We start from the raw sequence: 257,692 nt of genomic DNA on the forward strand, positions 1-257,692 counted from the left end.
AAATGACACAAACAAATGGAAAAAAAATTCCATGCTTATGGATATAAAGAATCAATAGACTTAAAATACCATACTGCCCAAAGCAATTTATAGATTCAATGCTATTCCTATCAAACTACCAATGATATTCTTCATAGAAACAGAAGAAAACTATTTGAAAAATCATCTGGAACCACAAAAGAGCCTGACTAGCCAAGGAAATCTTAAGCAAAAAGAACAAAGCAGGACAAAGCTGCTCAACTTCAAACTATACTATAGGGCTACAGTAACCAAAACAGCATGGTAGCGGTACAAAACAGACACATAGACCAATGGAACAGAATAGAGAGCCCAGAAATAAGGCTGCACATCTACAGCGATCTGATTTTTGACAAAGCTGATAAAAACAAGCAGTAGGGAAAGAACTCCCTGTTCAATAAATGGGGCTGTGATAACTGGATAGCCATATGCCAAAGATTGAAATTAGACCTTTTCCTTACACCATAAGCCAACACCTCCCTTGTTGGCTGTTTCCTAGGTATTTTATTCTTTTTGTGGCAACTGTGAATGGGATTGCCTTCCTGATTTGGCGCTCAGCTTGACTGTCGTTGGTGTATAGGAATGCTAGTGATTTTTGCATATTGATTTTGTATCCTGACACTTGGCTGAAATTGTTTATCAGTTTGGCTTTTGGGCCAAGGCTGGAGTTTTCTAGATATAGAATCATGTCATCCGAAAACAGGGATAATTTTACTTCATCTCTTCCTACTTGGATGTCCTTTATTTCTTTCTCTTGCCTTATGGTTTCCTTGAGACCTTACGTTAACTCAAGATGGATTAAAGCCTTAAATGTAAAACCAAAAACTATAAAAATCCTAGAAGACAGCCTGGGCAATACCATTCTGGACATAGGCATGGGCAAAAATTTCATGATAAAGATGCCAAAAGCAAGTGCAACAAAAGCAAAAATTGACAAATGAGATCTAATTAAACTAAACAGCTTCTGCACAGCAAAAGAAACTATTAACAGAATAGACAGACAACTTACAGAATGGAAGAAAATATTTGCAAACCATGCATCTGACAATATCCAGCATCTATACGGAACTTAAACAAATGTACAGAAAAAAAAAACAAACCTCATTACAAAGTGGGCAACTGACATGAGCAGACAGTTTTCAAAAGAACACATACATGCAGCCAATATGCATATGAAAAAAGCTCAATATCACTGATCATTAGAGAAATGCAAATGCAAATGAAAACCTATTATTAAATGGCTATTACTTAAGTAAAAAAACAAGAGATGCTGGTGAAGTTGCAGAGAAAAGGGAACACTTATACACTGTTTTTGGGAGTGTAAATTAGTTCCATCATTGTAAAAAGCAGTGTGGTGATTCCTCAAAGACCCAACAACAGAACTACCATTTGACCCAGCATTCCCATTACTGGGTATATACCCGAAGGAATATAAATCATTGTGTCATAAAGGCACATGCATATGTATGTTCTTTGCAGCGTTATTACAATAGCAAAGACATGGAATTAACCGAAATGGCCATCAATGACAGGCTGGATAAAGAAAATGTGGTACATATACACCATGGAATACTATGCATCCATAAAAAAGAATGAGATCATGTCCTTTTCAGGAACATGGGTAGAGCTGGAGGCCACTATCCTTAACAAAGCAACACAGGAACAGAAAAACAAATGCCGCCTGTTCTTACTTATAAGTGGGAACTAAATGATGAGAATACAGAGACACAAAGAAGGGAACAACAGACACTGTGGCTGATATGGTTTGCCTCTGTTTCCCCACCCAAATCATCTCAAGTTGCAATCCCCATGTGTTGGGGTAGGGACCTGGTGGGAGGTGACTGAACAATGTGAGGCAGACTTCTTCCTTGCTGCTGTCATGATAGTGAGTGAGTTCTCAAAAGATGTGGTTGTTTGAAATTGTGTGGCACCTGTTGGTGGGAGTGTAAATTAGTTTAACCATTGTGGAAGACAATGTGGTGACTCCTCAAGGATCTAGAACCAGAAATACCATTTGACCCAGCAATCCCATTACTGGGTGTATACCCAAAGGATTATAAATCATTCTACTATAAAGACACATGTGCACATATCATATGTTTATTGAAGCACTATTCACAATAGCAAAGACTTGGAACCAACCCAAATGCCCATCAGTGATAGACTGGATAAAGAAAATGTGGCACATATATACCATGGAATACTATGCAACCATAAAATAGAATGAGTTCATGTCCTTTGCAGGGACATGGATGAAGCTGGAAACTATCATTCTCAGCAAACTAACACAGCAACAAAAAACCAAACACCGCATGTTCTCACTCATAAGTGGGAGTTGAACAATGAGAACATATGGCCACAGAGAGGGGAACATCACACACTGGGGCCTGTTGGGGGGTGGGGGCCAAGGGGAGGGATAGCATTAGAAGCAATACCTAATGTAGATGATGGGTTGATGGGTGCAGTAAACCACCATAGCACATATATATCTATGTAACAAACCTGCATGTTTGGCACATGTATCCTAGAACTTAAAGTATAATAATAATAATAATAATAATAGAAAGTGTTTGGCACTTCCCCTTTTACTAGTGCTGTCTCCTGTTCCGCCATGGGAAGATGTGCCTTGCTTCCCCTTCTCCTTCTGTCATGATTGTAAGTTTCCTGAGGCCTCCCAGTTGTGCTTCCTGTTAAGCTTAGAGAACTGTGAGTCAATTAAAGTTCTTCTCTTCATAAATTACAAAGTATCCAGTAGTTCTTTATAGCAGTGTGAAAACAGACTAATACAGTTGCCTACTTGAGGGTGGAAGTTGGGAGGAGGGAGAGGAATAGAAAGAATAATTATTGAGTACTAGGCTTAGTAGCTGGGTGAAAGAATAATCTGTATATCAAACCCTTGTGACATGAATTCACCTATAGAACAAACCTGCATATGTACCCCTGAACCTAAAATAAAAGTTTAAAAATAAAATAAAAAAGAATAATTGTATAAACTGTGTTAAAATATTAACAAGAAAAATGACCATCAATGGTTTGACAAATGATCAAAGTGAGATAAAAACTTAACCAGATGACTTCAAGTCTCTTCTATGATGCTTGATAGGATGTTTTAATAAAGTGTGCATCTTGAAGGCTATTTCCTTACTCAGAATGTATTCCAGTTGTTAAACTTGTCTTTCAAAAAAATAGGGCAAAACATCCAGAGCTGAAGTGGAGACAGAGTGAGGAGTAATGAGGTAATATAAGATCTGGCACCTTCAAAGAAAGAGCAGAGCTTACTTTTGATAAACCTGCCTAAAAGACAAAATACCTTAAGAGAAAACAGTTAAGGATGATTGGCAGGCATTCTATTTAAAGAGAGATCATATCTCACGGTCTGCAAACACCATCACATTTAGAATGACGGCGACAGAGCCTTTATCATGATGAAATAGGAGAGATGGAGTAAATAGAATCATAGCTGAGAGATATCATGTGCGCTTTCTTTTGGGATTGTTAAATTATTCCACAATGAGGAAAAAAACTATCCTGAATCCAGCAGAAAGACAGTAGGATGGATGAAAATAGCCTCTGTATTCTCCTTTTCAGCAGCGTTAACTACATCCTTCCAGTTGCACAGAACAATATTGTCTTCTTTGGATATGCCTTTTGCATACTCCCATAATAATTATTATAACTACTTACATTAATTTAATAACCCACTTATTGACAACTCTTTTGATATCTTGCAGTTTTGCTTACATATCTTTAAGAAGTAGATTTGTTTGCTTTCCTTTTTTTCATTGGCTATCAAAAATTTAGTAGGAATCAGGAAAATTTCCTTAAGAATTCTAAATATGTCTCACATGCACTTTGCAGTCACTGCTAACACTTAGTAATTTTTGAGCATGGTAACCCTTGCTTCCAAAAGAACAATGGCAAAGCAGTTAGAAACAACAGAATCTATGTCAAGGAAACCAAATGCAATCACTAATCATCTCCTTCTACTTTACCTCTGTCCTGTCCCTAGTGCTTCTGTTTACAGCTGTGCAGGATGTTCACTGCATGAAGGTATCTTCAAGAGGTAAGTAGGGGCTGCGATATTTGTCAGGCTCCATTTGCCAAGCTATATGCTCTAATATGGGGCTGCATTCATTCAGCATGCACATTTTTGAATTCTCATAAAAATACTCTGCAGGGTCACAGCAGCTTTGCCTGTCTGTTTCTATCAGGGCATAGATAGAAATATTTACCTAATGCTAGGCAGTGATCTATCCCATATGAAAGAAAAGTCCCTGTGGAAAACTAACGATTACCAAATAGCCCTTTCTCCTTCTTCCTAAGAAAATCTGATATTGTTCACGATGGCAACATACCCACCTAAAAACCTTCAGCTCATTAGAATCCTGTACAGCTAGGAGTGCACTTGCTAGATGATTACAGCTAGAAGTGCACTCGCTAGATGATTTTGGCCATGAGATATAAGCTGAGACTTTCCGGGAAAGCTTTGCTCTTTCTGATACAGGTGCCAGTCCTTTCTGCTTTCTTGCCTTTTGTTTGTTTGCAAAGCGGACAGTATGCTGAGAATGCCTCAGCCATTTTGTGATTAAATGACAACATGAAGAAAAACTTTCACTAAAGATGGCACATCAGAAAGGTAAAAGGATCCAGGACATTAACAGCATCATAAAGAAGATAATTCAAAGACAAACTTCCCACTGCTTGTTACGTGTAAAAAATAAACCAATGTTGTTAAGCCACTGTGCACTTGTTACTGTCCCATGCAGCAGGAAGCACTCTTAATTGATGTGTCCATCTTTTCCATACCTTGCAAAAGATGTGTAAAAAAGTTTTTGCTAGATTTCAAGTCCAAACCATTTATTGTATGTTATGTTCATCCAGTTACCAAGTTTTATGGTTAATTGCCAAGAACCTAACGTATTGGCTGTACCTCATAAATAAGTTAGGTATGTGTTAGTTAAACAATGCAGATATATTGCTAAAAACAAATTATGACTTTTCCCAAAGTCTTGGTAAGAGTCCAAGGAAAGGGAAATAGCAGTTAATATTAAGCTGAGCTCTGCTGTTTCTTCTGTTTAATATGCTCAAGATACATAATTTTTAACAGATCCTGGCACATAGTGGGTAAATATTGAACAATGAGTAAAATTGTGGCAATATATCAATGGTTTTGAACAATTTCCAAAAGAATAATTTATACTCTAGATAAAAGTAGGCTGGATAAATGATAGATTCTGATGTTGCATTTCCTCAAATAAGACATTGTTGTATTTTAGAGGTTGAAGATTTTACTCTTTTAAAATTGGAAAATATTGTTGTGAGTTTACTTAAAATAAAGTTTACTATAAGTCTACATACTTATTTTCATGAAATAAGACTTTTTGTGCACATCATTTAAAAAAAGGAGTTCTAGACAGAAGGTATAAATGAAAGATACTTGGACCCTGAATACTGGTTCTTCATGTAAGAAGAAAATTAATCACTTGGCAAATGTGCTTTGTGCCTTATTTCCTTATCGGAGTGTAAACTCTAAGGGTAGTGTTGTCCACCCTACATAACATTATCCGCTAGAATATTGCCATTCCCAAGTATTTAAACTTTTCTTGTCTATTGTTTTCCAGACATGATGCCACTAAAGATTAAAGAACAAATAAAATAAGGCTTAGTGTTTCTCCTGAAAGTGCCCATGGGCTTGTGGTAGAAATAGTTCTATTTTTATCCCAAAGTGAGGAAAATCTAGTAATTGAGGTAGATAAAAATTACTTTGCAGCTGAAATATATGAGTGAAGCCTACTGAAAATAAAAGAAGCAGAAAAACATACTACTAGAAAGATAATTTAAGACATGTCTTTCAGTCTTTGATAAAACAAAGCAAAGATAACTCAAGAGGCAATAGATATCTAAATAGATGATTGTTCAAATAGTTCTATAAAGGAAAATTTTATATTACATAAAGAATATCCTTTTTAAAACTGCTTATAAAAATTTCAAACATTGACCCTGCATTAGGCTATAAAGAAAATTTCAAGTAATTCCCTAAAGTGAAATGCAAAGTACATCTCTGATGACAGTGTAATTAATCTACAAATAAGAAAATATATTAACAACCAAAATGCAACCACTTAGAAATGTCTTTTCTTCAAGTAATATTGGGGCTAAGAGGAATATAAGACCTCAATTTCTAAATATTTAGATAATAATTATAAGAAGAATACTAAACATCAAAACACATGGATTGTGACTAACATTATACTAACGGGAAAAATACAGCCCTTTAAACATTGACTAATAAATCAAAGGGAATGAATATTTTTTAAAGGCAAACATTAAATGTATAAGTGAGCACGAGATTATAGAATTTAAAAATAGAATTTTTCTGGTTAAAGTAAAGCATGGAATACTTTTACCTAGTTTGGATTACTGGGAAAGAAGTAAGACAAAGACTCCTACCCCTAGACCCATGGATAATTTTTTTTTATGTTCCTATAATATAAAATGCCTTCTTTTAAGCTAATAAGGAAACTGAAAATAATCAAACACCTTCAAAAAACATTAATCAGTCAAAAAATGTATCCGTAAGACCAGGTTTAACTATATGCTTGCTTGATGTAATAAGAGGAAAATGTGTGTGTTTGTGTGTGTGTGTGTGTGTGTGTGTGTGTGTGTGTGTGTGTGTGTGATTTCCCTCCATTGAATATAGTGATAACTCATGTTTTCAAATTATTATCACTAATTTTTTAAAAATTTTAAAAATAGGTATATAATAGTTGTACATATTTGGGAGACACATTTGATATTTTATTTATTCATGTATTTATTTGGAGGTACATTTGATGATTTAATACATTCATATAATTTGTAAAGATCAAATCAATGTAATTGGGATATCCATCACTTTGTCTTTTTAATGTTAGAAACATTCGAATTATTCTTTTCTAGCTATTTTAAAATATATATAACAGATTATTGTAAACTACAGTCATCCTACTGATCTATCAAATACTAGGTCTTATTTCTTCTATCAAACTGCATATTTGTACCCATTAATCAACCTCTCTTCATCCCCACCTCTACCTTTCCAGGCCTCTGGTGACTGACGATCTATTCAGTAGTTTCATGAGATCCACTTTATAAACTCCCACATGTGAATGAGAGCATGTGACATTTGCTTTTCTGTGCTTGGCTTATTTCACTTAAGATAGGGACATCCGGTTTCATCCATGCTGCTGCAAATGACAGGATTTCATTCCTTTTATAGCTGAATAATATTATACTGTGTATATATACCACATTTTCTTTATCCATTTATCCACTGATGGGTACTTAGTTTGATTCCAGATTTTGACTATTGTGAAAGGTGCTGCAATAAACATGGGAGTGCAGACTTGTCTTTGATACACTGACTTCCTTCCTTTTGAATATATACTCAGTAGTGGAATTGCTGGGTCATATGGTACATCTATTTGTAGTTTTTTGAGAAACCTCCCATAGTTTTCCATAGTGACTGTAATAATTTATTTTCCCACCAATACTGTGTGAGGGTTCCCTTTTCTCCACATCCTCACCACCATCCATTAGTCCCTGCCTTTTTTATAAAAGACATTTTAACTGGGGTGAAATTATATTGTATTGTGGTATTATTTGCATTTCCCTGATGACTAATGATGTTGAACATATATTCATATACCTTTTGGCCATTTGTATGTCTTCTTTTAAGAAATGTCTATTCAGGTATTCTTCCCATTTTTAAATTGGATTTTTTTTTTTTTTTTTTTTTGCTATTGAGTTGTATGGATTTTTTTATACTCTGGTTGTTGTTCATCTCTTTCAGATGAATAGTTTTCAAGTATTTTCTCCCACTCTGCAGGTTGTCTCTTCACTCCATTGATTGTTTCCTTTTCTGTGAAGCAGCTTCTTAGCTTGATGTAATCCCATTTTTCTATTTTTGTCTTTGTTACCTGTGCTTTTCGGGTCTTACTAAAAAATTATTTGCCCAGATCAATGTCCTAGAAGGCATCCCCAAAGTTTTCTTCTAGTAGTTTTATAGACTAATTAAACTTTTTAAAATTTAAAGATGGCTAGTATGCATCACCATTTTTCTTTTGGAAAAGCATTAATAGGACATTTTTAAAGAAAAGTGCTTCTGTTACTCCCAGAAACCTAGGTATAATGTGGAATTTAGTTATATCTCATCAAAAACAAGAGAACAAACCTAGGGAAGCATAAGTGAAGAGTTCGAATAATAAAAGTGAATTAATAACTTAGAAGACTAAAAGGAAAAATATTTGATGTAGTGGCTTTGGGGGAAGAAAAAGGACAAAGCTAGAAAGATAGGAAGTAGTATTGAGAGAGTACTTTTAAAAATATTAATAAATATGAAAAGATCAAGAGAGAAAAAACATTATCTTATAACTAGATGCCAAGAAAGCATAGATAATAATTCAATACTTTTTTCCGATTTTTTAAAACATAGAAGTAAAATATTTTCTTAAAAAGATTTTTAAGACATATTTCAGGTGAACACTTAGCACCATGTTCAAGGGTAATACCTAGAAGCATGTCTATTAAAGTTAGGATAAAACGTTTTTTCCCTTAGTATTATTTAATATTGTTCTGAAGAAATTATTCAAAGCAATTGAATTTCAGAATCTGCCTCAGAATATTCCTCCTCACTCCAAATACCTGTCACAATTCTCAGTGTTACCAATATTCATTCTTCTCATATGCAATGACCTTTCTGTTCACTTTACAGACCTTTGGATCACCAGCACTAAAGCACTTCCAAAACCTCAATCATTTATACTGCACCCTTTGAACAATTCCTGTGAGTCTTCCACTTCCGGCGGCTCAAGTACATCTCTTGCAGTTATAAAGAGACTAGCCAAGTTTTCTGTGAAACAATAATACACTAGGTTAGTGGACTTAGAATTATTATGCTATTCTGAGTTGTAGTTTTGTTGTTTTTATTTTTGTCACTTCTTCTACCGGTCAGTGAACCACTTTTGACCCATTCATCTATTGCAATACAACAGAAATGACGAACCTTGCAAACTTAATAAATGTACACATTAATATGCAAATACTGTGAAAACAATTTGCTAGGAATTGTACCTCTTAATTTAATGTAAGCTGAGACAAGTGATCAACATAGCCCTTAAGTATATGCACAAACCTTGAGAACATTAATTTTTATTAAGAACATAATAAGGTTTCTATGAAAATCACAACCAATTTTAGAATTCAAGTTTGTAATACGTATGCAAGCAAATTAATTCCATTTATTTTTCTTCTGCTAATGCTAAGCTGCCCATGGAATCATCAGAGGCCCAAAGAACAGCAATTGTGCAAAACTGATATAGTTGTACTGACATGGAAATATATAATACATAATTTCTTTTTAAAAATGTTATAAAATAGCTTGCTTATATTATGTATACTGTGTATATTAATATTAGTATAGTATGTATATTTATACAGCATGTATATTGATATAAAATTATATAAATACATGAAAAATATTGTAAACATATTTATATATACAGAGAGAGAGAGACAGAGGTATGTCTAGAAGAATTATCACCAAATGATACAAGTAAATAATTCTGAGTGATAGCATGTTGATTTTTCATTTTTTCCCTATACTGTAAACTTCAAGATGCTATATGCTCTGTCATTTTATGTCTGCAATAAATATTTGTTAAAAGGATAATCCAAAAAATATATAATGGAATTGGATTTTTTTTTTTTTTTTGAGACGGAGTCTCGCTCCTTCGCCCAGGCCGGAGGGCAGTGGCGCTATCTCGGGTCACTGCAAGCTCCGCCTCCTGGGTTCACGCCATTCTCCTGCCTCAGCCTCCCGAGTAGCTGAGACTACAGGCGCCCGCCACCACGCCCGGCTAATTTTTTGTATTTTTAGTAGAGACGGGGTTTCATTGTGTTAGCCAGGATGGTCTCGATCTCCTGACCTGGTGATCCGCCCGCCTCGGCCTCCCAAAGTGCTGGGATTACAGGCGTGAGCCACTGCGCCCGGCCTGGAATTGGATTTTTTAACACATTCATTCATGAGCAAATTGGTAATCCTAATCACTGTCAGACCTGTTATCCTAAATGCAAGTGATGAACTGGTAAAAAATTAAGTTGTTTATTTGTACTAGGTGTTGCCATCAAAAATGGCCACCATTCAATTCCTGTCTTTTGTAAACTCACATTCTGCCTAACTCAAATGGTGGAGTCTAATTTCCTTCTCCTTGGATCAGGCCAGATTCTATTGCCTGGTTAATACAATTGTGTGACAATGGTGTTTGGGAACTTCTGAGGCTAATCTAGGCAAGGAAAGATTTTCCTTCTACCCTCCTAGGTTTGATAGCTGAATCTAAGACATAAAATAACAACAGGCAGAATAACAGGAGAAAAGGTATACAAATTTGTTAATTTTTAATATTATGTTCATGGGGACATCTCACACAAAAAAGTGAATACCCCTAAGTGGTGGTGAGATTTGGGAGTTCATATATTGTTTTAATAGAGCAAGGGGAGAGGAGGATTTAGGCAACTTAGGGGAAAGTAAGTAGGCCCTTAGAAGAATACATGGGAGATAAGATAGCTTGTGACAAAATATATGGCTGTGGTGCTGACTTCTGGTCTAAAAGTCAATTTTCTCTGGTTTCTGACACTCCTGGGGAAGGGACTTATAACAGTTGAGTTCCTTGTGAAGATCTGCCTTTAGGCAGATAAAGGGAGTTCAGAGAAACCCCTCTATGCATTTGATGTTTTTCAAGAGCCTTCAGTTCAAAATAATCAATACACCCAAGTAGCATATATTGGGATGACATGTCCCAAATTTCTCCACCAAGTTCACTCCTCAGCTTCATGGACTGCTCCTTTTGAGGACTTTACCTTTTGGAAAGTGTTATGCTTGGAGAAGCCCACAGCACAATGCCATGAAAAGTCCAAACTTTAAGAGGAGTCCACGTGTGGAAGCTCTGGTCTTGAGCTCCCAATTGACAGACAGCATGACTGCCAACCTCATGAGTGAGCCATTTTGTATATCCAGTAGTCAAGCCCTCATACCCAAGCCCTACCATGTGAGAGGCCATAAGTGGGAACTGCTCACCTGGGCCTAGTCCACCCACAGAATTGTGCATGATAATAATATTTTATTTTAGGCCATTGTGTTTTGAGGTTTATTTTTATACCCCAACTGGAAGATACTCCATATTCTTGTAAATTTAAAAATCACTATATTTAAAGGATTCTGGAATATACTTCCTAATCAAGTATTTTTCTCAAAGCCCTCATATGTCTGCTGAAATTTATCTTTTTTTTAATTAAAACTTAATGCCTCTGACACCTATACAAAATAGCCCCTTAAGTTCACTTTATGGTAGTGTAAATCAGTTTATAGCACTTTCAAGCAATGATATTTTGCAAGTTCTAATTAAAAGGACAGTAGAATAAAGTGGAGTAAGCCAGGGGGTCATTCTGAAGAAGTTCAGGAATAAAAGTGCAGAAGGACACTGTGCCAACCTGGACTTGGAAGAGAGGAATGAGAAGGAATGTGTGTATGTGTTGGGGAAAAAAGAGCCCAAATTAAATTATTACTGGGATGACCCTTTACCTCCATATTCAACTTGAAGATTTCTAATGTTTTCTATTATGGCCCTGACATATAAATAGGTGATATTCTGTCTTCTCCCACCCACCAAGGAGTCCATAGAGTCCTCATTTATTCATTCATTCATATAAAAATACTTATCAAACACCTTCTCTGTCTAATGCACTAAGCTTGGGAGAAAGGAGACAGCAGTAAACAAGACAGACAACTGAAATGCCTAGAGTGTATAAATGAGACTTCCTAACATTGATTTTAGATAACTGAAATCAACAGTAGGATGCTGATGCCATTCATGCAATGATTGAAGAAGAATGAGTGAGCCATTGCAGCATCATCAGGACAAAAATTTCAATAACAATATCAAAGGCCTATCGACGTATGTTTTTCTCAGTCTTGGTGCTAGAGTTTGCCCACTGAGGCAACACTGCTTCTGGATACTTCACTGGAACAATTACTAGCAGGACATTATCCCGCATTGGTTCCTCCCTGGGGACATAGATCCAGAATTTTTTTTTTTTCTTGAGACAGAGTTTTGCTGTTTCACCCAGGCTGGAGTACAGTGGTGCCATCTCAGCTCATTGCAACCTGTGCCTTCCAGTTGCAAGCAATTCTCCTGACTCAGCCTCCCAAGTGGCTGGGATTACAGGCACCTGCCACCACACTCAGCCAATTTTTGTATTTTTAGTAGAGACAGGGTTTCATCATGTTGGCCAGGCTGGTCTTGAACTCCTGACCTCATGATCCACCCGCCTTGGCCTCCCAAAGTGCTGGGATTACAGGCGTGAGCCACTGCACCTGTCTAGATCCAGAATTTTTATAACCATCATCCATAACTATGTGACCACCATCTTTGATCTGGCCCAGGAATTCTCTGAGCCTCCCATTCAGCATGCTGTTGTACTGTCCTCAATTCCCCGTCATCCTTCCTGGTTTCTTGTGCCTTACCCCATCTTCCTTAAGTTCTTACAAATCAGAGCTGTATTCAGCTCCTTTTCTTTTAAAATAAAAATCATTTTAAAAATGCTATCGGTAACAATCTGCACACCCTACCAACATAAAAATTTCCTTTCCATTCAGTTCTAGTCTGAATTATTTCTCACAGAGGAGAAAAAATTGTAATACAAGTTGAGTGATTTATTTATAATACTCTGGTTAATTTTTTTCCCCAGGGATCTTTACGTTTTGTAAAACACAAAGTTAAATAATTCTAGAAGAGTAAAGCAATCATATAAAATCCAGATGGAAGAGTGCTATAATAAATAATAAAATATTGGAAGCACTCTTATTCTTTTTGAAGTAAATACAATTATTTTCTCCCTTTGCCCACAACCATGGCTAGCACACAGAAGAGGAAATGGGAGAACTATTATAATTTAGATTACACAGTCAATAGAGGTAAACTATTGTCACTGAAAACCTCCAAATCCATTTAAGTAAGGAAATAAAATACTCACAGCTTTTGGCTATTGCTGCAAAGATAAACGAACCAATGGAGTTAGTGTTAACTGGCTTAAGAAGATAACAAATCTAACCTTAAAGATGGGAAACCATAAAAATGTATGAACTAATTTTTGTCTGAATATTTGCAAACAGGAAGAATAAAGGGAAGGAATAAACCCTAGCACTTCTATATGGAATCATTTAGTATAAGTCTTCATTACTGGACAAATTTGCAATGACAGTATAATACAAAAAATTATTTATGTATGAATTTTGATTGAGTTTAGTGTATACTTCCATAGGATTACAAGAATCATGACCAAATGCTACTCAAACAAGACCCTTATAATATCAAAATAATTAAAATATTTCAAAAAATAGAACCTGAGGCTGTACAGAAAATGATTGGAAATAAAAGCACTAGCCAACATTCTGGTGGATTCTGATTTTTAAGTACCAGAGAGAATTTTCCCTTTCACAGTGTTACTCAGAGAAAACGATTTTATCTGTAAAGAGGCCCACAGAAAGCTGTGAAATTCTAAAACAGCTAAGATTCTATCCCAGTACACTGGATAGAAGAAGAAGAGAGCAAAGGAAAGGGGTGGGGCGGGGGGGGGGAGGGAAACAGAGCCTGGCAAAAGATAAAATGGGATTGAGAGATTTGTTGCTTTGGGCAAACTCAGAAGTATATAATATTTTTTGACATTTCTGGCTCACTAGCATTATAAAAGTACCCAATTATAGAATTTGATCCAGCTTCCCTTTTTTTCTTTTTTTGTACCATGTGTGTTGTAAGAAGTGAATTTCACCTGCTTTTGCAAATATTTTATAAGGTATCAAGAGTATGTTTTCATATTTTTGAAGGCAGAGGGTGATTTTTAAAAGATAAATATTTATAATTTTTAAGCAATTGGCTTATTTGTTCATATTCTAATATCTTTCTCTTACAAATGTGTCTGTTTCCAAAGTCTGATCAATAATTTTACTTAAAAAAAAGAGGTAAGATTTTAAAACACATACACTTTGATTTACAAAGATCTCTGGGCATTATAATAAAATAAACTAAGATATTTAAAGCGTAACTTAAAAAAGAATACAATACAAAACTGCAAAAATTACATACATATATGTCCCCAGAACAACCTTTAGATGATTATACAACCAACCAAATCATTATAAACCATTAGTATTACACTGAGTGCAGGCTTCCAATGTGTAAAACATATTGTCTCACAAAAGAAGCCAAATTTTGAAAATAAGCAATTAATACAGGCTTAATCAAGATGAGTAAATAACTCTCATCTTTAAAAATTAAAAAACAGAGTCACATGAGCCATGCTACTCATCTGCCCTGTTCACTGACAGTAGCAGGATCTTGACAAGCCTTTACTAATCCCTCTACCTAAATCTAGACTATTCTTCCATCCCTCGCCCCAGCTCCAGTCCCAACCACCTCCATCTCCATCATTTGCATATCAAACACTCACTCTTCTTCAAGGTTAAGTTCTCGCATAGCCTCCTGAGCAAGCCTAGCCTGTCCCCCAGCACCTGAATGCAGAACTGAAGGTTGAATAAAGTAACTTTCTATTAACTCATTTTCCTGCTACTTAACTTACTGCATTATGCTGTCTGGGTGCCTTCAGTGAAAGGTGATGTTTTATTCATCTTTCTCACTGAGTACTGTGCTGGACATTTACTATGCCCTTAAAAATATTTTTTCAACAAAATAATGGAATTGAGGTTCTTCCTGGTCAGTTTAACAATCCCTGAAGCTCTATTAATTTGGACAAAAAAGAGAGAGAGAAGATATTGGACATATGTTACAGATTGAACCGTGTGGTCCTAGAGATGAGAATGATGACAATAATAACAAATAATACAAAAGCAGTTAAGACTAGTTATGGTTCTAGTATAAATGATCAGCCCCTCCACTTTCTAAGATATAGTAAAACTCTCAGCTAGGAGTCCCTGAGGGGATCTCTGTTCTGGGTCTGGACCAGATCTTCTGCTATTTTTACACCCCCTTCCCACCTTTTTTTCTAAACCACCCACTAACCTTGTTCTGTTTTCAAATTGGTTCATGTCAGGTTAATTATTTCTTTTTATAAGAGCTTCTATACAAATCTCAGAAATTTCAGTCTCTTCTGCAATTTATTCAAGCTGACTTTAATGTAGAAATGTTCTCAGCTATATTCCTAAAGCCCCAACACAGATTTTTAGGTTGCTAAATTTTCCATAAATGCAATTATTTTCCAATTCCATCACTTCCAAATATGCCTGATCAGCTAGCTGCCTGAGAATATCCAGAGATACTTTATCTTTTTACTGCTGAGTCCAGTATGGTAATTAGGAGAAGAAAAATAACTTCTAAGCTAACTAAGACCCTTCTTCCAATACTAACGAGAAAAAAACCCCTGTTTTTATATAGCACTTTAACATTCAAATGACCCATGCTTATTAATGTTCCATGTACTTTTACGTATTAACTACTTATATATGGAAATTTTCAACACCCACATAGTGCACAAAATTCACTAACAATGAATCTTACAGTTTCCACCTATTTAGATATATATAACATTTGTTTAATATTGGATTATATTTTAACATATGTTGGGTAATTTGTAGATGTCAGCTAAAATAGGAACCAACTCACATCTTGCTTGAGTCTTCCCTAAGCTTTTTCAAATCAATAAGGCTTAAAAATCATTTCTTTCATAGACAATAGTAGCAGCACTTAAAATAGCAATTACTGTCCACTCCTACCACAACTATTCATGTGGATATTCACAAGTTATTGCTTTCAATGCACTTAAGGCTATAGTTAGAAGAAAGTATATTCATGTTGTTACATTCCAAAAGACAAAGAGAAATGGGAAAGTATATGTGCAAGAATATTCCAAAACAAGAAGTAGAAAGATAATTTATAAGCAACTAAAGAAGAGAAAATTTAGAATTTTAGAGATAAGATTTTTTAAAAAAAATTCACCATTAGAATAGGAAATAAAAAATTTTTATCGATAGGGGAAAAATCTATTAGCTAGGTTTATGGTATTTTAAAAAATGAACTCAAAATCATTAGTGCAATGAAAGTAAGTCCAGTATATTGAGTTCACAAGCAAAACCACATTTAAGCACTAAGAATACTGAGTGCTGTATTTACAGCACCCATAAAAATGGAAAAGGAAGGTTTTCTAAAATTAGGTTTATAATGTTTTCTCTTATAAACATAATAGATGCCTATTATAGAAAATGTGAAGATTATATAGAAAGTCACTAAATAAAAAACACTCATTCTATTTCTCAAAGTGAGTTACATTCTTATGTTTTCATTTGTCCTTTTCTTTGCATATTTTTCAACATGTGAGATAATACTAAAATTTTTAAAATGTGTTTGGCTTTTTACAATTTGATATTATACTTAAGTATTTTCTTTGTTATTGATTTATTTGCAAGGATTTGAGACCCAATTAAAAGTGGCTTAAGCAAGTAAAGGTAAACTTAGGCCTATAAGAATATAAAGGTTACTGAAAAGGCCAGGAATAAGCCTGTTTTGGCTCATGTGCTCAAGTGAATTAATTGCAAATCCATCTTTATCCACCTCTTACCAACACTTTCCCTTGTGTTGATTTCATTTGCAGTCAGTTTTTCCGACAACATGACAAAAATTCCCTAGGAGCTCCAGGGTTACTTTGCTTTCAGAAACCCCCACGGAAAGTTTCTCCCTCTTCAACAGTATTCCCAGGAAGGGGTTTCATTGGGATTCTTCACTCTACCCAGAGGGATATAGCATTGATTACTCAGTGAATTACTTGGGAAATTTAGGAGCCATTGGCATAAAGCTGAATCTGATGGTTATGGGGCTGGATGAGATTTTTACCTAGAAAGCAAACATTCATATAGAAGAAGGGCCCAAAGAATGTGGCTTGTATCACGCCACCAGACTTGTAAGTAAATAAATATTTGATATACAAAAATAGCCATGAGTTCTCTTTCATGTAAACTCCACACTCTCAATTAATTTTCAGAAAGCACATGGACTAAAAAAAAAAACTGTGTATTCTAACACATATGAAGGTTAGGGCCAAGATAACAGTTTCAGAAGAAAGTATTTCAATGGGGTTAAAACATTACTGAAAAATCAATATCACAGAATCCAATTAAAATAGTACTAAATATGTTAAACAAAAGCCTACATTGAACATTAAAGAAAGAATAAATTGTTCTGTACCTAATGACTCTAAAATCTTTCCTGGTCAAACAATGGAATCTGACAGCTCATCGTCAAAGTCAGGTTCAATACTATATGGGAAGCCATGATATAAGAAAAACTGTCATCCAAGATTAACATGTATTTTTGCACTTGATGTAAAGCTGCCACTTCTGAAGACTTTCAATGTCTTTTGAAAGTTTTATCAACAAGATCAAACTGCACAAGACCAGAATTTTGAAAGTAATTTATGCTCTCTGACAATTTGCAAAGAATTTGGCATTACAGAAAATAAAATATGAATAGCTTTACTACTATGTTCAGCTCATGTTCTAATGAATAATTTGTAGTATTTCCTTTGGAATTTTTAAAATAATGTAAAGTAACCTGTATTAAAAGTTTTATACAATATATCATTTAAAAAAATTGTTTTTCCAAGATGGCTGATTTGAGATGTTGGATGCCAGTTCTCAGAAAGAAAGATCAAAGTTACAGGTCATGATCCAAGTGGAAAGCTGAGGGAAGACAGCCAACATGTGTTGGGACTGGGGTGCAGAAAAGGAAAGCAGCAAGAGTCTTGCAGAAATTGACCCCTAAGGAGCTTGGAGTCCTTCAGCAATGGTAGGTAGGAATGTTTCTTTGCTCTTTTCACTCCTGCAACAAACCGCTGACTGCTAAATTGTCAAGGCACCACTCTGCTCTTGAAATCCTGTGCAATTGTTATTGGTGGAAATTTGGGAACTTCCTGGGGACACAACACCAGGTGGCCAGCTCATGCAGGCATGCCTGCACTCCTTTCAGGCCCAAACTGTGATGGCAGGTACCATACTGGTTGTATGCCTGTTGTGGGCCACTACCCTACCCAAGGATCAAGCCCTTGTATTGCCTCATCACCAGACCCCCCACAAACATACCCCAGAACCCACTCTGACCTTGACATCCACAGAAGACTAGTGGGACCCTAGGGAGCTGTGGGATCCCCAGAATCTAGCCACTGGTGAGGGACGCCTCCAGTGGAGTGGAGTGCAAGGTCTGCCAAAGTGCCCCTTGGGACAAAAAGAAAAAAAAATGCAGGTGTGGTGCCCATCTCTCTAGAGGGTGGCACTAGTGGCTGGGAATGAATGTGAAGATGGGGTTGTCTCCACTCCCCTGTCCACTGTTGTAGATATAGCAGAGGCTTTCTCCACTGGGAGCTAAAGCAAATGCACTTGGGGATAGCCTTTCCAGCACAATTCATGGTAGCTGAAACTTTGCTAAAAGTGTGCATGTGACGCACACATGTGTACAAAGGACAGGGCCCACCAAACCCCCTCCCCCCTACACATGCATACATAGTGACATTATCCAGGTAACTGAGCTCATAGAAGCCACAGAGCTGTTTCCTCTGGACTGGAGGAAGAGGCTCTGTCCTAAGTCCATTTCAGTAGTAGTCACCAGAGGGGCATTTTTACAGGCCTCAATCATACTGTGGCTGAGAGACAAAGGACAGTATCTGTATCTATAGGAACTGAAGGTCATGAACCCTGCGACAGGGGCCTGATAGGGAAACAGATCGCATTTTTGCCTGCCCAGGAAAAAGAGCTGATGCAGTCCCCACCCCACTTCCCGAAGACCTCAGTGCATGCCAACATGAACTCCCCTGCCACCCACACATGCCACAGGGGCAGATGATTCCAGTTGATATGAGGCTACTCAAGGACAAGATAGCTCTTACTCTGAAGTGCCACCTACTGGACTAGAGACAGAACTGGTCCACCATGTTAAAAAACCTGCTGTCAGAAGAGCACAGAGCTAGTATACAAGATAAACTGCCTGAGACCTCTGCACTTTCTGCCCCACAGAAGATAGTATATTGGCTCATAGGGTTAATACATTGCTACAATAAGAAGCATTTGAGAAAGTCACCACAAAAAGCTATGCATAACCAAGTAACCCATACAGAGCTTTGGCCATCCGAAAGCACACAGAAACAAAGCCAAACAACTTATCACAACATACACTACATTCATATAGTCAAAGGAGAAAAGACTAAAAAGTGAAAAAGTTCTATCTAAATGATAGCAAATTTGAAAATAAGAAGTGACAGCTTCTTCAAATGAGAAGGAATCAATGCAAGAACTCTGGCAGTAAAAAAGGATAGAGTGTTTTGACACTCTCAAAGGATTGCACTTAGCCCTCTAGCAGTGAATCTGAAAATCCTGAAATGACAGGTAAATAATTCAAAATGTGGATTGTAAGGAAGCACAGTTAGATTCAAGAGAAAGCTAAAAATCAACAGAATAAAACCAGAAAAACAATTCAGATTACAAAAGATAAGACAGATATATTGTTTTAAAAAAATTAGAATTTCTGAAAACAAAAAATTCACTGGAGGAATTTCAAAATACAGTTAAAAGCTTTAACAACAGATTAAACCAAGCAGAAGAAAGAATTTCAGAGCTTGAAGACCAGTCTTCTAAAGTCAGAAATTATTTTTTAATTAACAAAGTAAACAAAGTCTTTAAGAAATATGGGATAATGTAAAGCAACTAAACCATCACCTGTAGGCATTCCTGCAAGAGAAAAATAAAACTAGGAAATTTGGAAAACATATTTGAGGGAATTACTCAAGAAAATTTTCCTGATCTTGCTATAGAGGTAAACATCCAGATATAAGAAATTCGGAGAGTAACTGGCAGATACTATACATGAGGAACGTCACCAAAGCATAGAGTCTTCAGACTATCCAATGTCAAGTCAAAAGAAAATATATTAAAAGCAGCCAGAGAGAAGGGAATCTCATCAGACAAACAGTGGACTTATCAGCAGACGTGTTACAAGTCAGCAGAGATTGGAGACTTCTTTCCAGCCTTCATAAATAAAAAAGAAAGCCAGCTAAGAATTTTATATCCTACCAAACTAAACTTTATAAACAAAGGAGAAAGAAGCCTTTCCCAGAAATTGTTCACCACTAGACCAGAATATACAAGACATGCTCAAAGGAATTCTCAGCATGTCAACAAAAGAATGATACTTGACACCATAAAAGCACATCTAATTCTGAAATTCACAGGTGCTATAAATCAATTATACAATTGAGAATACAAAGCAAGTAGCTAACAACACTATGACAGGAACAAAACTTTGAATATCAATATTAATCTTTAATGTAAATGGCCTAAATGCTCCACTTAAAGGATGTAGAATGGGAAATTGGATTAAAAAATAAGACCCAACCGTCTGCCACCTACCAGAGACCAAACTAAAAGGTGAAAACATCCATAGACTGAAAGTAAAGATGTGGAAAAATTTATATCACACAAATGGAAAACAAAAAGAGCAGGAGTTGCTTTTCTTATAGTACACGAAGCAGACTTTAAACCAACAACAGTATAAAAAGACAAAGAAAGGCATTATATAATGATGACAGGATCAATTCAACAAGAGGATTTAACTCACCTAAATATATATACACCCAACACAGGGGCACCCGGATTTATGAAACAAATACTAGCATTAGACCTAATAAAACAGAGAGAAAGCAATATAGTAATACTTGCAGGCCAGCTGGGCGCAGGGACTTCAGCAGTTCACTAACAGCATTAAACAAATCGTCAAGACAGAAAACTAGTAAAGAAATCCTGGACTTAAACTGAACTCCTGACCAAATTGATCTAATAAACATTTACAGATGATTCTACACAACAGTTACATGATATCAATTTTTCTCATCTGTGCACGGAATTTTCTGTAACATTGACCATATGCTTGGCCATAAAACAAGTTTCAATAAATTTAAAAAAATCTAAGTCATGGCCAGTCATGGTGGCTCACATCTGTAATCCCAGCACTTTGGGAGGCCAAGGCAGGTGGATCACCTGAGGTCAGAGTTCAAGACCAGCCTGGCCAACATGATGAAACCCCGTCTCTACTAAAAATACAAAAAAAAAAAGTTGGCTGAGCGTGGTGGTGGGCACCTGTAATCCCAGCTACTCGGGAGGCTGAGGCAGGAGAATCGCTTGAGCCCACGAGGTGGAGGTTGCAGTGAGCCAAGATCACACCACCGCACTCCAGCCTGGGCAACAAGAGTGAAACTCTGTCTCAAAATATAAAAAAAAAATCTAAATCATATCAAGTATTTTCTTGGACCACGGTGACATAAAATTAGAAATCAATACCAAGAGGTACCCTCAAAACTACACAAGTACATGGAAACTAAACAACTTACTGCTGAATAATTTTTTGAGTAAACAATGAAATTAAGGCAAAAAAATTTTAAAATTAAAACAAATGAAAATAGAGACAAAATATACCAAAACCTCTGGGATAGAGCAAAAGAAGTGCTAAGAAGAAAGTTTATAGCATTAAATACCTACCTCAAAAAGATTAAAAGGTCTCAATTAACAACCTAACATTGCACTTCAAGGACATAGAAAAGCAGGGACAAAGCAAATACAAAGCAAGAAGAGGAAAAAAATAACAAGGATCAGAGCAGACCTAAATGAAATTGAGACCAAAGGAAAAAAAACATATAAAGGATCAATGAAATAAAAAGGTTTTTTTTCTTGAAAGAGTAAACAAAAATGATTTACTACTAGCTAGACTTACCAAGAAAAAGGGGGAAAAGATTCAAATTAGCACAATCAGAAATGATAAAGGAGACATTACAACTGATACCACAGAAATGCAAAAGATTATCAGAGACTACTATGAACATCTGTATGCATACAAACTAGATGCCCTAAAGCAATTGGATAAATTCAAGAAAAACATACAAACTTCCAAGTTTGATTCATGAAGAAATAGACATCCTGAAAATATCAATAATGAGTAATAAAATTGAATCTGTAATAAAAAGTCTATCAGCAACAACAACAATGACAAAAAACAATGACACAGCCAAATTTGACCAGATGTACAAAAAAGAACTGGTAGCAATCTTACTGAGACCATTCTAAAAAATTGAGGAGGAGGGATTTCTCTCCAACTCATTCTATTAAATCAGCATCATCCTGATACCAAAATATGTCAAGGACACAACAAAAAAGAAAACTACAGGCCAGTAACTTTGATGAACATAGATGCAAAAATCCTCAACAAAATGCTAGCTTTAGAACATTGCTTAATGAATATTCTATATAATTGCTGGAGGAATTCTTAAATTGCACAAAAGAACCCATATTTTAATTTTTTGTTAGGTTTCACTGTAAAACAATTATATAAATTTACAAAGTCTTAGTTTTCAATGTTATATGCTCCTAATTTGTAAGACATAATCAAAATATGTCTTGAAGAATTCAAAACAGACTTGTTAATAATAGTTTTTATTCCTAAACAGAGGTTGGAGGATGACTTTCACATTTATTTTGTATACTTATGCTTTGGAGAACATTTTTTTAAAAACTCCTTTTATGATTATTTAAAAGTAATTTGTGGCCTTAAAGAAGTACTAGAAAAATATATCAACTGTGTCTACTCATACTATAGAAAAAATTCAGGCCAGGCACAGTGGCTCATGCCTGCAATTTCAGCACTTTGGGACACCAAGGGGTGTGTGTTGCTTGAGCCTAGGAGTTGGAGACCAGTCAGGACAACATGACGAAACCCCATCTCTACAAAAAATACTAAATTACCTGGGCATGGTGTCACATGCTCATAGTCTCAGCTACTCAAGAGGTTGAGGTAGGAGGATTGCTTGAGTCTCAGAGGTTGAGACTGCCTAAGATCACATCATTGTACTCCAGCCTAGGTGACAGAGTAAGACCATGCCTCAAATAAAAAAAAAAAGAAAAGAAAAGAAAAGAAAAAAGAAAAAAAGAATAACTCTTTGTCTTGATTTTTAAAATGCAGATTATTTCAGACTCTCTTGAAAAAAAATCTAAGTCTGGGGTGGAGCACTGGGATTCTACATTTTTAATAAGCAAATCAAGGTGATTCTTCTGCAAGTGGACTATAGACCACAATTCAAAATACACTTAATGATAGGGACTAATTACATAACTTTACAAAAAGAAGAGAACTTTGCTTTCCTTGGCAAAAGCTAAATCTAGGAAGAAAAGACAGGTAGATTTGGCAAATAAAAATTTAATACTAAAGTATTTCAGAAAATACTGATCAAAATTAAAAAGTAAATGATAAATTTTTAAAACTACATTTAATTCAAAACCATGCTGAACCCTAATACATTCAAATGTTTTAAAAAGTCAATAAAAGAAAAAAAGGCATCCTAGTAGAAAAGCAGATCAAGCACATGTTGAAAAGCAATTCATTCATAGACTCTCTGAACCTTGCTGTTAAATACATGTAAATGTATTCATCTTAGAGTCAAATAAATGCAAATTTATAAAATATTAGAAAATATAGAAGATATGTCAATTTTCTTTATCAACTAGATCTGTATTAAAACTTACTGAAACAAGTTAAGAGTGTGGGAAAACAAGCTCTGTTATAACTGGTAGTGGGAGGTTATGTCAATCTATTTAAAGACCAATTTGGAATAATTTTTAAATGTTTAAATGTATACAGTTTTGTTAGTTTCATTCTAGTTTAGTAGATCATTTATCATTTAATAAACATTTTTGAATGCAGGTCATTTTAGTCATTCAACAGATATTTATTGATTGCCTACTATATCTTAGGTCCTATTCTTGATGCAGAAGAATACAATAGTGAACTAAACAAAGAAAAAAGAATATTTAATTGTCTTTCACATTCTGGTGTGGGGAGATGGACATAACAACCAATTGTATAGTACAGTAACTGGCAATTATATGCTAAGAAAAAAACAGAGAATTTGGATAAAAAGTGTCAGAGGTATTTAATTTTAGACAGGATAGCCAAGATCTAATTGAGAAGGTGATATTTCAGTTGTTATGTGTGTATTAGTTAGGTTGTTTGCAGCTGCTAACTTAATCAATACGAAAATATATTATTAAGCAGAAAAAGGAAGCACTGGTTATGTCAAGCTAAAAGACATCATCAAGTTCTCAGGCTTTCTGTCTTCCCTTTCTGCCGTCTTTGGCATTAGTTCCCTTATCAGACTATTAGTAAGATGGTTGCAACTGTCAAACATAATAATGTCCCAAGGAAGAATAATTCTTCCTTTTGCTGTCTCTCAGAGGAAATATTTCCTGTAACTTCCCTGACCACTTCTACAGCTTACCTGCACATTTTATTTGTTATAATTTCATCACACTCCTGAACAATGGCATTATTGAGGTTGGCTTAGTCCAGACATTTAGGGTAGGCAGATGGTTGTCAGGCAGTCGATCAAAACATGTTCTCACTGGTGTATGCGTGGTCGTAGCATCTTCAGAAATGTAGATAAGTAAAGAAAGTGTGCATGAAAGAAGTTAAGACAGAATGCATTGTACTGGTCAAACATAGTTTTTCTCATATCCACAAATTCTTATAAGGAGAAGACAAGATGACTGAGTTTTACTGAAGGTATTTGAATCAGGAGCATCTGATTTAAAGTCAATCAATTCATGAATCAGTCAATGTCCACTTAAATAGTCTGATAGGAAAATTTCTGCCCAAATAGAATAAAATTATTATATAATCCTATAAGATTTATATCTCAAGAATGTTATCTGTTAAATACAAAGAAAAATTAAATTAATCCTGAGAATTGTGGCTGTGGAAAAGAATGAGAGGCCATGAGGATTAGATGGGACTGAGAATAATTTAAAGTTGTGGTCATGAAGGGTAAAAGCAACCTGATGTGTTGGAAGCAGAGTTATGAGTAGTAGAGAGAATATACAAGTCAATACCAAGGAGAGCAGAGCTGTGCTGTCAAGCCCCTGACAATTCGTGAACTTCTGCTGCTGAAATTATTAGTGCTGCCTTGGATCAAGTTCCATTTGTATGATGGCCAGCTGTACTTTGGATTCCACTCTTGGAATCATATTTGATCTCTCTCTCTCTCTAATTGCCCTAAGTGTTTCTTCACCATAAATCCCTCATGATTAAGACAGCTTAAATGAGTCTCTGTTTCCTTCAACTAAGAGAACCTCATGAGAACATCGTAAGAATTTTATCTACTACATCAGTCTCAGTGAATAAACTCATATACATTTGGCCTTAATAGTTAAAAGAGTGCTCCTCATTTTTACATAGGAATGGGCAACAATAAGTTCATGATACACTGCTATATTTCACATAACCAGATACATAATTCCATTCTATATTGAAGAGCAAGAATCTAATACATAGATTGTAAACCTTGTATGGGAGGAGCCATGTGTTTTTCTCTTAAGCCCCCAAACACATGCACAGTACATGCATAGCTAATAGGCTATGTACCTGGACTTACTGTGATCTCTCCCTTCTCTCCTCTTTCCTATTTCCCCTGCAGTCCGTATCACACAGATTCTGAATTTGGGATACAATATTTGCATATTTATCTTTTAAATTAATAATACTGGCTGGGTGCGGTGGCTCATGCCTGTAATTGCAGCACTTTGGGATGCTGAGGCAGGTGGATCACTTGAGGTCAGGCGTTCCAGACCAGCCTGTCCAACATGGTTTTAACCTCATCTCTACTAAAAATTAAAAAATTACCCGGGCATGGTGGCACATGCTTGTAGCCCCAGCCACTCAGGAGGCTGAGGCAGGAGAATTGCTTGAACCCAGGAGGTGGAGGTTGCAGTGAGCCAAGATCGCATCACTGCACTCCAGACTGGGTGACAGAGCAAGACTCTGTCTCAAAAAATGATAATAATGTAATAATACCATTATTTTAAATCAATAGTTAAATTTCAAAAACATTTTTTGAATGGTATAATCAACAAATAATTGGGTTCTATTATATCAGTGACACTCTAGTAGATAATACAAAATTTTTTAGCATGTACATATTTTATTAAGGAAGTTTTAAATGTATATATTTAAATATATATTTATATTTTATATGTTACAGATTGCCCATTTGCCACTAGTATCACATAACGCAGATTTCATGTGATAATACTTTATAACAAAGTATGTGTTGTGTCTGTATGTATATATATCTGTATGGGTATATATATATGTATAGGCACATATACAGACACATACACATACTTTGTTTAAAACATTATACTTTATGTGTATGTGTTTGTATGTGTGTATACATATATATACATTCAGATACATATACATATATATGAATGTGTCTGTATATTTATATGTATAGGCACATATACAGACACATACACATACTTTGTTTAAAACTATACTTTATGTGTATGTGTTTGTATGTGTGTATACATATACATTACATTCAGATACATATACATATATACGAATGTGTCTGTATATATATGAATATATGTCTGTATGTGTGTGTATATATATGTATACACACACAGACACATATAAATACTTTGTTTAAAGCATTATAGCAGTTCCAAGATGGCCGAATAGGAACAGCCCCAGGCTACAGCTCCCAGCGTGAGCAATGCAGAAGATGGGTGATTTCTGCATTTCCAACTGAGGTACCAGGTTCATCTCACTGGGGCTTGTTGGACAGTGGGTGCAGCCCATGGAGTGTGAGCCGAAGCAGGGCAGGGCATTGCCTCACCCAGGAACCACAAGGGGTTGGGGAATTCCCTTTCCTAGCCAAGGGAAGCCTTGACAGATGGTAACTGGAAAATTGGGACACTCTCACCCTAATACTGTGCTTTTCCAACAGTCCTAGCAAATGGCATACCAGGAGATTATAACCTGCGCCTGACTCAGAGGGTCCTACACCCACGGAGACTCGCTAACTGCTAGCACAGCAGTCTGAGATCAAACTGCAAGGCAGCAGCGAGGCTGGGGGAGGGGCGTCCACCATTGCTGAGGCTTGAGTAGGTAAACAAAGCAGCCAGGAAGCTCGAACTCAGTGGAGCCCGCCACGGCTCAAGGAGGTCTGCCTGGCTCTGTAGACTCCACCACTGAGGGCAGGGCATAGCTGAACAAAATGCAGCAGAAACTTCTGCAAACTAAAATGCCCCTGTCTGACACCTTTGAAGAGAGTAGTAGTTCTCCCAGCACAGAGTTTGAGATCTGAGAACAGACAGACTGCCTCCTCAAGTGGGTCCCTGACCTCCGAGTAGCCTAACTGGGAGACACCTCCCAGTAGGGGCCAACTGACACCTCACACAGCTGGGTGCCCCTCTGAGACAAAGCTTCCAGAGGAAGGATCAGGCAGCAACATTTGCTGTTCTGCAGCCTCTGCTGGTGATACCCAGGTAAACAGGGTCTAGAGTGGACCTCCAGCAGACTCCAACAGACCTGCAGCTGAGGGTCCTGACTGTTAGAAGGAAAACTAACAAACAGAAAGGACATCCACACCAAAACCCCATCTTTACGTCACCATCATCAAGACCAATGATAGATAAAACCACAAAGATGGGGAGAAACCAGAGCAGAAAAGCTGAAAATTCTAAAAATCAGAGTGTCTCTTCTCCTCCAAAGAAACACAGCTCCTCTCCAGCAATGGAAAAAAGCTGGATGGAGAATGACTTTGAGAGTTGATAGAAGTAGGCATCAGATGATTGGTAATAACAAACTTCTCCAAGCTAAAGGAGGATGTTTGAACCCATCGCAAGAAAGTTAAAACCTTGAAGAAAGATTGGACGAATGGCTAACTGGAATAAATAGCATAGAGAAGACCTTACATTATCTGATGGAGCTGAAAACCATGGCACGAGAACTACGTGATGCATGCACAAGCTTCAGTAGCTGAATCGATCAAGCGGAAGAAATGATATAAGTGATTGAAGATCAAAAGAATGAAATGAAATAAGAAGAGAAGTTTAGAGAAAAAAGAGTAAAAAGAAATGAACAAAGCCTCCAAGAAATATGGGACTAAGTGAAAAGACTAAATTTACATCTGATTAGTGTACCTGAAAGTGGCAGGGAGAATGGAACCAAGTTGGAAAACACTCTTCAGGATATTATCCAGGAGAACTTCCCCAACCTAGCAAGGCAGGCCAACATTCAAATTCAGGAAATAAAGAGAACGCCACAAAGATACTACTCGAGAAGAGCAACTCGAAGACACATAATTGTCCGATTCTTTAAAGTTGAAATGAAGGAAAAAATGATAAGGGCAGCCAGAGAGAAAGGTTGAGTTACCCACAAAGGGAAGCCCATCAGACTAAGAACGGATCTCTCAGCAGAAAGTCTACAAGCCAGAAAAGAGTGGGGGCCAATATTCAACATTCTTAAAGAAAAGAATTTTCAACCCAGAATTTCATATCCAGCCAAACTAAGCTTCATAAGTGAAGGAGAAAAAAAGTCCTTTACAGACAAGCAAATGCTGAGAGATTTTGTCACCACCAGGCCTGCCTTACAAGAGCTCCTCAAAGAAGCACTAAACATGGAAAGAAACAACCAGTACCAGCCACTGCAAAAACATGCCAAATTGTAAAGACCATCGATGCTAGGAAGAAACTGCATCAACTAACAAGCAAAATAACCAGTTAATATCATAATGACAGGATCACATTCACACATAACAATATTAACCTTAAATGTAAATGGGCTAAATGCTCCAATTAAAACACATAGACTGGCAAATTGGATAAAGAGTCAAGATCCATCAGTGTGCTGTATTCAGGAGACCCATCTCATGTGCACAGACACAGAGAAGCTCAAAATAAATGGATGGAGGAAGATGTACCAAGCACATGGAAAACAAAAAAAAAAAGCAGGGGTTGCAATCCAAGTCTCTGATAAAACAGACTTTAAACCAACAAAGATCAAAAGAGACAAAGAAGGCCATTACATAATGGTAAAGGGATCAATTCAACAAGAAGAGCTAACTATCCTAAATATATATGCACCCAATACAGGAGCACCCAGATTCATAAAGCAAGTCCTTAGAGACCTACAAAGAGACTTACACTCCCACCCAATAATAATGGGAGACTTTAACACCCCACTGTCAACATTATACAGATCAATGAGACAGAAAGTTAACAAGGATATCCAGGACTTGAACTCAGCTCTGCACCAAGAGGACCTAAGAGACATCTACAGAACTCTCCACCCCAAATCAACAGAATATACATTGTTCTCAGCACCACATCGCAGTTATTCCAAAATTGACCACTTAGTTGGAAGTAAAGCACTCCTCAGCAAACTTAAAAGAACAGAAATTACAACAATCTGTCTCTCAGACCACAGTGCAATCAAACTAGAACTCAGGATTAGGAAACTCACTCAAAACTGCTCAACTACATGGAAACTGAACAACCTGCTCCTGGGTACCTAATGAAATGAAGATAGAAATAAAGATGTTCTTTGAAATCAATGAGAACAAAGACAAAACACACCAGAATCTCTGGGACACATTTAAAGCAGTGTATAGAGGGAAATTTATAGCACTAGATGCCCACAAGAGAAAGCAGGAAAGATCTAAAATTGACACCGTAACATCACAATTAAAAGAACTAGAGAAGCAAGAGCAAACACATTCAAAAGCTAGCAGAAGGCAAGAAATAACTAAGATCAGAGAAGAACTGAAGGAGATAGGGACACACACACAAAAAAACCTTCAAAAAATCAATGAATCCAGGAGCTGGTTTTTTGAAAAGATCAACAAAATTGATAGACCACTAACAAGACTAATAAAGAAGAAAAGAGAGAAGAATCAAATAGACACAATAAAAAATGATAAAGTGGATATCACCACTGATCCCATAGAAATAGAAACTACCATCAGAGAATACTGTAAACACCTCTACACAAATAAACTAGAAAATCTAGAAGAAATGGATAAATTATTGAACACACACACCCTCCCAAGACTAAACCAGGAAGAAGTTCAATTCCTGAATAGACCAAAAACAGGCTCTCAAATTGAGGCAAAAATTAATAGCCTACAAACCAAAAAAAGCCCAGGACCAGATGGATTCACAGCCTAATTCTACCAGAGGTGCAAAGAGGAGCTGGTACCATTCTTTCTGAAACTATTCCAATCAATAGAAAAAGAGGGAATCTTCCCTAACTCATTTTATGAGGCCAGCATCATCCTGATACCAAAGCCTGGCAGAGATAAAACAAAAAAAGAGAATTTTAGACCAATATCCCTGATGAACATCGATGCAAAAATCCTCAGTAAAATACTGCAAACCGAATCCAGCAGCACATCAAAAAGCTTATCCACCATGATCAAGTTGACTTCATCCCTGGGTTGCAAGGCTGGCTGAACATACACAAATCAATAAACGTGATCCAGCATGTAAACAGAACCAAAGACAAAAACCACATGATTATCTCAATAGATGCAGAAAAGGCATTTGTCGAAATTCAACAGCCCTTCATGCTAAAAACTCTCAATAAATTAGGCATTGATGGGATGTATCTCAAAATAATAAGAGCTATTTATGACAAACCCACAGCCAATATCATACTGAATGGGTAAAAACTGGAAGCATTCCCTTTGAAAAATGGCACAAGAGAGAAATGCCCTCTCTCACCACTCCTATTCAACATAGCGTTGGAAGTCCTGGCCAGGGCAATCAGGCAGGAGAAAGAAATAAAGGGTATTCAATTAGAAAAAGAGCAAGTCAAATTGTCCCTGTTTGCAGATGACATGATTGTATATTTAGAAAACTCCATTGCCTCAGCCCCAAATCTCCTTAAACTGATAAGCAAATTCAGCAGTCTCAGGATACAAAATCAACGTGCAAAAATCACAAGCATTCTTATACATTGATAACAGACAAACAGAGAACCAAATCATGAGTGAACTCCCATTCACAATTGCTTCAAAGAGAATAAAATACCTAGGAATCCAATTTACAAGGGATGTGAACGACCTCTTCAAGGAGAACTACAAACCACTGCTCAATGAAACAAAAGAGGACACAAACAAATGGAAGAACATTCCATTCTCATGGATAGGAGGAATGAATATCGTGAAAATAGCCATACTGCCCAAAGTAATTTATAGATTCAATGCCATCCCCATCAAGCTACCAATGACTTTCTTCACAGAATTGGAAAAAACGACTTTAAAGTTCATATGGAACCAAGAAAAGAGCCCGCATTGCCAAGACAATCCTAAGCCAAAAGAACAAAGCTGGAGGCATCATGCTACCTGACTTCAAACTATACTACAAGGCTACAGTAACCAAAACAGCACAGTACTGGTACCAAAACAGAGATATAGATCAGTGGAGCAGAACAGAGCCCTCAGAAATAATACCACACATCTACAACCATCTGATCTTTGACAAACCTGAGAAAAACAAGCAATGGGGAAAGGATTCCCTATTTAGTAAATGGTGCTGGGAAAACTGGCTAGCTATATATAGAAAGCTGAAACTGGATCCCTTCCATACACCTTATACAAAAATTAATTGAAGATGGATTAAGGTCTTAAATGTTAGACCTAAAGCCATAAAAACCCTAGAAGAAAACCTAGGCAATACCATTCAGGACATAGACATGGGCAAGGACTTCGTGACTAAAAACACCAAAAGCAATGGCAACAAAAGCCAAAATTGACTAATGGGATCTAACTAAACTCAAGAGCTTCTGCACAGCAAAAGAAACTACCAACAGTGTGAACAGGCAATCTACAGAATGGGAGAAAATTTTTACAATCTACCCATCTGACAAAGGGCTAATATCCAGAATCTACAAAGAACTTAAACAAATTTACAAGAAAAAATCAAACAACCCCATCAAAAAGTGGGTGAAGGATGTGAACAGATACTTCTCAAAAGAAGACATTTATGCAGCCAACAGACACATGAAAAAATGCTCATCATTACTGGCCATCAGAGAAATGCAAATCAAACCACAATGAGATACCATCTCACACCAGTTAGAATGGCAATCATTAAAAAGTCAGGAAACAACAGGTGCTGGAGAGGATGTGGAGAAATAGGAACACTTTTACACTGTTGGTGAGACTGTAAACTAGTTCAACCATTGTAGAAGTCAGTGTGGCGATTCCTCAGGGATCTAGAACTAGAAATACCATTTGACCCAGCCATCCCATTACTGGGTATATACCCAAAGGATTATAAATCATGCTGCTATAAAGGCATATGCACACGTATGTTTATTGTGGCACTATTCACAATAGCAAAGACTTGAAACCAATCCAAATGTCCATCAGTGATAGATTGGATTAAGAAAATGTGGCACATATACACCATGGAATACTATGCAGCCATAAAAAGGGATGAGTTCATGCCCTTTGTAGGGACATGGATGAAGCTGGAAACCATCATTCTCAGCAAACTATCCCAAGGATAGAAAACCAAACGCTGCGTGTTCTCACTCATAGGTGGGAATTGAACAATGAGAACCCTTGGACACAGTGTGGGGAACATCAAACACCGGGGCCTGTCATGGGTTGGGGGGAGTGGGGAGGGATAGCATTAGGAGATATACCTAATGTAAATAATGAGTTATTGGGTGTAGCACAGCAACATGGCACATGTATACATATGTAACAACTTGCACGTTGTGCACATGTACCCTAAAACTTAAAGTATAATAATAAAAAAAAAAGTTGGAAGAGAGTGAAAACAATAGAGAACTCTCTCTGCAGAGAAGATAGTAAGAGGTCACCCATGGATAAATATGACAGTTTGAAGGAATGCATGTTTAGATCTAGAACACATCCACATTTGCATGTAACGGTATTTAACTTCTTCATTAAAACAAAGCTAAAATTAAAAAAGCATTATAAAGCATTATATGTGTATGTGTCTGTACGTGTATATATATGTATGTATAAAATACTATAAAGTATAATGCTTTAAACAAAGTATATGTACTTGTCATTGTGTATATACTTATGTATAAACACACACAGACATATATATACACATATATATGTACACACACATACACATACTCTGTTTACTTGATATTCTAAACAACTGAACCCATATCCATGAATTAAACTAGAAAAATACTTGAAAGTGTTCAATTTAAGGAAATGCACACCTGAGAAAAACAAGACAATTGAAAATCAGTCATACACAAGCTGAGACCTTTTCTTCACACCAAAACAGATCAGTGTTTCAGTGTCTGTCTAATGAATGCTCCTTTTAAGAATCCCTTGAAGGAAGTTTGTCAAATATGTTTCTCAACTCATCATATTAAAATGCTTGGTGTAGTTTTATTTCTGTTAAAATCACTTGGCTTTTGAGGCTTACTGTTGAGGTTTATAGCAAGAAGGTGATCCAGATCATCTGTCTCTGAAAATAAACATGGGTTTGTCAAGTTCCATTGCTAATTCACACAAACACAAGCATGGAAGAGTCTACTTTTATGGCCTTACAGGAGAGCTTAGTCTAGCATGTCATGAAACTTTAAGGAAGGCTTAATACTAGATGTAGATATTCTCAAGCCCCTAAGTTCAGTATTCACAAGGCACTTCCACACTTGGCTAAAAGGCTGACTCCATGTGGCAGGAGGCAGTTCCCAAGGTACACTCACAGGTAATAGTACTCTTCGTGAAATGTCAGGTCTGACCTCTCACATTCATCCTTCCCACTGGAAAGCCTGCCTTCCAGTTCTCATTTCTTCTTCTACATTAAGCTTCTTCCCAGCAAAATTTACAGAGGGAATGTTTGCTCTATTCAGGGGAAATGCCATCATTCTATTATACCATCATTAATTATAACCCATCCTTTATCAAATGGATAATCACTTTGGAACACAACGGTCCAGTGTCTCTTGTTTTACCAGTGCTGTTGTTCACTATATGTAGAATATCAGCAGTTAATCGAGGTTGAGCTACCCAAAACCCAAATCTTTTTATTTTATTTTATTTTCCTAACTTTTTAATTGTTGAAACTTCAAATCTACAGAAAAGTTGTTGGAAAATAGTACAGTGACACCCATATACTCTACATCCAGATTTATCTAACATTTTTGCCACATTTTCTCTATCCATAGACAATTTTTTTTGTTTCTTTAACCATTTAAGGGTTAATTACTGGTAGCAAAATACTTTCTCTCTAAACATTTTGATATATTCCTCCTCAGAACAAGGGCATTCTCCAACATAACCACAAGGCAGTTATCACACTTGGGAAATTTTACAGTTTCTATTCCATTTTGCCATTGGTTTCAATAACAATCTCCATAATTATTTTTAAAGAATTTATCCATGATTCCACATTGCATTTAAGTCATGTCTGTTTAGTCTCCATCCTTTTCTGGGTGTTTATGTATCTCTCTGGACGCTGGCATTTGAGAAGTTTCCAGGCAAGTTGCTTTGTCAGACAAACTATTTTTACAGTGTTTCCTCCAGGCTGAGGACTGGTTCAGGCCTACATGTCCTTCCTGTGTCTCCAAGCATCTCAGGTTCTTATCTTTGTAAGAGCCTGCTTATCACATATGCGCACAAACAAACATCTTTATAAGATCATGCAAGACGTTAAACACAAAGTGCACTCAACATACACACAGAGAAAAAAATAGAAAATTATCCCATTCCCAAACTAAGCCAAAGAAACAGAAAGCAAGAACAAAAATAAAAACCACCAAGGCACAACATTGACACATCCAAAACAATTACATCGCAGAAACAATTTTCCAATTAAAAGAGTTGCATAGACATTACCTGTTTTTTTAGTTTTTCACAAGAATAATAGGTAGATACTGCCTGTATGATTACATAAAATATCTACACCAATTATCTATCTTTTTAAAATTAAAGATAATTCATCACAAAAGATTGTTGAGAGGCCCTTGAGAGGCAGAAAGTGTTAGTGACTTTCATTTTTTTCCCAGCGATTGCTCAAAATTTTGTAAATGTTCAGGTCAAATTCCTGCCAGGGTACTCCATTAGAAAAATTTAAATAAGACAGATATAACAAATAATCTAGAGGAAAGAGAGTAAAAAACTTAGGGATGGACAAATAGCGTAAGACTAGCTATAAGAATCCAAGTAACAGAAGACTTATTCAAATAAGGGAAGTTATTGGTACATAGAACATGAAGCCCCGTGGAAGAGAAACTCCAGGGTTATTAATTTATTTTTATTTTTATTTTGTATACTTTAAGCTCTAGGGTACATGTGCACAACGTGCAGGTTTGTTACATATGTATACATGTGCCATGTTGCTGTGCTGCACCCATTAACTCGTCATTTACATTAGGTATATCTCCTAATGCTATCCCTCCCCACCACCCACACACACCACGACAGGCCCTGGTGTGTGATGTTCCCCTTCCTGTGTCCAAGTGTTCTCATTGTTCAATTCCCACCTATGAGTGAGAACATGTGATATTTGGTTTTTTTTCCTTGCAATAGTTTGCTGAGAATGATGGTTTCCAGCTTCATCCATGTCCCTACAAAGGGCACCAACTCATCCCTTTTTATGGCTGCATAGTATTCCATGGTGTATATGTGCCACATTTTCTTAATCCAGTCTATCATTGATGGACATTTGGGTTGGTTTCAAGTCTTTGCTATTGTGAATAGTGCCACAATAAACATATGTGTGCATGTGCCTTTATAGCAGCATGATTTATAATCCTTTGGGTATATACCCAGTATGGGTTGGCTGGGTCAAATGGTATTTCTAGTTCTAGATCCCTGAGGAATCGCCACACTGACTTCCACAATGGTTGAACTAGTTTACAGTCCCACCAACAGTGTAAAAGTGTTCCTATTTCTCCACATCCTCTCCAGCACCTGTTGTTTCCTGACTTTTTAATGATTGCCATTCTAACTGGTGTGAGATGGTATCTCATTGTGGTTTGATTTGCATTTCTCTGATGGCCAGTAATGATGAGCATTTTTTCATGTGTCTGTTGGCTGCATAAATGTCTTCTTTTGAGAAGTATCTGTTCACATCCTTCACCCACTTTTTGATGGGGTTGTTTGATTTTTTCTTGTAAATTTGTTTAAGTTCTTTGTAGATTCTGGATATTAGCCCTTTGTCAGATGGGTAGATTGTAAAAATTTTCTCCCATTTTGTAGATTGCCTGTTCACACTGATGGTAGTTTCTTTTGCTGTGCAGAAGCTCTTGAGTTTAATTAGATCCCATTAGTCAATTTTGGCTTTTGTTGCCATTGCTTTTGGTGTTTTAGTCACAAAGTCCTTGCCCATGTCTGTGTCCTAAATGGTATTGCCTAGGTTTTCTTCTAGGATTTTTATGGTTTTAGGTCTAACATTTAAGTCTTTAATCCATCTTCAATTAATTTTTGTATAAGGTGTATGGAAGTGATCCAGTTTCAACTTTCTATATATAGCTAGCCAGTTTTCCCAGCACCATTTATTAAATAGGGAATCCTTTCCCTATTTCTTGTTTTTCTCAGGTTTGTCAAAGATCAGATGGTTGTAGATGTGCGGTATTATTTCTGAGGGCTCTGTTCTGCTCCGTTGATCTATATCTCTGTTTTGGTACCAGTACCGTGCTGTTTTGGTTACTGTAGCCTTGTAGTATAGTTTGAAGTCAGGTAGCATGATGCCTCCAGGTTGTTCTTTTGGCTTAGGATTGTCTTGGCAATGTGGGCTTTTTTTTTTTGGTTCCATATGTACTTTAAAGTCGTTTTTTCCAATTCTGTGAAGAAAGTCATTGGTAGCTTGATGGGGATGGCATTGAATCTATAAATTACCTTGGGCGGTATGGCCATTTTCACGATATTCATTCCTCCTATCCATGAGAATGGAATGTTCTTCCATTTGTTTGCATCCTCTTTTGTTTCATTGAGCAGTGATTTGTAGTTCTCCTTGAAGAGGTCGTTCACATCCCTTGTAAATTGGATTCCTAGGTATTTTATTCTCTTTGAAGCAATTGTGAATGGGAGTTCACTCATGATTTGGTTCTCTGTTTGTCTGTTATCAGTGTATAAGAATGCTTGTGATTTTTGCACGTTGATTTTGTATCCTGAGACTGCTGAATTTGCTTATCAGTTTAAGGAGATTTGGGGCTGAGATGATGGAGTTTTCTAAATATACAATCATGTCATCTGCAAACAGGGACAATTTGACTTCCTCTTTTCCTAATTGAATACACTTTATTTCTTTCTCCTGCCTGATTGCCCTGGCCAGAACTTCCAACACTATGTTGAAAAGGAGTGGTGAGAGAGGGCATCCCTGTCTTGTGCCATTTTTCAAAGGGAATGCTTCCAGTTTTTACCCATTCAGTATGATATTGGCTGTGGGTTTGTCATAAATAGCTCTCATTATTTTGAGATATGTCCCATCGATACCTAATTTATTGAGAGTTTTTAGCATGAAGGGCTGTTGAATTTTGTCAAAGGCCTTTTCTGCATCTATTGAGATAATCATGTGGTTTTTGTCTTTGGTTCTGTTTATATGCTGGATTACATTTATTGATTTACGTATGTTGAATAGCCTACCAACCAAAAAAAGTCCAGGACCAGACGAATTCACAGCTGAATTCTACCAGAGGTATAAGGAGGAGCTGGTCCCATTCCTTCTGAAACTATTCCAATCAATAGAAAAAGAGGGAATCTTCCCTAACTCATTTTATGAGGCCCGCATCATCCTGATACCAAAGCCGGGCAGAGACACAACCAAAAAAGAGAATTTTAGACCAATATCCCTGATGAACATCGATGCAAAAATCCTCAATAAAATACTGGCAAACTGAATCCAGCAGCACATCTAAAAGCTTATCCACCAGGATTATTAATTTAGTAGCTTGAAGTCATTATCAACAACCCAGGTTTTTCCATCTCGCCTCATTGTAATCACCTCATCAGTTTGCTTCTTGGTTGTAAGATGGCTACAGCTACTGGCATCAAATATTCCTATGCCAGTGAAGGGAGACAGAAAAAGTGACTATACTTTCATTGTGTTTAAAACTAAGAAGGATTTTTCAGAATCTCTCCGGCATCCCTCATATCTCATTCGTCATAAGTGGGTAATAAGCCCAAACCAAAATCAATCATTGGCAAGGTGATAGGACCTGATAATTGGTTTAGATCCATAAGAATTTACCAAGGCATGTGGGCCAGAGGATTCTGTAAGTCCATTTAGGCTGCTGTAACAAAATGCCATAAACTTGGTGGCTAACACATAACAGAAGTTTATTTCTCACAGTTCTGGAACTGGAAAGTCCAAGATCAAGGCACCAGCAGATTTGGTGTCTGGAAAGAACCTGCCCCTGGTTCACATATGGCCATCTTTTCTCTGTGTCCTCATATGGCAGAAAAGAAGGCAAACTCTCTGGAGTTTTTTTATGAGGACACTAATCCCGTTTATGAGTGCTCCACCCTCATGACCTAAGCACCTGGCAAAAGTCCCACCTCCAAATACTGTCACATTCTGCATCAGGATTTAACATCTGCATAATATTTAACAAACATTCAGTCTATGGTAGGTGAACATAAAACCAGAATAAAATTTCAGCTCTGCATAGAGGAGAAAGGTTGGGAGTAAGTTTTGGGTGACCAAGTATCAATTTTACCTATATCTGCTCTACATATTAATGTCCTAGACCTCATATCTTTCTAAGAATGTAATTGAATATAGGAATTTTTCAACCCACTTTTTTTTTTTTTTGAGACGAAGTCTCACTCTGTTGCCTAGGGTGGAGTGCAGTACCATGATCTCAGCTCACTGCAGCCTCCGCCTCCTGGGTTCAAGCAATTCTCCTGCCTCAGCCTACTAAGTAGTTGGGACTACAGGCGTGTGACACCACACCCGGCTAATTTTTGTATTTTTAGTAGAGAGGAGGTTTCACCATGTTGGTCAGGCTGGTCTCAAACTCCTGACCTCAAGTGATCCTCTCGTCTAGGCCTCCCAAAGTACTGGAGCTACAGGCATGAGTCATCGTGCCCAGCTTTAACCCACTTTCTAATCTACTTTTGGAAGACACAGAAATTCGCAAAGGAAGGCAATGTCTTTCTAAACAGATCCAACATTTACCTATCTACCAGGCAGAGAGAAACTTACATTGTGCTATAAAGTTGAAGAGATGGAACATCAAAAAAGTACCATTTGTCCTGGTTTTTACATACATCTGGCAAGTTGTATGAGTTGCACTAGTTTTAATGCCAGTGGTGAAGAGATAAAATATACCAGAGTTTTTAGACATGCAAGCACTAGAGTCACAATTTTATTGACAATAGTGTAATTGGGGCTGGGTCATCCAGGCTTGTGAGAACTAATGGTTACAGTGAAAGTGCTATATAATGGTATGCTACTACTGAGCATCTGTTTCCAACTCTGCTTCAGTGGCATCACATTGAAATCAACCAATTCTAACATAATGAGCATATTAACCCCACAGAAATATTCAAATGCTACAGACCAGAAAATAAAGCAGCCAAAAATGAAGTGGTTTGCTGTTAAATGTTTAAGAACTACCTCTCTGAAGGCAGAGAGGAACCCTGATGCTAGAGACTGAACAATATCAGAGTGTTCAGGGTGCTGTAACAAACTACCATAGACTGCATAGCTTACAAACAACAGAATATTATTTGTTAGATTCTGGATGCTGGGAAGTCCAAAATCAAGTGGCCAGAAGATTTGGTGTCTGGTGATAGCCTGATTCCTTACTTACGGATATCTTCTCTTTGTGCCTTCATATGGCAAAAGGCACAAGGGAGCTCTCTCTTTCATAGGGGCATGAATCCCATTCATGACAGCTCTGCCCTCATGACTTAATAACCTCCCAAAGGACCCAGCTCCTAATATCATCACATGGAGAATTAAGATTTCAACATACGAAATCTGAAGTGATGCAAACTTTCCGTCTATAGATTCAGGGCAGTCCTCTGCCCCTAGAGAGCTGGTTGTTAAACACTTACCAGCAATCTACTTCATTTTTAGCTCCCTTATTTTCTTAGCTAAGTAGCCTTGGAGATATATATATATATATATATGGATATATGGATATATATCTCTTATTTTCATTATTTATTGGTAATAAAAGTACTTACCTCATAGACGAAGTGTTTTATAAAATGTGGGCTACCTGTTAGACATACCATAAATACTCAATAAATTTACATTACTCATCATTACTACAATTACAAAAGTGAGTATTTCTTGGGAGGTTATAGTACAATTTAAATAAACTATATATGTAACAGACTCATAAACCTGCAGTCCTGGAACCTTCAAACAGGGCTTGGTCAATACTGCTAAGAATATAGAGGCAAATACATTCAAGATAATTTATAGCTAATTCTTTTAGCTTGCAGTTTCTGTTTTCCTTAGAATTATTCAGACCCCATGCAGATCATTTTTCTAGAAATCCAGGTTTGGTGCTCAATTATGAGACATCAGTTTGAGACAGGGAATTTGGTTTAGTTTAATGGGCTTGCTTAAGGCACTTGTAAGGGATATAAGAGACTTAGGTTCTTAAACATGTCTAACATTAGCTAGTATGTCGTTTTTTTCTTTAATCCCTGTTAACACGTCTAGTGTTTCTGAGTTTTGGTTTTGACATCTGTAATATGCAAAGGTTGAATTCACTCAGTGGTTACCAGTGCCTCACACTCTTCTAGCCTGCAGAACATTGGCCTCTTCTTTCTATCTCCATTACATTGTACTCCTTTGAACCAAAACTCAGGTCCTCAGAAGCAAAATCTATTTATTGCTGTAGCTAGTGATGACATCGTGGCCTCATTTCCCAAAGATGTTTCAGAAATATTCATAATGGATACATAAGATTCTAGGCATACTGCTTTTCTTTCAGCTGTCCAAACACACCAAGATCCTTTCAGCATCCAGGGCTCTGTCTGTTGTTCTCTCTCCCTGGAAATGCCCTTCTGCATATAGCCATCTCCTCCCATCCTTCAGTTTTCTGGGGCTTCCATAAAAAATACCACAGACTGTGTGGCTTCAAAAACAGAAGTTTATTTCCTCACAGTCAAGTGAAAGATCAAGGTACCAGTAGGTTTGGTGTCTGGTGAGGCCTCTCTTTTCAGCTTCTAGACTGCTCCTTCTCACTGTGCCCTCGGCTGGCCTTTTCACCATGTGCATCCTCCAGGAGACAGAGGGTTCTCATGTCTCTTCCTCTTTTAAAGAATGGTCCGATTGGATTACGGTACCACCCACCCTTCTGCCCTCATTTAACCTTAATTACCTCCTTATCTCCAAATACAGTGACACTGGGGGTTAAGGCTTCAACATATGAATTTGGGAGAACACAATTTAGTGTGTAGCAAGGTCCCTACTTTCAGCAAGTGCTGCTCTGCACCTTACTCTCTAAATTTAATCTCTCCTGTTTTTCTCTCATAACACCATGTTCATTTCCTTAATCATCTGTGTGTGTATATGCAGACAAACATATGTAATATTTTGTAGAAATTATTTACTTGGAGCCTGTTTTTGCCATTAGACTGTAAATATCATAAGGGTAAGAACAAAGCCTACCGTATTTACTATTATATCCTCAGCAATTGGCATGGAGACTAGTGCACAGTGGGCAGTCAATACATACTGTGGTTTGCTCACTATTTATTTAATGCATAAGCACTTTAAAAATCAAGATGCAAACAAAGAGTGACTCCTTGCACTCCCTGAACTCATCTGTGTCCTGGCAGTAGTACAGGCACTTTTCAAGCATTATCTCATTTATCCTTTACAGCAACATAAGTTATTGCTGTTTTATTTTCCACTCAGTAGTGATAATCATTGTCTGCATTCATAATCCACAAGAGTGGAATTAAAGGGTCAAAAGGTATGAGCATTTTGAAGCTCTCGGAGCATATCATTAAATTGATTTCCACAGAATCTTGCAATAGTTACTGCGTGTCTACTTCATCATACCCTCATAAGGATTAACATTTTTATCTATGCTAGTTGTAGAGGTGAAACAGTATGGCATTACTATTTTAATTCGTTAGGTTATTTGATAACCAAAGAGTCTGAAGCCAAAGCCTTTTCCTGCTAGTCCTATTTACGTCATCTCCCATGCCTAAACATCCTTCTTCTTCATGGGAAGTTGCCAGGAAGCCTGTAAGAATTCTTGGTTTTCTCAGCACTGTGTTACCAGCAAATCTTAATAATGATGAAGATCTTAATTAAAATTGCTCAAGAAATTTATTTTTTTTAGTTGACAGCTTCTTGGATAAAATCCTCCAATAACTTCCGATTACCTTCATGATTAAGCCCAAACTCTTCGGCCACCACCTCATTTCCATGGTCATCTCTCCCTCCTCTATTTGATATTTTATAGTCAAGCAACACAGAACTGCCCACAGTTTTTGCACACGTCGTGCTTGTCATTTCTTTTTCTTGGCTGAAGATCTCCCCTCTCTTCTGGCTGTATTACCTTTCCCCTCTTTTCTCCTTCTTCTTCTCCTCAGCTTCACATCCTCTGGCAAGCTACCATCTCTATTCAGCATTATTCAACACATTTTCATGGTATGATTTTTTTCTGTGTCACAATATCAACTTCTCTGTAAATACTTAACCATTGACTGGATTGGGTAACCTTCCTCTGCTTCCCAATAGCTCCCTGTGTTAACTTGTGAATTGTAATGATGTGTCTATTTATCTCTCCTTAATGAGACAAGAACTCCTTGAAGTCATAGACCAGATCTTCTTCATCTTGTATTCTTAGGAACTAAAAAGAGTGCCAGTGATTATTACATAGTACCAGATATGCAGTAAACATGTTTAAATAAATTAATGACTGAGAGAATGAATTATTAACCTTGAGGAGGAAATGCAACATTTCTCCCTGTAAAGTGGATGAAAAAGAAGAAATACAATTAGGTTGGTGCAAAAGTAATTGTGGTTTTTGCCATTAAAAGTAATAGATTCAGTAAAGTTTCTATCAGAACAAAAGAAACATCTCTAGATATTTGATATGGAAAGAGATTTAACTCAGCATATTAGAGCCCAGTGAAACAAGGATCACAGGGTTGAGCATAAGCAGACACTTGCTACTCAGTGTCCCACTTTTCCTTTAGAAATTCAACTGGGCAAGAACCAGGTGGATGCAGCCAAGATGGTGGGCATGATATCACTACTGAGGAGTCCCAAACAAAATGCTTCTGCCTCTTTATGGATTTGTGAGTCAAATGGAGGGACTCCAAAAATTATGACAGTGAAAGAGATCTGAACTAACTGACCGCATCTAGCTTCTAAGCTCCCAAGCTGTCCTTGTTCATTACTGGGCATAGGCCAACTAACTTTCGGAAGAATTTAGTTTATAGTTTAACTTTGAAACAAAGATGATAACAGCTCTCTTCTGAAACAAACCCCTTTCTTGTCTGGGGTCCAGGCTGCCTTTGTAACACAAATTAGCCATAAGATTAAAAATTATGGCTTAGGAGTCATAAAGCCACAGACCACAAGGTTCTGAACCTCCCCAATTGCTCCTAGGAATAACTCACTATTGTAAAACCTAAGATTGATGCTTGAAATATTTTTCAGACCCTGCATTCTGATACACCATCTGGTGCCACACAGATTGGCAATCTGGGTTAATCAGTTCTGTGATCCAACCCAGAAACAGAAGACAGCAAGAACACACTTTGACCTCCTATGATTTCATCTCTGACTCAACCAATCAGCATTCCCTACTCCCTGTCCTCTACCCACCAAATTATCCTTTAAAAACTCCAGTCTCCAAATTTTCAGGGAGACTTATTTGAGTAATAAAACCCTGGTCTGTCATTCAGTGGGCTCTGTGTGAATCAAACCCTTTCTCTATTACAATTCCCCTGCCTTGATAAATTGGCTTCATCTGGGCAGCAGGCAAGGAAAACCTACTGGGGAGTCATAGGGGAAGAAATAGGAGCTGGAAGGTATGGAGTCAAAATGGAGAGAAGTGCCTTAGGCAAGTCCTCTACTAAGGTCTGGGAGGAGGTGCCTGGGAAGTGATGAAGACCCCTTGGGCCTAATAAAAATGCCTCCATGAAAGAGCATGGCTAGTCCTGGGGAGCCTGATTCCTTGACTGCAGTTCCCTCCAGAAAACTACAATAGATTCGCAATGCAACAAGTCTGGTGTGGGAGGGCAACTTCCCCCTAGGAGGCCTCTCCACCCTTGCCTGTGGTTTAGACTGAAAGATCACACATAGAATTTGGGAGTTGAGCTGGACCCCTTACAGGGAAACTGCTAGCATTCAAGAGTTTAATTATATGGGTATTGTAGAAAAATGCCAGTGATAATCTCAGGTGCCTGTAGCACCAAACTGGAAGGCAGGCAAGAAAACACCAGAAGGTGGAAAAACCTCACATTTGCCTTTGGCCAAAGCCAGTATGTGTGGCCACTGCTGCTTATGAGGAATGATGGTTTCTGCTTCTTTTTGGCCTACCACATATTGCATAAAAGTTGTATTGAAATTTTACCTGAAATCCAGCTAGTGGAATTTAAGTAAATATAATCCCCAGGGTTCTAGCTCATGTGATATAAAGTAACAGGCAAAAAATGGGAAAATAAATCTGAGTTGCCCATAAATAAACCAGCACAGTACAAAAGACAGTGCATGGGAATAAAGAAGAGGGAATATTTTTGCCAGACAGACTAAATACCACCTAAAATATAGGAAGCAAACTTGAAAGTTGTGGAATTGGAAATGAGATGGCCAGGAATAGTTCAAATGATTACTTTAAAACTGTGAACAGGTAATTCACAAAAATAATTGATGTTAAGAAACTTATAAAATGAAAAACTTAATCTTACTAGTAGTCACAGAGATTAAACACACATATATCTGATTTTTACTCACTTGAAGAATTTTAAGTGCTATCAGAGCTACTTTGGTCACTGATCATGTATGGTCTCACATTTGGTTATATAAGCTACTCAGCGTGCCAAGTACAGGAAAAGACAGTTGTTCCAGTGTCACTGGAATCTATTGTTCTCACTTTTTTCAAAATTGATTTGTCAAAGTGCATCAAGAACCTTAAACTGTTACTTTCTTTTGCTCCCTAATTCTACCTTTAGAAATGCATTCTAAATAAAAAGTTAGAGTTGCTGGTCAGTAATAATCTAAATAACCACCAGTAAGGGAAAGTTAAAGATGAATAATAGAATGTTTCTTCTAAGAAGAAGAAGAATATGGAGCCATGAAAAATTAGACACTGGAAATCAATTCTGTGACATTACCTAAGTGCATTTTATAATATTAAGGGGTATTTTGTAAGATAACATGAACATTATTCCTGTTATATGCATAAAAATAAGATTGGGAAGAAAAGCACCAAAAAGTTGGTCACCATTTTTCTGTGTGATGGTATTGTGGGTGCCTTTTTTTCTCCACACTGTTTTTGTTTGCTTGTCTGCTTTGATGAGTTCTATAATAAATACATTTTACTTATTGAGTTGCTTTGAAAATTCATTTGATATTTTGGCTTACAAATATGAAATCAAACTCATCTGTATGGTTGTGTGATTCAACAGTTGTCCAGCAGCAACCATCAGACCAAGCGGGGAATTAGGAAACCAAGAGTTTGTTTCAATTTAAGCTGTGTGACATTTAGCAAAACAAGTTGGCAGAAGGGCAAAAGTCTTAGGGAGTTGAGAGTGTTACACCATGTTATCTGCCCTGGATAGAAACAAAAATTATATGTGTTAGGATGGGAGAGGAACACTGAAGTAAAATGAAGGAATTGAGGGACTGAGAATCCTAATGCGATTTTTCTTGAAGCAATTCTAGGAAACAGAAAAGTCCAGAGTGTAGCTGGGGTATCGAATGCTGCAGTCATGGAGATGCTTGGAAGACATGATGCAGGACACACAGTCTACATGGATCTGCAGGTCCTTTGGGATGACTCCAACATTTGAGGAAAGAGCAGAACACAATAAGGATCCTAAGTCTTCAATGGATGCAGAGGGGTGCCCTGGAGCAGGAACTGGCCTGGCCTGAGCAGCACACAGGAAGTGACATGAAGAGATGAGAATTGCAGCACTGTCTCTACACTTGAAGTTCTCAGGATGTCTTACTTTTAAAATAAATATTTAAAACTTTGATTTTTAACATTTTTAATTATCATCACTTCTTTAGAAATGTGTTCAGATGTAACCAATTTTCCTGTGGTACCTTTATGATTACTTAGCTTCTGAAGGGGAAGAGGTTATAGTATCAGTTAATTTACTTCCCACCTATCATTGCAGTGATTAATGACTGGCCGAATGGAGAATCTGCTTTTAATTTTTTTCTCATTAAAATCGCACAAGAAATGTTGACAGTACCAATTGCTTCTGAACAGACATTTCAGGTTCAAGAATAGTTGAGAACCATTCTGTGGATGGTTGCTCCAGTGAATAGATTTCAAATTATATGAAATTGGTTTTTTTGTTAGAAGTGCAAAAGTTGTCCCAAAAATGCATTAATTTTATTAAATTGTTTAGAGACTTGGAGTTCCCTTACAACTGAGCCAGCTAGCATCTTGGGAAAGGACAGAAGACAAGACTGCCTTCACTGCCTACTGTATACACTGGGCTAGTGCGAAATAATTCTCTATCGTTATGATAATCTATCCATCCTCAAGGTAGTAAAATGGAAGCAGGGGCTTCAGTGAAGTCAAAAGGGCCTAGAAGTAGTTGTGTTGTCAAGGGAGAAGGTTCAAGGGGAGATAGTAATTCTGATCATAGTTCCTATCAGTATTATTTTCTCAAGGTAGATATTATCTGTCCAAGATGTCTTCTTCACTGATGTTTCCAGCACCTCAGTTTGCAGCTCCTCTATGTGGAGTCTCATTTCAGCAGAGAAGCCTGAACTTCTTAGAAAGTAGTTCAAGACTTCAAAATCCAGGAAGCAGAAGCAGCCAGTCTTCCTAAAGTTTGGACTCAGAAGTTTCACAGTGTCATTTTCAACTATTCTCTTGGTCAAATTAGGTACAAGCAGCTGAGATTCAAGAGGGGGAGAGGGCCATGTGTACAGAGAGGAAAGGAATTGATGGCAGTGGCCATTTTTCCTTGAGAGATCCTATGAGAAGTACAGAAAGTTATAAGGGATATGGGAAAGAAGCTGTAGCAGATTGAGAAAGAGATTAGAAAATGACTTGAATGAAAAGGTCATATGATAGAAATAAGCACTACTTTTGGCATCAGCCTTTTTTCACTGAGTGTCCAATATACATCCTTTTCTATGCTTGATGGTGAAGATATAAAAGTGATTCAATATGGACAATGCTATAGGCTTGCTTGTGTTCCCTGCACCCCGAAATTTATATGTTGAAATTCTAACCCTCAGTAACTGAGAATGTGACTTCATTTGGAGATAGGGCCTTTAAACAGGATAATTGTGGCTTACGCCTGTAATCCCAGCACTTTGGGGTGGTTGAAGCGGGTGGATCACTTGAGGTCAGGAGTTCAAGACCAGCCTGGCAAAAATGGTGAAACCCCATCTCTACTAAAAATACAAAAATTAACCGGGCACGGTGGCAGGTGCCTGTAATCCCAGCTACTTGGGAGGCTGAGGAACAAGAATTGCTTGAACCTAGGAGGTGGAGGTTGCAGTGAGCTGAGATCATGCTGCTGCACTCCAGGCTTGGCTAGAGCAAGACTCTGTCTCAAAAAATAATAATAATAAAATAAAATAAAGAGGTAAATAAAGTAAAATGAAGTCATATGGGCAGACATTATGCATTGCAAGAAGGGGGCCATCCGCAAGCCAAATAGAGAGGCTATAGAAGAAAGCAAACCTGCTGACACCTTGATTTTAGACTTCTATCCTCTAGACTTGTGAGACAGTAAATTTCCATTGTTGAAGCCACCCAGTCTGTGGTACTTTGTTATGGAGGTCCCAGCAAGCTGATAGAATACAGTATACTCAAGACACTTAAACTGCATGGATGATGTAGACAAATAAGTAGATTTTTCAATACAGTGTTATAATACCTCCAATAGGGGTAGACACAGGATGCCATGGGAACATAGAAAAAGGGCATCATATTCTCTTAGCTTAGATTCTTCTTTAAAATAATGTCTCACTGCTTTTTCTGATGATGAAATGAGACATTTTATGTAAAGCACTGAAGTAATAGGTGCCTATTATATATTAGTTCTTTAGCTCCTTCCTTCAAACCTATTATATACATACATAATATTTTTTTCTCCTTCTACCCATGGAAAGAAAAAAAAGTAGAAAGTCGGAGTGGAAGAATCTGAAAAAAACACCACTGACCCAGAGGATTATATGCACACCTAAAAATGAGGCAGAAGCCTCGTTTTGGCAGCTCTGGGTCACTTAGGAGTTTTTCACAACCAAAGGGCTACTAATTCTGAAGCCTTATGAAGCTGTGTGCTGGAACCAGGATGGTTCTGAAGACATTTTAAAATATTCTGGATGAGTTCATTCTGCTCAAGTTAAGAGGAATTTTCTCAAGATTAGTTCAAGTTGTGACTGAAAGCAAAGATTAGTAAATAGAACTTCTCATTATTTAAACATAATAATCCATGAAAATATAATGTTTAAGCCAATACTAATGGCTATTTAAAGGATTTATTTTATCCAAGTTTATGAATGATGAGAGGTTTTTAAAAAAGGAATTTTGATGAAAGGAATTTAACTTGGGAAATCTTGCTAGAAGTTGATTTCTAAGATTAAGTTAACATTAATGCATATGATTCATCAGGGAAGAGTTATTTACATTTCTGATTTATCATTTTAATTAAGCAATGCTTCTTGATAGCAGTGATGATCCAGGGCAGATACATAGGGTAAACGTTATAGGTATGCGAAGCATTAGATCAGGCTCTATGACTTGTTGCAGAGGGACAAGCTCAGGGTCATATCCAAATAGATAGGAAATAAATGCTTTTGTAGTCAGTGTTGACAAAAATAATGCTAGGAATAAAAATATGCTTGCTCATTCTATATGTTTTTTTGGACTCCCTCCAACAAACTCCCTTGGCAAATAAAGAATATTAAACACAGAAAAGAAATGGCACATTGGGGTCTCTCTTAAAAATCGCATTCTAAGCAAATCCCAGAAATTTGAAAGCATTCTGTAAGAGTTTCTCGAATATGCCTTTGACACAAGAACAACCTTGATTATACTTGTTGTACTGGCTTCTCTCACCCCTATTGGTTCAATAAATGACCCCTTTGAGGGAAATTCAGAATGGTTGTTTATCTACAAGTCCCACGCTTTTTATTAAATTGGGATGAATTCCCCAGTGTTCACATTTTAAAATGCAAGACAGATTGCAGCACCTGTAGATGATGATTCCACTGGTAACAGGCAGCAACTGAGGATCTATGTGCCCTGTCACTGGGTCAGTGGGAGCCCCTTGGACTGCACTGCCATTGGCTGGTATTCATTGTCATTCCTGCTGCTCTTGCCCTGGATTCTGCCTCAGTGAAATAGTCAACATGTTCTTCCTCACATGCTGCTTTCCTTCTAGCAAGGCTCGTCTCTGAACCACATTATACACCAGCAAATACCACCTTCAATCTGTCTCACAAGATTTGCAGCTGGGACAAATAATATACAAGTTCTTAATTCCCAGAGTCTGGAAATTATACTCTAGTTACTAAAAATTTCTCCCCAAATTACAGTCGGTTTCAAGTGTCAGGTTTATGTTATTCTGTGTGATAAAAATACCTCTACAGTGACAGTCTAGGTGCTAAATATTCTGCTTGTGAGTGCTACATACAATATAATAGTTGTGTCTTCTCAGATAATGTAAAGAATAACATGTATTTCAATCTTCTCTATTATGATAACCTAATATGCCCTCCAAAAGTTTGGTGATGCCAAGAGAGGAAATGTTCATTAGTCTACCAACACTTTAGGAGTTCTTGTATGCAAACAACAGAAGTTCGCTACAGTTAATATAAAAAGAAATAGGATTTATAAGAAGGATATAGGCTAGATCATAGAATCAACCATAAGGAAAGAGGACAGAGCTTGCTAAAAGTGCACCATCCAAAAGAGACTGGGTAGAGAATACAGCCCAAGTCTTGAAGTTCAATTCGTTCTACAGATATGGACCCAACTACATATGCATAGTTATTACCACTCCTAGAATCTGCCCTTCAGCTTCCGTGAATATTTCTAACTGCTCCTCTGCCCTTGTATCATTTTATCAGGATTCCAGGTGCTGAACAAAAGGATCAAATTGGCTGATCCTATTTCATATGCCACTAGCTGCCAGAGATCAGAGAGAGGGAATAGCTGCCTGCTTTAGGATATGGAAAATGCCTTCAATATAAAATATTCAAATGCCTGGCAGCCAAATAATGAAACTCCAACAAATGACCTTCTCTCAAATTCATAAAATTGTGTTAATATTTCTAGTAATACTTAACAAAAAGTTTAGCTGACCTTGACATGATCTCCCTCACCAGTTGCACCACCATGCCAAAATAATTGTTTTCCATTAAGTCTGTATGTCAATTAAGGTCATCGTATTTTACCCATAATTGTATTCATGATAGTATGGAAAAGCAAATAGACTTTCCTAAAATCTTATCTCTGAGGATCTATTACAGCTGTGGCAAGTTTCCACTTACTGAGTAATTACTATATGCAGGGCTCTGGGCTAGGTAATTTATATGCAGCATCTTGTTTAGTCCTCACAAGGCCCTTGCAAACTCTACATTACTCACTTCATTTTCCATGTAAAGAAAATGAAATTCAAAAATCTACGTAATGGTCTCAAATACAGCAAATTGCTTGCAGGCAGAGCTGGGATGATAACCTAGGACTGAGTGATTTCTCCTTCCTTCCTGCTTTACTTCTTTCCTTCTTTTCTTCTATGTCAAAGTCTCTGTTCAAGATATTTTCACCATTCTGCATGTCTAATCAGCAGCATAAAAGCCCATGAATCCTACCTTCACACAAAAAAATCATTTTTTTTCTGAAAATATGTATTTGGTCACCATCATCAAGGATTCTCTGTGACACAGACTGGTTGGCTTTTTAAATTTAAAAAAATTATTCCATACTTTTACTCAAATATGAAAATCTATTTGGAGAGCTATAGCCTCTTGACTGTGTAGGAGAAACAGAATAGAACCTACAATGCTCTGAGAATAAGAGGAGCAGAAGCTTGTCAATGTGGGTTTACAGTTGGCATCCCTCACTTGGAGTCAGAGCAGAGTAGAAAAGCATCTGTCATCAAATGTGACAAAGGCCACTGCCCTAGTTAAACTGTTGTGAACTGGGGCACTTGAGTCTGAGTAATTCAGGACTTTTATTTTCAGACCATGTCCCCAATCATTCCTGTTGAAATGAAGGCCATCTCTTGCCACTAAATGTGCCATTTACCCTTAGCAATAATCTGTAACTTTCATCCAACCAGTAAAGACAGAAAAATGGAAAATGTTACATCCTCAGATAAAGGAAAAAAAAGATATATTTCTTGTTGTGCACCCCAAATGTGTTTTCTTTTACTTTCTCATTTGTTCTGTAACGGATTTTAATGACTGCAGATACATTTCACAAAGTATATAATAAATTTAAAAGGAAAATATCTTCATTCCACTCAAATCCATACAATGTATACACCTGTTGGAATTGGGACAGAGAATGATATTTTGTGAAATGTTTTATGCAAATGCTAACTAGATATAAATGTGCACCATTCATTTAAATTACAGTTCATAAATGGACCCAGGAGTCATAGAGGTACCACTATAATCCACTTAGACATTCTGGATTCTTCTATCTTACTACAGTATTATTTTTCCCTTGTAGGCAAAGCCCATTGGCCCTGTCTAGTATTGGCCAAGATGAAAAAGAAAGGATAAACCCTAGTAGAATGAAAAGTAGACACGCTACTGCTTAGTTACAGACAGTGTTATGTAGTGATTATGGGCTCTGGAATCAAACTTCCTTTATTCAAATCCTAGTCGTTGGCTGTGTAACCTTTGGCAAGTGATTTAGCCTCTCTGTAACTCAGTAGCCTCACCTATTAAATGGAGGTGATGATAATTGCACTTCATAAAATTATAGTGAGGATTAAACATGAGTTAATAAATGTAAAGCATCTAGGCCAACCCATGGTAAATCCTCAGTAAATATCAAAATTGTGAAAACTTACTGCATGCATTTTCTCTTGTCATGATTCTTCCAAAACATTTGTTAGTTACCAAGCATTCAATTGCAGAGATGAACAATAATCTACTTAACTAACAATTGTAATAAATTTTTAGATGTTTTTCCAATTCTTCACTGTTATATATTTGGCTAATTTTTCAGATTAACCTTAGAATCAATTTGTCAACTTTGTAAAAAAATGCCTCTTGGATTTTACCTGAGATTATATTAAACATACACATTTATTTGGGGAAGATTCTCTTATGAAGTCCAATCTTCTCATCCAGGGATATAGTTTATCTTTCTGTAAATTTAAACCTCCTTAAAATAAACCTCTAATGTTTTGCAATTATTTTCATATAAATCATCTGTATTTCTTTGTACATATATTCTTTGGTATTTCCCAACTCTGTCATTAGGAACTATTAAATAGAATGTATTCTTATTTCTTACTGTTATGGAAATATTTAGTAGTTTATGCCATCTTTTAATATAGAGGCTGTAATTTTTCATAGTAAAGAATATCAAACCTTTCTGTGTATGACTCTGTTTTTATACATAGAAAAACATCAACTTACATCCTGAATTTAGAGCAATTTTTAGTTTTATCTTTTTAAAAGTAAAAGCACTTTCCAAAGAGGAAAAAAAAATTAGGTCCATAAGGCCGGGCGCGGTGGCTTACGCCTGTAATCCCAGCACTTTGGGAGACCGAGGCGGGCGGATCAGGAGGTCAGGAGATCGAGACCATCCTGCCTAACATGGTGAAACCCTGTCTCTACTAAAAATACAAAAAAATTAGCCGGACGTGGTGGCGGGCACCTGTAGTCCCAGCTACTCAGGAGGCTGCAGCAGGAGAATGGCGTGAACCCAGGAGGTGAAACTTGCAGTGAGCCGAGATCGCGCCACTGCACTCCAGCCTGAGTGACAGAGCGAGACTCCGCCTCAAAAAAAAAAAAAAATAGATCCATAATATAAGTATACTTCTAAGCAAAGGGGTGATTTTATAGAGAAATCATTACAATAAATGGAATTCTTGCTTCACCATGAAGGATGTCAGTAGAACTGTCTCAGCCCAAATAGAAAGACCAAGAACTTAAGAAAATTCTGTGCTAATTAACATGTCTATTAATGGGTTATTAGACCGTAACAGTCTAACGTTTACTACAATCCTGCCTTCTTTTCAACATACTCCTACCTTAGAATTCTTCTCATACTTTTGTAATTATCTCATATTAATTGATTGCATATTGTTTATTTTTGTCCACCGCCAATGTATTTCCATTAGGGCTGCAACCATCAGCTGTCTTATTCACCATAGTGAACAATGCCCAATCACAGTCTCATTCGTTTGTTTATTCATTAATTGAATAAATAAATATTAATCTCCTATTCCTTATCATGAACTGTTGCATATAGACAAGGTCTTTGGCCTCAGAGTGTTTATTTTCTGGGGAGTTGGGGTAGGATAGAAAGCAAGTATCCAAATAAATAACATAATTTCAAGTAATTGTAACAGCTACTGCAGAGGGTGGACTGAGCAAATCTGGGTGGATGTACTGTTGAAAAAAAAAAAGCCAGTGAAGGCCTCTCTCAGGAGGTAACATATAAACAGAGAAGTTAATAATATGAAAGATCTGAGGGGAAAATGTTGCAAGTAGACTGAATTTGTATAAAGATCCTGAGGTGGATAAAGTTGGTGGTTTGAGAAGAAGCAATAAAACCAGTGACCAAGAGAGAGAATGGAAGGAGATGATGTCACAAAAGCATGACATAGTGAGATCGTGCAGGCAAGGCCTTCTTGTCTCACACTTTTCAAACTTAGTTGTGCATGTAAATCATCTGGAATCTTTTTAAAATGCAGACTCTGATTCAGGAAGTCTGGGCCAGGGCCTGAGATTCTGAATTCCTAACAAGCTTCCAAGGGATGCTAATGCTGTTATTCTGGGGACCACTCTGAAAAGGAAGCTTCTGAGTTATAAAAAGGAGGTTTAGTTTTATTGTAAATATGAATAAAAGCCATGAAAGGGCCTTGGGATGACATAATTGCTTTTCATTTTCAAAGGATCACACCGGTGTGAGGAAAAGCTTGTGGGGGAGAAAGTGTGGAAGCAGGAAGCCGTTAGGAAATTGCTTCCGTGAGGCAACAGAAGAGGGTGGTTCAGAGTAGCCCGGGCAACGAAGGAGCCCAGGACACACGGTCACGTTTGGGACATGTTTTGATTACATAGTCAAAATAATTGATGGACTAGATATCGGATATGAAAGTCAAAGTAATCAAGACTGACTACTCTGTAAATGAACCAGTGAGTGATTTGTGCTTCTTGTTATAAAGATGAGAAAATATGGAAGAGGGACAGCTAGGACAGGATAGAAGTCAAGGGTTTGGTTTCAGATATGCTATTATTGAGAATATCATATTAATGATCAAATAGAAATATTAAGTATAAGTTGTGTATATATGTTAAGAGCTTAGGGAAGAGCATTGAATGTAGATGGAAATTTGGGGGTCATTAGATTTTAAAGTTGTTCAATTAAATGAGCTCATCTAGCAGGGGAGAATTAGAGAAGAGATTTAAGTCTGAGAAGAAGAAAGGTCAGCCAAGGAGACTGAAAAGAAGCTACTTGTGAGGCAGGAAAATAATTCAAGAACATGTGACACTCTAGAATTTAAGTGAAGAAATGCTTCAGCATAGTGGCTAATGGAGATTGGGTAATCAAATAAATACCTGTCAGGGTTCAAATAAAATGAAACTGAGAATTGACCATTGAATGTTGCAAGATGTGGGCATTGTTGCTAACTTGACAAAGGTGGTCTTGGTGAATAGGATGATAAATTATTGCCTGGAATGTAGGAAAGCAAGAATGGGAGATGATAAAGTAGAAGCAGAGACAATAGAAAATTCTTTCAAGAATTTTTGCAATAAAAAGGAGCAGAGAATGAGCCATAATTGGAGAAAGATGTTAAATCAAAGGAGTTTTATTTTAAGGTAAGAGATATTGAAACATGTTCACGTGCTGACATAAATGATAGGTGATGAGAAAATATGGGTTATGCAGGTGGAGGGGCTGGCTGTGGAGAGAAGAGAGAGATGAGAGGAAAAGAAGAGTATATATGGGTCAAGATGCATGTATGTTGAGAGAGAAGAAAGTGAGAAGACAAGCACTTTTCTTCCAGATGTTTCTGTTTTGCAATAAAATAAGAATCAACAAACAGTAGAAAATGAGGAAGGAGTATTGGGGATTTGAGCAGTGAAGAATTGGTGGGATATATTCATCTCAGATAGCACGGAGGCAAATTTAAGAGAATGTAGTGGGATTCAAGGGTAGTACTGAGGAGCCATTTAAGACATGGTAATACAATAAACATGAAGTAAGTGGGATTTCTTCTATTAACATTCACCTACTTAGGGAGAAAATGGCAAGGTTGCTGAGGATACATGCAAGAAAGAAATTATAGTAATGAACCATGGCATCTAAACCAAGTAAGAAGGAAGTGAGGGCTTAAAAAAGTGGTGAGTCAATGCATTATATAAATGAGACTGAAGAATAGTTATTAAAGTAAGTGAATTGAAAGGCAAGAGTTTCTTTGATTCTTTAGGTAAGTAAAACCCTATATAACATACCCCTGAACTCTCCAAAGGTGCAGAACAGTGCAGTTTTTAGCCACAAGCACACAGCTTGAGCTGTCATGAAAGTTTCTCAAAAGGTTTACTAGAGATTTCCTTTTAGTAAACATATGAGTTTATTTACTTACTTTTCTCAGAAATACATCTATTGAGAAAGGCAGGGTCGATCAGTACAGCAACTGTATCCCTTTTGATTTTAAGTATTTTGAAATGTTTTAATGCACCAAACTCAAAAGCAAAACATCATTCAAACCAACAGGCTATTAGAGCACCACCCTTAAGTGCTGCTTTGTCTCTCTGCTTATTACTCTCTCAAAAGCAATAAAACAGAAATCATATCACCAAATTTGAATGTTAATATATTTCCAAAATAATCTGGACAGCAAACAGAGTCTTGAAATGCCATCTCAAACATTCTTTAGAAAATTGTTAGGAGGGCAAAAAGTCCATAAAGTAAGGCACAAGGGTAGGCAACAAGAAGCTGCTGTCCTTCCATGTGCAAGGCTGCAATGAAGATCTTGGAAGCTGAGAGACTACACCAGCCAATGATGACCAGGGATGACATGGTTCCAAAGATGCCCCTGCAGCAAAGACAAAGAAATGATTGCCTGTGCCAGTAGAAAAGAGATCATTGAGTTAAAGTTGCCTCTGAAATATCCTTGGCACAATATTTATAACTACTTTCCCGAGTAGTAAAATGAAAATGATAAAATATATGAACAAAAGCCCTTGGCCAGTTAGGCATTTTTTAGTCAAATTCATTACAGAGGCTAAATATTTTATATTTCTGTTAAACCTGAATTAGAAAAAAACAGTAGAAGTCACCTGCAGTCACTCTGTTCTCATCTGTCAATATTCAAATCTTAACTCTTAAAATTCCCTTAAATACAGCATTGAGAGCCTTCACTTCCTTATAGCTACAGATTTCCTTTTCCCTACTTTCCTCAAAAATTGGCCAACAGCATAGGAGAAAGATAGACAGAGTTACATTCCAGTGGGGTGCCTAGTTCCCACTACTTCCAGATCTACTTCTCAGGTTTTTGTCGGACATCACAAAAAGCCTGACACAGCTCAAGTAAGGAACACATGGGACAGGAAAGCACATATGTGTGTGGCTTCCCACCTCATCCTTGCAGTTCCATTTTGTATATTTTTAGAATGCTGAAATAGATTTGTTCAACTGGTGTCTTCAAAAAGTAACTGCGGAGGCAAGTGAGCAAATAAGATAGTTAAGTCTAGACACTTGGAGAGTAATAAGGCAGGAAGGGTGGTCGAGAGTGAATTTCCTTTCTTATGTGCTAAATAGAATGCATTATTTAGAAAAATAAGACATAAGAGCTGGGAGAAATCTCAGGAGATGTCTACTGCCCAGTTTTAAAGCATAAAGTGATGATAAAAATTGCATGGTAAAGTGGACGATAGGTCAAGATCTCTCCTAGCATAGTACTCTTTTCACCACCAAACTAAACTGCCTTACTTGATCTTGGTTTGACACTGAAGTTGGGAATTATGTTTATTATTTGTGAAAATGACAGAAATATCTACTTCTAATAATTGAACCAAAGCAAAACAAGTGAAAAGCTCTACAGTATAGCTTCTAATGCCTCAGACCATTAATAAAACAAACATATTTTTAAAACACCAAATAAGTACTACATTTATTGATTTAAGTAAAACCTATTAGGGATAATTTCTAGAGTTGTTTAATGTACGTATGCTTAGTAATGGTCTTGAGTTGCACATACTAATTGCCTAAATTAAGGAAGAAAAAAGAAAAAAAACATATTGACTGAGCATGTATGTTATAAAGTTCTCCAACATTAATATCCTCATCAGGGTTCCTGGGAATTCTACGTGGCAAAGAGCCCAGCTGAGAAAGAATAGTTGTTTTCAGCCCAGAAGGCAGAGTGCCTGAAAGCTGAAGCAATTTATCAGTGTTCACCAGGCACTTACTCTTCCAAAATCAAACAAGTGAAGTTCCTGTAGTTCTTATTTTACACATGACGATAGTTCACATTGAAAAATCTGACAACTTAAAAAGTGCCAGTTTTTCTCTCTCTCACTCTTTTTTTTTTTTTTTTTTTTTTTTTTGAGATGGAGTTTCACTCTTGTTGCCCAGGCTGGAGTGCAGTGGTGCGATCTCGGCTCACTGCAACCTCCGCCTCTGGGTTCAAGTGATTCTCCTGCCTCAGCCTCCTGAGTAGATGGGATTACAGGCCTGCGCCACCATGCCTGGCTAATTTTGTATTTTCAGTAGAGATGGGGTTTCTCCATGCTGGTTAGGCTGGTCTCGAACTCCCAACCTCAGGTGATTCGCCCACCTCGGCCTCCCAAAGTGCTGGGATTACAAGCATGAGCCACTGCGCCCGGCCAAAAAGTGCCAGTTTTAAAGATAACTTGGATTAATTTATTTTTTAAGTAATTGAAGTAAGAACAGCACCTGGGCCAAAACTAACCTACTTTTCTGAATCTATGTGTAGCTTTTAATAGCCATGGTTTTCCCAGTTCCACTACCAAAACAATCAGGAAGGGCTCAACTTTTTCATGGCTGTGGCAAACCTTGGCTATGATTGTGCATGTGGGGTCATTGAGAGCACACAGACACTTACTGCAGTGAAAAGAACATGGCGCAGCCAGACAGGATGACCATGGGGAGCAGGCAGTAACCCAGCACGCTGGCCACACAGCCATACGACACCCCTGAAGAGCTCTTCAGGTTCAGCAAGGCATGAATCACAAGGCAGCCAATGGCACTCATGCCATACACATAACCAAACTGAACTTTTCCTGCCTGAAACGACGTGAAGAAAAAACAGTTTGAACATACAATGGACACCAAGAGGAAATCTGAATATCATGAAGCAGAGAGCATCTTAGAGTCAGTTCAGTGCTGTTCCATGTCTTTGTAGGACTGTCATCAGGAGACTGGAAGTTCTGGGAAAAACATGGCCAATGGTTTGAATTCAGATTCTGAAAACAAACACTTCTGACTAGAGTTAGGATGGGATAAGCGTGCTACAAAAAAGATTGAATATTTCTAGACTTATATTTTTTACTATAAGTTGTCCATTACGAGTACAAGGCATAAGTAAGACTATATTTTGTTCCCATATTTATTAAATAAATAAGTGATTGAACAGAGGAATAAAAAATCCAATTTTAGTCTTGGAGATTTACAAGGCATATTAGTAAAATTAGCAAACACCTACAGGGTTTACCATGTCAGATCCCATTCTAAGTGTGCTACATATATTTATCTAATCCACATAACAACCTTATGAAATCAGTATCATTATTACACCAACTTTACACATGAGGACACTGAGGTGCAGAGAGGATAAGTAACTTGCCCAAGGTAATATAACGCTAAGCAATGGAGGTTGGCTTTTAACCTAGGTATTTCAGCTCTAAAATTTAGGTCCTGAACATCAATGGGAACTCTTACAAGTCCTAAATAAGTCCCAAAATAATGGCATATATTTAACCCTATTTAATTCAGCATTTAGTTGACCACAGAATCCTTTTATGTTTCATGATACCTATTGCCAGGTTGATTAACCACACCTTATGAAAAGGTGATTTATATAAACTAACTGGTAATGAATTATAAAAGGTGTACTGTCAAAGGAGGTTAGTAGTGTTCGGAGTACACCACCAATCTTCTGAGGAAAACTCATAAAAACAGCCATTGCTCATAAAGCTAGTGTTTTGTGAATACAAGCCCCAATAAATTCATTCAGAGAACTATTACTTCAGAAGTAAGTACTATTACTTACAGCTTACTATTACTTCAGAAGAGGATATTTTAATGTTTGCTATCTGAGAATACCAAAGCTACAGTTTAAAAAATTCATTATTTTTTTATGTTTACATTATGCTCATCATAACTTCTAGATAAAAGTTGAATAGGCTGTCTCTGGTTTTCATGGGAATTAGACAAAAACAATGAAGGATCTGATAAATTGATTCAGGAGAGAGGGAGCTTTTTAGCTGCCACTTTTCCTTCTCCATGCTATTATCTATGAAGTATTTTAGAGATATTTATTTTACAATTAATCAGGATAATGGAAAATGTCATAGCTATTTTAATGTTCAAAATTGTTTACCTATTCTGAATTCTTCTTCCTCTGCAGTTGGAGAGTTGATCACTACGAAGTCCTTTCATAAATATTCCTGACTTTTGCTGGCAGAATTGTCTCCAGCATTAGCCACTGATAAATTCTTATGATACCTTCTGTATGCTTGTGACTATTTAATGAAATAATGCTAATGATGGACATGCTAACAGAAACACATCAGCTATCCACTGCTTTATTGGGTGAGTTTGCTCCACTTGCAAAATAGTGACAATTTCACATCATTGTCATGCATTAGAGAAACCATCTACTTAATATTTTACTTGGATGGGATAAATCTGAGGTAGGGCTAGTCCTAATGGTATAGGACAACTCTCTTATGCCCAAAGGACATCTAACTGGACCTTCCTGTCCTGAAAAGGCAGTTCTACAAATGGAGTGGGGCAAATAGGGAGTAGATGAAGCTAATTTGGTAGTAAAGTTGTGTCTTTTCATGGCAGTTATGTGCTTCTCTCATCATGTCTTTCTCTTGTTAGTTTGTCCTGTTTAAGTTGTAATTCCATTTAGCCGAAATCATGGCCATTTTAAAAAAGTGTTTCAAATTCTAACAAGGGCTTATAATTGAAATAGAAAATAAATGTTCTATTTTTTTAACCTCAAAATTTTTAAGGATCCTCCCTATTCCATCCTCATTAGCACATCTTTTTTTTTTTTTTTTTTTTTTTTTTTTTTTTTTTTTTTGTGATGGAGTCTCGCTCTTTCGCCCAGGCCGGAGGGCAGTGGTGCTATCTCGGCTCACTGCAAGCTCCGCCTCCTGGGTTCATTCCATTCTCCTGCTTCAGCCTCCTGAGTAGCTGGGACTACAGGTGCCCCCCACCACACCTGGCTAATTTTCTGTATTTTTTTTTTTTAGTACAGACGGGGTTTCACTGTATTAGCCAGGATGGTCTTGATCTCCTGACCTCGTGATCCGCCCGCCTCGGCCTCCCAAAGTGCTGGGATTACAGGCATGAGCCACCGCACCCAGCCCCACATCTTGATTTAAAATACTTAGTGTTCTTCTGATTGCACTTTTATATTGGCCATGCATATTGCTTTTTCAGACCACACTCTTGGCCCTACCAGAAAAGTTATACGGAGCAAAAGTTTTAAACCATTTGTCTTCTTGGTGTTGGAAATGAAAATAATTTTGGGGAAAAGAATAAGTAAAACTAAATTTGTGCTAAGTGCTTGAAGCTGTTTTCTTTGGTTTGTCTCCTTTCGCCTGAAGAAAGCCTACTGAAAGAATTGTGTCTTATGTCAACATAAATCTTAAAGAAGGAAGAGTATGTGACTATGACTCTTATGCCTCCAGAGATAATAAGCAGATTTGGATATTGATTCTGGATTTAGTTTTGCTTTCTCTAGTAAAATTCCTGTGTCAGCCAGTAAAATCACTCTTACATTTTAATTCTACATATCCAGGAAAGAATTAACCTATAATCAAATGAATTCTGAGTTAAATCATACTTCAAGTAATATTCAATTGGAGTTTTTGGGGAGTCCTTTTTGCTTTATATCAGAATCAATTTGGAAGTTATCACATCTAATGGTAAACTTTCAAGTGATAATGTTTGCATAAAGACATTCAGAAAATACGTATTTTCACATATTCTCCACAATTTTAGAATTAAATAGAACCTGAAGAGCCACTCAAATAAACTTTTGCCTTGAAGAAAATGAAATGAAAGCCTAGAAATATGAAGCCAAGGGTTAAAGATCACAGCAAGTGGCAAAGCTAGGGTAGATCCAATTTTCTCGCTTCCAGTTAAGAATTTTTTTGCCTCTATTGCTTTGTATTTAAAATATAAGAAGGGTTATGTAAATAACTCCAACTAACATTATGCATCCAAGAGAGATCATAATGGAATTGACGCTGTTCTTTAAGGGATGGTAGCAGTAATATTCTGCTACAGAACCAACAGCTGCTTTATTACAAATGACTTGTAAAGAAAGATGAGTTAATATATTAAATTGATTGTTTCTGACTATTTGATTAATTGACATGGCCTTACTTAGCAGTTAATCTAAGATTATCAAATTACTGTGACAAAGACAGAAGAAGGGAGGTTAGAGACTAAATTAAAACTCTAGTTGTTATAGTGTTTGATTTACAGAGTATTTGCATTTGCTGTAGTACCAAGAAATAAGATGTTATCGCTAAATACTATTGTATTGGATGAATATGACATTATTGGCCATATTGCCTACAGAAACTAGATTGCTATCAGTATTTTGATTGATTATATACAATAATTGAAAAGCAGAATTTTATTTAGTTGCAAATGCATTTTACAACTACTTTTGAAAACTGTATATCCATTGGAAGAAATTATTATTATGGAACATGAAGAGCAGGAAAATGGGGAAGAGGGCTAAATAGTTATTGTAAGAGCTTTTCCTATAATGTTTAATTTCTCATATTATTTCCTCTGCCTGGTTTATCTCTTTGTGTCTTAATGAAACTATACTTTTCAGACTGGCTTAACCATCTTTATCATTTTCTGTTTTTAATGTATTGCCACCTCCTCCTTGGTATAAAGTCAGAGACATTTTCTCATTTTTTTCTTCTGCCTTTTTTTCTTAATGAAACATTTTCCTAAACTATGAGCTAGAATTCTTTTAAACTTTACTTAGGTGGAAGTACATTTTTCTTTATTTTCTAGTGACCCTTAATATCATTACTTCCAGATATAAAGAATGAAAGCATACATAAGACATATAGTGAAGTCAGGGAACAAATGTCTTCATAAAAGGTGGAAAACTAACATTTTAGAGGAAATATGTAGGTTGAGTAAACAAAACATAGGTTGTCATTGCAAATTAATTTTTATAGTAGCCTAACCCAAAACAAGGAGATCTGTCTCGTACCTCATAAGATGTTAGAAATAGTCTGGAGATATATCACAGCAAAGAAAATGGTAACCAAAGAGAAGTGACTTCTTCAGTGTCACAATAGAACTCTCACAAAATAACAAAAAATAAAATGTAGGCCTTATATCTCCCAAATCTATGTTTTCCTTCCATTATTCCAGATTTACAGTCTTTTCTTAATAACAAAAAAGACATAAGTGATCTCCTGCTTTGATCTGCTTCCTGATTTTTGAAATTCTATTTAAATTTATACTTTTTAGCTGTTGCAATGCATAATGGTAGCATATTTTTGTCACTATGGTTAAATTATTCTCTCTCACTTAAAAAATTCACTATGTAAGGTGACACAGTTTCTCTTATATTTATACAGATTTCTTCAAAGCCAGTACTGGAAAGGACAAGCATTAAAATCTGGTGCTTCCTGTGACACATTACCAGAAGCAAGGTGGCTCCCAGGGCTACGCAAAAAAGAATGGGTCCAGTGAGGTCCGTTTCATTCATAATGCTGCCATCTGCTGGCTTCATTGGGTTTAACACTGTCAAAGTTTTTTGCCATATGTAATCAAAATGGATTCCAAGTTCTGTAAAAAGGAAAAAAGATAGATAATATGATAACATAAATATAGAAAAATAAAAATAAGTTACACTCTTTAAAGGTTAACATATCTGATTAATTTACTTAGCATTTTAATCTGATTGTTCTATCATACCTTCTAAAGTTCTATGTTCTGTATTACACAGAAACTCAAGTTCTATGTAACATATAATAATCTTAAAAAACAAACTAAAAAATAATTTGGTTTCCAAAGAATGACTTAAAATAAATATATTAGAGAAATATTTCCATCAAGGAAAACATTCCCTGATTTATGCAGCAAATACAAGCTTTAAATCTAATTGAAAATTGGGAAGTTGGCAATATACAGTAAAAAATAAAATTGTAGCTAACAGATCAAAACTTTCATCCTATTGTCCATCTAGATATTTCCTTTTCCTGCATTTTCTGTTTCTTTTTTATTTCTTTTTCGAGGCAGGGTTTCCCTCTGTCACCCAGGCTGGAGTGCAGTGGCACGATCTCAGCTCCTCCGCCTCCTGGGTTCAAGCAATCCTCCTGGCTCAGCCTTTTGAGTAGCTGAGACTATAGGCATGCACCACCACACCTGGTTAATCTTTTATCTTCCATAGTGGCGAGGTCTCACTATGTTGCCCAGGCTGGTCTAGAGCTCCTGGGCTCCAGGGACCCTCCTGCCTCGGCCTCCCAAAGTGCTGGGATTACAGACCTTAGCCACCACACCTGGCCCTTTTCCTGTATTTTCAATTGCTGACACTTCTGAAATCCTGTCATATTGGCCATGGCATAATTTTTCAATTAGCAGTACTATAATGAACTAATGAGACTTAGTCCAAGTCTGGGGTTTTACTTCCACTATGCCTAATGAGAAGAGCAATTTTATGCTAAATGCTTGAAACTACACAGAGGGGAAAAGGGCTCTTTCTGTAAGTAAAAGTGATCATGATGTGCATGCATATTTTTGTAAGGTCAGTGTACTGTGAAGTTGAGTCTATGCATTCAAAGATTAAATTCTTGAAACGAGTTAACCTTTCTCTTTTATACATGGTAGTATTCAAATAAAATATCCAAAATCAATGAGGTTCAGTGTTCATGAGTCCAAATCCATTTAGAAACTTCTGATTTTTTTTCTCCGATTCCCATTTTTAAAATACTTCTGACTGCTGCCTCATAGGTCCTTCTGCTAGAATCTGCTTCTCTTATTACTATAAAGCAAATACTTAGCCATTTGACATCCCCTGAACATAGAAATAAATATCGATACCAGATCAGTTTCTTTTCTCACCGCTTCTGTAGAGATGAACTAAGATGTATCTAGGGTAGAGAAAGCGAATATTCAAAGAGAAGAGTATGACTTGACTATTTAGGGACCAGCAATCAAATTGGTTATCCTCCTTCTATAATTTCAGAATATGAGTAAGGGTGAGGTGGAGGCTAGGAAGAATGAAAGCTAAAATTTACAGAGTGTTTGCTATGGACTCCACAAGATTTACATACATTGGTCTTATAAATACACAATTAATCAGTTACTATTATTTTATCCCTACTTTATGCATCAGATATATAAGGCTTTGACAGATTAATTTGTCTGAAGACACAAAGCAGTAATAGAAAACTTGGGTTTCAATGCTGCACAATCTGACTCAAGAAAGCACATGTTTAACAATAGATTTGTGGTCAGGTCAATGTTCATCTACTCTCATAATGGTTGTATTTTTTTTTTAAATGAGCCCAATTCCTCCATGTGAAGGACTGTCTTCCTAAATGTATTTATATGTGGCACTCAACCACCCTTCCAAGCTTTAGTAACCCTGTTTGGTCAGATACAGGGGTATAGCTCAACTTATTTTACAGAGGCACATATCATCTAAATACCTTGAAAAGTTAACTTTTCTGTACACAGACTACAACATGGACTTCTAATAATCCCTATGACACAGAGGACCCTTATTCTAACAACTCAGAAACTTTCAGAGGGTCAGCTAGACACTGGTCTAAACCAAAAAATAAAGTTTTACTCATTTCATGCCCAGAATGACATCTGTTATTTTAAGCTTGAAAAAAATTGAATGTAAATTAATAGCAAATAATTTACATTTCTGCTTCCTTGTTTCATCCTTTGTTTGCACAGTGCAATTATATATTTATTAATGAACATATGCTTTGAAGAATATGAGCAGTTCACCAAGCTTAAAAGGTTAGAATGTCTAACGTAATTTTTAAAAGAGAAGAAGACTTTAAAAATTGAGACATACTACATATTTTAAATTAATTAATTTTAAATTAATTTCACCAGAAATTTATGTGCTCAAACTTTATTTTTTAATTTTGGCATGTATGCTAAAAATACATTTTCAGTATTTACCACAATAAAGTGGTATTTAATTCCAAATACCTTTTCCTCAGAAAATATAATTATTTTGGAAGAAATTCAGATGAAAATGCTTTACACAACATCATACTGATGTCAACCATTTATTTAATGGCATAACTAACTCCTGCACATATTTTAACATCAAGCCATGAGACAGTAAATGAACATAAGCCCATACAAATATTTTCGTAATAATAAAGATTTTATGTGCTTTCTACTGAAATATATCTCTATAATATTGTGGTTTTTATTTATTATAAGGTATGTGAGTGATTATAACTATTTATTAATTGTAGATACTCTAATATAACATCTTATTGTACAAAATAAAAGAAGATAAAACTGCTGTGAAATTTTAATGCAAAATTTATTGTTTTGCTGTCATCTAGTGGTAGCAAAGTATATGATACATATGCTATAAAAGTGAATTAAGATCTCTATTTTCTACGCAAATTGTGGCATTGGCCTTTCATATAGAAGTGTCAAGCTACGCTATAAATACAAAATGCCAAATATCAGTAATTTTTCGTATCTGACAGACTTGAATTTATTATTATTCTTGAAAATGCATTTGTTAACATATTGATTTTACATTAACAAAGAGCAAAATTTATCATTCTTACATAAAACCAAACAAATATTTTAGACAACAAAATATTTAAGAAATAAAGTAGGACACTTTTGAAACAACATATTTTTGTGCATAGTATTATAGCTTCATAATTTTATAGGCCATTCTGTTGGATTGTCAATAAAAACTAGTAAATGTTATTTAATGCGTTATCCTAGAAATTGTATTTTTTTATATCTGAAAAAGACATACCCTCGCCTTTTTCATATCTTTAGACAAAAGAGGCTTGAGGCTTTCACAAGTCACTCAGCTTAAAGAACACATTGGATCCAAAATCCAGATATTTCATAGATTCAAAACACAAAATTATATTAGGTACTCTATCTTCTAATACAGGTGTCCCCAATCCCCGGGCCGTGGACCCATATCTACCTGCCCATGGCCTGTTAGGAACCGGGCCACACAGCAGGAGGTGGAGGTGAGCAGTGGGCAGTGGGCGAACAAGTATTATCACCTTAGCTCCGCCTCCTGCCAGATGAGCTGCATTAGTTTCTCATAGGAGCGTGAACCCTATTATGAACTGTGCATGCAAAGGATCTAGGCTGCACGCTTGTTATGAGAATCTAACTAATGCCTGATGATCTGAAGTGGAAGAGTTTCATCTCAAAATCATCTCCCCAACCTGGCTGTGGAAAAATTGTCTTCCACAAAACTGTTCCCTGGTGCCAAAAAGGTTGGGGACTGCTGTTCTAATACACTATATATTTTGGGGAAATTAACTCTGAGCTGTATAAAATGGAAATAAAAATCTATTACATATTTTCTATTCAAATTGGAAGACATGTTAGAGGAGGATGCATAGAAAGTGGTAAATTAATGCAACAATAGAGACATTTCAGATAGTAGAGAAGATTACTTTCAACAAATGCTGCAGGAAAAAAATTAGCTAAGCAGCACAGGAAAAAAAATAAATCCTTACTTCACATATTAAGCTTAAACAACTATTGAATAAAAATTTCAATATAAAACAAAAAACATAAAAGGATAATTTTAAAATGTGAGCATCTATAAGGAGATAGAGGCAGTACCTAGAGCTGGAGAAATAGACTCTAAACAAAGAACAATTGGAAAGAAATGTTACTAGGAAAGATATGCTGGGTTTAAAAAATTAATATCACATTTTTAATATGTCCCAAAGACCCATAAACAAATTAGGTGGCAAACACAAGCTAGGAAAAAAAAAGTTTAAAATGCACATTCTAGACAATAATTAATATGGTTACTATATAAAATCCCTAAAAAACGAGGAAAGAAAACTCTTTAGATTCTATAGAAATCTGAACAAAAAAACCCATGAAAAATAAAAAGTCAATACACATATGAGAAATGTCAAAATTTTTTTAGTAACCCAGAGGTACAAAGTATTCCTTTTTCCTTTTTTCCTACAAAATTGACAAAGACATGTCATATTCTACTCTGGAAGTGGAGTAGAACATCATTTTTGAGATCAGTTGACAGTGTCAGTACCTTTAACCCAGCAATCCCACTGTTATGGGTACATCCTAAGGACAGACTCTATAAAGGTTAAAGATGGTTTCCTATGATGGTCAACAAAGCATTACTTGCTATAAGGAATAACCTTTAAGGTGTGTTTAAATTACAGTTATGTTATATGATAGAACTCTATGAAACCATTATAAATTGTTTTCAAATAATATTTAATGACTTTAAAGAATGCTTGCATAGAAGTGCTCGTGACAGGCTGGGCACAGTGGCTCATGCCTGTAATCCCAGCATTTTGGGAGGCCAAAGCGGGTGGATCACCCAAAGTCAGGAGGTCGAGACTAGCCTTGACAACATGGCAAAGCCCTGTCTCTACTAAAAACACAAAAATTAGCCATGCACGGTGGTGTGCACCTGTAGTCTCAACTACTCAGGAGGCTGAGGGAGGAGGATCGCTTGAACCTGGGAGGCAGAGGTTGCAGAGAGCTGAGATTGGGCCACTGCACTCCAGCCTCGGCAACAGAGTAAGACTCCATCTCAAAAAGAAAAAAAATACTTGTGACATAAAGTAAATAAAAAGAATATAATACTTAAGTACTCAGATGCCTATATATTCATTGAAAAAATAGTATTTTACTTTAAAGTATGCATATATATTCATACATAATACATATACACAGGCATTTATAGGAAAATAGAATAAAGGCTAGAAGAAAATACATCAAATTGTTAATGATAGTCATGTCTTTGAGACAAGAATTGAAGTAATTTTTATATTTTTATTCTTATGTTTCTATGTTTTCCAAATTCTGAAGACAATTAGGCAGAGATATTGGCAAAGTCAAGGAAAATGTTTAACAAGAATAACTTGTAACTTCTAGGTGTTTATTACTTGTAGAGGCAAAAATGAATGAACTGGTTAAAGATAACTGATCCAGAAACTTGACTGGCTTCTAAAGAGCCAAAAGATCGATTATATAAATCTCTGTTCTGTTCTGAACAGTTTAAATCTTTCACGTTTTTATATTTTTAAGGAAAAGAAAGAAGAATGTGGCTGGTTGTGTTCATGTGAGGCAAACACCTTTACATCTTGTGATGTAAAATACTAGAAATTTTAATCTATTCCTTTTCACTTGACTACATGCAAAGGACGTGGAGTAGTTAACCAGTGACTGTTTCTGCTTGGTTCTCCAATTTAAATCCACTTGGGTTTTAGCGTCTTAACACCTATGTTTCCAGCATTGTATTAACATTGTTTAAGAGCAAAAACAGCACATACAGACTGGCTACATATGGAAAAAAAAAAATCAATGGATGGAACAACTCCAAAATCCCCTAAGTACCTTCAGTTCCAAGAATCTCTGGATTTCCTTCCCACCAGCAGCGTTATTTACTGGATTTATGTTCTTCCTCACCTACCCATGCCAAGCTGATATGAAAGGGCTTGTATGAGTCAGGAAAGAAAAAAAACTGGCTTGTCTCCATGTCAACAATGACAACAAAAATATTAATTTGAGAAAATATCCACTTTGCTCCCAGGAAAACATAGCAGAAAATAAAATACGCTGTTATGAAGTGCTTCATTAACAGGGTGGGAAGGGTGGTCACTTTGATGTAACTACTCTGCCAAAAGATGTCTTCATTTTTTTCTATTCTTGGCCAAGGAGTTTGAATTTAAGAAACAGTGAAGGAGCATTTAATAAGTGCAGCAATATCACAGAATATCCCATATCTGCATCCAATTTCCCCTATGCAAACATGCGACAAACTTCCAATGGTTTAAGGGTTTTGGTTCAGCAAACTCTTGTTATATGTGAAACAATCAAACATAAGACACTGTACACTGCAGGCTGACAGCACACATTAAGTGCTAATTATTGCTATTATTCTTCTAGCTGTACACACATTAATAACACTTCCTTAACTTATCTTCTAGCAAAGGAGGCTCTTCATCAAAACTGTCAATGTAAGGAGATTGTGAATAATAATCTGAGTTGGATGCTGGCTGAAAAAATTGTCCTGCGTAACCTGATGACATGAGCATCTCTGATGGAACAAAGGAGGCAGGCTGAGGCTGCTCACCAGCTTGTTGTCTAGAAAAAGAAAAATACAAACATTTATATGTCTAAGTAAAAGGTATCATGACAAAGGAGGAAAATTACAATTTTACTTACATGAATTCATGTAGTTTTTATGAGTATTTACTCATGAAAGAAACAACTTACTTAAAATTTAACTTTAGTCCAAAAATGTAAAATAACTGGTCATCTAAAGCCTTCTAGAAAAATAATCCACACCAATAAACATTAATTGAGCACGGACAACATGCTGAATGCTTCCCCTAATCTTTTCTCAATTAAAACTCTACAAGGTAAAAGCTGTATTTCTAATCCCATTTTACAGAAAAAGACATAGAATTTCACAGAGACTAAACAACTTGTCCAGTAACACAAAATAAAATTGCAGGTGCTGGACTCTGGTGTGAAGCTTTCTGAGCAGTGATCTGCTCGCCACACGCTGATGCTTTTTAACTTATCTTCAGGGACAGTCTCCAGCCATGAAGCCCCTCCAAATATGTGGAAGCAGCCAGGAAAAAATATAATTTTAATAGTATAGTCAACTGATAGGAAAAATAAATACATACACTAATTGCTGTGCATAAGGAAATACACTTCAGTTCCAGGCATTCCAAGACAGTCATTGCCAATAGAATTGTCTCTGAGTTCCTAGCTAAATGTATTATCTAGTTGGCTTTAGTGTCTCTTTATTTTATTTGTACAAATTTATGGGGTACATATAAAATTTTGTTACATGCATAGATTGTGTAGTGGTCAAATTAGAGCTTTTAGGGTATCCAAAACCCAAATAACATTCATTATATGCATTAACTAATTTATCATCACTCCTCTCCTACCCCCTCACCCTTCCAAGTATCAATTGCCAATGATTCTACTCTCTACTTCCATGTGTACATATTTTTAGCACGTTTATGAGTAAAAACGTGATATTTGATTTTCTGTGCCTGGTTTGTTTCACTTAAGATAGTGATTTCCATTTCCATCTATATTGTTGTAAATGACATGATTTTATTCTTTTCATGGCTGAATGGTATTTCATTGTATATATACCACATTTTCTTTATTCATTCATCCATTGGTGGATACTAGGTTAATTTCATATCTTTGCTATTGTGAATAGTGCTTCAATAAACATATGAGTGCAGGTATCTTTTTGATATATTGACTTCTTTTCCTTTGGATATATACCCAGTAGTGGGATTGCTTGATAAAATAGTCATTCTATTTTTAGTTCTTTGAGAAATCTTCATACTGTTTTCCATAGAGGCTAATAATTTACATTCCCACCAACAGTGTGTAAGAGTTCCCTTTTCTCTACATCCTCATCAACATCTGTTACTTTTTGTCGTTTTAATAAGAGCCATTCTGACTGGGGGAAGATGATATCTCACTGTTGTTTTAATTTTCATTTCTCTGATGATTAGTGATTTTGAGCATTGTTTCATATACTTGTTGGCCATTCAAATGTCTTCTTTTGAAAAATGTCTATTCATATTCTTGCCCACTTTTTTCTTTTTTAAAAAAATTTTGTATTTCCATAGGTTTTGGGGGAACAGGTGGTATTTGGTTACATGAGTAAGTTCTTTACTGGTGATATATGAGATTTTGGTGTACCCATCACCTGAGCAGTATACACTGAACCCAATTTGTAGTCTTCTATTCCTCACACCCCTCCCACCCTTTCCCTCGAGTCCCCAAAGCCCATTGTATTATTCTTATGCCCTTGCATTCTCATAGCTTAGCTCCTACTTATAAGAGAGAACATACAATGTTTGGTTTTCCATTCTTGAGTTACTTCACTTAGAATAACAGTCTCCAGTTCCATCTAGGTTGCTGCAAATGCCATTAATTCGTTCCTTTTTATGGCTGAATAGTATTCAAAAGTGACTAATATCCAGAATCCACAAGGAACTCAAACAAATTATCAAGAAAAAAATTCCCATCAAAAAGTAGGGTAAGGACATAAACAGACAATTCTCAAAAGAAGATATATAAATGGCCAACAAATGTGAAAAAATGCTCAACGTCACCAATAATCAGGGAAATGCAAATCAAAACCATGATGCGATACCACCTTACTCCTTGCCCACTTTTCAATGGGATTGTTTCAGGGTTTTTTGGCTGTTGAGTTTCAGGGTTTTTTTTTTTTTTTGGCTGTTTGTTGGCTGTTTTTATTGCTGATTCAATCTTGAATCATTATTGGCTGGGGGCCAAAGCCAGATGGAGCTGGACTAGGCAAGCTTGCACTCAGGCCCGCCAGTCATGAGTGCATGTACCAGCCATGACAGGTGAGGGCAAAACAGTCCATCAAAAAGTAGGCTAAGGACATAAACACAATTCTGAAAAGAAGATATACAAATGACCAACAAACATATGAAAAAATGCTCAGCATCACTAATGATCAGGGAAATGCAAATCAAAACCATGATGCAATACCACCTTACTCCTTGTCCACTTTTTAATGGGATTGTTTCAGGGTTTTTGTCTGTTGAATTCAGTTCCTTGTATATCTGGTTTTTAGTCCCCTGTCAAATGAATATTCTCCAAATATTTTCTCCCATTCTACTGGCTGTCTCTTCACTCTGTTGATTATTTCTTTTGCTGTGCAGAAGTTTTAAATTAAATCCCATTTGTCTATTTTTGTTTTTGTTTCCTATGCTTTTGAGGTCTTAGTCATAAATTCTTTGCCTAGACCAGTGTCCAAAAGTTTTCCCTATGTTTTATTCAAGCATTTTTATAGTTTAAGGTTTTATGTTTAAGTCTTTAATCCATCTTGAGTTTATTTTTGTATATGGTGGGAGATAGAGGTCCAGTTTAATTCTTCTGCAAATGGCAATCCAATTGTCCCAGCACCATTTATTGAAAAGGGTGTCCTTTTTCCAACTTATGTTGTTGTCAGCTTTGTCAACGACTAGTTAGCTATAAATATGTGACCTTATTTACGTGTTTTCTATTATGTTCCATTGATCTATATGTCTATTTTTATAGCAGTACCATGCTGTTCTGGTTACTATAGCCTTGTAATATAATTTCAGGTCAGGTAATGAGATGCTTCCAGGTTTGTTCATTTTTCTCAGAATTGCTTTGGCTATTCAGGCTATTTTTCTCCTTCTGTATGAATTTTAGGATAGTTTTTTTCTAATTCTGTTAATAAATGCTGCTGGTATTTTGATAGTGATTGCATTGAATCTATAGATTGCTTTGGGCATTATGGTCATTTAAACAATATTAATTCTTTCAATCCATGAGCATGAGATGTTTTTCCATTTGTTTCTGTCATGCACAATATTTTTTCATCAGTGTTTGTCATTTTCCTTGTAGATATCTTTCACCTCCTTGGCTAATAAATGTATTCCTAATTTTGCTTGTAATTATTGTAAATGAGATTGCCCTCTTGATTTCTTTCTCAGCTAGACAGTTATTGCTGTATAGAAATGCTACTGATTTTGTGTGTTGATTTTATATCCTACAGCTTTACTGAATTCATTTATTAACTCTAAGAGGTTTTGGCGAATTCTTTAGGTTTTTCTAGAAATAAGATCATATCATCCAATTACCAATTTGGATGGCTTTTATTTTTCTCTCTTGCCTGATTTCTCTAGATAGGATTTCCACTACTATGTTGAACAGGAATGGTGAAAGTGAGCATTCTTGTCTTGTTTCATTTTTTCTTAGAAAAAATGCTTTCAACTTTTCACATTCAGCATGATGTTATCTGTGGATTTGTCCTAAATAGACTTTATTATTTTGAGGTACATTTCTTATATTCCTAGTTTGTTGAGGGTTTTTATTATGAAAGGATGTTGAATTTTATCAAATGCTTTTCTGCATCCATTGAGATAATCATATGTTTTTTGTCCTTGGCTCTGTTTATGTGATTTATCACATTTATTGCTTTACATGTATTAAATCATCCTTTCATCCCTTGTATAAAACCTACTAAATCATGGCGTATTATTTTTTGATGTGCTGTTGCATTTGGTTTGCTAGTATTTTGTTGAGGATATTTGCATCTATGTTCATCAGAACTATTGGTCTAGTTTTTGTTGTTGTTGTTGTGTCCTTGTCTGGTTTTGGTATCAGGTGTTACTGGCCTTGTAGAATGACTTAGAGAAAATTCCCTCCATCTGAATTTTTGGGAACAGTTTCAAGAGGATTAGTATTATTTCTTTTTTGTACATTTGGTAGAATTCGACTGTGAATTCATGTGGTCCAGGCCTTTTCTTTGTTGAGAGACTCTTTATTGCTGATTCAATTTTGTCACTTATCACTGGTTGAGGGCCAAAGCCAGATGGAGCTGGACTGGGCAAGCTTACACTCAGGACCCGCAGTCATGAGTGCATGCACCGGCCATGACAGGTTGGGGAGAAACAGTCCTCGGGCCTCTGGTGGAATTCTTGGGTAAAGTGTAGTCACCACTGCACTGAGGTCCTTCCACGGGAAGGGTGGGACCAGTCCCAGTGGCCTTAGCCTTGGCCAGTGAGTAAGAGACTTGCTTCCTTCTTACAGCCCCCAGTCCAGACAGGGTTCACTCCCCTGTCTCAGGTGTCATAGCCAACCCAACTGTTGCCCCTCAGTTCATGCTCATGGCCCATAGGAGTCTCCACTTAGCTCAACACTAAGCCTTCATGGCAACTCTCATCCTGCTCAAGTAAGAGGAGCAGTACCTGCTTCCTGCACTGGTGGCTGCAGCCCATGCCACACTAGCTTCTTAGTCTTGGTTGTTAGGGCCAGCCCCTAGTTCACACCCCGGTTCTGCAAACACCAGCCTAAGTTTCCCTAATGCCTAGGACTGGAATTCTCAGGACTTCACACAGTATGTTAAGGGCTAAGATCTAGAATGGTGTCTTACTTTAGCTGCCTGGGTTTCAGAAACAGCATGGAACCCAAGGCATGCTCCTCCCTAAAGCAGTTCCTTCTCACAGTTTCCTGGTTGCTTTCTAAGTTAGACCTAGGGTTTGAGAGAGTCAAGGTGCTCTCCCATAACCTGAATTATGCAATTGCCAAGCAGGAAAGTGGACCACGTATAGACTCTCACTCACCCTCTCCTGTACTGGAGAGTCATTCCTGGTTCTTGGCTGGTCTTGGCCATGTATGCTGCCTATTTTCCTTCCCCTTCCTAGCTTTTGGTGTTTTCTGTCACTTTCCTGTTGAATTCCAATGTTCTGCCTTGGATAATATATTAGAAGTGTGATTGTCTACACACCATTTTGCTTCTTCTAAGTGGATAAAACATGCTTGAAATGCTTCAAGTCAGCCATCTTGAATAAAAAAAAAAAGAGTCCCTTTTTGAAAACGGGCAATTCAATTTTGCCAAGCCATAATACCTCTTTGACATGTTTTTGCTTTTTATTTTTATTCATTTTAAGTTGCTTTTACCTTAAAGAATGGAAAGAAACATAGAGCTGCCCAGTAACACGTTTTAAGTTTCTTTCACAAAATCCCTTGGGGTAAACTGAATGTACAGTCCAAGGTTCTGAACTTGGTAACTCCTTGTAATTTCTTTATGATAAAATATTTACAAAATGGCCTTTAGTACTTTCTTTTGAATGTTAATCTTAGTATGAAATCTAAGAATAACATATTCGACCTCCTTTATGTGAGTAAGCCTGACCAAGAGAATAACTTATTTAGGAAAAGAAAGCCACAGATATAGAGGGGGGAGATATACACTTAATCATTTACTAACTCAAATATATGCTCATTAAGAGCAAGAGCCTGGTGTAATAATATTTGAACCTGCCAGAATGTATGGTGATTACCTGCTATTATTGTTCACTTAGCCATATGTAATATTCCTAATCTATTTTCCAGCAAAATAGGCACACCATCAAAAATACTGGTAGAAACAAATTAGAAATAGGAATCCGAATGGCTTTTTTATTGACAAAAATCCCTCAATACTCATTTTTTTAATGTAAGCCTTTCCAGAAAAATGAAAGGGACACACAAAGATGACTAAATGGACCAATGTCTAAGTAAGACTATGTCATTGCCATATTTGTCTGGCCTCACCATAACTCATGTCAGGTGCTACTAATCAGGCTTGAGTAAACATAACCTTCACTGTTATTAGCTGCAAAGCAACCTCTGTGAATGAGTGGACTATTTCAGGTAGTAACTTTGACCATCCTCTTCAAAGAGAAACAAAATTTTACAGAAAAAAATTCTCAGGAGCTTGGATTCCATTGTCCTTATTGTAATGGGGTTATAATACTAAAATTCCTCTACCACTTATTTAAGAAAGTAAAATGTTAAAATTTGTCCCATAAAGGAAAACACATAATTATTCATAAAATTACCATGCTCACCTTTGATAACTATCTAAATTTAAATTATAGCTTTCTTTATCTTATATCTTTGTATACCATCACTGTAATATTAAATGTTGCATCTCAATAAAAAAAGCATAACCAATACCAAAAGAATCACATTATTAGTCCAAAGTATGATCCAAAAAATCTGTAAATGATATAGTTTGGATCTGTGTCCCCACCCAAATCTCATGTTGAAATGTAATCCCCAATGCTGGATGTGGGGCCTAGTGGGAGGTGATTGAATTATGGGGGCAATTTCTCATGAATGGTTTACCACCATCCCCCTAGGGCTGTTCTCATGATAGAGTTCTCATGAGATCTGATTGTTTAAAAGTGTGTAGCACTTCCCACCTCTCTCTCTTGATCCTGCTCCTGCCGTGTGAGATGATTCTCCTGTGCCTTCCACCATGAGTAAAAGCTCCCTGAGACCTCCCCAGGAGCAGCTGTTGCCATGTTTCCTGTTCAGCCTGTGGAACCATGAGTCAATTAAACCTCTTTTCTTTATAAATTATCCAGTCTCAGGTATTCCTTTATAGTAGTGCAAGAATGGCCTAATACAAGAAATTGGTACTGAAGAGTGGGGGCATTGCTATAAAGATACTTGGAAATGTGGAAGTGGCTTTGGAACTGGGTAACAGGTAGATGTCAGAAGAGTGTGGAGGGCTCAGAAGAAGACAGGAAGATGAGGAAAAATTTGGAACTTCCTAAAGACTCGTTAAATTGTTATGACCAAAATGCTGACAGTGACATGGACAATGAAGTCTAGGCTGAGATCTCAGAGGGAAATGAGAAACTTAGTGGGAACTGGAGTAAAAGTCACTTTTGCTATGCTTTAGCAAAGAGACTGGGTGCATTGTGCCCCCTTCTCTAGGGAAGTGTGAAATTTTAAAAGTGAGAATGATGGTTTAGGGCATCTAGTGGAAGAAATTTCTAAGCAGTAAAGCCTTCAAGATATGACCTGGCTGCTTCTAACAATCTATGTTTATATGTGTGAGCAAAGAAATGATCTGAAACTTGAAATTATATTTAAAAATGAACCAGAGTGTAAAAGTTAGGAAGATTTGCAGAATGGCCAAATGATAGAAAAGAAAAGCCCATTTTCAAGGGAGGAATTCAAGCAGGCTACAAAAAAATTGCATAAGTTAAAAAAAAGAGCCATATGCTATTAGCCAAGAAAACAGGAAAAGGACTCAAAGGCCTTTGTGTCAGTCCTTCCCATCACAGGCTCAGAGGCCTAGGAGGGAAGAATGGTTTCATGGGCCAGACCCAGGACCCCTCTTAACCTTCATAGCCTCAGGACATTGCTCCCTGCATTCTGGCCACTCCAGCTCCAGCCTTGGGGCAAATGAGCCCAGTTACAGCTCACTGCTTCAGAGGATGCAAGCTATAAGTCTTGGTGGCTTCCGCATAGTGTAAAGCCTGCAGGTGCACAGAGTGCAAGAGTTGAGGCTTGGAAGCTCCACCTAGATTCCAGAGGATTTATGGAAAAGCCTGGATGTCCAAGCAGAAGCCTGCTGCAGGGGTGGAGCCCTCATGGAACACCTCTACTAGGGAAGTGTGGAATGAAAAAGAGGGGTTGAAGACCCCACACAGAGTCTCCACACAGAGTCCCTCACAGTGCAGCTGTGAGAAGAGGGCCATCATCATCCAGACCCCAGAATGGTAGATCCCCCAGAAACTTGCAACCTGCATCTAGAAAAGCCTCAGACATTCATCACCAGAACTTGGTGCACCCTGCAAAGCCACAGGGTTGATGCTGCCCAAGGCCTTGGGAGCCTACCTCTTGCATCAGTGTGATCTGGATGTAGGACATGAAGTCAAATGAAATTATTTTGAAGCTTTAACACAGGGGTGTCCAATCTTTTAGCTTCCCTGGGCCACACTGGAAATAGAAGAATTGTGTAGGGCCACACATAAAATATACTAACACTAATGATAGTGGATGAGCTAAAAAAATTGCAAAAGTATCTCATAATGTTTTAAGAAAGTTTATGAATTTGTGTTGGGCCACATTAAAGCCACCATGGGCTGCACACAGCCTGTGGGCTGTGGGTTGGACAAATTTGCTTTAAGATTTAATGACTGCACTGCTGGGTTTTAAACTTGCATGGGACATTCCCTTTTTTTGGCCAATTTATCCCTTTTAGAATGCCTACACCTCTATTGTATCTTGGAAGTTACTAATTTGTTTTTGATTTTACAGGATCATAGGCAGAAGGGACTAGCCTTGTGTCAGGTGAGACTTCGGACTTGGACTTTTGAGTTAATGCTGGAGTGAGTTAAGACTTTGGGGAATTGTTGGGAAGGCTTAATTTGAACTTTGAAATGTGAGGACGAGATTTGGGAGGGTCCAGGGGTAGAAGGATATGGTCTGGATCTGTGTCCCCACCCAAATCTCACATTGAAATGAAATCCCCAGCTGGAGGTGGGGCCTAGAGGGAGGTGATTGGATCATGGATTTGGTTTCTCATAGATGGTTTTGCACCATCCCCCATTTCTGCTCTTTGATAAAGTTATCATGATATCTGGTTGTTTAAAGATGTGCAGCACCTCCCCACTCTCTCTTGGTTCTGCTCCTGCCATCTGAGACTCCTGCTCTTGCTTTGCCTTCTGCCATGAGTAAAAGCTCCCTGAGGCCTCTTCAGAAGCAGCTGCTGCCATGCTTCCTCTACAGCCTGTGGGACTATGAGCCAATTAAACCTCTTTGCTTTATAAATTACCCAGTCTCAAGAATTTCTTCATAGCAGTGTGGGAATGGCCTGATACAGTAAATAACCCAATTCTTATGTTTTAGGGTTTTTTCAAAAAATTTATATGAACAACCTTAATTTTAAACACATATTATGAATTTACATTTAGTCCCCTATGTCTTCTGGTATTTTCCTTTTTTTACTAAGTGGCACCAACTCTGAATGGCTATGCCAATGAGTTTTCATATATTCTTAGAGACATCTTTCAAGCCTACAATATCCTTTCATGAAAAAAGTCTCTGAGATAATGGATCTGGACACTTCACTATTTGCTCTATTAAGCCTATAGTCCTTGACGATTAACCTATTAGAGGTAATGTAATAAGTCAGATTAATATGCTCAATATTTAAGATGTTAAAGTTATATATTTGTACCTCACACACAATAAGACTTTTGCAGAATATGCCAAGAAAATGTAACTCTTCTCCTGTATTATGCAGTATCTCCATTAGCTCTATTGGAAGATAAATACTGAAATTGTGATAATTTCAAATTCAGCACACTATTGCAGATAAAATAAATGTTAACTGAGTTATATCAAAAGAAACATTGAACTCTGGCTCGTTGAATTTAAACTTTAGCTTTGTTAGTAAACATCTCCTCTTCCTTTAAAAATCACTTCAAACTACCGAGAAGTGACTGTAGGGCTCCTTTAGAACAATCAGCAAATTTCATTTATAAGTACTCATAAATACATATACATTCATTGAAAAATAGTATTTTATTTTTAAATATATAAAATATACACATTCATAGGAAAATAGAATAAAGGCAGCAAGGAGGTACACCAAATTGTTAATAATAGTCATGTCTTGGAGACAAGATTTGAAGTGATTTTAGTATTTTATTCATATGCTTCTATATTTTCCAAATTCTATACTGGATACAATTAGATATCTTATAGTTTTCTAAAAGCAGAGATGTTGGTGGAGTCAAGGAAAATGTTTAACAAGAACAGCTCAGAACTTTTTGGTGTTTATTAATTCCAGAGGCAACATAGAATTAACTAGTTAAACATAACTGATTCAAAACCATATCTGTGTAACTTATCTATGTAAATTTCCAATTAAGCTTGTAAACTCAGGCAATCTAAGTGCCCTTGGTAAGACCTTATCAAATAGGATGAGTTTGGTGGTAGCATGAGTCAGGGAGTGGTAGCTGGGAGAGTTGGCTTCTGCAACATTCCTATACTCTGGTTGGTATAGCTGGGTACACAGTGATGCCTTAACTGTGTTTGAAATACTAGAAGATCAGGTCTGAGGATTCAGAAAAGATGATGATTCAATATTTATCTGTTAAGGTCCTACCAAACCACTCAAAGGGATTTTTCCAGTTGTTCATACCTTTCTGCAATAGTATCTATTTCTTTTTTCCACATAATATGAATAGATTTCACATTTCAAAAGGTGGAAAAATATAGCCTCAGTAACTACCTATAGATGGTTGGAAATTATCCCTATCTGAATGGCTGAATAATTATGTTTTTAAAAAGATAATGATCCTACTGTTCATTCTAAAATAAGAAAACTTGTTTTTAAATATAAATATCTTCACCGTCTTAGTGAGCACAGTCACCCAGCTTTCAGATCAATACACCATTGAGCCAAACAGCCTTTTTAAAATGAGCTCTCATATACTGTGGACAGGCGTGAAGGAAGAGAGAGAGTGAGAGAGGCAAAGACAGAGACAGAGAAACAGAAGCTGAATGACTGATTATAACTATTCTCTAGGTTCCCACATCTTTTGCCAGGATGATCATCATCTTGTTCTGATATGGGGTATATTTTAATTGAACTATTCATGGTATGAATAAAAGATCAAATCTCTGGATTTCCTTTGACGTACATAGTAAATCACTGACCTGACTCCATGTTTTACGTACCTCATAAAACTACCACAGCTACTATGCCCTTTCCTAATTCCTGAGATGCACAGTGTGAATCGGAATTTAAATGTTGCTGCATCCAAATCAGGACTTAGATTTAAATGCTAAGCATCTGAAGCAGGGTAGGCCGTCAACCTGGTACTGTAAAATTATGAGCTTTCCTCATCTGACTACATTAATTTCCATCTCTTTGTCATTTTGATTTCTAGGAAATGTTCAGTCAAATGGAAAAAGAAAATTGGAGTGCGTGGGATGGGTGGATAAAGCCGCAGTCCATGAGTCCTTGCTTAGGGAGAAAGTTTTTTCTCTCTTATTGTACATTTTAGTTTAATTTAATCTGAAAATATCAATGCTACCCAAATACCAATCTTATCTGGAAAAGAGGGTTAAGAAAAGAAACAGAAGGTTTGAGGCAACTAGTTCCTTTCTACAAAACAGAACAGAGCTTAAAAATCTTAGTAGATATCTTTCATTGTGGATTGCAAATTTAGAGTGACCACCTTTGTATACCTTAGTGCTCAAACTACTCCCTGTGCCTCAAACATTTTCCTGTTTTTTTTTTCACCTTCCAAAGTGTAAATCATAAAAGGCAGCCTGACTAGTGCTAGGCAGGATAGCATAGGAGTGTGAATTAGATACAATTCCAGATATTCAACTTTTCCAGCCTAAAAAAAAATATATCTCAATACCTTTCCCTGTCATGAAAGCAGCATCAATTTTCTTACACCTGTAGGAGTGATCAGTCAGTAAAAAGAGAGTCCATTTTTTTCTGGGCAGAGTAGGAACAGAAGACTCCCCACTGCCTGTCATATATATTCTGTCTTTTCCTCTTTCTATCTGGAGCTTTTAAGGTGTGTGTGTGGATGTGTGTGTGTATAACAAAGCTTCAAAAATTAATACACTTGAATTATACCACATATCCTAATTTATGGAACAGTTTATTCCTATTATCCCAACATTATTATAATAGCACTAATTTTACTCTTAAAAAGTCTTTATTTTGTAATAAGTCATATGCTCACACTAGTTATAGCACTAATCAAACAACCTTGAGCTAAAATCCTAACCCCATTTCTTACTAGATGTGTAACCTTGAGAAAATCTCTTAATTTCTCTGTGTGTCTGTCTTCTCATGCAAAATGGGGATGATAGTGCAAGTTGAGTGTCCTTTATCTGAAATGTTTGGGACCAAAGTGTTTTAGATTTCAGATTTTAATGGATTTTTGAATATTTACAGAACACATACTGGTTGAGCATCCTTAATCTGAAAACTAGAAATCCGAAATGCTCCACTGAGCATTTCCCTTGAGCACATGTCAGTGTTCAAAAAGTTTTGGATTTGGGGACATTTCAGATTTCTGATTTGGGATTTGGGATGCTCAACCTGTAGTGCCTAATTCATATGGTGCTCCAATGAGTTAATGTATATAATTGAGGATCCAATTAATTAATTTATATAATTTCAGAACAGTTCCTAACATATAATAAAAACTCAATATATTGTAGTTATTATGAAAGTTGAAGAGTCTGACTCTTCTTGCCCTCTAACCTAGACCCAAGAAAAAAATTCCAAGAAAGCAACTATTTAACAAAATACAGTATACTTCAGTGACTTTAGGTAGCAAAGTGTCAATTGCTTTTGTAAGTCACATTTATATGAATAAATACTGTTTATATAGTGGTTTTACTTTAACACACACTTTCCTACATATTATAATTTTTTTCATAACAATTCCATTAAGTAGGTAGTATTAATATCCTTATTTTCCAGATTAAGACAGAGAAGTTAAGTCATACCAATATCACAGACAAAAAATGCCAAAGCCAGAATTTGAACCAAACTCTTCTTACTCTAAATGCCATATTTTGCTGCTATCAAATTCTTAATCATTTTGTTTCATTTTCAACTCAAGTTGAATTTTTACCTCAAATAACTATCATATTTTAACATGTTTACCTTGATTCCGTCATGGCATTTTTCATACTTTAAATTGCATATTTAATTGCCCAATTCTTCAACATAAAATTGCATGAGAGAAAAAACTATGAATTTCATCGTTATATTTGGATTTGCAGTGCCCTTCTTAATTTCTGAAACACAAGCAGAATCTCAATAAATGTTTATTAAATTAAATGAAATCTGGTTCTCAAGAAGTGCCCTGGAAAATATTAGGCAAAAGGAAAATGGTTTCTGTTTGCCCAGTGCCTGTATCCCAGCTCTCTGTTAAGTGATAGTTTGAAAAGAGGAGACAAGCCTTTCACTTGGCTCAGGCTGAGGTGATAAAGGGGATTCATGGAGAACTTGATGAATTTCTCTGCCATTTCCTGACATGTATTCTTGGGCAATTTACTGAGATATGTTGAGGCACATGTTGGCTTTTCCCAAGGAAACCTCCCTCTCTAGAAATCCCTGCCATAATATTAAGACTTCTTAAAACAAGAACAATACAGCTCAGTGCGGTTGTTAATGCTTATAATCCAAACACTTTGGGAGGCCCAGCGGGGCGGATCACTTGAGCTCATGAGCTCCAGGCCAGTCTGGGCAACATGGCCAAATCTCGTCTCTACTAAACATTAAAAAAAAAAAAATAGCCAGGCATGGTGGCACACGCCTATAATCCTAGCTACATGCGAGGCTGAGGCACAGAATCGCTTGAACCCAGGAGGCAGAGACAGCAGTGCGCCAAGATTGCACCACTGCACTCCACTGCACTCCAGCCTTACAAAAGCAATTGACACTTTGTTGCCTAAAGTCACTTAAGTATACTGTATTTTGTTAATTAGTTGCTTTCTTGGATTTTTTTTGTGGGTCTAGGTTAGAGGGCAAGAAAGAACAGACCCTTCAACTTTCATAATAACTACAATATATTGAATTTTTACAATATGTGGGTGACAGAGTGAGACTCTGTCAAAAAAAAAAAAGAAAAATATTAAGTACTTTCTAGATCCATAAAGATTTCCACAGGCATTAGAGTCATTACCACTCTGCTCCTGGTTATCAATAGTAAAATTAGATTGGTAAAAATCAGAGTCAAATTGTGCCAAGTTTGACATCCTGAAAAATAAGAGTATGTTTTTAATAAGTTCATGAGTCAATAAAACTTAGTTTGAGATATTTACAAAGATCAAATGACAATGTGATTATGGCTGAATTCCTATCAGAAAAAAAGATGTCCTTTGAATGTGGTCAATAAAGTATTGGGGGAAGGGTATAGAAATATATGCTAGAAAGTTATTTACAGAATGTGTTATCTTCAACTACTTTTTCTGAAGTTTTCGCACCCTGGACTGTGGCTTTTAATAACTTGACTTTAATTCATCTGAAAGAACTAATCTTCTCCAAATATCTTATTCTTAGCAATTTAAGAGAAAAAGCTTAAAACTTAGGACACATCTAGAAGGATTTCCCTAAAACGATGTGTTTTTCATTTTAAGCAGGCGCACACACACTCGTACCAAGGATTATTATCTGCAAATGGCTGATAATAATAATACTCCTTCCCAAAGCAAAACCAAAACCCTACAAACCCATTTCCTTGTTCTACTTGGCAATTCTTAAAAAGTGTTTGGAAAATTTTCGTTTTTCTTTTGCTCTGGATACTGCACCTGGGCTTCTGGCTGAGTCAGAGAGAAAAAGACTCAATCCTGCTAAGGGAAGTCTTTGTTCTATACATTCTCTCTATAGTTTCCACTCACTTCTAGGAGTAAAGAGGAACGATTGTTTTTGAATTAGACCTAATGGCCAGGAATACCAGAGGGAAAAATAAAGAACTGAGAGAAGGAAGAGGTATGGGAGAAGAGGACATTAGAGAGGTAATAGTGACTCTTTGGATAAAAAGTAGAGAATAGAGAAGCGACTCTTTTCAACTGGACAAATGTGGTTATTCAACTCAACATTTAATTCTTTATTTTTCTTTGAAAACCTTGCTATTTTAAAAGAGTGGATTTAAAAATCACCAGGAGTAATCCATATGCTTATAATAATCTATGGAATACTACTTATAAAAATATCAAATGAAATTGCATAAACAGCCTCAACTCTAAAGGCATCATTAATCAGAAATATTCAAGTAACAGTTGTCAAATATATCAAATTTGTTCAGTTCAATGAAAACACAAAAAGCTTCTCTAAAATTAGATGCAGCGATTCATACATCTGATGCAATAAATCAAGATTTTTCATTAGTAATGTGTATAAAAGTAGCTATGAATTATGTAAACTGAAATCAGGACTTAGTGATAAATCTTTTAACAATTTATAATTTAAAGAAATTACAATGTAATAGCATAACTTTCTCAACACATGAAAATATGCTATTATAAAGCATAGAGAGTAATTTATTGAGAATACACTAAATTTTCATAACATGCAAAGCTTTATATAACATGACTATTGGTACTACAGTCCTTACATAACCGAGCTTTGTATTTTGTTTAAATGCCAAGTCTTTTAGAAGGATCAGACACATACCTCTGTTTATTTTTTATAGAAAGATCCTCCAGTAAATGTAGCTTTGTGTGAGAAATTTTAAGCAAATCCGTTGGTGAAAAGATGACATGCTGGCTATATATATACCTTTCTAAATTTGTATTCTGACACCCTGAGCAGATGCTACAGTCAAAAATAAAAAAGCCTGCCAAAAGCCAAATACAGTATCTTATAACACTTATTATGGTTTACAAACACAGTGAACAGTGTTACAGACTTACAATTTGATAATATGGAAATTGTGGAAAGATAAATACAATTCCCTTTTGTACATATCTATTAAACTCTGAGGTAAGATCATTTATTTGAGGCAAGCAGTTAAAAAGTAAGAGGCCTCAATGTCCCTTCCATTTCATGGATTTCCTAATAATATGCAGTAAAAATCAAAATATGGCACATGATCTTATCTAGAAGATCTCAGCACCAAAATGAAAATGAGTTGTGGTCAATTTTATCTAAATCAGAGCTATTCTATTTATATGAGCAATATTTAAGAAGACTAATTACAGTCTGCCTCTGACTTTTTTCCTGCTTCCTACTTTTCCAGCAGAGGCCAAGATGGATATGCTAATGGGATCTAGTGCTTCTTACCTGATGGACAGGTTCTATACCATTATCGAGCCAATCCTAACCACTGGAAGGTGTTAGGCCCATCCCCACCTCAGGAAGCTCCCTGAATTGGCCCTTCTCTGTATCACTGGGTCACTGCTGGGAGCCTACTTTCTGGTTCTGACCCAGGTAACCTAGCTAATACTATCAATTCTATCTAGATCTGGTGTTCTCATCCCTAATATTAATCTCACAGTTGGAAGTCAAGTCCCCTGTCGTTTGCTTCATGCTGATTCTCTTTTCTAGGACTTAAGACTTCCCATGTATCCAAATCTCAGTAACTGAAATTTTCTGTCCAAAGGCAGATAATTTGGCACTTAAGAATCTTCAACTGGAGCCAACAGCAGAATGCTGGAGTAATTTTTTTCCACATTGTTTAAAAGCATTTGAAATTTGAATGTCTTTAATCACAGCTGCCCTTCTTACATCACTAGTCAGGCAACAATTGGTCACACATTTTATCAAGGACGTACTGTTGAGTTCCACACTCTGTTGTACATGCCAGGGTTTCAGAAACAAGCAAACTAAACATTTAAAGAGTTACATCTTAGTACTGATTTTGCTACACCTACAACTAATAATAATGAATAACTGGGCATTGTTCTACAAACTTTAAGTCATTTAATTTTTGTAACAACCTGATGAAGTATTATTATTCCATTTTACCAAAAAATAAATGGAGATTGAATAATTTTCCCAAGGTCATTAGCTAGTAGGTGAAAAAGCCAATGTTTGAAAGCTGACTGAGTTCAGAACTCACATTATCCAAGATAATTTCAGGAATTATACAATAGAATATACTGTTAAGATGGAGAGTGCAAAGGGGAGAGGATTTGAATACTCAGGGAAGGCTTCTTAAGAGGGTCATTTGGATAGAGATCTGAAGGATGATAATGAAGAAGTCGCTTTACAGACTACGTGAAGAACATTTCAAGCAAAGACTTTCAGATGGCAAGGAGTTTTGTGGTTTCTGGTTTAGAAATAAAAAGCCAATGTTGCTAGGGATTTTTGAATTAGAGAAAAGTTGAAGGAGATGAGGTCAGAGGTATGAACAGAGGCTGGATCAAAAAGGAGCCTGTAGGCCGTGGTAAAGAGTCTAAAGGTTACATAATTGAAATGAAATGTCATTCTAGGGTAGTATAAAATGTGATGATTCCGTATTAGTCACAAGTGGAAGAGGGAGACTGGTTAGGAAGAGAATGTTACAATAACACAGGCATGAGATGTGAGTGGCCTGAACTAGGGTAGCAGTGGAAGGAGAACTGGTACAAAAGTCATGGCAACTGAGGAAAAGATGAATTACAGGGGTCAATACTGAAGCAGTAGTATCAGTAAAAAGAAAATTCAGTCCAGGAAAATGATGATGAGTTATATGAACTGAGGAAGGTCCAACCAATAGGTAGAGTACTGAACAAATACAGAAGATATTTGGGAAAGATTTAATAGGATTCAGTTTCTATTGAATAGGAGGAAGAAGGAAAAGGCAATTACTGAGGATGATTTCTAGAATTCTGTCAGTTTTTCCATTCTAGTGCATAATGCCATAGGAAAAGGCCACATTGTTATATAGTGGCCAAATTTTGATTATTACCATCTTTTCTATTCCTTCTTTCAAAGTTCTTTACGTGAGAACATAGGTCCTTTTCTAAAACAGCAGAGATTTACGGTACATTCTTTTTTTTGATGTATAAATTCCACAAAAAGCCTACCAAAGATAATATTTTTTATCTTAGTCCATTTAGATACATTTTAAACTTATTTTGTGATGTTGTACTTTTCAACACAGTTTCCTTCGTAAAAACCTGGCTCCATTAAATGAATTACAGGAATATATGGACTGAAAATGGCATATAAAAAAATTAATCTCAGCCTCAAGTGAATTATAAACCATGAAACATTGAAGACAAAATGACTTCAGCCTCTTTAGAAGTGCATTAATGGACCATTAATGCATATGCAAGAATATTTTAAAGCTATTCTTATGGCTATAACACTGTGTATCTATAAAATATACATTTAAGTGGGTTTTTTCCATTAATGAATTATCTGATTTCTGTAGCACATGTTGAAGAACAGAGTGTAGATTGATATTACATATAGTCACAGTGTCATCAATTATTTTAACTCATCTGTTTTAGTAATTGTTTCTGTGTCCTGAATGACCAAAAAGGCTGCATTAGGTGAATAAAGTTTCTCACCTGATGTAAAAAAGCCGTATGTTCTACTCATAGCCACTTTCTTTTCCTTCCTTCTCATTTTCTTTTCTCTCCCCCCTCTCTCCTTACCTTCATCCTTTCCTTCTCTCCCTCAGTTCTCTCTCTGAACTCTCTCTTAAGTTGATCCTATCTATTCCCATGGCATTATATATCATCTATATATAGACAATTCCCAAAGTTACATATGCATCCTTGACCTTTCTTCTCAGGATCAGACTATTTGATAGACATTTCAAACTTAACATAATCCAAACTGGATTCTTAAAGTCTCTACTCTTCCCAACCCAACACTGCCTTCTCTATTTCAAGAAATGACATCACAAAGCACTCACTCAAATCAGAAATCATCTAATTTTTCAACAAATTCTATCAATTCTGTCTCTTAAATATATCTCTCACTAACCAATTTCCTCCATCTCCACTGCTATCAGCCTGGTTGAAGTCACCATTTTCTCCCACTTATAATTCTCTTTGTAATTATTTTAAAAAGTGAAATATCACTTTTACAGTAGCAGATTGGTAGGAGATAACAAAGCTCACTTTAAAAGACTGTAAAAATACACCTTTAACGACTTGACAAAATCAGGAAAGATTCTTCTGTGGTTGCTAACTGCAATTAGCAGTAGGAATCAATAGGAATTTCCATCCATAGTTTCTTAGCATCTCTCTGGTGATCTGTCACATGTTGTAGAGGCTGTGAGTTGCTCAATAGATATATTGGCAACAATTTGCCATATACCTGACAGTTATGCATACATATTTGTGTTAAGTTAAATAATGAATGGCTTGATGTATGGATGAATCATAACTATTATAAATACTGCATACTCAGAATCCAATATTTTAGTTGATGTCTATTAATCTAAGTATAATGCAAAATTGTGACATTCATCACTGCAGTCCTCTGATATAAAAATGGAGGCTCAGAGAAGCAAATTGATTTGTGCAGTCACACACTTAATAGGTGAAAGAACCTAGTGTGAAGCATCAATTCTCTCACTCGCTCAGTTTTCTTTGATTACTCTGTTTCTTCAAAAATATTATGTATGGCTGCCCAGAAGTCTGGTGTTATGAATGTACCTATTTAGGAACACTAAATGATGTTTATTTGTATCCCTCTACCCCAAATATTTTCAGCTGAATAGACCTGCCAATAAACCAAAAGAAAAATATGTCATTATTTTCTACCTCTGCTGACAGAGAAACAGGTTGTTTGTTACCAGTGTTTATCATGTAATTACTTTATTCTGGCAATCTGTATTGCAATTTAATGCACATCTGCATTAATTCAGAGAAGAATAGAACACATTGTTTTCTGTTATTTTTAATGCATTTTTATCAGTATTCTTTAAATGCTCTTTTTGTTAGTACCACATAAGATTTGTTCCTGATCATCTGCCTTTTAAAGACCGTGCTGCTTCTATTTTATAAGCCTGAAACTACAGCCCTGAATATTACAGAGACACATGAAAATGGGCATAAAATTCTGTTGCACTGCATGAATGAATTTTAAAGAGCTCAATATGTTTTATGGCAAGCAAAGAAAAGAAAATTAAAGGATTTTGCTTCATTAATACTATCATAATTATCTTTGACTTTTAATTTGGCTATTTCTTCTGAATTTCCACTTTTTTTTTCCTGCAAAGACTTTATTTGTCTTTACAGAAAACATTGCATTCTAGCAGAGTTATTGCTGAATTCTTATTAAGTTTTTAGTTTGGCAATATGTTTTGTTAGCAAAAATATAATTTACACCTGAGATTATGAAAGTTGATATGAGCAGTAATTGAGTTGTACATTCTTAGTAACCATATTATTATAATAGTCATTTAAATATGTAACAAGAAGTCAAATTTACATCCATTTAGCAAATTGATGTAATTAATTTTCATAGGAAGTCTTTCCCAGGAATTATATACATTCTTCCACAAGTTATCTAATCACATAGATCCTTAGTTCCTTCATCAGTAAAAAGGAATAAAACTTATTCTTACCTCTTAGGTACTGTTTATTTCATCTTTATCTCATCCACTTAATTCTATTTTTCCATGTTTCACAACATATCAAGATTATTAATTAATGAATATATAACTTTTATGTGTGTATATAAACTTCAGTATAAAATATGAGGATTAGATAGAATTTTGCAAAAGGTACAATTGAGTACGGTAGCTGGCAAGTAGTAAATTGTCAATAAATGTGACCTGTTTGATTATGTTTCTAGGTGATGATGAAACTGGATCAACAGCAAGCATCCAAATTTACTCTTGTGTTCATTATTTACAATCATTCAACACATATTTTTTTCTACTTTGATATTACATAAATCTGAATAAAGTTATTTTATCAAAAGAAGATAGGAGGCTGGATATTTACAAATGCTCTCTCGTAGAGAGATTGCAATTAGAGATTCAACGTTTCCTTAGCATTCATGTCTTATTTTACAATAAAAAAATAAAATTTCTAATAAGAAAAGTAAAAACTGACTTTATTGTCCAAGTATTACTTACTATTTTGACTAAAATCCTTTAGGTACTGCTCAGTAAGGACGTATGTTTATGTTGACCATATTTCCTTTAGCAAAGAAAGGTGAAATTCTTCACAATGTTCTGTCATAGTTATGTTTTTTTATGACAACATTGCTATTTCATGGCCTATGCAATTGCACCATTATTAAGATTTTTGTCAAAGTATTCCAAGTTTATTGTGAAAATTTTATTATGATCAGCAGGTGAGAGTTGTTAAGATAGTTTGAGAAAAATGACCAGATATAGTATGTTTTTAATGTAATTGTCAATATACAAATTCTATTTCATAAAGAGTATCTCTACCTTCTTTCGACAGTAGAAGCTAATGACTTACAGCTTAGAATTTTAACTTAATTTGAACATTTACTCAAACATCGCGTTTATATGGGGAGCTCTTCAAAGGAAAACTCTCTGCCTTGCAGTATTTATGTTTCATACACAAATCTGAGCTAGGGAAAGTAACGTATAGCATGACAAAATAATGTTTTAAATACAATTGAATCTTCTTTTAAAAAAAATATAGTTGACTGTCTGGTTTAAAGTGTCACTAGGCCAGAAAGTTGTCTCACAATCCCAGCAAAATGACCTATGAAGGTTTATAAAAGGATAAACATGCCACAATGTGAAAAACTAATGCTTGGAGTCAACCTCCTGCCAGAGCCTGGGTAAAATTTCTGTGATAAGGTCGATGAGTATGTAGTGAAAAAAATGATTTTAGACCATCGCAGTCTTTCTGTCCTGCACCAGGACAGCTCATTCATATGAAAGGAAGAAGATTCCTGAGACCCTCAGAGATTCAGGCTTTGTAATAAATAGAAACGCAGCCATCCCCCTACTGTAACGAGGCTGCTTTTCTAAGTGCCAGAGAAATAATCCTGCCACCTGGTCTTATGGTCTGATATATATTTGGGGAAAGTCACACCTGGGAGAAGGGAGGACCGCTCTCAGGATATATAGTGAAAGGGAGTTGTGGCTTAGTGGGATTGGGGTGGAAGTTCTCAGTAATTGCTATGGACTGGCAGGGGGTGGTGGCTCATACCTGTAATCCTAGCACTTTGGGAGGCTGAGGTGGGAGGATCACTTGAGCCCAGGAGTTTGAGACTAGCCTGGGCAATATAGTGAGACCCCACCTTTATAAAAAATAAATAAATACAATTTTTAAAAGGTGTTATAGACTGAACGTTTATGCCCTCCCCCTGTCCCCCTACCAAATCCATACATTGAAATCTAACCCAATGTGATGGTATCTGGAGGTGGAGTCTTTGGGAGGTTACTAAGTCATGAGGATGGAGCCCTCATGAATGAGATTAGTAATCTTATAAGAAGAGGCCAGAGAGCTAGCTCTGTTTCCTTCCAATATGTGAGGATACAATAAGAACTCAGCAGTCTGCAACCTGGAAGAGGGCCCGCATCAGAACTCCACTATGCTGGCACGCTGATCTCAGCTTGCAGCCTCCAGAACGAAGAAAAATAAATTTCCACTGTTGACAAGCCACCCTGTCTATGTCACTTTTTTATTGAAGCCTGAATAGACTAAGACACTAATAATGGTTCTATGCATCCTGGGAACTATAGTCTCCCCACTACCCTGTTGTTATAAGATCAGAGAAAAGCATCCAATGACAATATATACTGGGGGAATGAAGCTTTTCATGTATCACACTACTTTCACCCCAAATTCTGATGTGAAACTGCGCAAGACGATCCAATGGAGTAGAGAAAACAACGGTAGACTATTTGTATTAGTAGTTTTCATGCTGCTGATAAAGGCATACCCGAGACTGGGTAATTTACAAAGAAAAATCATGGTGGAAGGTGAGAGGCACATTTTACACGGCAGCAGATAGGAGAATAAGAATCAAACAAAAGGAGAACCCCTTATAAAACCACTGGATCTTTTGAGATTTATTCACTACCACGAGAACAGTGTGGGAGACACTGCCTCCATGATTCGATTATCTTCAATCATCACCCACTGGGTCCCTCCCACAAAATGTGGGAATTATGGGAGCTACAATTCAAGATGAGATTTGGGCGAGGACTCAGCCAAACCATATCACTATTATTTATATTTATTTCTATATAAAAATATGAAATATATTAATCATTACTAGTATTTAGTTTACACAGTTACTGTACTCTCCCTGTTTGCCTGGGTTTATCTGCAGAGTTGGCTGGATCATGAGGAAGCCTGGGAACCTATCACATGAAGATGTTGAAAGCAACACCCATTTTCATCCCTTCCCTTTTACAGAGCCACAGCGTACTGCGGTTTGCGAGTGTGCATTAAATGTAGTAATAAATTATATTTTTTAACTTAAGCTTGTCCTTACAATATGCACACATGGCTTCAAAGTCAGAGTCAGGGAAAAGATGAAATGCAAAGACAATGTATTCGAACAAAACATAAGAGTAGGAAACAAAGACGTATTTAGGAAGCACTGTAAAAAATCTAGTAAAATAATGCAAATGATAGAGAGTATAAATGATAGTGCTGACAATTGGATCAGGGATATAGAGACTACACTTAATATATTATCTCCTAATTCAAAATAAAAGGGCAAAGGAATTAAATTGAAAAAGAAAAAGAAGAGCAAAGAAATGACCAATTCATAACAGAAAAATCTGTGGGAAGTATTTAAACTCACTATCAATAATTTTAAACTAAAATAAGACATAATGTTTGACCTATCAAGTTAGCAAAGATAAAATAAAAATATCTAGTTTTAGTAAGGCTGAAGACAACCAAAAATCTCATATAAAGTTTATTTTAGTATATATTGTTTTAAAAAATCTTTAGCTGGTAACTAAGCATTAAAAAGCACTATAAAACGTCTATATTCCCTTGATTTAGCAAATCTAGTTAAAATAATTTATCCTAAAGACTTAATCAGGGAATATACATTAAAACAAAATCTTGGCCAGGCGCGGTGGCTCACGCCTATAATCCCAGCACTTTGGGAGGCCAAGGCAGGCGGATCACAAGGTCAGGAGATCGAGACCGCCCTGGCTAACATGGTGAAACCCCGTCTCTACTAAAAATACAAAAAAATTAGCCAGGAGTGGTGGCGGCTGCCTGTAGTCCCAGCTACTCGGGAGGCTGAGACAGGAGAATGGCGTGAACCCAGGAGGCAGAGCTTGCAGTGAGCGGAGATTGCGCCACTGCACTCCAGCCTGGGTGACAGAGCAAGACTCTGTCTCAAAAAAAAAAAAAAAAAAAAAAAAAAAAAAAAAAAAAAACGAACCTTACAGTGACCTGCATGTCTAATATTAGAGGACTAGTTAATTAAATCATGATACACCTATGCAATTGAACACTTTGCAATTTGAGCCAGATTAAAGATAGCTACACATTCTTTGATACTCCTTTTTAAGAAGGGATGTAATTTCCTTCACTTTGAATATAGGCTGGCCTTAGTGACTTGCTTGACCAATAAAATGTGGAGGAAGCAACGTTCTCAGACTTTCAAGGTTGGATAAGAAGCTATTTAGCTTTTGCCTGGATCCCTTGGAACACTTGTTCTTTGAGTCCGACTGCCATGTAATAAGTACCTGAGATTGTGATGCTGAAGAGGCTGTATGGGGAGACCACATGGAGAGACTGTGACTACAAGATGAGAGAGAAAGAGATGCCCGATTTTCAAGTCCCCAGCTGGTCGAGTCATCCCAGTTGAGGCCACAGACATCACAGAAACAAGTCATTCCTGCCTGACTTTCCCAAACTGCAGATGAATACACAAAAGGAATGATTGTTGTGAGTCACTAAATTTTGGAGTGGTTTGTGATATAGCAGTAAATAACTAGAACACATTTGGTGAATGGAATTGGTTTTTGAAAATGTTACATTGCATCTGAGACCAAGTAGTAGGAAAAAGATGGAAACACCTCAAGGGGACTATTAGTGGAAGCTCAAAGGGTCCCAGGCTTAGGATTTGAAGGAGAGTGAAAAATATGTTTTTGTAGGATGGAAAAAATTGAGACTTATTTTATGTAGTACCAAAAAGTTTGGCAATACTGGTGCCCAGGTTAATGTGAAAAATAGACAAGGGAACTTTCCAGACAAAATACAGAAAATGCCAACCAGTTTCTTGCAGCAACTTATAAGAACATATAAGGAGACTAAAATACAAAAACTAAAGCAGGAACTGTTAAGATTCTAAGTGGAATTTAGAGGAAATTTAAAAAGGCCAGGACTTGCTTGATTTGAAAACAGAATAGTTTTCCAACCTTAGTCTCTCTTAGCAAAAATTCTCCAAAGTAGAAAATGGCTTCAGCACAAAGATAAAACTTAGGATGCCACCATTAAAGTATGGGCTCAGAGATAAACTGAAGGTTGTGACTATAAACCATTTGTTAAGACTTCAGACAGATGTAAGGGTATACTTAGCAGGGCTTCTAAATATCTCATGGGCACATCTTGTGAACCCTCTCAGTTAAACAACAAGGGTTTTAGAAATATTAACATCCTACAAGAACCACACAGGGGGTCTAACGTAGAAAAGGGCCTGTCTTGGGAAGAAACACTGGTTGTGAAGTGGATTATAAATTGATCCATAAGAAACTCAAATAGGGAGGCAGCGAATTGACTGAGCATCTCTGTTCTTTGGATAGAAGTTGGTAAGATTTGTAAATAGTAAAATTTCTTACACAAAGTTTGCAAGTACTACAGGTTCCATTTGTTGCAATATGCATTTGTCATCCCTCGTAAAGGGTACACATGTCTCTTTATGTCATCTTCTTAACAACAATAAAAAGCAGCATAATTTTTTAATCTTATATATTTCCCACCAGGGAGGAGACAGCATTCATTGGGAGGTGAGAATTATTGGGCTTAAACCTTCAAATTCCTAACATAAAAATGTACATTCAACCAAAAGTGTTGCAGATAAATCCATGTGGAAGAAAAAAGATTAACAGGAATATTACTTAGTGAGGTGGAATCAGAGAATGGGGACTTGGTCTTTAATTACCAAGTTAATTGGTTTTTATCTGTCACCATCTCTAGCCAGCAGATAGAGTTCTTGGTTCAAGGCACTCACAACTTTGAATCCTACAGAGGTACTGTCAGCCTTTTTCTCTTCAATGCTCTTTCTTCCTTGTTTGTTTCTGATTTATCTTCCTTCTGATGAACATGTGCTTTTCTTCAGTTATATTGAAACCATTTGTTACATTATACCAACTGTTGTGCTGTTCTGTACAGCAGTACCCCTCATCCTTATGGGATACATTACAAGACCCCTAGTGGGTGCCTAAGAAACCACAGATAGTATGGAACCCTATATATACTGTTTCTTCCTATACATACATACCTATGATAAAGTTTAACATATAAATTAGGTACAGTAAGAGACTAACAATAATAGAACAATTATAACAATATGCTGTAATAGCAGTTATGTAAATGTGGTCTCTCTCTCTTTCTCTCAAAATATCTTATTGTACTGTACTCACCCTTCTTTTTGTTGATTTGATAACCAAGAAGGCTACTTAAGTGACTAATGGGCAAAGAGCAAACATGGTGTGGATACTTTGGACAAAGGGATGATTCATGTCCTGGGCACAGTGGAGCAGAAGGACAGAGCAGGACAGGGCAAGACTTCATCATGCTACTCAGAATGACACTCAACTTACAACTTATGAATTGTTTATTTCTGGAATTTTCCATTTAATGCTTTTGGCACACCGTTGACCACAGGTAACTGAAACTGTATGCTTGCTATGGTCTGGATATTTGTCCCCTCAAACCTCATTTGAAATGTGATCCCAATGTTGGAGGTGGGGCCTACTGGGAAGTGTTTGGGTCCTGGGGTGGATCTCTCATGAACTGCTTGGTGCTGTCCTTACAGTAATGAGTGAGTTCTTCATCTATTAATTCCTGTGAGAACTGATTGTGAAAAACAGCCTGGCTCCTCCCTCCCCGATCTCTCTTGCTTCCTCTCTCACCATATGATCTGTACACACCAGTTCCCTTTTGCCTTCTGCCATGAACAAAAGCAGCCTGAAGCTCTCATCTGACATACATGCTGGTGCTATGCTACTTGCACAGCATGCAGAACGGTGAGCCAAATAAACCTATTTTCTTTATAAATTACCCAACCTCAGCTATTCCTTCATGGCGACACAAATGAACTATGACACTTGGAAAGAGAAACCACGTGTAAGAGGGAACTACTATATATTATTCTTTCTTCTTTAAGTGGGTTTGGATATTCTTGAACTCATCTCCTATAGATTTTAGGTTTTAAGTGATTAATGCAGTTGCTCTAATTGCCAAAACTCAGATGGTGACTAATAAAGGAAAGACCAGAACCACTATTGTGATCATCAAAGTGAGCACAGAGTTTATTGATTTGCCAGGCAAGAGAACACACACCAGAGAAGAATTGAAGGAGCAGTTTTCTGAGGGAAAAACTTTAGGCAGTATTATGCAATAGGGATGTAGTGAGAGTTTGTGATGGTTATGCTAATGAATACTTGATGTTTGCTTTCTGGATAGGACTACCAGTCCGTAAGTCCGTACAAGGTTAGTTAAAACAAGCCCCACTGTTCACCTGTTAAGAAAGAGTGAAGTTCACACTTCCATTGTAATTTTAGCATGTGAGGTTTTGACCCTTTTTTGTTGTTGTTAGCTGTGTACAGAATGTGTAATCTTTTTTCTTTGTGTGTGTGTGTGTGTGTTGTTTGTGTGTTTTTCTTTTTTCTCCTTGGCTAATTCTTGGCAGGGATCTTTCTGGAGGAAAAGCTGGGGCCAGCCATGGCAGGAGAGGTATGGAATCTGCCACGTGAGGCCTGCTGTTTGCCTGCCAGCCCAACTTCCTGTTGCTTGCCCCTACCCTCTGCGCCTTTGCCTGTCCTCAGGCCGCTGGAACAAAGGAAGGACAGCTCATTCCTCATGGGCGATCACTTCGCACCTAAAGGGTAGAGCCTGGGGGAGCTTGAGGGTGGGCTGGGGGCCCCTTGTCTTGGGTTCACAGCTGTCTCCACGCCCCGTCCCTCAGCACTACTGGTGCCACCTCCCACACTGGGCTGCTGCTTTCTGCGCAGCCACTGCGCCGCCTCCCCCAAATTGTCATGGAAAGAGTGGAGAATGGGGGAGAACCAGGCGTCCTTGGAGGCAGCCCGGGAGGGCGACTGTGTAATGTCACCCACAAGGGAGGCTAGGGCAACGGAGCAGTCCAACAGCAGCAGCAGCTGCTGCGTGAATGCGCAGCATGGAACCCGGGCCAGGCCAGGCTCCGGGGTTGTGGGATCTGCTCAGAGTTTTCTGCCCCACACCCCGAGCTTCTGGCAAGGAGCAAGGCTTGCGAACAAGTCAGAAGGATTTGAACTGAGCAGCCAATCTTTTCAGCGCCCAACCCCCACCCCCCACCCCGCAAGCACTAAACTCTGCCTGGAGATGCAGCGGCCTGTGTCATCCAGGGCCTCTGGTTTGTTGTATTATAGTATATTTCGCTGTGGAAAATATCACGTTTATTCACCTTGCAGCCCACTCACCTGGTCCTGTTGTTTTACCCCATCTCTTCTCCCGCGCGCCCTTTGATTTCTCGTTTCTGAGAAGAGTACACCGTTCACTATTGTAGAGTAATCCCTGTGACTCAGTATTACCATAGTGCGATGTCGTTTTGTGCTATTTTGAACAATTAAAAGACTTTTTGAAATAAAAAAAAGAGAAAGTCTTCAATTGTGTTCAGTAATGGTCCAATATCCTGGAGTCACTCAAAATTCACATTCATTTATCAGCCATAGTTGGTGAATGTTCAATGTTCATGATTGCTTAAAAGCTTCAGCTGGTTAGCACTAGTTAGGGTGAAACACAGCATATCATATAGTCCAATTATATCATAGGCAATCACTGCTTTAAGTTGAAAATCTTTCTTTTAGATATCTCATTGTTGCCATCACTTACCATCTACTATAATTATATAGAAGGCTTATATTCTATTCTGGTGATTCACTTGATAATTTAACTGCATTCTTATATTCTTCATAGCACCTAGCACAGTTCCTGAGATGCAATAAATGTTCAATAAAGGTTTGTTGAATTAATGAATACTCAAACAAGACAACTTTTTTTAACCTCACTTTTTTTACCTTGTCAAAATTAATGTGTATCTATTTAGAATGAAATCTCTGTGTAAGAGGCTTTCTTAATATTTTATCAGCGTAATATACTTGAAAATATCACATAACATAGGAAAACCCCTATCAATAGATTCTCTTTTCATAGTCATTTACTATTAGCATTTTATTAAAAATAAGATATACATATAAATTTATTTCTATTCTGATTAACTAATAAATTGATTAAATGATAAATGAAATATACAGTATTATGTTCACAGCAGACATTCAAAAATGAGACTAATAAGACATATACTGTCAAATTCATGTGGCAGAATTGATTTTCAGGACTATTTTAAATATATTTATCAAATGATGTAAAATGTATCAAATGATGTAATGATCTTTAGGACTTACATGAGCTTGTTTTAATTGTGTGTGTGTATACACACACATACATATACATATTGTGGAACGAAAAACAGTGATAAATCACAGCAATTAACAAAACTGACAAATTAATTGCTTACTATCTATTAAAGACAAATATTTATCTTAAAAAGATGTATTTCAAATTTTATTATTACATATGTTTGATTGTTTTTGACTGGGGAAATAAGAAGTTTTGGGTTATAAATAGTTTCTGGCATTGTTTTATTGCCTAAGTATGTTATGTAGCTTTAAATATAGCAAAACTAGCTTAAAATCTTTTTTTTCTTTCCATTGCATCAGTGTTTCTATATAAAAATCTATGGCTGAGCATGTTTTTAGGCTGTGAATTTTAGGCTGTGGATATCACACTGTGGTTTTCACAGAATAATATTAATAGTTTTACTGACAGTCTTTATTGGAAAGGTTGTTTTCTAACTGTGATAGGCAGGTTCTGATGTGGTCACCAATAATCCCAGCATCCTGGTATTCACGCTCTTGTGTGATCCCCTCCCCTTAAGCATAGTCTTGATTACTTGATTCTAACCAATAAAATATGGAAAAGATAATGGGATGTCATTTCTGTGATTAAGTGAAAAATATTATGACTTCTATATTGTTAGCAGACTCTATTGCCTTTGTGGCTTGCACACTTTGATGAAGCAAGCTAAAATATGGGAGAGACCCAGGTGGCATGGAAATAAGGGAGGCCTCACTTTCTACCCATCCCATTTCTCACGGATGGGTAGAAAATGAGGTCCTCAGTCCATCAGACCACAGGATCTGAATACAGCCCCAAATCACTGAATGAGCATGGAAAAGAATCCTTTCTCAGTTGTGTCTTCAGATGAGACTGTGGATCTTTGTCTGATATCTCAATTTCAGCCTTGTGATAGGTTGTATAGCAGAGAACCCAGTTCAGCCATGCCCAGTTTCCTGACCCAAAGAAACTATAAGATAAAAAATGTGTGCTGTTCTGTACTAGTAGGTAACTAATACAATAACTCGTCAGTAAAACTGACAAACTTAAATATGTCTTGACACCAAAATCTTTTAAAAAACTAATTAAATGTATAAGATCTTATCCTCACATATGTCACGTCAACATGGTGCAATTCTCATTTTCTAAGAAAACCAGATAATTTACCTGACAAGACAAACCTGTAGCCATTCTAATGTCTTCTCTTGATGTATTATGCTCATGCTATTTCTCTCTAAATCATCTATTATGACAAAGAAGGAAAATGGGAGACATTACATCCATATAACAAAACTTAACATGGTACCAGAGGGCCTCCAGCTCATCTTTTTCCAAGGGGAAAACATCATCAAATTTTTCCACTAACAGAGCCATCAAGTATTGTCACAGAGATTTCCCTAATAATAACTTCCTGTAAACTTGTAGGCTAGCATTGTATTTCTGTTATAATGTAAGCTCTCTTATTCCTGCTGTGACACCTATGGCAATTTACTTAGTTTCTCTGCATGTCAGTTTTCTAAGCAATAAAATTATATTTTTGGATTATATGGTATATAAGGACACCCCCTATACCTACAGAAATATTTCAAGTACTGTAAGCGTACCTAAAAATATTTATATTTTTAACATGGCCATAGCAGAAGCTTCTGATGGGAGACATTATCTGTGTTGCAAAGCTGCTTGGTATACTGCCTAAATGTGCCAAAAATTTCTGCTAAGACATTTTATTGCAAACTCGAATCTACTAGATTCGGCAAGGATTCTTTTGAATAAATCCTTTTAGGCCTTAAAAAGAAAAGTTCTCTTTTTTTTCATGTTCCTAGTGCAACATTAAAAGTGTTTATTTCTCATATTCTTTATTCAACATGTTACAATTCCCTTCCTTGTGAGCATAAATAAATATTAAATTCCACAACTGCCATAGAGAAACAAGCACAAATGGAAATGATGTTTTTCTGATAATTCACTTTCAAATGAATGAATACTACTGTGAGGTGTTTAATAAATCTAAAACTAGTGACAAAAATAGGAGGAATTATTAGAGAAAAAATTGATCAGTACTATGCAAATAATGACTCACATAAGAATACAAAATGTCAGAGAAGCAAAAAATAACACAGGTAAGAAATAGATGCTAAAGTAATTTTTTAAAAATACAAAGTCACAGGAAAATTAATTTCCTTATTTTCCTTGGCATTGTGCACTTAGAAATGTACTCTTCGGGGTTGCTTAAGAATCCTTTAATCCTTGTAATGGACATTTATTGCTACTCAATATCCAATCCACCTTCTCATTTCCTGTCAGCACCCAGTTTTCCTTTTGGGGAACACCCTGCTGACATTGTGTAAGAGCCCCGGGGCTCACATCAGAATTTCTTCCCTAATGCTACTAGTAGATCCAGATCAACACCTCAAAAAAAGATTATTTCACTAATTGTGAAAACTGATGCTCTCTCCCTGTATCTCAATAAGAAAAAACAGTGTTTCAATTGCTTCTGACACGCATTTTTTAAGGATGTAAGACAAAAATAAACCAAATATGGAGGAAGGCAGAACCAATGGACTATCAGAGAAACAGACCTGTGATCCTGATAAATCCAAGGCTTAAGGAGACTTGGCAGTGATATAAGCCAATAGAACTTCTTGTTTAGACCAGGTTAAGCTGTATAATTGTAACTTAAAGTTTATAATACACCTTCCTGTAAAAACATAGCTAACAACCAAAGCATCTCCCCCCACCAAGAGATAGAGTGACTCACTCCATTACCTAGGCTAGAGTGCAGCGACACAATCAGAGCTCACTGAAGCTCTGAACTCCTGGTCTCAAGTGATCCTCTTGCCTCTGCCTTCCAAATCACTGGGATTACAGGCATGAGCCACTGCACCCCACAGCCTCCAAAGTGTCTTTAATTGATGCCTTTTATTTAGCTATTGTTGTATATGTTGGGTCAGGATATTTTTCAATTTAAACACTTCTAATCTTATCCTTCCTAGTATTTTATTGTGATAAAAATCACACATTAATACTATAATATTTTATTTTTAATAGTGAAATCTATCAAAACTCTTAATGATGTGCTCCTAAATGAAATATCGATGCTCCACGACATAGCTTTCTGAAGAAGACACACCTTTGAAAGATGTATGAGTGAATATGTCTGTTCCCAAATATACGACAGTACAAAGGCCACGGACATTGCCTGGGCATTGCCTTGGGGTTTATGAAAGTTACCTGACGGGTGGAAAAATAGCCAAGCCTTTCCTGTGTGATATACTTTGGTGCATGAGTAGCATATCATTTCTCCAGGTCAAAGACTTTAAGCTAAGGCATCAAACAAGTTTCTGTACATGCCAAAGAGCAAAAGGAAGGACGCCAGAGACAAGCCATTTTCAGTTATGACTAACTTCCTGAATCAGTAAGATTCACTGAAGAATTGGAGAACAATAAACTTTGCTTTGAGATTTTTGTTTTAGAATAATATAACAACAAGCTTAGAAAGTAGTTGAATTGGTCTTCATCTGACAAGAATGACACAAGTCTCCACAGTGCAAAACTAAACAAAATATTCCCTCTCCCCTGCCCTGCTTAATTTTTTTAACCAATAGATGATAATGGAGGCAGAATGGAAACTAGGAATCAGCTGATACATTTCAAGTGTGAAATGCAAAAATTTTCTTTACTCTGGGTTTGTAATATGCAATTGCTTTTTTCATATTCTATATTAAGGCAGGATAAATTTACCATCCAGTCAAATTCATTTCTTCTGCAGACACAGTATCACTGTCCCCATGTAGGTTGCCATCATTTATCTCTTGAAACTAATTTATTCCCTGCCTCCAAGCAGCTGTGAAAATGATCTAAATGAGACACAAAATTGCCACGCTACTCCTCTGTGTAAAATCTTTCTAACCTTGCAGTGGCTACAATTACCAGGAACATGAAATCCAAGCTCCTCGTTCCCTGGTCTGGTTCCTAATTTCTTTTTCAACTTCACTTCTTGCCAAACTCTAAATTCCTGCAACCTAAAAGTGCTGGCTGTTTCCTGCATATATCATGTCTCTGCTCAGGTAGGATCTTCCATCTAGAACATCACACCTTACTTTCATCTCAGCCTGGTTGAATCTGACTTATCCTTTGGCCCCCAAGTTAGGGACATAACTCTGTGGTCAAGGGAATAGTTTTCAAATCTGCCAGAGTGGTGTTTAAATGCCCCTTCACTACATACGACCTGCATGAACTCAGTCAAGTTATTCAACCGGCCCAAGCTCAATTGCCCTATCTGTAAAACAGGGGCAATAATACCTATTTATAACGTTGTTTTGAGGATTAATTGAGATATTTACAAAGTGCTTAGAAGAGCACCTGGCACATAGCAAGTTATTAATGTGTATAACTAAGTATTATTGTCACCTGCCATGCAAAGACTTTCCTGATACCACCACTATCTGGCTGTAGAAGAGGCCTCTTCTCTGTTCCTTTATAATACTTTATTGAAAATTCTATCATAAAAATTATAACATTGTAATATGATTATCTTTTATAAAATGGCTTTTTAAATTTATCATAAATTCTCTCAGTACTACAACCATACCTATTTCATTTTTGCATTCCCATGGCTTAATACAGTGTCTGACATGTAGTAAACATCCAGCTAATATTTATTGAATGATTAATAAATGATATTCTGTCCCCAGCCAAATCTTATCTTGAGGTATAATCACCATAATCCCCATCTGTAAAGGGAGAGACCAGGTGGAGGTGATTGAATCATGGAGGCAGTTTCCCCGTGCCATTCTCTTGAGAGTGAGTGAGTTCTCACGAGATCTTACGGTTTTATAAGGGGCTCTTCCCTTTTCACTCTTTCACTCAGTACTTCTCCTTCTTGACGCCTTGTGAAGAAGGTGCCTTGCTTTCCCTTTGCCTTCTTCCATAACTGTAAGTTGTCTGAGGTCTCCTCAGCCATGCTGAACTGTGAGTCAATTAAATTTCTTTCCTTTATAAATTACCCAATCTCAGCAGTTCTTTATAACAGCATGAAAATGGACTAATACACTAATCAATGAATGCAGATTTCTCAGAATAAAATAAATATATGTACATAAGTTGTTACAGATAGTCATTGCTACACACACACACACACAAAAACACATCAAAATTTACTGAATTTAAACAAGCAGACATTTATCTTTTTCAGAAATCTGCAATTTGGGCTGTGCTGATGGGGAGAGCTCTTCCCTGCTCTGCTTGGCAAAATCTGTGGTAGCTCAGAAACTAAATGCTGGAATCATATGAAGTCTTGCTGAGTCCATATGTCTGGTGGTTGTTGCTGGGTGTCACCTTAGCAAAAGGCATATAATTAAGACCACTTGTTAGTTGACTTTAAAATAGGGAGATGATCTGAGTGCCTTAATCTAACCACATGAATCTTTTTAAAACAGAAAATTTTCTCTGGCTGGTGGCTGGCGGCAGAAGAAGTGAGATATTTGAAGCTCAGTGGGGATTTGATGTACCATGGCTAGCTTTAAGATGGAGAGGGCCACATGCCAAAGAATGTGAGTAGCGCTAGGAGATGAGAGCTGCCCCCTGATGACAGCCAGCTAGGAAATGTGTATCTCAGTGCTACACGGAATTGAATTCTGCCAGCAGCCTGAATGAACTCAGAAGTAGATACTACCCTAGAGGTTCCACGTAAAAGTCTGGCCTGACTAGATCCCAGATTTCAGCCTTATGAAATAGTAAGCGGAGAATCCAAATGAACCATGGAACCATGCTGTACTTATGCCCTACATAACTGTGAACTAATAAATCTGTATTGTTTGAGGTGCTGCATTTGTGGCAATTAGTTACATAGCAATAGAAAACTAAAACAATGGAGTTTCTGGGGACAGCATTCAGACAAGAAATATTGGTATGACCATTTAAGAACTACCAATAAGTATCTATTCAGAGTATTTGGGTTGGTAATGTTTTTGCTTGAACATAAATAGTTTAAAGGTAATTATCATTAAAAGAGTCTTTGGATTTAAGGCTAATTTTAAGGTAATTTTTACAAATTACCATAAATTATGATACAAAGTCTCAGTCTGATTCATTTTTGAGGCTCTGAAAGAGGAGGTTCGTCCAGATTCTTAACCAGGATCAAGATTTAGACAGAAGGCTACTGACCTTGGGCCTGCCTGGAGGTCAACTCTTAGATGCTGTTGTGGTTAAACTCTGTCCCCACCAGAAAGGTATGTTGAAGTCTTAATGCCCAGTACCTCAGAATGTGACCTTATATGAAAATGGGGTCTTTACAGGGATAACCATGTTAAAATGAGGTCATTAGGTTGGGCCCTAATTTAATATTACTGGTATTTTATAAAAACGGAAATTTTGAACACAGAGACAAGCACAGACAGAAGACTATGTTAAGAGACACAGGGAGAACACCATATGGCAGGGACTGGATTGATGCAGCTACAAGCCAAGAAATGCCATAGACTGCCAGGAAACAAGCAGAAGCTAGTAGGGGGCAATGGAACAGATTCTCTATCCTGGTTCCCAGTAAAAACCAACCTTGCCAATTGAACTTCTAGCCTCCAGAACTATAAAATAATGATTTCCGTTGTTTAAGCCACTCAGTTTGCGGAAGCCCTAGAAAACTAATACAGATGGCAAAAGGAAGTGGGCTGCTTCAGCAAGAAATATCTTAAAAAGTATAAGTTGTTTTGAACTTAAGAAATGTGCAAAGACTGAGTTTTGAGGAAAACGGCAGAAAAAGCCTAAATTACCTTGAAGAGATTGTTGGTAAAAAATATGGATGTTAAAGGAGAGTCTGTGGAGAGCTCATAAAGAGTAAACCTGGAGAGAAAGCTTCTATCATCTTAGATCATACATCATCATGAACAATGTTGCTAGAAATATAAATGTTAAAGGTGGTGGGGTATCAGACAAAAATGAGGATCTTATTGGAAACTGGAGAATAGGTGATCCATGTTAATGGAAACTGAAGAAAAGGTGACAGAGAATTTGGTTGAATTGTGTTCTATAGAGTGGAAAGAACTTATTCATGATAAACTTGGATATTTAACTGAGGAGAATTTTAAGCAAAGTATTGAAGGTGCAGCCTGGTTTCTCCTTGTTGTTTATAGTAAAACAAGAGAGGTAAAAGATAAACTGAAGGAGGAATCCTGCCTGAGTTTTCCTGTAGATTTTGAATTCCCTGCAGATTTTGGACTCAAGAGTGCAACATCAACACTTATCTGAATTTTTAGGCTGCCATCCTGGTCTACAAATTTCTTGCTTGCTAGCTTCCACAATAGTGTGAATCAATTATTTAAAATCTCAAATGTGATCTCTTTCTCTCTGTCTCCATATGCATGTACATGCCATGCATGGCTATATATATGTGTGTGTGTGTAAATATTTATATATACACACATTATATATATATATACATTTTGTGTGTGTGTGTGTGTGAATAGCCAGTATATATACCTAGCATGTCAGACAGTGTGTGAAGCACCTTGAATAAGTAATGTGAGAAGCCATTGTAACCAGTATATCTAGCTTAGGTAGACTGGAGAATAACATTGCTGTTAGGATGTTTTTAATATTCAATATCTCATAGGTAGTTATAAATCGAGTTTAGGGAAAATAATTCAGGGCTAGAGTTCTGGAAACCATCTGTAAACAATTTTTTAAAAAACTGTGGTACTAGATAACTTTTTGACATCAGAGGGTAGGAAATAAAGTTGTTGAGAAAAGAAGAGAGAAGAACTCAACACACTTGAGGGTACCCTTTTGTGAAACATGCCTTGAGGAAACAGAATAGCCTATATGGATTTGTACTTACATTTTTCAAAAATTATCTCTAAGCATCTATATTAGTCAATGTTCTCCAGAAAAACAGATGATGACTCCAGCCTCCTTGAGTTTCAGTCTGGGAAAGCTCAAAGCTGCCAAAAGAATCTGTTTGTTCCAGCCAACACCTTATTTTGGTGCTAATATTTTACAATTCTTCTCTAATGCTGACTAATCTCCCTTTTTAATCAAAAGAAATCCAACTCTAAATGAATCACATTTTTTATTCATTATGCTGATACTGTTTTTTTAACAGGTTATTATGTTGTTTCGATTTATATTAATCATATAAAGTTTTCTATTTAAAAATTCATTTACATATAAAAGGTAAGTTAATTTTAAAAATATTAAGTATATAAGAGAAATAGGAAGATTGACAAAATACTTTTCCTGACTAACTATAGCCAGGTTCCTCTGAGCCCATTTACTGGCAAAGTCTCCACCTTGGCCTATAAAAACTTCAGACTCTCAGCACAACTGATTTCATCCACATCCTCCCCCCTCCCACCCATACACACATATCAAAAGACTTGAACAAACACTAATATAGTTTCTAACAGCTCAAGGTTGCATTCTTAAGATGAAATTTGGAGTTATCCTGGACTTCTCTCTCTCTCTACATCAAATTAATTTTGTTAATTTTGTCTCCAAAATGCCACTAATCATCTCTTCATTCTCTGCCACTGATTTACCCAGGACTCTACTGTGTCTTACCTAGATTATTATTATTATTATTACTTTTTGAGACGGAGTCTAGCTGTGTTGCCCAGGCTGGAGTGCAGTGGCGCAATCTCGGCTCACTGCAAGCTCCGCCTCCTGAGTTCACGTCATTCTCCTGCCTCAGCCTCCCGAGTAGCTGGGACTACAGCGCCCGCCACGATGCCTGGCTAATTTTTAGTGTTTCTAGTAGAGAGGAGGTTTAACCGTGTTAGCCACAATGGTCTCGATCTCCTGACCTCGTGATCCACCCGCCTCGGCCTCCCAAAGTGCTGGGATTACAGGCGTGAGCCACCACGCCCGGCCTGTCTTACCTAGATTATTAAAATAAAAAACTCTCTTTTCCTTTTCATTCTCATCACCTCATTTGATTTTTCATTTTACACATAGTTAGAGAAAACCCCCTAGAGCAAAAAATTCTGTTATTTCCTTCCTTACAGTTTCTGCCTAGATTAATGGTGAAATGCTAACTAGTACGTCCCTGTTCAAAGCCCTTCACAAAGTGATACAAACTCTTCTTTCTATGATTCCTCCTCTACCCCATACACTTTCTATTTTGTGATATGAAAATATTTCTAAAGATCAAATTTTTATGCTCAAAATTTGAAAAAATATAAAAGTCTAAAAAACTTAGAATAATTTAAAAATGGGCCTCAAAAGTGAATTGAAAGATGTATTTTATACTGTAGACACACGGTGGCACCATTTTAGCAGCCAAGCAGCAATACTAGAGAACCTTTGTTAATATTCTGTGATTATGCTCTAAAATTGTGCAAGTGCTTTAAATGGCTTATTAATGGTATTTTTAGTGCTAGAAATGCTCCACAATATCAATAACTTTGAAACAGAATTTAGAGGTGATAGTTATTTATACATTGTTTTTATTACTCTTTTGTGATGGGCTGAATTGTGTCAACACTTCCATGTTTATATGTTGATGTTCAAACCCCCAATATCTCAGAATGTGACTGTATTTAGAGATAGGGTCTTTAATGAAATAATTAATTTAAAATTATTAGGATTGGCCCAAATCAAATATGACTAGAGTCTTGGTAAGAAAATTAGGACACAGACATGTATAGAGAGAAGACCCTGTAAGAACGCAGAAGGTACTGATCTGCAAGCCAAACAGAGAGGTCTCAGAAGAAACCAGCTGTGCTGATACATTGATCTCAAACTCTTAGCCTCCAGAATTGTGAGAAAATAAATATCTATTGTTTAAGCCACCAAGTCAGTCTGTGGTATTTTGTTATGAAAGCCCTAGCAAACTCATATTCCCTTCGGTATATTTACAAATATAGAAACCATACAATAGTTGTGGATTAATGTACTATATGAGTGCAATCTCCATATTATATATTTATTTTTACAGAAAAACTGAGTCTTGATTTATGAGTTTGTAAATTATTTAAGCTCTTCAGAAGTCCTCGCCTCAAATAAAATGCTACTGTCCTGAATGTTGGCCCTGTTCTCTACTGACTATTAACCCAATTTATTGTGTGTTTTTCCGCATTTGTATCCTTGCTCAGCTGAGCCGAGTTTACTGGAGTGGTTAAGGGTGCAGGCTCTACAGCTGGACTGTGTGGACTCACAGCCCTAGTTCATCACTAACTGTGACTCTAGACAGTTATTTAAAAAGCGTTGGCCACATTTTTCTTGGAAATCTATGAAACAGAGATAATAAGAGTGCCAGCAATAGAGGGCTCTGTGAAGATCGAATGAATTGATACAAAGTATGTAGAATAGTACTGGGAACTGAGAAAATGTGTTATGCTGTTGATTATTCCTCTGCTTAAGTTCCATTTATTTCCCTGGATAAAAACAAAAAACTGCCTATCCTTTGAAGCACATGAAAGATACCTCCTCTTTGAAGTTCAGTCACTATACCTCCTGCTTCTTCTCAAGTTGAATAATAAAGAAACTTGTGCAAAGATATTGCAAGAGATGAGCTTTAGTTTCCAAAAATTTGGATTCAAATTTTTTTTTGCATTTATCTATCATGTAATTTATCTATCATGTAATTTAAGACATTTTGCTTAATTTGTTTGAGTTTCCACAGCTAGTTTATAACCTGACACAGTGGAGCTCAGCATTTTTCTAACAAATATGTTTTTCCATTTGTAGGTTGGGAAATATAATGTCAGCCTTATAAGATACTGCAGTTTTCTAAAGTGTGGGACAAATTCCTGTGGAGGCACCAAGATAGATACAGACATGGTATCAAGGATACTGTGTTATTCAGATAAAGTTTTTCTTTCAACCCTATTTAAATGCTTCTTGCTAGGTCAAAGAGAAAAATCTCAGTTTGAGGCTAATGTTTTTAAATTATTTTCTAATATCTGCTAATCTCCCTTTTGTAATCCAGACAGACCAAACCTACAATTGAATCACATTTTTTATTCACTACAGTTATATTTACTGTTACTCTTATGACAGCTCATCATGCTTTCTCCATTAATGGTATCTACGTTTTCTTTTAAAAAGAATTCATTTACATATAAAGGTAAGTTAAAGAAAAATATAAAGTACATAATATCGGTATGAGGATTGACAAAGATTCTTGACCAAACTCTAGCCTGACTCCTCTAAGCCCTCTTATCGGCAAAGCCTCAAACTTGCCTATAAAAACTACAGACCCTCAGCACAAATGATTTCATCCACATCCTTCCCCTACCGGCTTGCCCACACATTAAAAGACTTGAACAAACTCATATAGTTTATAACAGCTCAAGGCTGCATCTCTAAGATGAAGCCCTCTTAAATTTCTGTCTGAGAAAGCTCAAGACTGACAAAATAATTTATTTGTTCCAGCCAACATGTGAAAGTAGCACTCATTTCCTAGTGTCTGCGGGAAGGGTAGGAGCCTTATTTCCATAAGCAACAGTTTACAACCCAGATGGATTTCAAATGGACCATTCTTCCGCCCTTGTTTTTTGTAAATTTCCGTTTCCCTGACTTTGATCAAGCCCAGTTGTTCTCTTTCCCTACTCCCGCATTCTCCTTTTAAAATACAGTCGCCTCTGGACAAATTGTAGTTTAGTTCATTCTGGATCTTACTCCCGATTGCATTAGTATATCACTATAATAAAAATCTGTCTTCACCACTTTAACTGGTGTCTGCCTTTATCTTTGACAGGATATGGTGAAAATTAATGAGGGTAATTGTGCAAATTATGGAAGTCTGGGCAACATTGAATATAAATTATTGTGTTTACTTCAAGATAGTTGTTAAATTCATTCTCTTACAAGTGTGACAGAATTAATCGTCTATCAAGTACTGTTTTAATTCATAAAAGTTCCAAGAAAGGGCCAGGCGCGGTGGCTCACGCCTGTAATCGCAACACTTTGGGAGGCCGAGGTGGGCGGATCACGAGGTCAGGAGTTCGAGATCAGCGTGACCAACATGGTGAAACCCCGTCTCTACTAAAAATACAAAAATTAGCCATGATTGCTGGCGCGCGCCTGTAATCCCAGCTACTCAGGAGACTGAGGCAGGAGAATCGCTTGAGCCCAGGAGGCGGAGGTTGCAGTGAGCCGAGATAGCGCTACTGTACTCCAGCCTGGGCGACAAAGCGAGACACCATCTCAGGGGGAAAAAAAAAATCCAAGAAAGAACTGAGTCTGGTACAGAATTCTTGATCCTAAGAAATCCTCCAAATGAAGAAACTTTCAAAGGCTCTGGAAACAATACGAATGATTCTGTCTTCAGTCACAATGATGAACTGAACACAGCTGTCATCTCCCTCCTTCGCACCAAATTCTGGATATTCCAGAAAAGCGCAAGAGAAATAGTGGGAGACAAACACTGGATGCAATCCTCCTATCATCTCTGTTTTATCCCCCATTCTTACTTCGTCAGAGCTCATTCCATGAAGTGGTAACTTGATGACGATGGAAACATTGGGGGTCCAGCATGGAACTTTTTCCCACCTTTACTTCTTGCCAAAACCTTCCTGGATTCAGTATTGCAATCAATGTTATGGCCCGTTTCCTTTCAGATGCACTTCAAGATTAGCTCAGTCACTGACAACATGGGGAATATATTTCGACCTCCAGATTTTAAAAGTGCCATTATTATTTTGCCATTAGGTAGAAGGCTAAGTCTCAACGTTGTGCTAATAATAGCATCTTTAAGTCCCTGGACTAAGACCTCGGCTCCTGGTTCGGGAATCAGACTGCCTGGGCGGCACTCCAGGCTCCACAGCTCCCCACCTGTGAGCTCCTGGGCAAGTCACTCGGTCCGGATTTCCAGAGGTTGTTTGGGGGAACTGACAGTACACACACCACAGGGCAGTGAGAAAGAAAGAGACAATGCAAAGGAATTGGCACAGCACTCAGCAGACAATATAAGCTAATAAGTACTCTGTCTACACCCTGCGTTTTAGGGAGTTAATCGAAAGCCTCCACTCACGTGACCACTCCACTACCCGGCGCCAAGACACGCTGATGTCACGACGGCGTGCGGCGCGCAGACGTCGGCAAGCTGCGCCGCGCCTTCGGGTTGCTTCCGGATCTGATACTTGGGCAGAGCTCCCCGGGGTTCATTGTCTTCGCTTCACAGGATCTGTTTTGAGTCCTGTCCACCGGATCCTACGGGGGGTACCTTCGAAAAAAAACGGGCTATGCTGCTGTTGCGTGTGGGTACCCTCTCCTGACGCCTCCGCCGCCCGGGTCATGTGGACCCTCGTGGGTCGGGGCTGGGGGTGCGCACGCGCTCTCGCGCCACGAGCCACTGGTGCCGCGCTTCTGGTGGCCCCGGGGCCCCGGCCCGCGCCGACCCTTGGGGCTGCTCCAGAGTCCTGGGCTACCAACAGGCTCTACAGCTCCGCAGAATTCAAGGTGACTGCCCCCTGGAATCTGATTTAGCCAAGTTTTCAAACGTTGGAGTGCCCCATGCGATCTTGGAAATTGTATAGGGCTTTCTGGGACTAGCTCTGAACCCTGCTTGCGACTTGGTACAGGGAGGCAGAGCAGAGAGTGTGAGCACTGCTTAGGTTCCCGACCCTCCACTCCTCACTGGTGTGACCTTGGGCAAGTCACTAACTTTGTAGGTTTTCTCTTGCAATGTCAAATGTTGATTTGTTTACGCGAGCCACTGGTCGAAGTGCTTTGCGTTTATTCATCTATTTAATTCTCCTAAAAAGCCTACTAAGCAAGTTGCTAGTAAATATTAATATAACGTCCATTTTCCAGCAAATTAAGTAGCTATGTGGCCTGGGCAAGTTACTACTTTGTCACTCTCCTACTTCATTTGTTGAATGCAGAACTAATCAAACATCCAATGGCTAATTTGTGAGATTTGTGTGATGTGAGAAGTGGACTTTTTTAGACTAATACCTAGAATGCAGGAAGTGCTCGGTGTGTCTTTGTAGTTTTATTTCATTCTACCTCAGCCAGAGCAAACCTGTGTAATTTTGACTCTGGTGGGAGAGGGTGGGAGGTTCAACAACTCTGATAATTGTGAATGGATACAGTTTAGGCAGAAAAGTGAAGTGACTGAAGGCAAGCTATAAGTATGCAGAAAGACAAAACCTTATAATTAATCAACTTTGGCCCTAATATGCCTGTGGTTTTAAAAATGGATTTATATTGCAATTCGAAGTTTAAAGATGGTGTAATTCTCTATACCTTTTGAACTGAAGGGAAAGAAAATCTACAGGGCAAACATCAGAATTAGTTTTTTTTGTTAATTTTTTTTTGGCAGACTTTCAGCTATAATTGTGCTTTTATTATCTGTCTTTATGGGGCTATTAAAAAACATAAAGCTCACGTGAATTTTATATTTCATTGTAATTTCATGATTTTGCTGATTGTGAAATATGCAGTTGATTGGAAAAAAATGTTTAGAGTACAAAAAACTGGTATATTTTGCTTGATAACAATTTCTAGCAATTTGTGATGTGTTTCAGTAAAACGTTAAAGAAGATGTGTACACGAAAAACCAGGAGTTCCATTTTAAAATATTTTTAAGTTTTAAATGATAAGTCTTTTGTTGGATGTCATCTTTTTTTCTTTCTCACCAGAGAAGCTGCAAAGTAGCAAAATTGTATCTAAAATAAAATTTTGAGGCTCAGTTAGAGACACAGATTTTTAAATAAATCTGATTCCTGATTAAATGTGTGATAGGAGCAGAAAATTTATCTTCTTTCAGCTTTTCTGTAGCTCCATTGCCTCAAAAGTTTTACTAGACAAGGTATTCTCAGGCCTTTAGAAGTTCTAGGTGTCTCATGTTCTCCACTCACGATAATAAATTCAGTTCCTGATTGGCCCTAAAAATTGTGTAGAAATGTTAAGGGATTATTATTTAGCTGTATAGTTACCTTTGGCTATTAAACTGATGTTCCTTGTAATATGAACTTAGCCATACATGTCTTTTTCTTAGAATAATAATATAAACAATATAAATGCTAGAAATGGTATTGTTCAACGATTAAAAGAATATTCTTTGAATTGGTATACTTGTTTGATAGTATGCAAAATTTATACTCCTAAATGTGGTATTTCCCCTTTCTAGGAAAAACTTGACATGTCTAGGTTTCCTGTTGAAAATATTAGAAATTTCAGTATTGTTGCACACGTGGATCATGGCAAAAGTACTTTAGCTGACAGGCTCCTAGAACTTACAGGTATTTCATTTATGTTACATACTTAACTGATGGCTGCGAGTTATTGGGAATTACTTTTACTCTTAAATTTTAATTTTATAAGTAATATTCTCTTTTTTTTTAAAGCCCAGAGAAATATCAGTAAGTGTTTCTGTTTATAGGGACAATTGATAAAACAAAGAATAATAAGCAGGTTCTTGATAAATTGCAAGTGGAACGAGAAAGAGGAATCACTGTTAAAGCACAGACAGCATCTCTCTTTTACAATTGTGAAGGAAAGCAGTACCTTTTAAATCTCATTGATACACCGGTAAGTTTAATATTAATTTTGCATATATTGTTAAAGTCAACATTGTGTCAGTAGTGCAAACAGATCCTTGTTTAATTTTTGAACTGAGTATTAAACATCTGCCTTTGCTTTTTGTTTTCTCACTGTTCTTATGTTAGTGTCAGTTGTTTCAAAAGTGCAGGCTACAAAAAAGAAATGAGTATTTAACAACTTTTATCAAGTAAAGTCAATAAATTTGCCATAATGCTCTTTCCTAAAAAATTAACTCACATTTACAGGTATCAATATTTTTGTTTCTCAGGGCCATGTTGATTTTAGTTATGAAGTATCCAGGTCACTTTCTGCTTGCCAGGGTGTTTTACTTGTGGTTGATGCAAATGAGGTAGGTATTTTTCATTTTGTATGATGTGACATGTGATATGACATGATTATTTGGTTGTTTCAAGAGTTTTTCTTTAAAATGTGTTTTGGAAATAGAGTTTTTGTGTTTGAAAAATAGATTTAATCTGTTACTTACTGAAAATCATATGGTTTCATCCTGTTAATCTGAAATATTATTACAATAAAGCATTCTCTGGAATTGACTAGTTTTTAAATTGGAATTGTTCAAAAGATTGTTGTATTTTTTTGAAGTGTGACATCATATTGTCAATGCATCTTACCAAAAAAACCCCACCAACTTTAGCAGTTCTTAATCTGAGGTTTCTATATCCATTTTTAGCAGATCTTGAGAATAAATCATTAGTTTTCAGATCATTTTAGGTGATTTTAAGGCAATAATTTGGAAGTATTAGGTTTTTAAAAAATCAATAACATTACTAAGCTCTTTTGTTGTGTAAGCTGTAAAGACACTCAGCAGATGACCATATAAGAGCTGTGAATATAAACTTTTGTTACATGTTTCTCACAAACTCTTCATTCAAAACCCAACTTTTTTTTAGTGGTGGTGGTGACAGTGTTGTGTTAAGCCATTAAGCCTTTCCTGATCCCATCAAGGAAAGTCAATCTCTACCTTATGTAGGCAGTACTGGCCTTTATAAACCACCTTGATGACTGTGTTCTCTAATAAGCTTTGAGGTCCTTGAGAGTCCATGTTACATCTTTTGTTTCTCCAATGCCTGATGTAGTTTCTGGCACAGAAAAGGCCCTCCAATAAATGCTTTCTGAACTGAAAGGAATTATTACAGAGGATGATTCAGATGCATGGAAAAATAGGTATCATAGTTGAGCTGCCGTGTACCTTTCCTTAAAGGCTTCCTATCTCAAGCTTAGTAGACTGTCTGTTGGCTCACTCTACTTAATGTGATTATTGCTTTACCATCAGCGATTTTCATTTTGACCCCAAAGACATAAGTTGGAGAGAAAAGCATGAAGGGTAGCTACATGGCATTTTGTTTAATTTTATTATTAGCATAACGCAAAATCTCTTGATGAAGATGTATGGAATGGTCTTAAATTACAAGTTTTGTGATAGATAATAGAATGGTCATCTCAGTATCTTGTATCTTGATATTTTCAGGGAATTCAAGCCCAAACTGTAGCAAACTTCTTTCTTGCCTTCGAAGCACAGCTATCGGTAATTCCAGTTATAAATAAGGTAATTACAATGAGACAACAGTGTTGTTATTTCACTTTCTAAAAGTACAATTAATGTTTAAATGTCAGTTGTACTATTTATTATATGAGGGATCACCAGCTATTTATTAAATATATTGGTGGGATTTATCTCTTTGAATTGTATATAACAGAAGTGCAACTGAAACTCACCCTTGCACAGAGTTGAGAAGATAGTTCTCCTGAATTATCTTGTGGTAACTGAGGGCCATTTCTGTAGGGAAGGGAAGCAGGGCAGATGAAACATGTTTGTCAGATTAAACCATACATAGGAAAAGAAGAGAAGTTTATAATCTAGGAAGAAACAATACAACACATGAAGCATGACAATTTAGTGCTAAACTGAGCTCTGTCTATAAACTTCCATTTCATATTTTAAAATTAATTTAGAATCTTAATTTTAAAATCTGCATTGCTTTAATTATATTTCTTGATAATGGAGTTAAGTTTAAAAGAAGGCCATAGGTAAGACAGCTTGTTGTCAGACTTAATGTTGTATTTAACTTAACCTTTAAAATCAGTTCACATGCTGCTTAATTGATAAATTACTACTGATCTCTTCTGCTGCCCTGGGTAGCTAACTGCTTAAGTTTTTTTTGCAAGCTCTGCTACTTAACTTCTCTTTTTCAATCATGGTTATTAAATTATACTGCTAATATATAGATTATTTTACTGCTTTTGAAAAAATATTGTAGAGGGGTCAGTTAGGTTAAAGTGGGTAAGCTTTTAATTACCTCCGAATACTGTTAATACATAATACATCTTATCTTTATTATACTAACACATAATGGATTTTTTTTTTTTAAGATAGATCTGAAGAATGCTGATCCTGAAAGGGTTGAAAACCAAATTGAGAAAGTGTTTGATATTCCAAGTGATGAATGTATTAAGGTAAAATACGTTCCTAAAAAGATTATACTTTGAAAAAAGTCTCAAGTAATTGGGCTAAGTGAAATTTCATGGTATTTGATAACCTGGCATTATATGCTGTTTTTTATAGTTTTACAAACTTCTTTTACTATTATTTCCTTTGATCCTTATCAAAAGCCCTTTTTATATTGTTAGGACATACAGAAATTATTGCGATGCTGTAGTTAAAGGAACTGAGGCTCAAAGGTTTTATCACTTTCCTAAGATCACAGGTTTAGTTAGCCAATGTGCCAGGACTAAAACACAGGCCTTCTGAAACTCCCTGCAGTATTTCTTGTGTGTCATTTTGCCCAGTGGAAATACTGTCTTTGAAGAGCAGGTTCAAACTAATTTCAGGGCTTTTGTATGTATCATTCTTGGAACTGACAAAAACCTGTTTTGTAAAAAGCTAGTTGTAGTGCTAGGAAACAATAGATTTTATTTATATCAAAGTTGCTACCATTTTAAATTTGAATTTTTATTTACCTTTGAAATGATGATCTGCTTGTTAAACAGCCACAGCCAAACTGCTATACTACATGGTAGTGTAAAGTATGTCAGCACAGCAATGTAATGTTTTTCTTTCAAGCTCATTTAATTTTCGAAAGAGCAAGTTATATATGGTTTTATATTTTGGATTATGTTATATTAAAATACAATTAACTATTCTGATTTTAATCTTAATAAAATTCATTCAGATTCTTATTTGGTATATGCCAGCTAAGAGTATGGCAGTGAATAAGACAGACAAGACCCCTTCCTTTCTGCAGACAGTCAATAAATAAGTAAACAAAGAAGTAAGCATAGGAATTATTGACTAGGATAGAGATTGTCAAGGAAATTCATTCGACAAATTGTTATTATTCTAGGTGAAATACCATCATTAACAGTGAAAAGTCTTTTTTCTTAGAGAGACGTTATGACATGGAATAACTTAGCAAAAGCGTCTCTGATAAACTGAAACGTGGAGGAATGAATAATTTTCGGAAAAACATTCCAGGAAGAGAAAAGAGCATGTGTAAAGGACTTAAATTAGGAAAAGATTTGGCATGTTTACTGATCAGAAAGGTTGATTGGATGAGAAGGCTTTGTAGGGGTATGCAGGAATCAAGTCATGCTGGGACTCGTGCTGTGCTGAAGAGCTTGAAAATTATTCTAAGACAATGGAAGGATTTTAAAGCAAGAGAAACAAATTAACCAGTCATTCAGGTAGCCTTACAGAGAATGGATCAAAGAGGTATAAGAAGAGATACAGGGAATCCAGCTATTAATGGTAGCCCAGATGTGAAATTATTATGGCTCAGTATTAACTATCCATATGAAAAGGAGATTATGATCCAGGAGGAAACAATATACATAAAACATAACAGTTCATTGCTAAACTGAGCACTGTCTACAAACCTCCATTTCATACTTTAAAATTAATAAAGAACCTTAATTTTAAAATCTGCATTGCATTAAATGATGTTTCTTGATTTGGAGATAAGTATATAAGAAGCACAGCTGCCCATAGGCAAGATAGCTCGTTGTCAGATACAGGAAACGAACCAGACCATTTATTTGATTTCTTTTTTCCAGTAATGTTAAGCTGCTCTGTATATGGGCATAGAAAAAACACATAATTGGATGCAGTCAAGGTTGAGGTTTTGTCAGCTGCCTCTAATAAGAAGAGAACAGAAAGTGGTTGAACCAGAGTGATTGTAAATGATGGATCTTGGAGTCCCATCTGGGAAAGGATAGAAACAGAGTGGAGGGTGAAGCTGATGGACAGCATCAAGTAGTATATTCAATAGTTACAAGTTAAGGACTATTGTAAAGAAAGTACTACAGTCTAGAGCAGTAGTTGTCAGTGGTGGGTGGTTTTGCCCCTGGGCAAATATTTGGAGATATTTTTGGTTTTCACATCTTGGGAGGGATGCTACCAGCATCTTGTGGGTAAATGAGGTGCCCTGGTTGCTGCTGAACATCCTGTAATGCACAGGACAGCCTCCCAAAACAAAGAATTATCTGGCCCAAAATGTCAGTAGGGCTGAAACTGAGAAATCCTGGTCTAGAGTGAATGTGAAGAGTAAGAAGTTTGAAGTCAGGATTTCAGAGATAGTCCATTTATTACCAGTGATAAAGGTCAGTCATACCATGTGGCTTGAGTGTTGGCTTGCTTTTCTGGTGTGAGAACACTAAAGTAGTAGTAAGATGCCTTATGGTTTTATGCCATCCACATACATTGTTTATCCACACAACAACCTTGAGATTTAGGCAGAATATGAATAATCACTTCATTTTTTAGATGATGAAATTTATGCTCAAAGAGATAGATACTGGTGAAATACATGCATTCAATGCAAAGACATGATTGTTACCCAGATTTCGAACTATTCCTCTTTCAATACCATAATTAGGACTCTCTTATAATTCCATTCTAGAACTGTAGAACTACCTAACTATAATAGAAAAAGAGGTATTTGTCAATATACTGTTTGCTTTGTTCTTTTCCTTTTGGTGTATTTCTCAAATTGATAACTATTGGAATTTTTTTTTCCTTCTGATCATAAGTCACAGGTCATCAAGATAGAAAAGTATAGTCTTAACTTTAAATGCTTATATTTTTCACATGTATCTTTTTAGATTTCTGCTAAACTTGGAACAAATGTTGAGAGTGTTCTTCAGGCAATTATTGAAAGAATCCCCCCGTGAGTATTTGGTGATTTTTGTACTAGTTGTCTCTATTTAATAGTTCAAAAACTGTCCATGTTTAATAGTTCAAAGACTGTCAGCTTGAACTGTTACGTTAGCTTAATGGATGTGGCAAATATTCTTGCAGGCAGCGAGAATAAATTTATTTGCTTTTAGTAATACATAGAAGGCAAGTACAGTAAAGTAAAAGTAAAGATGATTGATAGAGGTCTTTTCATGACAATCATTATAAAATATACCTCAGTACATTGGCAGTTATTTTCCTTTGCTTTAAGCTATACAAATATATTCATAAATAATTTGTTAAAACTAGAGGTTATTAAATCTAATATATTTTATAAAAAGGTCTTTTTATTTAGGCTGTTGTGTATCAAACTTTCTCAAGAACTCAAGTACAATATCTAAGTTGAAAATAGGAATTTTATTAAGATTTTAATTTAGTGTATATATATTTACTTTTTACTTATATTTACTAGTCCTAAAGTGCATCGCAAAAATCCCCTGAGAGCTTTGGTATTTGACTCCACCTTTGACCAGTATAGAGGTGTGATAGCCAATGTAGCATTATTTGACGGAGTGGTTTCCAAAGGAGATAAAATTGTATCTGCACATACTCAAAAGACATATGAAGTTAATGAAGTAGGAGTTTTGAATCCTAATGAGCAGCCAACTCATAAATTGTAAGTAATCTGCATTAGTAAAATTAAAATGCATTTGTATGTGGTTCTATTTCTGCATTTTTCTCAACTTGGTATGCTTAGAATGATCCTCATTTGGTAACTTAAAAAAAACTATTTAATGCAACTATACAGTAAATGCTCTGTCAAGGAATCTCGTGGGAAGGACAATAGAAATGTCAGTTGATACTTTTTTTATTCTAAATGACTAGTTATAACTAGATTTATGATCAAGGGTAGATTGGATCCTATATCGATGTATTTGATGAGACAATGAAAGAGTTAGTTCCCTCCACCCATATCCATATTAGGTATCATTTTTGACATTTCTTCATAACTAGATTTTCCAATGTAAAGGTGGTATAATAGAAACCTTAATAAATCTTTAGTGTGGAATTCATGGTAAAACCTTGATTAAAATTCTTGGGGAGTAGGATTAGCAAGGGTAGTGTGCATTAGAAAAACATCTGAATTGACTTGTAAAAGAACTATTTATTGAGTGCCTACTCCGTGTCAGGTACTGATGAGGCATGACCTTGGTACATAATTTGAGCTTTGTAAGGTCCTGTTCCTTGTCTGTAGAAATTATTGAACCAGATGACTGTCAGATCACATTTGAGTGTTTAGTGTTATATGTCTAAAAACAGCACTATATTGAGTCAGAAAGTCTATTTTTATTTTACTGAAATATTTTAACATCTATTTATATTCTGCCATATATACCAAACATCACATCTTCATTTAAGGTTCTTAAAGCTCATTCTAAGTGTAAATCATTTTAGTTTTGTAGGGATTTTTTTTTTTTTTAACTAAGCTTAAACTGAACTCATAGGATTTGCTCTTTTGCTACAGGAGGAATATCAAGTGTCCAGTTTGTTGAGAGTTCACATTTTTCTTGGATAAAAATTTACCTTTTTTTCTTTGTTAAAGAACATTTTCAACACAATTCATTAATAAAAGACATCACAAGTGTATGCTTTTGTACTTACTAGTTTCACTGTATTTACATATATTTTAGAAACTGCTGTTTAAATTGCAAAGGTTGGCAGAATCATGAAAAAGGCATTAGGTTTATAAGTAGAGAGGTCTAATGGATTGTAAGACCTGGTGTGTTCATTTGCTGACAAGCTTCAGAGTTTGATAATTGATATGTAGCACTTATTTTCAAAGTGTATGGAAAGTTTGGAAAGTGTATGATAGTTTCCTGGGAAGGTAGAACTAATTGTGAGTTATGTGCTTGAAACATTAAAGCAGTAAATATTTGCATATAATAATTTTATTTAGATATGCAGGACAGGTGGGCTATCTGATTGCTGGGATGAAAGATGTCACTGAAGCGCAAATAGGAGATACATTATGTTTACATAAGCAACCAGTGGAGCCCTTGCCTGGGTTTAAATCAGCGAAACCAATGGTATTTGCAGGTGAGGAGTTCACAAATTCAAAGGTTGAGGGCCATGATATTTTTAAACTAAAAGTCTGTCTCAGTGGTTAAGGAAAAAATACACATTCTGGTTATTTTAAATAACCACTAATTCCAGCATATTGTTTCACTTTGTGCTGTTTATCAGTTTATAATTTCATATGTGTGATGAAATTATATGTGGGAGATCATTTAGGATGTGTTAAGAAATAAGTTCTTAAGGAGGAAGCTGTGATATATAGGATACAGTAATATAAACTTCTTTCTTATTTTTCTAGGGAGTTCATTATTATATTTGAAACATTTTTCTAATTAGGATGTTCTTATTAGTAATTATCAGTAGACACTGACTGAGTGCCTTCATATTCGACAGACTTTCTTTAATATTGTACTGTACTAATGTAGATATGACAGAGAATGGTGTTGCCTCAAGTACGTATAATTTCAGAATCTTTTACTTCATTTACTTTGGAAAAAGGAAGACCTGATTGAAGGTCATCAGGTTACTCTGTGCTGAGTATCTAGCCCTTAATTTTTGCCCTACAGTCTCTCTCACTGGGAATTAGGAACTTTGTTTACCCCTACCTTTAGGCAAAGTCAGTCATGTGGATTTTAGAGGACTTCAGAGGTGTCAGATGAAAGAGAATCAGTAGTGATTCCCATAGTTTTTGTCAGTAAATACCAAAAAGCAAAATTTAACTATGGTTTTAAGTAGATAATCTGCCTTAGAGAATTGAGAGTGCAGTATAGTTTTCATGTCTACTCCTATTTTTATCCAATAATAAAGTTTCATTTGGGTTGTGGAATGTCTTGTGCTTTTGTTTTTGAAATTACACTGTGTTTTCTTAATAGTCCTAATTCCCATGTTTTTTTTTTCTTTTCCCTGTATTTTTTCAAAAACATTAAAAACATTATTTGGAGTGCAAATCTAGTTGTATATTCTTTCAGACTAATGACTTGTAAGATACTTTGAAACCAAATAATCATTCATTTTTAGCAAACCAATATTTTGGTCAATAAAATACAAGAAAGTAATTTAAAAGGTAAATGACTAATTTGGAAGTTGGCAGCACTACACATGTGGTTTGATAGGTCTGCAGGCAGCTTATCACGTGATAATTAGAAATCATTGTATCCCCAGGAATGTATCCTCTAGACCAATCTGAATATAACAATCTGAAGAGTGCTATAGAAAAACTGACTTTAAATGATTCCAGTGTGACCGTTCATCGGGATAGTAGCCTTGCTCTGGGTGCTGGCTGGAGGTAAGATTCATTCACATGTGTTTTATAGGAAAGGGAGGTGTAAATGGTGTATTTTTAAAATATTTTTATAGGAAAGGGAGGTTTTTAAAAAATATCTTTATAAGTAAGGGAGGTATAAAATGGTGCATTGTTCTGGAACATTTACTGAAAATAAGTTTATATTAGTGTAAAGTGAACGAAAACAATTTTTATCTGCCTGTTTCATGTTGTGGATTGACATTTTATGGGTAAGTTTTATAGTGATTTAAAATAGATTCCCAATGGAAGATTTTAATCTTATTTAATAAAATTATGCTAGCATTTAATTATATTGTGAATTGTTTGAATGACTTAATTCCATCCCTCCCTTAAAGTAACAATATGTTCATTAAAAAAAAAAAAAATGAAGCCCATGGGACATAAACATTTTGGAGTTTGTCTTTTCCTCCCCCAGGCTAGGATTTCTTGGACTTTTGCACATGGAAGTTTTCAACCAGCGACTGGAGCAAGAATATAATGCTTCTGTTATTTTAACAACCCCTACTGTTCCATATAAAGCTGTACTGTCATCATCAAAATTGATAAAGGTACTTGGTATTTAGTACTGGTATTTAGTACTGTTTTGCATTAGTCTCTTGGAAAAAATAAATGTGTGTATATACAATGCAGGAGAAGCTTTTTACTATACCAATAGCTGATTAAGTATTAAACAAAATATTTATTGATTAGTAGTAATAAACATTGAATTACCCTATGGCTAATGTTGAAGAACTTTTTTGAAAACTAATTTATGCAATATTTTTCTTAACCTGATATAATCTCCAGATTATCAAAACTAGTCTATTGCTGATCGTAAAAGGTAAAATTAGTAGTGAAAATAATGTTCTGATTCTAGCACAAAGATGAAAAATGTAATTTTGGTCATAAGTAATTTATCCTGTAAAAAGTGAAGCATTCATTCTGGTGACTGGGAAATTTTAAATTTCAAATCAGTGATGAAGACAGTATTGTATTCCACGTAAGTGGCAATCTGTTCATTTTAAACAAATACTAATTTTGGCAATCTAAATATTTTCCAACAAAATTAACTTATTAGACTATAATGTTTTATAAGTGTCAGGTTAAAGTGTATTCTTTTGTCATACTTCTTCTAAATGGTCCATGAAATATGTTTAGTAAATATCAATAATTGGAATATGTTGTTTACTAATACTTGTTATTAATATTAAATGATTACAGCTGGAGGGATTTTAAAATATAAGGCAAACAAGAAAAATGATAATCATTATATTAAGATTTTAAGTATTGCTGATTTTTCTAATTTTTAGGAACATAGAGAAAAAGAAATTACAATTATCAATCCTGCACAATTCCCCGATAAATCAAAAGTAACAGAATATTTGGAGCCAGTTGTTTTGGGCACTATTATCACACCAGATGAATACACTGGAAAAATAATGATGCTTTGCGAGGTATAACTATAATACAATTTAATACAAAATTAGGTTTTAGTCCTCTGAAATAGTGATTTCCAACTCAGGTTTTAAAAGATTTCTTTCTGCTGAGCATACTGAATTTAATGAGATTTTCATATATGTATCTGTCTATATCTATACACATAGATATGTATACTTTTTAAATTATTTTGATTTTAAATAAAAATATTTCTGATAATTTGTGTAATTTACTGATTTGATATGTTAGCCCAAAGGAAAGAAATTTGATAATTAGCTAAATGTATAATTTCGCCTTTTTGAGTAGTTTGAAAGATAATTATAGTACTTCAGGGACCATAAATTTGAAGGTACTCCCATTTTGCTTTAGTTCTCACCACATTGTAATAAATGATTTAATCCACAAATGGTATGTAATTATATTCCTTAAAAATATCTATGTGAAATACTCTGATACATATTGGAAAGTGTGTCAAATGGTGACTTGAGCTTTGATTAGGTTAAAAACTAGATTGTAATCTTGGTCTTAACTTTTAATTTCTCTGGACCTAATTATTTGTAAAACAAGAAATTAGGACTTTTGACTTTATATGTAGTTACATTTGATTTACTGTTAAATGAAATAGTGTTCATTTTAAAAGATAAAATTGTTAGATAAAGATTAAAAGCTTTGGTAGCAAGCCTAATGCAATTAAAATATAAAATGTTTCTCTCTGGATTATAAATACTGCCTATAAGTTTTTACTAGACCTTTAGAGAAATACATTATTCCTCAGTATTTGAGTAGGTTATCATTAAACCCATTTTCTTCCTTCCCTTTTTAGGCTCGAAGAGCAGTTCAGAAGAATATGATATTTATTGATCAAAATAGAGTTATGCTTAAATATCTCTTTCCTTTGAATGAAATTGTGGTAGATTTTTATGACTCTCTGAAATCCCTATCTTCTGGATATGCTAGGTAAAAAAAAAAATGAGAACCTAAGATGCCTGACCAACTTTTTTGAAATATTGATGAGCAAGGGTATACTAATTCTTCATTTATTTAGTAATTTCAGCTTTCTTGAAGGTAGTTGAGAATCATACTCTAAGGTTAGAATGACCTGGAACAACTTTATAGGTGTTACAGACTACTTGTGATTTGCTTATAGGAGAAGAGTTTCCTTTGATTTATTATCTAACTTTTATTTCTCTTTTAACAAAAAAAGTTAGTCCCCTTTTCATGAAGAGCTGTATTCCTTGTCTGTTAAGAATTAGACCTAATTTCAAAAATTTACCATAACCTCAGTGGCACTTTTAAAATGTATATTTATGTTATGCAATCTCAAGAGCATCTATTTACATTTGAAAAATAAAAGTGCATATTCAGTTTGTAAAAAATGTTAAATGTGCCGCTCCATTAGTGAACACTTTAATAACTTAGTCTTTCGAGGAACAGGTTGTCCTCATCACGAAAACCTTTGTGTATCTCATAGGAGTACATGGAGAAAAGCCAGATAAAAGTGAAAGGAGAGTTACTATTAAATAACAAATAAGAAACTCAGGGCATAGCATTCTGAGAGGCTGTTTGTTGTTGTTGTTGTTGTTGGGGCATATAACTCTAGATACCCTCACTATGCCATAAAATCTTATGTTACAGGATAGTATACATAGAAAACAGATGTGAAACATGGGGAAGCAGAAGGGGAAAAATGAACATTGACATCTATAAAACTCCCACACAGTGCATGAATGTTAATGTTAACATGCAGAGACAAATTCCAGTGTTTAACAAACATGCTACAGTGACTTGGAAGTTTAACTGTATTTAATCATCTTGTCAGTGAAGAGAGTTAGCATATATAATTCTTCTTACCAAGGAATCTTCATGTTCCTTTGTATTGAGAATTTTCTTCTACTTTGTCACCCAGTTTTTTCTTCTTCTATGTCTTCTTTCAGACAAGACCTTGAGCAAGTAAGTGGCAATGGAATTTAAAGTAAAATGAATTGAGGGGCATATTAAAATTACTAGAGTTGAAAGGAAGATTACTAGGTTTAATGTTTATAAATATTTTTAACAGAAGTCTGTCAATTTTAGTTTGCATTTGGGTACTACTTTCTGAATTATAAGTGGTCTTAAAAAGCCTTGTCGTTTGGAAACTTAAATACATTTTGAATTTAATGAGAGAACATGATTTATTTTTGAACTACATAAAAATAAAATATTCCAGCTTCCAGCATTAAGGTAATTATGTTCAAGATGGATGTTTTACATAGGCAGTCAATTCCACACTTAACAGAAAGTCATCATAGGCTATGAATTAAGATCAGGAAAAAATTTATTTCATACCAGGAGGCAAGAATCAATGGCAACTAGTAGCTTTTTGGAATTACAAATGTGTTTCCTGCATTCTAAGGAAACACTAGAATACCTATGTTTTCAATAGAGGTTAGGTATCAATTGGACTGCTTGGAAACAAAAACGCAATTTTTATAATGATTTCTTTTGAAAAAGTGGGTTAAGAAATTTTTAAGATTTTTAATATTTTGGACCACAACATAGCTGGAGCTGTAACAACTTCAAAGTTAAGGACCCATGTCTGTTTTATTCTCTATTTGCTTTGTATTCTGTATGATACTTAACATGGTATCTTTCATACAGTAAATGTATAAGTGATGCTTCGTGAAGAAAGGAAGGATTTTAACAGTACTTCTGAAAATAATCTGTTAATAGAGTGTATTATTGTCACTTTATGACCTTCCTGCTGAAAATCTTTAGAAACCAAACATAATTTTGCAAGTCCAGGCACCAGTTGTTTTAAAATTAAGACAATAGGAGTATACGTATTCTTGTCTGTGATTGGGACAACTTGTAAGCCTAATTGAAATTTTCTTTAGACTTCAGTTTTATAAGTGAAACATTTAAATGTCTGTTTTGACTAACATTGCAAGCTTTGACCACATTGTTAAAAGTAATAGCTGAAACTAAGTGCTTGTGTGTGCTAAGCTAGGCTCTGTTTAAACACTTATTATGTACTAGGCATTGCTCTAATTGGTTTACATGTATTAACTCATTTAATCCTCACAAAAGCCCTGTGAAGGGAGGTGCAAGCTGAAGAGCCAAATAGGAAATTCAAAGGTCTCATTTATTAATGGCATTTTATGAGTGTCATAGCATTTATTTAAACATAGAGTTGTCATTGGTAATAGAAAGTTAAACAGAAACCCAACTCATGAATCTGAAAATGATCCATTAATAATATATAGTATTGTCCGAAGCCTCCCAGCTGCTGGGAACATTGGGAAGGCATGATATTTGTCTTCAATAAACCATTTTCTTTGTCAGGTTCACCAGCTTATTTTCCTTTCCCCTATAAACATATTCCCCTTGCTTTTGCCCTTGATTTAATAAACATAAAAAGATAACATTTAGATCCATTCACAAGAAACTGTATATGTAATATTTTGATGGAAACATATCTCTTTGGGGAGTGTAATGCGGTAGAAAGTAGACATTTAGTAAAGAGTAAAGAGTAATAAAGGTAATCTCTCGGGAAGTGTAATATTTATCACTTGGACTTTTTTCCTTTTAGTTTTGATTACGAAGATGCAGGCTACCAGACTGCAGAACTTGTAAAAATGGATATTCTACTGAATGGAAATACTGTAGAGGAGCTAGTAACTGTTGTACACAAGTAAGTTGAATAGAAACTAATCATGGAATGTGAAAATACTTTTGATATGTTTTTCATTTATTTTTGTTTGAGCAGCTGCATTTAAAAAACTTCTAAGGTAATTAAAATAGAGTTCACCCTACTAACTTTGCTTTCTCTTTTTTTTCCACACTTCTCTCTAGACTGCTAAAAATAGAACAGAGCTATAATAGTCAAAAAGAACCGTGTCATAGAAATGTTTCCCTTCACCATATTAAAAAAAGTTTTAAACATTTTATAATGATGGATTTAGAATTGGGAACAAGTTTTTTTGTTTTGTTTTATTTGTTTTTTTTTTTTTTTAGATGGGAGTCTCATTCTGTTGCCAGGCTGGAGTGCAGTGGCGCAATTTCTGCTCACTGCAACCTCCGCCTCCTGGGTTCAAGCAATTCTCCTGCCTCAGCCTCCTGAGTAGCTGGGACTACAAGCGCATGCTACCATGCCCGGCTAATTTTTGTATTTTTAGTAGAGATGGGGTTTCACCATATTGGCCAGGATGGTCTCGATCTCTTGACCTCTGATCTGCCCGCCTCGGCCTCCCAAAGTGCTGGATTTACAGGCGTAAGCCACCGTGCCCTTTTATATTTGTAAAAAAATTATAAAAAGGAAAACCTCCACGTGTTCAAGAAACAGCAGATTGGTTAAAATGAATTACAAAGCACCCATATTGTTATTTTCAGCCATTAAAACTTGTGGAGTAATATTTAGTGACATAAAAATGTCTGTTAAATAAGAGGGTAGAATATATCGTAAACACTGATCATACAAAAAAATGCAAAAAAATGACTAGAAAGATAACTGTTTAAAATAATCATTCCAAAATGTTTAACCATTTTCAGCGGGTAAGGAAAGAGAATCAAGAACGGTTTCTATTGTCTAATGTTGTATTTCTAAATATTCTGTAATCATACATTACTTTTTTAAATCAGAGAAGTTGTTCATGATTCAGAGAGTAAGAGAGATTTATAAGTAAGTTCCATTTGAACCTCCTTAAGAGATCACCTTTACACTGATTATGCAACTGGCCTAGAAAAATACTTGAAATATTCTTATTTAGGATATATAAACAGTTGTATTTTTCTGTCTCAGAGACAAAGCTCATTCAATTGGCAAAGCCATATGTGAACGGCTGAAGGATTCTCTTCCTAGGCAACTGTTTGAGATAGCAATTCAAGCTGCTATTGGAAGTAAAATCATTGCAAGAGAAACGTGAGTTGAAATTCATTTTTGGTCTTGAGCCAGTTTCAGAAATGATATACCTAAAAAGTGAAAGAATATTGAACATTTTTATTTAGCATTGGCCTAAGCTTTATTCTTACTTGTAGAAACAGTATGATGGTGCTCTCCAGTTTTCTGATTTAAGTAATGACTGTTACTTTGAATTACTTATATAACAGCACTGGGTGATGTGATTTGCAGTTAGTATAACGTATACGGGTTTGAGGAACTGTTTTAATTTCCACTCATATCAATGTCTATACTGAATTTCCTGGGTAAGGAATTTCTTTTATGGTTTTATCCCTTTAGGTAGATTATAGATTAATAGAAACTGAAACTAAAAGGTTTTGTCTTCCAAATGACAAAATTACAATTTTTTTTTAACCCAAAGCATTTAATATTGCTTCCCCACTTCCGCAGAGCTAGGGAGGTTATAAATCAAGGAATGCCAATACCATGTTAGGATTTGCATTCTAGATTAGGGACCTCACATGAATTATAGTAGATATGGAAGACAGGCTAATTTGTGTAGGACACTAGTCTTTCATGAAATGTAATACATAAATCAGAACACTGGCTGGGTGTGGTGGCTCACATTCTGTGATCCCAACTACTTGGGAGGCTGGGGCAGGAGTATTGCTGTGAGACTAGTCTGGGAAAACATAGTAAGACCCAGTTTTTTAACAAAAACCCAAAAATAACAATGAAGAACACTGAATAAGCCGCTCTGCTTGTGACAGCAGGTGCAGGATGTGTCTTGTAGCACTTCCCATTTCCTTTCCTTAATGATCCTAAGACTTCTAGGAAGTAGGAAGTATCTCCTCAGTTATGAAAAGCTAGAAATTGCTATTAAATTCTACCTTAACCCAAACCTAATGAGGAAATACAACCATCATGTTAATACAGACTTGAGGTTAATTTTAGGCCCACTGTTTGAAATACATTTCATTTCCTAACACTGTTTTGCTTCGGTTAGTTATTCTGTGTTTCGTAAATACTGAGATCAGGCAGAGTAGAAATGATAACTAGGGAACATCCTGGAAAGTGCAATTTAAGACAGTTAGCAATTGCTCATTCTAAAATAAGTGTGTTGAGATAATACCTTAAAAAAATTGGTTTTTCTGTCTTAAGGAATACATAAAGATGGAGCTATTTTCAAAATTAGAGTGATCTAGAAATTTCTCAAACATTGTAGAAATAGATTAGTTTATAACTGCTGGGGTGGATATATCAAGCTTCCTAGCCACTCCATCCACATTCAGTAGAGGCAGTAATAAGATAATAAACATATTTTGTTTTTCTGAAGTAGTAGTGTTAATTTTTAGATTGGTAATTTTTAGATTGAGTAAAAAATAACCTAATGTATTTCTTGTAATCAAGGTCACATCATGCTTGAATTTGGCCTAATCAAGCCTACCACAAGCCTTGACCTTTTTTTCTTAATGTGTGTTGATAAACATGTTGAATTTATTTGTTCTTTTATGCCAAGTACATGAAAATAAATACAAGAGCATTTGAAGTATCTAATTAATATGCTTATGGCAATTTTACATAGGTAATGATACTATCATTAAAATTTTCTAGTAAAGGGGAGATTGTTTTTGGTAAGGAAGTGCTTTTAAACAGTATAATGGAATTATGTACTTAAACGAATTTTTCTCTTTTACAGTGTGAAAGCCTATAGGAAAAACGTTTTGGCAAAATGTGTATGTATCTAGTTGTATTTATTCTACTTTATAACTTTTATGGGTTTTAAATCAAAGGGGGCATAAACTTATTGATTTCCATTGTTGGTTTTTATACATTCTTTGTTTCCAAGTTCTCTTTTTGAATAGGTAAATTTCAGCTTGACTATGGCAACCTGTTCATTTTGCCCATATCTTTAAGTATTTTTTCATCTTATTTATAAAATAAAAATTTACAAAAATATTTATGAAAATTGTTCTTATATGTAAAATATTTATGAAAATTGTTCTTATATGTAATACTAAGGAAGATTTTTACAACAGTTATTTCTATGATCTGGGTAACATGTTTTCTTGATCTAACATATAATGAAAGATTTTGAAAACAATGGCTTTATCTTACAGTTGAAGTCTACCTCTCCTGACATTGTTTTGCCAGTTTGCTGTTATTCAGCTGTTAAAAAATTATTCTTGCGCCGGCTCGGTGGCTCACAACTGTAATCCCAGCACCTTGGGAGGCCAAGATGGGCAGATCACTTGAGGCTAGGAGTTCCGAGTCCAGCCTGGCCAACATGGTGAAACCGCATCTTTACTGAAAATACAAAAATTAGCCAGGCATGGTAGTGCATGCCTGTGATCTCAGTTACTCGGGAGGGTGCAGCATGAGAATTGCTTGAGCTCAGGAGGCGGAGGTTACAGTGAGCAAAGATCCTGCCATTGTACTCCAGCCTGGGTGAGAGGGAAACTCTATCTCAAAAAAAGAAAAATTATTCTTAAATATCGTGAGAGTTGAATGATCAATTCTTTCTCCAAAGGCACATTTATTCCTATGTGATTAAGAGTTACCTATATTAGACTGTGGCTTTCTAGTCAAAATTCCAAGCCTAGAATCAGTAAGGAGATTGATAATTCTTCCTTGACATGCATATTATTATACTAGGTTTCCTTGGGAATCTTCACCTCCATCCAGATTAAATCCTGTATCATTCTTTGAGAAGACAGTAAAATTAGATCTGCTAGGAAGATTACAGAGATGTCTGCCTTATGGATAATAATTTGGTATGGTTGTTAAGGTTGTACTGATGCCGCTGTAATCATATGATTGTTTCTCTTTAGAGTGACTTAGACTTCCAATGTTTTAAAATATTTTTCAGTATGGTGGTGATATTACCCGAAAAATGAAGCTTTTGAAGAGACAAGCAGAAGGGAAAAAAAAGCTGAGGAAAATTGGCAACGTTGAAGTTCCAAAAGATGCTTTTATAAAAGTTCTGAAAACACAATCTTCTAAATAATTGGTGGGAAAACAAAGAATTTTCATTGCAATTTGTAATATGCTGACAACAGAAAGAAAATTATAAAATTTGCTTGTTACTTTCAGGGTATTCAGGTTCAAATAACCTAGTAGTCTTTCGTTGAAAGGGAGTAGTTAGTGGGTAGGCAAGAGCTTTTTATTTTGAAGCCATGTTGCCTGTTCTCAAATATCTGTTCCAACCACTCACTAGTAAGGTGACCGTGGCCAAATTAACCTTTGTTTCCTCTTCAGTAAAATCGAGATTATATTACTACCTACATAAGTTGTTGTTGTGAAGATTAAATGAGGTAATACGTTAAATATTCAGAGGTGCAAGACACATAGCACTCAATTGTAACTACAGTTAAGTCCTTAAATGCCATCGAAAGGTTCTTAGAAACTGACTTTAAGCAAAATGACACGTAGCACAATGTTCTTGAATGATGTCATTTCCTTAAGTGGTTTGTAACATCAATGAGGAAAAAAAATTGGTTTATGCGTCATTTCATTTTTATTTATTTTTTGAGACAGAGTCTTGCCCTGTCGCCCAGGCTGGAGTGCAATGGCGCAATCTCGACTCACTGCAACCTCTGCCTCCCGGGTTCAAGAGATTCTCCTGCCTCAGCCTCCATTACAGGCGTGCACCACCATGCTCGGCTAATTTTTTGTATCTTTAGTAGAGTCGGGGTTTCACCATGTTGGCCAGGCTGGTCTTGAACTCCTGACCTCGTGATCCACCCGCCGTGGCCTCCCAAAGTGCTGATTACAGGTGTGAGCCACCATGCCCAGCCATGTCATTTCATTTAAAGTCACAATTTCCATGAATCTCAACAAGTGAGGACCTGCTATATTTTGTTGCATGCAGTTTTTCTTTACTGACACTAAAAGGCCCCATACTTAAGATTCCATCTACTTTAAGTTTAAAGGATTTTCAGAATCACCTTAAGTGTCAAATTTGTTAGCAGGATTAATTGATATGAATTCACTTATTAAACAGTAAACTCAAATAACATAGACATCAAATAACAGACATCTGCTCTAGTTCATGATAAAATGTTTATAGATTTTATCAGGTGGTTAGTTTGAAACTAAATGGTTTACATCTAAATTAAGGGCAGGAGCTGTCTTTCAGACATTCAAAACGCATTTGTGTAAAATGACAGGTGTTTGGTATTACCAGGAACTCATAATGACATTCTAATAATTATTGTCTAAATTTCATAATCGAAGCGATTTTAGAGTAGTTAACTTGAGATTTCACAGCCAGTAAATGGCTGTATTTCTCCAGAGCTCTCAGCTCCCATGTTTATTCAGCCAACGAACAAACCAGACAGCAGACTGTATTAGAGCAAGACAACATCATTTAGCCATTGATTTTTATCTTCTACCTTGAATGAATTGAATGAAGAAAATGTCTTTTAGGGATAAACACTATCAAGGATGAATTTTATACTAAGGTTATATGAAAGAAAAAGAAATCTCAAAACCACTAAGCCAAAGGGAAGTCAAGCTGGGAACTGATTGAGGCAAACCTGCCTCCCATTGTATTCCTAAATAAGACAGCCACAAAGATAAAATTTGCCCACAAGGGAATTCCTTATGGACTAAGAACTCATAGTCTTCCTTCTGCTCACATGAAACAAATGCATAAATGATTGCTTTCTCTGTTTCATGTTTCACTAAGCCAGATTAAGGTATAACTGACTATTCCTCTACCCTCCTCTCACATGTAAATTGTATATTCAGTGAAAGGCTAATCAGAAACTCAAAAAAATGCAACCCTTTCTCTCTTACCTGCCTATGCTTGAAGCCCCCGCCCCTCTTCAAGTTGTCCTGCCTTTCAAGACCAATGTACACCTTACACATACTGATTGATGTCTCATGTCTCTCTAAAATGTGTAAAACCAAGCTGTGCCCCAACCACCTTGGGCACATGTGGTGAGGACCTCCTGAGGCTGTGTCATGCGCACACCTTAACCCTGGGAAAATAAACTTTCTAAACTGACTTGAGAGCTGTCTCAGATATTTTGAGCTCACAGTTATTGTGAAATCATTTTAATTATAAATTAAGTGGAGATTTACTTAAAATCATGTGTAGAAGTAGCCTGTGATATAGTCCTAGATACATACATTATCATCTTATGTATCTTCCCTCCCCCTTCCAGGTTCTGATAAAACAGATGAAATCTGAAAGACCATGACAGTAGTACTTTGAAAATGACAGTATTTGAAATTAAAAAATTGTAAAACAAAGTGTTCTGTTCTATCACTGCCAAAGGATAAGTTACAAATTGGTTCTTGGAACGTAATATGTACTATGTGCTTGCTATTTAATAATTTACCAGTCTTAGTCTTTTTTATTCAGACTAATTTTACCTTTTTTTAACCTATGACTCTTTAGTTATAGTAGTACAAAAAAGTAGTTTTAGTTATAGTTTTAGTTGTAGTACAAAAAAGCATTTTCCGTAAGCTTAATTTCTTTCCCCTTCCCACTTTCCCAGTCAGATGACTTTAGTGATTTGGAGTTGTGTGCTTTATAAGTGCATTCCTCAGAGGACTTAATATTACTAAGATTTTAGCAAACATTGAAATATGTTTAAACACTGTTATCAATATTAAAATAGCACCGTTTATTGACTTTAATATGTGACAACCACTGTGCTGAGCTATGTATGCTTCCCTCATTCAATCTATGTAAAAATTTTGGGGAAGTAGCTGAGACTTTTTTATTTCCCAAAGTCACCATTGTTGACAGAGCTGGGATTCAGTGGTTGGTTTCTTCAAAAAGCTAGGTTCTTTGCCTAACAGCAGCTTAGCTCCTCAATTTAGGGAATGAAAGCAGGAATGAAAATGGCCAGAGTTTTCGCTCCTCAGCTTGTGGAGGAGCTTGAGTACATGAACCTCAACTAAGCCCCTAACATCAAGGGAAGGAAAATGGAAAGGAGAATTTTTAGACCTTTAAAGCAGAGAAATTACTGGTGAATCATGTAGCACAACAGGTACCTTTAGCTTTTTCACTGTGATGCTGTTATGACTTTCTAAGGTAGTCAGCATAGTTTGTAGTAAATGATTCTTATTACTGGAAGTGTAAGTGGAATGTTACTAGTTACTTAAAAAACATTTATAAGGCTATTAAAACATCATCTGGAATTAAAGCAGCATAATTTACCCCATCCCCCACTTTTAACCATAAAACCCTATTACCAATTTTATTTCATTAATTTATTTGCTATTTTAATATTTTAAGAAACTACATTTTAATCACATAGACAAGCAGATAAGTAAGGCTTCTTCTACCAGGTGGGCTTATGAAATGCAAAATAAGCAAAAGGAGCATTTTTTTGCTCCCCACAGAGGCAAAGACATCTTTTAACCTAACTCTCCTAATGCATGATGGTAACAAACCGAAAATGAATGCAGGTTCACATGTACTATAATTGTTGGGAGTCGAATGCATGTATTCTTCAGGTTCACTTCTGGAAATTTAGATAACTTATTTATTACACGCTTTATTTGAGTTAAAGATAGAAAACTATACTTTTATGTAAATTGCTATGGCAATGTAGTTTACAGTAATTCCTTTTATATATACTTCGTATTATTCTTTTAGACATTTTATAAGGAATAATGCTAATTGTATATTAAGTTTAACAATAATCAGAAAATATTCTCCAAAAGAATTTCCTGAAGTGGCTTGCTAGGTATAAAGCTCATAATTGTCAAGATACTTATATTAGGGACATGAACCCAAGTCGTTAAATAAAAATAAGATATTTGTAAAAAAGTGCTATAGAAGAAGGTGCACAAAAAACATGCACTTACACATACTTTCCAAAAGGATGTAAACTGTACTTTTAGGCACTGTCATCTCTTCAAATTTCCTTTACCAATGATATATAGCACAATTTTTGATGTCTAGATGGTGCTGTAGGAAGATGACTAAGGCAACCACGTGCAGAAAAGCATGTGTGTGATGCACAGAAAATATAAAGATTGCATTCCAAAAGTGAAGGTCTGCAATGATAGTTTGTTATCTGAAAGGTTTGGAGTGTCTTGTCATTAAAAAATGAAATATATGCCACTGGAGTCATATCACAAATGGTGCCTGATGTGTACACTCTACCTTTAAAATGACTTTTTAAACAGGCAGACATTTCTATGCTGTTTTATAGGTGGCTATGTGACTTCAGTACTTTATAATAAATAGCCAGTCAATCTTGAGAGCCAGCTACTTCTCTTAAACCCAAGTACAAGATATAAATATTCAAAATATGGAATGTTTAACATAGAGACTCGAATGAAAAAATGACAATCTTCAAAATTCCCCATGTTTTGTCATATTGCATAGCTGAAAATTCATCTACTACTTAGTAAAAAGTGCTCTGTTCATTCAAGCAGAATTTTGCTCCAGTCTCCTTCAATTTCCATCTTTCATACTGAATAGTGGATCCACAAGTTTATTGTGCACATGCATTAGACCTTAAAGAAAAAAAGCACAGTTCTAGTTGTTTTTGTTAATTTTGAACTATCTCATTTACTTTAGACAACAAAGTATTTTTTATAAGACGCAGTAAGCCTGTTTAGTTTCCATCTTGATATAGTCAAGTTTATTGAAAAAGTACAAATAGAAATGTTTCAGAATGTCTTAAGTTTTATCTACCTAGCAAATACCAATTTATAATTATGTAACAGTGCAGATCTAGAATGTGTACAGGTACTTTGGGAGTAACCAGAAGAGCATTTCTTGTCTTCAAAGAGATTAAGCATGACAAATTTGAATACTGACTTAGATAATAGGTTTTAATTATATCTAAAAGTCTATGTTGATATTGATCCTCTGGCAGTTCCTCTACTAGACTCCAGCCAGGGGCTCAGAACTGCTGTCTCACTCTTAATACATTACCCTATCCATTCATCTGGCAAATTACTTTCCAATAGTTTGGCATATGTATTTATGACAAAGGTTGATTACAAATTCTACACTGAGGGAGGGTTACTAAAACAAGACAGAAAACAACCTGTATTAAATCATTTAATTCAGAATAGAAATTACGATTTTAAATCAGGTAGATTATAACTTTCATTTTGTAATTGGTACATATACTTGCAGACTGCTCTTAGCTATGGAAGCTGCTTGGGAAATAGCTGATCTTCCAGTTACTCCTGTTTTAATGCCTCAGTACTATATTTCTTTGGGGAGAAAAAAGTTCTAAAAAGACTGTCTTTGACCCAGTTAATGAACCAGAGATTTTATATTTTGGAGGGTAAAGAAATGAGTTAAGTTTTCCAGGTATTAAGAACATGGGAGGGTGGGGAAAGGCACTTAATGCGGTTTTGCAGGAAATGGGATTACTGGATTGGAGAGATAGGTTGCTTGTTAGTAAACAGATGTTCCTTGTCAGAAAGGCTGCAAAAAGGACTCTAAAATCCCAGCTTTGAGAAAGACCCACTTTTAAGGGACAAGCAAAGAGTACTGGGAAGTGTTTGTGTAGTAGGAGAAATTCTAACCATAAGAATGGGACTCTAAAGGAGGGAAGGGGGAAGCATTCCATTCACTAGTCCTGCAACTGAATGAAAGTGAGAGAATGCTTCTCAACAGCCTACTTGAAGGTCACCTGAAACTTCATGTCCAGTAGGAGAGGGGACAACAAAGATAAGGGTAATATCAGCTGTATGATCTAGAAGATGCAACATTTTCCAGAGTATCCCTTTGTAGAGGATCATTTTTCTACTTAAATAGTATTCATCTGTCATTTGCTAACAACTTTGATTACGGAAAGAATACACAGAGCTTTAAAATACATGCAAATTAAAATATCAGTAAATATTAAAAATTCAACTCCTTTATAAAATTTTTTTCTTTACTATACATTGGATATATCTTTTATACATCAAATAGGACTGCTTCCAAACTAGAAATAATTATTTTGAAAATTCTATTAATTGCTTTTTAGATATTAAGTCAAATATTTACTGTGACTTTAGGTAAAAACTGACAACTTTCTACATACGGATTTTATATAAATAAATAATTGCTACTTAAGTCAAACAGAAATAATTCTTCTGATAAAAATGCACCAGACTTCCTGAAACGTTACCAGAAGAAAGGTTAAATGTCACAGATTCTAACCAATGTCTATACAAAGTAACTTTTATGGTTTTGACTCAAAATGAACTCATTCTACCTTTGTCAAACTACTGAGGTGGAGCCTAAATACAAAGTAAGAGAAAAAAATTCATGATGATGATGTCATATACTAAAAATCAAAGCTGTTCTATTTAAAAAGCAAAAATGAAAAGCGAGAATGAATAAAACAAATCCCCACGTGTACTAAACTTGTTGTCTTGTGATTAACTTGTATCTTTCAAAAGGTATATACCGTTATATAGGTATATATTGAAATAAACTTGCATTTACTGACAATTTTTATTGTTTTGGATCTAGTTAACCTAGATCTTATCTAGGCACTAAATAAAACCCTTTAAGATTCTGGTCAGCACTTTTTAGTGATGACAGAAGAAAGGGTAGTGATGTGAATGGAATTTGAAGAGTTATGGATGACAATTATAGGAATTTACATCCTCCAGTATTTTGATATACTAGTAACTCAATGGAGGTATGAAAAGTATACAAACTACATTTGAAATGTGTTTATTTAAGAATATTCAATTTCTCTGCCCTTTACTAAAATGCTGTAAAATGAGGCCCATATGTAGCCCAGAATGTCTAAATTCTGTCTTCATATTGAAGGAGGTATCCTAACAGGCTGATACCCTGAAACCTCTTCAGAAATACAGACAGCTCCAAAGTGGAAAATACTGTGTCCTCTTGATGCAGTGCAGCTATCCTCTCATGAATGGTCTGTTTCAAAATTTTTCAGAAGAGCTTACAATTAGATAGATGAACTAAAAGAACTAAATACACATAAACATCTACCACCCTTCTATTTTAAATTATCTAACATATGTCGATATACCTTTTTTGGAAGCAGTGATTATCATATGGGAAAAAAGCAGATGGAAATATGGTTTTGATGTAGATGGTATCATACCTAGAGTTTATTCTGGGAGGCAGTATAATAGAATAGACAAAAGCCTGCATACTCCAGAGATCAGCCTGATTTTGATTTCTATTACCCAGCTCTGCCCAAATATGTGCTGTATAACTTTGGGTAAGTAGCTTAACGTCTCTGTCTGTTAAGCCTATTAATTTAAAAATGGGACTATGAATACCCATTTCATAACATTTCTGTGATAAGTAAATCAATAAGTAAAATGCATTTAGAATAGTGCCTGGTCATAGAGATACTGGCTATTATTAAATATCTTATTAAATATTCACCAAGATATAAAAATCTGATAAAAACCTAATTGTGACAAAATTAGATTAGTACAGGGATTTATCTGGAACTTAATGAGGACTAGAAAATGGCCATGTTAAATGAATCTCCTTAAAACTGGAATTAAAATTTGGGGATAGTGAGGATTCCTTGTAGTCAAGGAATCTATTATTTGGGATGAAATCTGAAGGGTTACATGGGAAAATAGAGTTAAAACTCCATCAAATGCTCTTTTATTCACAAATCAGAAATTTTTCAGTTTTTCAATGTTTCAGTTTGATATATTTGTGGCTTGGTAAATTAGTAATTTAAATGGTAAAAATATAAATGACTAGAAATAATCTTTAAGTGTTAATAAGGAAATGTTTAAATAAATTATGATTTATGTACTTAACTATCCATTAAAATGCTTCCAAATATTTAGTAAAACAGGAAAATGCTCAGGAAACATAAGTACAAATACAAAACTATATACAAAGCATGATCAGCATTTTGTTTAAAAATAGACTATTTTCAGTGCTTGCCAAATGTCAGTTATTTGTATAACACCTTCAAGATATTTGCCATATTCACACATATACATGAAATATGAGTTGGTTTTCTTTGCATTGAATTAAAAATTTAAGATTATATACTTTATTTCTGAGTATGAGATGCTATAGATTGTAAGACACACCATTTTATGTACCACTGAGAAAAAAATGCTACCCAGTAAGCTATGATCTGACACCAGTTTTAAGACACAGTCCAACATCAGCAAGATCAACGTGTATTAGAGCCAATCAAATATGGTAGCTTTTTTGGACCTTGTCTTAAGCAATAGTATCCAAAAAATATAGCTTTGATTTATTCAGTGTATTTTCCAATAGGCATTAAAATAAATACCTAGTTACTAGAGTAAAAAAGATTAAAAGGTATAATCATGTAGCAAAAGTAGCATACATACTACATAGTGAATCACTGACCTATCTATATGATCAACTATGTAACTTTTAATATCAGCTATGTAAATACAGGTGCTTTATGAAAATTACCTGTTTGTACAGTTTGCTTACATATGTGTAATATGTGGAGCTGACCCTTAAATCAGAGAATAGGTTCTACATTGGGTATAGGCAAAATGTCCCTTGAAAATCTCCTAAAACCATTATATCAAGCATATGTGTTTTGTAATACACATCCTGGTAGAGTAAGGTTTCTGAATTACTGAACTAGACTACAGGAAAAAGGAAAATCAACATGAAGTCTGGGCAATCAAACTCCTGCTTACTTGCAGAGTTTATTCCATACTATTTTAACATTTAGACATTATAACTTTAATATATGGGAATAAATTGGCTTAAAATTGTAAAGATTAAATTAGATAGTGGGAGATCTCTTATCCACTGATTAGGTTCTAAATTAAGGTTAGAGGGGAGTGAGGAAGAGGGATTGAGGTGGGACTAGTAAACATGAAAAGAAATCCAGAATGGACAAAGAAACATTTTCTTTTGGGTTATTTGGTCTTGTATATTCAATATGAAAGTAAATTATTAAACCTTGGATTTCAAGAAAAATTGTTTACTGAAAATAGAGGCTGAAGAGATTCTCTTCATGAAAAAAAAAAATAGGTACTACTTTGAAGATACTATTATCTGAGGTGAGAACTTTCCATTCCTTGAAAGAACTAGCTATGTGTTGCCACTTTTCAATAGGTCACAGTGTGAGATTTAACTCCACAGTCACAGTAAGTTTTAATTGTCACTCACAACAGATTATCTCAGTCGAAATTCAGTGCTCACCTTTAAAGTATTTCACAGTTTTAACTCTTAATTCTAAAGTAGCATCTTCATCGCATACAAAAATAGTCCGGGGATGCTGCTGGAAAGCGGAAACAGTCCACATGTGATTGACTCCTTCTTCTATTGCTTTGTACAGGGCAAATGCCTTGTGTGCCCCTGTTATAAGGATCATTACCTGAAAAATTATGAACATCAGTTGTTAAAACTTGTTCCAAATGAGTAAGAAGCTCTTTTTTTTTTAAACGAGAACTTAAGCACCAATATTTTTTTCTGAGAGAAAGAAAAATACATAGCTCCACATAATAGTTCAAGGTATTCATTTCCACTTTTTAAGATTAACAAGCACAAAATGTTGCTTCTAGTTTAACAAAGCAAAACAATATCTTGTTATGGGTTATTAATGCAAACATTATAATACCTGTAATTTTTAACATAGTAAATGATGATGTGTAAAAGAAACCTGGGACAATGAAGAAAAAGAAACAAAAGGACTGTGTTGCAAAAGCAGAGTTACAAATCTATAATTTATACAATCTAGAATGATACACCAAGTTGCTGTAGTCTAGATAAGCAAAAGATACTATGTCAGAAAAGCAAAGACTCTAAAACAACAGGTAATTTGAAGAGTTATCAAGAAAAGCCTGAAGAGCATTTCACTGAACATGTGCTATTCAAAGTTGACTCAGAATAAAAACTGGATTTAAAAAAGGATTAGGGATCTACTTAAACATAGGAACTGTCTTATAAGCACATAGGAACTGTCTTATAATCACATATGACTGATATTACCCTTATAAGCTACAGAAAATCCAAGCTCTTGGTCCCCAGGCCCTAAATGCCAATGAAATAATGCAATGACATGTTGCAAATGTGAATGTGTATGTGTCGGAATCTTTTCTTTTTCATGTTTAAGCTGGAAATTGATCCCATTTAACACCTCATCTACACACATATTTTTGTAATATAATACATCTTTAAACTTTTTTTCTCATTACAATTGTTTTAAAAAACAATGTTAAAATTGCTGTAGTTCTAAAATATTTATAACAAATTTTGTATTACATATTTTATAACTAGACCTAAAATGGGAGGAAATACTCTGCACTCTCCTTGAATTACATCAACTCCTCAAAACACCACCATGAGAGAAATACTATTCTTACTCATATTTTAAAGATAAGGAAACTGAGGCATATTCTGTAACTGGCCCAAGGTTTTGGTAAGATACAAACAAGTAGTTTTTTTCTACAGTGCATATTCTTAGCGATTAACAATTTTACATTACATTGCCTCTTGTAAAAGTTCTAACAATTAGACAATATAAGCTAAGAGTCTTTTCATTATGGATGCACACTCTAAAAAGGTAATGGGACAGGTGGCAAGAAATCTCAACATGAAGTATATATACTGAGAAAAAAAAGACAACCAAACTTTTATTGGTGAGAAAAGGTAAGTACATACCTGGCATTACCATTATGAAGGGAGTGGAAGGAAAGGAGGCTGCTGGAAGCTTAGTATAGGATGAAGAATTCATTATTGGTGTTTATCTATGGCTAAGGCATAGATAAAACAAATTGGTCTTTAAATAGACTTGATCTGATATGTGATTAGTTAATATCATACCTGTTCTACTCTCAAGGAGATTATTTCTCATATCATGGGAAAGGACAAACTATATGGAATAATTTGTTATGTTTGTTCAAACTGCAGAATCCCTAAATTTAAAGAAGCAAGCTAGGTGTGGATACCAGGTGATTCTTATGTACACTAATGTTTGAGAACCAGTGCTCAGGCAGATGTTGCATTGATACAGCTTTTTGCTACTTAAGTGTAGCAATAACATTATTTTAAAAGGTTATGAAATAAGCTAATTTTAAAGAATAATCAACATTTAATCATCCCATAAACTGATATAAGTGATTTACAAAAATCTATAAGCTCATATTAAATCCTCCACATCCCTTCTTGGTTGGAATTTTTAAGTCAAATGTAATTTTTAATAAATGAGGAAATTAGCCTGGGCAACACAGTGAGACCTTGTCACTTCCAAAAAAAAAATGAAAAATTGAAAAATCAGCCAGGCATGGTGGTGTGCACCTGAAGTCCCAGCTACTTAGGAGGCTGGGGTGGGAAGATCTCTTGAGCCCTGCAGGTTGAGGCTGCAGTAAGCTGTAATCACACACTGCACTCCTGTCTGGGCAAAAACTGACCCAAAGAAAAAAACTCAATATTTGAGTAATTGTTTGTTCTAAAAATCAGCATAAAAACTGTATTAAAACTTACATCTTGTTAAATGTAATAAATCTATTACATAACTCAGTTTCACATTTTAGAAATAAGATTGCTCTAAAATCCTTTTTTCAACTTATTGACTATGAAGTTTCAGTCCTTGAAAGGTCTTTTATTCATATACCTATGATTTCTAGGTTTCTCATATATTTTGATTGACAGTTCTATTAGTATGTTCAAGTTTAAATATAATTATATCAAGATAAGTTACTTTTTCATCATACCTTGTCTATAGTTTTTTCCTCTGAACCTGTCCAATCTGGCTACCAGAAAGGAACAGAGTTCTGGGTTTCCATATAATTTAACTACATATAACCACAAACTGACTACAATTTGTTCTGTATTCTCAAGGAAGAAAATGACAGCCCAATTTAAAAAAACTTAAAAATTACACAGGGTCTTCTGTTCAGAGCTCTTCCATGCTTAAATATGCCAAATGTAGAACAGTTGCAGCCCTAGCTGAGTTCCTTTTCTGCTGGAAACCAACAGGGCTCTATCATCCTACATAACATACAGTCAAAAAGCATTTAAATCATCCTGTGAGCTCCAAAAAAGATGTAGTGTAACTAGCATTGCATCATTGTCCCAACAGTCCTGTCATGAGACACTTTCAATAAAAAACAAACGATGTGATCAGTAAGATTTTAGGACCTCAAACTGGAGCAGGAATAGGCAAGTGAAATAGTACCTCAAAAGTGGTGGTGCTTAATTCTTAGTTTACAGCTCCAAAAGACTTAATTGATCCCTAAACATGTCAATGAGACTGACAAAAGTTGGTTACTGAAAACTAGAAAACAATTTATACTGCAAATAGAATGCAATCAAAATATCACTTATTCAGCATCATAACCCCTCCAAAATATTAATATATTAACATGAAAAGAAAAACAGCAAAGCACATTTAATGCTTACTTCTCTAGCATCCATCACTGTCCCCACACCAACAGTTAGAGCCATAGTTGGCACTTTTGATAAATCTCCATCAAAATATTTGGCATTTGCCAAGATGGTATCCATTGCTAGAGTCTTTAATCTTGTCCTTGACACTAAACTGGATCCAGGCTCATTGAAAGCGATATGACCATCTGGACCAATTCCTTTCAAAAGAAATATACATACATATACACATGAAGTAAATGTATATACTTCACAAAGTTCACAAAGGTTTCACAAAGTTCAATGTGCGTTAAAGAACAAAACAAAATCACTTACCTTGTTTTATTTTATACTTGAATTCCTATTACTGCATTAAAATATTTGTTTCTGTATTGATTCAACAAATGTTTCCATGTTTTCTACATGTTTAGCAATGAGCTGGCATGATTCTAATAGTAAAATTAAGTATCACCTTATATTAATATAACATTTGATAATTTATAAAGCCCTTTCACATGCATCATCACAACAGATTATCAAATATTATTTAATAATCTTATGAGATGGTCAGATTAGCCAAATCTATTTCCCTCATTTCCTCCACCTTTTTTAACACACAAAAGGAAATTTTGATGCTCAAGAAAAATAAGTGACTTGTTCAATGTCACAACTGGGTAAATACTGAGACAGGACTTGGATCTGTCTTCTGACTCCTAACTTGGACATCTTTATAGTCACACTTTAATTTACTTGGTTGTAGTCCAGATAGGGCAATTAACTAGTAGACCTTTCTGTAGGAGAGTTTCCTCACTTATAAAAATGTGTGGATTGGACAAGATAATGTCTAGGGCAACAGTTTTTTTTTTTCCAAACTTCTGACTGTAACCCTTGTAAGAAATAACATTTGATATTGCAATCTAGTATATATATATATACACACATATACAACACAAACATATAAAATATAATTAAGACAAGAATTCCATGAAATCATACTTACCCTTACTAGGAACCATACAAGCTGTTTTCTATGACATTGCATTTCATTAACAAAAGGAAAATGTTGCACGTGACTGGCTATATTGATTTTATGATATAATAATGGGTGACAACCAGTTTTAAAACACTGCTTTAAAGAGACCTAGTGCCAACTCTAATATTCTAGGATTACCTCTAAAATATAGACAGGAATATGACATTCTTATTTGAAGGAAATGGAAGGTAATTCTTTTCACAAACTTAAGAATCTTTCCATGACATAAATAAATCGAGTTTTATTTATAAGTACCCTAGTAGCCAGTCACATTTCTGGTAACCTCAGCCAAAAAATAAATCCGCCAATTCCTTGAGTCATTAAAATATCTTTTACATTTATATTCTGCATATTTACTTTAATGATATCTGTATTTTACTGACACTTAGCACACAAGTTTAACAAAATTTTCCCAGGCCACAAGAAGATAAAATATGACAAAGAGTAACCCAGTTTTGAAAAATGAAGAAATGAATACTCTATTGAAGCAAGTACAGAATGCCAAAGTACAACAATTTATGAATTTTTAATATGGAGACATAAGGCCAGACCTACATATGGTTAATATGCATTGACTGTTTCTACTATTAAGTATGTATCTGCTTATAAATATATATTAAGTATAGACATTAAATTCTCTAGATTTGTAAAAGTGTTCTGTTTCTCCTCTTAGGTATACATATCCCTAACATTTATATTTCTCTATATATGTGTAGAGGGAAGGATGGGATCAGGAAAATACAAGCTTCAGGAAGAAAATATGAAGTCTACTAAGATCTACTACTACTGACCTCACTGATGATTTGGGCCTTATAGAAGTGTACAGCTAAGCTGAAATTATGAGCAAAGGTTAATAACAGAGGTGGGTCAAGATATTTGCTTGTTGGCTATGAATAACTGAGGTTCCTGATATAAAATTATTTTTTTAATGTGGCTAATTCTTATTCAGCCTTTAAGTCTAAATTAAGATATCAGCACCTCTATGAAACATCTCTAAAACTCACTGTCTGGAGTAAATGTCATTCCTGTGTTCCTACAGTTCTAAGGGTAGAATGTACATGCACTCTTCATGAAAGTAAGGGCTTTATCTTCATTACTATATTACCATTTAGAACAACAAGTGACACATAGGACGCACTTATTAAATAATGGCTGGATAAATGAATGTATGGTTGCTATTCTTTGGTCAGCTCGGTATAGTTTATTCCACCTCCCACCTTGTTCTCTTCTGCCTTGCTCCCCTCACCAGAGGGGCTGGAACAATTTTAATTTCCTATATCCCTCTTAGGTAAAGTGACTGTGGTCTAGAGATAAGCACTTGTCTCAGGCTGAGCCAGTCAAAATCTCTGTCTGGATCTGAATCTTGACCAGGGATACAGTTAACGAAGACAGCATGGCGAACTGAAGCACTGGATGACAGCACTGCAGGGAGAAGATTGATGAGTTTCTACTTCTGAGATCTGAGGTTCTCTGTTTTTCCAAAGACTTGGTTTTTTTTAACTTTTCCTTCAGTTTGTGAGTTACCCTAGAATCATTCCAGTTAATTTACTTTTGATCCCATTAGTTATTTCCTTTTTCTACCAAAGCAAAGAATCCAAGCATGCAACCAAATCAGAAGGTTAACATTTTCTCCACTGTCTTCTTTTATTTTTACTTTTTAAAAACACTATTAGGCCGGGTGCAGTGGCTCACACCTGTAATCCTAGCACTTTGGGAGGCCAAGGCAGGTGGATCACCAGAGGTCAGGAGTTCGAGACCAGCCTGGCCAATGTGGCAAAACCCCATCTCCACTAAAGATACAAAAATTAGCCGGGCATGGCGGCAAGTGCCTGTAGTCACAGCTACTCAGGAGGCTGAGGCAGGAGGATCGCTTGAACCTGGGAGGTGGAGGTTGCAGTAAGCCAAGATCAAGCCACTGCACTCCAGCCTGGGCAACAGAGCGAGACTCTGTCTCAACAACAACAAAAAACCCAAGACACTACTGCCTTAAGATATTTTAAAAGTTTATATATTTAGATTTTATTGTAAAACTAGATTTTTAAAATTATTTATTTATTCATTTTGAGACGGAGTTTCACTCTTGTTGCCCAGGCTGGAGTGCAATGGCACGATATCAGCTCACCACAACCTCGGCCTCCCAGGTTCAAGTGATTTCTCCTGCCTCAGCCTCCCGAGTAGCTGGGATTACAGGCATGCACCACCACGCCCAGCTAATTTTGTATTTTTTTTTAGTAGAGACGGGGTTTCTCCATGTTGGTCAGGCTGATGTTGAACTCCCAACCTCAGGTGATCTGCGCACCTCAGCCTCCCAAAGTGCTGGGATTATAGGTGTGAGCCACCGGATCCCAGCCCTAGATTTTATTTTTAAAAATCCATGTTTGTATATCTTATCGCTGGGGTTAAGTCAGGAATTGCATGATACACCTTTTACCCTTTCTCTCAACACGTTTGCCATCAGAGGAGGAATTAGAACATTTGAGTATGTATTTCCTCCTTTTTCTTTCCCTCTTCCCTCAGAGGAAAGGGACCTCTGCTCTAATTCCCTGGAATGAGCAATAGCAGATTAACATTTTTGAGCTCTTCTCATTCTACTGTTTCCAATTCAAAGGGCAGGAGTGAAAAACCCCATTCTGGCTTCAAGCCCAAACTGCAATCTCTATTTCAACTTTACCTTTAATAAAGCTGATATTTTGATCCCATTTGGCACAGTTCTTAGAGTTTTTATTAACCAAACCCTGGAACAAAAGAAGGGTAGTTGTAAGACCCAGATGCCAATCCTCATCTAAAAATCCAATGATGATAAACCTAGATCAACAAATGAGATTCTTTCATGAATACATATCCAATAATAGGGCATCCCAAATAAGGAAAAGTTCAAAGAAAATGCAATAATCCTTCTCTCTCTCTGCACAATTATGTCCTTTAGATGGTACATATAAAATGTCAGGCATTGGATCATCCATGACTACAGTGAAGATGTTAATGTAAGAGGCACAGGAACTCTCTTAAAATATATTTGGGAGCGGGGAGGAGCGGGGAAACAACTACAAGAAGCTTAAGACAAATTGGTTTAAAAACCAAGTCAAATTCTTTTTAGTGGTGTCAGTGATAAACATAAATAATTATAACTTATGCAACATCTATTTCAAAAGGAGAACTGAGGTGGTTTATACTGAAGAAACATAACCCCCTCCCAAAAAAAATTAGCTGAAAAGAAGTACGAAATTATTTAAAGTTATAAGGAAAGAGGAAAGTTCTACCAGACATCTTGGATAAAAATTACAGGCTTAAACATTATTTTATGCTATGAATGCTTTCTGGAAGGCAGGCAAAGGAATAAAATCAAGTGTTCTTATCAGTGTTATTCCCCATAGTAAAATCTATTTCCTACCTTTGAGTCTACAAGAGATTTGTCACATGCATACTTATGTAAGGTCAATAAATTAACAAGGGGGAAAGAAAGTCTACAAATGAAGATATTTTCAAGCAGCCACTTTTAATAATGAACCTCAAACAACTAAGAGCCTTTTTTTGCATTATAGTAAATGAGTGAAAACATTTTTTGATATAAGCAGTTGAAGTATGTTGTACTCCAGTAATTCTACCAGATTTTGGTGTGGAGCTTAGAAAATCTAAAGATTAGATGGTCTATGCACCCCTTAGACACTCTCAAATATCTACTGTCTAGCCTGAATATTGGAAGGTACAAATGGTTAATTATCTCAAAATTGAGTCATACGTACAAAGCAGGAGTATGCAAATGTTCTCTAGGATTACTGAAGTAATATTAGTAAATTTTATTTAAAACAGATAACCTTCTAATTTGAAAAGCAATAGTCTAACTTGGTTTCTTGCTCCAATAAACAACCATTCTATCAAGAAAGTAAATGTTATTGACTCTGCTAGGTAGAAGTAAAAACTATCTTAAAGAGAAGATTTCAGTCTTGCTGGATGTCCCTAGAGGGAATTCGGTAAAAATCCCAAGGAATTCAGTAATTCTAAGGGACAATTATTTCCGCATTTACAGTTGAGAGAGAAAGAGAAGACTGAAGTAGCACTTATGGAGTACCAACTATATACCAAGCACTGTGTAAGGCATTTTATACATGTTACAACATGATTAATTCTCACAAATTTTGGAATGTTTAATATTAATCCTCTTTTACAAATGATGTACCTATACTGAACTTCAATAAACTTTCCCAGGTCATACAGATACTAAGTGGCTAAAACAGGATACAATTTTATGTCTGACTTTAAAACTAAACTTCCCCCAACGATAATCAACTATCTCAACCATACTTGGCCACTTCAAGTATAAATTAACCTCAGGACAGCTCTATTGAAGATCAAATTCATGTAATTTTGATCAGTGTTCTATTAAGTTAATAATAAGTTATATACAGATAATTTACAGCATTAGTATTTTTAGTTGAATATTAAAGAATCTGGCAAAAAATTTTGATTTTAGTTTAGTTGATGTTGAACTATTCTTATAGCAATTAGCTAGCTGTCTGCGATAGTTTACACTGATAATAGAAAACCACGTTGTCATTACAAAGGAAAAAACTTATTTTTAACTGTAGATTATGTATACACACACACATATATAAATTACAAGTGGAATTTGGTAAATTAAACATTAATTTTGGAATTTATTATGACAATTATACAGCTTAACTCATATTAACTTAAGGCTGGTTAAGTAAAAAGTTTTACATCATTCTTAACTGATTACTCAGTAAGATGAAACAATTAAAGTAATCTACTAAAATCCACCTGTTCCTCATGCAAACGTTTAAACTCTGTAATTTGATAAGTAGGCTGGCTAGAGTTTTAAAGAAATAGTAAAAAGAAGCTATCATTTAGGTAAAGAAACATATTACTCATTTTGAAAGATGTGGTAAACTGTCAACTTTAAAGAGGTAATTAACAGAGTTTAACGGGGATTGGGATCTACCTCTCAAGGCATAAGGTAAACAATTCCAGCTGTCAATTTGAAGATTAAGATGGGAATTTTAAGATTATTTTCTGAAGAAAATGAAAACAGGAATCAGTAGCAGAATAAATGCGTATTACGGACAGCCACAGGTGCTCTTTACATTACACAATGGGAAGATTTATCTTTTAAATTTAAAAATCCCTAATTCAAACACTAACAAACAGTTAATGACAAAAGGTTTTTACATACCTCCAACAAAAAGATCTATTCCTCCAGCTTCTTTTATTTTGTTTTCAAAAGCATCACATTCTGCTTGTAAATCTGCAGCATTCCCGTCAAGGATATGTGCATTATTAGGATCTATATCGATATGCTTAAAAAAATTATTCCACATATAAGAATGGTAGCTTTCAGGATGATTTCTTGGAAGTCCTAAAGATGAAGTTAATAAAAATATAAGTATTCCTGAAATAAATCTAAAGTTTATTTTTCTTTTTAAGTCATAAGTGCTATTTAATAAATCTAACTTCTCTATACCATATTCAATTTAAAAGCATTTTTATGTGGAATATATGATTATATGCCCAGTATTAATCACCCTAAATGTATGCATTAATTGATAAAACATCTGTGGAACACTATTATCTCATTTTGTAGGTGAACAATTGAAACACAAGAATCTTTCCCAAAGGTCCCATAGTTCACAAAGGAGTTAGGATTCAAACACAGAAAGTCTAGCTCATGTGCACTTAGTAACTATACTCTTCTCAAACACAAAATTTTAACCAATGAAATTGACTTACATGTTAAGCTCAAAATAAATTAATTAGCCATTCAAGTGAAATGATAGCCATGTTCCTCCTCTATTCATCCTGTATGTGTGCAGATTATGTGGGATCACAACACTTCTTTGGCTATCATTTATGCTACCATTAAATACACATTTCTATATTTAAATTTTAACACAGAGTTTCTATGCATCATAGATTTCAGGTAGGCAAGTTAACAATAAATTATAAAAGCTCCAGGGCTACCAATATAGCTTTTGATTTGAAAAAATACTTAATTACTTTTACATATACATTAGTTTATCCTGACAACACTGGTTTTAACTCTGCCTTAAGAAAAAAAGAGAATAAGAAATGTGAGTAGACTGGCTTAAAGTTACATCACTGTTGAGTGGCAGAGCCCAGGATGAATGCAGAGCTTCTGATTTCTAGTCCTTCATTCCTTCCACTATTCTGTGCTACTATCACAAAAATACAGGTTTTTAAATAAACTCCCAATCTCATCTCAAAGCAGTACATTTTAGAAATATATTCATACATTAATATTATATTCAAAACATAAATTCAAATATACTAGTATTCTAAAACTACATTCATTTTATTCCAAATATAACATACCCAAATAATGGTCAATATATTTAAGTATAGCTTACCTACATATTCATCCATATTAAAGGTCTTCACATATTTAAAAGAAAGGTGTCCATTCTTATGATATTCTATTAGTTTTTTATAGCATCCTAAAGGTGTACTCCCTAAAAGACATAAAAATTCCATTTTCTAAAATGACTTAATCTATTAAATAAACTTTTTATTAACTTTACCTGTGTTTTTCTTACTTAATAATATTCTGTAGTTCTGATTTATTAGGCAATTATTAACTTAAATACATAATCAACTAACAAGTACTTTGAAATTTTGGTAAACTAGAATTTGCTGAATAAAGCTGGAAATCTGTCAATAAAAATTAAAGTTTGGAAAATTATCCTTGAGTTGTTGGGTACTGGGATATACTATAACAAATTCTAAGATTAGAAGCTTCTAGAATATATAACTGAATTTTTAAAAATCTCCCTTTCTGAAAAAAAAATCTTGAGTTCTTGCACAAATGATATATAAATAGGTCAAGTGTTGACCATTTACTGAAATTAAAAGGGAAAACAGGGCTAAATTTAAATATTGCCCCTACTTTCAAAATAGAATCTCAAACTGGCAAACATTGAGTAGGGACTTTAGCCTTACAGCTTTCTAAATGGAGCCCCTGTTTCTCATCTTTTGATAACTTCAGCATGCATCTGCTAAAATGTGTAAGGTGAGAAAAAAGTTATTTTTGCTTAAGATAGAACTTATAGGAAAGAGGATATTTCATCTGAGTTCTTGATTCTATTGTTTTATAAAATCATAGTTTGATATGTGAAAAGATGGTGCTTCATGATATGACAAAATAAAAATAAATATATTTAGCCACTAGAGGATGGCCTTCATCTTTGTTTTCTAAATTTGTTACTTTTTTTTTCATTTTAACTTCAAACTGAAAGGCTAGATTGACTGCATTCTTCTAACAAGTTATCTGGCTGTCCCAGTCCTAGTTGGAGTACTGATTCCTAGCTAACCCATCATCACAAAACAGAACAGTGTAAAACAAAAGGCTGCACAAAAAATTCCAACCCAAGTATTATACAGAAATCTGATAAAACTAAACAGTCTCTGACAAAAACAAATATAAAGGAAATTCAAGAATAGTAAAAAGACTGCCTCTTGTTTGAGATGTCAGAATAGACAAGGCTATAAATAAATACCACACAGCAGAAGAAAAAAAGATTTTCTAAAAGCTAAGCACATATGTTGTTTTCAATTACAATTATTAATTTAAAAATTATGTAGTAAAATTTTATGTTTCTCAACAACTATAGCCCACTAACATGAAACCTGTCTAAAAGATGGATAAATATGCTTTCCCTCTTCCTTTCTCGAAGGATAAGTGAATCTCTTCTCTCTTTTAGTGTCAAGAGACGAGTTATAGGAGTCTCTCAATTTAAGGATATATGAATAAAAAGGTGAGCTGTCACAACGGAGGTGACAAATTCATTTTCTATTTTGTAATCAATGTGGCCAAAAAAAAAGACTGAAGAAAAAAAAAGAACTGGTTAAAGAAACTTAATTTTTATATTTGCTTTGTAATAGTCATTACTAACACAATTTAGCAAGTACCTACTATGATTTATATAAAACAAAGATTAAGACATTTTCTTTAAGAACTCACAATATAGGGATAAGCAAGTACAAAATAACCATAACACAGGAAAAACATTATAAATAATCTAAAAGAAGTCTGAGTATTGCAGAACATCAAATAAAAAAGACTACAATCTTGCGAGTTGGAAGAACAATAAAAGAAAATGGCATTTCAATTCAGTCTTGATTAAGGGATACACTTTAAACAAAGAGGAAACTAACTCAGAGCAGAGAAAAGATGGAGCGGGAGGTTCAACGATGACATCTGTCTACCATGTGGCTAGATGCTGCGCTAATGTTTTTATATATTACCTCACATAAAGCTCACAATCTTGAGAAACTGGCATTATCTTTCCCATTTTGAAGACAAAATAACTGGGTCAAAAAGATTAAGGAATTTGCCAAATGTCATATGGCTGTGAAACCAGGGATTCCAATCTAGATAGGTCTGGTGCCAGAGTTCATATAGATTCCATTAAATAACATGCTAGGAACATGAGTGAAAGCAAAGCAAAGCAGCCAGCAACTTCAAGCCTATTCTTGAACTGCAAGCAGTCAAATATGCCTAGCCCAGTTCTGTGTAAGGAGATGGTGGGAATAAGTTTTGGGAAGCAGATCAGGTTCACAGCATGCAGGCCTTTAAATGTCAAGCTCATTAAGGCCACGTGAGTAAATATAAAATTGAACAGATATTGCCCAGAAATTGCGCTTGATAGGGAGATAATTACAATGCAGCCTGGTACAAGCAATTACCGACATGTATGTTCAAGTCTCAGAAGCAGTGGGGGAAGAGGACATAATTAACTTGTCAATGGTCAATGAAGGAGAGTAATGGAAAATTTCAACAAGGTTTTCCAGAGATCCTCACTTGGCAGGTATATTACTAGCAGTTATACTACCCAAAATAAAGCAAAAGTTGTAGATCTAAATACACAAAAAGATGTTTAGCACTGCTGACATTTAAGACTAAGTCTTTCTGTCCCCACTCAAATTACTGTTTTTTCTGCATCATAATTAACACAATGTTATTAACAGAGGTAGGCTGAGTGTAATGAAGGGTAACAGTATAGAAACTATACAGAAACCACGTTCAACCCCAAGGGGTCACATATCAGAACTGAGGGTGCTGGGGGTGTAGTACTGGTGTGTCCAGTGAAAAAAAAAACCCTTTTGCCATTCTCACCAAGATCTACTGCCCTGGACCAAAAGAGAAAAAGCAAAACAAAACAATCAACTTGAAGAGTACCATTCACGGAAATTACTCAAGTGGGAAAAAATTACAATTGTAGTTTTTATGTAATTAGCATGTATGAGGGGAGGAGCCGGAGAAAACAGTCTGTTTAAATAAAACACACGGGAACTATAAATTTATAGACTACAGTATACAAGGGACTTACACATACACTATCTTAGCTGAATCTCAAAACAGCATCTTAAGTTATTATCCTTATCTTTCTTATAGGTAAGGAAACCAAGGCTCAGGGGTATAGAACAAATGCCTTGTAGTCAATAAGGAGCAACTTTAGTTCCAGGTCTAATACTCTGTGAAAATCATGGGTCAAATAAAGTGCCATAAGATCAAATGACACCACCTAGTCGTTTTTTAAGAGAATGCTTAATGGAAAACTGAATTCAATAAAATATGTAATTACTGTGATGAAGATATATTTTTCACTTGTAATACATCTATAATAGAAGAAGCAAATAGTAAAAGGCTAATAAACATTATATAATATATAATTTATAACTTCTATATTAATAAGGATTTATAAGGCAGGTAAAGTTAAATTAAGAGGCAACAGTACATACCTTAGGTAGCTCTTAATGATTAATAACAAAGCCAATCAACTAAAAACTGGTAGGAATGGTAAAAGCAATGTTCCCCAAAACAAAGGACTACTAGAAAAATGTACAAAAAATATGAACAACACTTAAGTTACAATATTTCCTATTGCATTTTTGAGTGACAGGTGAGACTAAATTTTGGCACAAGAACTAGTAACACATTGTAGATAGTAGATTTTATATATATGCATTTTTCTGGCCTTTTATACTATGATGTTCAATTAGTGACATGCCAATAAATGAATGGGGAAAGTATCTTAAAAGAAACCCTTCAATTCCATCAGAATTAAATTTAGATAATATCAGAATATAAAATGGAAAAAGTAGTTAATTACCTGTTGGTAAACCCAGTGTAAAATATCTGTCCTGTCCAGGTTTGAACTGAATGATGCGATTACAGATGTATTTGGCTGCCCATTCACTAGCCAAGTCATAGTTATCAAGAATTACAAGCCTCATTACGGTGACGCACAGCTTCCAGAACAAGTTCAAACCTGAGAAAAGTCCATTGTAGAACACTTTACATAATAAACAGATAATTTAAATTCAGTAATTTTTTAAAAGATGTAAATAATAAATAGAGCACTGAAACAGAATATACTGATGATTTTTAAAAATACATTACTGAAGAAGGACATGCACATATACAATCTGAATTTAAAAAATAGTAATAGCTGTTCTCTTTTGAGCAGACACTGAGTTTAAGGCAGTGGGCTAGGTCATTTAAGTATAGTTAGCCTTCTGTGGATTCCATATTCGAGGATTCAACCAACCAAGAACTGAAAATATTTAGAGGAAAAAGATGTTTGCATCTGTATTAAACAGGTATAGACTTTTTTTTGTCATTATTCCCTAAATACAGTATAACAACTAAATACACAGTATTTACATTGTATTAGGTATTATAAGTAATCTAGAGATAAAGTATATGGGAGTATGGGTGCAGGTGATATGCAAGTACTATGTCATACAATATGAGGGACTTAAGCATCTGTGGATTTTGGTATCTGAAGGGGGATCCTAGAATCAATCCCCAACAGATACCAGGGACAAGTGTACATATTTTAATCCTTACAACCATCTTGTGAAGTAAATAAAATGCCCAGTTATAGATGAGGAAATGGACTCACATAATTTGACTAAGTTCACACAGGTAGTAAGCAACAAGGTCAGAATTCAAATTATAACAATAGGATCACACTAGACATGTTATTTTTAATAAGAGAATTCAACAGAAGAAAAAGAAAACAAAGTGAACTAAATAAACTGCTCATCTCTGGAGGAGAAATTTCTTGACAAAAAGCAATTTTAGTTCCTCAAAAATTATTATACGTATATTAAGAGATCGGAGTCACTTAAAAGCTACATAATTCCATTTTACACAATGTAGGTTGACTTATACCATGAAAGATGTGGAAATCAGCATTCTTACAGTAACTCACAGCTTCTGTTATCTGTAAGACATATTGTTTTCCTTTTTTAAAAAAATGGTATAAATTTAAGGGGTACAAATGCAATTTTGTTACATGGATATATTATTTAGTGACTAGGTCTGGGGTTTTGGTGTATCTATCACCTGAATAATGTACAATGATCCTAGCAATTTCTCATCATCTACCCACTCCTACTCCCCAACCCTTCTAAGCCTCTAATATCAGTCTACTTTCCATCACCACGTGTACACATTATTTAACTCCCACTTATAAGTGAGAACATGTGGTATTTTTCTTTCTATTTGGGAGTTGTTTCACTTAAGATGATGGCCTCCAGTTACTGCAAAGGACATGATTTCATTTTCAATGGCTGAATTTCGCGGTGTATATATATACCACATTTTCTTTATCCAATCATTCACTGATGGACACTCAGGTTGATTTCTTATCTTTGCTACTGTTGTTATTGGAAGGAAGGTCATGAGTGTGAGGTGTCCAGTTCCTTGGCATTTTAAACAAAGAACTGCACAAAAGGAACGAAACACAGGAATGAAGCAGCAAAAGCAGGGATACTGAAGCAAGAAAGCACCCCATGGGGTGGGAGTGGGCCCAAGCAAGCGGCTCAAGGGTCTGGTTACAAAGTTTTCTGGGTTTTAAGTACTCCTTTTGAGGTCCCTTATCGGTTACCCCTTATCTGCATGAAGGATTTGGTCCGTGGCTAATTAAAGGCTGAGGTGAATTGGCTCCCTATGCAGATGAAGGGATGGCCCATGCTTAGTCCACGGACAATCCAAGGCACTTTCCCCTTCCATCTGAGAGGTGGTGGAAGGCAGTCGATTGTAGGGAGAGTAGCCTTTGGTCCTTTGCTACTTGGGCATGGGGAGATGGGTTTTTTCCTTTTGGTTTAGCTTTAGGAAGTTTGCGTTAATTGGTTAACTGGCTTTAGGTTACCTGCCCCCAGACGCAGGTGTTTTCTCTTTTAGGAAGTCAGCACAAATTGGCCTTAGATTTCCTGCCCCCAGACCTTGGTGTTTTCCTTTGATTTAGCTTTAGGAAGTCAGCACGAATTGGCCTTAAGTCCCCTGCCTCCAGACCCTATTCTACTGCCTCACTGTGAATAGTGCTGAGATAAAAATGAATGCGGGTATCTTTTCGATATAATGAATTATTTTCCTTCGGGTAGATACCCAGTAGTGAGATTGCCTGATCAAATGGTAGTTCTATTTTCAGTTCTTTGAGAAATCTTCATACTTTTTTCTACAGAAGTTGAACTGACATTACCATCAATAGTTTATAAACGTCCCCTTATAACATTTACTGAACATTCTGTAACAATTCCCATAATTCTTAGATTTTTAATTCTTATTTTTATATTTAAATGGATCAGTCACCAATACCAAGCTTTTTATAACATGGTTTCAGCATTCCTGAGTTTTGTACCCACACACTTTACATAGAGTAATAAGTCAAATTTTCTAAATTAATGAGATTAAAAGGTCTTATTAAAATAAATGTATGGAATCTAAATGTCTTTAAGAAGGTAACAGTTTCGAATGCTGACACAACAACAAAAAATCATGGTCACCATGATCTAGAATTCTGGCCCGATAACAATTATTTATTTAGAGAAAATAAATTACATAGTAAGTCATAAATTCAGTCCAACAACTGGACTCAGCCTCCACTTAAATATAATCCATAATCTAATGTCAAAAACAATTTTAGAGTTAAACCAAAGAATCAGAAAGAATTATTGGCTGTAATGACCATCAAAAGATATATTTACTTCTAACAAGAATATATGGCCAGCTGATTGTTAATAAAACGGAAAAAAATAAGGTAAGGAGGACGAGAAGCATTAGAGCTTTCCAATGTCTTCTGCATCCTGGGCATGTTATTTTTCTCAGTTCAACACACGTTTGAAGACCTATTATATTCTAAGCACTATGCTAGGTTCTGTAGACACAAAAATGATTAACTCTATTGTCAAAGGGCTTAGAATCACTTGTCTCTGAGGTTGAAGGCATTATTCTCACTCTTCATATACAGAAAACTGCAACTACGAGAAGTTTATTGCTGGCGTTAAAAAGTGGCCCGGGGAGCTGGCTTTAAAACTAAGTGTTTCTGACTCAAAGAGACATTAGCCAAAGATGTCTTACCGGTTGAGAATCACTTAGGATGCTAGTTAAAAATACAGATTCTCAGGTCCCTCTCCCTAGACACAGTGTTTCAAAAGATCTGAAATGAAGTCCAAGGAATCTCTGCTTTTGCAAATTATCACAGGGGATATTCATAATCAGGTGAAATTTGTTAAGAACACCACACACCTCACTGAAACGAAGTTTAAGCAAGTCTCTCAGACCAAGGTACAGGCAACTTTTTGTTTTCTTAAACTCTCTGGAGGGCGCAGAGTCACCTCCAAAAGTCCCAAATGAATCCCTTCACCCAGAGCAAAGAAGAATTTCTTCACCACATTTAAGTTTTTAAGATTTGACTTTTCCAGTTTTTGCCAATCCTCAGAGATCCAAACTATTGTGGACTTATGCAATTCTCTGGCATCACGACAAGACAGCATCAAAAAACAACAGAGCACCACCCTTTCCCTCGTCTTCCTTCAGGTGCTGATTCATTTTGGATGTGCATCGCTAGGAAAAAGGGCTGCTGAATATAAATCGCAAAATTTCAATGCTGGATGACAACTTCTACACCCATGAAGTTACACAGCTAGTTAATGGCGGGGCCAAGACCAGAATCTACACTTGCAGAACCTCTGCTCTGAGCTTTTCCCTACTCAAACTGACCTGTCCTGAAAGCGTAAGGGTGGCCTGGCCGCGCGTGTGGGACCGACCCGAGGAGGGACGAGAGACAGCAAAGAAGGCTGTGGTTCCTGCCCGGGAGGCGGGGGCTGCAGATTCCCGTCAGCTGCGCGTTTGCCTGGCCCTCACTTGGCAAAGGACAGCGAATGCAAATGAGGATGACTGTTAGGAATTTTTAACGAGTGTAGAGAGAGGTGTCAAGAGGAAGCCGCGAGAGAGGAGAGGACAGGGACGCCTTCTCCCGTAGGCACAAATCCGGAGAGGACAACCAGGTCCGCGAGTGGCAATACGGGAGACCCCACGCGCCCCCAGCCTCGAGGTTCCTGAGCACCCATTCCGCCCCGGCCCGGCGTCCCAGTCTCAGCACAAAGACCGCACAGGGCGAAGTTGCCGTCGGGTCCTCCGGCCCGAGTCCCCTTCTTGGCGCCCCCGCCGCACCCCCCGCTAAACTTACCGGCAGACCCAATGGTTCTTCGACGCTGGAACAGCGGGAACAAGCAACACCCAACCACCCGAGAGCGACCCCAGCTGACCAGTGGAGCGCGAATCCCACGGACCCGGATGCAGATAAAGGCGCAGGAAGGAACCGCGGCGTGGCTGGCGGGCGCTGCGCATGCGCACCGCCTTTAGGACGCCTGAGGTGAGACGCGAGGAGGTCGGTCCGAGTGCGGTGCGGCTGGGCGCTGTTCCTGCCTGGAAGATCGCAGTTTCTGGGTCATCACTTTACGCTACTTTCCCCTCCCCCCCATCTTTCAAAGAGGGATTTGCAGTAGATTCTTTAGACTTATGAGATTTAGTATGTAAGACCGTAGTGCTCACACGTACTTTGTTGCTTATGTTGCTGTTTGGCAACATGAATATATTTGCCATTTATGAATACATTTCTCTCTCTACTCCAAGCTATTGAATGCATATTTGCAAACGCAATGACAGATAAGCGTCTTGTGTCAAAAAACTCATCAAAGTCAAGTTTGCAAAAGGGCAAACAGTACCATGGGAAATCGGGAGCGTCTCAGTAAGAGAAAACACTATATAATAGGGTACTGGCTTTTGCTGAATGAGTCTAAGAAAGGGATAGGGGAAGCTGGAATCAGCTTTGAGCTGGGTATCACAGATGTTTATACAGGAGTGGGAAGGAATTGGGCTGTGGAAATTATTGTAAAGAAAGCAGCTATCATTCAAAAGGAGAAAAGTGTGTTGTGTCTTCACCATGTTCCATCAGGAACACTGTTCCATTAATAACACCGTTTAGGGTTCTGTTAGGAACAATACAATCTTGACTCCTAGCCAACTTAAGGTTCTGTTTCCGTGGAAACTACAAGTTAAAAAAATGTAAAACGCTGTGTCCTCAAACTCGTTATATGAAGTTTTTCACCTGGGTTGTAAATCCAGCCTGCTTCTTTGAATGTAATGACTCCTCTTGCATCCTTTAGTGAAGAGTAGGATGTTACATTCTCGTTGATTTAGCTTCAAACAGCAACATTGCTCACATACTGATAATAGACAGGTTTGTTAGTACTATAGCCTTCAGTAAGTTTGCAAAAGCGATTTTTGGCCAGGTTCGGTGACTCACACCTGTAATCCCAGCACTTTCAGAGGCCATGGTGCATGGATAGCTTGAACCCAGGAGTTGGAGACCAGCCTGGGCAACATAGCAAGACCCTGTCTCTCCAAAAAAGATTGAGGTAAAATGATGAAGTAGTTTGTAGGCTATGCATAGAATTTAGGCTTTGTATTGTAGGCAATAGGGAGTCACTTAAGCTTTATGAATTGAAGATAAGAGACTAGAACATACGTGTTTTAGAAAGAATGCTGTAGGAAGGTGGAGACTGAATTACAGTCTTGAATTACAGATATGTACCACATAAGGAAGTTTAGGTAAAGAATGGACTGGATATTTGGCAATGGTCCCATAAGATTATAACAGAACTGAAAAATTCCTATCACCTAGCGACATTGTAGTAAACGTAAAGTTGTAGAGCAACACCACTCGTGTTTGTGGCTGCATAGGTGTAAACCTACTGTGCTTCCAGTCTCATAAAAGTCTAGCACATACAATTATGTACAGGATATAATACTTGATAATAAATGACTATGTTACTGGTATATGTATTTGCTATATTATACTCTTTATCATTCGAGTGTATTCATTCTATTTCTATTTTTATTTTTATTTGTTTATTTTTTTGAGACAGAGTCTCGCACTGTCACCCAGGCTGGAGTGCAATGGCACATTCTTGGCTCACTGCAACCTCTGCCTCCTGAGTTCAAGCAATTCTCCTGCCTCAGCCTCCTGAGTAGCTGGGATTACAGGCAGCTGCCACCACGCCCGTCTAATTATTTTTTATTTTTAGTAGAGACAGGGTTTCACTTATTAGCCATGCTGGTCTCGAACTCCTGACCTCGTGATCTGCCCGCCTCGGCCTCCCAAAGTGCTGGGATTATAGGCGTGAGCCACTGTGCTTGGCCCTATTTATATTTTTAAAAGTTAACTGTAAAACAGCCTCAGGGAGGTCTTTCAGGAGGTATTCCAGAAGAAGGCATTGTTATTATAGATGAGAGCTCCATGTGCATTATTGCCCTGATGAACTTCCAGTGGGATAAGATGTGAAAGTGAAAGATAGGGAGATTGATAATCCTGACCTTGTGTAGGCCTAGGCTAACGTGTGTGTTTGTGTCTTCATTTTAACAAAACAATTTGAACAGGAAAAAAAATTAAAAATAGATTTTAAAATAAAAAAACTTATAGAATAAGGATATAAAGAAACAAAATATTTTTGGACAGCTCTCCAATGTGTGTTTGAACCTTAACGTTGTTACTAGAGTCAAAAAGTCTTTTTTTTCTGAGACAGAGTCTCACTCTGTTGTCCAGGCTGGAGTGCAGTGTCGCAATCTTGGCTGACTGCAAACTCTACCTCCCAGATTCAAGCAATTCTCCTGCCTCGGCCTCCCGAGTAGCTGGGACTACAGGCGCATGCCACCACACTCGGCTAATTTTTTGTGTTTTTAGTAGAGATGGGGTTTCACTGTGTTAGCCAAGATGGTCTCAATCTCCTGACCCCATGGTCCCCCCTCCTCAGCCTCCTATAGTGCTGGGATTACAGGCGTGAGCCACCACTCCTGGCCAAAAAGTTTTTTAAAAATTTAAATATAAAGTAAGAAAGCTACAGGAAATTAAATTTACTATTGAAGAAAAAAAGCATCGTTTTATAAATTTAGTGTAGCCTAACTCTACATTGTTTATAAAATCTACAGTAGTATACAGTAATGTCCTAGGTCTTCACATTCACTCACCACTCATTCACTGACTTACCCAGAGCACCCTCCAGTCCTGCAAGCTCCTTTCATGGTAAATGTCCTATACAGGTGTACTGTTAATATTTTTTAATTTTTATACTTTTTTTTACTATACCTTTTCTTTGTTTAGATATGCAACTGTATACCATTGTGTTACATTGCTTACCGTATTCAGTAATATGCTGTACAGGTTTGTAGTCTAGTAGCAATAAGCTATACCATATATGTGTAGTTTGTGTATATATACTAGGTTTGTGTGCATATACTGTATAACATTCACACTATAATGAAATCGTCTGAAGATGCATTTCTCAGAATGTATCCCCATAATTAAGTGATGCATGACTGTATGTTATGAAGACTCCAACACAGAACGACTCTGAGTGTACCTTGTATTTTTCCTACCCAGCCTTGGTATCAGGCATTTCACTAATAGCTGATAGTTGTTTTATTAATCAACAATGGATGTTGAATTTTGTCAAACACTTTCTATGTATCTATTGAAATGGTTGTATGGTTTTCCACTCTAATATGTTGGTGAATTCAATGTTGAGTGCACTTTTATTGCTGGGGAAAATTAGATTTGGTCATTGTTTTTCTTGGTCAGGATCTTTCTTATACATTTATTGTTGGGTTCAATGTTCTAAAATTTTGTTTAAAAATTTTACACCTATGTGTATGAGGGATATCAGTCCATAGTTTTTTTGTTTATTAGTTTTTTGTGTGTGTGTGAAGTCTTTGTCTAGTTTTAGTATCATAGTAATAACAAACTTATAAATTGAGTGGGAAAATTTCCCTCTTCAATGTTTTGGAATAATTTGTGTTGAATTATAGTAACATAATTTATTCTTTAAATACTTGATAGAATTCACTAGAGAAGCCGTATGTACATAGAGTTTTCTTTTTTGAAAAAATTTAACTATAAATCCAATTTCCTGAATAAATACAGGATTATTCAGGTTATCTATTACATAATTTTCATCGAGATGTAATTCACATACTATAAACTCAGGCTTTTAAAGTATACAGTTCAGTGACTTTCAGTATACTCACAATGATATGTAACCATCACCACTATCTAATTCTGTTTTTCTATTTCTATCCCCCACCCCACATCAAAAGAGACCTCATCACCTGTTAGCAGTCACTTCCAATTCTCCCTCCCCTACCTCATTTCCTGGCAACCACTAGTATACTTCCTCTCTCTGTGGATTTGCCTATTCTAGATATTTCATATAAATGGAATCCATATGTGGCCTTTTTTGTCTTGTTTCTTTCACTTTGCACCATATTTTCTAGCTCCATCCATGTTGTACTTCATTACATTTTATTGCAGAGTAATATTCCATTGTGTTGATATACCACATTTTGTTTATCTACTTGCTAGTTAGTAGACATTTGGATTGTTTCCTGCTGCTATGAGCATTTAAACAAAAGTTTTTGTGTGAACATTTATTTTCAATTCTCTTGGATATATACCTGGAAATGGAATTCCTCAGCCATATGGTAACTACATGATTAACTTTTTGAAGAGCTGCCAAACTGTTTTCACAGCAACTGTACCATTTCATATTCCACCAAAAATGCATGAGGATTAAAAATTTCTCACACCCTTGCCAACACTTGTTATTTTCTATCTTTTTTTATTATAGTGATTCTAGTGGGTATGAAATGATTCGAATATGCGTTTCGCTAAAGACTTATGATGTTGAGCGTCTTTTCATGTGATAATTGCACTTTTGATATCTTATTTGGAGGACTGTCTATTCAAATCATTTCTTGATTTTTAAATTGGGCTATTTGTTTTTTATTGTTGAATTATAAGAGGTTTTCATATATTCTCAATAGTAGAGCCATATCAGATATATGATTTAGAAATATTTCCCCATTTTATGATTTATCTTTTCAGTTTCTCGATACTGTCCTTGGAAGGAAAACATTTTTTTAATTTGATGAAGTCCAGTTTATCTACTTTTTCTTCAGATGTCATGATTTTGATGTGCTAGCTATGTAACTAGAAAAATTTGGGCTTGTATTTTGTGTCTTTTTTCCTTTTATTTTTCCAGTTATTCATTTTTATCATATTTTACAAAAGCACTGGTTTGTGACAAATTGAAAATTTTTTAAAAATATATCCTTCACCACAGATAGCTTGATAAGCGCTGTTTTTGAGAACTATCCTGTTTACACTGGCTAACATTTAGGGTATGTTTGTGGCCCTACACAGTGGCCAAAACAGGGTGCCAGGGGAACGGGGGTGGAAGGGATCAGTCAGGGCACAGGTCATGAGCAGCTGCTGTGGGAGCTGTTCCCTTAACCAGGGAGGAAAGGGAAGCGGTGACTTCAAATCTTAAAATTCTCAAGGTCAAGAAGATTCACACCTATGATCTGTTATAAAAGTTTTATAGTTTTATCTTTTACATTTAAGTCTTTGAGTTAATTTTTATATATCGTATGTGGTAGAGGTTCAACTTCATTCATTTACAGGTAGACATTCAATTGTTAAAGCATCATAGATAAAAAAGACTGTTCTTTCTCCCCTTGAAAGACTGTTCTTTCCCCCCTTGGCAAACTTACTGAAAATCAGTTGACCACAGAAACATGGGCTCTCAGTTCTATTCCATTGAGCTACATGTCTATCTTTATGCCAGAACCACACTATTTTGATTAAGATCAATTTGTAATAAAGCTCAAAATCAGAAAATGTGAGTCATCCATGTCTTTCTTTTAGGCTGTTTTGGCTATCCTGGATACCTTGCATTTCCATGTGAATTTTAGGATCAGCTTGACCATTTCTGGAAAAAAAAAGGCCATTGGAATTTTATAGTAATTATGCTGAATATATCGATCAATTGGTGAGTATTACCATCTGAACTATATTAAGTCGATCAGTCCATGAACACAGGATGTCTTTCCACTTATTTAGCTCTTAATTTCTTTCAGCAATGTTTTGCAGTTTTCAGCACATAAGTCTTGAACCTTTTTGGTTAAATTTATTCCTAAGTATCTTTTTGATGCTATTGTAAAGGGAATTGTTTTCTTAATTTCATATTTGCATTGTTCTTTGCTAATGTACAAGAACACAACAGGTTTTGCAAAACCACAATGAGGTACCATCTCACACCAGTCAGAATGGCTATTATTAAAAGTTTAAAAAATAACAGATGCTGGTAAGGCTATGGAGAAAAGGGAACATTGATACACTGTTGGTGGGAATTTAAATTAGTTCAGCCAGTATGGAAAGCAGTTTGAAGATTTCTCAAAGAACTTAAAACAGAACTACTGTTCAACCCAGCATTCCCATTACTTGCATATATACTGAAAGGAAATTAAATTTTTCTACCAAAAAAGACACATGCACTTGTATTTTCACCACAGCACTATTCACAATGGCAAAGACATGGAATCAACCTAGGTGCTCATCGATGGTGTATTGGATAAATAAAATGTGATACATACACACCATGGAATACTAGGCATCCACAATAAAGAATGAAATCACATTCTTTGCGGCAACATGGATGCAGCTGGAGGCCATTATCCTAAGCAAATTAATGCAGGAACAGAAAACCAAATACCATATGTACTCATTTATCAGTGGGAGCTAAACATTTGAGTGCACATGGACAGAAAGTTGGGAAAAATAGACACTAGGTTCTATTAGTCAGGAGAGGGAGGGGTGAAAAGCTACCTATTGGGTTCTATGCTTAGTGGGTGATGGGATCACTCATACCCCAAACTTCAATGTCACTCAATATACCCAAATAACAAACCTGCACATGTACCCCTTAATCTAATAAAAAAGTTGAAGTTATTTTAAAAACAACAAAATGCAAAACAAAAAGCAAAGCAAAACAAAATGAAAATACTCATATATCAAAGATCATGGTGCCCAAAACAATCCATAAAGCCAGTACTTCTAGACTTGCAAATAATTCATTGCTCAATTAAACTGTGTTTAAAAAATAAAAATAAAGCCAGGACTGGGTTAATAAGCAAAACAAACAAAGACAAAAAACAACCGAGTTTTAAATGTCAGTCTTGTATTCTGCAACTTTGCTGAACTAGCTTATTAGCTATAAGAGTTGTGTGTGTGTGTCTGTGTGTGTGTGTGTGTGTGTAAGGATTTTCTATATGTAAGATTATATATAGTTAGTTTTACTTCCTTTCCAATTTGAGTGACATTTATTCCTTTTTCATGTTATTTGCTCTGGCTAGAACCTCCACAGCAATATTTAATACAAGACATCCTTGTCTTGTTCCTAATTTTGGAGAAGAGCTTTCAGTCTTTCACCATTAAGCATGAGGTTTGTGTGTTTTTCATGGATGCCATTTATCAGATTAAGGGAGTCCCCTTCTATTTTTAGTTTGCTGAGTGCTTTTTTAAATAAAAGTGTATTGGATTCTGTTACTTTTCTGTGTTTGTTGAGATAACTATTGGGTTTTTTGCTTTAGTCTATTAAATGGTGTTTACACTGATTTTCCTATATTGAACTAACTTTACATACGTGGGCTAAATCTCATTTGGTAATGTACAATTCTTTTTAGATGTTGCCGGATTTCGTTAGTTAGTGTTTTGTTGAGGATTTTAACATCTATCTTTGTAATGCCACTAATCTGTAGTTTTCTTTTCTTTTGACGTCTTTGTCTGGCTTTGGTATCAGAGTAATATGGGCCTCATAGAATTAGAAAGTTTACTCTCCTCTTTTTGTTGAGAAAAACTGATGTTAATTCCTAGAATTTACCAGTGAAATGGTCTGTTCCAGGGCTTTTTATCTGTTAGAAGTTGTTCGATGGCTAATTCAGTCTCTTTACTTACTATTTATCTATTTGGATTTCCTTTCTTGAGTCAGTTTTGGTAGTTTGTGCATTTCTAGGAATTTGTTTCATCTAGATTCCTAGTTTGTTGGCATATAACCTAGATTACCTAGTTTGTTGGCATATAATCATTCAGTGTACTTCTTTCTAATCCTTTTAGTTTTTGTGAGGTTGGTAGAAATATCCTCTCTTTCATTCTTGATTTTAGTTATTGGAATCATTTTCTTTTTTTTTTTTCCTAAAAGTCCATCAGTTTTGTTGATCTTTTCAAAAAACCAACTTTTGGTTTTGTTGATTCTTCTGCATTATTTTTCTATTTCCTATTTCTTTTATTTCCACTCTCCTCTTTGTTATTCCCTTCCTTCTGCTTGCTTTGGCTTAAGATTTCTCTTCTTTTACTAGTTTCCAGAGTTTTTTGTTGCTGTTTGTAGTAATTGTTTGTTTGTTTGTTTAGTGACTTTTCTGCACAAAAGTCACAAGTAAATTCTTTCATGTGTGTGGCCACTGAAATCTCTGTTCTGTTAGCCTAATGATCAGATAATGATTACGCAGAGATTCCCTTAAATGTCTGAATAATTCCACAGTCCTTGCTGAGTGATTGTGTGTGTGTGTGCGTGTGTGTGTGTTGGAACACACCTGCAACACAGGCAGTTTACAACTCTGCTTTAGCCTTTACTTCCTCCTTGCACAGAGCCTATAGGTTAGCCATGGGTGAGAGCTTGGGGTCTCTCGGATCTTTCTTGAGCATGTACATCAACCTATGCATGTGTTTGACATTCTAGATTCCAAAGAACATGTTGGAGTTTTCAAATCTCCAATGATATCTTATTCCCCAGCATTTCCATGTTTTTTGGTTGATCTATTGTTTACCCCAAGTATTAACCATCAACTCAGCCAGCAGCAACTAAACAGTTTGCCTGTTAAGAATTTTTGACAAATGCCTCCTTCCTATTGGTAGTGACTTTATCACTAGATGAGTTCTGAGTTAGGCAAAATAAAGATAAGTCTTTCAGTGGATTATTCCACAGTTCTTCTGTCTTAAACAAACAGGCTAAGTATGGCTGTTCTTTCGAAATGAGGCTTCGAAAGTGCTGCAGCCTTGTTTCTGCCACTGATATGGGGAGTGAAGATGTGCCTAGGGTATGCTAAAACACCACAAAACTCACTATTCTTACTAATATTTAGCCACTTTCATTGAGTAAGTCATCCCCAGGTTTCTGCAAGTCTTTTGTTAATATATAGAGTTTTGAAACAATTGATTCTGATAGAGTTTGCTAGGTTTTCCTTTTGAAAATTTTCTCTTTAACTTCTTGAAAATATGGAATAGAGTTATGATAAATGTTTTTATATTCTTATCTACTAATTCTATTATTTGTGTTATTTCTGATTATCTTTAAATTGATCAACTTTTATTCCTCTTATTGTACATACTTTTCTATTTCTTTGTGTGCCTGTTAATTTTCCATTTGATAGTCACATTGTGAATTTTACCTTTTTGAGTGCTGGATATTATTGTTTTCCTAAAAATATCCTTGAGATTTGTTTTGGGACATGGCTAAGTTACTTAGAACTGTTAGGAAATAGTTTGGTCCATTTCAGTCTTGTTTTTATTCATCTTTAGGTAGGATTAGAGCAGGGCTTTTTTCTAAGGTCAACTTTCCCTATTACGGAAGTAAGAACTTTCTTAGTATTCTAAACTTTACTTCATGAATTATGGTGTTTTCTCTTCTAGTTGTGGGTACAGACAATACGTCTTTCCCTACATGTGCCTCAGACACTGTTCTCTAACCTTTCAGGTATCTCTCTCCCTTGGCTCACATAATTTCCTCAGATACTTGTGCTGATCAATACTCAGCTGAATCCTCCAGGGGAACACTTCCAGAGTTCTCTTACTGTGCAGAGATCTCCAGAGTTCTCTTTCTGTGTAGCTCTCTCCTCTTGGTTCTTTGCCTTGCAAACTTAGCCACCTTGGCTTTCCTGGACTCCCAGTTCTGTCCTCTCAACAGTGAGACAGTGGGTCTCTGTCTGAGTTCCTTTGCCCTATACTACAACATGGAAACTTTCTGTAGACATTAATCTAAGACAACCGTAGGGCTCGTTTTTTTGTTCCTCATCACTTAGGAATCTCTGTCCTTCACTGCTGAATGTCCAGTGTTTTCAAAGATGTTGTTTCATACATTTTGTCCCATTCCTTAGTTAAGTCAAGAGGGTAAATCAAATCCCTATGAATGATCTCAGCTGGATTTAAAGAATGGTTGGCCCCTTCCAATACAATTCAGTAAAATCTCATTACCCAAATTCTGTCTAATGCTGAAAAATGTGTTGCTGTGGTTGGTGAAAAAGCAATACATTTTCTTCTGCCAGTTGTTACAACTTGTTTGCTCTCTATAAAGGGTGAGTATTAAATTTTCAGAGAGATCTTTATTAAAAAGTCATTATCAGCAATTATTTATAACTGTGTTAAGCATAAAACCTGATTGAAAAATACTGTGTTCATGGAATCAAGTTCAAAATTCTCAGGAAATAAAAATAAAAAGATGTTATTTGGAAGTTTCTTATAAATTGAAGGTTAATGTCTTTCTTAATATTTTGTACTTCATTTTTCTTGTCTGAATTATGTAAAAGGAAATTGAAAACATTTGTAAGCCCGTAGATGAGAAGTCAGTCAAAATCTTGGAGGATCTTGGTGCTAGAAGTAGAAACTGAAGAAATGTAGATCAGCATGAGCGAGCGCGTGTATATTACTAAAGGGTACCCAGAAAGTTTGTATATGCATGTGTTTGTGTATAAATTTTTTTGCTCAGATTATGTAATAAAAGCAAAAATAAGGTCAGATTTGATTCAGAAAGAAGATAATTTTATAGAAATAATTACTTGCCATCTTGTGGCATACTGACTGCAAAAATAACCTTAATTCTCTACTTCCTTATTCTACTTCCTTTCTAATCTGATTGAGCTTTGTGTTCACTTATTGCACATCATGGTAGCTATTGCTAATGGATACACATCTGCCGTAATGCATCGGAGAAAGGATGTGGCCTTGTTTTGTTCCCTGTACCCTCAGGAATGATGACAAGGCTCTCAGAGATGTTGGATATATCTTCCAAGATGGGTTTCATGCTCCTGAGCAAAGGTGTTGCCACACATTTCGCCTCATGCAGGAGAAAATGTGTGTCAGATCAGGTTTCTTAGCTCATGAGTTGGGCCTCCATTGACAAGGCAAGCAATACAGGATGTCTAAGGGTTTAATAAGCTTTCATTCATAATTTTAGCCAGATAGTTGAAAATATAATCAGATAGAATAAAAGCCTTCCTACAGGAAAGTGGAATATGCTCACATCACCCACTTCTTACAGAAAATGTACAGTCTAAGAGGGTGAAAGGGGCATTTAGATTGTTAATGTGATTTGGGATTTTAGTCAGCCATCTGGTTATAAGAAGAGATGGGGAAACTGACTTGAAGATACATTTGCATAGCAGGCCAATTATTTTTAATTAGATTTTACGTTTATTTCAGTCATTTTAGGCTTGATGAAGTTGGGGGAAATGCTAAAGTCACCACTTGCAAGACTAACTTTAACCAGATTGTCCCCCTCCACACAAACACTGAAGTAGAATAAAGGCTTATCACAGAAAGAGTAAGAGGACAATTGATTAAATGAGCAAGGTGCAGTGTTCACAAGTAGAAATGAAGGAACAAGCTCCTGTTGCAGAGATAAGATGATTTAACTGCTAATGGTGAAGCAATAGTCTTTGTGTAATCAAAAGCTAGCATGAATGATTATTGATTTAAATATTTTATTAAAATCTAATTTTACCAAACCTATCCACCATGGTTTACATCTTATCATATTTGCGTTTATTATAGGAAGGTTCATTCTGAGCAACATAAAACATCATTTATATGCTGCCATTTCAATTTAGTCACTATTCTTTTAAATTAAAACAAGAGTTTTTGATTTTGAAAGACAAAAAACCAGACAGTAAAGTCTGAAAAATTTATATCAGAACTGAGATGTTCTTAAGATTTCTTTAGACAAGAATCATAAAAATGCAGATGGTAAGAATATATAATGAGATTTAGGGAGTTTCAATTTTAATAACAGAGTAAAGCGCTGTCTCTTGACTGTAATTTAATAAAGGAAGTTTTCCTGGGATCATAAACTGTGAAATTATAGCCTCAGAGGCTTTCCAATGACAACTAGCACTAAGATTAAATAAGGGCTTTAGAATTAAATATCACAAGGTATTGTATTGAAGAATATATTGTTGTAAAAAAATAGCTGTAAAACTTAGTCAGTGTATTCTAAAATTTACCAATGGAAGCTAAAGAGAAAAGTTTAGAGGCATACTGAATAAATAATTTAAGATTATATGCCAAAGAAATTATTGACAATACTTCTCTTTTATTGATAAAACTATTTGTACCATACAGTGAAATGCTTCATATTCATAGAGGTTTTGGAATAGAATTTAAACTTCCAGAGTTATTAAAATGAGTCCTGAATAACTTTCATGAATATGAGGGCTTTGTAGGTCTGTCCTCAGCTATATTCTTGGCATTTAGCCTAAAGCCTGAACATGGTAGGTGCTCGGTATTCAATGTTATTTCTATTTAAAATGAAAGCTGCTGCTGTGCTACACTTTTACACAAGAGGGCGTGATTGAAACTGATATAAGACAGGCTATGCTGATAGTACTACTGCATTTTCATATAAACTGTGGGTTTTGCTTTTTCTAGTCCATCTTTATGGATAGCAGGTCACTCTGGATGCCCTTCTATAGAATAGCAGCAACAGGCAGCAAAAACTACTTAAAAATCCATTAAACTGAAGTTTTCTACAATATAAAACATAGTGTCCATTTTCATTTGTTAGATTTAACAGATTTACCAGATAACTCAAAAAGAAAACACAAAATAGAGTGATCAAAAATTTTAGGAGATTTTCTTGAATAGCAACTTTTCCATATGAACTGGGGCTCTGTCTCAGATTATTACCATGGGAATTGTGCTTGTCTTTGGATAGTATGTCCCTTAAATTTCATTTTTTTCCATTTTTGTGAGCAGTGAACAAACTAGTATCAACAAAGTTAACCTTGAAAAAGAAAATGTATTCTTTAGAGAATAAAATGGCAATAAAAGGCAAAAGGTGAAATTGGAGAAGTGGCTGCTAATATTTTATATGTTGGGAAGAAGGAGATAGACTTAATAGGTGACCGTGCTGGTTCTACAAAGATCCAAGGCACAGACACTTCCTGACAATTGTATATTACAATTGTATAGCTATTATAGTTTGCCCTTGCTCCCTTGTCTTCCACCTCTCTCCTCATGGGCTCACAATTGTCTTATTCAAAAATAAACAGCATAACAACCCAATACCAACAATAAAAAAATCCTCTACAATTAACTTCCTAGATATTTGTCTTGCTTGGCAACAGTCACCATGACATATCCACTGTTAAAATTGATGGGCACTCTTGATCTTCCTATTTGATCTCTGGGAAGCATTTAGTTCCATTGACCTCTCTTCCATTTAAAAATATTGTTCTCTTCCTGCTTTCCTTCTTACCTTTGTGGACTTTCCTTTTTAATCTCTCAAATGGGCTTTTCTTTCCCAGATTTCTTCTTTGGCTCTCTTCTCACTTTATACATTATCTCTGAACAAACACTTCCATCCTATGACTTCAGTTATATTGTCTGAAATTTTAAACTCTAGCCTTCCTCTCAAGCTTGAGCTCTAAGTTCCTATGAAACTGAGCTCTAGGCTTTACAGCTGGAAATTCAGATGTGTTCGAAGAGATCTCAGCACTCTTTACCCCATATCCATTCCTATTTCATTGTTTATTTCAGTGAATGGCAATACCATCTGGCCAATGGCCCAAACCAGGTGTCTTGGCAATAATTTGGACTTCACTTTCTTTCTCAGCCTCCACATCTAATCAACGACTCTCGGAGACATTATTGCTTATCTCTGCACCAGTCAGTTTCAACCCTCTCTTCTTATTGCTGGAAACTGCCACCTATTTTAGAGGCTGAAAGGCCAGATTTTGCTTTCTCAATTTTCCTTGCATTTAAGGAATGGACATTTTACCTAATCCTCATTAATGGGACATTGAGGAAGATGAGCTTCAAGTCTTCTGGGAAAGACCGTTCTCTCTGATTAAGAAACAGAGATGCCTGTGCAGAGGGCTTATCCTTTTACTTCCTGTTATGAACATTGCTGTTTGAAGATATGATGCTCAAGGCTACTGCTTGAAAAAGAGAGAGAGCTGCATAGACATGTCAACACAGAGTTCTGACAAGAGTTTAGCAACTGTGTTGTGAAGGTCATTTTATGTATCAACTTGACTAGACTTAAGGATGCCCAGATAGCTGGTAAAATATTATTTCTCGATTTGATTGTGAGGATATTTCTGTAAGAGTTTTGAATTTGGATTAGTGAGATGGCCCTCACTGATGAGTGGACATCATCTGAGACCACTGAGGGCCTGAATAGAACAAAAATCCGGAGGAAGGGCAAATTTGTTCTCTCTTCAGGAGCTGAGCCATCCATCTTCTTCCACCTTTGGATATCGGTACTCCTGATTTCAGGCCTTCAGACTTGGATTGGGTTTAGATCACTGGCTTCCCTAGTTCTCAGGACTTCGGGTTTGGGCTGGAACTATGCCACAGCATTCCCAGGCCTCTAATTTGCAGAGGGAAGATTTGGGGACTTCTCAGCCTTCATAATCAAATGAACCAATTCCTCATGATAAATCTTTCTTTACCTATCTATATATGTCCTTTTGGTTCTATTTCTTTGGAGGACCCTGACTAATACATGTGCCCATCTCTTTTCTTATTACACAAGAAAATGACCCCAAATTATTCTCTTACGTACAGTTGGAATTAGTCTATTGAAATTTAAGGTTAATTGATTTTCACTGCTAAATGTATTTTGAATTTGACTCCTTCTTTTAACCCCCTTTGCTAATATCTTTGTACTGAACTGTATTATTTCTGGTATGGATTACTGCAACAACAGCCTCACTGGCTTATCTGCTTCTATCACAATTCTTCTTCTCCAGTTCAACTTTCTCTCTAGTATCTGAGTGATTTTATATGTAAACTTCAAACCAGAGAATGTCTTTGCCCTTGTTACAAAATTTTCAATGATTCTCATTAAACCTCAAGACAAAGTTTAACTTCCTTCAAAGCAGAGCATGAAAGGCCCCTCCTGAATCTATACTCGCTCTCCATACCCACCTCCTTCAGTTTTGTACTCCCACTATATGCTATTTGTACTGAGCTATTGTGCTTAGTTTTATTGAGATACAATTTTTATTACTTTTAAGTCTGAGATTTGTAAGCTTCTTTCCTGACCCAATTTACCTGCAATGCACTTGTACCTCAATGGGGATTATTTATTCTCAGACAGTTTAACTTACACAATAATGATATGGAAAGATAAGTTTTGTTTTAGCCTCAGAAAGATAGAAGTTTATGGTATAATGTGCAGGTCAAAAGATCTCTGGATGAAGTCTTTAGTAGGCTTAGTTTTGGTTTCCCTTAATAGTTACACTCTTCTTCACCTCAAGACCTTTATTATGCTGTTCCTTCTGTCTGGAATGCTTCTTTTTCCATTCTGTCTCTGTCCTGTCCCACCTCATTTCTAGTCCCTCAATATTAAGTTCCATTTTTCCCAGATAGCCAAAAATATTAGTAGGTTTTGTTAAGTGGTCAAGTAGTCCCTAAGCAGCCACTACTATTTAAGCTGCTAGATTGACTCACTTCCCACACTTCTGTAAATTTGGTTGGTAAGGAAATAATGAACCTGAATAGATTTAGTCAGTTTCTTACTCATAGGGCATTAGGCAGTATGGGTTTCAGGATTGCATTGTTTCCCTTGCCCTTTCTTCAGCTTATGGGGGTGATGCAGAGTGGGCCCTGGTGGGCGCTGCACACACAGTGGGTTTGTGTTGCAGCCGAGAAATGCTGAGCTTGGGAAGTCAATCTTTTAAGGAGCTGCATGTTTTAAGTCAACATATCCGATTTTTGTTCCTGAGAGAGACAATGTCTTTATTATCTTGATCAGGAGACAAATCTGTTCTCTGACCTAGAGGGAGAAAGTCTTTCTTATTTCCAAGAATATTTGCTATACAAAAATTGAAGAAATGCAATGGAAAATTGCTCTCAACAGTTAAGAGCTAGGAATCAAACAGATCTGGGATTTAAATTTATATGTTGATGAGTTCCAAATTTATTTCTCCTGCCCAGACTCTTGCCTCAAACTCCAGTCTGAAATATCCAGTTTCCTACCTGACAAATATACTTGAATGTCTAATAAGAATATCAACCTTACTATGTCCAAGTCTAAGCTCCTGATATTTCCAATCTAATTCTTTCTTCCCAAAAGTTAATGGCAACTGATCTTTCTGGTTGTTCAGGCTGCAAATGTTGCTGTCATTTTTGACTCCTTTCTTTCTCTTACACTCCACATTAAATTATCTGCAAATCCTGTAGGTTCAACTTTCAAATATATTGAGAATCTTACGGTTTGTCACTCTTCTACTGTTATCATACTTGTACAAGTTGGTACCTTCTGTTTTCTGGATTATTGAAGATGTGTTCTAACCAGTCTTTGTTTCCTCTCTTGATTGTTTTCAGTGTAATAAGCCAAAGTGATCCATTAAAACATGGCCTCCTAGAAAAAAAATCTCATTTTCGTATCATGAACAAGCTTAAAGACCTGACTATGATCTACAAGGTCATGTATGATCTTCCCCTCTCCACCCTTTGTCATTCTGATTTCATCTTCTGGTGCTTTTCCGTTTTCTCACTTAGCCTCAGCCATACCAGCCTTTCATCCGAGGGCCTTTCTACTTGTTGTTTATTCTCCCTTAAGTGCTTTCCACTCAGAGGTCTGCATGCCAAACTCCCTGGCTACCTTTAGGCAATTACCCAAATGTTGCCTTCTCTCATATATTCACCTGCTTGACAATTACAATTGCCTGCTTGACAATTACACTTAGGTGTCTAACAACATGTCAGATTTAACATCTTTGTCATAAGACTTCACTGATCATCTTTGGGACACTGTCTCACACAACATAGATGCTTAGTAATTATTTGTTAAATGAATAAGTAAGTAAATAGACTTGGATTTAAAACTTATTGTTGCCAGACCTTGGAAAAGTTAGTAAATTTTCTAAGCCTTTCTCATTAATAAAAAGAAAAAAACAATAGCATGATTGGAGGGTTAAATGATATAACATGCATAAAACACTTAGAATGCCTAGTGCCTGGCGCATAGTAGGCACTCTGATACCCTAAGTACAGAGATACCTCATCATTTCCCTCCCAATTTGTGTTATTCGTGGGTCATCATAGAATTCTCTTATATATATAATATATATAATATTATATGTTAATTATTAATATATTGCCTAATTATGTGTTAATGTGTTAACAATTGTGTGCCCTTTTTGGTGTTTGGCTAATAGTAGGATCTGGGAAAATGAGTGATTTGGAGCCAGACATAGTGGGGTGCACCTGTAGTCCCAGCTCCTCAGGAAGCTGAGGCAAGAGGATCCCTTGAGCCCAGGAGTTTGAGGCTGCAGTGAGCTATTATTGTATTACTGCACTCCAGCCTGTGTGATAGAGTGAGACTCCCTATCTCTTAAAAAAAAAAAAAAAGTTATTTAGCAGGTTACAAGTTGCCTTAAATATATCATCTCATTTTATCCTCAGAACCAATCTAGGTAAAATCAGCTCAGTTTTAAATATGAAAAAACTGAGATTCAGAGAGATTCACTGTCGAAAGTCAGTATATTGGCAAATCTTGACTGGTGATTTTTTTTTTCTTATTACACTTTAAGTTCTAGGATACATGTGCATAACATGCAGGTTTGTTACATATGTATACATGTGCCATGTTGGTGTGCTGCACCCATTAACTCATCATTTACATTAGGTATATGTCCTAATGCCATCCCTCCCCCCTCTCCCCACCCCACGAGAGGCCCTGGTGTGTGGTGTTCCCCACTCTGTATCCAAGTGTTCTCATTGTTCAATTCCCAACTATGAGTGAGAACATGCAGTGTTTGGTTTTCTGTCCTTGGGATAGTTTGCTGAGTATGATGGTTTCCAGCTTCATCCATGTCCCTACAAAGGACATGAACTCATCCTTTTTTATGGCTGCATAGTATTCCATGGTGTTTATGTGCCACATTTTCTTAATCCAGTCTATCGTTGATGGACATTTGGGTTGGTTCCAAGTCATTGCTATTGTGAATAGTGCCACAGTAAACATACATACGCAAGTGTCTTTATAGCAGTATGATTTATAATCATTTGGGTATATACTCAGTAATGGGATGGCTGGGCCAAATGGTATTTCTAGTTCTAGGTCCTTGAGGAATTGCCACACTGTCTTCTGCAATGCTTGAACTAGTTTACAGTCCCAGCAACAGTGTAAAAGTGTTCCTATTTCTCCACATCCTCTCCAGCATCTGTTGTTTTCTGACTTTTTAATGATCGCCATTCTAACTGGTGTGAGATGGTATCTCATTGTGGTTTTGATTTGCATTTCTCTGATGGACAGTGATGATGAGCATTTTTTCATGTTTCTCTTGGCTGCATAAATGTCTTCTTTTAAGAAGCATCTGTTCATATCCTTCACTCACTTTTTGATGAGGTTGTATGTTTTTTTCTTGTAAATTTGTTTAAATTCTTTGTAGATTCTGGATATTAGCCCTTTGTCAGATGGGTAGATTGCAAAAATTTTCTCCCATTCTGTAGGTTGCCTGTTCACTCTGATGGTAGTTTCTTTTGCTGTGCAGAAGCTCTTTAGTTTAATTAGATCCCATTCCTCAATTTTGGCTTTGTTGCCATTGCTTTTGGTGTTTTAGACATGAAGTCCTTGCCCATGCCTATGTCCTGAATGGTATTGCCTAGGTTTTCTTCTAGGGTTTTTATGGTTTTAGGTCTGACATTTAAGTCTTTAATCCATCTTGAATTAATGTTTCTATAAGGTGTGAGGAAGGGATCCAGTTTCAGCTTTCTACATATGGCTAGCCAGTTTTCTCAGCACCATTTATTAAATAGGGAATCCTTTCCCCATTTCTTGTTTTGGTCAGGTTTGTCAAAGATCAGATGGTTGTAGATGTATGGTATTATTTCTGAGGGCTCTGTTCTGTTCCATTGGTCTATATCTCTGTTTTGGTACCAGTACCATGCTGTTTTGGTTACTGTAGCCTTGTAGTATAGTTTGAAGTCAGGTAGCATGATGCCTCCAGCTTTGTTCTTTTGGCTTAGGATTGTATTGGCAATACAGGCTCTTTTTTGGTTCCATATGAACTTTAAAGTAGTTTTTTCCAATTCTGTGAAGAAAGGCATTGGTAGCTTGATGGGGATGGCATTGAATCTATAAATTACCTCGGGCAGTATGGCCATTTTCACGATATTGATTCTTCCTATCCATGAGCATGGAATGTTCTTCCATTTGTTTGTGTCCTTTTTTATTTCATTGAGCAGTGGTTTGTAGTTCTCCTTGAAGAGGTCGTTCGCATCCCTTATAGGTTGGATTCCTAGGTATTTTATTCTCTTTGAAGCAATTGTGAATGGGAGTTCATTCATGATTTGGCTCTCTGTTCATCTGTTATTCGTATATAGGAATGCTTGTGATTTTTGCACATTGATTTTGTATCCTGAGACTTTGCTGAAGTTGCTTATCAGTTTAAGGAGATTTTGGGCTGAGATGATGGAGTTTTCTAAATATACAATCATGTCATCTGCAAACAGGGACGATTTGACTTCCTCTTTTCCTAATTGAATACCCTTTATTTCTTTCTCCTGCCTGATTGCCCTGGCCAGAATTTCCAACACTATGTTGAATAGGAGTGGTGAGAGAGGGCATCCCTGTCTTGTGCCAGTTTTCAAAGGGAATGCTTCCATTTCTTGCCCATTCAGTATGATATTGGCTGTGGGTTTGTCATAGATAGCTCTTATTATTTTCAGATATGTCCCATCAATACCTAATTTATTGAGAGTTTTTAGCATGAAGGGCTGTTGAATTTTGTCAAAGGTCTTTTCTGCATCTATTGAGATAATCATGTGGTTTTTGTTTTTGGTTCTGTTTATATGCTGGATTACATTTATTGATTTGCGTATGTTGAACCAGCCTTGCATCCCAGGGATGAAGCCCACTTGATCATGGTGGATAAGCTTTTTGATGTGCTGCTGGATTCAGCTTGCCAGTATTTTATTGAGGATTTTTGCATCGATGTTCATCAAGGATATTGGTCTAAAATTCTCTTTTTTTGTTGTGCCTCTGCCAGGCTTTGGAATCAGGATGATGCTGGCCTCATAAAATGAGTTAGGGAGGATTCCTTCTTTTTCTATTGATTGAAATAGTTTCAGAAGGAATGGTACCAGCTCATCTCTGTATCTCTGGTAGAATTCAGCTGTGAATCTATCTGGTCCTGGACTTTTTCTGGTTGGTAGGCTGTTAATTATTGCCTGAATTTCAGAGCCTGTTATTGGTCTATTCAGAGATTCAGTTTCTTCCTGGTTTAGTCTTGGGAGGGTGTATGTGTCCAGGAATTTATCCATTTCTTCTAGATTTTCTAGTTTATTTGTGTAAAGGTGTTTATAGTATTCTCTGATGGTAGTTTGTATCTCTGTGGGATCGGTGGTGATATCCCCTTTATCATTTTTTATTGCATCTATTTGATTCTTCTCTCTTTTATTCTTTGTTAGTCTTGCTAGCGGTCTATCAATGTTGTTGTCTTTTCAAAAAACCAGCTCCTGGATTCATTGATTTTTTGAAGGGTCTTTTGTGTCTCTGTCTCCTTCAGTTCTACCCTGATCTTAGTTATTTCTTGCCTTCTGCTAGCTTTTGAATGTGTTTGCTCTTGCTTCTCTAGTTCTTTTAATTGTGATGTTACGGTGTCAATTTTAGATCTTTCCTGCTTTCTCTTGTGGGCATTTAGTGCTATAAATTTCCCTCTACACACTGCTTAAATGTGTCTCAGAGATTCTGGTATGTTGTGTCTTTGTTCTCGTTGGTTTCAAAGAACATCTTTATTTCTGCCTTCATTTCATTATGTACCCAGTAGTCATTCAGGAGCAGGTTGTTCAGTTTCCATGTAGTTGAGCGATTTTGAGTGAGTTTCTTTAGCCTGAGTTCTAGTTTGATTGCACTGTGGTCTGAGAGACAGTTTGTTATAATTTCTGTTCTTTTACATTTGCTGAGGAGTGCATTACTTCCAACTATGTGGTCAATTTTGGAATAAGTGTGATGTGGTGCTGAGAAGAATGTATATTCTGTTGATTTGGGGTGGAGAGTTCTGTAGATGTCTATTAGGTCCTCTCGATGCAGAGCTGAGTTCAATTCCTGTACATTGTTGTTAACTTTCTGTCTCATTGATCTGTCTAATGTTGACAGTGGGGCGTTAAAGTCTCCCATTATTATTGTTTGGCAGTCTAAGTCTCTTTGTAGGTCTCTAAGGACTTGCTTTATGAATCTGGGTGCTCCTGTATTGGGTGCATATATATTTAGGACAGTTAGCTCTTCTTGTTGAATTGATCCCTTTCCCATTATGTGATGGCCCTCTTTATCTCTTTTGATCTTTGTTGGTTTAAAGTCTGTTTTATCAGAGACTTGGATTGCAACCCCTGCTTTTTTTTGTTTTCCACTTGCTTAATAGATCTTCCTCCAACCCGTTATTTTGAGCCAATGTGTGTCTCTGCATGTGAGATGGGTCTCCTGAATATAGCACACTGATGGGTCTTGACTCTTTATCCAACTTGCCAGTCTGTGTCTTTTAATTGGAGCATGTAGCCCATTTACATTTAAGGTTAATATTTATGTGTGAAGTTGATCCTGTCATTATGATGTTAGCTGGTTATGTTGCTTGTTAGTTGGTGCAGTTTCTTCCTAGCATTGATGATCTTTACAATTTGGCATGTTTTTGCAGTGGCTGTTACTGGTTGTTCCTTTCCATGTTTAGTGTTTCCTTCAGGAGCTCTTGTAAGGCAGGCCTGGTGGTGACAAAATCTCTTGGCATTTGCTTGTCTGTAAAGGATTTTATTTCTGCTTCACTTATGAAGCTTAGTTTGGCTGGATATGAAATTCTGGGTTGAAAATTCTTTTCTTTAAGAATGTTGAATATTGGCCCCCACTCTCTTCTGGCTTGTAGAGTTTCTGCCGAGAGATCCATTGTTAGTCTGATGGGCTTCCCTTTGTGGGTAACCTGACCTTTCTCTCTGTCTGCCCTTAACATTTTTCCTTCATTTCAACTTTGGTGAATCTGACAATTATGTGTATTGGAGTTGCTCTTCTTGAGGAGTATCTTTGTGGCATTCTCTGTATTTCCTGAATTTAAATTTTGGCCTGCCTTGCTAGGTTGGGGAAATTCTCCTGGATAATATCCTGAAGAGTGTTTTCCAACTTGGTTCCATTTTCCCCATCACTTTCAGGTACACCAATCAGACATAGATTTGGTGTTTTCACATAGTCCCATATTTCTTGGAGGCTTTGCTCATCTCTTTTTACTCTTTTTTCTCTAAACTTCTCTTCTTGCTTGATTTCATTCATTTGATCTTCATTCACTGATACTCTTTCTTCCAGTTGATTGAATTGGCTACTGAAGCTTTTTCATGCATTTTGTAGTTCTTGTGCCATGGTTTTCAGCTCCATCAGGTCATTTAAGGTCTTCTCTATGTTATTTATTCTAGTTAGCCATTCGTCCAATCTTTTTACAAGGTTTTTATCTTTGCGGTGGGTTCGAATATCCCCCTTTAGCTCAGAGAAGTTTGTTATTGCTCATCTTCTGAAGGCTTCTTCTCTCAACTCATCAAAGTCATTCTCTGTCCAGCTTTGTTCCATTGCTGGCGAGGAGCTGCGTTCCTTTGGAGAAGAGGTGCTGTGATTTTTAGAATTTTCAGCTTTTCTGCTCTGGTTTCTCCCCATCTTTGTGGTTTTATCTACCTGTGGTCTTTGATGATGGTGACGTACAGATGGGTTTTTGGTGTGGATGTCCTTTCTGTTTGTTAGTTTTCCTTCTAACAGTCAGGACCTTCAGCTGCAGGTCTGTTGGAGTTTGCTGCAGGTCCACTCCAGACCCTGTTTCCCTCGGTATCACCAGCAGAGGCTGTAGAATAGCAAAGATTGCAGAACGGCAAATGTTGCTGCCTGATCCTTCCTCTGAAGCTTCGTCTCAGAGGGGCACCCGGCCGTATGAAGTGTCAGTCGGCCCCTACTGGGAGTTGCCTCCCAGTTAGGCTACTCGGGGGTCAGGGACCCACTTGAGGAGGCAGTCTGTCTGTTCTCAGATCTCAAACTCCATGCTGGGAGAACCACTACCCTCTTCAAAGCTGTCAGACAGGGATGTTTAGGTCTGTGGAAGTTTCTGCTGCCTTTAGCTCAGTTATCCCTTGCCCCAAGATGTGGAGTCTACAGAGGCAGGCAGGCCTCCTTTAGCTGTGGTGGGCTCCACCCAGTTCGAGCTTCCTGGCTGCTTTGTTTACTGACTCAAGCCTCAGCAATGGCCAGTGCCCCTCCCCCAGCCTTGCTGCCGCCTTGCAGTTTGATCTCAGACTGCTGTGCCAGCAGTGATCAAGGCTCTGTGGGCATGGGACCCTCTGAGCCATGTGCGGGATATAATCTCCTGGTGTGCCATTTGCTAAGACCAATGGAAAAGCTCAGTATTAGGTTGGGAATGACCTGATTTTCCAGGTGCCATCTGTCACAGCTTCCCCTGGCTAGGAAAGGGAATTCCCCAACCCCTTGCACTTTCCGGGTGAAGCGATGCTTCACTTGCTTCAGCTCACGGTCCGTGGGCTGCACCCACTCTCCTGCATCCACTGTCCGACAAGCCTCAGTGAGATGAACCCAGTACCTCAGTTGGAAATGCAGAAATCACCTGTCTTCTGTGTCGCTCACGCTGGGAGCTGTAGACTGGAGCTGTTCCTATTTGGCCATCTTGGAACCTCTCTAGTGATTTTTTTAAATTTTTACATTAAAGGAGTCACATTTTCTAAAAGGTACTCCATAAATGTATTTTTTAAACAGAAGAAATCTATGCATCCATAAACACTAATATGATTTCTTCTTCAATTCTTAATTTTATCTGACCTTGACAATCTTTTAAATACGTTTGAAATATCTTGATGAAATTGTGTTAAAAATGAGATCACTATAATTATTCTCATTCACTTATGCTCCACCTACATATCTATTATAGGAAGATGAAACAATGCCTAATTTTCTTCTTTTTCCTCTTCATCCATATATATATGTGTATATGTGTGTGTGTGTGTCTTTATTTATTTTTTGATACATGTGCAGGATGTGCAGGTTTGTTACATAGGTTAATATGTGCCATGGTGGTTTGCTGCACCTGTGAACCCATCACCTAGGTATTAAGCCCCATGTGTATTAGCTAGTTATCCTGATACTCTCCCTCTCCCAGCCCCTTCCGACAGGCCCCAGTGTGTGTTGTTCTCCTCCTCCTAGTGTCCATGTGTTCTCATTGTTCAGCTCTCACTTATCAGTGAGAACATGTGATGTTTGGAGGATAATGGCTTCCAGCTCCATCCATGTCCCGGAAAGGACATGATGTCTTTCTTCTTATGACTGCATAGTATTCTATGGTGTATATGTACCACATTTTCTTTGTCTGGTCTATCATTGATGGGCATTTGGGTTAATTCCATGTCTTTGCTATTGTGAATAAGAATAGCAATGAATATATGTGTACATGTAGCTTTATAATAGAGTGATTTATATTCCTTTGGGTATATACCCAGTAATCTGATTGCTGGGTTAAATGGTATTTCTGGCTCTAGATCCTTGAGGAATTACCATACTGTCTTCCACAATGGTTGAACTAATTTACATTCCCGTCAACAGTGTAAAAGCATTCTTATTTCTCCACAGCCTTGCCAGCATCTATTGTTTTCTGACTTTTTAATAATCGCCATTCTGACTGGCATGAGATTGTATCTCATTGTGGTTTTGATTTGCATTTCTCTGATGATCAGTGATGTTGAGCCTTTTTCATATGTTTTTTGGCCACGTAAATATATTCTTTTGAGAAGTGTCTGTTCACATCGTTTTCCCAGTTTTTGATGGGGTTGTCTTTTTCTTGTAAATATGTTTAAGTTCCTTGTAATTTCTGGATATTAGACATTTGTCAGATGGATAAATTGCAGAAATTTTCTCCCATTCTGTAGGTTGCCTGTTTACTCTGATGACAGTTTCTTTTGCTGTGCAGAAGCTCCTTAGTTTAATTAGATCCCATTTGTCCATTTTGGCTTTTCTTGCAATTGATTTTGCCATTTTTGTCATGAAGTCTTCACCCATGCCTATGTTCTGAATGGTGTTGCCTAGGTTTTCTTCTAGGGTTTTTATGGTTCTGGGTTTTACATTTAAGTCTTTAGTCCATCTTGAATTAATTTTTGTATAAAGTGTAAGGAAGGGGTCCAGTTTCAGTTTTCTGTATACAGCTAGTGGTTTTCCCAGCACGATTTACTGAATAGGAGATCCTTTCTCCATTGCACGTATTTGTCAGGTTTGTTGAATATCAGATGGTTATAAATATGTGGTCTTATTTCTAAGACCTCTATTCTGTTCTATTGGTCTGGTGTCTGTTTTTGTACCTGTATCATGTTGTTTTGGTTACTGTAGCCTTGTAGTATAGTTCAAAGTCAGCATGATGCCTCTACTTTTGTTCTTTGTTTGCTTAGGATTGTCTTGGCTATACGGGCTCTTTTTTGCTTCCACATGAATTTTAAAGTAGCTTTTTTTTTTAATTCTGTGAAGAATATCAATGGTAGTTTAATGGGAATAGCATAGAATCTGTAAATTACTTTGTGCAGTATGGCCATTTTCACAATATTTGTTCTTTCTATCAATGAGCATGGAATGTTTTTCCATTTATTTTTGTCCTCTCTGATTTTCTTGAGCAATGGTTTGTAGTTCTCCAGAAAGAGGGCTTTCACTTCCCTTGTTAGCTACATTCCTAGGCATTTTATTCTCTTTGTAACAACAATGCCCAATTTTCTAAAAATAGGTTTTTTAGGAGAGATCAACTCATAACACAAACAGCAAGTTTATCTCCTTAAAATTAAAAATAACAATAAAGTTAGTGTGTACTATTTGAGGAGTCAAGAATACATTTTGCTTCTAGATTGGTGTCTGAAATGACATTAATTAAAATAGCTGAATAATCATGGCTTAAATATTCATTAGGCCTGGTAATAACTCTCCCGGTAATTCTTCTGACAAAGAAATTCATAGAAAATATCACTATCTTATCAAATTATAATGATCATCTTACAAATAAATATAGTTTGGGAGTAATGACAGGTGACTGAAATAGGAAAGATATTTAGTAAGGAGGGAGCAGTTTCTGGGCATCTGGGGGATGGTTTAAATAACTTGGGAAGTGTATTAGCTCCCTATTGCTGCTGTGTAAAATTACCACAAACTTAATGGCTTCAAACAAGACCAATTTATCTTATGGTTCTAGGGGTCAAAATATGAAATGGGTCTTATTGGACTAAAATAAAGGTGTTGACAGGGCTGTATTCCCTCATGGAGGCTCCAAGAAAGAATCCATTTTCTTGCCTTTTACAACTCCTGGAAGATTCCTGGATTTCTTGATTCAAGTTTCTTTTGAAATCTTCGAAGCCAGCAAAACCATTCTTATAATGCCATCTCTCTGGTTCAGACTGTCCTGTTTCTTTCTTCTACATTTAAGAAAACCTTGTGTCCTCGCCAACATGGTGAAACCTCGTCTCTACTAAAAATACAAAAATAATCCGGGCATGGTGGCTCATGCCTGTAGTCCCAGCTACTCTGGAGGCTGAGGCAGGAGAATTGTTTGAACCCGGGAGGCAGACGTTGCAGTTAGCCAAGATCACACCACTATGCTCCAGCCTGGTGAAAGAGCGAGACTTCATCTCAAAAAAAAAAAAGAAAACCTTGTGGTTACATTTGAATCCACCTGGATAATCCAGGATAATTTCCTTACCATAACTTCAGCTGCTAAGCAACCTTAATTCTGTCTGCAACCTTAACTCTCCCTTGCTATCTAATGTAACATATTCACAGGTCTGTGGGATTAGGATGTGATCATATGTTGATGGGCATTATTTTGCCCACCAGACTGGATAAAGCAAAGATGGAGGCTTAAGATGGTATGAAATATTATAGTTATGATTGAATACTTATGTCAGGAGTGCAGGAGTGAATACACACTACAATTTAATACTTGCTCATATCTTAGTTCACTACTTATTTTAAGAAGTTCTGATGATTTAGGAAGTTGTGATTTTGCTTCTTTTCATGGCTATTTGATCCCAATTGAACCCATCACTGACAATTACCTTATGTAATAGTGCTTAAAAGTGCTTATTTTTCTGCTGGATTGCCACTTTTATTTTTTAGCAAATGATTTGCAATTATCAGTAATATATGCCAACTGACTTAATATGTGATTTCTCATATTTGATATTCCTTTATTGTTCCTTCTGGCAGTAAGAGAACAATTTTATATATCATAATAATTTTAGCTTACATATACTGCTGCCCACTACCATGGGAAAAAGATTATGTCTAGAACACCAGAGGATGCAAACATAAGTAAACAGTAGTTTTAAAACTTTTAAACCCCTACAGAACTCTTTTTTTTTCTAATGACATATTACCTGGAATTCTATAGACCAGTATATGAAGCAGATAACAATGGAACCATTTTGTTGGTGGAGTTGGGGGGCTTCAGATCTCACTTCTCACATCCCACTCCTGGCAACTTCACCCTGCAAGTGGATTCATGTCTCATCAGGAAATATACAAGAATGTAGGGGATAAACAAAAATGCAGTAGAAGCCAGACTGAAATAAATGACAAGGATGATTCACAAAGTAGAGTGGAAGTTCAAGAAACAGAAATTCTAATAAGCTCCTGGAATTGGTTGGAGTCCTAAGTTGAAAGACAAATACAATTTTTGAAGAGTTGAAATCATGAGGAAGCATCAGGTAGAGAATAAAGAGGTAAGTAAGGGCAAAGAAACAAAGGACAAGGTGTGTTTGTGGGACAGCACACTTGGACAATTGCTTTGGCTAAATGTAAGAGAGGATTGAGAAATATGGGCAAGAGATAAATTGGGGAATTCTAGGGAAAGCCTTGAATACCAAGATAGAAAACTAAAGTTTTTACTTCATTTGGTCATGGGAAACTTGCACTGAGCATGGGAGTCAATAATTAGAAGCAAGTTAAATTCAAAAAGTCGAACCCCATTCATAAAACCAGCTGATAGTCTGAAAATACGCTTTGAGCTAAGCAAAGAATACATGTTGACAAATCGTAACTACTTTAACTTCCTTTTTCTTGTACAATGGTGCATCCTGGCTTGTGACAATGCATACCTTCAGTCGTGTCCCCTCACCTCAAAGACTCCTTCTCTGTTACAAACCCACTCTGCTCTTTTCTGTAATAGTACATATGGGATTTTCCTACTCCTAGGAGGACCTTGAACTTGATTTAAACATAGCAAAGCACATTAAATATAAAGCCTGTGTATATAACATCCTTGAAAATTGTTGCATTTTGTGAATTCCCACAAGAAGCTTGATGTGACACATGTGAGATTGGACTTTATATGGCTTCACATGTCAAAGGAAATCATGACTTATTCTACACATTCTGGCAGTGTTTGCTATGAGAGTTTAGTAGATTCTACTCTTACCCCCAATGCCGTATTGTTTTCAGTAATAACTGTTTTCTTAAATTGGGTCTTACATTGATTATTCTACCACAGTTCTTACAGTTATTATTGCTGTGCCATTTGTATAGATTTACTTTTTAGAATACTGGAAACATGCGTGGAACATTTATTCATTTTCTGGGGGAAAACCAGTATAGGGCCTTACTGGCCCCATCTCTGTAAGTGGCACCATCCTTTGCCCAGTTTCTTAGGCAAGAAACCAGGGATTCATTATTGATGCTCCCCCCACCATTCACTTCAGTTAGATTGAAAAATAAGGTGACAATTATCTATTCCTCCCCATCTCCACACCCTTAGGAATGTGATTTTGCAGTTCTTTTCATCAACAGGCAGATCTGTGTCCCCTCCCCTTCAATTTGGGTGGGCCTTGTGACATTTTATATATATATAATAAATATATAAATTAAAAAATATACATTTGTTCTAAATATTTACACATGAAATTTACAGGGTTTATTCTAGTATCAGTATAGTAGCTCTATTTGTAAATCTATGATTTCAAGGTTTTCCCAGCTATTATCTTTATCCCAACAAATCCTTTATAAACATAACTTTATTAAGATATAATTCATATGCCATAAAAGTTAACCATTTAAGGTATGCAATTAAATGGTTTTTAGTATATTCACAGAGCTGTGCAACCATCATCACAATGATTTTAGAACATTTGTTTTTATCTGCCTCAAAAGAAACCCTTTACTCACTAGTAATCACTCCCAATAGCCCTCCACCCCTTTGACCCTAGGTAACCCCTGATCTATTTCCTGCTTCTATAGATTTGACTATTATGGACATTTCATATAAATGGAGTCATGTGATATTTGGCCTTTTATGACTGGTGTCTTATCCTTAGCATAATGTTTTATAGGTTCATCCATGTGGTAACATGTATCAGTATTTCATTATTTTTATTGCCAAGTAATATTCCATTGTATGCATATACCACATTTTACCTTTTCATTTATCAGCCAATGGACATTAGGTTATTTCCATTTTTGGTTATTATGATGAATGTTTCTATGAACATTCATGTTCAAACTTTTGTGTAGACATACGCATTCAATCCCTTTGGTATGTACCTGGGAATGGAATTTCTGGGTCATATAGTAACTCTATGTCTAGGATTTTGAAAAACTGCCAAATTGTTTTCCAAGGCAGCCTCACCATTTTCTTTTTCTACCAGCAGAGCATAAGGGTTCTGATTTCTCCACATCCTCAATGATGCTTATTGTGGTTTACCAACATGTGTATTTCATATTTCCATGAAACTGATGTCTATTTGTCTTCAATTTCTCATCAATTCAGTTCATTTCCCACAAAGCTTTCATAGTAATATTTCTAAAACATTTCAGCAGGCAACTCTCTTGGAAATATATAATTTATTCTTATTTCCTATGGTGTCAAACACTAATTCTAAACTTACATTTCAAAGTCTTCAATAATTTAGCACCATCTTTCCTTTTCTTCCTTTATTTTTGTTCTAGTCCGGCCCAGATTTCCACCTCCTTACTTCTCCTGACCTGGAAATGTCCCACTATTTTTATTAACTTTGTTCATTCCAGTTTCTTCACACTTTTGAAACAGTCCTTGTGCTGCCAATCAAAATTAAAATTGAGATGCTTTTGTTCTGGGAATTTTTCTCTAATTCACTTCAGCATGTATTGAACTATTCTTTCGATGAATGTCTTTCACATTTGTATTTAACATCAAATGTATTAGTTTCCTCTCCCTAACTAGATTGGAAACTTCTGTAAAGTTAGAATTGTGTTTTACATATTTTTGTGACACACCGTCCCACCCGTGATTCATAGGGTGCTTAATGGATATTTTGAAACACTTGTGAATGGAACAAGATGGAGCTGCTACTATTAGCTAATTTGCAACATGTCTGAGACTTGCCCCCATCTTTCCAAAACTGGAATAATTTCCACAGGACTGTTTTAAAAAAAAATCAAACATATTTTTTATAATTTAAACTATCCAACATACTATTTACTGCAAACTGCTTTTCTGAGGAAGAATGCATTGATTTATTTTCACAGTTTTCATCTCTTTTATATTCATTAAAACTAAAGGTGATTGGTATTATGGAAAGAAAATCTCTTTCAGTTTAATCGTGAATTCTGAGCATAAAGTTGTTCAAATGCTGGAAAACTGATCTGGCACAATTTCTTATCTGTAGCAAAATACCGTGATCTCTTTATTGTGGTTTTTACTTAATATTTTAGTATGGATTAAAGTCTAAGGAAATATGATAGGGGGTGTTGAAGTTATAATAAGTGATGCCATGATATAAAGAAAGGCAAAGGATTAGAATCCAGAGAACTAAACATCAGACATGATGTATATTATAAAACATCTTATGGAAAGGAGTCAGTGCTAGGGATTCTAGATTTATCAAATGATTTATTGCTTTATACGTTTTAAAATTTATGACCATAACATTACCAACTTTTCAATTATTTAAAACTTCAGCATTTTAGAATTCAAGGCATCTGCAAGTTAGTTAAGGGAAGGCTCAGCTGATATAACAAATAAAACAAGTTTAGTGGCTTAGAGAAAATAAACATTTTTTGCATCTTACAGTCTGAGGTGAGCATTATAGGTTGGCATACAGCTATGCTCCAGCCAATCCTTTAGAGAACTGGCTTACTTCTAGTTTGTTTCTGGGTGAAACCCTAAGCCATTGTCCTCAACAGCTTCCCTGTTCAGGTACTTTCTTCCAGCTTGTGAAGTGAGCCTGGATACAGGGTCTCCGTGCAAGGTTTTACAGGCTAGGCCAGAAGTAATTACGTGTCACTTCTGCTGACATTTCATTAGTAAGAACTCAATCACTAAGCTGCACCTGTCTACAAGGGGCACTGGGAAATAAAGTCCTCGTTAGGCAGTCATGTCAGCTATAGCTGCCTTACTGTGTCAGAAAAAAAGACAGATTTGGGGCAACTAGCGATGTCTTCCACAGTCAACCAGACCAAAACTGCAGATTACTGATGATAAAACTGAGACTAGAGAGACTATTACTTGCCACCTATATAGCCTCAGATATGTAAATCCTACCACATACCACCTTTGTGGTCTTGAACGTATAACTCTGTCACTTTCCACCTGTTCCACAGTAGAGAAAATAACCTCTACCTTTATTTCAACTTGAATAACTAACTTCTTAGCGTCTATGTGACCTTGGGCACAAAACCTCTACCAGTTAATACCTTTGTGACCTTGGACATGTAATTGCTACCACTTGCCATCTGTCTGACCTTGAACACTTAACTTTCACCAGTTATTACTTATGTCACCTTGAACACCTACCTTATACCACTTACCACCTATTTTTCTTATCTCTACTTCATAGGGTTGTATTAGTCAACATAATTGATATAATGACTAGGACAATGATGAACACATCTTTCTCAATAAATGTAAGCTGCTGTTGCTATTACTATTATTACTCCTCATGTTACTGTTACTTTTGCTACCTAGTTAACAGAAAACTACATAAACATTATAATTAATCTTTTATTAATCACATAGAGGAATGTTTTAGGGCCTCCAGGTTACTAATATGAATCTTAGTTATTGCTAAGCTTTTAGACATGCTCTTGAATAAAAGGTTGTAATCAATATAATGTCACCCAAATCAACATTTATTATATACACTTCAATATTATGTAGTAGCTATAGCTTCAGACTAAAAGGAATAGTAACATATTTATGTATTCTGGTGATGTTTGTCAGTTATGTAATCCTGTGACTTGTTTATTGAATGTTGCTCCTGTGGGGGAAATAAAAACATCAAAAGTGGGATAATTTATTGTGAATATATTCTCAGAGTTAAATCAACTGTTAGTGTATTTTATCCACTGTTTTGTTATGTTAACATCCCAGGGAACCTAAATGATCTTAATGATTATTTACTCAATAAATAAACTATTTAGTTGGAAACAGAAGTCTAGAAACTAAAAACTCCAAGTAGTAGATTTCCACAGTTTTCTAAAATGAAATTACATCACTTTGTAAATAGGTCTTTACATGCAAATTTCCTGTCCCTTTCTTCATGCAGCAAAATAACTTGGACAGATGGAGTTCTCATGAACTAAACAGAGTAAACAGATTACTGTCAAAGTCAGGATTAGTTTTTCTATATCTTACAGACATCACACAAAAAATTTTAAACAGCTTCCATTTATGCTCTAGCTTGCTTTCTGTTTTCTCTAAATCAGTCACAAGTTCACACTTATGTTATTAATATTTTCCTTTAGAAGCGTGTTGATACTTGTTACCTTAAATGAGAGCTCATCTTATTGGCTCCATAGACAATATGATTTTCAAATAGAGCATCTAGCTGTAAATGTCCGTGTTTTGATGTATATTTTAAATCCTAGCAATAATTCAAAGTAATTTCCACCAGATCCAGAAGATGATTGATATTTGTAAATTATGCATGTACATGCACACATGCACACACACATGCACAAGGATTTAGTGCTTTTGATTCATCGCATATGTGATAAATAACTCTATTTATTCTGTTGAAAATGGACCTGAAAAGAAGATGAACAGGAAATAATGAGAAAGTAAAGAAGTCTCACAAAATGACTGCTTATGAAATAGAAGCACGGGCTACGTTAAAACCAAGCAGTTAAATTCACCTATGGCATAACTGTATGTCATATGAAAGATCACTATGTATTTTACCTTAAAATGTGAAAATATAGGTCATGAAATTATTTCAGTGAGTACTCTAGGGAGAATTAATTTTTATAGCTCTATAAGTGCAAAAATTTAGAGCTGTTTTATGAAATCGATAAGGGTGTGAAGAACTTTTTTTTCCATTTAGTTATGGCATTTTATGAAGGAAATTATATGCTATAATAATGTTTAAGAATTTGGAGAATCTTCACAGCTTCAGCATATGCCTCCTGGAATGGCAATATTTATTTAGCAAAGAGATAATCATTGCCTACTGGTGTCTCACTCACTTAATACATATGAGTCAATCTGCAAGCTTGGATATACGGATTGTGTTCTGGATTTTACCGGAGTAGCACCAACATAAAAATGTAGCTTAAGGTCAGTTATTTCTGAATATGTTAGTTTATATTCATGGTTATAGCTTTTTAAATCAATTTCCAAATTAATTTTTGAATATAGTAAAAGAAAAAATGGCACTACAAGTAAAAGTAAACAATAGTATTCAATTACACAATAAGAAATAACTTTCCATCTCTCTTTTAGAGATATTCCATAGGAATACATGAGAGTCATTTTCTTTTTTTTAATGTTAGTTAGGTTATGTTTACTGGACACTAATATCCTACAATCAGTCAAAACTGTCCTGACCAGCATCTCATTTTATTTCAATTCTTTGCAGTGTGCGGATACTAACAAGTTTTGCCACTGGGGGTCACTATTTACCTATTTTTTTTAAAAAAACCAATCACTTAAAAGCGAAGTGATGTAACTGGATAATTTGTGGTTCGTGGTGTACAGTTTAAAGAAATATTGCTGCAGGAAAAGTCTAAATTTAGATAGATGTTCCTAGAGACTAAAATACCATCCTTGGTAAATTAAGTGATTCCGTAGAGCTACTGATTTTTCTCGAGATTTTATTCAGAGATAACCAAATCGTGATTATGTCTAAAATAACCATGTATGTATTTTAGGATGCTTTGCCAATTTGAGGAAGTTTATAGGCTGGATGCTTTCCAGGGCCCCAGGGAATAATGGAGGAGACAGTATGCAGTGAAATAGATGGAACAGGGTCGTTGACTTAGGAAGGAGAGCTAGGTTCCGATCTGGCTCTATTATTCACTGTCTGGGGACATGATCTAGTCCCTTACTCTCCAGTTTTCCCCTTTGTAAAATGAAGGTGGCAGGTTTCATGATTTCAGTAGTCCCTTGTCATCCTATCTTTCTAAGAGTACCTTTCATTAACTGTTAGATTGTAAAGTTTTTGGATGAAAGGGAATGAAAATGTTTTTACTCTTTTATAGCCATAATAGACAAATAGTAAGACAGCAACAACAGAAGTATTTTTTTGGTTACGTAAAATATTTTATGACAGCATAATCAAATGACTATTACTACAAGGTGTTCTTTTGTAGTGAGTGACGTAAGACACAAGGGGGAATCAATACCCTGGAAAGTTCTTACAACATTTTAGAACAAGTTAATGTGTTTTTGATCACTTCTGCTTAATAAGTTATTATTGGACTGGTGCCTTTCCCTGACTTATCTGGTTCTGATTGATCCATAGGAATAATGATTCCAGGCCTAGGAGCTGCTGGATTCTCTTCCTTTAACTTTTGGCCACGAAAGATTCGCTCCCAGATGAATGCTTACCCTCCATTTTCTAGCCTGGTGCTATTTCATTCTCTAGCACTAGTTCTAAGCCAGGTGTCCCTGATCTTGTGCCTCAGATCTGCCAGTGATAAACAATATTTGTCTGTGGTGCCAGGGAGTAAAACTCAAGCAAAAAGCCACAGTTTTCATAGCTTAAGTGGTTAGAGTTAGAGTTCAGGACTGCCAGCCAGCTGGAAATTGAATAGGAAAATACTTGAAAAAGAGGAACGACCCAAAATCTGCATATAAACTTCTCTCACATCGTTGGATAAACCAGAACTGTGCATGCACAGTGGAGATTCCAAGGAATATAGAAAGAAAACCTGCCTGTAGGCTGAAAATGCTAAGCAAAGATTTGAATTTCTGCCCAGCACAAGGATCATGGGAATTGACACTTAAATATTTCCAAATGAGATTTGCTTTTAATTGAAACCCCAGAAGGGCTATGACTTAGGAATAATGATTATTTCCTCAGGACTAGGCATTCTTCCTAAGACTAAGGCTAAACTGAAACAAATCCTCCCCAAGAAATTATAAAATCAAGCCCACACAAGTTGAAGATACATAGTAATTTAGTTATTTACTAACCACAAATCAGCACTCTTTAGAGGAGGATTCTAGAATCCAGAGTCTAGTTTTTACAATCCATAATGCATAGCATAAAACTAAAAGTTACTACACATGGGGAAAAAAAAACAGGAAAATGTGGCTGATTTTTAAAAGTAAAAGTACATAATTGAAACATTCTTGGAGATGATAGAATTGGAAGACAAAGATTTAAAATTCAGCTACTATAGGCATGTTCAAGGATGTAAAGGAAATGATGCTGAAGAGATGAAGAATCTGAGCAGAGAAATGGATGTTATAAGAAAGAAAAAATAAGAATTCTATTTAAAAGTATATTACTTGAAATGTAATATTACTTGAAAATTTACTGGTGAGCTTTAATAGCAGAGAGAAGATGGCAGAAGAAAAGATTGGTCAGTGAATTTGAGGACAAATTAATAGAAATCATATAATCTGAAGAATAGAGAGAAAAATAATTTAAAAAATGAATGGAACCTCAGTGCATTGTAGGATAATATCATACTAATGTGTGTGTAACTGGAATATACAAAGAAAAAGCACAAGATATGAATAAGAACATTATTCAAAGAAATGATATCTAGACTGGGCATGGTGGCTCATGCCTGTAATCCCAAAGCTTTGGGAGGCCAAGGTGGTAGGACTGCTTGAAACCAGGAGTTCTAGACTGGCCCAGGCAACATAATGATACCTAATCTCTTAAAGAAAAAAAAAAAGAAAGAAAGAAAATTAGCCAAGCGTCGTGGCATGAACCTGTAGTTCTAGCTACCCAGGAGTCTGAGGTGGGAGAATCCCTTGCGCCTGGCAAGAAGTTTGAGGCTGCAATGATCACACCATTGCTCTCCAGCCTGGGCAACAGAGTGAGACCCTGTCTTGAAAAAAGGTTAAAAGAAATTTTTTAAAAACAGAAATGATGGCTAAATTTCTCCAGATTTGGTGAATAAACACCAACCTAGAGAAACATATACCTTAAGCATCAAAAAAATAATATATACACATAACACTAGGAACATCATAGTCAAATGACTGAAAACCAAAAGTAAAGAAAGAAACCTTGGAAGCAGTTGGGAGTAGGGGTTAGATAAAGTTTGTAAGTGTGAAAAATAATACAAAATGCACCATCTTCTCATGAGAAACAAAGGTAGGTAGACAATGACATTATAACTTTGGTACTCAGAGGGAAAAAAAGGGTCAATCTAATATTTTATATGTAGCATTCTATATAAAAAATAAAAGCCAGATAGACATTCACAGATATGTAACAGCTGAAATAATTCAAGATGATCTGGAGTACAAGGAAGGTAGAATAAATTATTCAGGATGAAAGGAAATAACATTAAATATAAACTTGGATTTACAGGCAACAATAAAGAGCTCCAAAAATGGTAAAATGAGAGTAAATATAAAAGACTATTTTTCCCTAAATTTCTTAAAAGTTATTTGCTATATTATATGTTTGGATTTTGGGGCTTGTAGTATGTAGGTGTAAAGCATAAAATAAAAGACAACAATAGCAAAAAGAACATGAGGGGAGGGTAAATGGAAGGATATTCTGGCAAAGTTCTTAATATTTTATGTAATGTGGTATAAGATTAAATGTAAGTAGACTGTTATAAGAATTAATTTTGTAATCTCTGGTGTATAAAATGTTAGATCTAAACATTTAAAAATGTTACCTCTAAACTCCACTGTATTATTACATTTAACAAAGATAAACTAGACACTCAGTAAAAAGCAGAGATTATACTACTAGATTTTAAAAGTTCTGAAAATATGCTATTTATAACAACACCTAAATATGCTATTTATAACAAACACCTAAAATATGCTATTGAGAACAAACAACTCAGTTGCTGAAACCCAGACAAATTGAAAGAAAATCAATAGAAAAATATATGTCATGCAAATAGTAACCATCAAAGAGCTGATGTGATTATACTAATATCAGATAAGATGTATTTCAAGACAAATAGGATTATCTGAGAGAAAGAGGGCCATTTTATCATTTCATAATGATAAAAGGGTCAATGAATCAAGAAGACATAACAATTCTAACTATATATGCCCCTAATAGTTGAGCTTGAAAACACATACATAAAAAAATAAACAGAGCTAATGGGAGAAACTGACATATGAACATAGCTGGAAAATTTGACACTGCTCTATGAGTAATTGATAGAACAATTAGATATAAATCAGTAAAAACATACACAATTTTAGCCTTGACCTAATTAATAATATTTAGAGCACTTTGTCTATCACTTCTCAGACTTTTGGCTAAGATCAATTGTAGAGCACTTCATCCGATATGGAATATTGGATGAATATTGGATGAAGTGCTCTACAATTGGATATATAGTCCAAGTTGTGGAATATATATTCTTTTCAAGTGTATGTGGTACATTCCCAAAAATAGACCATCTACAGGTCATAAATGTGTCTCAATATATTTCAAAAGATTGATATCATACAGAGTATGTTCTATACCATAGAAAATAAATTAAAGATCAGTAAACTATCGCAAGAACGAAAAACCAAACACTGCATATTCTCACTCATAGGTGGGAATTGAACAATGAGATCACATGGACACAGGAAGGAGAATATCACACTCTGGGGACTGTGGTGGGGTGGGGGGAGGGGGGAGGGATAGCATTGGGAGATATACCTAATGCTAGATGACGAGTTAGTGGGTGCAGCGCACCAGCATGGTACATGTATACATATGTAACTAACCTGCACATTGTGCACATGTACCCTAAAACTTAAAGTATAATAAAAACAAACAAACAAACAAAAGAAAATAAATTAAAGATCAATGATTATCTATAAAAACCTCAACTGGAAATTAAACAATATACTTATAAATGACTAATGGCTCAAGAAATCATGGGAGAAATTACAAAATATTTTGAATTAAATAAAAATAAAGGTTAAAGGTACAACACATCAAAATTTGTGAGACACAGTGCTTAAAGGGAAATTTTTAACGTTTAATGTCTATATTCACTGTCAGTGATATGTTTTCATTGTAAGAATTTCAAAAAATATAAACATATTAAAACTAAAGTAAGCCAAATAAAGGAGGAAATACAGAGCAGACATTTTTAAAAATGGAAAAAATGAATGGAATATTAAGTCAAACTCAGTTCTGCAAAAAATGACTATAAAATATATACCACTTTAGCGAAATTGATAAAGAAAATGTCAAACAAAAATGAACATCCAGGAAGGGAAAGATTGTCACTATAGATTCTACAGACATTAAGAGAATGATAACAGAATATTATAAACAAATACAATTCTAGTTGAAGTGGAAAGATTTCTTGAAAAACGAACCAAACATAGGAAAAATTAAAATATTATTTCAGTGATACTGAAGAGTAGAGACAATAGATTATTCAGTATTAGTGTTGCCTCATTTGGATACCTATATGAAAAAAATGAAATTTGATCCCTTCTTTCCACTATGCATAAAATTTAATGCTAGGTATATTACAGTTTAAGTGTGAATGGCAAAACAATAAAACTTGTAGAAGAAATAAAGCTCACCTGGAAGAATTCTGAGCACCTTTGAGACTACACTTCAGGATGTTGACCTATTTGTCAGCTTGCGTGACTGTGCATTGAGCAGCAGCAGGCATGGTGACAAGACATGCTGCACAGAAATTCCTGAGCACATTACGGGGAACAAAGTTCTCAAAGTTATGGCTTCAAATTTTACATGTTCTGTTGCTGAGTTGCAGCTCCACCTGCGAGTACCTGTTCTTGGTCTGGAAGCATAGCTGTAGCTTAATTAGAATGGTTAAGACAGGAGTTAGGTTTTTTTTTTAATGTGGTTACTCAAAAAATAGTGCTTGTAGTCTTTCTTGAGAAAAATCATTTGTCTGAAGAGAAACTGGAGATTTTTTTTACACTGTTGTAGAGCACACAGTGTCTTAGGTGTCCCAGTCTTTAATAGGTGATTTATGAACTGCTGCTGTTAACATTTATAACATTCACTTTACACATTTCCTCACCTCACATGGAGCTTAGCATCTTTGTGATATAAATGGGGTATAGGGAGGAGGGCAATGCTAATATATCCAGAAGCTGTGTTTGTGCCTTAGATTGTGCCTGGTAAACTGTATCCATTATGAATATTTGAAGACGAAATCCACTTTGGGAGGCCGAGGCAGGAGAATTGCTTGAGGACAGAAGTTCAAGACCAGATAGGCTAAGATAGTGAGACTTCCTCTCTGTAAAATATTAAAAAAAAAAATTAGCTTGGGCTTGGTGGCACATGCCTGTAGTCCCACCTAGTCAGAAGGCTGAGGCAGGAGGCTTACTTGAGCCCAGGAATTTGAGGCAACAGTGAACTGTGATCACGCCACTGCACTCCAGCCTGGGTGATAGAGTGAGATGGTGTCTCTATAAATAAATAAATAAATAGAAAGAAAATAAAGAAGAAATCTACATCAAATTTTTATTTCTAGAGAGGTTCTCCAGTTAAAAGTTTATAGCTATAGTCTAAAGAATGCTTTGAAAAAATCTTTTAATACTGCTACCGTCATCCCTAAATGGGATGGAGGTAGCTGGACCATGAGAACACTATTGGCAACTGGATATGCCTCACCTGTTCTTTCCATTGTTTTTCTTTTCCCATGCTGTTTGAGTTTGTCTTCCATTCAGTGGCTTATCCCTCTCATTTAAATTATCTTTCAAACTGAGTTTTTTTTCTGGAAAATATTAAACAGTGCTCTATAAACCTAAAGGAAGGACAACAGTCTGGATTCAAAATACTGCAGTAAGATCTCTGTTAGCACCACAAATTGCCTGGATTTAAGGATATTTTATGTTGCTTGCTCTGCATATAAATGAAATAATTTATATCCTCCTTCCTTCTCTCTTTCTTCGAACAACAAATATTGATTGAGAGCCAGTTACATCCTACATAAAGAAAATATAGAATTGAACAAAATCAAGACCCTCATTTTCTAATGGAAGGATATGGATAACTAACACAAACATATAATATATTACATAATGAAATGTACTATAAAGATGAATAAAGCAAAGTGAAGACTGGGTGACTGATAGAGATGAGAGGATATGTGGTGTTATTTTATAGAGGGTTGTCAGGAATGTGACATTTGATTGATACCTGAAGGAACTAAGAAATGAGCCATGTGAATACCAGGAAGGACAGGATTTCAAATAGGAGATAACAAGTGAAAATGTCCTGATGTGGGAGTTTGCTTGGTGTGTTAGAGCAACAGCCACAGGGTCCTGTAAACCTGGAGAAGAGTGAATGATTTGGGAGTTGTGGCCATGAGGTCTGACAGATGAGTTTTAGGTAATAGGTTTGAGATTTTACTTTAAGTAAAATAGGAAGCCAAAGGAAGAGTTTATCTGTAGAAAAATTTTTTAGATGAGTTTTTGCTAAACTTTCTGAAATTCCTAAAATTGATTAAATGTTCTAGTTCCAATTCTGCTGGGCTTTATATTCAAAAGTGGAAAGAAACTTTCATATATTCAATAAATATAGATACATACTATTCTGAGGAAGTATGTGATTTCCCAGAAGTAAATAATAACAACATTCTAAATTGATAAATAATAGCAATATAATCCTATTCCAGCTGTTTCAAACTATGTGTAGAAGCAATTGGAACACTGTTAATGGCTGCCAAGAGTCAGGATGAAACTTGAAAATTAGGATAAAACTTGAAAATTATTTCTTAATATTTCCTCTCATAAAAACTCCTGTGTATTTAACCATTACCAAACACTGTCAAAATAAATGAGGCAATTAGGATTCTGAACTTGAATCTGACCAGGATGAGTTGGTATGAGTAAACTCTACCACATCTACCAAGCGATGTGACCTTGGACGAATTTCCCCAGTGTCTTCAAGTCTCACTTTCTTTATTCCTAGCATGTACATAATAGTTCCTAATTCATGGATAATGTATGTAAAGCACTTAACCCAGTTTTTACCACCTAGTAAGCATTTAAAAATAATAGTGGTTATAATAACTATCTTGTTCTTGCCTGTTCTAGTATTACTAAATATTGGGCAGACTAAAATAAGTTACAATATTTGCAATGAGTTGACTGTAGCCAACATGAATATTTATTAATGTACTCATTTTTTGATATTGCTAGGATCTAAAAATAATATGCACAGGAATAAAGCAAAGAAAATACCCTATTAATGCAAATAACTTAAACCGATAAGCAATACATACTTTTATACAAATCAATGAACATCAGATTTTAATTTTGAACTACCCAAACTCTTATCAGGACCTTTTTTTTCAATTCAAAGAACACAAGTTTAACAGTGCCTCATTTGTCCTTGACTCACTCTGACATCTTGTTGATTATACATGTTCAATAAATGCTTGACACACACAGAGGGAGAGGTGGGATTTAAAAAGTAAAATATCTTCCTGAATTTGGGATCCCTGTGCACTGCTGCTAGGAATGTAAATAATACAGCCACTATGGAAGACAATATGGAGAGTCCTCAAAAAGTTAAACCTAAAATTACCACATGATCATGCAATTACACTTCTAAGATTTACACAAAACAACTGGAAGCACAGACCCAGACAGATACTTGTACACTAGTGTTCATAGCAACATTATTTACAATAGCTAAAAGGTGGAACAACCCTTTTACACAGCAGACAACGAGACAAACAAATTGTGGTGTATATATTAATATACAATAATATTCGATGGAATATTATTCAGCCTTAAAAGGGAATGAAATTCTGATAATGCCCTAATAAGGGCAAACCTGGAAAGCATATGCAGTTTAAAATAAGCCAGCCACAAAAAGACAAATATTATATTATTCACATACATGAGGTACCTGGAATAGGCAAATCCATAAAGACAGAAACAGAGGTTACCAGGGGTGGGGAGAGGGGTCAATGGGGAGTTATTGTTTAATAGGTACAGAATACAAAGTTCTGGAAGTGGATAGTGGTGATGGTTGCACATCATTGTGAATGTAATTAATACCACTGGATTGTACACTTAAAATGGGGGGAAATGTTAAGTTTTATGTTATGTGTATTTTACCTCCATAAAAATATCTGTTCAGAATTTTAAAAAGGTAAGCTGTCTCCACAAGTACATTTATTAAATATTTCTCAGATATAACTACTTCTGTAGTGTTACATATTGGGTTATCCATTCATTCACTGAGAATTTATTACATGTTATGGTGGTTTTCTCAGCTCATTTCCCGGAGGACTGTGCATCAGCCATATAGTTTGGGGATGGGGGGCAGGGTGTTGGTGTTTCCACGCTCTCTGGGGTTGTTTTAGCCTATCATTGTAATCTGGTGCCTCTTGCTATGGAGATTTTTCCATAGATGGGTTGTTGCCTAGATCTAAGACAATATATTAAGGGCCACAAAATGTCTACGAAAGGAGAATGGCTGTAGAATAGCTACCCCAACTACTGCAGGATTCCATTCTCCAAAAAAAAAATGGAAAAATTGACTGGGCCATAGACATTTTTATAACCTAGCAACACAAATCACAGACAACTTATACCAAAAACTATGTCCCAACTAAATTCACTGGCATGTTATGAAAGATTAAAGGCTCATCTGTCCTCAGAAAAAGTATCAGTGCTTTGTTATTTTTTTTAGTGTTTAAAAATAGCTTGAGAGCTACTGGGAAAACCACTGGCAAAGAGGAGAAGCATGTGAAGCTATAAAAAATTATCTGCTTTTTTTTTTGGTTGTTGTTTAATATGGTAAATGCAGAATGGTGCTGTGTGCATTCTTAGGTTCATTTAACCTAAACTCTGTTATTCTGCCCAAGAACATTTGGAACAGATCGTGTCCACTCCCCCTACCCACAATGTTAGTTAAAGCAAGAGAGTCATCTGAAGCAGAAGGAGACAAATTGTTCCCAGTCTGAAACTATACCACCTTTGCTGGAGGTGGAAAAGAATACAATAGTGGAAGTTATTTTGGTGCTGCTTCTCTGCTCAGTAAATGCAGGCTTGTGCTCCTTTTTCATTCGTCCTCCTTCCCTCTCATTTTCCATTATCTGTCAAAAGAAAAACTTCAAAGGTACATTAAGATAAAGTACAATTTAAAAGATGAGAACAAATAACTGAGACACATATCTTAAAGAAACAATGTTTACATTCTGGTTTTGACTTTTTAGGAATACCAGGGTACACAAGGTTCATTTTAGTTTAACTTTTGAGAAGAGGAATTATTTCATATCCAAGGAGAAGTATGAAGTGGAGTTTAGGAAGTAAAATTGCTCTCAACAAATACATGGAAGGGAGGCAATGTTAGAAAAGCTACAAAACAGAAATCATAATGTTCCAAATCTTAAGACTTCCAAAGCATTCAAGCTCTGTCATCAGTGCAGATGGCCTAATTATGAAGAATAAATTGACAAAAATTGTCATGTGCTTTTCTAAGAGTGCTTTGGTAAATCAGAAACATTTCTGATTTCTCCTGCATCCAAAAGGAGACAAATGATTGAAGGTTTTCCAAAACAAACAAATATAAGAGGAATGACTGGGAACAAAACCCAAGAGGGATGCTGAGGAGATGTGGGACCTGCCATACAATAGGAATTTTGGAGAAACATGGTTTGCTGCTCTTCATGGGAATTTTGAGCCATTGCTGTGTGCACATGACTTTAAGCTTTCTGCAGACAAGGGAATCTGGAGGTCTATGTTTAGAAACCTAATGGCGGTCGGGCCATTAGGCCCGAAAGTGTAATCCCAGCACTTTGGGAGGCCGAGGCGGGCGGATCACGAGGTCAGGAGATCGAGACCATCCTGGCTAACACAGTGAAACCCCGTGTTACTAAAAATATAAAAAAATTAGCCAGGCGTGGTGGTGGGTGCCTGTAGTCCCAGCTACTCGGGAGGCTGAGGCAGGAGAATGGCATGAACGCAGGAGGCGGAGCTTGCAGAGAGCCAAGATTGCGCCATTGCGCCACTGCACTCCAGCCTGGGCACAGAGGGAGACTCCGTCTCAAAATAAAAAAAAAAATTAAAAAAAAAAAAAGAAGAAGAAACCTAGTGGCACGGCTAAGGAATTATTTCTCTAAAGAGATAGAAACGGAAGAATGTGTGGGCAGTGAGTAGGAAAGTTTCTGTTCTTCTGATTTAAAATTATGATTAAAAATTATCCTTTGCAGCACTGCAGCTAATTTGAGTGTGTAGTGGGAGGGGTCAGAGTAGGAGAGCTGAGATTTCATTGAGAATCTCCAAATCAAAACTGTCCATGGAGGCTAAAGGCATAACACTATATCTTGTTTGTAACTCCTTTTTCACTATGTTTTATATGTGTTTATTATGCAAATAAAATTATAATCATAGCAAAGATTCTGAAAGAAATATATTCACTCAAAAGTCTGTATATTAAACCACTGGTGATACATTTTATTTGCTCTTTTTCATTGTTCCTTTAAGGTGTTATTCATATATATCCATCTCATTTTTTAGTGGTTATATTCACTTCATGGATTAAATTTTGAATTCAGTCTTTTTACCCTAGCATTTGTTTATGGCAATTATTCCATGTTCTTGTTAGTTTTAAGATAATCGCATTAATGGCTATAACTGCCTGTTTCTGTAGTGTTTAACTGTTAAGTTTTACCAATTTGTCATAGTCATAAATAATGTTAAGAATGGGTACTAACATTTCTTTCAGAGAGGTGCTGTCCTGATAAAAATATATTGCAAATGCCTAAGGTACAAGGCGAGATATTAAGGCTTCAGTTAAGACAACGACTTTTGAGAAGAGTGGAGAATGAAAATGGAAATAGAGGAGACACTACTGAGGTTACGAGAGAGAGAGAGAGGAAAGTGAAAGCGGGAAAAGTTGCTAATAATACTGATATGCTCACCGTTCTTAAGCTTTATTTCAATTTTTTTTCTTTAGAAATATGTAAAGAGAAAACATATTCTTGGTTCCTGATAACGATTGCCAAATTATTTCTCAAAGAGCTTCTCAATGACATTGCTATCAACATGAAATGAGAATAATGGATTCCTGAAAATATTAGCAGCTTCTGTGTGTTACACAGCATTTTCATGAATCTAATAGAATCAGTAATGGTGTTACAGTAGGTAGTTGGTCACACATGATCAGGGCAAGGAGGGCTCCTTGCATCCCACCAGAAATGTCAGCTGAACATCAGATGACGGTCAGGCAGTTGTTAGCGGTCTCTCTAAAATAATAGTTGGGCACATCCAGCGCCAGGGAAAGGTAGTCTCCCAATAGATAGAAATACCTGAAACTGGTGATCAGCTTCCTGATAAGGTCTCAAGAGTTGGGTGACTGGGCTCGAGCATGAACACTAAGAGGAAAAATGGCAAAGTTTAACTGGTGTATGAATTCCCCTAGGAACACTCAACTGGTATGAGAAAAATGCCTGAAGTGAGCACATGCACAATTCCAGTAAACACACTGAGCATGCAGCCACTCCCAAGAGCTGGCAGGCCACTGCACATACAAATAGGCCACCCCAAGGGAAGAATTGGGAGAAGGGATGAAAGACCTCAGAAGTATGCCAACATGTAAAACTCCAAGTCAAAGATCAAACAGGGCACTTGATCTCTCAAGTTGCCTGCTTGGCCCTCTTCCAGGTACAATTTATTTCCTTTTGTTCCTGCTCTAAACTTTTTAATAAACTTTCACGGCTGCTCTAAAACATGCCTCAGTCTCTCACTCTGCTTTATGCCCTTCAGTCAAATTCTTTCTTCTGAGGGAGTAAGAATTGAGGTTACTTCAGGCCCATACAGATTCACTGCTGCTGACATACTTTTGTGCCACATGACTTGGATACATTCCCTAGTGGTAACACACCTCTATGCCTTGCCTTCTTTGGCTGAAGGTGTTCAATCCTTGTACACAGTTTCCTTCTCCCCTTTCACTGTCTTGCTTACTAACCAACCCGCTTTCAGCCACGGTGGCTCTGCTCCCCGTGGCTGATCCCTCAGCTCACTCTGATGGGTGGCTTGCAGGGTTGGGAAGGACCTTGGAGTCTGCACAGAGTAGAACTGAGACACTAATGACCCTCCTGGATGAGAGGCTTGTGAGAGTGGTAAGTCTAAAGTGTAAGACCATGCAATGTCTGCAGTTTCCTCTGCTTTTCCAACTAAAATTGGCTCTTTCCCCAAAACCCCCACGACTTGTTCTCCATGCGTATTCTGAAATGGCCGTGTGCACCACAAGACCATCCATCTCTGCCTCTTCTTTACTTTCACCTCACATGCCACGTGACTTCTTAAATACGTACTCCCTGTTATTCATGTACCTGTGGCTCTTGCATTAGCATGGAAGCAAATACGCAGGCTCTCTTGCAAATATCCCCTGAGATTTATTTGTTTTTACCCTACCAGCTCAGATTACTTCCAACTCTTCCCATCTGCTGGCACATTGCTGGGACCAACAGTAATTGGAACCTGGACTCTGCCAGCTCTTTATGACTTACCATATACTTTTTGTCCCTGTTATACTCCAGGGCTAAGTTTTTTGGTGGCTTTTGAAGCAGTTTGTCTGCCTGCATGGGGCCTCACTCGGTGTTTTTTTAAGGATCCCACCTACCTTCTTTTTTTGTTAGCACCCCTTTAGGAGGAAGAACAGTTATTCTCTTGTCATTTGCAAGTTCTTTCCCCAAGGCCCAAGTCCTCTGGAGGTTACTGCTTTATGTCAAGAGGGCAAATAAACGTTTCCCTCTCAAATCTAAGGGCTGCTGTTTCTGCAAGTATATGAAGGCTTTTTATGAGTATCCCTCTTGCTTCCTCCCACTTACTCCTACTCCTGTTCCCTCAAATTCTCTGACACTTCCATACCCTTTTCAACATGCATCAAGACCTTCAAGATCATATTCAAAGGGAGAGAAGTCCAGTCCCTCGCAGTAGTTAGCTAAAAAACAGGCTTCTCATCTACTCAAAGACCATGGGAAATAGGAAGCTGAGAAAAGAAAAGAGATAATCGTTTTGTTGGTAGAATACTCTGAGTGAGAGTCACTGTAAGGTCATGGAGACAAGGATATAGCCCAGCCCAAGACCACAGGTTCAAGGGACCCATTAGAAAGAGATGAAGGTTGGTTCCAGGCTAACACATTACCACTAGAACAGAGATAAAGACAAGGTTAAGACTGGTTATTTCAGAATCCCAAGGATGAACAGTTGGCTCTCTGTCACTCCTGTGTTCTCAAGTGGGTAATTGTGACAAGATGAGACCAAGGTTAAGGGTACACAGTAAGACAGATTTATTCCAGAATGCTAAGGACAAATAGGGGATGCCCTATTCAGGATAATAGGAAAGTAAGAGGGACACCTTCTTTTTCCTTTTGTTCTCCTCTCTTGTCTCTTCACAGATGAGTAATTGCATCTCCATACCAGAGGATTTGCCCCTTGGATTATTCCCAAAAACTGGAAAAAGTTTGATTCTCCTAAACCTTAAAAAAAAAAACAAAAACTAGTTTTACTTTGTAATACTGTTTGACCTAAAAATGAACTGGGTGAAAATACAAACATCAGCCTGAGACCCCAGTAACCTTATGCAGGAAATTCTCAAATTAGCCTCTTCAGTCTTTTACAACTGAGAGCAGAATAAAGAGGACAGAGGGAAAAAGAAGAACAAACACAAAAATAAGAGGCAGGCTCAACTATTGGCTGCTTTACAAGCTCTCCAGTCCCCTCCAGGTCTCCTAAGGACACTCCTCCAGGTAACTGCCATCAGTATGGAAAGCCAGGCTCACTGGAAGGCAAACTGCCCCAATGGGTTAAATAGGAAAAAGCCCTGCATTGCTTGCCCCCTCTGCCACAAGCTCAACCACTAAAACTGGACTGCCCTGAAGGCCAAAGGGCCCCCAGGATGGAATCCCAACCTTTGATGAGCTTGAGCTGAAGGGGCTCTCTGCTCCAGCCAACTCCAAGATTAGACATCATCAACAACAGGGCAAGAGCAACTTTGGAGGTGGCAAGTAAAATTATAAATTCACCTTTTAGGTTCAAGAGCTTCCTACTCTGTGCTAATATCCTTTGAGCAGCTGTCCTCCAAATCCTGTCAGGTAATGGGGTAAATGACAGCTCCTTCTCCTAAAGAAAAGGATCATGACCCTTTGGGGCAAAAATATACTTTTCAAAATGGGTGCCAGCTTAATATTTACTCAACCTCTAAATTTGTCTTTTGCTCTAGTATCCCTGTTTCTTCTGGGAAAGATACCTAAATCTTTAACCAATAACTTTGACTTGGACTGTCTTTCCTCAGGGGTTTAGAAATAGCCCACCCTTATTTGGATAGACCCTAGCAAAAAATCTAACTGAGCAATCTCTTGAAGGGGGATAACTCCTACAGTATATAGATAAACTCCTTATCTGTTCCCCCTTCACAGGACTCTCATGGCAACACATAGTACAAACCATGACTTCCTGACAGAAAGGGAAATGACTTCTGTCTAATTCAAAGAATATTAAGGTAGAGAAATATTTTTGGTAAGAAAGGTTATACAGAAAGTAGATTTTATATGAGAAAGGATCTTGTATGGTAAATTATTGTCCTAAAGTAAAATGACTGTTTAAAAAGAGTTGTTTAAAATGTTGTTTAAAAAGAGGGATGTTTAGGACAAGTCAGAAAGTCCAAGCATGTCATAGATGTTCTGTGTAGGTCATAAAAAGATTCATGAAAGGGAATTTACATAAAGAAATAATATATAATTTTAAAGGTTATTAGGCATACTAAATGCTTCATACACTGCTACTATGACTCTTGAATGTACAGCTTGCCTGCTTTAAAGCCATTAAATTCTCCCCCAGATAAGGCCTGGGGACATACAGAGTTAGCCATGGCTAACTCCCTTCTGATTTGGAGTTAGCCATGCCCCCTAGCTATGCTTGTAAGAGTCAAACCTTATCTGCACTTCCATCTGATGTCCTAGGCTCCACACCTAGTACATAACTGAAATCGTTTACTTACCAGGTTGTACACTAAAAGTAAAAGTTGCTAAGTGCTAACAGTGTAACATATATTTGAGGTTACTGGAAAAACAGTTTTCAATGCAAGGCATGTAAGGAAAGTAGAACGTACTTTTAGCAAAAGATTATAAGAAGGCATAGGAATGTAATTTTTTTTTGCCTAGCTTAGAGGGTTAAAGGATTGTTATTAGGTGGATAGGATAAAGCTGAAGGTTAAAGCAAGTTGTAGGAGGTTTGTCAAATAATTGTATCAAAGAAATTCTGTGTGTGATCATGTTGGCTAAAGTTAAAGGGGTATTTTTCAGTTTTTCCATAAATTAAACATTGGAATAAAAGCACAGCATGTTTTTTAGAGCGTTGTTCTGTTCTTTAACAGAAAATTATAAAGGGTGATGAGAATCTTACCTTATAGTCAAACTGATTAAGATTGAATAGATTTGTCTATAAGGTTTTATTAGGAACTGGATTTAACATTAATAGTACACCAAAGCAAAGGTAATATTTGGCCATAATCATGTGAAACTCCTGTAATTCTGATGTAACTTAGTATATATTATCAGTAATAGTTATAAGTATCAAATTATTTTGTGCCACAGAGGTTAACAAATTTCCTTGTCAATTGTGCCTTTGACTGTGGCTTCCCTAAGACCTTTTTAATCTACATACAATTGTTGTCTTGTTTTGATCCTCTTTAAAATGTGTTTTTATAATCAGCTATCAGACTCTAACTGGTGTTCTTAAATGCAGGTTTCTGATTTGAAGATTGTGACATGAGAATAGAGGAAAAACTTTCAGGACACTTAAGGAGAGCTGAAATGTTCATGAATATTAAGCAGAGCATAAGTCAACTGTATGGACTGACCTAATAGAAGACTGAAATAATTCTTCTATTTACACCTTTTAACAATCGAGTAAAGTATACTCCTGTAAACAAAATTTGGAGCATATTTGTTTCTCTCTACCTGATTTCTCTAGAATTAGGAAACTATGAATATTCTTAACATGTGAATATAGTTATTTGCATAAGTGCAGTAAGAATCTGTTTTCTTTTGCAACAGGACACAATTGGAAACTGGTTGTTTTACCAAGACTTTGTAAAGCTTGCTAACTGGAATTTGTGCTTTCCTTTAAGGAATCATATTTGACTTATAGATCCAATAAAAGCCCTTTGGGAAAACTGGCTTCATACCTACTCTACACAGTTCCTGTACAGGATTCCTGACCTGTGGTAAGTAAAGAATATCACTTTCTGACAGGCCCAGGAGCCCCAAGTTATCTTGGGACCTCAAGCAGAAAGGAATTTATTCAACTCATACAGTTACTTGATGGCACAGGTATTTGAAGATTTAAACCCATGGCTGGGCTTAAGGTTTTAAAAAGTCTTCTCTGAGATTTCTCATGGAACAAAGTTCCATCAAAGCCAATTTAAAAAGTAGCTCATATGGCAAATAGTTATTCTTGCTGTGCTTTATACAAATAGCCAGGCCAAGTATAATAAGACTAAAGCTTATTTCGCAAATAAATCAGTTCTATCATGATTTGTTTTTAATAGAAATGAGAACTGGTGAGAGAAAAATTATGTTAATGTACCATGGTACTTGTTATTAGATTCTAGTCTCATCAATAGTTTTTGAGATTTATCTGCAATTTAGACTAACCCTGCTTATTTCTGTGAACCAACTAGTGATCTCTAGCTTCAGCTCAAAAGAAATAGGAGGGATGAGTAATGCAAAAATCTGGATCAAGATTCTAATGCTGGGCACATATTGGAATTGGCTAGCAGCTCCATCCCCCTAAGTCTTAGCAGGCATGACTATAGCTTTCAGCTATGTGGGCATGGCAGCAGCTTCAGGATATTTTTCTGGAGCTGTCCTCACCCTGTTATTTCATTTTGACAACTTCTAAATCTAATAACCTGATTTGTCTTCTCTTGCCTTCAGGCCATCAAGCACCAGATAATCCTCAGTGAGTGATACATCCCCTTAATATTCAAAAGCCACCCTTCTGTAGGGGGCCGATAGAATGCCCCATCAGTGGGACAAGACAGAGGTGAAATCCTGCCCCTCTCTCCCTTGGACCTGGCTAGATACTGCTTTTACCATCCCATGGAGTCACACTGCCCTGACAGGTAACAAGAGCCTAAGGCCCACAGAACAACCACCACGGTCCCTCTGTCAGCAGGAGGCAGTTACAGAAGACTGACCTTCATCCATTTTCCCCAAAGAATTGGGGTCTTGGACTCCTGACGTGTGAAATGTTATAGTAGGCAGCTAGTCAGACATGAGCAGGGAAGGAGAGGGCCCCTCTCCCCAACCAGGAATGTCCGATGACCATCAGGTGATGGTCAAGTGGTTGTTAACTGTTTCTCTAAAATAAAAGTAATGGCAAAACAGCAATTACTTATGCACAAACCTAATAATTAGTTGCATCAAGTGCCAGGGAAAGACAGTCTCCCAATAGACAGAAAAACCTGAAACTGGTGATCAGCTCTCTGATAAGATTTTAGGAGTCAGGTGAGCTGTTTCAAGCATGTGCACTAAGAGGCAAAATGGCAGAGTTTAACTGGTATACAATCTTCCTCTACGAACATGCAGCTGGTAAGGGAAAAATGCCTCAAGTGACCATGTGCACAACTTCGTAAACACACTGCAAATGTGGCCCCTCTCAAGTGCTGGCAGGTCACTGTGCATGCGGACAGCAACCCTAAGAAAACAATGAGGGCAGAAGGGATGCAAGACTCTGGAAATATGCCAGTGTATAAAACCACGAGTCAAAGGTCAGGTCAAACAGGGCACTTGATCTGTCAAGTCGCCCACTTGTCCCTCTTTCTTTCATTCCTGCTCTAAACTTTTACTCAACTTTTACTCCTGCCTCAGTCTCTCACTCTGCCTTATGCCCCTCAAATTCTTTCTTCTGAGCAGGCAAGAATAGAGGTTGCTGCATACCAGTATAGATTCACTGCCCTTAACAATGGTGAGCATAGACTGGGGAAAGAGACTACCTAAATTGAATAGAATAGGGTGGGCATATGCTGATTATAATTATATTTGCTATTTATATTATATTATCTAATACCTACCTATTGTGTTATTGGTTAAAAATTTCTTCAGAAATCATCTCCCCATTCATTTATATAGTTGCAGTGAGAATTGAACTATTATTGTTATGTAATTTTATTCATTTCCATGGTTGATAGGGCCAGAGATGAGACCATTTGAGTAACTGAGGCCATTCCCTGGAAATACAGGTGAAAATGGAAGTCATTTTTTCCTTGGTTCCAAGATTGTAATGCAGGAGTCCCATGCATTATTGGTTGGTTGTTTTAGTGCATGGACAGTGAAGGAAATGAAGCTTATCTGTGGAGAGGTCATAAAACAGGAAGATCTATAGAAAGACACATGAAAGAGATGGACAAACGAACTGATCAGTGGAGCTCATTGTTCCAATTCTTTCCTGATGTTTAAGCTTCAATTCTTTCATCTTTCCTTATCTACTCTTGAGGCCTCCTGGATAGATGCTCTTGTGCATTTTTCTGTCTTGAAGGTGATCTGCTATGGAATCTCACTCTAGCATCTCACTTTTCTCAGAGACGAACCTTGCTTTTGGTTAAACCTCTATTAACTATCCATTAATTCTATCAGTTGCTTGCTCTTGGAAAATTGATCTGACAAACTTATTCATAGTGAGTTGTTAATAGACCAATGTATTTTCACATATCTGGTAAATCAGAATTTTCCAGAAAGATATTACAATTTTCTATTACTTTGTTATACCAGTTATTTCAGAGAACTTGAGGCTGACTGAGCAAAATGTGAACCCTTGATAGAGTCTGGACTGGCTTCTTCCTAATTTGTCATTTTTCATCTCTACCATCTCTCTCTCTGGACTTGCTGCCTCTTTCTCTGTGCCTCCTCTGTGTCACTGCTTTCCTCAGCTGCCTGTATGTGGCCCATTTGAGGTGATGGGGGCCTATACACAAAGCTGACAAGTAACTTCCATATTTTGTCAAAAATTTAAAAATCAACTCCACTTGAACTCTATGGAGCTTCCTACTTACCATGATAAAAATAAATCAGAAAAACAAAAACATTCCCTGGCTACAGGGACTTGGCGTTATAACAGACATATCAAATTCACATGCATAATCTCTGGCCACATCTCCTACCATCCATTTCTCTCCTACTCAGAGCCAACCTGCTAAGCAGGTTCTTCCCTCAGAAATGTATATGGCTTACCCACTGCATTTGTTTTCTAGGGATGCTATAATAAAGTACCACAAAATAGGTGGCTGAGAACAGCAGAAATTTATTTTGTCACAGTTTCAGAGGTCAGAAGTCCAAAGTCAAGTGTTGGCAGTGTGGCTCTTTTTGGAGACCCATTCCAAGCATCTCTCCTAGTTTCTGGTGTCTGCCAGCAAGCCTTGGCTTGTAGATGTGTCACTCTAATCTCTGCCTCCATCGTCATATCACCTTCTTTTGTGTCTCTGTGTCTCCCCATCTCCTTCTCTATTCTCTTATAAGAATATCAGTCATAGGGTAGAGAGCCCACCCTAATCCAGGATAATCTCATCTTGAGAATTTTAACTTAATTATGTCTACAAAGACCTTATTTCTAAATAAAATCGTATTCCTAGGTAGCAGGGTAGGACTTGGACATAACTTTTTTTGGGGGAGGAGGCACTGTCAACCCACTATACCTCTCCTCCTCACTCTTATCATATCTTCATTTAAATGCCATCACAAAAAGAGCTTCCCTGACCATGCTATAAAAAATAAACTCTCATGCCTTACTTAATAACAAACCTCCTCACTCTGTGTCTACTTATAGCTTGCTATGGCCTAACACAACTGCATGATACAATTCAATTATAGCTCCACTGCTAACCAACATAATCTTTCAGTATCCCCTCTTCAATTTGTTGACAGAGAAAAAAATCTAATTCGTAAATGTATCCATTTTTTCCTGGCCATGACTCATGTGCAAACAGGTGGATTGGCTACCCTGATATCAGGTACTCACTCTTGGTCCAATTCCAGTGACTGGAAGTATGGATTTATATGAGGAAACCAGGGCCATGTAGGTATATAACAGAGAAATTCTCTTAGCAGAAGAACTAGGCATGTATAATATTATAATTATGTAACTTTTTTTTTCCCTGAGATAGGATCTTGCTCTGTCATCCAGGCTGGAGTGCATTGGCATGAACACCGCCCACTGCAGCCTTAACCTCCTGGGCTTAAGTGATCTTCCCACCTCAGTGCCCCTACCCCCACACCCCTGCTAGTAGCTGGGACTATAGGCACATGCCACCACACCTGGCTAAGTTTCTAATTGTTGGAGAGGGGTCTTGCCATGTTGCTCAGGCTGGTCTTGAACTCCTGGGCTCAAGCAACCCTCCCACCTTGGCCTCCCAAAATGTTGGGGTTACAGGTGTAAGCCACCATACCCAGCCTTGTTTTGACTTCTTTAGTGAACTCCAGTTTAAACCATGCAATAAACCAATGTTGTGGTCTCTAGTGTTTACTCGGCTGTTTGTAGGCTGGTTTCATCTTTTTTTTTTTTTTTGTATTTGCCTTATCTTTCTTCATCAGAAAATATTTGGGGATAGCACAATAGAAAGAATATTTGGAGACCAGAAACTTAGATTTTCTGACTACCACCAATTAGCTGTGTCTGATTTATATTTATATCTGATAAATATTTACATTTAATATCAACAGGAGGGAAATTTGATGAGTCTAATATGCAAAATGTATGTTTATAAAATTGGTCAATTGCTCCAATATGAGCCACTGTGGGTCCAAACTTTTGAGTAGCAATCCAAAAATGAATAAATTTTTAGTCAAATAATTTATAACTTCTAGAAAATTAAGGAGAAATTTTGGCTTCAAAGAAGAATAACTTTTTTTTTCTTTCTACTGATATGAAGAAACTATTCCTTCCATGAGTCCTCATGGAGAGGGCACTATATAAATGCAATAAAACGCTCCTTAGTTACATCCTGAAATTAACTACAGTAGTGGTTTCTGTAATGATTAAGAGAATGGCATCTTAAATTGGGTTCAAATTTTCCTACCACCATTTATAAGATGAATGGGCTTGAGAAAATTCTTTGTTGGTTTAGTTTCCTCATTGTTAAAATATTGAAAACAGTAGGGTATAACTCAAGTTTTTTTTTTTTTTTTTTGTGAAGAGTAAATGAAATCTGGTGCACGATTCTTTTTGTTGTTGTTGTTGTTGTTGTTGTTGTTGTTGTTGAGATGGAGTCTCGCTCTGTTGCCAGGCTGGAGTGGTGTAGTGGGTGCGATCTCGGCTCACTGCAGCCTCTGCCTCCCGGGTTCAAGTGATTCTCCTGCCTCAGCCTCCTGAGTAGCTGGGACTCTAGGCATGTGCCACTATGCCAAGCTGAGTTTTGTATTTTTAGTAGAGATGGGGTTTCACCCATGTTGGCCGGGAAGGTCTTGATCTCCTGACCTCATGATCCACCTGCCTTGGCCTCTCAAAGTGCTGGAATTACAGGTGTGAGCCACCGCTCCTGGCTGCATATGATTCTTAGAATGGTGCTGGGCACATAGTCAACACAAAATATTAAGCTATGCCTGTTACTGAGATGCAATTTATTATTTTAAAAAATTCTCAAAAAATAATGATAGCCTAATGTCAAATTGAATTTCTTTCACAGTAAGTTTTTGGGCAAGCCAAAAGTTTCAGAGTTCTTTGACAATCATACTTAACCCAATGAGATATTTCATAGTAGATGAATGAGTTTATCTATTCTTCAGATAAGAATTTACCTATTCAGATAATCATCTATAAATAGTTTCATTCAACATAGTTTGTGAGAAGTATTGATCAGTATTGATATTGTGGTTACACTCTGACAACTACTTGGAGTACAGCCATTCTGAGTTGTTGATTAAGTGTAAAACTAGTGTTTGATATTTGAAAGGAGTGAAAAAAGATTTAAAAGTGAGAAACTTGATAAAGACACATCTTATAGAAACACTCTTTTTCTGCATGGAGTTGGGCTGAGGCTACCTGTGGGAAATATTAGTGTTATTGTTAAAATGTAATCTGAGGCTTGACCCAGTATCTAAATGAATGTGCAATTGAAACTCACAAATTTTAAATCAGAGAGCAGACATGCAATAATTTTACCTTGGAAAGTTTTGAAAGCAGGTGTAAACAAATGCTCACCTCAGCCATAAATAAAAACTCAGTGAAATATTTATAGAATCTTTAACCTTGAGCAATATTCCTTTCTTGTAGGTGCTCCAAATGTATACCAAACTAACTGAATGGATTTAACGTATGGTGCAGATTTATTGATTAAGGGCCATTTAAGAGTTAGAGAATATATATCCAAAACAACCATTTTAGTTACAGAATATTTTATGGTACAATTTATGTTTGAAATTACTTTGGTGGCTATCTGTAGAAGATTGTTTGAAGGCAATGGTGAAATCAAGATGTGGCGGTTAATTTTATATGTTAAGTTGACAGGGCTAAGGAATGCCCAGACAGCTGGTAAAACATTATTTCTTGGTGTTAATATGAAGGAATTTTTGGAAGATATTAGCATTTGAATAAGTAGATTAAGAAAGTGGCCCTCACCAATGTAGATGGGCATAATCCAATCCATTGAAAGTCCAAACAAAATTAAAAAATAGAGAAAAGACAAATTTGCTCTCTCTACTTGAACAGGGTCATCGATCTTCTCCTGTCTACAAACATTGGCTCTCCTCATTCTTGGGCCTTAGATTCGAACCATAACTTACACCATCAGATCCCTGGTTCTCAGGTCTTCAGGCTTGGTCTGAAACTATACCACTGGCTTTCATGGCCTACCAGCTTGCAGATGGCAGATAGTGGAACATCTCAGCCTCCGTAATTGTTCAACCCAATTCCTAATAAATGAATATATTCCTCTATATCTATAGGTATCCTATGTGGTCTGTTTCTCTGGAGAACCTGACTAATATACAGAGATAAATTAGGCTGCTATAGCAGGAGTGTAGGTGAGATGCTTATGGCTGAACGTGAATCAGTTCAAGGATTTGTGAAAGCTCCTAATAGGACACCCACATGATTCATACCCAATCTTAATATTCATATCTGCAGGTTTAGCTAATTCTGCCAAGGCATATGGGGAATAAAAGTTAAATACAGTTAAAAAGATATTTTATATTTTAGCAGTGGATATATGCCTTGACAGAAGAAATGTACATTTTAAAACAAACCATACATACCTTTCCAGGGAACTGAAAGGAATCAGAAAGAAAAATTTTCAGTGACATGAGCTAGGTGACAGTTCCTCTGTAGTTGACACAGATAAGAATGGCCAAACTAGCCCTCTTTTTTGCTAATTCTATCTCTGAATGCTGAAGATATAAAAGTCCACAAGACTCTGAAAGTGAATAGATGATTCCTCTGAAGTCCAAGTCTCTTTCTGGAAAATAATATAAGTTAAAAAAAAAAAAAACATGTTCTTTGAACGTCACATTTTAGGGAATCTATTATACTAAAATTAGGAAACTTCTGAATCCATATATTTATAGTGACAACCTGGCAATATTAAGAGGTATTGCAAATACAGATCACTCTCTCAAAGCAGATGAGGTCATGTGTGCAAAAGTATTAATTTTAAATTTAGAAGTTTATCAAGAACTATGAAGCATCTGAGATTTTTATTCTACCTGTAAATTAACAAGTTAGTTTGCCACTGTTTCACGGATGTCACCAGCAGACATGGAATTTTATTTTTGTTCAAAGACAACGGATTGTATTACCCTTGGCACAGCAGGTAGCATGAATTTCAAGTTTCATTTTATCCCCTTGCTCTTACCCACACTAAGCCCCACAGGAGCAATGTATAGATGGGTCAAGGTGGATGCTGTGCCCACTGTGTTAGTATCACAGCTGAGAAACCTCATGCTTAGGAAACCCCAATGTATTATAAGATGGCTGAAAGCAAACTTGACCAATCTTTGCTCTGAAAGGAGACATTATTTTTATTACATTGCACAGAAAACAGACCTGCACTCTGCCTCAGAGGTAGATAATATCTCCATCTTCCATGGGTCCTTGCTATCCAAACATCCTTCAAAAGATAGTCCAGAAAAATATCTGCTAGTAACAGTGCTTACAAGACATAGGGAAATATGAGAAACTCATGGAGAATTTTATTCCAACAGTGTTCAGAAAGAAAACCACACAAAGAGTATTCAAACATAATTTTAACTATGGTAAACTTGTCTGCATTGCAAAAAATTTCTCATTGTAAAAAAATGTATAGTCACCAATAGCTTGCAGCACACGTATATGCTATTTAAGTACCTGAGTGGAAAAACTATTTTATATATGATGTAGCTAGTCTAAATTGGGCTCTCCCAAATTGCTCAACCAAAAACAGACAAAGTGTTCTTATGTGCACCCTCAGCAAGGGAACAAGCTCTCTTCATCCATTGGGGTTGTAATAGTAAAATACCTGAGACTAGGTAATTTATATAAAATATAAATTTATGCTGGAGTTCTGGAGGTTTGGAAGTCTACGATCAAGATGCCAGCAACGTTGATGTCTGGTAAGGACCTGGTCTCTGCTTCCAAGATGGTGTACTGTTGTTGCTGTATCTTCTGGAGGGAAGGAATGGCACATCATCACGTAAGAAACAGTGGAAGAGCAGGAGAGGCTAACTCTCCCTGAAGCCTGTTTTAGGAGGCCATTAATCAATTTATGAGGTCTCTGCCCTTTTGACTTAATTACTACTCAAAAGGTCCCTCCTCTTTAAACTGCTGCATTGGGAATTACATTTTGACATGAATTTGGAGGGGACACCATCATTCAAACCACAATGCAATCCCAGCCAACCTTCTTGTGAGAATTCCATTCTGTCCCTTCTAACCATGTCCATCTCTTCTACTTGGAGTTTTACTATGTATAGCTAGATTAAAGGTCCTGTTACCTGTGGGGAATAGTGAGGAGGCTACAAATGGAGGCAACACGTGTTTTAAAATTCCTACCATATATCATATTGAGACAATTTACAAGGTTATTGGAAATGATATACAGAAAACCAAAACAGTAGAAATTTTAGAATTATAACTCATAGTCTTTTCACTGAGCTCAGAAAAGACACTTCAGCTGTTTGTAACGTATGGTAAATACTGTTAGCAAAAGAATAAATAGCTATAGATTTCTTACTGTGAATCTCTGTATTGTAGCTAATAGCAGATTTTTCAGAATTAATCAGGCATTAAAGTTAAGTTCCATGATGACTTTTGGTGTTTACTCAGCTATTTGGAGTGATGTTTAGTCTTGCTATTCTTTTTCTCCACTTTTTAGCACTGCATTACATAAATTGTAATTATTGCTTCCTCATTTCATCTTCCTTTCTATCTGACTTGACCACTAAGCTAATGTCACACAGTTTAGACTTTTTGGTATAAAGTAACTCAAATTAAAATTTAAATTTATGGACAGGCACTGTGGGTAATGCCTGTAATTCCAGGATTTGGGGAGGCAAAGGCAGGAGAATCGTTTCAGGCCAGTAGTTCAAGACACGCTTGGGCATTATAGCAAGACCTTGTCTCAAGAAAAACTACAAAAAATTACCCAGACTACAGGTATGTGCCTGTAGTCCCAGCTACTGTGGAGGCTGAGGAGGGAGAGTTACTTGAGCCCAGGAGTTCAAGCTTGTGGTGAGCTATGATTGTGCCATGGCACTCCAGCCTGGGCAACAGAGTGAGACTTTATCTCAAAAAAACATTAAATTTCTGTAAATTAATGAACTATGACTGGATAAAGAAATGGAATTACTATATTTTTGAAGGCTAACATGAAAGCTGTGGAAAGACACAATAATGGAAGTCACTAAAAAGAAATTGCTCTCAAATTAGGATTAGGTGAGCCAAATGTATATAATTATAAATAAAAGAATGGAAAACAGTTAAAAAAGAGTTTACACTTATATCACTTACGACTAACTTTAAGTTGTGTTCTAGGTTTAAAAAAGTATATACAGAAAACTAAATATTTTTAAAAGTTTGTATATGTTTATCAATAATAAGGCACTAAACTATAGTCAGCAGATCTATACGTGAGATCTAAGCCTTAGATATCACAAGGTTGGCAAAAGAATAACTCTATCTATTGATTCATCAATCTGTTGCCTATCATCTGTTTTTATGTCATCGTATTTCTATCTGTGTTTTTTAATTGCCCATTTTAGCCAACATTTTCAAGTAAGTGACAAATCTCAGTGATATAATGTATGGGGGCTTCCTCTCCAGAGGTGGTAGCTGCTTGCATGGATGTTCTCCTGCTCCTTCAGAGGTTTTTGCATATGCCTATTCTAAGTCAGTCTGTGCTGATTATAAAACTTAATCCATTAAAGATAATTTAATTTCCCCTGAATTTTTCAGGAGAGAGAGAGCCCCTTCACATACAGGTGGTCAAACTGGGTAGGTGTATAGTTTGTTTTTATTAGTTTGCTTTTGTTTTTTCACTTATGATTGAGTTATGAGCATTTATTCCTAGCATTAAGTCTTAGAAAAATGTGATTTCGAGGGGCATTGTATGGCATTTCATCAAATATAGGCTCTTTTAAATTTACTTTAGTGCCCAAATTTTGTACATTTAGGTTACTGATATGGTTTCATTCTATGTCCCCACCCGAATCTCATCATGTAGCTCCCATAATTCCCATGTGTTGTGGAAGGGACCCAGTGGGAGATGATTGAATCATGAGGGTGAGTCTTTCCTGTATTGTTCTCATGACAGTGAAGGGGTCTCATGAGATCATAGTCTTAAAAATGAGAGTTTTCCTGCACAAGCTCTCTCTTTGCCTGCTGCCATCCATATAAGATGTGACTTGGTGCTCCTTGCCTTCCACCATGATTATGAGGCCTACCCAGCCATATGGAACTGTAAGTACAATAAACCTCTTTCTTTTGTAAATTTCCCAGTCCAGAAAGAAAGTCCACTGTCTTTATCAGCAGTGTGAAAATGGACTAATACAATTATCAAACATTTTTAATTCTAATAATTTACACTTGGCAGAGATCTGCTATGATAATACTTTGTGCTTATTGTGCAATTTATCCTTTGGATAAATTACTAGAAGTGGAACTTCTATATAAAAAAGTATGAACAATTCCAAGGCTTTGCTATCTGTAGCTAAAGTACTTTACAGAGCTTATTCCAGTTTACATTCCCTTCAGCTAACTTATTGCATCCTATTTAACAATAAATATTGACATTTTAAGTTTTATCAAATTGCTAGGAAAAAATAGTGTTGTGCTACTTTAATGCATATTTGGTTCCAAGGGGGACATATCCCCCATATGTTTATTGATTGGTTTTTGTTTCTTTTTTGTGAGTTGACTGAACTCAGTACATCCTTCCAAGAGATACTAATTGTGGTTGATTGTATTTACTACAAATACTTTACCCACCTTGTTTACTTTTTAATTTTGTCTGTGGTGTCTTCAGGTGCACAATACACCAACAAAAATAGAATTATAAAAATTTTTTTGCTACCATTAAGTATCTTTATTTATTTTTTTAAAGAGAAAACATTTAAATGATTAAAGGGCATCCTTGTAACTAAGAGTAAATACATCAAAAAATTACTTGATTAGAGTTTATGAGTTTTAAATCCTGTCATTAAAAAGTTGAAAAAAAAGAATGACATTATGGCTTTGCTATAATAAGATGCTACTTTTATAATGTAAAATATGGTTACTCGCTTGAAAAATAAACTCAAGAGAATAAATTTATTTATTTATTTTGTCATTTATTCATCCAGGCAAATCCCAAATGGTGAAGTTGCAATAATATTATTGGTATGGGGTTGGAATACATCTTTTAGCTGTCTGTGTGATTTTTCTGAAAGATAATGTTTCTTTAGAGAAGGACATATTAAAAACATTTTTCCAAACAAGAAAAAATAAAAGAAGAAAAAAATATTGTAGCATTTCATATACATCTAAATGAAGTGTGATATATATTTGCCAATTATCTAAAAGCAAATCTCAGCAAAAATGCAATAACTTTCATTACAAGAACAAAATGTGAAATATAATTTGTGTGTGTGTGTGTGTGTGTGTGTAGTGTTATACAGAGCAAAGCATATATATTTTAATATGCTTTAAAGGCTGAAGACATTTTTAAAGCATCAACCATGGAAATGAAATTGATTGAAAAAAAGAGATAGAGAGACTGAAACCCAGAAGATTAATTAAAATAATCACTGAAAGCTGCTAAAATTTTAATACAGCAGTTTTTTAAAAAAAATTGTTAATTTTTGTGTCTACATAGTAGGTATATATATTTGTGGGGTATATAAGATATTTTAATAAAGGCATGCAATGTGAAATAATCACATCATGGAGAATGGGGTATTCATCCCCTCAATTCTTTGTGTTACAAGCAATCCAACTACACTCTTTCAGTTATTTTTAAATGTACAAGTAAGTTATTATTGACTGTAGTCACCGTCTTGTGCAATCAAACAGTATGCCTTGTTCATTCTTTCTATTTTTTTGTACCCATTCACTACACCCACCTCCTCCCCCTCCCCCCACTACTCTTCCCAGCCTCTAGTAATGATCCTTCTACTTTCTATGTCCATGAGTTCAATTGTTTTGATTTTTAGATCCTACCAATAAGTGAGAACATGTGACATTTGTCTTTCTGTAGTTGCCTGATTTCACTTAACGTAATGATCTCCAGTTCCATCCATGTCGTTGCAAATGACTGGATGTCATTCTTTTTTATGGCTGAATAGTACTCAGTTGTGTATAAGTACCACATTTTCAACATCCATTCATCTGTTGATGGACACTTAGGTTGCTTCTAAATCTTAGCTATTGTGACCAGTGCTATAACAAACAAGGAAGTGCAGATATCTCTTCAATATACTGATTTCCTTTCTTTTGGGTATGTATCCAGCAGTGGGATTGCTGGATCATATGGTATCTATTTTTACTTTTTTGTGAGAAAGCTTCAAGCTGTTCTCCACAGTAGTTGTACTAATTTATATTTCCACCAATAGTGTATAAGGTTTCCCTTTTCTTCACATCCTCACTAGCATTTGTTATTGCCTGTAGTTTGGATATAAGCCATTTTAACCCAGAGTGAGATGATATCTCATTGCAGTTTTGATTTGCATTTCTCTGATGATCAATGATATTGAGCACCTTTTCATGTATTTGTCATTTGTAAGTCTTCTTTTGAGAAATGTCTATTCAAATCTCTTGCCTATGTTCTGATCAGATTACAAGATTTTTTCTCCTGTAGAGTTGTTTGAGCTCCTTATATATTCTGGTTATTAATCCCTTGTCCAGATGGGTAGTTTGCAAATACTCTCTCCCATTCTGTAGGTTGTCTCTTCACCTTCATGATTGTTTCCTTTGCTATGCAGAAGCTTTGTAACTTGGTATGAGCCCATTTGTCCATGTTTACTTTGGTTGCCTGTGTTTGTGGGGTATTATTCAAGAACTTTTTGCCCAGACCAATGTCCTGGAGCTTTTCCCCAATTTTTTCCTGTAGTGGTTTCATAGTTTTATGTCTTAGATTTAAGTCTTTAGTCCATTTTGACTTGGTTTTTATGCACTGTGAGAGAGAGGGGTCTAGTTTCTTTCTTCTGCATATGGACATCCAGTTTTCCCAGAACCATTTATTGAAGAGACTGTCTTTTCCACAGAGTATGTTCTCGACACCTTTGTTGAAAATGAATTCATTGTGTGTGGATTTGTTTCTGGGTTCTCTATTCTGTTCCATTGGTCCATGTGTTTGTTTTTAATGCCATAGCAGAAGATTTTAAAAAGCATATTTTAAAACATTTATTTTTAAATTTTATGGATACATAGTTGTGCATGTTTATAGGATACATGTGATGTTTTGAAACAAATATGCAATGTGTAATTACTGAGTCTGGGTAATTGGAATATCCATAATCTCAAAAATTTATCATTTATTTTGTGTTGGGAATATTCTAAATCTTCTTGTCTAGCTATTTTGGAATATACAATAAATGATTGTTAACAATAGTTACTCTATTATACTACCAAACCCTGGAACTTATTTTTGCTATTTAGCTCTATTTTTGTACCCATGAAAACCAACCCCTCTTCATCTCCCCTGCCCACTACTCCTTCCAGCCTCTGGTAACCACGATGCTGTTCACTATTACCATGAGATCAATTTTAAAAAGAGGATTTTTAAAAATAAGATATTTTTTCCTATATTCAAATGGAAGCTGACAAGAAGTTACTGTGAGCCATATTTTTATTTCAAATGAGGAAGTATTTTCAAAATTCTTTTCTAACAACTTTTTGAATGTTTAGTTTCTTCTTAAGTGGCCTGACCCCATTCTTTGCTTTTGCACTGTTCTTGAATTTTCTTTCCCTAACAAGATGTTTTACTTGCAAATGCATTATATTTTACTTAAATTGGAGTCTGCTATCATCTCTTATCTTGTGGCATCATATCTTGCTCTGCCTTACTCCTGTTTCAATAGTTTGGCATGAAACAACTGCTACAAACTGACAATTGATTTGTTTTGGGAGCTTCTGGGGCAGGTGCAGAAAGACGTAAGTTTGAAAACATAAAAAAGAGATATCCTACACCCTAGTTGAAATATAAAATATTGTAATAGCCTGGAAGGTTATCTCACATCCACTTCTACTCCATCTCCACCTTTCCAGTAATTTCTATTCTTATTTTTATAGCCCTAGTTTTGCCTATTCTTGAATTTTACATAAATAAATTATCCAGTATAACTTATTTTGCATCTATTTCTTTTCTATAACAACATTTTACCATTTATTAATGTTATTGTATGTAGGGGTTCAGTCAGGATGGTGGGAGAAATTATAAAATAAATACAAACTTTCTTGGAAGGCCTGAGGTTTTTGCAAATGCCTTAAGATAAAATTATGGCTGAAGGCAGCCTAATCCTCTTTGAGCTATAGCAAGGATAATTAACACAGGAATGTAGAGGAGTCTATCTAAATAGCTTGTTTAATCATGTGGTCTTAAGACTAACCTTTGGCCATCCGCGGGTGCATGATTGCTCTCTACTCTGGGGGGATCGGCAATGGTAATTACCTCTAGTGGTGTTTACTTGAGAGCTTTTGTCATGTAATGTGTACTGAAAAAATGCCGGGAAGGCCAGTGAGTCGGGGTCCCAGCTGCTACTCTTTACAGCACTCTCCTTGGAGTCTGTAAGTGGCCTGGATGCTCAGCTGGACTGACAAGCATAATATCTGTGTCAGTGTATGTTATTCATCTGTCATTGGGTCAGTGTCTGCAGGATGGACCCCACCCCACCAAGCTGGTGCCCTGTGTGAGGAACACTGCGAAGGGAGCATGATGGACCCCCCAAAAACGAAGGTGAAAAGGACTGTGCAGGTCAGTGAGTCAGTCAGTCATTGATGCCCAGTCAGGATTTCCAAGTTTGGCGGGGGATTGTTCAGGCTGAAGTTTCATCATGGGACAACAGTCATCAGCTCAACAAAAACAGTATATAAAAATATTGAAACAGCTGCTTAAGGCTAGTGGAGCCTCAGTTTTGCAGGCTTAATTAAGGGACCTAATGCAAACTGTTGTAAACCATAGTCCATATGTACAGCTCTGAGAACAAGTTAGGGAGAAACCTTTTTTTTTTTTTTTTTTGAGATGGAGTCTTGCTCTGTGCCCAGTGGCACCATCTCAGCTCATTGCAAGCTCCGCCTCCCGGTTTCACACCATTCTCCTGCCTCAGCCTACCGAGTAGCTGGGACTACAGGTGCCCGCCACCATGCCCGGCTAATTTTTGTATTTTTAGTAGAGACGGGGTTTCACAGTGTTAGCCAGGATGATCTTGATCTCCTGACCTTGTGATCTGCCCACCCTGGCCTCCAACACAGGCATGAGCCACTGCACGCAGCCAGGAGAAATCTTAAACAACATTATGCACAAGGGCAACGGGTCCCAGTAACAGCTCTAACACTATGGGCTTTAGTTAGAGCTGTTCCGGTTCCATTACACACAGAAGAGCCTAAAAAGTGGAAGGAGGAGGAACTGTCACCTGCCTTACCGCCTCCTCTTCCCTCAGGCCCAATATCACGGGCCAAAATAACAAAGAGGAAACGGAGATTTTACCTGAGCCCCCTCCTCCAATAAATAGGAAAAAGGACAAGAGACATGCTCCAGCTATGGGACCTTGTCTTAAGGATGCAGCATTAAAAGGGGAGCTCTTAGCTTGCCCAGTAATGCAAGATTGGCAAAGCAATCAGGCATGCTATCTATGTCAGTGTGTGTCTTTGGTTCAGGGTCTGAAGGATGGACCCAGGCAATTGTGTGTGCGTATATATGTATATTTTATAACTGAGTAGTACTACATTGTATAGATATCACCAAATTGTTTAGCTGTTGGTTTGGTTGCCACCAAAAGAATTTGATGATGAACTTTCCCTTTTCTGACCCTCAAAAAAGTCATTGGAGTTTTGATAAAGATGGTATTGAATCTAGAAATTAATTTGGGGAGTATTGCCAGCTTAACAGTATTGATCCATGATCATGGAATGGTTGTTTATTTGGCTATTCTTTTATTTCTTTCAATAATATTTCATACTTGTTAATGTACAAATCTTGCCCTACTTTCGTTAAATATACACCTATTTTATTGTTTTTGATGCTATTGTAAATAGTATTGCTTTATTAATTTTGTCTTTTTTCTAGTATATAGAAATACAATTGATTTTATTATATTTAACTTGTATCTTGCAATGTGCTGAACTCATTTATTAGTTCTAATAGTTTTTTGGTGGAGTTGTTAAGATTTTTTATATACAAGAATGTGTCATCTATGAAACAAGATAGTTTTACTACTTTCTTTCAAATCTGGTTAACTTTTATTTCTTTTTATTGCTTAATTTACCTGGGAAGATCCTTAGGCACAATGTTAAATAAAATCGTTGAGAGTTGACATGCTTGTTCCTGATTTTATGAAGAAATATTTCAGACTTTCAACATTAAATATGATATTAGCTGAGCATGTTTAATAGCCACACTTTATCAAATTTAGGAAGTTTCTTTGTCTTCCTACTCTGGTTGAGATTTTTTATCATAAAGAGTTGTTAAATTTGTCCAATTCTCTATTAAAATGGTCATGTGCTTTTTTTCTTTCTTTTATTAATATGGCATATGACATGGATTTATTTTCTCATGTATCTTAGTCCATTTTGTGCTGATAAACCACAACTGGGTAATTTACAAAACCCAGAAATTTATATTTTCACAGTTCAGGAGTTTGGGAAGTCCAAAATCCAAGAGCTGACATTTGGTAAAGGCCTTTTTGCTGGGTCCTCTGGAAGAAAGGAATACTGGGTCCCCACATGACAGAAAGTGGGAGGTAAGGAAACAATAAGGGGCCAAACTTGCCCTTTTATAATGGTATTAATCCCACTCAAGAGAAGAAAGAGCTCATGGCCCTATTACCTCCCAAAGGTACCATTTTTCAACACTGCCACAAGGCAAACAACTTTCAACATGAGTTTTGGAGGGGACAAACATTCAAACCATAGCAACATGTTTTACATTAACATTGCATTCCTGGGATACATCCTAATTGTTCATGGTGCATGATCCTTTCTAGGTTGCTGAATTGTTGCTACTATTTTGTTGAGAATTTTTGTGTACATATTCCTCAAAAAATACTGGTTTGTAGTTTCCTTTTTGTAATATTTTCATCTGGTTTGAACACTGCCTCCTTAAAATGACTTGAGAAGTGTTCATTCATCTTCTGCTCTTTGAAAGAGTTTAATATTGGTGTTAATTTAAAAATATTTGGCAGGATATACCAGCGAAGTTGTGTGTTCCTGTGCTTTTCCTTTTGAGATATTTAAAAATTAGTAATTCAACCTATTTGGTCATTATAGGTTTATTTGGATTTTTTATACCTTTTGGGGTTAGTTTTTATAGTTTGTGAATTTACAGAAATCTGTTCATTTCATCTAGGTATGTAATTTGTTCATATATATTTATTTAATAATCCATTTTAATATTTTTTATTTTCATAAACTTGGTAGAAATTATTCCTCTTTTAATACTGATTTTAATAATGGGACTCTTTTTCTTGTTCAGTCTGGTTACATGTTTGTCTTTTTTGTTGTTTTTCTTTTAACATAACACGTTATTGGTTTTGTCTATTTTCTGTATTGTTTTTATATTCTATATTCCATTAATTTCCACTATAATTCATACTATTTTCTCCCATTGTATTGCATTGATTTAGTTTGCTCTTGTTTCTAGTTTCTTAAAGTGGAACATTAGGTGGTTTATTTGAAATTTTTCTTCTTTTATTACATAGGTGTTTACAGCTATAATGATCAACTGAGCACTACTTTAGCTGCATTCCATAAATTTTACTATGTTGTTTTGTTTTCATTTATCTCAAAATATTTTCAATTTTCCTTGTGATTTTTTGGCCCATTGGTTAGGGATGTGTTGTTTGCCACATATTTGTGAATTTTCCAAATGGCCTTCTATAATTGATTTTTAATTTCATTTCATTAAGATAGGAGAAACCACTCTCTCCATTTACAATAATTTTAAATTTATTGAGTCTTGTTTCATAGCCTAGCATATAGTTTATCCTGAGGAATGTTTCGAATGCACATGAGAAGTATAAGTATTCTGGGGTTGTCAGGTGGAGTGCTTTATAGATGTCCGTTAGGTCTTATTAGCTTATGATAATTTTCAAATCTTTGTTATTTGGATAGTTGTTCTATCCTATATTGAAAATGGGGTATTGAATGCTCCAACTACCATTGTTGAACTGACTATTTCTCCCTTCAATTCTGTCAGTTTTTGCTTCATGTATTTTGGGATTCTGTTATATATATATAGTTATAATTGTTTGCTGATACGTTGGCCATTTTATAATTATAAAATGTCCTCTGCTTTTCAACATTTTTTGTCTTGTAGTCTGGGTGGTCTGATATTATTATAGCCACATTAACTCTCTTTTGGTCACTGTTTGCATAGTATACCTTTTCCTGTCATTTAACTTTCAGTCTATTTTTGTCTTCAACTGAAGTGTATCTCTCTTAGAAAGTATACTGTTGACTCTTTTTTTTTCCTATTCATTCTGCCAGTCTCTGCCTTTTGATTGGAATGTTTATCCATTTACATTTAGTATGATTACTAATTATATGTTTTATTTTTTCTTTGTTGTTTCTTTATTCCTCCATTATTGTTCCCTTTTGTGTTAAGTAGATACTTTTAATAATACTACTTTCATCCTTGTATTGTCTCTTTGATTATATTTCAGGAAATATTGTTTATACATTGTCTTGGAATTTGTAGTTGACTTGACTTGAAACAATATTTTTCAGATTAATACCAACTTAATTTCAATAATATATAAAACCACATATATGTGTGTATGCCTGTACGCATATATTTCTATTTCTTTCTCCTTTTTTGTGCTATTATTTATACAAATTATATTCTTATACATTATAAGCCAATGCCAATTAGCATCATTTTACAATTATTGCTTGTTGAAGTTGTGTTTTAAGTCATATAGCAGAGAAAAAGAGTTTCAAACAGAAATACATTTATACCGTCTTTTATATTTACCGATGTAGTTACCTTCACTGGTGCTGTTTATTTATTTGTGAGGATTCAAGTTATGGCCTAGTGTCCTTTTCCATTCTCTATTTTATTTTTCTGGAATACTTAAATTTATTTTTAAAGGATAAGTTTGCTGAATGTAGAATTTTCAGTTAACACTCATTTTCTTTCAGTACTTTGAATAAGTCATCTCACTACTTTCTGGCCTTTACAGTTTTTAATAAATCTATTGTTACCTGATTGAGGATTTCTTCCACATGATAATTCACTCCTTTTGACATTTTGATTATGATGTGTCAATGTGTGAGTCTCTGGGTTTATTCTACTTGTAGTTTATTAAATTAAACTTCTTGGATGTGTAGGTTACACTTTTTCATGAAATTTGGGGTGCTTTTAGACACTGTTTCTTCAAATATTCTTTGTCTTTTTCTTTCTCTCTCTTGTCCTTCTGATACTTCCATAATACATTTGTTGATAGCCTTGTTCATGTCTCACATGTCTCTGTAGCTATGCTTTTTTCCATATTCATTTTCTTTCTGTTTCATATGGTTTGGATCTGTGTTGCCACCCAAATCCCATATTCAATTGCAATCCCCAATGTTGGAGATGAGTTCTGGTTGGAGGCGATTGGATCATGGGGGTGGTTTCTCATGGTTTAACACCATCCCCCCTTGGTGGTGTCATCACTATAGTGAGTTATTGTGAGATCTGATTGTTTAGAAGTGTGTGGCACTGGCCAGGCAAGGTGGTTTATGCCTGTATTCCTGGCACTTTGGAAGGCCAAGGCTGGCAGATCACAAGGTCAAGAGATCGAGACCATCCTGGCCAACATGGTGAAACCCCATCTCTACTAAAAAAAAATACAAAAATTAGCTGGGTGTGGTGGTGTATGCCTGTAATCCCAGCTACTTGGGCAGCTGAGGGAGGAGAATGGCATGAACCTGGGAGGTGGAGATTGCAGTGAGCCAAGATTGCACCACTGTACTCCAGCCTGGTGACAGAGTGAGACTCTGTTTCAAAACAAAACAAAACAAAACAAAAAAGTGGCACCTCACCTCTCTCTCTTGGTCCTACTCCTGCCATGTAAAACATCTGCTCCCACTTTGCCTTGCACCATGAGTAAAAGCACTTTGAGGACTCCCCAGAAGCAGATGCTGCCATGGTTCCTGTACAGCCTGCAGAACTTTGAGCCAATTAAACCTCTTTTCTTTATAAATTACTCAATCTCAGGCATTTCTTTATAGTTGCATGAGAACAGACTAATACAGAAAATTGGTACTGAAGAGTAGGGCATTGCTATAAAGATATCTGAAAATGTAGAAGTGACTTTGGAACTGGGTCACAGGCAGAAATTGGAAAAGTGTGGAGGGCCCAGAAGACAAGAAGATGAGGGAAAATTTAGAACTTCTTAGAGACTTGTTAAATTGCTGTGATCAAAATGCTGGTATTGACATGGACAATGAAGTTCAGGCCAAGGAGATTTCAGATGGAGATGAGATACTTATTGGGAAGTGGAGCAGACATCACTTTTGTTATGCTATAGCAAAGAACTTGGAGGAATTGTGCCCCTGCTCTAGGGATATGTGGAAATTTGACCATGACAGCAATGAGTTAGGGTATCTGGTAGAAGAAATTTATAAGCAGAAAAGTGTTCAAGATGTTGTCTGACTGCTTCTAATAGTCTATTCCCATATGTGTGAGCAAATCAATGATGTAAAACTGCAAGTTATATTTAAAGGGGAAGTAGAGGATAAAAGCTGGAAAAATTTTCTGCCTGGCCATGCAGTATAGAAGGAAAACCCATTTTCTGGGGAAGAATTCAAGCAGGATGCAGAAATTTGCATAAGTTAAGTGGAGCCAAATGTTAATAACCAAGGGGATGAGGGAAAGGCCTCAAAGGCATTTCAGAGACCTTTGCAGCAGCCCCTCTCATCACAGGCCTGGAGGCCTAGGAGGACTGAATGGTTTTCTGGGTGAGGCCCAGAGCCCTACTTTCCAGTGCAGCCTCAAGACACTGATCCCTGCATTCCAGCCACTCCAGTTCTAGTCATGGCTATAAGGGATCCAGTTACAGCTTGGACTGCTGCTTCAGAGAGTGCAAGCCATAAGCCTTGGCAGCTTTCATGTGTTGTTAAGCCTGTGGGTGCACAGCATGGAAGAGTTGAGGCTTGGGAGCCTCCACCTACATTTCAGAGGATGTATGAAAAAGCCTGGATGTCCAGTCAGCAGTCTGCTGCAGGGGCAGAGCCCTTATGGAAAACCTCTACTAGGGCAGTGCAGAGGGGAAATGTGGGATTGAAGCCCCCACACTGAGTCCCCACTGGGGCACTGCCTCATGGAGCCGTGAGATGTAGAGCACTATCCTCCAGTCCCTGGAATGGTAGAGCCACCAACAGCTTGCATCGCATGCCTGGAAAAGCTGCAGGCTCTCAGTGACAGCCCATGAGAGCAACTGTGGGAGCTGAACCCTGGAAAGCCACAGGGCTAGTACTGGTTAAGACCTTGGGAGCCCACCCTTTGCATCAGCATGGCTGGGATGTGAGAAATGAAGTCAAATGAAATTATTTTGGATATTTAGGATTTAATGACTGCCCTGCTGAGTTTCAGACTTGCGTGGGGCCTGTAGCCCCTTGCTTTTGGCACATTTCTCCCTTTTACAAAGGGAATATTTATCCAATGCCTGTACCTCATTCATATCTTGAGGTAACTAACCTGTTTTTTATTTTACAGGCTCATAGATAAGAAGGGACTTGCCTTGTTTCAGATGAGACTTTGGACTTTTGAGTTAAGACTTTAGGGGACTGTTGGGAAGGCATGACTGTGTTTTGCAATTTGAGAAGGACATGATATTTGGGAGGGGCTGCGGTGGAATGATATGGTTCGGATCTGTGTCCCCATCCAAATTTCATGTTCAGTTGTAATCTCCAGTGTTGGAGGTGGGGCCTGGTGGGAGGTAATTGGATCATGGGGGCAGTTTCTTATGGTTTAACACCATTCCCCCTTGGTGATGTCATTGTGACATTGAGTTCTTGTAAGATCTGGTTGTTTAAAAGTGTGTGGCACTCCCCCCTCTCTCTCAATCCTGCTCTTGCCATGTAAGACGCTTGCTCTCACTTTGCCTTCCATCATGAGTAAAAGCTCCCTGAGGCCTCCCCAGAAGCAGATGCCACCATGTTTCCTGTACAGCCTGTGGCCATGAGCCCATTAAACTTCTTTTTATATAAATTACCCAGTCTTAGGTATTTCTTTATAGCAGTGTGAGAATGGACTAATACAACTAGATAATCTCAACTAACCTATCTTTCTATTTCTAGTAAAATAGATACTAGTTTGCTACTTCTTTCTTCCACCAGCTCAACTCTTCTGTTGAGCCCCACTAGTAAATTTTCATTTCAAAATAAAATTTCAAAATTTTATTATGCTTTTCAACTCCAGAATTTTTGTTTGTTTTTTTAAATAATTTCTATATTTTATTGATTTTCCTTATTATGACATTGTTCTTATACATATCTTTAATTCTTTAGACATGGTTTTTATTAGTACTTGAAAAATATGTTTATATATGTGTACACACACACAGATGTATATCTAACTCATTAAAAGTCTCTGTCTAGTAAACCAACATCCGAGCTTCTTCAGGCATAGCTTCTAGTGAATGTATTTTTGCTTATACATAGGCCATACTTTTCTCTTTCTTTGTATGCCACAATATTTTTCTGGAAAACTAGATATTTTAAATTGCATAATATGAAAAATGTTGACATCAGAATTCCTCACTTTCATATTTGTTGTTGTTGCTATGTTGTAACACAGTGTGTGTCAGTGTATGCCTTCAAGATTTCATTGATTAACCTTAGTTAATCTTAGTCTTAACTAAGTTACCTTAGTCTTCACATCCTGCTTTGTAGAGTCTCATCATCAGCCAGAGGTGAGAGATTATGGCCTTTCATACTGTTCCTGGGCAAGCACATTGCCCTGCACATGTGCATAGCCTTCTAGATCTCTAGATGTATGTCTTCCTAAGAACATTTTATTCCCCATATTCCTTAAAGATTTAGAACTTTAAGACCTGAAGTTTTTGGTTAGTTTCTGTTTGTTTGTTCCAACTGGTATTGCTGCCCTAATCGGCTGTGATAAACAGTTACCACTGATTGTTTCTGACAAATGTCTTGGGTATAGAGCTTATACCACTGAGTGAATACTGAATTACATAAAACAAAGACAAGCTCTGTGAATGAGAATTCTCTAGGGAGCTGCCAAACATGCCAAACAGTAACAATATTTGTATGTGAGTCTTAGGGGGATGATCTAGTGCCCTCTCCAGTAGCTGCTAGATTGTTGAGTTTTACAGCTACTGTTGTTGCAAGACTGATTATTTTGAAGGATATTGCGGAGCTGTGGCAAGGGGGATGGAAATAGAGAAAATTAACGTGCCACAAAACTGGCTGTCGTTATGAAGACTCAGCTATTTTTCTTCAAATAATGCTCCTTGTAATGTTGCAAGCCTTTGGTAATTTCTAGAATGTAAAAAAAGTTGATTTTGACCATTTTGTGGGCAAGTGTTTTTTGTGCTTATGGTGGAGTTGACTTATTTTGTTATTCCAGAACTCTTGTGTGATGGTCTTTTAACTGGAATTCCTCCTTATTACTCTTTCCCCCTCACAATACAGTCTTGATAGAGAAGCCTAAGAGAACTAGTAAAAGTGTAAATCAGATCATATCACTACTCTGACAAAAAACTTTTGAATTGGTATTTCTTAATGTTTAGAATTAAATTTAAGTTTCTGATTATGGTCTACAAACCATTTTGGCTTAAGAGACTTTATAAGTGAGGTTCAAAAGCAGCAAAAAGTTAGCAAAAAGAGCATGGGGAATTACTTTGAAGCTGATATCTATACAAAGCACATTTCATTTTAGGGGGAGGTGGAGTGTTGCTTTTGTTTGCTACTGCAAATTGTAGTGATACAACTCTCTTATCTGTTGGATTATCTTGCCTCCTAACTGGACTTTTATTGCATCATCTCTTTCCCCTTAGAAACTACAAATTTCTGATTTCTGAAAGCCTATTCTTCCCTATTACATTATTCTCCTCTCATTAGTTGTCTGTTTACTTTTACATCTGAATTTTAATCTATTGTTGTAGACAAGGAGCTGTGCAACTCCATTCCCCCTTCAACGAAGGAATTATTGCCCAACTCTGAAGATGGTAGCCAACCAAGAATTTCCTACATTCAGTTCCTTTGGGCCAGGCTCAGTTGCAGGGAGGAAACGTCACTGAGGTTGTGCATTCACAACCCATGGTAATCATTTACCCTGAATTATATATTAATTTATCCTGACTATATAATTGGGATTTAGATGCTTGTAAGATGGCACTATTGCATTTTTGGTCCTTGGTGTGCAGGGCAATGGCCTAATGAAAGCTTCTGAATATGCCCTCTCTGCCTTCAGCCAAGATAATAAATTTAAAAAAATAGTGCACAGTGAAAAACTGGGCATAGATGGAGAGTATAGAGTTACTATTAAGAATCTAAAAAATGAAGGGATGGTGATATTTATCACATATAATATGAACTTACCAGTTTGGCCACTGCAGAAACTAGATGTATCCTGTAGAATGACTCTGCATTACAGCAAGCTCAAGTAAATAGTAGCTCTAACTACAACTACCATGCCAAAGAAAGTATCTTTGCTAGAATGATTAATATGGCCTCAGGTATATAGTTATTCTCCAGGACTGTTAATTCTCTTTTCACAATGTAGTCTAAAGAGATATGGACCATTTTTTATATCCTGAAGACTATTACATTGATTCATTGCATCAATAATATGTAGATCTGGCTGGATGAGCAAGAGATGGCTAGTCTTGCTGCAGGCTCAGTAAGACGAATTTGCTCCAGAGAGTAGGAAATACACCCTAAAAGATTTGGGGGCTGACCACTTGAGGAAAATTTTAGAGGTTCAGTGGCCAGAGCCTGCCAGTCCATCCTTGTCCAAAGTCAAAGTTAAATTATTACATATTGCTTCTTATTCTGCCATGACTAAGAAAGCACAGTGCTTTGTGGGCTACTTTGTGCTCTGGAGACAGCTTATTTAACACCTAGGGATACTGCTTTGCCTGGATGATGAGTGACAAAACAAATTTTAAAAGTTGCTATCTTTGAGTATGGATGGAGCAGGAAAGAGCTCTGAGCAGACTGAGGCTGTGATATAAGCAGTATTTCTTTTTGAACTGTGCAATCTGTTGGGACCTATATGTTAGAAGTATCAGTGATAGGAAATGGGACCATGTTGATTTTGTGTGAAGCACAAGAGAGGTTCCTGGGATAATGGAGAAATGCCATAAAACCAGGGAATATTATGTCTTTTGAAAAATAACTCTTGACAAGCTACCAGGCCTGACCATGGGACTGCAAGTGACCATGTGGGCAGAACTATCATGAGCTAGGTCCTGTAAGTGTTACTAAGCCATAGTCAGATAATACCAACAGTAACCCTATTATAAGATTAAAGTGTGATATCCAGGATTGAGCACAAACAGGTTCAGAGGACACAAGAAATTTGCATAAACAGGTAGTTGAGGTCCCTATGGCTCCCACAAGTAATAGTACAAGCATTTCTTTCTCAGCTCATTTCTATGGCTGTATGACACACTGTAGGACTAAAATCTAAAAAAATGAAAAATTTCTGAGTTTGGCTTCCAGATGGGTCAGCTTGGTATGTAAGTATAGGCCAAATATGGATACCAGCTATGCTATAACCTTACTCAAGGATGCCTTGAAAAACTGTGGTACAGAAAAAATCTTTCCAATGGAGAGAGTGATTGTGATGCATCCAGGCCTTGACTTAGTATGAAAAGAGAAGTGACCCAAGGTTAGAATGCACACAAACATTCATGGAAAAGGATTGGAAGATCATGGACAAGATGTGGGATAAATGTATGTGGTTGAACATATGGGAGTGAATGAAGTTCGAGGATCTTTGTATTTCACATAACCACCAGCGAATATCAACCATTGAGGAGGCACTGAACAACCAAGTACACAAAATGGCCTAGCCAGTTGTCATTAGCCAGACTCTTTCAACAACTACTCCAATGTTGGCAAAATAAGCTCATAGATGAAGTGGCCACAGTGTCCATTTCATAGTGATATAGGAACTGTGCGTAGGCCCAAAATTGTGAACTCCCACTTACGACACCTGATCAAGCTTAGCCTTTGAATTTACTACCTACTAGCAACAGACTAATTCTGAAACCCCAATAAGAACCATTTCTTCAGGAGACCAACCTGCCATTTGATAGAAAGTTGATTATATCAGGACCCTCTGTTCCAGAATAGCCAGTGTTTTTTTACACAGACATGTTGATTATTGGTTTTCTTTTTTTGTCAATAGAATTTTGATCAGCACATTGTCCAGAGACTTAGAGAGTATTTAATTCATTGGCTTGTGGTACCACATAAAATTGTGCCAGACCAGATAAACTATTTTACAGCAAAGGGGGTGTGGAAATGGGCCCATTACTGTGAGAGCTATTGCTAATATTACATGCCATGTCACTCCAAGTTGCTGGCCTGAGAGAGCATTGAAACAGCCTGTTTCAATGGGACCTCAGGGACCTCAACAGCTGCTCGTAGGGACCTCAACAGCTGGTGTGCTAACTTGGCAGCAATATTCTGCAAGAAAAGGCACTATAGTCTAGGTTGCATTGTACACATTTACATAAAGACCTGTATGTAGTGCATGCCTTCTATGGAAGGAATGCATGAGTTCAGAAACCAAGGTATAGGAAGAGGAATGGTACCTCATACCATTAATTTCAGGGACTGATGAAGAATTTGTGTATCTTCTCCTTACAACTCTGAGTTCTGCATAGCTACAAGTCCTGAATACCAAAGGGGGAACATTTTCACCAGTGGTACAAAAATAGTTCCATTGAATCATAAGCTATCACTGCTGCCTGGGCAGTTTGAGCTCTGTTTCTCTGGGAACCAGCAGGCAAAAATAAGGTTATCATCTATTCAGATTGCTGTTTCACAATACAGAGAGGAATATAAATAAAATCAGGTAATCTACTTGAGTTCCTCCTATGGTCTACTTGTGTCAACCCAAAATTCATATATTGAAACCCTAATACTCAATGTGAGGGCATTTGAACATGGGGCCTTTGGGAGGTAATTAGGTCATCAGAACAGAACCCTCATGCTGGGATAAGTACACTTATAAGAACAGGCAGAAGAGAACTTACATCCTTTCTCTCTGCTCTCAGCCATGTGAGAATATAATAAGAAGTTAGCTGTCTGTGAACCAATAATTGGGCCCTCACCAGACACAAGGTGTTCTGGCACTTTTATCTTGGACTTCCCAGCCACCAGAACTGTTAGAAATGAGTATGTTGCTTATGCTACACAATCTATGCTATTTTTGTTATAGTAGACTGGACTAAGACAATGTCTCTTGGTTCTTTCTTGCTTTATTGTGACTATAAATGGACAGCGATAGAAATCTCAGCTGGAGAAAAGCACAGTGATCATGGTTCAGGGATTTCAGAGACGAGTGTTTGCTTCATACCATCAGGTAAGCTTCCAAGGTCAGCAGAGTTGGTAGCTGATGGTGAGGGAATTCTAGAATGGATAGCGGAGAAGAAAGACGACGAGAATCAATTGCCTTCCTAAGGTTAACTTTCACTCCCTCCCTCTTCCATTTTCCTTCAGAAAAAGAGGCCTGCAGCCATCCTGGAGAGGCTGTCACTCTAATGTTTATGGAAAAGTCAGTAGAAGAGACATCATGGTGAACTATGGGAGACATAGAAATACATCATGCAGATACTACCTCAGAGATCTTGATGCCCAGCTGTGGTCATTGCAGTCAGCAGGCAGCCTCCAGACCTCAGCTTCTTCAGGATTTGCCTTAGTTGCCCAAAGCTGTTTCACTCCAAGTCACAACATTCCTTTGGAAGCCCACAACTGATGACTGAGCGTTAGATATCTAAGGCCTGTCCATTTTAGCCTGACATCAAATACCCTGACAGGTAGTATTCCCTTTAGAGGTGTTCACCAGGTTGGCCAAGACTTTGTTAGGTCTGCATTGCAGTTAAACTTCTTCCCCTGTTCACTTCTACTTGCTATATCTTTCACAGACTCATGGATTTTTGTAGTGTATTTTTAATCAAATTATTTTTATAGAAAGGGACTCTGAAAAAAAATAAAAACTTTTGTTTCTGGCCCTGTGTATGTACCCTAGAGGCAGTCACTAGGGGACATAATATGTGCAGTCCATTTCTTGGATAGTCGTCTTACTCTATACTCAATTCTGCTGGAGAACACTGGCCTCTGATTCCTTCTCTCATACCAATGACCCCTCACTGCTTGCTTAGTGTGCCAGTAATATTCACTATTAATTTCTAGAAATGAAAGGCTTTATATAACAAAATATAACAAGCTGATCTTGACTGTAACTAGTTTTGACAATTGATACATTTCTTTTGTGTACTCAGAGAGATGCCGTTCACCTCTTTTTTGTTTCCTGAGACAACTTATATTACTTTCTTGGCAAGCAATTAGAACACCTGCACATAAACCACAGGTGAAATACAGAATAGAGCCCTCTATATTAATTTTCTTGGTAGCAATTAGTTGTACTTGTGTTTGTTCTCAGAAAGCTTCTGAACTACTGCTCAAAGCCAGCTCAATTTTGATGAAGGAGACTGATTTCTTAGCAATATTTTCAATCTTTGTACCCCATGCTGATAGCAGCTGGATCAGAAATGCACTCAGCATTGCTTTCGTGCTTGACAGTTATAGTTGTGACCATGTTAATTACCATCCTGTCTAACAGCACAATGGGGACACTGTATAGCTCTGAGAGTGATTATAGTCTTGCCTTCTGCAGAAAGACTTTCTTGGAAATCATGAGTAATTTGTAATTAAAGAAGACGTTCCAATCATCCTTGGTAAGTATATCTTTTTTCTAGAATAAAATTGTTTCACTTTCATTTTGGTTAGGTATTTTGCAAGTTAGGTATATCTGGGAATGGGATCCCAAGGGTCTCTTGTTCTGTAGTCTGTGACAGTTAAGCATGAGAAAATGCCTTATTATAAAATGTGCCTTGTTTTATAATAAAAATGTAAAATTAATTTGTTTTACATTTAAATAAATATTATTTTATATATGTAAAAGTTTTATAATAAGGCACAATGTGCATAATTATATAACATATAGTATAATTATTTATACTGATTTATATGCATTAAATATATAAAATAATATATATTTAAATGTAAAAGTAATTTATATTTTCATTTTTAAAATATATTCTGTTTAGGAGTGTACAAAAAATTATAACCAAATGAATTATAAAGTGCAAAATGAACAACCATAAAATCACCATGTAGGTCAAGAAATAAAACATGCCACCACCACAAAATTCCCCCTCATGTCCAGTACTGATCATGTCCAAACACTGATTCACCACCCCAGCCTCCAAAGTAAACATGCTTCTGACTTTTATAATATATGCTTTTTTTCTTTGCAGTTTTTTCACTGAAGCACAGATCTCTAATCATTACACTATAGTTTCATCTGTTGTCAAACTTCATATAAATCAAATCATACAGTAAATGATTCATTTTATCTGCTTCTTTTGCTCAATGTTTATGTTTAGTGAGACTCATCCATGTTGTTCCTTGTAGCAGTTTGTTCACCTTCATCGATTCATAGGATTCTATTGTTTTATTATTCCACAAATTGTTATCCATTTTGTTTTATTTTTTAATTGATGCATAATAGATGTACATAATTTTGGGATATATGTGATAATTTAATACATTCATATAGTTGGTAAAGATCAAATCTGTGTACTTGGGATATCCATTACCTTAAATATTTGACTTTTCTTTATACCAGAACCATTTGAATTCTATTTTGAAATTGTATTCAAATTCAAAAAGCTACTTTGAAATGTATAATAGATGACTGCAAATTATATTAACTCTACTGATCCATCTAACGCTAGTTCTTATTTCTTCAATTGGATGGCTCGTTTGTACCCATTTAGCAACTTCTCTTGATCTTCCTCTTTTTTAATGTTGGTAGACATTTGGGCTTTCTCCAGTTTGAAATGTTTGTAAATAATATGCAGTTTTGTATACATCTTCTGCTGCACGTGTCCACATCTTTCTTGGTTATATAGATGGGAGTGGAATTTCTATTATAGTATGTGCGTATTTTCAATATTAGTAGTTTACTCCAAACTCTTCTCAAAATGATTGTCCCAGTTTATAATTGCACCAGTATTGTGTGATAGTTTCTGTTAATCTATATCCCTGTTAAAATGTTTCAGTCTCAATTTTAGTCATTAATGGGTTTCTAGTGGTATTTCTTTGGGATTTTCTTTTGTAGTTCTCTGATTACTTCTAAGATTAAAATATTTTCATGTATTTATTTGCCATTAGGACTGTCCTTTTTATGAAGTAACTGTTTAACTGTCTTGCTTATTTTGGCTAGCTTTTTATTTTTGATTTGTAGAGTTCTTTATATATTCATATATGTGTGTGATATTTTCTTCTGTACATTGGCTTGCCTTTATCTCCCTTGATTATATCTTTTGAAGGCTATAAGTTTTTAATTTTTATGTAGGCCATTTAAAAAATTTTTCTGGTTTAGTGTTTTTTGTGTTTTGTTTAAAAAGCTTTGTCCTACTCCAAGGTCATAAAGATATTCTCTTATAATACATTCTGAAAATTTCTAGTTTTGTCTTTTACATTTACACCTATATTATACTTAGTTTTGATATTTATTTATGATGTGACACGAGTACATTTAATTTTTTCCAATATTTTTTCCAGTTGTTTTAGTGATAATTCTTTTGTCTTTGTCTGTCTGGATAGTATTTTGACTATTCTGAGTCTGTTGCATTCAATTTAAATTTTAAGATAATTTGTAAAGATAGACACACACTACCACACTCCACACCCATACATCCTGTTGTAACTTTAATGACCTTTTGAGAAGTTTTAGAAGAATTGAAGGATTTATTTCTTCATAATATCAAGTCTTTCCAAAATAAACGTTATACCCCTACATTTATATAAGTATTTATTAGTTTCTTTCAATAATGTCTTATTGTTTTCAATGTAGAAACCTTATACATCTGGTCTAGATTTACTATATTACATAATTTTGATGCCACGGTAAATAGTATGTCCTTTAACATTTTTATTTTCTAGTCAATTGTTATGGGAACTTTCAGAAATACAATCGATTATTTTTTGTTCATCTGTATTTTATTTTATTTGTTTAATTTCCAACTTTTAAGTTCAGGGGTACATGTGCAGGATGTGCAGGTTTGATACATAGGTAAATGTGTGCCATGGTGGTTTGCTGCACCAATCATCCCATCAGCTAGATATTAGGCCCAGCATCCATTAGCTATTCTTATGATCCTGTCCCTCCTCCCACCCACCACCCTCTGACAGGCCCCAGTGTGTGTTGTTCCCCTACATGTGTCCATGGGTTTTCATCATTTAGATCCCACTTACACGTGAAAACATGCAGTATTTGGTTTTCTGTTCCTGTGTTAGTTTGCTAAGGATAATGGCCTCCACCTCTATCCATATCCCTGCAAACAGCATGATCTAGTTTCTTTTTATTGCTGCATAGTATTCCATGGTGTATATGTACCACATTTTATCCAGTCTCTCATTGATGGGCATTAGGTTTATTCCATGTTCTTGCTATTGTGAATAGTGCTGTAATGAACATACATGTACATGTGTCTTTTTAATTTGGGTGTAAAATAAAAATTTTATGGGTATATAAAATGATTTATATTCCTTTGGGTATATACCCAGTAATGACATTGCTGTGTCAAATAATATTTCGGTCTCTAGATCTTTGAAGAATTGCCACACTGTCTTGCACAATGATTGAACTAATTTACCCTCCCACTAACATTGTAAAAGCATTCCCTTTTATCCACAACCTCACCAGCATCTGTTGTTTTTTGATTTGTTAATAATAGCCATTCTGACTTATGTGAGGTATTTCATTGTGGTTTTGATTTTCATTTCTCTAATGATCAGTTATATTGAGATTTTTTCATGTTTCTTGGTTGTGTATATATATATATGTATATTATATATGTACATATATAATATACATATATTAAGCTACCTCTCTATTCCAGCCATATTAAACTATGTCTCAAATTGAGACATTAAGCTTTAGATCTTATATTCACCTGTCCCTATTTCTGGTTCAAATTTAATGAAAGATTAATATCTAAGAACTACTATGTACCTCAGAAGATAAACAGAACAATCATAGAACAGTGATGTATGCATACATTTAAGCAAGGAAACTGTAGGTATTTCTTCTCGGTAGGAAAAAAAATTGTAAAGATTTTTCAAAATATTTTATCATATGAATAAGTCCATAATAATAAATTGTAATTAATAGCATATAATTGGAATATAAACGGGGGGACATATGTTCAATATAACAATATTTTTATAACAGAATCAAATCCTTTTAAACTAGAAAAATTAGACCATGCTTATACAGTGTATATGCATATCATGGAGGAAGAATAGCATAGAGAATGGGACGACTGGATCTGGAGTCTGACAGTCCCAAGAAGGAATCCTAGGGCCATCACTTACTAGCTACAGGACCTCTGAAATATTTACATCTCAAAACTCCAGTTTCCTAATCTGTCAAGTGTGGCTAGCCACAGAGTTATGAAAGTTAAATTAGTTTAACAATGAATAGCACATAGATGGTGCTTAATACATGTTATCAAATATTTCTTTTTTTATATCTTCTTAAGTGTATTTAAATTTAAATAATTAACTTGGTATCTTCCTTTTGGTGATATTGTTTCCTATAAAGGAGTGGTGTCAAGGGAAGGAAGAGAACAGCAATGTCAATATTGAGCAATATAGACTAACTTTTTTTCTTCTCTCTAAAATAGGAGGATTAGAAACTCGTTGTTAAGATTTCAGGCTCTTCACTGAGTATATCTGTCATGCTAACTGACTGTTTTATTTACTGATATTTGTAATTGTGCTTTTTGCCAGGTTTGCAGTAGGTATGAGGAGGGAATCAAGTATAAGTGTTGTAATCCTTTTGAATATTTATGTGTATTGAAGGCACTGGTTATTGTTATTCAGACTACATCTGCAGTAAGGAAGGCTGGCCTCCCATGGAAAACCTTTTCTTTCCCATTTTACCTCCACCTTTATCTATTTCTCAGGTCAGATTCAAGGCTACTGGTTCATCACCATAAGGGTAAAGTTTTTGCTAATCCCATGTACTTCCCCATATCCTTTTTTTCTCTGAAGAAGACAAGTGTGATTCTCCATTGAACTAAAGTAGTAAAATTCAAGACTGTGATTTGGGCTTGGAAGTGAAAATGGAAGAACGGGCTTAATCTGAGACTACTTTGGTGTGCCTAGTATGACAGCTTATTAAGAGGCCAGGAAAAAGTGTTAATTGAACAGATGTGATTAAAGTGAAGTTAAAATGGCATTATGGGTGTCTTTGCTAGGACATATCAATTCCTTAATTTATATCTCCCCATAATTTGCAAGGCAGATACATGTACAAGATGATAAACCAGAATAAAATTGTGCTTTATTAATGTCCAGGCCTTTCTACAAATCTCAGTGTTAAATCCCAGTTTTCTAGATTAAGACCAAATGAAAAACTCTTTTTACATTAGATGGGCCTAAGAAGCCTTGAATTAGGAGGTCCACTCTGTTTTTTTATACTTCAAAGCCAAGTTCAAATCCCATTTTGTCAGTGCTCTAGAGAAAGCTAAGGAGAGGGAGGAAGGGAATATATTATCTTATTTATACCCCTTCTGCTATGGCACCACTCCTAGAAATGTGACTTGCATAATGTCTTAATAAATCCCATTCAATACTTCCCCCTCATTGTTGTAGAATAAAGAAGGGTAGGTAAGCAAGTGGGAGATACAGAAAATGTTCTTCCCAAAGGCCAAGAAAAAGTTTTCTCATTAACTTTAAAATGTTTAATAGAAATTAAATTTGAGGATCTGCAAATTTTTGTATGTATAAATGAATTTTAATGTTTATGATCACTAATTTCCCAGGAAAATATGAAAAGATAATTATCTCTATATAGTCCTTAAACAGGCAGAAAGGCTCAAGCTCCAGGAATATTGATGTTAATTATTAATAAATGAAGCCAGCTTGTTAGAGTAAAGAACTAAATGAAACTTCCTATATCCATAGTCATAATGATCTCATTACTTATTACTCTACAATCTGTAATCAGCATTTTGGAAATGATTTTCAGCAGTTAACTGGTAGACTTTTCCAAAACAACGCATAATATGATTAGTAGAAAAGGGTGAACACAATATTTCTCTTTAAAGAGAAGAGGAAGACCCACTTCAGAAAGGGGACTTACACTGTTATTTTTGTGATATATAGGGTGTAAGTAAGCAAGCATTGGCTGGTGCTATGGTCTGAATGTTTGTTTCCTCTCAAAACTCATATGTTGAAAGTCTAGCTCCTAAGATGATGCTATTAGGAGATAGGACTTTTGGGAGGTGATTAGATGATGAATGATATGAGATTAGTACTTGCTATGGTTTAAACGTTTTTGTCCCCTCCAAAAATTCATGTGTATCGGGGGAACCACCCCCGATAATTCAACATAGGTTCTTTTCTATTTTCCCTAAGTGTCAGCCAGTCTGAGAAATAAAGGGAAAGAGTACAAAAGAGAGAAATTTTAAAGCTGGGTGTCTGGGGGAGACATCATATGTCGGCAGGTTCCGTGATGCCCCCAAAGCTGCAAAACCAGCAAAATTTTTTAAGTGATTTTCAAAAGGGGAGGGAGTGTATGAATAGGGTGTGGGTCACAGAGATCACATGCTTCACAAGGCAATAAAATATCACAAGGCAAATGGGCGCAGAGTGAGATCACAGGACCAGGCTGAAATTAAAATTGCTAATGAAGATTCGGGCACGCATTGTCATTAATAACATCTTATCAGGAGACAGGGTTTGAGAGCAGACGACCGGGGCGAAATTAAAATTGCTAATGAAGTTTCGGGCACGCATTGTCATTGATAACATCTTATCAGGAGACAGGGTTTGAGAGCAGACAACCGGTCTAAAATTTACTAGGCAGGAAATACCTCATCCTAATAGGCCTGGGAGCGCTATGGGAGACTGGGGCTTATTTCATCCCTTATCTGCAACTATATAAGACAGACATTCTCAGAGCAGCCATTTTAGAGACCTACCCCTGGGAATGCATTCTCTTTCTCAGGGCTGTTCCTTGCTGAGAAAAAGAATTCAGTGATATTTCTCTTATTCGCTTTTGTAAGAAGAGAAATATGGCTCTGTTCCACCCAGCTCTCAGGCAGTCAGACCTAATGGTTATCTCCCTTGTTCCCTGAACATCGCTGTTATCCTGTTCTTTTTCCAAGGTGCCCAGATTTCATATTGTTTAAATACACACACTTTACGAATGATTTGTGCAGTTAACGCAATCATCACAGGGTCCTGAGGCGACATACATCCTCAGCTTACCAAGATGACAGGATTAAGAGATTAAAGACAGGCATGGGAAATCACAAGAGTTTTGATTAGGGAAGTGATAAATGTCCATGAAATCTTCACAATTTATGTTCAGAGATTGCAGTAAAGACAGGTGTAAGAAATTATAAAAGTATTAATTTGGGGAACTAATAAATGTCCATGAAATCTTCACAATTTATGTTCTTTTGCCATTGCCTCAGCTGGTCCCTCTGTTCGGGGTCCCTGACTTCCCACAACACATGTTGAGACATAATCCTCAATGCAACCGTATTGGGAGGCAGGGTCTTTCAGGAGGTGTTTGGATCATGAGGGCCCCATTCTCAAGAATGGGTTAATGCAGTTATAAATGGGTTTGTCAGAGGAAGTTCATTCCTTTTGCCCTTCTGCCTTCTACCATGTGATAACACAGCAAGAAGGCCCTCATCAGACACCAGCCTTGGACTTCCCAGCCTCCAGAACTGTGACCTTGAACTTCCCAGCCTCCAGAACTGTGAGAAAATAAATTTCTGTTCTTTATAAATTATCCAGTCTGTGATATTTTGTTATAGCAACACAAATGGACTAAGAGACCTGAGGAAGCTCATTTGACCCTTCCACCTTGTGAAAACACAGCTAGAAGGCACAATCTATGAAACAGAAATTAAGCCCCCACCACAAAGGAAATCAGCAGTCACCTTGATCTTGGACTTTCCAGACTTCAGAACTATGGGAAATACATTTCTGCTGTTTACAAACTACCTAGTTTATGGTTGTTGTTATGGCAGCCTGAACAGACTAAAACAGCTGGTCAGGTTTGAATTCCTTTTTCAAATATTCTCTCCCATGCCTTTATAATTTTATCCTCTCTTATGTAATAGTGCACCATGTCAAACACTTCACTTAAATACTAATGAGGCAAGAGAGTAGAGTCTGGGGGCAGGGAACCTAAGGTCTTCCCAGAACTAAATCAAACAGATAATCCCCAACTTTCTAAGATCAAGTCAGCTATGACAGGAAGCATCCTCTTTATTTGCACAAGGTGTACACAAAGTAAATCACTTTGTAACTTCACTTCAGCCTCTTCATTTACATAGGGTATACACCAAGTAACCAGTGGGAAAGCTCTAGAGGATATTTAAACCTCAGAAAATTCTGTAACCAGGCCCTTGAACCACTTGCTCAGGCCTACTCCTGCCCTGTGGAGTGTGCTTTCCTTTTGAATAAATCTCTGCTTTTGTGGCTTCATTCTTTCCTTGCTTCATTTGTGCATTTTGTCCAATTCTTTATTCAAAATGCCAAAGAACCTGGACACCATCCACCAGTCACACTAAGTAAAGCTTAATTAAGTTTTTCTTTCCATCACATAACATTTTCTCACAAATAATTTTCCAAAAATCTGATACTCTGATCTAATAATTGATACTTTCTGAAGGAAATGGTAAGAACCAATATAATACTGATTTTCTTGCTAACTGAAATGGGAAGACCAAGCAAGACAAGATACTAGTGAAAACTATACACTTTGAGGCCAGGTGCAGTGGCTCACACCTATAATCCCAGCACTTTGGGTGGTTGAGGCAGTTGGATCACCTGAGGTCAGGAGTTTGAGACCAGCCTGGCCAACATGGTGAAACCCTGCCTCTACTAAAAGAAATACAAAAATTAGCCGGGTGTGGTGGCACATGCCTGTAATTCCAGCTACTTGGGTGGCTGAGGCAGGAGAATCGCTTGAACCTGGGAGGCAGAGGTTGCAGTAAGCTGAGATCATGCCACTGCACTTCAGCCTGGGTGAAAGAGCAAGACTCCATCTCAACAAAAAAAAAAAGCTATACACTTTGGAAATCAGCAGTTAAGTTGTCTCTGAAGGGAGCCTAATCTTCAGTTTATATAGAAACAATTATACGGAAACAAAAGTAACATTTGAAAAAGTAGAAAAATGAACAAAAATAATAAATGTATATGGACAAAAGAGTTAATACTCTCTATCTCAGAACAGGAGCAAAGATAAGTGAGATGTATGTGAAGTTGCTTTACAAAGTTCTAAACAGAGTTACCCACCTCGCACATTAGAAGTGCTCAACAAAACTTTTTGAATGAGTGACTGCTAGTTAACTAAATAATTAATTAAAATAAATGCTGAGTGAACCAGGGACATGAAAGACAAGAGGGTACTGTACTGAAGGAAAATATGGGACTGATTTTCTCAGTTCTTTTGAAGGGTAAGATCATTACTTCCATTCTAACTGCTTTTCAGCCAACTCTCCTGACAACATTACCTTTATACTCATAATATTACCTATGCAATTAAGTTAGAAGACCCAAGAAGTTATATTCGTATTTTACATTATTCAAAGGGATTAAAGTTAATTGACTTAATTATTTATATCAGCATAATGACATCTCTACTTGGAGTTTTTTCATGTGGAGATCTCAAAACACTTTACGAACCATTAGTGAGCAGTATCTCCATTTTAAATAGTAAGAAGCAGAGGCACATTTAATTCTAATGAAAATTTTCCAGTAGATGAAGACAGATCTTTGCTCTGAATTTAACCCATTAAAATGCAATTTCCCGCAGCATTTCAAGTCAATATTAAATGAAACACTGCAAATTATAAAAAATTCTTCTTTCTAAGTTGCAACAGGGTGTCATTCCTCCTTAGCAGTATACGTCAGAGGACAACAGAAAGAAAACTCACAAAAGAATATTTGTGGAGCTTTGGGGTGGTTAAGGGCAAGGGCTATGAGCCAGGTAGATCCGGGTTTAAATTGTAGGATTAACCTTATTAGCTTTGTGACTTGGACAAGCTATTTTTATGTCTCATTTTCCTCATCTATATGATAAATACAGTGGCAGTAGTTTCCTCATAGGATCAAACTAAGTAGCAAAGTGTCTGGCACATGGTAAGCACTCAATATAGTGTAACTATTAGCTGAGTGCAGTGGCTCATGCCCGTAATTCTAGCACTTTGGGAGGTCAAGATGGGAGGATCACTTGAGGCCAGGAGTTTGAGACCAGCCTGGTCAACATAGCGAGACCTGATCTTGAAAAACAAAAATAAGAAATGTCATGTACCTGTAAGAGTTAAAGAAAGAGGAAAGAAACACGAAATGCAACTGAACAGTCAAGGACAAATTTATTTTAGAGAAATCAGCCTGAAGGGGGGCTTCTGGCTGATTTCGGTCAGGAGCATTCTGTCTTACAGACTAAGAGTATATATTGATTTTTGGGTGAGGGGGCTTATCACAAGCTTGGCATGTTTCTGTGTCAGGGAGAAGTTTATGGTGGGGTTGCAATGCCTTTGGGTGGAGGGAATGTTATCTTGGGGCTGGCATTTCTGTGGTTGGGGAGGGGTTTGGAATGTTTCTGGTCAGAGAAATTTGTGGTTTATGGGATTTAGGCAGTTTTTGATCGAGGTGAATTTTAAAATGACAGTGCTTGTCGAAGATGGTGATACTCCTGCTGTATCAGTACCTATTATCATCATTGTCATCAGTTAATTTTATGTATCAACTTGGAGGGCATTTATGGATGAGATTCACATTTAAATCAGTGACCTTTGAGTAAGCAGATTGCCCTCCATAATTTGAGTGGGTCTCATCCAATCAGTTGAAGGCCTAAATAGAACAAAATACCAGCCTCCCCATGCATGAGAGAATTTTCCAGCAGAGGCCAGGCACAGTGGCTCAAACCTGTAATCCCAGCACTTTGGGAGGCCAAGGCAGTTAGATCACTTGAGGTCAGGAGTTTGAGACTAGCCTGGTCAACATGGTGAAACCCCGTCTCTACTAAAAATACAAAAATTAGCCAGATGTGGTGGTGTGCACCTGTAATCCAAGCTACTTGGGAGGCTGAGGCAGAAGAATTGCTTAAACCCAGGAGACAGAGGTTGCAGTGAGCCAAGATCATGCCATTGCACTCCAGCCTGGGAGACAGAGACTCCATCTCAAAAAAAAAAAAAAAAATAAATAAATAAAGGATTTTCCAGCAGATTGCCTTCAGACTTCATCTGCACCATTGAATCTCCTGGGCCTCTGGCCAGCCAGCCTTCAACCCTGAGCTGGAACATAGACTCTCCTGGGACTCAAGCCTGCCAGGCCACACATACTGCAGATTTGGATTTCCCAGCCTCCATAATCACATGAGCCAATCGCTTATAATAAACCTCTTTGGTTCTGTTCCACTGGAGAACCCTGACTAATACAGTATTATATATAAGCATGAGAACCTAAATTATACAATAAATGTGATGGTGTAAAATTGAGTATTCATATTAGCACTTAGAATAAAAGAGTCTTGAGGGCAAGGATATACCTTTAGTTATTAGCCATTCAATAAATATTCACTAAATGTTTGAAGAGCCCATTAATAACCATGCAAATGTTGTGACATATTTTAAAAGTGCATGTGAACTGATATCATGCCTAAGACATAGCCTTAGGATTGTAATGTTAAAAAGGTGTTAGATGAAGAAGTATTCAAATAACCAGCTATGCCAGATGGCTGAGTGAGTATATGAGCTGCCCCAAATGTCATCCTAGGGAAGAGAATGTCCCAAAGGAACTGAAAGCTAAGGAAGGGATGAATCACATCTGCCGTTGTCATGGATACCATTCATCTTATCTGTGTGAACTTCAAAACAGAGAGCACTATAGAATAGAGTGGCTAGCTACCTAATTGAGGCTTCATCTGTTACTAAAAGACCTAGTTCAATAGAGGCGTCCTTAATGTTTGATGAGCACTCGAAGTGTAGTTAGCCTTTTGTAAAATGTACAAATATAGACCCTATTCTCCTGTCCAGTTGTTCTCTACTCCACATGCTCGTAGAATTATCTGGGGAACTTTTAAAAATATCTTTGATGGTATCTCATCTCCAGATATTCTGACTTGAGGATATGAGGTGGGATCTGAGCACGGGTATTTTAAAAGCTTCCCAGTTAATGCTAATATTATGCAGCTGTGCTTAAGAACTATTACTCTAGGGCCGGGCATGGTGGCTCACATCTGTAATCCCAGCACTTTGGGATGCTGAGGCGGGTGAAGCACTTGAGGTCAGGAGTTTGAGACCAGCCTGGTGAACATGGTGAAACCCTCGTCCCTGCCAAAAATACAAAAATTAGCCAGGAATGGTGGCGTTCACCTGTACTCCCAATTACTCAAGAGGCTGAGGCACCAGAATCACTTGAACCTGGGAGGCAGAGGATGCAGTGAGCCAAGATCACACCACTGCACTCCAGCCTGGGTGACAGAGCAAGACTGTGTCTCAAAAAGAAGACAGAGAACTGTTGCTGTACTTTCCTACAGTCTGTATAATACACAGAAACACATTTCCCCACATAAAACTCCTTCACATGTTAACATTGGTCATGATCCTTCATATATACAACTTAAATATTTAAGGAATGAATGTTTGATTATGACAATTATCTGTCTTAATCCTTGTGTTCTTCCCTATCTTCTAATTATTTTGATGTTCCTCATTTTTCCCTTCTGAGACTCAAGGTAGGAATATGGACAAATGGAAGATAACAGACTTTGTTATTGATAAGAAGCTGGATAGAATAGGAGCTTAGAGCTAATAGTTAAAAGCAATTTTTCTGTTAGCTTGTGAATCTTGAAACAATCACATACAAATCAAAAGTCCAATAAGAGTCAGAGAAAATTAAGTTTTGTATTTTTATTTTATTTTATTTTATTTTATTTTTGAGAGGGAGTCTTACTCTGTTTCCCAGGCTGGAATGCAATGGCACGATCTCAGCTCACTGTAACCTCCACCTCCTGGGTTCAAGATATTTTCCTGCCTCAGCCTCACGAGCAGCCGAAATTACAGGCGCGCACCACCACGCCTGACTAATTTTTGTATTTTAGTAGAGACGGGGCTTCACCATGTTGGTCAGGCTGGTCTCGAACTCCTGACCTCAAGTGATCTGCTCGCCTTGGCCTCCCAAAGTGCTGGGATTGCAGGCATGAGCCACTGCACCCGGCCATGTTTCACATATTTTTAAGTGGTGATTTATCTGAAAATAAACTAATTTATGAACATACAGGGTTATGAAGCTCTGGAACATCTGAACTTTTAGGAATTTACTAAATTTTCAATCCCATTAAATATTTTTGCAACTGCCACTTTGTTTCTGGAAAGTGAAAATAAATTAAACTAAGGAGTACCAGTCTATTTTGTATGGGTATACCAAAGCTAGTCAAAAGTAACCAATCCCTTTAGTATAATATACATAGAAAACAAATGACTTAACATACAAATGTAAGTTTTCTAGATCAAAAATTTGAAAAGTATAGCAACTGAAATATTTTCACTAGATATTATGTTGTCTCATTCCACAAATCAAATTTAAGATTCTGAGGCAACATGTGTGGTCAAAATGAGACATTTTCCACAGCCATTGTAATTGAGTAAATAAACATGGAAGTGGGCTAAATAGCTAATTTCAAATACTGCCTTGAGTCTGAAGCATCACTGACCCCATCTAATAGCTGTCTTGCATGTGGCATTTTAGCACCACAGTCCATGCCATTGTAGCATTCCACCCTTTGGGAAACGAGTTATTGGTAGTTCCAGGTGACTGAAACTGCACAACTACTCAAAGAAAGAGGAAGAACTCATGCTGATTTGGTCTCTTCTGGTAACAAGGAAAAGTGACTCATTCTGATTTATTTTAAGGGTTTATATAAGATATTAAGGATGATAAAAGTATTAGAGAAATTTATTAACTGGAACCATGATACAACCAGGCTTTACGGGGAGTGGGTCCACCATAGTTCTTTGTGGTTTTGTTTTTGTTTTTGGGACAGAGTCTCGCTCTGTCGCCCAGGCTGGAGTGCAGTGGCGCAATCTCGGCTCACTGCAAGCTCCGCCTCCCGGGTTCACGCCATTCTCCTGCCTCAGCCTCCCGAGTAGCTGGGACTACAGGTCCCTGCCACCACACCTGGCTAATTTTTTTGTATTTTTTCAGTAGAGACAGGGTTTCACCGTGTTAGCCAGGATGGTCTCAATCTCCTGACCTTGTGATCTGCCCGCCTCAGCCTCCCAAAGTACGTGAGCCACTGCACCTGGCCTGGGTCCACCATAGTTCTAAGAAATACTTCTTCTCTCTATCTCTCTTAAGATTCATGATATCTTTGTAGTGGCATATCTGCTTATTTCTCATGCCTCATTGTTGATTATCTATTGCGATGTACAAACCATGCCAAAATTCAGAGGACTAAGAAAACACCAACAAGATTTGGCAATGATTTCTCTGATATGACACCAAAAGCACAGGCAACAAAAGGAAAAATAGATGAACTGAACTACAACAAAATTTAAAATGTCTGTGCATCAAAGGACACACCAGAGTGAAAAGGCAAATCCATGGAATGAAATAAAACATTTGCAAATCTTAGTATCTATAGGGGCTTAATATCCAGAACATATGAAGAATTCCTACATATCAAGAACCGCAACCTCCCCCAAAAAATCAACCTGATTAAAAAATGGACAAAGGACTTGAATTGTCATTTCTCCAAAGAAAATATACAAATGGCCAATAAGCACATGAAAAGAGGCTCAACATTACTAATCATTAGGGAAATGCAAATCAAAATCACAATGGGATACTACTTCACACTCATTCGATAGCTACCCTCAAAAAACAGAAACAGGAAACAACAAGTGTTAGTGAAGTGATAGAGAAATTTGAGCAATAGTACACTGTAGTGGAAATGTACATTGGTACAGTCACTGTGGAAAACAACCTGGCAACTCCTTAAAAAATCAAAAACAGAATTGCTTTATGATCAAACAAATCAATTTCTGGGTATGTATATCCAAAAATATTGAAAGCAGGGACTCAAGCAGATATTTGTACATCCATGTTTGCAGCAACATTATTCACAAGAGCCAAAAAATGGAAGCAACCCAAGTATCCATCTTTGGATGAATGAATAAACAAAATGTGTTATATTTTTACAATGTGGTATAGGCTAAGAAAAGTGGCTCATGCCTGTAATCCCAACACTTTAAAAGGCCAAGATGGGAGGATTGCTTGAGGCCAGGAGTTCATAACCAGCCTGGGCAATGAAGTGGGACCCTGTCTCTACAAAAAAACAATTAGGTGAACCCGGTGGCACATGGCTGTGGTTCCAGCTACTGAGAAGGCTTAGGTGGGAGGATCACTTCAACCAAGGAGGTCAAGGCTGCAATGAGCCATGATTGCACCACTGCACTCCAGCCTGGGTGACAGAGTGAGACCCTGTCTCAAAAAAAAAAAAAACGTGTTATACACATACAATGAAATCTGAAAAAAGAAGGAAATTCCAACACATGCTGCTGCATAGATGAATCTTGAGGACATTGTGCTAAGTGAAATAAGCCAGTCATAAAAAGACAAATACTGTATGATTCCACTTAATGAGGTAACTAGAGTAATGAAATTCATATAGATAGAAATTAGAATGGTAGCTGCCAGGGGTTGGGGGAAGAGGGGAATGGAGAGTTGTTTAATGGGTATAGAATTTCAGTTTCATAAACCAAACAGTTCTGAAGGTGAATAGTAGTAATGGTCACACATCAATGTGAATGTACTGCATGCCACTGAATGGTATACTTTAAACTGGTTCAGATAGTAAATTTTATGTGTATTTCACCACAATTAAAAAATAATAAGTAAAAATAAACAACAGTCATCGATTTTTCCCATGAGCCCACAATTTGGGCAGGCTGGATGCGGATGGCTCGGTTCTGTTCCATGTGGTGTCAGCTAGGGCATCTCAACTGCATCTGCAGAATCTGCTTTCCAGAGGGCTGACTCACATGCCTGGCAAATCGGTGCTGCCGTTGACTAGGAGTTCATCCCAGGCTGTTGGTGAGAGGCCTTAGTTCTCCACCTCTGTATGTGTCTTCTCATAGAGAAGCATAGCCGATTGGCTTGGTTTCTAGCACAAATATTCAGAGACAGGAATTGAAAGCAAACAATCTCTTGAGATTCCAAAATGGCACAGGGTCACTTCCACTGTATTCTATTGGTCAAGCAACCAAAAAATTAAAAAAAAAAACCCACTCAGATTAACAGGAAAAAGAAATAGTACCCCACTTTTGGGGAAGAAAAAGTGTCAAATAATTTGTAGCTATCTTTTACCTACCACACCATTTAGCTTATTTTTTTCTCTCTGTATTCTAGATGTTTTCTCTCCCTGATAGCTTCTGATTATAACTCAGATAGTGCTGACCTTTCACAGGCCTAAACTTAATTCCTTATACATGGTTCCAAATCCATGTCAAGGGATTCTCTGCATGTAACCTTCAGCTTCAAATCTACTATTAATTGCCTGCTCCTCTCTTTCCTCAATTCATGTCAATGAGAGTAAGAATGTGATTAGCTCAGATCATCATTTCATGCAAAGCCATGCATGTCATAGATAACAAATAATCTAGGCATTGACTACCATTTGATCAAGTGTTTACAATCCAATATCTGTAGCAAAGGGGGCAGGGTCATAGATATAAAATATGACTTTTTGGCTCATCTTTTTTGCATTTTCTGTGAGTATGGCAATGAAGTGCATGAGTAGAGCTGTTGCAAAGGTTGTGAATGCAGTAGACACCATAGTTCATTTTCCTAGAATAAATGGAGCACTTAGTGGTGCTGAAAATACTTACATAACTATCCACCGCATCTCAGATTATCAATATATTGAAGATATAACTGGTTTAATTGCTTCTGTTTTTTATATATCCTTCCAAAAAACTGGATGTGGCTTTCCTATAACATTTTGTCTCCCTCTTTTCCCCTGAAAACTGCCCTTAAAATTCACTTAATGCATTTCCTCTGAATAAAAATTGTATCATGATTTTCCCTGGAAGCTGCAGTGTGCAAGTGATTAGTCTGGCCCTATCATGTTAACAGAAAAACGGTAGCAATACATATATATATGTTCCTTCCTGATTTCAAAGATGTTCTTGTTGACCAAACATTAGTCAGGTTTCTAAACCTTCTTTTCAAGTAAGCTTTGACTTTGGGCTTCAGTGGACATCATTGATGGGCCTGGATCACCCAATTTCAGCAAGAATCCTGTTAAGTCAGTTCACAAAGAATCCCCCACCCTCCATTTTTGATCACTCGATAAAATCAAATTTCTTGTCCCAGACATTCCCCCAGGGGATAACTGGACCCCCCTCCCCCAGCCTGCCTTCGGCAAGAATCTTGTCAAGTCAGTTTAACCAGAATCCCCCTTTACCCCAATATTTCCTCTTAGTAATTTTCCTTTCAATGACCCCACCCTGCTCCTTGACTATAAATCCTCACTTGTCCTTGCTGTATTCAGAATTGAGTCTAGTTCTATACTTAGGTCTCTTTTCTCCTATTGCAATAGTTCCTGAATAAAATCTGGTTTTATCACTTTACTGTGAAGCTCTGGTTTTTCTTTAACTTGGTTTATTTGGCTTTATGCATTACATTTTATTTCTTATTTTCCCCTTTACCTATTCTCATTTAGGAGATTTAATCTGCACAACAGACTTCAGACAGAATATCTTTAAAAGGGGGAAATCTTAAAAAGAAAAATGTTTTCTGATGTAGATGATTTATAGAGGAATAAGAAACCTCAAGGACAAGGCTGACAGGAGACAAGAAAAGTGACTGAAGGCATCAAACAGAGTTACATTATAAAGAACTTCAGACTTTCATCAAATATAGTGTGTGTGTGTGTGTGTGTGTGTGTGTGTTTAGCATAAACCTAATATGCTCCAGAAGCCTCAAGTGCCAGCTGAAACGACATTTTCAGATTTTCAAGTATACAAAGAGGTAAGATAACCATCTCATATAGTTTGGCTGTGTCCCCACCCAAATCTCATCTTGAATTGTAGCTCCCATAATCCCCCACATGT

The 257,692-nt window shown here is 36.4% G+C and overlaps 3 protein-coding genes and 2 long non-coding RNA genes across 21 annotated transcripts; 3 read left to right on the plus strand and 2 right to left on the minus strand.

Annotated features, from left to right (window-relative positions):
• The first annotated feature begins 54,305 nt into the window (after positions 1-54,305).
• On the plus strand, positions 54,306-69,803 carry LOC129143716 (uncharacterized). 3 transcript variants are annotated; one of them, XR_008547492.2, is made up of 5 exons: positions 54,306-54,448; positions 55,554-55,743; positions 59,905-60,089; positions 63,131-63,246; positions 69,716-69,803. It is a non-coding gene; the product is annotated as an uncharacterized LOC129143716 (long non-coding RNA). The 3 variants fall into 3 exon arrangements; XR_008547491.2 differs by having other exon boundaries at positions 54,333-54,448; positions 55,554-55,657; XR_008547490.2 differs by lacking the exon at positions 69,716-69,803 and having other exon boundaries at positions 54,320-54,448; positions 55,554-55,627; positions 63,131-63,218.
• YIPF7 (Yip1 domain family member 7) lies at positions 56,110-112,172 on the minus strand. 3 transcript variants are annotated; one of them, XM_054682862.2, is made up of 6 exons: positions 112,093-112,172; positions 83,749-83,865; positions 69,708-69,872; positions 63,196-63,340; positions 58,381-58,562; positions 56,110-56,352 (listed from the first exon to the last, which is right to left on the minus strand). In XM_054682862.2, the coding sequence occupies exons 2-6, from the start codon at positions 83,862-83,864 to the stop codon at positions 56,190-56,192; spliced, it is 771 nt and encodes a 256-aa protein (XP_054538837.1). In that variant the 5' UTR covers position 83,865; positions 112,093-112,172; the 3' UTR covers positions 56,110-56,189. The 3 variants fall into 3 exon arrangements, with proteins under 3 accessions (XP_054538837.1, XP_054538838.1, XP_054538836.1); XM_054682863.2 differs by lacking the exon at positions 112,093-112,172 and adding an exon at positions 85,282-85,361; XM_054682861.2 differs by lacking the exons at positions 83,749-83,865; positions 112,093-112,172 and adding an exon at positions 76,526-76,683.
• On the plus strand, positions 111,854-134,726 carry GUF1 (GTP binding elongation factor GUF1). 6 transcript variants are annotated; one of them, XM_063809484.1, is made up of 18 exons: positions 112,123-112,520; positions 114,196-114,307; positions 114,448-114,596; positions 114,877-114,957; positions 116,095-116,172; positions 116,997-117,080; positions 119,724-119,788; positions 120,269-120,472; positions 121,754-121,893; positions 123,034-123,157; positions 123,591-123,723; positions 124,465-124,608; positions 125,415-125,548; positions 128,160-128,261; positions 129,369-129,488; positions 131,167-131,203; positions 132,337-132,477; positions 134,639-134,726. In XM_063809484.1, the coding sequence occupies exons 1-17, from the start codon at positions 112,128-112,130 to the stop codon at positions 132,472-132,474; spliced, it is 2,238 nt and encodes a 745-aa protein (XP_063665554.1). In that variant the 5' UTR covers positions 112,123-112,127; the 3' UTR covers positions 132,475-132,477; positions 134,639-134,726. The 6 variants fall into 6 exon arrangements, with proteins under 6 accessions (XP_016806975.1, XP_063665554.1, XP_024211852.1 ...); XM_063809485.1 differs by having other exon boundaries at positions 112,156-112,318; XM_016951486.4 differs by lacking the exon at positions 134,639-134,726 and having other exon boundaries at positions 111,854-112,520; positions 132,337-134,478.
• Positions 115,956-160,493, minus strand: GNPDA2 (glucosamine-6-phosphate deaminase 2). 8 transcript variants are annotated; one of them, XM_009447597.5, is made up of 8 exons: positions 160,306-160,432; positions 155,938-156,096; positions 152,176-152,277; positions 150,984-151,166; positions 144,796-144,980; positions 141,595-141,769; positions 116,343-116,403; positions 115,956-116,145 (listed from the first exon to the last, which is right to left on the minus strand). In XM_009447597.5, the coding sequence occupies exons 2-8, from the start codon at positions 156,059-156,061 to the stop codon at positions 116,100-116,102; spliced, it is 876 nt and encodes a 291-aa protein (XP_009445872.1). In that variant the 5' UTR covers positions 156,062-156,096; positions 160,306-160,432; the 3' UTR covers positions 115,956-116,099. The 8 variants fall into 8 exon arrangements, 7 of the variants coding, with proteins under 7 accessions (XP_009445872.1, XP_016806979.1, XP_016806977.1 ...); XR_001716866.4 differs by lacking the exon at positions 115,956-116,145 and adding an exon at positions 126,443-126,532 and having other exon boundaries at positions 116,348-116,403; positions 160,306-160,473; XM_016951490.3 differs by lacking the exon at positions 152,176-152,277.
• LOC107974247 (uncharacterized) lies at positions 158,642-217,565 on the plus strand. The gene is made up of 8 exons (XR_010156548.1): positions 158,642-160,491; positions 165,880-166,003; positions 205,357-206,294; positions 208,034-208,384; positions 209,054-209,136; positions 210,381-210,861; positions 211,574-211,761; positions 217,338-217,565. It is a non-coding gene; the product is annotated as an uncharacterized LOC107974247 (long non-coding RNA).
• The last annotated feature ends 40,127 nt before the right edge of the window (positions 217,566-257,692 follow it).

This window comes from Pan troglodytes, chromosome 3, assembly GCF_028858775.2.
Source record: "Pan troglodytes isolate AG18354 chromosome 3, NHGRI_mPanTro3-v2.0_pri, whole genome shotgun sequence".
NCBI lineage: Eukaryota > Metazoa > Chordata > Mammalia > Primates > Hominidae > Pan > Pan troglodytes.

Bases quoted from the DNA above. Each gene is read 5' to 3' on its own strand.
- YIPF7 (XM_054682861.2), bottom strand. From the start codon at position 76,653: ATGGTTCCACAGGCTGAACAGGAAACATGGCAACAGCTGCTCCTGGGG. The intron at 63,341-69,707 runs TAAGTTAAGGAA...CCTTTTTACAGA, and splicing joins GAGCCTCCTTTGCTAGAAGA to ACTTGGAATCCATTTTGATT. The intron at 58,563-63,195 runs GTAATGTGTCAC...ACGTCGTTTCAG, and splicing joins TGGGAGCCACCTTGCTTCTG to GCAGGAAAAGTTCAGTTTGG.
- GUF1 (XM_016951486.4), top strand. From the start codon at position 112,128: ATGTCACGACGGCGTGCGGCGCGCAGACGTCGGCAAGCTGCGCCGCGC. The intron at 112,521-114,195 runs GTGACTGCCCCC...TCCCCTTTCTAG, and splicing joins ACAGCTCCGCAGAATTCAAG to GAAAAACTTGACATGTCTAG. The intron at 121,894-123,033 runs GTGAGGAGTTCA...TTGTATCCCCAG, and splicing joins GAAACCAATGGTATTTGCAG to GAATGTATCCTCTAGACCAA.
- GNPDA2 (XM_009447597.5), bottom strand. From the start codon at position 156,061: ATGAGGCTTGTAATTCTTGATAACTATGACTTGGCTAGTGAATGGGCA. The intron at 144,981-150,983 runs GTATGTAAAAAC...TTCTTTTGAAAG, and splicing joins AATAGATCTTTTTGTTGGAG to GAATTGGTCCAGATGGTCAT. The intron at 141,770-144,795 runs GTAAGCATTAAA...ATAATTTTTCAG, and splicing joins CAGTGATGGATGCTAGAGAA to GTAATGATCCTTATAACAGG.